General features: G+C 34.7%; 1 protein-coding gene across 2 annotated transcripts; it reads right to left on the reverse strand.

Moving 5' to 3' along the window:
* Window positions 1-32,506: 32,506 nt before the first annotated feature.
* NRIP1 (nuclear receptor interacting protein 1) lies at window positions 32,507-188,582 on the reverse strand. 2 transcript variants are annotated; one of them, XM_074213824.1, is made up of 3 exons: window positions 187,991-188,582; window positions 138,468-138,582; window positions 32,507-44,440 (listed from the first exon to the last, which is right to left on the reverse strand). In XM_074213824.1, the coding sequence occupies exon 3, from the start codon at window positions 44,111-44,113 to the stop codon at window positions 40,625-40,627; it is 3,489 nt and encodes a 1,162-aa protein (XP_074069925.1). In that variant the 5' UTR covers window positions 44,114-44,440; window positions 138,468-138,582; window positions 187,991-188,582; the 3' UTR covers window positions 32,507-40,624. The 2 variants fall into 2 exon arrangements, with proteins under 2 accessions (XP_074069925.1, XP_074069924.1); XM_074213823.1 differs by lacking the exon at window positions 187,991-188,582 and adding an exon at window positions 186,998-187,070.
* Between the last annotated feature and the right edge of the window lie 99,776 nt (window positions 188,583-288,358).

The following is a 288,358-nucleotide window of genomic DNA, read 5'->3' on the forward strand; positions in this document are numbered from 1 at the left end:
ATGGCTATTGATAGTTTGGATTTCCCCTTTGATAACTTACTATTTATATTTTTCAACCATTTATCTGTTTGGAGTGCTTATTCATATGTCAGTTTTTTTGTATATCTTGGATATCAAATCTTTTAACTGTGAAACTTGCTACAAAGATTTTATTCTTTGTCAACTTTTCTATCTTGTTTTACTTACATTGACAAAGTAGTAGTTAGATATACAGCCAAGTTCCTCCATCAAACCTCTTCCACAAAGATCTAGACAATGAACAATGTTGAATTTTGAACAGGAAATCCAAGAAAAAAAAATCACAATGAGTCATTTTTTTTCCAGTTCAGGACACCTAAGGGAGATATACAGAGAGTTTTGTTTATTGGGAATAGGGTGTGGCCAGGAGTAAGCCACACAGAGTATTCCAAGGCTCAAATGACTGAAAGAAGACTGAAAGACTAGGCACCAAGGAAGGAAGCATTGAAACTGGAAGAAATCCAAAAAGTCATAAAATAGTATGGGGTATAGGAACAAATGTCATTTTAGATCTTTTATCCAATATGCAGTTCTAGGTAATAAATCCAAAATGGACTGGGAAGGGAGTGTTGTTCCTAAGGGTGGCAAGGAGAAGTGAGAGCAGAATATTGAGCTGCGGCTGTGTGCTTAGGGAGGAACAAATTTAGAAGCAAATAGTGAATATGACTCTGATTCTGGAAGCAGAACAGGGTTGCAATTCTAGCTTCCAGTTCAAGTTGAAGCTTACAGTAGAATAACTGGGCTAGGAGTTCCAGATCAAAGAGGAATCATCAGTTCAGATACTCTGAAATGACTAGAAGGACTAATTCTCACAACTTAACTTTCAACCAAATGCAGAGTCAGAAAGTGAAAACTTGCAGATTCCCCAGCCTAAGCTGTGAGAGCACATGCAACTGCAAATTTCCTGTACACAAAACCTTTTTTGATGAGAGCAAGTCATGCTGGGCAGTCCTGTGCAAGTGTCTCCCTCACACATATTATTCCATGGTTCTTCAGAGAGACCTTAAGAGTGTCTTTGTACCAAGGGCTATTACCTTTAATTTAGAAAAAGAACTGATTTTATTGTCTGATCTTGCTATCACTTTTACTCTATGTTTCTTCTTTAAGGATATGATTTCTCTCTCATCACATTCAATTTGGATCAATGTATACCATGGAAACAATGTAAAGACAGGCAAATTGCCTTCTGGGGTGGGGTGAGGGGAGGGAAGTAAGATTAGGGGAAAATTTTTAAAACTCAAAATAAATAAAATCTTTTTAAAAAGTGTCTTTGTATAATCTTCTGATTACCATGTGAGTGCTGGCCTTTTATGAGTTCGCCATAATAGGCAAATATATGTTCAACATTTGACCAATGTGACCACTCCTTAGGAGTTGAGATCTCTGTAGTACAATTTGAGTTTAATTTGAGAAAGATTCTCAGTTTCTGGTACTTTATCCTGCCAGAAAATCTTCAGAATCTTCTTAATTCAAATGGAAGTGATTCAATTTCCTGGTATGGTGCCAGGCACCCAGCAATGAGGTCAACACAACAGCTCTATAGACCTTCAGTTTCATAATTAGTCTAATACTGTTTTTCTCCTTTGGATCTTCTCAAACACTGAGCTAGCTCTGGCAATGTGCTTATCAACCTCATTATCAATGTGTACATACATCCCTGGAAAGTTTTCTGCCAAGTTAAAGAATTCAAAATTTCTCCATTTGCTATACCTGATGGTTCCACATAAGGGATGCTGTGGTGCTTGATGGTGGATAATCTTTGGTTTTGTTTTTTGGTTGGTTTTTTTTTTTTTGGTGTTAACCTTTGGACAAAATTAGCACATACAGCAGAGAATTAATTCATACTTTGTTGCATCTCAGAGACTGAATTGAGTACAGTTTCACCTGCATTCAAAAACTCACTTTCCAACTTTCCTTCCACTTTATTCTTGGCTTGTACCTTTTTCAAGTCAAATAATTTAATCAGCGAGGTAGCTGACATTGATGCCATTCTCAACCTTGTTGGAGGCATTGGACAACATCACTGAAAATATGATCATGATAAAAAGCATGGAAGCAAGCACACAATCTTGCTTCACTCCACTGGTGACTAAGAAAGTGCAAGAGTACTGACCATTATTCAGAACCCAAGCAAGAATGGCATCATGAAACTAACAAAAAATACTGATGGACATCTCTAGGCAATCAAATTTTGTCGTGATTTTCCACAATCCCTCATGACTGACAGTATCGAAGGTTTTGGTCAGATCGCCAAATATTGTATACAGACTGCTGTTCTGCTCATGGCATCTCTCCTAGAATTGTTGGGCAACAAACACCTCATTACCATACCTCAACTCTTTCTAAAGCCACTGACTATTGGCTAGATGACTATCTTCCAGGTGAAGGATCAGTCTAGAAAGGAGGATTCTGGCAAGAATCTTGCCAGTAAGGGAGAGACTACTACCTATGATCATATTGGACAACTATTTATCTTTTGTAGAGGCAGACAATGGAGGCAGCCTTGAATTCTTGCCATATAACCCAGAAGATTTTAGTCAGTTTTAATATGAGCAGAGCCTTGTAAATCTCTAAAATAGAATCAGCACCTGGCACTCTTCCACACAAGGAAAGTCTTCAGTTGGAAGTTTGGCTAGAGAAAGATTGATTTTAACTTGAGGCATGCATATGATCAATGGCTTCAGTATTGATTAATGATACTCCATTGAGAGCATTATGAAAGTGTTCAGTCCATCTCTTCAGGATCACATCTTTATCATCAATCAACAAAGACTTCATCAGCAATGAATAGTTGAAATCACATAGGTCTTTGACCCATAAATAGCCTTCTGGGCATCATAAAAGTGCTTTGGAGTTTTACTATCAGAGTAAAATTGAATTTCATTTACCTTCTTACTGAGCCAAGAATTCTGTGTGTCTCTCTAAGCCTCACCTGCACTTTACTTTTGATGCAGTTAAATGCTACCTCCTATGAGACAGATGAAATATCCTGCAGTGGATATTTGTTTTTCACTTGGCAGCTTCTGAATTTTTCCATCATTCTCTTCTAATCTGTCTTGATGTTTGCAAGTGCTCTAATCCAAATACAAAAATTCAGTGCTGTATACTAAATCTCTGAAAGTTGCTCTTTTTTTCTGCTCCACTATTATCAAACTTGTGTTAGCTCAGCTTTTCCTCCATGTTAACAATGAAAAGTTCACACTTGGAGAAACACTCAAACTTGTTGACATTATTTTCTGGTAGTCTTCTTGCCTTGGGGCTGCTGCTTTTGTTGAATGTGAATGTTTAATCTGGAGAGGATGTCTATGATCAGTCCACTACTTGAGCCACATCTTTGTCATTTTCAAAAACTTATTCTTCTTACAATGATATAGTCTATGAAATGCCAGCATTTGCTGTGAGCATGTATCCATGACATTTTATTGTGTTTAGGTAAATAGAAGACAGTGTTGTTGATGAAAAGGTCATGAGACACAAGTCTTCAATAGTAAGTGACCATTACTATTGCTGTTCCTGACTCCATTCCTCCCAAGGACTCTTTGCTATGTCTTATAATCTATGCCTACTCTGGCATTACATTCACCCAGAATTTCAAGCTTGTTCTCTTTCAGCACCTTGATGATGATTCAGGTCTTCATAAAATTTTTATTTGACTCCATCCATCAGGGGGTCATCATGGTAGGAGCATAGGCACTGATGATGGTGGCATGGTACTCTCCTCTAAGTGGCAAATTCACTATCATGAGTCCACTTTTCGTTCTTTTGTGAAGGCATACAAAGCAGTTTTGACTCTGAAACCTATGCAAGCTTCACAACATTCCTCCTCATCATAGCCAAGGAAGAAAATGTTTATACAACTGATTTTGGTAGGCTGGTCTTCCTTTGCCAGTCTTGTTTCACTCAGGGATATTATCTGCATATGATACTCACTGCATTCTCTCAAAACAAGAGCTGTTTGTCTCTCATGTCATCCATAAGTGCACACACATTCAATGTACAAGTGATGAATGGAATCATCTTGGCAAAAGTTTTTGTATAATTTTTTGTTTTTTGACAGCAGGGTGGGATTTCCACCTGCCATGGTAAGTAGACCAGTGTTGGGTGAAACAGATAATTTTTAGTGCACCTTTTCTATCCACTTTTTTCATGCCAAGAAGTGAGCAGTGTGGTCCTTTAAAATGACTGCTCAAACACCAGAGGGGCTGCTGAATCCACTGCTACTTCAGTCTAGTGAAAAGAAGACCCTATGATCTGGGCTGCCTGCAGGCACACTTGTAACCATGGCTCCCAGTAAATCCATGCTTGCTACTTCATAACTTGCCTATTACCACAGGATTTTGAGGCAAGTAAAATGAAATGGGTGATGTCTTTTTTTTTGACTCACATAAATAGGATTTAAGTGAGGCAGAATTATACAAAGTTGTAGACTTCTCTTGGGATGCAATATATGACCTTGTCTAAACAAGCTTTAACTGTTTCAGTTGCCTTCATGGCCATTGGAACAAATTATTCTCATCCTCCCACTCTGCTGGGGAAAGTCTTCATATGACTTGGGGTTCCAGGTCCCTCATTACTTTCAATCTGGTTTACTAGCTACCAAAATGCATGCTGCACCTTCTTGGAGCTACAGGTAAGAACTAAGTGAATCAAGACCCCAAAAGTGGAAAGCAACCTTGAAAAGGGTCAGCAGTCTGCAAAACAAAAGTAGTAGTCTTTCCCAAACACTCCCATACCCTGGTGCTATATGTATCAGGTATAAAATAGACTTCATATATTTACACATAAAATGTGTAAGTTAGTATGACAAAAGAGTACATGAACAGATACAGAAGATATAAAATATTGCAAATAGTCCATTATGCTCATTTATATTGCCCCAAGAAAATAAATTCAAATTTTGGGACAACTATACAATCATTTTGCATCCATTTCAGACCTAGGCTCTCAGAAGAATTCATAGGCCTAGATTTCCTGATCAGTTAGGCTGTTTTTTAAGTGTCTTAAAATCCTAGCTTCCCCCAAATCTCAGTTTAAGAACTACATGAAACTTTTCTGCAGTCTCTACAGTTGCTAGTGCCTGTTCTTTCCAAATTATTTTATAGTTATTTTGTAGATCTTAGTGATTAATTGAATTAATAGTCCAAAAAGTGGGCTTTTAAACAAATCCTCTTCCTTTGGGTTGACAGAAATTGACTCCCAATTTCAGGTCCACTTGATTCAAAACTATTAGGGATTAAAATATTCATTTTTCAGAATCACTAATCACTAACCGATGTTAAGAAAATAAAATGAAAAGCAGAATGCAGCCATGGACTTGAAGGTCAGTCTTAGACTCCCATGTTCTTCTACTATAAGTTTACATTGACACAATGGGTAGGGAAGATGGATGAATTCTCCTCTATTTCCTTACTAAAAGTCCAAGGGAGAGAAATCAATGGCAGGCAGGCAGGCAATATGCATTTATTAACTACCTACAATATGCTAAGGCTTCAGATATGAGCAAAAAGCAATAATACTTGGACTCAGGGAACTTACATTCTAATGGAGGAAAATAGAAGAAGGACAGAGATTATTGTTTTTGATTGCTAATTTTTACATCTTTGGTATTAAATAAATACCAGTGAGACAAATAGTGCTTGACTCCAACCTCTTTTTCTGATTTTATTATTAAGAAAAATGAAGGGGCAGCTAGGTGGCGCAGTGGATAGAGCACTGGCCCTGGAATCAGGAGTACCTGAGTTCAAATCCAGTCTCAGACACTTAATAATTACCTAGCTTGTGTGGTCTTGGGCAAGCCACTTAACCTCATTTGCTTTGCAAAAAAAAAAAAAAAACTTAAAAAAAAAGAAAAATGAAAATGATACATTATGGAAGGCAAGCCTTTCTTGCTGCAACCAAAACTTATATTTAAATAATTAAGTTGTAATTGATTGCTTTGATTATAATTCTAAATCAGAAGATCATTTTTAAGGTTTTCTTTAACCAATATGGCTGTTTTAGTTATTTCTATTTCAGATTGCCCACCTTGGTAAATTATTGTCATTGAATATTTGTGAAAGGCATCAATGTGCTCTAAAATAGTTCTAGTCATGTTGCTTATCTTATTAATGTCTAAACTATTTGAGAATTCAGAGAATACTGAAGAGAATATTTTCTAATAATTCTTTTATGTGTACTCCTACCAATTTTTAATTTTTTCAATGTACCAAGTGAATAAAATAGTCATAGAGCTTTGGACCATTAAAATAATTTACTTTTTAATTTAAAATAATTCTTATTGATTACTTTTATTTTTACATCATACACATTTCCTCTGTATCCTTTCCTCCATTTCCTCCCAGACTGCTGTCACTTAAAATAAAGAGACTAAAATGAGGAAGAAAAAAAATCCTGAAAAACTAACCAACCAATATATGTAAGTATGCATATATCATGTATGATATATGCATGCATGTATTATATAAATACAATATATTAATATGTATATAAATGATATAGATAAAAACACTATATAATTCGTGAATTATAATGTATATTACATAAAAGATAAATCTATAATGTGTATATGTAAATACATATGTACATACATACACATATTTATACACAGACATAAATATCTTTATAATCTGTTATTATATGTAGTGATCAATATACATGATTCTAAAGAAAAAGGGCAAAGGAAGTATAATCTAACATCTTTTATATAGTGCCAAGACTGGTCATTATAATTGTGTAATAATCAGTTTTGTTTTGCTGTTATTGTTGTTTCCATTTACACTACTGTACTTATTATCTGTTGTTTTTCTAATTCTACTTACTCTACTTTGCATCAATTCATAAATCTTTCCATACTTCATTCTGTTCATCACATGTATTGTGTCACATAGCATAATATATTCCATTATACTCAGGTACCACAACTTATTTAGTCAGTCCACAAATATCTATTTTGTAATTGGTTCTTTACCATCTTAAAAATGATGTCATAGGGGCAGCTAGATGGTGCAGTGGATAGACCACTGGCCCTGGAGGCAGGAGGACCTGAGTTCAAACCCAACCTCAGACACTTAATAATTACCTAGCTGTGTGACCTTGGGCAAGTCACTTAACCCCACTGCCTTGCCAAAAAAAAAAAGGTGTTATAAATATTTTGCTCTATATGTTGCTGCTTTTCAGTCATGCCCAACTCTTTTTCTCATTTGGGGTTTTTTTGGTAAAGATTACTGGAGTGATTTGCCATTTCCTTCTCCACCATAGTTTACGGATGAGGAAACTGAAGCAAACAGGCTTAATTGACTTGCCCAGGGTTACATGGCTAGTAAGTGTCTAAGGTCAAATTTGAGGCTGACTCCAGGTTCAGCACTCTATCCACTGCTACTGTATTATCCTTTTAATCCTTGGGGTATGCAGAAATTATACAAAAGATATGAGCATTTTAAGTCACTCTTTTTACATAATTTCAAATTGTTTTCCAGAATGGTTGCATTGGTTCATAGCTTTATCAGGGATGTATTAGTATGCCCTTCTTTCCATAGCATCCTTAATATTGATTTTTATCATCTTTACCAATTTTCTGACAGTAAGATAAAGCCATGGGTTTTCCTGATATGCATTTCTTTTATCATCAGTGATTTGAAGGATTATTTCATATGCTTAATAATTTGAAATTCTTTTGAAAACACCTTATTGATTTCTGGGACAGAGCCAAAATGGTGGTCTGAAGCTAGGAAGTTCTTAGATCTATTCCAGAAACAATTTTGAATGAAATTTCTAAACATATCCTTAAGCAACAGAATTCACAAAAAAACCAGCGAAACATCTTTTCAGCCAGATATCTTGGAGGAACTTCAGGAAGAGGTCTGTTGCATGGGTAAAAGAGAAGTATAATGACCCAATGAAAGCAGGAGATCTAGGAAGTCAGATACTTTTGGCTACAGCTACAGCTCTACCAGCTGTGAGAGCCCCAACTTTAGCTCAGTGAGCAAAGTTTGGAGCCCTGGAAAGTAGTGTGGTGTTGCGTTACCCAAGTGCAGGAAGCAAACCAGGAACACTGAAAACAACAGAGTGGAAAACCAAAGACTAGAACCCTAGCCTTTAGCACAGAAAAACTTGGGACTATACACCCTATACCACAGGGACAAAGCTCATCTGACAAAATGACCAAAAACAAAAGACCCACAACAACCAAAAGAAAACCAAAAAGCACTAGCCATTGACAGATACTATTCTGATAGAGCAATAAAAATGCTATCTCAGAAGAGGAAAGCAATAACAAAATACTTCCATGTGAAGCCTCTAAGGAATTAATGAATTGGTCTCAATTCCAAAAAGACATCTTGGAAAAACTCAAAAAGGATTTTTAAAATCAAAGAACAGAAGAAAAAGGAAAATGGAGGAAAGAAATAAGAGTCATGCAGGAGAATTCTGAAAAATTAACAGAAGAAAACAAGAGTTTTAAAAGTGAAATTGACCAGTTGGAAAATAAAATTAACTAACTGGAAAAGGAAACAAAAAAGTTAACTGAAGAAAACAAAACATTAAACTAGAATTGGACAAATGGAAAAAAATGATTCTGTGAGATATCAAGGTTTCATCAAACAAAACCAAAAGACTAAAAAAATAGAAGAATATGTAAAGTACCTTTTAGGAAAAACAACTGACCTAAAAAATAGAACTAGAAGAGATAATTTACATGATCAGAAAAAGATCCTGGACAATATCATGCAGGATATTATCATGAAAAACTGCTTTAATATCCTAGAACAAGAAGATAAAATTATATTTGAATGAATCCATCAATCAGCCCTAGAAAGAGATTCCCAAAATAGAAACACGAAGGAATATTGTAGCCAAATTTCAGAACTCTCAGCTAAAGAAGAAAATATTGCAAGCAATCAAAAAGATGTAATTTAAGTGCAAGGAAGCCAGTCAGGTTTTTGCAGGACTTAAAAACTTCAACATTAATGGATCCAAGGCCTGGAATATGGTATTCCAAAGGGCAAAGGAGCTTGCATCATAACCAAGAATCAACTGCTCTGCAAAAGTCAAGAAAAATGATATGATGGAGTTTATTAATCAATCAACAAGTCCATCAGCACATGAGAATTATACTACTAACAGGACAGATAAAAGTAGTATACTTTGATAGAGGGTATGGGTACAAGACAGGGATCTAAAATAATTAAGACATGAAAAAAAGATTATACCAGGAGAAGAAGGCATTAGGGGATAAATAACACCACATGATGAGGCACAAAGGACCTATTACAGTAAAGGGAAAGAAGGGAGGGTGTGAGCCCTCAGAAAATCTTACTCTAAACAGATTTGACTCAGAGTGAATAACATACACTTCGAAATGGATTTAGAAATATACCTTATCCTATAGGGAAGTAGGGGGGGAAGGGGAAACAAAAGAGAAGATGAAGCTGGTAAAAGAGAAGAGGAAAGTAAAAGTAAAGTTAAAACTTTTTTAAAAAGTAAAGGAAAAGGAGAAAGGAGAAAGAAAGGGGAAGAGGGCTGGTAAAAGGGATGCAGATTGAGGTATGCAACAGTTAGAAGCAAAGCATTGATGAGGAGGGATAAGAGGAAAGGAGAGAGAAAAGTACTAAGAGGAGAAAGATAGGATAGAGGGAAATACCAGTATAAATGTAAATGTGAATGAGATGAACTCTCCAATAAAACAGAAGTGGATAGCAAAATGAATTAAAAATCAGAATACTATAATATGTTGTTTACAAGAAACACTTTTGAAACAGAGAGATATGCACAGGGTAAAGATAAAAGGCTGGAGCAGTATATATTACACTAGCTGAAGTTAAGAAAAAGGAAAAATAACAATATTGATTTCAGACAAAACAAAAGCAAAAATAGATCTAATTAAAAGAATAAGTTAGGAGAAAGATATTGTAAAACTAAGGTTAACCAATAGATGTATTTGTGAAATTTTGTGAAATTCTCCTTATAATGCCCAACAATTAGGGAATGCCTGAACATGTTATGGTATATGAATATTATGGAGTACTATTGATCTGTAAGAAATCGTGATGGGCCTGACTTCTGAAAAGCCTGGAAAGATTTGCATGAACTGATACTGAGAGACGTGAGCAGAACCAAGCAAACATTGTATCCATTAACAACAACATTGTGAGAAAATGGAAACAACTTTCAGCTTTTGAGATCAAGGACAATCCTGAGAGACTTTTAAGGAAAATTCACATATTCGCACATGAATATTCACATTCAGAGAATAAGCTATAAATTATGAATTCAAAGAAAAGCATATTATGTTCACTTTTAAAGTTTCCTTTGTTTTAGCTTTCTTTCTCATGTTTTCCCCCCTTAGTTTTAATTCTTTCACAATATGACTTATATGAAAATATATTTAAAATGACTGTACATGTACAACTTAGATCAAGTTGTTTGCTGCTATGGAGAGTGGGGGGAGGAAGGGAAACTGGTAGAAAAATATGGAACTCAAAAACACAGAAGGATGAATGTTGAAAGCTATCTTTGCATGTAATTGGAAAATAAGTAAATAAAAATAATGGAAATGCTTTATTAATATATTCCACAATTTGTTTTTTAGCCTTATAATATTTAATTATTTGTATATTTGCATATTAGACCAATATCAGAGATATGCCAATAAAGATTTTTCCCTCCTTGATCACTTTCTTATACTAGTTGCATAAAGTTTGGACAAGGAATTTGAAGAAATCAAAACTATTTATTTTATCTTTTATTATTGTCTCTATCCAGCTTAGGTCAAGAATTTAACCCCTATCAATATTTTTGGAAAATATCTGATTTCTCTTCTGTTTTTTGTGTGGATCAGGAATCCATTTTGAAAAGTCAGAATATGATGTAATATGTTACTCTAAAACTAATTTCTATAGATTTCTTTCTAATTTTCTTGGTAGCTTTTTACTAATAGAGATTGCTTTCACAGGCAATTTAAGAGTTTTAGTTTATTGGACTAAAATAAACATCTTAGTTAATGAATTCAAATATGTGAGATTATTCATGAATCTGTTCTAGTGATATACTTTCCTATTTTAAAATTAGTATTACATAATTTTTAACATTTTAACATTTTGTTTTCCAATTATATACAATAGTAATCATAATATCCATCATTTTTTTCAAAGCTCTGAATTCTTCAATTTTCCCTCCCCCCACCCTTCCCTCCCCCCACAGAAGGCTGTCTGATAGTCTCTACATTGTTTCCATGCAATACATTGAAATTGAATGTGTTATAAGAGTAAACATAAACCCCACACCCAAAAAGATGAGAAACCTCAAGAATAGAGAGAGAGAGGAAAAAACTGTACTTTAGTCTGTGTTCAGATTTCAATGGCTCTGTCACTGGGGTAAGTTGCTTTGTTTATCATAAGTCCACCAGAGAAGTTGTTTCAATATTTTCCCCACAGTTGCTATTACTAGCTGTACCTCCACTCTATTTCTCCTCACTCTTATTTATTCTATTCTGTCTTTCCTTTCATCCTGGCCCTGTCCAAAAGTGTGTTGAATCAGAGTACCCTCTCCCTTAATCTTCCCTCTCTTCAAACACCTCTTCCCCCCCTTCTACTGTCCCTTTCTTCTCATTTTTCTCTAGGGTAAGCTAGATTTCCTCACCCTATTAAGTGTGTATATTATTTCCTCTCTGAGCCATTTTTTTAGGTTTTTATAAGGCAAATGGGGTTAAGTGGCTTGCCCGAAGCTACACAGCTAGGTAATTATTAAGTGTCTATGACCAGATTTGAACTCAGGTACTCCTGACTCCAGGGCCGGTGCTTTATCCACTGTGCCACCTAACTGCCCCACTGAGCCATTTCTGATAAGAATGAAGGCTCACTCATTCCCCCTTGCCTTTCCCCCTTTCCACTCCATTGAAAAAGCTTTTTCTTGACTCTTGTGAAATTTCTTAGCTTCTTCTTCATCTCCTTTTCCTTCCTCCAAGTACTTTCCTTTATCACCCATTGACTCCATCCTTTTACTATATTATACCATTATATTCCACTCCTTCCTATATCCTGTCTATAAATGGTCCTTCTAACAGCACTTATAAATGAGAAAGTTCATATGAGTTATCAATATCTTCTTCCCATGCAGGAATACAAAAAGTTCAACATCAAGTTCCTCATAGTCCTTCTCTTCTACTCCCTCTATGGTTCACCACAGTCCTGTATTTGGAGATCAAACTTTCTGTTCAGTTCTGGTTGTCTCAATAGGAAAGTTTGAAAGTTCCCTGTTTCATTGAAAGTCCATCTTTTCTCCTGAAAGAGAATGTTCTATTTTGCTGGGTAGTTGATTCTTGGTTACAAATCAAGATCTTTTGCCTTTCGGAATATCATATTCCAATCCCTATGAACCCTTACTGTAGATGCTGCCAGATCCTGTGTAATCCTGACTATGGAGTCTCAGTAGTTGAGTAGTTTATTTCTGGCAGCTTTTAGAATTTTCTCTTTGACTTGGGAGTTTTGGAATTTGGCTATAATATTCCTGGAAATTTTTCTTTTGGGATCTCTTTCAGGAGGTGACCAGTGAATTCCCTCGATTTCTATTTTACCCCTGCCTCTAGGATCTCAGGGCAACTTTGCTGTATTATTTCTTGAAAAATGAAGTCTAGGCTCTTCTCCTGGTTGTGGCCTTCAGATAGTGCAATAAGTTTTAAATTATTTCTTCTGGATCTGTTTTTGAGGTCAGTTGCTTTTCCAATGAGATATTTCACATTTTCTTCTAATTTTTGGCTTTTTTGTAAGAGTTTTATTTCTTCCTGATTTCTTGCAAAGTCATCAGCTTCCTTTAGTTCCATTTTGCATTTGAAGGAGTTATTTTTTTCAGAGAGCTTTTTGTTTATCTCCTTTTCCAGCTAGCCAATTCTGCTTTTTAAGGTATTCTTCTCCTCATTTGCCTTCTGTTTTGCTTTTTCCATTAGGCCTAAACTGGTTTTTAACATTTTATTTTCTTCAGTATTTTTTTTTGTATATCTTTCAAGAAGCTTTTGATTTGGTTTTCATGATTTTTCTGCATTGTCCTCATTTCTCCTCCCAATTTTTCCTGAATCTTCCTTAATTGCTTTTCAAAGTCTTTTTTGAGCTCATCCATAAGTATGAGCCCATTTTCTATTTCTCTTGGAATTTTTGGATATGGAAGCTTTGATTTTGTCATCATCTGAGTATGTGTTTTGATCTTCCATGGGACTAAAGTAATTCTCTATGGTCAGATTCTTCTTTTTCTGTTGTTTATTCATTTCCTCAGCCCAAGACAGCAATTCCATTGTTTTGGGGGGTTTTTTGGGGGGACACCCCAATGGGACCTTTATTCCTCCAAGGTCTTATGGTCTCTTGCCTGTGTTTTGATATCTAGATGACCACAGCACTCCCCTCTGCCCTGGGCCTGTAAGGAGGGATTCAGCTATCTTAGTATGGAAGCCCAAACAGCAATATGTGAGCATAGGCAAACACAAGAGTCCTACCCCAGGGAGAGCAGAAAAATCTCTGCAGACTTCCCTTACTGTCTCTGGGGGTTGCTTTCTCCAGATTCTTGCTACAAATTCTACAGCTGATGGTCCTCATTCCACACTCATTCTGTTGTAGCAGAGTTCTCTCACCACCCCTTCAAGCTGTTGCTGGTAATCTCTGGGTTTCTCTGGGCTGAGCTGTTCTGAGCTGTGCTGTGGCTTTTTTTCCAACCCCCAGTCCTGGTAAAACACCCCTTTCCCGTGGAACTTCTAAGTTCTCTTGGACTGGGCAAATGCATCACTCAGTCTTTCTATGGGTTCTGCCCCTCTAAATTTTTGCTAGAGTCATTATGTGTTTGTTTTTTTTCGAGTTTGGGGGTTAGGAGTTACTAGGAAATACTGCCTTCTTGCCACCATCTTGGCTCCACCCCCCAAAAAATAATTTTTTTAAAAATGAATATTGCTCTATAATAGAGTTGGAGGTATGAAGTGTTTTTATTCCTACCATTTTTCATTATTTCCAATGATATTCTTAATCTTTTGTTTCATCAAATGAATTTTATTTTACTTTTTTCCTTAGCAGAGACTATCCTGTTGGTTGGTATAGCCCCAAATACTGCTTCTGCTGCTGCTGCTGCTACCACAGAATGTTCCACCTATTAACATAGAATCTTTCTCCAGCTGTTTAAGTTTCTTCTTTTTTTTTTTTTAGACAGATTTTGTAATTATAGCTATGTAGGTATTAAATGTGCTTTGGTAGATTAACTCTCAGATATTTTATACATTTTGTATCTATTTTGAGTGGGACTGCTCCTTCTAGATTTTATTGTTAACTATTGAGAAATGCTGCTGGTTTTTGCAGTTTTATTTTGTGTTTAGGCAGGGTGACTAAATGTTTTTGCTAATTGTTTTGAAAGCAACTTTATTTTTTCATATCAGTTCTTTTTTACTTTTAATTTATCCATTTCTTTTGAATTTTAAAATTTTCTCTTTTGTGATATTTTGGGTGTGCTTGCTTGCTGGTACTCTCATTTTGATTGCATATTCAATTCTTTGATCATCTCTTTTTCAACTTTGTTTTCATTATGTTGTTAGGGATTTTCCTTGAAGACTGATTCCTATGAAAAACAGAAATTCTGATGTATTATTTCAACATTAACATTGTGTTTGACATGATTATTGTTTTTCTAATTTGTTCTTTGACTAGATAATGGTCTTTGACATTGCTTAGGATTTGATTAATAAGTACCTACTTATCTCTGTGCCATCCAGTTATATATTCTTCTCCTGGGCATGATACAGTCTGTGGAGACAAAAGTCTTTCACAGAGTTTGTTTCCTTGTTTGCCTATTATTTCTCTTCACCCCAGTTAAACTCATCACCATTATCAGGGTCACCAATCAACAAACAAGCTCTATGTTTTTTGCTAAGCAATGAAGAAATAAACAAGGACAAAATCATGATCCCTACCATCAAGGGCTAATATTCTAAAGGAGAAGACAACATGCAAGTAACTATATGCAGATTACTGATTCTATATCCATATATAACAATAGTATAAAAGCAACTTTGAAATCTATAAGAACTATGATCAACACAATCATGATTCCAAAGAGCTGATGATGAAAGTATGACATATTTAGGGTGAATGAGGCATATATATATATATATATATATATATATATATATATATATATATATATTATGAAAGTTTTTTCAACATTCATTCATATATATATATATATATATATATATATATATATATATATATATATATATATATATATGGTGGGGGGCAACAGAGAGATTTGTTTCTTATCAACTATGTATATTTTGTTACAAGACACTTTCTTTTTTCCCAATGAGGTAGATGATGGGAAGGACAGAAAATAGAAATTTGGTTTTTTCAAATCAAGAAGTAAGGAGAGAGGGAGGATGATAGATGTCAAAAACTGCATACACTTTCAGAAGAATAACTATTAAAATTATTTTAAATTGTTTTACTTTGTTACAAGAGATCTTTCCAGTAAATGTAATGGTTTATATTTATAAATATATATGTCAATCAAACTAAAATAGAACTTATTATGTATTATAAAAATTAATAATTTTCAAGTTCAGAATTATAAAGATCATAAGGGTCTGGGAGAGTAAGATTAGATTCTACATTTTTTATGAAGTTCTTTTGGTCTAGAAATGAATTACATGACATTAAATACTCTATAATGTATCAAATTATCTCATTGCAGAAATACCAAAACAGTAAGAATTTTTATAACCCTTCTGGTTCCTGTAAGAAAAACTTAGAATCAAATTAGCTATTGTAAATCAATGAATGAGTCAAATAAAATAATGTCATAAATGTTTCTCTGAACTCATAATATTGTCACATTTCTATTGAAAGTGGCAGTGATTATTATTGTAGTCAATTTTAGCCTTCCCCTAAATTCACTTCTTTTGGGGGGGTGGGTTTGCAAGGCAATGTAAGTGACTTGCCCAAGGTCACATCACACAGGTAATTATGAAGTGTCTGAGGTCAGATTTGAACTCAGGTCCTCTTGACTCCAGGCCTGGTGCTCTAGCCACTGTGCTACCTAGTTGCCCACTGAATTCACTTTTAAAAGGCAATATACCTTAATATGTATTTATTGATTTTTATAGACTGTACAAATGAAATAATTAATGAGAGCAATTTTGAACCTAGCCACTCTTCCTCTCAGTTTTTCCTTCTCTGCTTCAATTTTTATCACCAAATACTAATGATTTAATGCTGCTTTTAAACAAACTAACTTTTCTTTTGGCCTTTCTTCCCACCAGAGAGGTTTATCTCTTCATGGGGCCAGTCCTCAACTTCATCAAGGTCAGCGCATAATCCTTTTTTTAATTGATATTTTATTTTTCAAAATATATATTATGAAAGTTTTTTCAACATTCATTCATATGCATGTGTATTTTTAAGTTACAAAATTTCCTTCCACCCTCCCTTCTCCTCCCCCTCCTTCAGTGGCAAACAGTCATGTTAACATTGTACATACATATTGTTGATAAACATGTCTACAGATTAGTCATTTTCCATATGAGGAATGAGGATGAAGGGAAAGAGATACATAAGAGATAATTTTTATAAAGTGTTCATAAGATTCTGAAGGGTTTTTTTTTTTTGTTTTGTTTTTCTTCCTCTGGATGGGGATAGCATTGTCCATAGCCAGTCTAATTCGGTTGTCCAAGCTCTCTGATCTGCTGACAGGAGCTGCTTCCATCAAGGTTGATATCCCACAATGTTGATATTAATGTGTTCTCTTGGTTCTGCTCTTTCACTCAGCATCAGATCCTGTAATTCATTCCATACTTCTCTAGAGTTCAACAATAGAACAATAATATTCCATAGTAATCATGTTACCATAACTTGTTTAGCCATTTCCCAATTGATGGGAAACTCCTCAATTTCCAATACTTTGCCACCATGAAAAGAGCTGCTATGAATATTTTGTAACATGTAAGATTTTTCCATTTTTTAGGTTTTCTTCTAGATATAGACCAAGAATTGGAATTACTGGTTATGATTAGTTTTATTGCTCTTTGGGCATAGTACCATATTGCTCTCCAGAATGGTAGGATCTGTTCACAACACCACCAGTAATATATCAATGTCCCAATCCTCCCATAACCTCTCCAACATTTATCACTTTCCCTTTTTCTCATCTTAGCCAATCTGATAGGTGTGAGGTGATACCTCATAGTTGTTTTAATTTGCATTTCTCTAATCAGTAATGATTTGGAACATTTTTGTGATATGTATATATATATATATATATATATATATATATATATATATATATAGAGAGAGAGAGAGAGAGAGAGAGAGAGAGAGAGAGAGAGAGAGAGCGTTTTAATTTCTTCATTTGAAAACTGTATTTATCAATTGGGAATGACTTTTAACCCTAATAAATTTGATTCAATTCTCTATATATTTTAGAAATGAGATTTTATCAGAATTCCAATTGTGAAGATTATTTCCCAACTTTCTGCTTTCCTTCTAATTTTGGCAGTATTGATTTCATTAATGGAAATACTTTTTAAATTTAGTACAGTCAAAATAATTTGTTTTGCAGTTTATAATGTACTCTAATTCTTCTTTGGTCATAAATTTGTTCCCTTTCCATAGATCTGAAAGACAATTTCTTGGTCTATCAATTTATCCAAGGTTTCATCCTTTATGTCTAAATCCTGTAACTATTTTGACCTTATTTTGGTATAGGTGTGAGATGTAAGTCAATACCGGGTTTTTGTCATACTATTTCCAGTTTTCCCAACAATTTTTGTCAAATAATGAGTTCTTATCCCAGAGGCTGATGTCCTTGGGTCTGTCAAACAGTAGATTGCTATGGTCATTTACTGTGGTTTCTTTTAAACTTAAACTAATACATTAATCCATTATTCTATTTCTTAACCAGTACCAAGCAATTTTGATGACTGATGCTTTATAGCATAGTTTTTACATCTGGTAGAGCTGGGCCACCTTCCTTTGCAAATTTTTTTCATCAGTTCCCTTGCTATTCTTGACCTTTTGTTGTTTTCCAGATGCATTTTGTTATATATTTTCTAGCTCAGTAAAATAGTTATTTGGTCGTTTGATTGGTATAGCACTGAATAAGTAATTTAATTTGGGTAGAATTACCAGTTTTATCATATTAGCTCGACCTAACCATGAGCAATTGACATTTTCCCAATTATTTAGCTCTGACTTTATTTGGGTGATAAGTGTTTCATAATTGTATTCATAGAGTTTCTGGGTTTGTTTTGGGAGGTAGATTCCCATTTATATAATGTTGTCTATAGTTACTTTAAATGGAATTTCTCTTTCTATCTCTTACTCTTGGGTTTTGTTGTTCATATGCTCATGATTTATATGGGTTCATTTTATATCCTGCTTCTTTGCTGAATTTGTTAATTGTTTCAAGGAGTTTTTTTAAATGATGTTCTTAGATTCTTTAAGTATACCATCATATTTTCTGCAAAGAGTAAAAACTTTGCTTCCTCATTGCCAATTCTGATTCCTTCAATTTCTTTTTCTTCTCTTATTGCTAAATCTAGCATTTCTAATACTATGTTGAATAGTAATGGTGATAATGGGCATTCCTGTTTCACCCCTGATTTTATTGGAAATGCTCCAAGTTTATTCCCATTTCATATAATATTTGTTGATAGGTTTAGATAGATATTATTTATTATTTTAAGGAAAACTTCATTTATTCCTAAATTTTCTAGTGTTTTTAATAGGAATGGATGTTGTATTTTATCAAAGGCTTTTTTAGCATTTTTTGAGATAATCATAGGCTTTCTGTTGGTTTTGCTATTATGTTATGTTTTTCTAATATTGAATCATCCTCGCCGACCTGGTATAAATCCTACCTGATCATGGTGTATTATCTTAGTAATAATATGCTGTAGTCTCATTGTTAAATTTTATTTAAGATTTTTTGCATCAATATTCATGTTGGAGAATGTTCTATAATTTTCTTTGTCTGTTTTTGTTCTTCCCTGATTAAGGTATCAGCACTAAGTTGGTGTCATAAAAGGAATTTGGCAGAACTGCTATTTTTAAAAATAATTTATGAAGAATAGCAATTCTTAGTGGGTTTATGGATGGTTTCTTCAATTTCTTTTTCTGAAGTTTATATTTATTTAAATATTTTATTTTCTCTTCTGTTATTCTGGGCAGTTTGCATTTTTGTAAATATTCATCCATTTCTCTCAGGTTATTCAATTTATTGGTATAGAATTTGGGAAAGTAGTTCTGAATTATCTCTCTAATTTCCTCCTCATTGGTTGTTAGATCACCCTTTTTTGTTTTTGATATTGACAATTTGGTTATCTTCTTTCTTTTTTTAAAATCAGATTAATCAAAGGTTTATCTATTTTATTGGCTTTTCACAAAACCAACTCTTAGTTTTATTTATGTGATCAAGGGCTTTCTTGATTTCAATTTTATTAATCTATCCCTTGATTTTAAGAATTTCTAATTTGGTATTTAATTGGGTATCTTAATTGTTTTTCTAGCTTTTTTTTTTGTGGTTCATTCCCAATTCATCGATCTCTTTTTCTACTTTATTCATAAAGGCATTTAGAAACCTGCCTTGGCTGCATCCCATAAATTTTGGTATGATGTCTCATTAGTATCATTTTCTTAGACATAATTATTGATTATTTCCTATTATTTCCTCTTTGATATACCCATTATTTAAAGGAACTTTTTTTTAGGTTTTTGCAAGGCAAATGGGGTTAAGTGGCTTGCCCAAGGCCATACAGCTAGGTAATTATTAAGTGTCTGAGACCAGATTTGAACCCAGCTACTCCTGACTCCAAGGCTGGTGCTTTATCCACTGTGCCACCTAGCTTCCCCTTACACCCATTATTTAAGATTGTTACTTAGTTTCCAATTAGTTTTTGGTTTATCTTTCCATGATCCCTTATCATATATAATTTTTATTGCATCATGGTCTGAGAAGGTTATATTTATTATTTCTGCCTCTCTGCATTTGATTATAAGGTTTTTGTGCCCTAGTGTAAGGTCAGTTTTGAAATACATGTCATGTACTGCCAAGAAAAGGGTATATTCTTTTCTATCCCCATTAAGTTTTCAGTCATAGATCTAAGTTTTCTAAAATTTCAGTCATCTTCTTAACATCCTTCTTGTTTATTTTGTGGTTAGCTTCTTCTAGTTCTGAGAGAGGAAAGTTGAGGTCCCCATTAGTGAAGTTTTGCTGTCTATGTCTCCTAGTTCACTCAGCTTTTCCTCTAGGAATTTGGATGCTATACCACTAGGTGCATACATGTTTAGTAATGATATAGCTTCATTACCATTGATGCCTTCTAAGAAGGTATAGTTTCCTTCCCCATCACTTTTAATGAGATTGATTTTTTCTTTTACTTTATCTGAGATCAGGATAGATACTCTTGATTTTTTTACTTCAGCTGAGGCATAATATATCCTACTCCATCTTTTTATCTTTGCCCTGTGTGTATCTTGCTGCTTCAAATGTGTTTCTTGTAAACAACATATTGTATTCTGGTTTTTAATCCATTCTGCTTTACACTTCTGTTTTTTTTTTATATATTTATTTGTTCTCTTTTTGTACAAATAATGTTTTTTATACATTAATAAAATATTTTTGTTTAAGAGTAAACAGAATACCCCCTCCCCCCACAAAATATAGACTCGCTTGAGCGATAAAGTAAAGGGGAGAGAAAAAAATAAAAAATAAAAAAAAATAGTAATAATTATAGGTATGGCCAGGTGGTGCAATGGACGGAGCCCCAGCCCTAGAGCCAGGAGCACCCGAGCCCATATCCAGCCCCATACACTCAACAATCACCCAGCTGTGTGACATATAAGCCACCCCAACCCCAATGCCCTGCAAAAACCAAAAAAAAAAAAAAGAAAAAAAAAGACCCAATATAAAATAAAGTAGTAATGATAGTAGGGGTGGCTGGATGGCCAACAGAGCATTGGCCCTTGAACCAGGAGCACCTGGGTCCAAATCCGGCCTCAGACACCCAAAGATCACCCTGCTATGCGGCTCCAGGCAGGCCACCCAGCCCCATTTGCCCTGCACCCACCCCAAATAATAATAATAAAAAATGTGCTTCAGTCTCTGTTCCAACACCAACAACTCTGTCGTGGGTGGATCACATTCTTTATGGTAAGTCCATCACAAAAGTTACTTCCATATTTTTCCACCATTGCCATTGCTGATCGCAACTCCCTCCTTTTGTATTTCTCCACTACCATGTACTATATTTTCTCTCTCCTTTCACTCTGACTCTGCTGTAGGATAGCTGAGTGGCGCAGCAGACAGATCCCTGGCCTCCTGGAGTCAAGAGGCCTCGAGCCTCCCTACCACTCCTTGGGCCCAGCATCCACCTGGCCCTATGGTCCCGGACAGGCCATCCAATACCAGCCCCTTGCTAGAAGTAAAAAGGAAAATGTGTTATATCTGACCACTCTCCCTGCCATGGTCCATCCTCTCCTCCATCATTCACATCCCCCCTTCCCCCTGTCCCCCCCTTTTTTTCTTACTCCAGATGTCTATACCCCATTGAGTATTACATATGCTGTTTCCTCTCTTAGCCACCTCTGATGAGAGAGAAGATTCCCTCATTCCCCCTTGCCTTCCCCTCTTCCATATCATTGCAATAGTTCATTGTAATAAAGAAAAAACTTGCTATATGAGATATCTTGGCCTATTCCCCCTCTCCTTTTTCTTTCTCCCATCACATTTCCCTTTTTTTCTATTGACTCCATTTTTACACCATATTTAATCTTCAAATTCAGCTTTCTCCTGTGCTTCAACTATAAAAGCTCCCTCTACCTGCTCTATTAACTGAGAAGGTTCATATGAGTATTATCAGTGTCATTTTTCTATGCAGGAGTACATGCAGTTCATCATCAAGTCCCTCATATTTTTCCCCCTCTCCTCCAATCTCTTTGCTTCACCTGAGTCCTGTATCTGAAGATCAAACCTTCTGTTCAGCTCTGGCCATTCCAACAGGAACATTTGAAATTACCCTGGTTCATTGAAAGTCCATCTTTTTTCCTGGAAGAGGACATTCAGCTTTGCTGGGTAGTTGATTCTCAGTTGCATTCTAAGCTCTTTTGCCTTCTGGTATATTATATTCCAAGCCCTACGAGCTTAAAGTGTAGTTGCTGCTAAGTCCTGTGTGATCCTGACTGCAGCTCCACGGTATTTGAACTGTGTCCTTCTGGCTGCTTGTAATATTTTCTCTTTGACTTGGGAGTTCTGGAACTTGGCTATAATATTCCTAGGGGTTGGTTTTTTGGGATCTCTTCCTTGGGGGGATGGGTGGATTCTCTCCATTTCTATTTTGCCCTCTGCTTCTAGAATATCAGGGCAATTTTCCTGTATTGATTCTTTGAAAATGATGTCAAGGCTCTTTTCCTGATCATGACTTTCAGGTATTCCAATAACTTTTAAATTATCTTTCCTAAGTCTGTTTTCCATATCAGTTGTTTTTTCAATGAGATATTTCACATTTTCTTCTAATTTTTCATTTTTTTGGTTTTGAAGTATTGATTCCTGATTTCTGGTAAATTCATCAATCTCCCTGAATTCTATTTTTTGTCTGAAGGATTTGTTCTCCTCAGAGAGTTTTCTTATCTCTTTTTCCATTTGGCCAATTTTGCTTTTTAACTTTATCCTCTCTTTCCAAGTACCCTCCAAAGAAACACAATCCTCCTCATGAGCCAAAGTATCATCTAAAGCTGAATCAATTCTTGAACTATTTGTACCCCTCCCCCCAGGTTGATTTTCTCTTACACTTTACCCCTCCCTCCCACCCAGGGTACTTAAGTGAAGCAAAGATTAAGTCAAACCCTGATTTAATTAACCATAAAAATCTAAGTACTGGGAAGCTCTGAAGATCTCAGTGAAGAACTTTAAAATGATTGTAAGTTGTGAAAGACACTGACTCAGGATTGCCCAGTTTATGATGTCCTCATCAAGCAAAGTGCTAAGTTTTGTCAGCACAGCAGATTTAATGTGGGTCAAAGAATAATGAGACACTTAAGTTTAGAGTTAAGACCCCAGCTTTTCATCAGGGCTTTTTGTCTTAAACATAGTGAGGTCATCTTGGACCTCTTCAATGGAGAGACAAGATGCAACTGTACCCAAATCCTTTAAGTACAATCTCTTCAATTATTTTTGATCCTTAAATTATTCTAAGAGAAGTTCTCAGGAATTAGAAGTGTTATATCTTTTCCTTTTGGGTTGTATACAATTTGATGGTCTTGACCAACATTTGATTTGTTTATCCTTTCCTTCCCCTTTTCATTTACCTTTTTATGCAATTCAAGTCATGTATTTGGCAATTGAATTCTCTGTTCAGTTCTGGTCTTTGTGTCAGGAAATTCTGGAAGCCCTCTATTTCATTGAGCATCCATCTTTTTTCTTGGTAGTATATGCTGAATTTTGCAGGGTAATAAATTCTGTGTTGTTATCCCAGGTCCTTTGCTCCCCAATAGATGGTATTCCAGATCTTCTGGTCCTTCAGTGTTAAGGCTGATAGGTCCTGTTTGAGTCTGATTGTGTTTCCTTTGTTTTTGAATTGTTTTCTTTTTGCTGCTTACAGTATTCTTTCCTTTATTTGAAAGTTCTGGAATTTGGCTATTACAGTCCTTGGAGTTTTTATCCTAGGGTCTCTTTCTGTAGGGTTCTGTGTATTTCTTCTTTTCTTCCTCCCTCCCTCCCTCCCTCCCTCCCTCCCTTCCTTCCTTCCTTCCTTCCTTCCTTGATTCCTTTCTTTTTTTTTAGGTTGTTGCAAGGCAGTGGGGTTAAGTGCATTGCCCAAGGCCATACAGCTAGGTTATTAAGTGTCTGAGGTCAGATTTGAACTCAGGTACTCCTGACTCCAGGACCAGTGCTGTATACATTGTGCCACCTAGCTGCCCTTTGTGTATTATTTCAATAGTTATAACATTTTCTTGTTCTAGGAGATTTGGACAGTTTTCCCTGATAATTTCCTGCATGATGTTTTCTAGGTTCTTTTTTTGATCAAGACTGTCTAGTAATTCAATAATTCATAGATATTCTCTTCTGGATCTATTTTCTAGGTCATTTGTTTTCCCTAAAAGATACTTCATATTTTCTTCAAATTTTTTTCAGCCTTTTTATTTTGTTTGATGGAATCTTGTAATTTCATAGATTCACTGGTTTCTAATTGTTCAATTCTAATAGGGTTTTTTCCTTCAATTATCATTTGTGTTCCTTTTTAAAATTTTTTAATGTATTTAAGGCAATAGAGTTAAGTGACTTGCGAAAAGTAACACAGTAGGCAATTATGATGTGTCTGAGCCTGGATTGTGTTCCTTTCTAAAGTTGTTGAATTCTTTGGTCAATTTTTCATAATTTCCCTACATGACTTTCATTTCTTTTTTCCATTTTTTCTTCTTCCTCTCTTTTTTGTCTTTTTTGCTCATTTTTGTTGCTTTAGCTCTGCTTCTGGAGTATAGGGTGTATAGATCCAAGCCTTTTTTTTTTTACTGGGGCTTGGGTCTAATCTCTGGCTTGTCAAGCACATGGCCTTAAAAAAGATAAAAAGGGAAAGGGAAAGCATAATCTTTAGATACTAATAATTGTATTTCATAGTTCTTCCTTGAACTGGCTCTAGGATATTTATTTTTAAGGAAAGCTTTAGTTTAGGTGAAAATATCAATATTCTAATTTATGCGTCCCATATCTCCATTCTCAAGCTGTTATTCTAATTTTTTAAAGATTTTTAGGATTATGACCAAACCCAATTCATCCAACAGATACTAGTTAACAAAAAAATATATTCAGGACACTGTGAAGGATATAATATTGAGAAAGATCTATCCCTGCCCTCCAGGAAGGGTGGGAAAGATGGGAATGCAGAAGGGACAGAATTAAGTCAAATGCTTGAGTAATTTCAATACAAGGTGTTGGAACAAGTACTTCTCATTAAAGAAGGCAAGATTTGAAACTAGCCTAGGAAATCAGGAAAGGCTTTGAAGAAGAAATGCCTTTGGAATTTTACCTTGAAAATTATTTAGTATTTTAACAGGCAGAGATGTGTATGGAGGACATCCCAAAGAAGACTGTCATGACCAAAGGCAGCATGGTGAAAAACTGGCTTTAGATCTATACTATTCTAAATTCTAGGGTTTCAGGAATGATGCCTAAGCTGTGTCAATGCAGCAAAATATTGCAAATTAGCAGTGCTGTAGAACCAGGAGGGTTGCCCAATGAGTATATATATGGCAATGGGGACTAGAAATTATCAGAGGTGTGGTTTTCTTATCATTGGTTATTGTCTAAAGGTAGTCACCATTCCTCTTTCTCAGACCCCTCTCTTAGTTACTTTATAGCATGGATTCAAGTCTTGGCCTACTTCAAGCAACATCCATATGTTGAAATCTTATGTTTCTAATTGTTTTTATCTATTTCTCTTGAAGGACTTATACCATTAGACCTAAACTGGATCTTTTGGTCTTCTAGAAACATAATTTTCTAGTGTATCATACAGAAAAATTTTAATCATTCATCTATCCTGGCTATAAAGGATATTTCCCTAAATTTATGTCTAAGACCTTAGCTACTGGACATCTACTTAATCTAAAAGTCAAGGCAGATAGGACATAGAATTTAAGAAGTAAATGGCTCTTAGATATAATAGGGAATCTACTAGTTTTGTGGTCAGTTTGGGTGAGATGGTAGAAGGACACTGATCTCCTTGCTATTATGTGAATAAGATCTTCACCTCCCAACTCTCGGCATTTTTATTGGTTTTTCTCCTATCTATAACATGTTCTTCACCATCTTCAACTACTGACTTCCCTGGCAAGTCATAACTGAAATCTCTATCTTCTATAGGAATTTTTCTCTTGATGCATGTACTTTCCCTTTGTTGATTAGTTCCTTTTTATTTTGTACATAGCTTGTTTGTGCATAGTTATTTGTATGTTGTGTCCCCTCATTAAATTATGATCTCAAAGACCAGGACTATTCTTTTGCATTTCTTTGTAACAATAGATTAACACAGTACCTGGTACATGGTTAACTGACTGAATAAAATTTACTTATCTGATCATAATCCTTCATTTCACATCTTCTCTTCCATCTTGCAACCCCTACTCCTGTTCATCTCTGTGACTTCTAATTCCTCCATCTCTCAGTTCTTTCCCAGGCGTCACCCATGCACTGGCTATTTCCTGATTCCCATTTTAACCTCTGTACTGATGAGTCCCTCATATCTTGAGTCCTTTATCCCTTATTCTAGCCTCAATCTGCTATTAGACACAACTTCTACTACCCTAAGATGGTTGGTGCATCTCTGAGCCAGCCTCAGGTGAGAAGAGTAAATTTCCATTTGACACCTTGCCTTCCTTTTATTGTTGCAGTGTACTGTAAGGGAAATACCATGGGTTTAAGTTAGACTTTCATCTATGCCCGTACAAGGAAATTCTCATCTCCGGATTCATCTGCTAACCTGATCTCCCTTTTCCTGTAATGAGGAAACTCTGCATGTAAAGAGGAGTGACCTTCGCTATGATCCAAGACTTCCACGGCCTATTGTGCTATACTCTGTGTAGCCTCCAAACTTCAGATAGAAAAAAAAGTGAAACAGGATTTCCCATCTGATTGATTCTTTCGTCTCAAGCTGTGAATGTCTTCTAATTGTTCAGTTACCTCTTGATCACTCCCCTTTCATGCTCAATGAGTTCAGTAGTTGGCTCACATTTTTTTTTCTGTCTTCTTCAACTACTGTTCTTATAATAGGGGAGTTCAACAAACATAATGTCTCCCTGCTCGGACTTTCTAAACTTTTAGCAACTCAAACCTACTTCACTTCCCATGATCTACTACTCCATCCCACCTCAGTTCCATACAATGATAGTCATAATCTTGATCTTGACATTACCAACAAATGGATTATCTCTATATTAAAAAATTTGAAATCCCCTTATCTGACTCAATCTATTGGTTTTGCACTTCTTGTCTTCCTTTATAAAAATCTAGTCTCTCTATTTTGTGAATTCTAATCTCTCAGTTGTCTCTCAGGCCATCTCCCTTATACCATCCACTTTCCTTTTCCTCATTTTGCTCTTTTGGTGAATTAGCTCAACTCTAAACCAATGCTTTTCTCTTGAGTCCTTGGGTCCCTTATACTGCCAAATACACCAAACTTTGGTCTTGATAATTCCCATCACCCACTACCTTTGCTTCACAGATGCTATTGAATGAAGCTGGAAAAAAAACACATTTTCAGATATCTTTATCTTATATTTTACTAAAAGATTTGAATCTATTCACGATGAGTTCCCTCTTCTCTACTTTCCCTAATCTTGCATCATCTCCACCACTTCTAATTTATAAAGAGATGAGCCTAGAACATACTAAGGCAAAACCCTTTACCTATTTAGGAAATCCCATTCTATCCCCTCTCTTTGAAGATTTTCCCCCTTTATCACCATCTTTTTCATTTATCTTTAGATTTTCCTTACTAATTGCTTCCCTGCTGCCTATAAATACATTCATGTCTCCCCAACCCTTAAAAAATACTTGATCCTCTTCCCTTCCCCCTCCCCCCCCACTAATTGTTGTCCTTTATCTATACTGTTCTTCTTGCTAAACACTTTGAAAAGGCCATTTTCAATAGGTGCTTTCATTTTCTCTCTCTCCTTATACTAATCCCCGCTACAATCAGGGAATTAGGCTTCCAACCTAATTCCATAGAAACTTCTCTCTTCAATATTACCAGTGACCTCCTAATTGCCAAATCCAATGGCTTTCCTCAATCCTTTTTCTTATTGAGCTCTGCAGGCTTTGGCATCGTTGATTGTTCTCTACTTAATACTTTCTTCTCTTTAATATTCAGGAGATTACTCTTTCCTGATTATATCCTACCTATCAGACTATTCCTCATCTTCTTTTGCTTCCAAACATCTTCTTTTTGCTTCCATACATCCTCTTTTGCTACTTCTCCATCTATACAATTTCACTTGCTGTATATAAAATATATATTTGTTTATGAAATTATCTCTATGTTAATGATTCTCAAATCTACCTCTCTTGCTCTAATTTCTCCTGGTTTCCAGTCTTTCATCTCCTCTTACCTTCAGAAATCTTAAACTGAAAGTTCTGTAGACATCTCAAAGTCAACATGTCCTAAACTGAACTCATTTATCTTTCTCCCTAAACCCTCTCTACTTTCAAACTTTGTTATTATTGTTGAGGGCAACTGAGGGCACCTTCCTCAGTTTCCCAGGCTTAAAACTTAGTGTTTTCCTTGACACCTACAGTCTTTAGTTATGTCTGCCTACTACATGTCTCTCCACACTCAAAACATCCTCTCCTTAGCCTCTACAGTGATTTTCCCTAAAGTACATGGCTAACCATGTCATCTACTCTTCTCAATAAATTCTAGTTGCTCTCTATGCCCTTCAGAATTCATTACAAAATTCTCTTTGGTATTTTAAACTCTTCATAACCTAGCTCAATCTTACATTTCTAGTTTTCTCAATTTTACTCCCTGCCAGATATTCCTCAAGACCAGTGACACTGGTCTCCTTGCTGTTCCAATAACAAGACATTCCATCTCTCAGCTCTGGGTATTGCTTTCCCCTTCCCTCTATTCCCCTCACCAATCCCTACCTCACCATCTGACCTGTATTGTTCTCCCTCTTCAATTCTACCTACTGGCTTCATTCAATTCCCAATTAAAACTTTCAGGGGCAGAGCCAAGATGGCAACAGGAGAGGAACTTCTCTTAGGTGCTCTTTCTCTGATATTTCCAAACTTATAAAATAAGGACTCTAACTGAATTTTCGAGAGACAGAATCCACAGAGGGATCCAGTGAGGCAATTCTCCAGCCCAAGGTAACCTGGAAAATAGCAGAAAGGCTCTGCTCCACAGGGTTAGAGGGGTGGTCCACCAGAGTGAAGGAACTTCAACCTCCCAGAGGCAGCCCCAGGGTGCTGGGAGGCGTGGCTCATGGCAGGGGCGGGGGAAGTATCCTGACACACCCTGGGGAGCACAAGGCACAACTTGGGGGATCAGTGGGGGACCTCTGCCAGAAAGAGCTTGTGAAGAACAGCCCTCAGGGCACTCTGTGAGCAGTGTGGCCACAGCAGCCCAAATCCAGGAACCAGGAAGCAGGCGGAGCCGATAAGCAGGTGCCCCCAGGCAATGGAGCCTTGAGTGATCAGCCTAGGTAAGAGAATGGAGAGAGACTTCCAAGGTCTATACTGTGTCCCTGGAACAGGACTCTGGGGCTCTGACCACAGTCAGATCCTGATTGCAGTCTAGGCCCCTCATAGAACAGCAGACCCTCCCCCTACCTCAGCCCTGTGGCAGAGGGGTGCACTTATGGTCATTCACAGACCAGGAAGGAGGATAGAACTTCACAAACGGAGATCCATGTGGGGGGGTGTACCAATAATACTCAAAAGCTCAGGAAGCACCCCAAGACCAGGCACAGGCTGCAGAAATGAGTTAACAGAGAAAAAAAGAGGAACACCACTGAGAAATACTTTGTCTATGATCCCAAGAAGGATCAAAATACTCAGTCAGAAGATGAGGAAGTCCAAGCTCCTGCATCTAAAGACTCCAAGAGGGAGATGAGCAGAACCAGAAAAACACTGTACACCCTAACAGCAACATGGGAGTGATGTTCAACCTTGAAGGACTTGCTCATTCCATCAGTGCAACAATTGGGAACAATTTTGGGCTGTCTGCAAAGGAGAGTACCATCTGTATCCAGATAAGGAGCTGTGGAGTTTGAACAAAGTGCAAGGACTATTCCTTTTAATTTAGAAAAAACAGGTATCTTATTGTCTGAACTTGTTACCTCTTAGACTTCTCTTCTCTTTAAGAATATGATTTCTCTCTCATCGCACCCAATTTGGATCAAGGTACAACATAGAAACAAGGAAAAGACTGACAGAGTGCTTTCTGTGGAGGGGGGAGGGAAGCAAGATTGGGGGAAAATTGTAAAACTCAAATAATATCTTTAATAAAAATAAATTTAAAAAAAATAAAGACTCCAAGAAAAACAGAAATTGGGTTCAGGCTATGACAGAGATCAAAAAAAGATTTTGAAAATCATGTGAGGGAGATAGAAGAAAAACTGGGGAAAGAAATGAGAGAGATGAAGGAAAAACATGAAAAAGAAGTCAGTAGCTTAGTCAAGGAGATCCAAAAAAATGCTGAAGAAAATAACATGTTAAAAACCAGCATAGGTCAAATGGATAAAACAGTTCAAAAATTTGTTGAGGAGAATGCTTTAAAAAGCAGAATTGGCCAGATGGAAAAAGAGATAAGAAAGCTCTCTGAGGAAAATAAATCCTTTGGATGTAGAATGGAGCTGAAGGAAGCTGCTGACTTTATGAGAAATCAAGACACAATAATTCAACACCAAAAGAATGAAAAATTAGATGAAAATGAGAAATGTCTCTGAAAAAAAAAACAACTGATCTGGAAAACAGATCCAGGAAAGATAATTTAAACATTATTGGGTTACCTGAAAATTATGGTCAGGAAAAGAGCCTTGACTTCATTTTTAAAGAATTTCTACAGGAAAATTGCCTGGATATCCTAGAAGCAGAGGGGAAAAATAGAAATTGAGAAAAATCCACCGATCTCCCCCAGAAAGAGATCCAAAAATAAAACAACCCCCAGGAATATTATAGACAAGTTCCAGAACTCTCAAGTCAAAGAGAAAATATTAAAAGCATCCAGAAGGACACAATTCAAATATCATGGAGCAGCAGTCAGGATCACACAGGACTTAGCAGCAACTACATTAAAAGCTCGCAAGGCTTGGAATATAATATTTTGGAAGGCAAAAGAGCTCAGAATGCAACCGAGAATCAACTACCCAGCAAAACTGAAGTCCTCTTCCAGGGAAAAAGATGGACTTTCAATGAACCAGGGGAATTTCAAATGTTCCTGTTAAAATGGCCAGAGCTGAACAGAAAGTTTGATCTTCAAATACAGGACTCAGGTGAAGCATAGAGAGTGGAGAAGGGGAAAATATGAGAAACTTAATGATGATGATGAACTACATGTGTTCCTGCATAGAAAAATGATGCTGATAATACTCATATGAACCTTCTCATTTAATAGAGCAAGTAGAAAGAGCTTTTATAGATGAAGCACAGGAGAGAGTTGAATTTGAAAATATAATATAGTGTAAAAATGGAGTCAATGGCAAAAAAGGGAAATGTAATGGGAGAAAGAAAAAGGAGAGGTGGAATAGGCTAAGATACTTCACATAAAAATATTTTTATTACAATGAGCTATTGCAATGATATGGAAGTGGGGAAGGCAAGGGGGAATTGGGTAACCTTCATTCTCATCAGGGGTGGCTAGGAGAGGAAACAGCATATATATACTCAATGGGGTATAGACATTTAGAATAGGAAGGAGAGAAGGCAGACAGGGGAAGGGGGGATGTGAGTGATTGAGGAGAGGGTGGACTGTGGGGGAAGAGTGGTCAGAACATATTTTTTTTACTTCTTGCAAGGGGCTGGGATTGGATGGCCTGTCTGGGACCATAGGGCCAGTTGGATGCTGGGTCTAAGGGGTGGTATGTGGGCTTAGGACCTCTTGGACCCAGGGCTGGGGATCTGTCTGCTGCACCACTCAGCTACCCTACAGCACATTTAAGAAGAGGGACAGAGTGAAAGGAGAGAGAAAATATAGTATATGGTAGTTGGAATGTATGAATGGAGGGAGTTGCAATCAGCAATGGCAGTGGTGGAAAAATATGGAAGTAGCTTTTGTGATGGACTTATCATAAAGAATGTGATCCACCTGTGACAGAGCTGGAGGTGTTGGAACAGCCTGAAGCACATTTTTTATTATTTTTGGGGGGGTTTCAGGGTAAATGGGGCTGGGTGGCTTGCCTGGGGCTGCACAGCTGGGTGATTGTTGGGTGTCTAAGGCCAGGATTTGGACCTTGGTGCTCCTAGCTCCAGGGCTGGTATTCTGTCCGCTGCACCACCTGGCCACCCCTACTACTACTACTACTACTATTACTACTACTACTACTACTAGTACTAGCATTATTATTACTTTATTTTGGTTCTTTTTTTTGGTTTTTGCAGGGGAATGGGGTTGGGGTGGCTGCCCGGGGTCACACAGCTGGGTGATTGTTGGATGTCTGGGGCAGGATTTGGGCTCAGGTGCTCCTGGATCCAGGGCCAGTGCTCAGTCCACTGTGCTACCTGGCTGCACCTATTATAATTATTAATTTTAATTTTTTTTCTCTTTATTGCTCATGCAGGTGTATATTTTGGGGGGAGGAGGGGATATTATGTTAACTCTTAAACAAGAATATTTTAGTAATGTATAAATATTTGTACAAAAATAAGAATTAAAAAAACTATTTCAACAGGAAATATTTCCCAACCCCTCTTAATTATAGTGCCTTCCCTTTACCAACCACTATTTATCTTGTATATAATTTGTATATATTTGTTTGCTTTTTTATCTTCGTTAGATTGTGAGTTCCTTCCAGGGGATAATTTCCCCTTATCTCTTTTCCTCCACTGATCTTACCACAATGCCTAACATATAGTAGGTACCTAAAAAATACTTGACTTCAATTGTCTGCTAGTTGTCAGCTGAGAGCTTCCTCAACTTAGCACGGGATTTGTAGTTAACAACTTAATACTTGACTTCAGTTATGTACCTGGACTATATCAAAGTGTATAGAAGAAACCCATCTGTAGTTCAAATTTCCCTATACATACATTTGCATTTGTGTCCTAATTGATTTATATTATCGAACTGGGCCTTTATTACTATACAGAAATACTTTTCTTCTCTAATTGACTATCATCTCTGAAGTTCCTATGACAATAAGAATCCTGATATTCTTTCCTTAATTCCCTCTTCCAAAGACTCTGGATTAATACTTGACTGAGAAAATGGAGCTCTTGCATCATGAGCTCCTTCATCTCCTTATTCTACATCTCAAAATCATCACACATTTCTTCCTTTATTCCACTATCACAAGAATATAACTTTTCTTCTCAAGAAGTCACATCTCATATTGTCTTTAATCTTATCCCCCTTATCTTAATGAGCATTTGCTATTTTACAATTTATTTCTACTTACTAACTGTATCTGTACCCAGTGCTGACAAATTTGTTCAGACTTCTCCCAATTTTAATCTTCACTTGAGGCTATTAAACTTATCTTTGCTTTCATTGTCAAACACCTAGAATCATCTAAACTTCCTGCCTCTACTGTTTCAATCATCCCCTTTCGACAAACCACTTGACTGAAATTGCTTTTAGTGTTAACAACACTAAAGTGTTGTTGATGTCTATACCCACCCTTGCTACAAGTGGAAAGGAGATAGTCATCCAAACTGATGACAAGAATATGAGAAAGATCATCATTATGTATATCAAAGACTATGGGGATGATATTGAGTGAAGTGACAGTCACTGAACAAGTAGAAGGTCCTGAATGTTTTCAGGTGGTAAATGTAATAGGGTTATGCAGTCAGATGGTATAAGCATTAAACACGAGTGGCAGAAGTGATAATTGAAGAATACCTTTTTTCTCAAAACAGGACCAAAATGACATCACTAGTCAAGTTACAGTGTGACTGCCAGTGGCTGATCAGAACAAGGCCAGCTCAGAATGCTTTAATGATAACCTGGGAATGAATAGTCCATGTGAACATTTGGGATTCTCTAAATTTGTGCTTCTTTTAAGCTACAATTCTGCTTTGCTCTTAGGGGTAAATAAGAGCAGCACTCCCAAATTAAGAGGCTTTTGAGAGATTTGTTATCTTCAAGAAACCTGCTTTGAATTTGTTAGGTAGAATCATTGAACTAAAGTGGAAGCTTATTTTCCCCCCCCTCTTCTTCCCTAATAGAATGGGGGTTCCTAATGTCACAGATAAAAAAGTTTATAGGTTTCAATGAAGTCAGGGGAAGTAGGGATGAAAGGCTAGGTCTAGCAAAACAAAGTTTATGGGTAATTATGTACAACAGGGAATCGCAAAGAGGGAAAGTACTAAGTAAGCACATTTTAGCTCTAAAAGAATTTGTAAAAATAATCAGCCCCAGGCTTCTAATTACAAAGCCACAACTTGTGAATGTGGTCTACATATCCTTTTGCAAGTTCCAGACTTGACCTTAGGGGAACATTTATTCAAGATATTTTTTGCCTTCTAGCACAAATGAACAAAATAAAAACAGATCAATAAGATAATAGTGTTTTTTATTTCAGAGGTGATCCACCCTGAAAAGTAAGGAACAGGGAAGAAAATTTAAGTTTGATTAGGATCCAACCTCAAACAGGAAGCAAAACCAAATTCGGGATAGTTCTCTTAAAGCTTTTGGGGAAAAATAGTATGTAAGCCCCAGAGGTGCCAAGAAGATCAAACTAGATAACAGCTATAAAGTGCTTACTTAACATAGTAGTTGGTAGACAGTGCTACAAAAACATTAATTGCTATTATTCAGGATGGAGTTTAGTATTTTAAAACTGGAGTTAAGCATTGAATTGCATGTAAAATATAAATTGGATTAACTTAGTTTAAAACATTTTCTCCACACTCCAACCTAACCTAAATGGGATTTGAATTACTTTTTTTGTGGTTTTTTTTGCAAGGCAAATGGGGTTAAGTGGCTTGCCCAAGGCCACACAGCTAGGTAATTATTAAGTGTCTGAGACTGGATTTGAACCCAGGTACTCCTGACTCCAAGGCCAGTGCTCTATCCACTATGCCACCTAGCCGCCCCTGAATCAGTCTTTTTTACTCCAAATCCAGTACCCCATTCTCTGAATAAGGACTTTTCAAAGTGTGATCCAGGAACTCCTTTGACCACAAGGTCAAAAACTATTTCCACAATAATACTGATTTTTGAATTTCTAACAAGGTCAATATCAACATAAAATTTGCATAAGTTTTTTTTTTGCAAGGCAAATGTGGTTAAGTGGGTTGCCCAAGGCCACACAGATAGGTAAGTGTCTGAGGCTGCATTTGAACTCAAGTACTCCTAACTCCAGGGCCAGTGTTCTATCCACTGCACCATCTAGCTGCCCCATCAATAACTTTTAAGAGTGTAAATGGGTAGAGACCAGTTTTGAGAAATGCTTCTCTATGGTAATAAAAAGAAATTACAATCTGACAGAATTGGATGGGACATCAGAGATCTTGTCCACTCCCGAAGCAGAAATAACCTCTGAAACATACTCAAAAGTTCCCAAGTCTGTTTCAAGACTTCCAGGGTGGTCTTGACCTCATTCCTAAAAGTGTTGCATACCTGGCAGCACTTTGCAAATCTTTTAAGTATCATATAAAAATAGGAGAGAGTGAATACTTCCTGATAGCCCTCTGTCACCTCATTTGGGGTTTCTTGGAAGATACTTACTGCAGTGATATTCCATGTCCTTCTCCAGATAACTTAATAAATGAGAAAACTGAAGAAACAGCATTCTAGGGTCATATAGCTAGTATCTAAAACCTTTGAACTCAGAAAGTCTTCCTGATCCCTGGCCAGCATCTGGCCCATTCAAATGGCTAGTATTTTGCCCATGGGTTAAGACATTATCTATTTTCTACTACTTTTTGGTCTTCTGTTGACAAGCAAAGAAAATTCAAACCTTTTCTTTCTTATTATAAACCTCCCCTATGTAATCTCTTTATCTAAATGAGAAATCTTGAATCATTTCAGTTTCTCAATATTCCTTTCCAAATGGGGCACAATACAGACCTCTTGATTAGGAAAGAGTTATAGTGGAACCTCTCAAATTAAAGGCTAGTTTAAAAAAAATTAAAGAACATGCAGGGTACTAGGGAAGAGAAAAATGATGTAAAATAAAAGATCTTCAAACTTAATGTTTTCATATTGAACAGAAAAATAAAACAAGAAAACCTAATTTGGTTGATGAGTTCCCTATTCATATACATTTTGTTATTTAATAATTTCTTCCTTTTTTTGTAAAGGTTTAGGTCATAGAATTTCATTTTGGGAAATTACTAATTATTCCTCAAGTGATTCCCCTCTATAAGGAATTCCCTTTATAAAATTTTTTTAAAGGATCTACTGTTCTTACCTTTCCTTTCTCTGAATTCCATGCAATCTGATCTCCAAGTTTAAGGTTAGCATTATACTACTTCTTTTCCACAAATTATAAAAGTCATTTTTGGAAGGTTTTAAAGTTGTAAAATACATTAGATAGACTAAGTGCTCACCTAAATATCCAATTGGATATTCACAAATTAAGCAAACTGGCATATCATAGCACAACATACAATAAACCACTAAATATTCTATCTTAGGCTCTGAAAGGTAATTAGTTGAAATATTGAAAAGGGGGGGAGGGATTCAATCCAAAATTCTAGACTGGAAGTCACATGAAAATTACATTTCACTTGAATTATAATTATTAACTGATCCAAACTGTTAGCAGAAGCCTTGTTGGAAAGTGAACAATACTAGCAGTTTGCATATGCTTAGGTTAAAATTTTTTGGATAAAAATTTCAGGCTAGCTAGTGACTAAGTGAATATTGGATATCTGTGAAGTAAAAACCCAAATATACTCCTTTGACCAAATATATTAAAAAAGTCATGGACTCTGAATTTCATTAATTACTAGTAATTTTAGCATTTTTTTTCTGAGAAGGGCACAAAAAAAATCCTTTAAGATCTGTTGTTTTCTATGTTCAAGGCCTTTCACTTACATACTCATCATTAGCAAAATACAAGAACTAGATAAAGACCAAAATAAAAGTCATTTCAAACAAGGCCATACACTTTTTTCATTTATTCAAATCCACTGCAGGAAGTAAACACCAAAAAATTTAAAAACAAAAACAAACAAATAAACTTCACACTGCAGTATGCACAGTTTCATGACACCACATGAAAAAATTAAATTTCTAAAAAAAAAATGACAAGTTATATTGAATACATAACAAAATTGGCTGTGTAAACTTCATAATTTATATCATGAATGGTAATACAATATTCCATTATTTTCTAATATTGGAATACTTCTGATACAATATTTTGCTTTTGCTTTTAATGGAATTAAAAGTTGATGACCTTAGTTGTGTGGGTTTTTTATGTCGAACAAGTTATTAACTTGATTCTCTTAGACACTTGGATTCAAAACATTTTCTTTCACAAAGCTAAAATACCACAGCAAAAAAAAAGTTGTCTTGAAATGGAATACTGTTGTTTTTAATGAACATCTGATTTGACTTAAGACATTTTTGCCATATGCACAGGGTCCCCCATGCATGTTTCATGCAGCAGGTAGTCACAACTTTAAATAAAAAGTTTATTTTATACATTCTTCCCAGACTTGCAACCGTATACATACATGCAAAAAAAATTTAAACCTATCTGATCATATTTACACTTATACATTAGCTATACAGAACTTAAAGAGATTAAAAGGCTTTTCCTCTGAATTAGAACAATACAAAATATGTATTTTTCATTAAGGAAATCACTATTTACATCACCTTTTAAAAACCAATTTTAACAACATGAGTAACAAGTCAATATATGTACACACTCTCTCTCTGTGTATATGTATATATACACAGACACACACATATATGTGTGCGTGTATATAGATCTATACACGCACACATATGAAAAACAGTTTACACTTCTGTAAGATGCAGCAGAAAATAAACTGGTAAAGTTACCTTACTGATGTCAATGAGAGCTGTAGTACCCTTCCACAAATGAATCTTAATTAGGGGAAATTGTATATCTAAAAATTGATTTCTAAAAAATGTCTATGTATAACCTTGCATAAAACAATGTGAATGTACCAATGAATTTTCTTTCTTTAAAATATCAAGTGGGAACTTCCTGTAGTGAATTAGTGATATATTTCTTGAAGTCATACTATACACTGCATATTAATATATCTTTATTACCAAAAATAATAAGTAATTCTGGTTTCCTATTGTTTTTTCAAGGACTAAATCACTCTTCCCATAAAGACTCATTATTTTGCTTAAGGGAAGGGAGATTTTTATTGAACTCATATTTTAACAGTTTCTAGCCCTTTTGAAATTGTCATCTCAAAACATACCTCCTCCTTAAGTATTCGCTGTTATCTAGCAATTGTATTCACTGTCATTACATCTCATCTAAGTTGGTACAATAGTAAACAATGCTTGTTTTTAGAAATGCAATGTATAGGAAGAAATTCTGGAAGCATATGCTTGATGAGAAAGAGGCTTGTTAGTGGACTGTGAGAGCTCTATTGCCCTTTCATTGACATCATTTAAAGGGACAGCTAAAGTGTTAACAATGAAAAAGTTAACATTTTAACTTTAAAAATCTTTAAAAATTATTTAAAAGTTTAAGTATATATTATAGATAATAGATCACCACAGAGTAAATAGGAGATAAGTACAACCTATTCTCCATGCATATATTCACTGACCATTAGAACAATTCTCATTTCACAATAAGAAAAGTGCATGCTTCCATGTCACCCTGACATAGCCCATTATTTACTCTGGGTTATCTATTATTCTATAGATTCCATAACTATTTACAAATCATTTTGAGAAAAATAATCACTTAAGACTTTAGACAGACTTTCAATAAGTACAGTAAATCCCCTTTTCTTATATGTTATACTGAATCTTTCATATAAAAATTATCAAACTACTTTAGTAACACCCTAAATTAGATTTCTTCTAGTTAATGATTAATTGCACCACAAGTTTCTGTCCTTACAGGGCCAGTTACTAAAATGGCTCATACTTAAAATCAAAACAAAAAACCTAAGATTTGAGTAGAATATGGTAACTGAAGCCTGGGTTGTAAAAAAGGGAGTTTATAATTGTTAGAGTGGTTTTAAAGATGCAAATTTCCTGAAATAGCTCAATAAAGTATTAAGCTTCATGTAAATAAAATTAAGATCTACTTTTCATCAATCAGAACTAACAGTTGCATTTCTCGATGTTAGTTATCCCAGTGTGCTTCCTATTCACTAAATCTGCTGTTTTTTTTTCTTGGGTTTCAACAAAATATTAGCACTTTTCTTGTGTGACTGCTTCTCATGGAAATTAAGGATATATTCAGTAAAAGTGGAGGCAGTGTGGTACAGTGGAAAGAGTGCTGGCTCTGGAATCAGAGGACCTGGTTTCAAATCCTGCCTCTGATGCTTTCTACCTGTGAGACCTCAGGCAAGTCATTTCACCTCCCTAGGCCTCAGTTTATTCATCTATAAAATGAAGGAGTTGGACTAGATGACCTTTGAGGTACCTTCCACCTTTAAATTCATCACTTCGTAATACCTAAATTGTGCAAGCCACATTTTAACCAAAGTACCTCAAGTTTGGGGGCAGGAGTGGAGCTAGCTATCCTTGCTCTATGGTCACTAAGCAGATATAGCTAATTGAGACAAACAGCAGGTTTTCCTGAGACAGTAACCAAATATTAAGGTTATAAGCCCTCCCACCTCAATTTATTATTATAAAAAAAGTTTTGAACCTAGATTTCCAAAGATGTGAGGATATTATATGAACCTTAAGGCATTCTTAAGGTATGGACATCCAGGTAAAATTTGTTTTAGGAAGTAATACTGGCTTCAACAATCCTGTTCTATATTCTTGGGAGAACCACAAGAATCAAAGGAAATATTATAGTTATGATTTGCAAAGAAGGCAAGTTGAAATGTGAAATGATGACAGAATTAGAGGTAAAGTATTTTGATTTTGTTACAAACATCATTTCTGAGAAATCCCAAACATCCAGCATATTATCAGCAACATTTTAGAGTTCCCAATTCTAAAACAATGAAAGAATGCAACTGGGTGTAAAGGGAATAACAAATTTAAAAAATGCTTTCTTAAAAAGGAGCTATTAATCCCTCTCCCCTTCAATTTATTCATATTCACAAACTAATACAAAGGATTTAAAAGAAAACATATAATGAAAGGAACTTGGTAATGCTCTAGAGGAGGAGACAATAGTGGGAAAGAATTCAACAAAAAACCTATTTAAAAAAAAATCTTTTCTTGGGAGTAACTGAAAACTTGCAAAAGATCTCTCAAGTTTTTTTTTGGATTGAATAATAAGAAATAAGCAGGCACTATGTTTTTCCATTGAACAATTACTCTTTTAAAAGTAAACCTTTAAAAAACACACATATATATTTTTTGTGTGTATGTGTATATTTGTATGAAATGCTAGCTCTGTCAATGCTTCCCCAAAGTGAGATTCAGTACCATAGTACACAAATTGGAAGAAAATGAATTACTGCTATGATAGATTCAAATTTACATTTTAATTTATGTGTATTTAAATTATTGGTAGTTAAAAAAATTCATTCACATACTACTCACAGGTACTGTCAGATGCATACAGAAATGTTATACAACCAACTGCTTGTTCAATAGTTTCCCTGTGATAGCTAACATAAAGCAAAAAAGGGAGCTATGCCTATTTTAAACATCACCAGTAACCAATAATTTTCCAAATGAAGAAAAATAAATTCAATTAGAACATGCTATTTTCAAATCATGCTCTTATTTATAAAGTATTCAAGTTCATATTAGTTTTACAAAGATTCAAATCTTGATGGCAGATAGATTTTAATCAGATTCTTTTTTTATAGTTAGTACTTTTTCCAGGAGTCCATAAACTTCTCCATTTGAATTATGTGGGTGGGAAGTTGCATTCCCCATATGGCTATTGTAAGGGCTTCTTAAATTAAAGAAAGAAACTTTAGTCTCTGCAGCAGGAAGCAACTCTTCCTTGACTGGAACCTGTGTAGCAGTTTTTGCAAATGACTCATTCCAAATGTCCTTGTCATGTGCTTCTTGACTGCTAACAGAAGTACCTCCTTTCTGTAGCATGTAATACAGAATTGGGTTGGTTTTAGTCAGTCTTGGTGAGTCTTTTTCACATTCACTCTTATCCACACCTGTAATAACCCATTTAATGGGACCCTTTTCACTTGGAATGGGACACACACTTAACTGCCCAGATTCTTGTCTGGACACTGTATTGCCTAAGTGCTCAGGAGAGCACTGGTATGGAGAACTGGCAGGGCTCCTTACTGCTACTGGGTATGGAAATGTCCCATTATCTATACAATTACCGAGCTGACTAGAATGATTCATAATTCCATTTAAAGAAGAAATGCTAAATTCAGATTTGCTATTGATTGCATTATTTTTGTTTCCTTTCTTTTTAACATCAGTTATAGTGTTATTCCTATGCTGCGACAAATCTCTCACACAATTTTCTGAGAGAAGTAGCTGTTTCAACACATTAAAGCCTTTACTATCTCTAGACCAACTCCTATTTTCATGTTCATTATTTGAACCATGACATGCTGGATATTTAAATTCAAGATCATTTCTGTTACATTTCACTTCTTGTTTGTTAAGTAAAGACCCATACAATTCTGTAGCAGGATTATGATTGTTTGCACCATCAGAAATATGACTTTTCATCTTTTTTTTAAATGGACTTTCTGAGGGTTCAATATTAAGTTTTCTTTTCTTTGGAACTGTGTAAAGACTCTTTGACTCTAAAAGAGTCAGTTCACTATTCCTGTGACTTCGGTCCAGATCATCTGCTGGGTAAACCTCCTGATTTTGTCTCAATAATCGACTTAACAGGCCATTCTTTGAAAAAGAAAAGTCCTGAGGAGAAAGAGGCTCTGATTTGAAGTCCTCAGATGCTGGTGAAGCAGCTGCACTTCTCTGCAAAGTAGGAACCACACCTATGAATCTGTTACTTATTGCATCTTGGCTCTGATGGACATTCACATTATGGAAGATATGTGAATCATCACAAGGTTCAGACTTTATTTTTACTGTTAATATTTGCTCACTTAAAGTTTTATCTGGATGGTCTTGGCAACTTTCATCTCTTAAAGAAATTCTTTCCTTCTTCTCATTTTTACTTTTGTTGGGGTTTCCTAGTAGTAACTGAAGAACTGTCCGTCTTTCAAGCAAATTTTCTATTTCAGAACCAGAAAGTCCTGGTTCAGGGACTGCTGACTGACTACTGAATGCTTTATTATTTTCTTCAAGTATATTTGGCTTATTTGTGAGTAGAGGGCTACTTAGTCTATCAATCAAACCTACAGGTTTATCTATATTTACATTTAACAGATGTTTGCTTGTTCTTTGATCTTCTATGGACACACAAGACTGCATTCCACACTGGGCCAAATTTTGTAACAGCTTGCTGGCACTGAAAGTTGTAGAATTTTGTGCACTGTCGTTTTGGTTTGGTTTATTAGTTCCTTGCAATTCTTTACTTTTGGTGAGGTCTATCAAGTGTTTAGAAGCTGGATTCATTAGTCTTTTGGGTTGAATATTACAAACATACTGGGGTGAACTGTGTTTGACTAGAGGCTGTTGAGAAAGGTTTATAGGTGAATCTGCTTTTGCAGATGCAAGCAATGGTGGAGTGCTCACTGGAGTAGCTCGATTTATGCTGGGGCTTTCTATTACAGGAGTCCTCTTAATATTTTGTGCACTGAATTTTGTCACATTACTATGTGATCCCTGAGAACCAGCTGTTTTTTCTAGATTTTCTTCATTCTTATGTCCAAGTAACAGCTGAAGAAGTGTTACCTTCTGGTGAGGATTCAATTTAGAATTTTTGGAGGTGTCTTTGTCTTCTTTGACACTGAGACCTGGTACTTTTGGATCCCAAGTATTTAGTAAGGATTGAGTAAGATTATCTAGAGAGGCAGGCTGGCTAGACTCTGGTTTTTCAATTCGATGTTTGAAAGATAAATCTATTGGAAAGTTGTTAGAGTGAGAACTTTCATCACCACTACTGTCATCTTCTGTAAAACTAGGATTATTATCTGAATATTCATCAATAGTTGTGGGTGTACTGCTCTCCTCAAAAATGCTAACTCTCTCCTTCTGATCAGGTCCACTAGTTGGTTTAGTTATATTCTGGCTTTTAAGAAGATGCAAAAGCAAACTATTATTGGCAGCTGGTTTTAAATTGTTTCTCTCCAGTGTGCTCTTATATTCTGCATTTCTGGGAGGAGAAGGAAGGATTCCCATTGGACTTTGGAAAGCTGTAATGTTTTTGTCGGCTACTGGCTTATTTGATGATGATCTTGTTTGACCATTAAGATGGTTTGACAATCCTTTTGATAATGGAAAATGGACAAGGTCTTTCTGGCCACTTTCTTGTAGTCTAGCCATAGCAGCAAGCCTTTCACTTGCTACCTGATTTGCATTCTGTGCTTTTAAAGCATGTTCCCGAGAATATTGCTGCAAATGAGCTTCACTGGAAAGAAGTAATGCTAACTGGCTACAAGCAACACTAGGCTTAGGTGAAGTAGCAGGACTAGACCTTTTTTCTACCATGCTTGCAACAGCCTGGAGTCGGGCAGCACATGACAAGGGTTCGTTAATCACCTTTGCTCCACTCTGTCCAGCGTGGGGTAATTCCATAAACCCATCTTTGATTAGATTTTTAGTTACATCAGATAGATTAGCATCAGGCTTTTGATCTTTACTTTTACTTTTCTTCAAAAGAGTTTTTAAGTGACTTGATGCAACACCATAGCACCTTAAATCTTTCTCCACTTTTAAAGAATCATGGCTAAGGGAGTATCCTTGCTCCTTGAGGCTCTGCCTAATCTGTTGTGACAGAGCAACACTTTGCAGCCTAGAGCTGAAGGACTGAAGCAAAGAGGCAAGTAATGTGCTATCCTGTTTGCCTTTAGGCACATTTTCAACCATGCCAGCTAGCAAAGCTTCCTGCTTTACATTTAAATCGACAATTGAATCAGACAAGCGTCTCCTCTTAGCTGCATTCCAGTCCTCAGAAGACTGTAATAATCTTGCTTTTTTGAGATGCAGCATGCCAGATCCCTGATAAGAATTTGTGTTGAGACTCGGACCATTATTTTGACAGGTGGGAAATATATTTCCAGAAATCTTGAAGTTTTGATCCTCTCCACTGTGCCCAGTAGACTTTTTGTCAACTACAGCAGCTGACCTTGCTGTGGCCTGATGCATTAGTAATCCCTCTAGGTAAGTTAAAACAATAGGATCCTGGTGCATATCAGAGCCAAGCTCTTCTCCATGAGTCATGTTCAATAAAAGTATTCAACAAGGACTTGGTTTCTATTTATGTTAAAGGCTGTTTCCAGAAGTGAGTAAGATATAACTTTAGAAAGGGAATAATAGTCTATTATCTTGTATAGCAATCAGACATTGATCTACTGTTACATTCTGACCAGAAATTCTTCTAAGAAAAAAGAATCAGGAAAACTTCAAAATAACCCAGTCTATGAAGGTGACAGAATTTTAACTAAGGAGATGCAGATGCATTCCTTAATAAATGGGTTCACAGTAGCAAGAAGTTTTAAGTCTTCATTCAGTAAATAGATACTGTTCCTTCATGACGTCCCAGGATTCCTACGGTAATAAAACAAAAGAAATTAGGTTAAAAATAAGTACATCTCTAGGATAATGTTATATTAAGTCAAAATATTGTCTTTTCCCCACCCTCACAAAAAAACCCCCAAAATCCCTTTAAATGCAAAACATATCCTGGATTTAATTCATTAAAAACCCGCATGAAAGTACATTTCTATTAAATTTAGGTATCTCTTAAGGATAATGCAAATGAAAAAAAAGGATAATACAAATGCTACTCTTTTCTGTAAAAATTACATATATCAATATAGAGCAGGATATTATAGCATTGATATACATACTAAAATACTAACTTGCTTTTGCAAATTGTAATTTGAAGATTTGAATTTAACACTAAGATTGCCAAATAACTTTTGTCTAGAGTCTGAAGAGGAATAGAAATCATTAAATAATAAATATATTACTCAACACAACAAAAAATATTCCTTTTCAAAATTTATATCTCAAATATTTTCAGGCTCCAAAAGTATCTTAAAATCCCACAATGTTAAAACGGTTTAATTTGTACATTTTAAAAAATAGATAATTAAAAAAAATAAAATTTCCAAAATTGCTTTTTGGGCTCCCATTAAAAAAAAAAAACAAGTATGTGGCTTTAATCATTTGATGCTGTTTTAAAAATTGCCAATGAACCATGTTCTTTAATTCATTTTTTTTTGCAAATTATGCATGCTATTTGTAACTTCTATTCCTTTGTAGGTGGACAAAGAAATGTTTACAAAAAAGTTAAGATAGCTATTTTGATGTTACCTGAAATAAAAAAGCTTCAATAATATTATGTTAAATTTCAATGAGTCAGGGAAGCTAGGTGGCACAAGGGATAGAGCACCAGTCCTGGAGTCAGGAGGACCTGAGTTCAAATGCAGCCTCAGAAGCTTAATAATTACCTAGCTGTGTGACTTTGGCGATTTAAGTTACTTGACCCCATTGCCCTGCCAAAAAACCCCCAAATTCAGTGACTCATGTTATCCCTGACCCTTTCTAAGCACCAGTTAAATTATGAATTATAAAGGTGTTTATTCCCTCATGAATAAATTTCCTTTAATACTTCAAGAACAAATAATTTTGAGGAAAAAGGAAGGGGATATAGAAACATTTCAATCAACCTGATTTAGTAAACTGTTTTACAGAATTAATATAACCAGGGCTTCCTGGGTAGAGTCAAGATAGTAGTGAAGCTAGAAAGTTCACAGAACTTTCCTCAATTCAACTTTAAATGAAATCTCTAAACAGAACCTAAAGTGACAGAAACCACCAAAAAAATAGAGAATCAAGTTCTCAACTCTAGATATTGTGGAGAAACTTCAGAAAAGGTTTGTCACATATGGGTAAAAGGGGAGTATATCCTATCATTGCACGAGAGCTGAAAAGCCAACAGGAGGATCTGAACTGCAGCTCAGGTCCTGGCTCAGCAGGTCAATGGCCCCTACCCCATGGCAACCCTAGCTGTGAGGGTCCCAACCCCAGTTCAGAAGGCAAAGTTTAACCACTGGAATGCTGGTATAGTGTTAGGCTACACTAATGCAATAAACAAACCCCAAACCATTTGAGAAGTCACAACTAAGCCAAGGACCAATCCCCTGGTCCCCAGCACAGGAGCAGAGTTCAACAATAAAAATGAGTAAAACAAAACAAAACAAAAAAAGCACTAACTATAGAAACTTACTAATCATAAAGGGACAATAAAAATACCATTTCAGAAGAGGAAAACAGTGACAAAATGTCTACGTGCAAAGCCTCAAAGGGATTTATGGTCTCAAATCCAAGAAGACCTTTTAGAAGAGCTCCAGGGTTTTAAAAAGCCAAAGGAGAGAAAAAGAAAAACTGAGAAAAGAAATGAGTCATACAGGAGAATTATGAAAAATTGACCGAAGAAAACAACACTTTAAAAATAAATTGACCAAATGGAAAAAGAAAACAAGCTCATAAAAAAGTAAAAATAACAAACCTGAGGATAACATCAAACCAAAAGGTTGAAGAAATAGAAGAAAATGTAAAGTACTGCTTAGGAAAAACTGACCTGGAAAATAATCCAGGAAATAATTCATGAATTAGTGGTCTACCTGAAAGGCATGATAATAAAGAGCCTGGATAATGACTTTTATGAAATTATCATGAAAAACTGTCCTAATAATCCAAGAAGAAGATAAAATAATGTGTTGTGTAAAAGAATCCACTGATCACCCCAGAAAGAAATCTCAAAATAAAAGTTCTAAAGAATATTTTTGGCAAAATACTGCAAACAGTAAAGAAAAAAGAAGCAATTTTAGTACCAGAGATCTACAAGCAGGATTGCAGAGCACTTCTCAGCACCAACATTAAAGGACAGAAGTCCTGGAATATGATATTCCAGGGAGGAAAGGAGCTTAGATTACAACCAAGATTCAATTATGCTGCAAAATTCAGTATATTCTTTTAGGGAAAAAGATGGACTTTCCACAAAATAGAGGACTTTCAAACTTTTCAGTGAGAAAATACAACCAAATTCATTCAAGTATTTTCAAGATTACATCTCTAGTATTAAGTGCCTTCTATAGAAGATTTATTTATAATGATTTGTAGATTTAATGCTAGACTAATATATCAAAAAGATACCTTATTGGACTAAAATAACATCAAAAACAGTTTGAAAAAATAAAGGATCTAAAATGTAAGGGTAAATAATTAAAAAAATTAGGTTTGAAGAGGGAAATAGCATGTGCAGATCTCAAACTACATTACAAAATAATAATCATTAAGGTTTTCCTACTGGTTAAAAATACAAAATCACAACAATGAAACAGACTGAATAAGCAAGAGTCAGGAAAAAAATCAAACACAATAACCTAATGTTAACAATATATCTGCAAACATAAAGTCCTTGGAAAAGAACTTTATGTGGCAGACTGCTGAGAAAGCTAGAAAACAATTTAGAATTATATGTCACACCAGATATCACAATAAGCTCAAAATGGGAGTCATGACTAGAATATCAAATGTCACACTGTAATACAAATTAGAAAATGGTATCAAGTACTTTTCATAGTTACAGCTATGGAACAGAATAAGAGCTATAGATAATGATAAAACAATAAAGCAGAAAACAGTGGAGACAATTAAAAAAGGCAGGCAACTAAATAAACTGATCATATCATTCTTAAAAACAACTTGAAATTATGCTCTTTAACTCTAAACTTACTTTAAACTAGATTAAACTGCCAGGTATAAAATCCAAGGAAGGCAAAAAGATTTGAGTATGTACATATATACAGGTATTCATATATGTATAAGCAACTTTTTTTAAAAATAAGAACTGGAAATAAATTGTATACTCAAAGAATGGGGAATGGCTAAACAAATTATGGTGCATGAAAGTAATTTTCTCATCAGAAATAATAAATATGAAGAATTTCAAGAACTCTGAGAAGATTTAAAGGAATTGATATAGAATGACAGGAAGAGGGGAAGGAGAAGGTACAAAAATGAAGTATATTTAAAAAAAAGATGGAGGAACATAAGGTGGAGGGCATAAATTACAAAAAGATTGGAAAGGCATGAAGGGGGCCAAGTTATGAAGGGATTTAAATACTAGAATATCTTGTATTTTATCTTATAGAGGTAATAGGGATCCATTAGAGTTTACTTGAGGGGAAGGAAGATGACACGGTAAGCCTGCCAACTGCCTTTTAGGCGTATCAATCAACAATTATTAAGTGCCTACTATGTGCTGGGCATTATGCTAATAAGCAGTATTGGGGAGATTTAAGAAAAAGAGACTTAAAGGAGCTTCTAATCAAATCAAATTGGGGGAGAAAACAGGCAAACAAATAAATATAAGCAAGGACGAATATAATAAATAATTAGCAAAGAAAAGGCACTGCAGGCACTGCATTTATTAAGGGGGGGGTGATAAGGAAGCCTTCTGTAGGATTTTATTTGAGACTTAAAAGAAACCAGGGAAGTCAAGTCAGGGCAGTGGAGGGAGGCCTTTCCAAAGCATGGCAGACAGCCAGTCAAAAACCAAGAGAAGGAATGTCTTTTTCTTTTTTTAATTTTATGATTAAGTGACTTGCCCAAGATCACACAGCCAGGCAATTATTAAGTGTCTGAGGCTGAATTTGAACTCAGGTCCTCATGACTCCAGGGCCTATGCTCTATCCACTGTGCCACCTAGCTGTCCTGAGATGGAGTGTTTTAATTATGGAATAGTAAGGAAGTTGATGTCACTAAATAGAACAAGGCCTAAGAAGCCTGGAAAGGTAGCTAAGTAATAAAGGGAGTTCAATAGAGAAGAGAATGATTGTTGTTTGAAAAGCTATGAAGAGGAGCGGCTAGGTGGTGTAGTGGATAAAGCACCAGCCTTGGAGTCAGGAGTACCTGGGTTCAAATCCAGTCTCAGACACTTAATAATTACCTAGCTGTGTGGCCTTGGGCAAGCCACTTAACCCCATTTGCCTTGCAAAAACCTAAAAAAAAAAAGCTATGAAGAGAACAAGAAGGATGACAACTAAGACTAGGTCATTACATTTGACAACTGAAGACTTTGTAATGTTAACACCATTCTACTAAATGATGAGTCTAGAAGTCAGAATATAGAGTTAAGAAGAAAAACTGGAACATTTATTTTTGGTGGAATTGTGAACTGATCCAATCATTTTGGAGAGCAATCTGGAATTGTGCCCAAAGAATTATTAAACTGACTATATCTTTTGACTCAGCAATACCATTACTAGGTATATTTCCAAAAATGATTGGAAAAAAGGAAAAGAACCTTTATGTTCTACAATATTTATAACAGTTCTCTTTGTAGTGGGAAATAACTGAAAATTACAGGGATGCCTTTCATTTGGGGAATGGCTGAACAAGTTGAAGGTTTATGATTGTGACAGAATACTAATGTGCCATAAGAAATGAGTTTGATGATCTTAGAAAAACATGAACGTAGACAAAATAATGAAGAGCAAAATAAGAACCAAGAAACTGGTGTGCATAGTAACAACAACATTGTTTTAAGAACTTTGAGTGATTAAGTCATTTTGACTGTTATAAATACCTCAAATAACTATAAAGAACATATGAAGGAAGATGCTATCTTCATCAAAGAACAGATAAAATAAAAGCATTTTATATACATATTTGTGTCTAATGGTAACCATCTCTAGGATGGGCGGCGTGAGAAGGGAAAAAATCTACACAATAACAATGGTTATTCTTTGTTCTCAAAGAGAAACATTTAAAAGCAACAGCAAGTTATACATAATAGATTTGTAATTGCATGTGTAATCATCTTTTTATTAAATTATTTATGGAAATACTTTATTCCAAAATATAAAATAAAATAATCTAGAGGAAAGTAAAGGCACGGGGGGGGGGGGGGTCAGACATGTATATTACATATCCAATTATTACTCGTGAAAATTTTTTTGCTAATAATTTCTAAATAATAGTTTATATCATGTTTAAGAAAATATTATTAAATATTAAGTTAACAGATAGCCAGGTGGCCTGGAATCTGAAAGACTTGGGTTCAATACTGACTTCAGACACTCAGTACCTGTATGGCCCTAGGCAAATCACTTAACCCTGTTTGCTTCAGTTCCTCAAATGGCCACTCACTCCAGTATCATTGCCAAGGAAACCCCAAATGGGGTCAACAAAGAGTCAAACAAAATTGAAACAATTAAAAAAAAACGAGTGAATAGCCTTACTCCCCCCCCCCCCAAATTGTTGTCTTTTCCTCTAACAAGGTGAATTCTATACAATTCATGAAAAGGTTTTTGTATCATTTGGGGGGGGGGGGGATCATTTAAAAGAAATTTTTTTTTTAGGTTTTTGCAAGGCAAATGGAGTTAAGAGGCTTGCCCAAGGCCACACAGCTAGGTAATTATTAAGTGTGTGAGACCGGATTTGAACCCAGGTACTCCTGACTCCAGGGCCGGTGCTTTATCCACTATGCCACCTAGCCGCCCCTAAAAGAAATTTTAAAGGCAACATTATATTAAAATTATGATGAAAAAATAGTCTCTAATGTGAATATATCTTTGTACCAATATGAGATTATAAAGGTGTTTTAATTTTGGATTCTCTTGTTAAAATAATACTGAACAAAATTCTAAATGTGACTAATTCACAAATATGGGAGATCCAATCATCTTTTCTCAGCTATTCATAACTTCAACCTACTCCCATATATACTGTAGGAATAAGAAATAATCTTTTAAGTATCATAATATACCATAATACTATAGTAATCATAGAAATATACTAAAGCAAATAATCATAATACTGATATAATTGGCAGTAGAGAAGAATAGAGAGATAAATAGTAGAGACCTAAGAGAGAAAATAAAACTATATGAAATGAGTGAGATCACCACAACAAATGCCCCAGTAACAATTCCCCTGATAATTTTTCTAGCAAAAATTATGAAACCTGATTAGCTTAGCTGCTTAAAATGCCACCATGAAATCATGTCATCTCATTATGTGATAGTACTAAAGAAGTCTATTGTGCACAGCGATGATGCCAGTGCCAGGTTCCTTGTTTTTCTATTCTCTAGTTAATCTGATGGTATACACGAGGATAAGAATAAGAGTAAGAGAATAAAACAAATTATAGAGAGAAGGAATGAACACACAGTAAAGTGAGAGAAACTAAAGGTTAAGACTGTTGCCATCTCTCTTCCCTTTCCATCCAACTTCAACAAATTCAATTCTGCATGCACTGTGCTAAGTTCTAGATGAAATACAAAGTTTTTGTAAGACACAGAAAGACCCATGTTTTCATGAAGCTTATAGTACCCATGGGGTGGTGCTTTTGGGGGGTGGGAGGTGATTCCTACCTGGATAACTGTAACATAAGATATTAGCAAGCATACTAGAAAATGTGAAAAATATATAAACCTTCCAGTTGCTATATATATGTCTACCAGTAGAAATTCTGAAACAAAGTTCAGATAAAATAATAATAAATTAATAATAAATATATTAATAAATAAAAATTAAATAATTAAAGACAATTTATTAGTAAGGGTAGCATTTACTAATAAATTATATCAATGGCCTCTCTTACTGACCAAAGGCGCAAAGTAGGAATGAAAGGATCTTTTCTGGTAATGTGCTCAGTTCACAGGCAATGGGAGTTTTATATTGCTGAGACTGTCTTTTAGTGCAACAGTTTAGTTTGATGAGATTTACTTCTAGAAATTGGGTGATGGGGAAATTACAAGAGTAAAAGGTACAAGATTCAATATAAGAGTAGAGTTACAAGTGGCTTGGGTAATCTAAGTGCATTTGCAAGAGCAAGGAATTATAAGTAAATACAGCAAAGGAGAATACCAAATCTATGCTACTTTGATTAAGTCATAACAAAATAGAATTTAAAAAATCAATTTTCATTTCTACAATTCCTCCCTTTGATTCTTGAGAGGATATGCCTCCCTTGTATTACTTCACTTGATTAAAGTTAGAAATCAAAAGTACAGCCAGTTTTCCTGGACCTCCCCTTTTCCCCTCTGGGCTCTGTGTGGCCCCACTCCTTCCATAACTTTGCAGAGCAGCTTCAGGGATTGGAGTAGGGAACCCCTGTACACCAATAATATCACCACATAATCATATCTAAAATAAAGTATAGCAGTATCTAGTATGGAGTAATTACAGTTACCATTATATGGTGCTTACCACTTGCTACCAGTATTATACACTTCTCAATTGACAAGAGCCCTGGAAGGTGAGTGTTGTTTATTATTATTATTATTATTATTATTATTCACTTTACAAATTACAACACTTAAAAGTGAAGCAACATAGTAAATTTCTGAGACTCAGATTTTAACTCCAATTCTCTGATCCACATACTTTCCAAATCCCACCTACTAAGGAATAGAAAAGATGATTTGCATTAAGTTCTGATTTACTACCATTACTCTAATAGGAAAACGTATCATGGAGGTCACATGATCTAGTTTCACAACAAATTTTGACCAAATCAAGAGTTGAATTTATAACCACTAATGGTAATATTTAAAAATCTCAATTTTCCCAATGGCCCAATTGACTCAGGTTCAAAAGTTTTGTGGTGAGGTGACACTTTTCTTTTTTCGTTAAAATCAAAGAGGTACTTTTGCTTCCTCCACTTAACCTAACCCCAACTTTAACCTACTTTACGAGAATAGATACCCCGAAGTTTTTCAGTTATAACCTTATAAAAGTTTAAGAGGAAAGATAGGTTAGGAAAATCTATTTGCCCAAGTTTAGAAAACAGAACAACAAAAAAGACCTTTAGCATTACTAGTTATATCAGATCAAAGAAAAAATAGCTTCTTTATCAGTTAGTAAAGCTCTTATTAAGTCTTACCAGATAGAATAAAAAGGTGGGGGTACAGGTGAGAAAAGAGAGTTAGTATAACAATTCACAAGTCCCAAGAATTTTCTCTGTAATCAAACAGATTGGGGAAGGAAAATATTGAAGAAAACACTGACTATTTGAAAAAGAATTATCTCTAAAAATTTAATCAACCCTTCCCAAACTTCTCTCCCAACTTCAAATCCTTCCCTTCATATTAATCTCAATATGCAGGACTCAAGTATGTATCTATTCTCATCCCTACTTGTTTAAACTTCTTTCTCTTCTATATCTGGGTGAGTTTGTGTGTGTTCGTGTGCACACATGTGTGTGCGTATGTGTAGAGAGATACACACAGATGTAAGATAGAGACAAACTTTTGAAATTATCTCTTCTTGAATGATACATCACTCATGCTCCAGTGCGGAAAGATTTTTTTGTTTATTCTTAATCTTGTAGTAAACTACACTATTCTTACTTATAATGACCTTTCAACTTAGGTGGCCTTTATAATTTAGAGATGTATGGTCATGTAGGTATATGCAAGAAATTATGGCCTTAATTCCAGTTTGATGTCAAAAATATTTTTAAAAGCTGGGTGAAGATATGTATTTTTCTTACTGATTTATACATTTGTCCCCTTTTCTATGTTTAAGAGAAGTATTCTATAAAGGTCCAACAATTTAAAATTCAGTTTTATAGAATAGAACGTTACTTGAGAATATTCTTTTTCCTGGGCTGAGAAAGCTTCAGAAGAGTTAAATTGTTTTACATAAAACAAAGGCAGATATGAATTTGCTAGCAGCTTCAGTTCATATTAAAATATAGACAATGCAAATAAGTCTAAGAGAGATGTTGTCCATGCCTCCCCCTCTCTGCTCCCCCCCCCCCACTCCTCAATCCTCATTAAAACTCAAAGTTTCTATCTCCCATGTGGAGAGAAAAGTTGGATCAAAAGGTTATTAATATCTGATTGGCTTTCTTGTAACTGGCAGGGTTTTTTTTTTTTGCAAGGCAATAGGCTTAAGTGGCTTCCCCCAAGGCCACACAGCTAGATAATTATTAAGTGTCTGAGGTCTGATTTGAACTCAGGTACCCCTGACTCCAAGGGCTGGTGCTCTATCCACTGCATCACCTAACCACCCCTACCTGGACGGTTTTTGGAAAGGAGGGATGCCAGCAGTGAGTCCCTCATGTTCAAATTTTCTGATATTAGAAGAAGAAGGAAGGGTAAGAAATAGAGAAGGTAAGACATCAGAAAAAGGTACGCAGGCATTAACAGCACATAATTTAAAAATGTGTTCTCCTGTCAGCACATAATTTAATAGTGTATTTTCTTGTCATTCCAGTTAAAACAGGAGTTTCCCCTGGTTCTAAAATGAATTTATTCTAGTGGGATTCTTATGGATATAGTGCCATAGAATCCCATTTTTTCATTCAAAGGAATTTCCCCAAACTCTAGGATATGTTAATATTTGCAAAGTGTATCACATTCTAAATTAAGTATCCACAAATTTTGTCTCTGGTGTTAAGCTACAAAAAGATTATAGTCAATTGGAGAACAAAGATTCCCTTTTTAAAATCTGTCTCTTGTCTACTTTTAACTTGATGGGGGGTACTGGGGGGGGTGTGGGGAAATGAGAGGGAGAGGCAGAGATACTGAGACCAATGGAGGGAGATAAAACAGACACAGACAGACTGTATTCCTTCTAATCTGTGCCCATCTCAGCAATCAGGTAAGGTTTAGGATAGAGAGCAACAAATTTGTCTTTCTCATGTGCAGGAGAGTTTTTAATTCTACATTTTACTTTGGCTGAAAAGGTTACAGGAAAAGTTAGCAAAAAAAAAAAACCCAATATGATAAGGTAGTTATATACTTGCTGGTAAGGTATTATTCTTTCTTATAAGTGCTCATAATTTTCTAAAAGCCTGCAGGGAAGAGAGAAATATTCTCTGAAAAAGTTCTTCATTGATATTTAGGCCACAGAAAAAGCAAGTTCATTTAATTTACTCAGACACAAAAACACAGAAGATGCTTGCCTGCAGATTTGCTGGATGATTTTAAATTAGAAAGACAAGACAGGCAAACAGCACATGCTTCCACTCTCCTAATCAAAGGGGCTCTAGCCTGTAGTAATCTGCTGGATTGTTAGGATTCCAGAGTGGGTCTTGCAGAGGACCAATTAGGAAGACCCTCTGGGCCAGCATGATTAGAACTTATCTATCTGCTGTTTCTATAATAGCACCTTTCTCATGGAGAAAGCAGTCTCATTAAGTTAGTCACATCTCCCCAGATAGAATTATACCCTAAAGAGTGCCTGAAACTAAGTAATAATACTTCTAGGGTCCTCATCAAATCTAGGAGTGATTCCCCTTTAGAAGAAAAGTTTAGAGGGACTAAAAGGCCTAGTATAGACATGGTCACTCTTTCTTCCAGAAGGAATCATAGGCTGTCCCTCAGTTTCAGAGGAAACCAAGTATACAGGCTCTTTTAAGAGGAAAGTAAGCTCGAGAAGCAGAAAAAGGAGAAAGCAAAGTGAAACAAAAATGAAATAGCTGAGGAAGAGGAAGGTAAAATAGGAGAGGGAGAAGTGGGCCCTTTAAAGCTTTACAAGTCTTGATTCTTAGGACTGAGCTTCCAAGGAAAACCAATGCTTCATTTGGTAGGGGTGAGGATCTTCAATAACTGACCTTAATTTCTGCAAAATATCATCATCAAAAGTTCCAAATTGGCGTCAAAATATTTCACAGTTTGGATCCCTTACAGTTTTAGTCAGATTTTACATAATTTGATGGCATGTTTGTCATTCCTGATTTAACTAGAGTTTACTTTGGTTCTAGGATAACAGGAATGTTTTAAAGGGGTTCCCTTTTGGCACCCTAATTTTGGACTGCATAATTTTCTCACGACTGTCTCTTTGAGACTGGACAAATTCTGAAACAAAAAACTGCAACAATAGATTTGACTTCTTTTTACTTTGGCTGACCAGATCACAGAAAAAAGAAAAAAAATTCATCCACAGATTTGCTAGAACAAAATATGAGACTTTAGAAATCTAGCATTTTATACCTAAATGCGCAACTTTTTTATTTTTTGGTTTTTGTGAGGCTTGCCCAAGATCACACAACTAGGTAATTATTAGGAGTCTGAGGTGGAATTTGAACTCAGGTCTTCCTGACTCCACCGCATTACCAAGTTGCCCAAGGGAACTTTCTTCTTGCAGAGACTCTTTTACTTGTATGAGCTGCTGTTCTAGCTGGAGAATGGTTTTCCCTGATTGTAGGTATTACTTGTGTGTCTATTTGTAGAAGATGTTGCTCTACCTGCAATAAGAATTCTCGAATTGCAAGGGGACTTGTTCTAACTACGATAAGGATTTGTCTAGATTCATATATTCTATTACAAGATGGGGTGATATGCAATGGGGTCCATGACTGGGGAGACATGAACAGTATCAGTCAGGATTTGCACTATGAGGTAGTAGTACATGCCCCACTTCATTGAGGCAGACTGCCTCTTCTGACCACATGTCCCAGAGTACTACTAACCAAACCCTTTTAATGTCAAAATGCTTATACAAATCTCACAAAACTCATACATGAAAATCAAGACAGACACACAAATACTGCCTATTGACAGAGCCCTCCTCCCTGCCTCCCACTTATTTGAGAACTAAGTACAAGTTAAGTGAGGGTGTGTTTTTAAGCATTTCCTCTTCTAGACTCCCTAGCTTAAGACAACTTTCTAAAATATAGAGCATATAATAACTGGGGTCTCTTTCCAAGTTCTAACCAGGGGACATGAATTGCCAATCAGAAAAGATAAATTTGGTATACATAAACATATCTATCTATCTATCTATCTATCTATCTATCTATCTATCTATCTATCTATCTATCTATATCTCCCCCATTCTGGGCAGACATTTCCACTGATATCAAGCTGGCTATTCTACCAGGCTTTTTTTTTTATTTAATTAATATCTTTATTTATTTGTTTTTCTAACAAATTTACATTTACAGTTTCATCAGCTTTCTCACAAACTTAAAGAGATTCGCCAGTTTTCTTGTAGAGAGAGCCTTGTAGAGAGAGTTCACAGACCCAACTAAGATGGGGCTTATGATGATTCACAAGAATTGGATCGCAACTGAACTATCCAGCTCCAGGGGTGGCTCCTTGGAAAACAGTTTCTTGGTAAATCAACCAGTTCTGGGTGCAAGTCACAGCAGAAATTCGGAGTGCATAACCAATTTATTAGTGAGGATAGCATTTATCAATAAATGCAGTTAATGGTCTCAGTGATCAAGGACCTCAAGTTAGGAAGAATAGGGGTTTTTATTTCTGCTTGTCCTTTGTTTTGAAGGAGATCAATGACATTATAGGGTGATGTCCTGACTTATCAATGAACTGGATTTAAGTGGGGCAGAGTTGAACAAAGTCATCAGCCTCATTCTCTCTACCAGAATCATCATGGCAAGACAAGTCAAGACAACAGAGACAGGCTGATCTTGGAGTCTTTGATGGCTGACCAAGCTGATCAAAGCATTGTTCACTGCACCTGCTTCAGTTGTCTTCATGATTGTTTGAAACAAACTATTCTCCTCCATCCATTCCACCAGGGGAAGTCTTCATATGCTTGAGGTAGACACTCCACTCTAATTCATTGATGGTTAGAAAAACAAAGATGGTCTTTATAAATTGCTTTGCCCTGTCTACCAAGACAAGAGTTTACAAAAATCTGGCTATCATGCATGCATGCTACAGCTTCTTGGAGTCCCAGGTGAGAGCTAAAAGTCCAATAGACACCAAAGATAGATGAGCAGCCCAGAAAAGGGCTCAGTTATACCCTCATGATAAAGGTACTAGTGCTTTCTAAAAATCTCATGCACTCCAGAATCGTTTATATTGTTTAAGAAAATGACAGCAAAATCTTGAGCAATATATGTATGTTTTCTGACTGGCTAGCATTTTCAGTGAGAATGTAGGGTTAATGGCATCTTACCTCCTCCCCAATAAATCAAAGGGAGATGAATCAGTTCATGGGTGATCAGAATAGCCCTCAGGAGATGGAATTAATCCACAGGCATGGTAGTTGCCATGAAAGTTTTAAATGGATAGGACTGAACTTTAGTGCAATAGTTTAATTTGATGAGATTGAGCTTTAGGTTAATTGAGTTTCTCTGAAATGTGAATGACAGAAGTTAAAAGAGTGAGAATACAAGCCACAATTTAAGAATGTAATTACAAGTCTTAAGAGAAGAATCATGACTTAAGTGATCTGAGTTTACCTAAGAGAACTTGCAAGAACAAGGAAAGTACAGAGAATGGAGAATATTTAATCTATTCTAGCCTGATTAAGCATAAACATAAAAGGATAAAAAAATAAAATTTCAATTTCACCTATTTCAAACCATGATCACCTATCCCCCCCCCCCCCCATTTTCATCCCCAAATCACTCAAGTATTTAGCAATCCAGGTCACTAGTATCCTTGCCATTAATTCATCAAGATAAGACATCCCATAGCCCTTGCCTGGAATACATTCAACTCCTAATTTTTCCTCTTGGCTTTTTTCAGATCACAGTTAAAATCTTATCTTCTAAAAGAAACCTTTCCTGATCCACCTTAATTCTAGTGATTTCCCTTTTGACTATTTCCCTTTTTATCTTGTATAATATATTGTTTTGCTAGTTGGGGTTGCATGTTGTCTCCCCATTAGATTATGATTTCATTGAAAGCAGGCATTGGCTTTGGACTTTTTTTTGCATACCCAGCAACCATAGGCACATAATAAATGTTATTTGACTAACTGAAATTGTATTTGCAATTTGTAGGCACAACACATATATAAAGATTAAGCCATAAATTGGTCCTAACATTTAATTCTGATCTCCTGTGCTATTCAAAGTTGATCACTGGTTAAGTGTAACATGAAATCAAGAATCATTTTAAGGTCAGAATACACTTTTGCCTGTTTGTCTAGTTTTATATATTTCAATTAAGAATGTTTCCAGACTTTAACACTGAATACACACTCTAAGGGCATCAACCACAAAAAGGCTGAAAAACAAGAGAGTAAGATATTCAGAAGGACAGGAAAAAGAATCTTTCCTAAAAATCTAGAAGCCTGCTCCTAGTATCAAAGTGAAATGAAGAAACAGATGAGTAGGTAATCATCCCAAATAATAGATCTTTCATTTGTGATTGCGTGGTGATTATCAAGTTAAGTGTCTTAAAGAAAATAATGCCAAGAACCAAAACAAAGTTGAACTGGTTTTGTGTTGCTTCTTTAAAACACTTGTTATATCAGCTTGGTGGAGTGAGAAGGAGAAGTCTGCTACAAAATAATAATTTTTAAAAATCATATCTTGTTAATTAACATAAACATTGTTCCCAAAATTAATAAAATATTGGGCTGAGGAGGACAGTGAAGGCACAAATAGTAAATTTTCATAAAAAAAGAAACTTATGAGAAGCATTTCAATGCCATGAGTAATTATGATAATGAAGTTTATTTGTAAAAATTTTCTGACCTCTTTCTTAAAAAGAGGTACAAAAATAACTTTTAAATTACACTTTAATTTTTTTTATTTAAGGCAATGGGGTTAAGTGACTCGCCCAAGGTCAAACAGTCAGGCAATTACTGAGTGTCTGAGACCAGATTTGAACTCAGGTTCTCCTGACTCCAGAGCTGGTACTCTATCCATTGTGTCATCTAGCTGCCCCCTACAGTTCCATTTTAATGTGATTATAGTTCTCATTTTTTAAAAAGTCTTTTACTATGAAATCTTAATCAACACAACATGCATCACTAAGAACTATCACTTTTTGGTCCAAGGAGGACACAGGGAACTTTGGGCAAGATTTGATTATCAGAGAGTTATCCAATATCTTATTTGTAATCAAAAAACAACAGGATCTTTTCAATAAAATTTATTTTGCAATTACTTGAATTATATGGCTGATTAACAGCAGTATGTAACCATTCCCTAAATTTTTTCTCCATGAAATTTCCCAAGATTTTTTTCTAGATTATATTTTCCACATAAAACTATAAACGTCACACCACAAAGAACTAAAAGGGAATTGGGAATGTAGCTTTCCTTAGAATTTCTGCTCCAATGCCTAAACAATTAACAAGTTTGCCAAAGATAAGCATCAAAATAATTGCCATAAGATAACACTTTTGCAATTTTTTTTAAATGAATGCAAGAATGGTTTAATTAAATAAGATTAAACAACAATATCTGACCTGACTTGCTGGGCCAGATTTATTTATTTATTAAAAACAATTTCCAGCAAAACAAACTATTTCATATATTCCTTTAGGATTTATTTAAATGGAATCTGACTTGCACAGAACTCATATAAACTCAGATCTAGAAGAGGAAAGAAATTCACACCAAGAATATAAATCAATAAAGAGCTTAAAATAATGTATGGATTTAGCCAACAATGAAAATCTTGTACAAAAGTTTTAAGAGAAGAGAGGAAGATTTTCACTTGAAAAAAATTTCTTCAAAATCTCATTTGCAAAATGAATGTTACGGACTTCTCCAACTCTTTAAAAGACATTTTAGAATATATTCCCCAGAACTAGGTAATCATTTTTTGAATAAAGCACACACTAATATTTATTTCTATGACTAGTTCAGTTGAGATGATATCCAAGTATTTCTTCTAGTTTAACTATCTCAAATTCTACCACTGGTGATTCTAATACATGTTGCTACAATTTTCCTTCCTTCCTTCCTTCCTTCCTTCCTTCCTTCCTTCCTCCCTCCCTCCCTCCCTCCCTCCCTCTCTCTCTCTCTCCTTGCTTGCTTGCTTCCTTTTGCAAGGCAATGGGGTTAAGTGGCTTGCCAAGGCTACACAGGTAGGTAATTATTAAGTGTCTGAGACTAGATTTGAACCCAGGTACTCCTGACTCCAGGGCCGGTGCTTTACCCACTGCGCCACCTAGCTGCCCTACAATTTTCTTTTAATTTTTTCACCCAATTGTAAAGTCTTCAACATTCATTTTTCGTAAGATTTTGAATTTCACAGTTTTCTATTTCCCTTCCTTCCCTCCCCACCAACGACTGCAAGAAATCTGGTATAAGATTGTATATGTACAATCATGTTAAATATATTTCTATGTCTGTAATGCTGTGAAAGAAAAATCTTGCTGTAATTTTCTTTTAAAATGTTCATGTCACAGGGTAAAGGTAAGGGGCTAAAGTATTTATGTTTCAACTGCAGCAAAGAAAGCAAGGGTAGCAACCATGATCTCAGATGAAAAAAAAAGCTAAACAAGTTCTATTTAAGAGGTAGAGAAGGAAACTATATCTTGCTGAAAGGTACCATAAGTACCTTTACTTAAGTAATATCAATACTAAACATATATACACCAAATGGTATAGCCTAAACTTTTGAAGAAGTTGAGTGAGGTACAGGGAAAAAATACAAAGTAAACCTAGACTAGTTAGGGATCTTAACTTTTTTCCTCTTGGAATTTGAGAAATCTAACCAAAAAAAGAAGCATTAAAGAAGGTAAATAAAATTTGGGAAATGAGATGATAGATCTCTGAAAAAAATGGGAATACAAAGGAATATATATTTTTCTCAGCAGTACAAGAAATCTACACAAAACCTGACCATGTATTAGGACAGGAAAAAAAAAAATCTCACCAACAAATGGGAAAAAAAGCAGAAATATTATTTGAAAAAGATTTGTTTACTAATGAATTAAAAATTACATTCAATAATGGACAATGAAAGAAAATTAAAAATTATTTGGAAAAAAGTAATCCTAAAAAGTGGATCAAAGAATAAATAGAATGACAACAATGAGACAACATACCAAAATTTATGGAATGCTGCCAAAGTGATACTTAGGGGGAATTTTATATCTCTAATTGCTTTTATCAATAAAGAAGAGATAAAAGAATTGTGTGTGCAACTAAAAAAATTAGATAAAAGAAATTGAACACCAAATTGGAAATTCTAAAAACGAAAAGAGATTAATGAAACTCAAAGTAAGAAAGCATTGAGTAGCCAATTTTATGAATATAAGATAAAAATAGATAAATCTTTGGTTAATTTGATTTAAAAAGAAAGAAGAAAATCAAATGACTAATATCCAACATGAAAAGGATGAATTCACCACCAATGAAGAGGAAATTAAGACAATTTTAGGAATGGTTTTGTCCAATTTTATCCAATGTATTTGAAAATCTAAGTGAAAAAGATGAACATCTATCTACCAAAAAAAAAAAAAAAATCCAGATCAACAGAAGAAATAAAATACTCAACCCAATCTTAGGAAAAGAAATTGAAAAAAGCCATCAATGAACAAGGAAAATTATCATGACCAGATGGATTCACAAGTGAATTTTTAAAATGTAAATGTCCTTCTCAATTGATAAATGGTTAAAGGGTATGGAAAGGCAATTCTCAGATGAAGAAATCAAAGCTATCTATAGTCATATGGAAAATTGCTCACAATCATTGATCAGAAACACAAATTAAAACAGCTCTGAGGAATCACCTCATACCTTTCAGATTGGTCAGTATGATTAAAAAGAAAAATGACCAGTGTTGGAGGGGATGTGGAAAAAACTGAACACTGATGCATTGTTGATGGAGTTATTAACTGATCCAAGCTTTCTGGTGAGCAATTTGGAATTATGACCAAAGAGCAATAAAACTGTGCAAACTCTTTAATCCAGAAATACCACTACTAGATCAATATCTTTAAGAGATCATGAAAAAAGGTAACAATCGGGGTGACTAGGTGATAGATAGTGGATAGAGCACTGGCCTTAGAGTAAGTACCTGAGTTCAAATCCGGCCTCAGACACTTAATAATTACCTAGCTGTGTAGCCTTGGGCAAGCCACTTAACCCCATTTGACTTGCAAAAAAAAAGGGGGGGGGGGAAGTTGTCTTATAAATTATCATTTTTTTATCTCTAAAGTTTTTTTTCCCTTCCATTTGGATTTGATTCTTCTTTCACGAGATGATCAATATGGATCTATATTTAGCATGGTTATACATGTAAAACCTACATTAGATTGCTTTCTGTTGGGGGTAAAGAGGAAAGGAGGAAGAAAAATGTAAAATTCAAAATAATACAGAAAAATGACTGGTAAAAACTATTACAAGTAGTTGGAAAAATTAAATAAGATATTTAAATTTTTAAAAAGTAAATGTCCTTTTATGACACAAAAATGTTGCTGATACCTTTGGAAGAGTCAAAACAGAGAAAGAAAATTATAGATCAATTTTCCTAAGGAATACCGACACAATAATTTTAGATAAAATTCTAGCTGAGATTACAGTAATTTATCACAATAATTGTGTACTCTGGTCAGGTGGGATTTAAACTAGGAATGGTTCAATATTAGGCAACCTAATTGGCCATATCAGTAACAAAACCAACAGCCAACAGAAATCATATGATTATCTCAACAGATGCAGAAAAGTCTTTGATAAAATACAGCATCCATTCATTCCTACTAAAAACACCAGAGATCATCTCAATGAAGCCTAGCTAAAAATGACAATAGATATCTAAAACCATTAAAAAAGCATCATCTGAAATAGGGATAAGCTAGAAGCTTTCCCAGTACAATCAGGGTTTGTGAAGCAAGGAGATGTCTATTATTCAATAATGCAGTTAGCTACAGCAATAAGAAATGAAAGGAATTAGAATAGGAAACAACTATCACTCATTGCAGATGATATGTTATACTTAAAGAGAAGCAACTAAAAGTTGCAGCATACAATATAAACTCACACAAATCATAAGCATTTCTATATATTACCAACAAAAATTCAACAGCAAAAGATGTTAAGAGAAATTCCAATTAAAATAACTGTAGCCAATATAAAATACTTGAGTCTACCTTCCAAAATAAATCCAGAAACTTCATGAACACAACTACGAAACATTTTTATACACAAATAAAGTCAGATCTAAACAATTGGAAAGAATATTAATTGCTCATGGATAAATCAAGCCAATATAATAAAATTATTTTAGAAAAGGTAGGAAAAAATCATAACAAAATTCAGTTAGAAGAGCAAAAGATTGAAGATATCAAAGAAATCAATGAAAAAAATGTTAAAGAAGGTGATCTCGTCATACCAGATCTCAAACTGGTATAAGGCAGTAATTTAAAAAAACAATTTAGTACTGGCTAAGAAACAGAGTGGTGTATTGTTGGAAGAGATAAGGTAAATATTACATCATCGCAAATGACCATAGTAATTTACTATATGATAAGCCCAACGATCCAAACTTTTGGAACAATATTCATTATCTGACAAAAACTACTGGGAAAAATGGAAGAGTAGAGTAGAAAATAAAGACCAACATAGGTCAAAATGGATATATGATAAATCATAAGATATATATCTTGTATCTATTTTTTATTTTTATTTTTTTAGGATTTTTGCAAGGCAAATGAGGTTAAGTGGCTTGCCCAAGGCCACACAGCTAGGTAATTATTAAATGTCTGACGCCGGATTTGAACCCAGGTACTCCTGACTCCAAGGCCGGTGCTTTATCCACTACGCCACCTAGCTGCCCCTATTTTTGATATTTTAAATAAATTAGGGCATGGAATAATTTACTTATTAGATCTGTGAAGGGAAGAATTTAGGATCAAAGAAAATATAAAAGCATGACAAAATATAAAATAGATAATTCTAATTATATTAAATAAAAAAGTTTCTGCAAAACAAAATCAATGCAAACAAAGTTAAAGGAAAGCAGAAAACTGGGGTAAAACTTTGCAAGTGTCTCTGCTAAGGTCTAATCTAAAATAGATAGAAAACTGAGTCAAATTTATAAAAATACAAATCATTCCCCATTTAACAAATGATCAATGATTATGAATAATGAACAAAAAAAAATCAAAGCTATTTATAGTTATATGAAAAGCTTTAAATCACTAAGTGATTAGAGAAACACACACCTATGAGACTGGCTAAGATGACAAAAATGGAAAATGATGTATGCTGGAGGGATTTGGGAAAATTGGAACTCTAATGCATTGTTGGTAGAGCTGTGAACTGATCCAACCATTCTGGAGAGCAATTTGGAACTATGTCCTAAGGGTATAAAACTGTGCAGACTTGGTCATGCAGGGGCAGCTAAGTGGTGCAGTGGATAGAGAACCAGCCCTGGAGTCAGGATGATCTGAGTTCAAATCCAACCTCAAACACTTAATAGTCACCTAGCTGTGTGACCTTGGGAAGTCACTTAACCTCATTGCCTTAAATAAAAAAACAAAACTAAAACTGTGCATACTTTCCAGTAATACCACTACTAGGTCTATATGCTAAAGATATCTAAAAAAGGGTAAAAGGATCCATTTGTACAAAAATATCTATAACAGTTCTTTTTGTGGTAGCTAAGAATGGGATGCCCACAAACTGTGATATATGATTGTAAAGGAACATTATTGTGCTCAAAGAACTGACAAAGCAGGATGGCTTCAGAAAAACTTGGATTTATGTGAACTGATGCAAAATGATGAGAGTAGAACCAAAAGAACTGTGAATAACTAATGATTTCAAGAAAATTCAAGACAAAAGGACCAGTGATGAACCACACTACCCACCTCCAAAGAACTAGTATTGTTTGAAATCAGACTGAAGAATGCTATTTTTCACTCTCTTACATTTTTTTCTCTTGAGAGTTCATGTTTCTAATGTTTGCATATGTGTAACCTATATCTATCTGATTACTTTTTTTTTCCAGGGAGGGAGTAGGTAAAGAAGGGAGGGACAGTATTTGGAACTCAAAACAAAAAATAAAAATCGCTTCAAATTGTAATTCAGGGAAAAAAATAAAATATATTAAAATGTTTAAAAAGAAAAAAAAAGAAATGTATATACCCTTAAGAATACAATTAATGACTACCTCAGTAACTAAGTAAATTATATGATGATCTACTGCTGTTGCTGCTGCTGCTACTATTACTACTCTGAGGACCACACCAACCAACCAAATGATGGTGAGTTGCACAACTGTGTTTATTATACTGAGGGGTATTGGGGCGGCTAGGTGGCGCAGTAGATAAAGCACCGGCCCTGGAGTCAGGAGTACCTGGGTTCAAATCCGGTCTCACACACTTAATAATTACCTAGCTGTGTGGCCTTGGGCAAGCCACTTAACCCCATTTGCCTGGCAAAAAAAAAAAAAAAACTAAACTAAAAAAACTATACTGAGGGGTATGCTGTATAAGGCATTCTTCTCGCTTGCCTTTATCAGAATCCCCTCATCCCTGATTTTTAGGAAACAGGACTACTGAAATGGTCTGGCTGCTGTAGGAATCTTTTGGTCTTAAATGGCTTTGTTTCCTCTTGTATCAGCAAGGCACTGTCACATATCATCAGGGAAGCATCGGCATGACATCATGTACTTCCTAATTTTTCTATCAATGGGCTAATCATCAGTATGGTCTTTCCTCTTAAACTTTTCATCTTTGAATTGTGAGTATAATTCAATTGGTAATAGCTTTAAGAGTAGGCTGTATGTGAGGCTATACTGCTTCTGTTCATATACTCCCCTAGAGCTCTATCTCACCAGTGGGCCCCACCCCAGAACCATATTTTCCAGGGCTGGTACCTCTCTCTCTTTCTCCAGTATCAGTAGCCATACTGCACTGAACTCTTTCCCTGTCTCCACCACTCTGGATTTGAGGATCTGAACCTAATTCTCTTCAACCAGATGAGGACAATGAAAGCCATCTCCTGTCCCTTTGGAGTGGCAATCATCTATCTCTCATGCTCAATTCCTTTTCACATGGAGCCCTTCTGTGCTCTGGCCTTCAAAGTTCTAGTTTGAATTTGCTAGTACCACTAAAATCTGAACCTGCAGCAGCTATATCTAGGCCCATGCCCTAGGCTTTCAGATCCACCATGGTGGCCCTCCTACTCAGCATAGCACCTACATCTTTTCCTATATGGCTTGCCCCTTGCCAGTGATGGCTCATCACTCTAGCGCCATTCATTTTCAGGTCTAGTTGATTAGGAAAATGGGTCATTACACACTCCTTAGTGGATTCTGACTTCCATGGTCAGAATCCTGTGTCTATATCAACCAGCATCTTTTTTGGGGGGATCTGATGAGCATCAACAATGGGTGCCTTAAGCCCTCCTTCTGCTTACCAGAAGTGGTCCACTATTATCTAGTCCAATCCCTGCATTTCATCTATTAAAAACCAGAGGCCTAGAGATGTCAAATGTCATCAAAAGTCACACAAGGAATAGCTTTTTCCAAAATGGGTGATGGATCCATATAGAAGTACCTGGTATTTTTGGTTTTCTTTGGGGTGGGAGGGTTGATATAATGAAAAAAACAATGTTTATTTGCTTCATAAACTTTATCAATATGAATTAAAATGAGTTGATTTAACATAGGAAATATTACCATGTACCTTAATCCAAACATTGAACATAAGGACATATGTTCCTAAGCAATTTCTCAAATTGCAGTTGATATAAATGACATGCATTTTAACCACAAGATGATGTGCTGTCACAGTCACTGAAATGGCAATAACCAATGCTTTATAGCTATTGCTAATGGATTCTGAAGTATGAAAATAAAAAAAGCTAAATGCACAAACTAGAACATTCAATACTTGCTATGCTATTTAAGTGAAGTCAAAAAGTTCTTAAATAAGCATTTATTTAAAACTAAATAGAAACTTATTTAGAGATACAGTTTACCATATTAAGTATATATATATATATGTATATATATATATATGTATATATACATATATATATATATATATATATATATATATATATATATATATATATAGAGAGAGAGAGAGAGAGAGAGAGAGAGAGAGATGCGGAAATTTAAAGGCCATTTGATAAATCAAATGAAAAGATACTTAAAAAATTATATGGACAATAGAAATAAATAAACAGAGGTAAAATAGTTACTTATTTGATATGTATGAATTATCCAGCTGGCCTGAGTAACTTAACCAAATTTACCAGTTATTTGCATGCTATTTTTACTTTATCTTTAAAAAAAATTAAATTAAAGCTAAAACTATATGAATATGAAATTATATGAGATCATGAAAGCCAGTCAAAACAATAAATGGATTCAACAGCTCTATCTCAAAGATTGCTAGCCTTATACTAGTTTTTTCCTGAAAATACTTCACTACATTGTTTTAAAGAATATGCCAGAGAAGACTGTCAAATATCTATGAAAAGACAATAAGCAATCAGAGGTAGTAGGTATAAAAAATATTTAAAACTGTTTAAATAGCATCTATTCAACTTTGTTTTGCTATTTTTAAGGGAAGAACATTTCAACAGAAACAAAAAGCACTGACTAATTTTTCTATTTCACAACGAATGTAATAAAAAAAATTGGTTCTTCAAACTTCCTAAAATATCAATAAAAAGTACCTAATGATTTCCATCAGTTTTCAAAAGTACAATCATTCCTAAAAAGCATGAAATTATGGGAAATGTAACAATCTTCCTCTCCTGCAATTGTTTTAGTCTTCATATTAAAAAAGTGAAATATTCTGTGAAAATAAAAACATAAATCTTAATAAACGCAACCATTCCTAAAATAGATTTGACATACAGACAGAAGTACAAGGTCAAGGTCACAGATCAGCAAGAAAGATTACAAATAAAACTGATGTAACAGCTGGCACTTGATCAAAGCTCCTAGGGTTTTTAAGTACCCTTATCAGACACACTCTGAATTTCCTCACACAGTACACTGTGTTTTAAAATGTTCTCAATCTTCTAAAACAATAGCTTCATGCAAGCTTTGTATTAAAATGAATGTTGTGTTGCAGCAGAACACAACACAGATACACATATACATGCCAGAGAACTTTCAATTTTTACACTATAATTTGGATGTCAAATGCTTGTTACAGTATCAGAACTTTGCCATGTTATCTAGTTGACTATCTATACCCATTATGCCTTATGTAATTTATCAAAGTACTTTGTAAATGAAAAATATTGGGGCAAAATATTTGTTTACCCCAATTTTTTTGATGCATAAAATTATTTAAGAAATATAATTATCTAACAAAAATGAGCATTTAGATAGTTATCAACAATATACTGAATTTTGATACTAAACTTCTTAATGAAAAGAGAAGAAATATGAATATACTTACTGGACCAATAGAATATGAATTTTTTTAAGGATGCCTTATGATTCCTTGGTTGAGGACATAACAAAAAAAAATTGTTAAATTAGTCACCACTTACTATAGTTTTATACTACTGTTTGTAGGTCAAGTATGTCCTGTAGAAAATTTTCAATAAGGTCTCTTCTATATTTTTGGGAATTATATTATAAAGCATAATTGAAACTACCATAATTTTATGATAGTAGAATAATACATTAAAAACTACCAGTCATATAAAAAAGTTGAATGAAAAATAATAGTGTTAAATAAAATGGACTCATTTACAAAATAAATTCTTATTTTACCATTTGATATTTTACAAATTATAGGAATGTTTAGCAATAGTTGATAAGTGTTTTTTAATTATTATAGTCCCATAGAAATGTAAACCAGTAAGATATACTATGAAGTCACTATAGATAGTGTTTAGTTCTGTTTTTGTTTATTTTTTTCTCCATTTCTTTTATGGTTATCTAATTTGTTACTGATATTTCTCTCTAGGCTGCCAGAAGGCATAATGGATAAAGTGCTGGGTCTAGAATCTGGAATATTCATTTTCCTGAGTTCAAATCTGGGCTCAGATACCTACTAAAGCTGGCTGACCCCACCCCCACCCCGAGGGGGGGAAGTCATTTAACCATGCTTGCCTCAGTTTTCTCATCTGCAAAATGAATTAGAGAAGGCAATGACAAACCACTTCAGTATTTTTGCCAAGAAAACCACAAATGGGGTCATGAAGAATTGTATACTACTGAAATTAATGAATGGCAAAACTATATCTACCACACACAAGTATATATGTATGTACAAGACTGGAATGATTGAACAGCAATAAATAATCCTCTCCCCCATCATGATAGCTAACTAGACTTAAGAGTAATGTCTGTCTGTAAAAACATTGTTAAAAGAAGAAAGTTTTATACTGGAAATAGCACTGGATTTAAGATCTATGCTACAATCCTCAGTTTTTTCAGATAGAGAAAAAGTAAACTAAAATAGACCAGGGGTTCTTCATCATTTTGTTGCACATCATGGATACTTTTCGTAGACTGGTAAAGTCTATGTTCTCTTTACATATTTGAAGGAAATACTTAATTTCAGTTAAAGTTTAGCAAAAATAAATATATAATTTTTTTTTTTGCCCAAGAGACCCCCTGAAATCTATCTAGTACTTCTGTGAGAGTACAGGGAACTCCCAGTAACGCAGATAAGGAATTAATTGATACCATTCACTATTAAAAAATAAAAACAAAACCCAACCCTTCCCTGTGTTGAGGAACTAAAAATACAACTCAAAAATAACTGCAGCAATAACACTTTATTATCTATATTCAAAGTAAAAGATATTGATGCCTGTCAAATATTAAGAAAATTATACTGATTCACTATGAGCATTTGTTCTATTAATGATTATCATCTTCAGTAACGTCTTTCAGGTGCCCCTCTCTTTTATTCTGTAAGTATACATTTATGAAATGCAACCCGTGACCTTTTAATAATGTTTTCTATATGTGAATACAACTAAGCTGTACAAGAATCAAACCGATGATCTTGGTCTTTATTTATTAGCACAATAAAAGCTGTAGATCAATCCAATCTAGACAAATTAAATTCTTCACTTATATTACATTCAACATGTTCCATCAAAACCAATCTCTCAAAATAATGTGATTTTGTGTAATCAACCAAAATATTTTAAAGTGGAGGTACAATACTAGTGGCTCAATTTCATAAAACTTTGAATTAACAGCTTGAAGTTGATGCTAGAGATGAAGTACCAAAAAGAGAATGACAGGCAAAAAGCTGGCAAAGAAATGTTTGATAATGTTATTTTATTTCAAGCAAGGTACTTATTAAAATTTAAAGTTATGACAGCTTTGAAATATATAAAATTTACTTAAAAAACAGCAAATTAGAAGACGTAAGTTCCATGATGTTAGATTTGAGATTTTTTTTGAAAAATGTCAAATGAACCATAAGCAACTATTTACTTTAATGTTTATTTAGTTGAAACTGAATGAAGCTTGATCATTTTCTTTGTAATCACTTTATACCAATTCATGACTTGTAGTTTCTAATATAGCCTTGACCATATAAAATAAACAAACATAATATACTTCAAAACATGTCTTCTCATATTCTTCCCATTACACCTCTCTACTCTCAAATCACTTATTCTAGAAAAATTTAAATACCTTACACTTAAACATTAAAATATCATATTGCATGATTTAAAAGTAAACTTCCTAAGAAATATGAATTAAATACCAAGTCCTCAGAAAATGGTATACATTTAAAAAGTAGATTAAACATTCATCTTTTAAAAATCTTGGCTACCAATAAGGCTATTTACCTAGATGCAACAGAGAATAGGTAAAGCTATAAAGATTCAGATCCATAACTTTATAAAATCTGAAGATAATTACAATAATTATAAAATAGTATGCCAAATTTAAATATACAAAAAGATTGAATCCTCAAATCAAGTCCCAATTTGCTTACAGGGAAATATGGCACATAATAGATGCTTAATAAATTCTTGTTAATTGGCTGAGGAGCATCCAAAGTTGTATTTTAATATATTAAGAACAATTTGATTGTTTATGTATATGTTTTGACATAACCCCTCCCACCCCATCTCACCCCCAGACACTTATTGGTATGCTATGGTTCATAGGGCTGCAAAGAAGGACCCAACTGAAGTATTGAAAAACAACAGTGAGGGGCGGCTAGATGGCGCAGTGGATAAAGCACCAGCCCTGGAGTCAGGAGTAGCTGGGTTCAAATCTGGTCTCAGACACTTAATAATTACCTAGCTGTGTGGCCTTAGGCAAGCCACTTAACCCCATTTGCCTTGCAAAAACCTAAAAAAAACCCCCAAAACAAAAAAACCAGTGTGTAAGTTAACAGTTAACACATTAAGCATCCAGGCATAAAGGAGTCTGTCATCTAAAGGGAGAGCTAGAATAACCAAGGTGAGGAGGGAATGGAGTGGAAACAAGGTAGGAATGATGGTAATTGGCTCAGGGGCATCTATGGAGTTAATTCAGAGACGGCAAAATGAAGAACTGAGAAATTAGTTTTGCTCTCCATAAAGGAGAATATTAGGAGGAGTTTGGTACACAACTCTCCAATCTTTCAAACATAGGGAGGCAAAGTCAATCAAGGCTTGAATTAGATTAGAGATGATGAGAAATAGGTAATGTATGGCTGATGAGAGTTTAGGGATATAGATTATAAATTGTTTTGCACATGTAGCATTTGAGACTCATGGAACTTTTTTGTTATTTTCACTTGTGTCTAAGTCTTTGTGACCCCAAGGATCCACAATACACCAATTAGAAATGTCCCATAGCCAAGTGGTAGTGGACAGTTTAAAAAAAAAAGTTGGAGAAAGACAGGGTGGTGAACAAAATTAGCTGATTCTTGTCCATTAATTTTTGGTTTTTTGTTTTGCTTTTTAGGTTTTTTCAAGACAATGGGGTTGTAACTTGCCCCAGGCTACACAGCTAGGTCTGCAGTCACATTTGGAATCAGGTCCTCCTAACTCCAAGGCAGGTGCTCTATTCACTATGCCACCTAGCTGCTCCCTTGTCCTTCTTTATTGAAGAAGACCAAAATAACATCACTATGTTTGAAAGAAATTACATCCAACTATGGCTAATCAGACCAATAAGAGCTTGGAATGCTCTACCACAGGCCAGGCATTAGATAGTCCACAGGAACACCAGGGATGGGTACCCTAAATTTACAAATTTCACATTTCCTTTGAGCTGCTTCAATTCTGACTTCCTCATAGAGTGCATCACCATCACTGATGAGGGCACACCCTGCTGGATGGTCCTGTACCTGTGTCTCTCATGCTGTATAATCCATTCTAAAGTTCTCCAATGAGATCCTCAGGGTGTCTCCATATTGCTTCTTCTTGTACTTGCCATGTGTGAATTCTCCATAAAATAGTTTTTTGGCAAGTGTATGTCTGGCATTCTAAGAATGTGTCTAGACCATCATGGTTGCATTCTTGGTAGTAATGTTGGAATGTTAGGCAGGATAATGGTGTGCTGGTTGGTGTAGGAGCACTGTGGCAATTTTTTCATAAGACTGCCTTATGTAAAGGTCTTTCTTCTAGTACAATACTTTTTCCCTGAATGCCGGACAATAAAGAGAGTCTCCGTTCTCCAGGGGCTATGGCTTTTGTATGATTGTATATTTGAAATTCTATGCTATCCCTTGTTTGATACATGCATTAAAGTGCTGGACATGAAGTCAGAGAGACTCTTACTAGCAATACCCTAGATAAGCCATTTAACCTGTCTGGCCTCAGTTTCTTCATCTGTAAAATGAGGAAAATAATTAGTATCTACCTCCAGTGTGAGGATCAAAGGAGATCTTTATAAAGTACTCTGCAATCCTTAAATCTATAAAGTACTCTGCTAGCTATAATTTTTAAGTTTATTTAAAACAAAAGAATCCAGTCAATTCAATTTAATCAATAAGTTAATCAATAATATAATTCCTATTTAATCAATAATATTCAATAAGCATTTATTAAGCATATGTACCAAGCACAAAGCTAAGCTTTAAGGATAAAAAGCAAAAGTAATCCAGGCTCATAATGAGATGCTCATAATCTAAAGACTTTAAGTTGTAAATTGTTCCCTTTCATTCATTTCTTCCTAAAGCTCCATCTCAAAAAAAGGGGCACATGTATCAAAACAGTTTTTTAAAATGAAAAAACAAAAGGAACAGAGAAGTATAAATTGCTCAAGGTCACATTCTGAACATCTCAAAGAAAAGCTAGTTACAGGTTCAGATTTCTTATTCCCAATATATTAATACCAACCAATAAAACAGCTGCCTCCCTTTATGGAGGTAAAGTGAGCCAATTATCCAAACTGTGTAGGAAATATTGACCAAAACAGGGGTTAATTATACATTGGTTGTTTTAATTCCATAATCAGCTTTTTCCCTGAGTTACCCTAGGAGGGAATAATATATCTTTCACAGTATTGGGAAAGAGGCCAGCATAGGCCATCTGGTTGATCACGTCCTTTCTTGAAGTTATGACTACAGCTGTATGAAGTTCTCGGATGGTGAACTCTTTTTAAGACCATGGCATCTCATTTTTCAGTCATTAAAACTTTAAAACAGATTATTTTTTTCCTCCTTCTGAGAAAAACTGCTAACGATTTATCATATAAGCAAATCAAAACAATGTTTTTGTCCTTTTTTTCCTACTTGGGGTACGGAGATGGGAACTAATTGAAGTCGCTCAATCAACAAACATTTATTAAGTTTAAAATGTGATAGGCATAGTGACACAAGTTAGAAAATACAAAGGCTATAAACAATCCTTGCTGTCAAAGAACTCATTTTAATGAGAGAAATAAAAAATGAAAATTATAATGTACATATAAGCTGTAAACAAATAGATATGAGATAATCTCAGAAGGAAAAGAGGTGGAACTGGAAAAAACACCAGGGAAGGCCTCTTGTAGAAAGTGATTAAGTTTAAGCCTCAAAAACAAAATGGTGGAGATGAGAAGAAAGATTTCAGGTATGTGTGGAGAGTGGAAGGAATGGTAAGATCAAATAACAAGAAAACCAGGTTAGTAGGACAGCAGAGTATATGTAGAGGGGTATAATGCATAATAAATTCGGATGGTAGGACAGGGTCAGTTGTAAAAAGCATAAACAGCAAAGAAGTTTTTATTTGATCATGGAGATAACAGGAGACCACTGGAGATTACTGAATAAGGGGAATGACATAGGCAGGTCTATACTTCAGGAAAATGATTGACAGCTAGATGGAAAATACATTAAGGGAAAGATAGTCCCTAAGACCAATTAGGAAGTTACTGCCTTACCTGAATAAGAAGTGACCTGAAAAACAGTACTTAATGTGTGAACAGTGATAAGGGGGGGGGGGGTATGGAGTTAAAAATGACAAAATTTGGCAATTGAGTAGGTTATGAATTAAGAGCGAAGAATTGAGGATAACAGGTTGGGTAACAGGGTCACTGGAAAGATGGTAATAACCTCAACTCAGAAATAAAAGTCTTGAAAATGGACATTATTTTGGCAAAAAGACAGCAATTTCTACTTTGGACATACTGACTTTAAGACACTTACTTAAGGACCTAGTTTGAAAGGCAGATTTGGGGCCTGATATATAGATTTGCGAGTCATATGCATAAGAGATGAGAATTAAGACTCTTATGCATTTATAAGGACATCAAGAAACTGTGCAGAGTAAGAAAAGAGCCCAAAACAGCAATCAAGTAACAATCATCATTAGAGGACATGACTGAGAAAGAATAGTTATGTCACAAAGTAAGGAGAGAACCAAGAAAGAACGTTATCAAAACAACCAGAGAGCACCAGGGGAGGAGAGACTTTTCAAGTGTCAAATGCTACCAAAAAAAATCAGAATTTATAAGGACCGAGAAAGGTCCTGAGATTTGGCAATTAAGAGATCATTATTGGCTTTTCTTTCTTCTTCATGCACTCATAAATAACAAATAACAGATCTAGAAGGTTTCTAGTCCCTACACATAGAAATTACTCTGCCAAAGTGTGAGCAAAGAGGTGGGGAGGGTTACACTTTGCCTACAAAAGAAATAAGTCATTTAGAGTTGAAAAGAGAGGGAATGCTGGATAGGTAGGCATTAATCTTTGAATCTGGGACAAACTCAGGCAGTTGTAGTCAAGGTATGGCCTGGTATTTAAGGATTTCATTTTATTCTGATGACTGGCCTACCCTGTTCTTTTCTTAGTCTGTGAAAAATAACTTACCTTTTAATATTAATTTCTAAGAAATAAATGTTTAAAGAGAAATAATATGAATCCCGAGGTATATGATTTTCCATCCAAAAATTAGTAATAGCGAAGGAGAGGAAAGCCAGGTATAGTCTGACACACACCTTAGCTTTTTTTTTTTTGCTAAGTGTTCAAAATGAGAGAAAAGACAAATGGGATCTCAAAGTTCTAAATTCTAGGAAAACAAAACAAAACTGGGTCAAGAAGATTGGTAACTTCTCAAAAATAAAAGTCTAAAGATACAAAGAGAAAATATTCTAATTAAATGAAAACAAAGGAAGTTGACTAAAGAAATTGATAAAGATACAAAAGGAACTATTTGCCAATTAATAGATGTTTTTGGTTTGTTTGACTTCTTTTGGAAACTTAGTTCCTTCTCATCTAGAGCTAAAAAAGGCATTGGTGAATGAAAGGCCTGATTTCCCTAGTCATTAGGATGGAAGCTTAAAGCTGTTCTGGTTCACCATTCCTATTTCTTAGGTGGACCTGCTCCTGGGAGGCTTACCATAGTGGTGCTGAACTTAATTGGGGAAAACCAATCAGTTATAACAACATAAAAAGCTCATTAAACTAGATTGTATGGGGGGAGAGAAAGAGAAAGACACACAGAGAGAGACAGAGACAGAGACTGACAGAAACTGCATTGCTAGAGCTGCACAAAAAAGACGAGTTTAATGAAAAGCTTTACTATTAAAGTCTAATTTGGCTCCCAAATTCTCTACCAATGAGAGCGACCTGTGGACGGACTCAAAGTATGGGACAAAAATGACTAAAAGTGAGTTGACAAAATAAATAAGGAGATGAGTAAGAATTTACATTATCCACAGATGGACTGAAGACATCAGGCACAGATGAAATACATCTAAGAGTAATGGAAAAAACAAACAAACAAAACCATGATATATGTGTTTACTGAGACAGTGATTTTGGAAAAAATGTGAGAAATAGAAAAAAGTGAAAAAGTACTAAAAAAAAGTAAATGTCTAGATTTTCAAAAGTGGGAAGAGTATGATACCTGTAAATTCTAAACCCCTTAATAAAATAAAATATTCCAGAAAACATTAAAAAGTTGGTTCATGAACACTTAGAAAGCGGAAGGAGTGATTTTAAAGAGCCAACAAAGTTTCATATAGAAAAAGAAATAGTCTTAATATAATCTCCCTTTATTATAGTTACTATACTAATAGAACAACAGGACACTACAGAAATTGTCAAACACTTTACAGAAACCTAGGTAAATTATGTCTCTTATTTTTGTAGTGACAAGGCATAGAGATGTGTGTTAGATGAAGCCATTGTTCAATGAAAAAGATGACGGATATGAAGATGGATGACTTAAGTTTGAAATCCCAGCCCTTTATGTCCCTAGTCCCTTCACTTCTCCAGGTCTCAATTTCCTGATCTGTAAAATGAGGAGAGACTGGATTATATGGCTGAGAAGGTCACTTTTAGTTCTGTAATCGCTCAGTATTTATAACCTCATTAAGGATCAGATTGAATGGGAAGAGAAATCTCAAGGATCTCCAAGGATCTGAGATCATTTCAGTATGATTCAACATTTTTTTTTAAATCAATGACATAAAGGTATAGGTAGAATGCTTAGGAATAGTCAAGCTCCAAAAGAATCTTGATAATATTTAACAAATATGTCATATCTTAAAAGTAAAAGTTAAGAGATAAATGTAAAGATCTATACTTGTGTTCAAAAATCAACTTCAACTCAAGATTGGGAGGAATGATTAGGCAATAAACAGTTCATGTGGTAAATACAAGGGAGTTTTAGTGCAATATAAGCTGAACATGAACTTACCATGAAATAATAACACCAAAAGCTGACTCTATAACCTGATCTTGGGTTGTAATGAGAACACAGTGTACACAGAAGTTCTATTTACAACTTCCTCATGAAGCTTCAAAATGAAGTAGGCTGTCTCAAAAGGGGGGGTTTTCCCTACTTATTAAGGTTCTTCGAGAAATAACTTTATGGTGACTTGCTGAGGATGATCTATGGTTTGGATGAGATGGCTCTTCCAGTGCTAAGATTTTGTGACGTTTAATTCCCTTCCTTCATAGACTTCAGTATCCCTGACACTGTCAATGATAGCCTAACCTTAATCTCAGTGCAGCTGTCTCTGTCTAATATTTGCCACTTGACTTCTGTGTTTCTCATTCTGGACTGTATCCCACAATGGACTTTAATAGGAAGGAATAGATCCTGACACTTATTCCCAGGCATCTTAAACATGGTCATAGTTGTGGTGCTACAGGGTACACAAGAGTCTTATATCCTAGATATTAAAAGAAATGAGATATAGGGTCAATCTTTTAAACTCAACCATTTAAATTTCTTTTATGTTGCTCCTTTTAATAACCCTTCCTATAAAAGCTGGAAAAATATATTTCCCATTTCCTAGAGTTGGAATACTCCTTTGAAAACAAAAGTATTCTTCTACCTCCACCCTGTAAGTACTACATATTTTTTAAACAACCTAAATTAAGTTTAAAGTAAATAAGAAAATTTTTAAAAGAATTTCAGAATATCTCTTATAAATAATTGATTATATTGCTATTAAATTATATGCTATTAAATCAGAATAGCAATATATCCTACAATAACTGATTAAACTGCTTAAACCAGAATGAAAGGATAGCTTTAGATAGACAGATACATACATACATACATACATACATACACACATACTATTTGAGAATTCATTAACCAGGTTAATCAAGTAAATTGGTTTGTGGTGTTATCAAATAGTATATTTATTTCTTTATTTGCTTAGATTTTTGCAAGGCAATGAATGTGCTTAAAAGACTTCCCCAAGGTCACACAACTAGTAAGTATCAAGTGTCTGAGAGCCATCTTTGAATTCAGGTCCTCCTGTTTCCAGGGCTAATGCTCTATTCACTGTTACACCAAGTTGCCCCTCAATAGTCTTTTTTTTTAAGGTTTTTGCAAGGCAAATGGGGCTAAGTGGCTTGCCCAAGGCCACACAGCTAGGTAATTACTAAGTCTCCGAAACTGGATTTGAACCCAGGTACTCCTGACTCCAAGGCTGGTGCTTTATCCACTACGCTACCTAGCCGCCCTCAATAGTCTTTTAAATGAACATTTCTACCCTTTTCACTACAATTATTTTTGGTGACATTCTACTTCAATAATACATCTTTATTGTCAATAAAAAGTCCATCCAATCTCCTAAAACACTACCCTCCCCCCCCAAAAAGCATTTTGCACTCTCACTAGCACAATTGAATGGAAAGGGAAGATAAACAAGCATATTTAAGGGTGTTTTAGTTTTGTTTTATGAAATAATAAATGAGTCTAGAAAAAAAAGAAAAAAGGAAATAAAAAGGAAGAAAAAAGGAGAACTAGAGCTGGTGAAAATTTTTGACTGGTAATGGCATGTTTTCACATTAGGAGAGAAAATAGAAATGTCAAGTTATTAGGAAGTGGAATGTGATCAATATCGAGATTAGAATTATAAAACTAGAACAGTCAACCAGGTACAAAGATATGCCTGAAGAATCAACCAATCTCATTATAAAAATGAGGAAACTATAAAAGACATTAAAAGCTAAGGTCACATAATTGAAAAATTTATTTTATTTATAATTTATAGATTAAAACTAGCATTTCCATAACATAGTACAATAAAAAGAGGATTACATATAAAGCTTCAACTTGCTATTCCTTTCAAATATACAACAAAATTATCATGTAACTTTCTTCTCCTTCTCTTTCCCCCATCTCTCCTCTCACAATAGATGGCCACCTTTAGAAATAAAACCATGTGTGTGCATGCGCGTATGTGTGTGTGTGTATAAACATAAGCACACATGTATATAAATGAAAAAGTATTACATATACACTTCTCTGGTTAAAGAGAATGTCTTTCTTCATATGTCCTTTATAGTTAATTTTTGGGTATTTAGAACAAACAAAATAATCTTTCTGCTCCAAGTCATTCTTATAATAATGTTAACAGATAATCATTTTTATTTCTATATTTATTCATGCTTAAATTTTCTTCATTATGTTCCTGTTGAAATAAAATAGAAAAATTGAGCTTTTGGACATATCTTTATTATTATGGTTTGGATAAGAAAGAGTCAAATAGGTTGTTTGGTAAGGTATGTTTTGTTTTGAGATTTTGTATCTAAGCACAGCAACTCTTCAAAAATTTGTTACTCTACTAGGAGTCCCACAGACATCTTAATTTTGTCAACAAGGTGAAACTCTATCTCTTTACCATTCCATCCTCCTCCACTCTTCCCAATATTTCAGGCCATTCAAGTACTGGAGAATATTTAGCCAAGCCCGTAAGATAGAATAGTTAGGGAAATGGGAAAGTCTCTATCTCCTCTCTTCTCTTTTCTCTCTACTATCTTCCTTGAGGGAAATCTTATGACTTTTGAAGAACTGAAAGATTTAGAATTACCATCTGGGATGAGAGCCACATCCAAAGAACCACAATAGTGGCTTGAGGATACACCGAACCCACCAAAGAAGGGTAGCTCCAAGGGACAACAAAATCCTTGGAGACTAGCAAAGAGGGCTTTATAGCTTTATGGAACCTCTAGGAATAGATAAAGGACAAATATTCAAACTGAAACAATGCTGCTCCTTGCTATGTATTCTTTTTAAACTTAAGCACCTTTACCATTAGACTCAATGAACTTGTTGGAGAGCTTCAAACTTTTAGAGACAACCCAGCTATACTGTTTAGGTATATCCTTCTCTCAAATGATCCCTTTGTAAAAACTAATTGATTTTAATTGAGTAAATCAATCAATCATTAAATGATAAATACAGTTCTACTAGAATGGAAATACAAAAAGAGGCAAAAGATAGCTCCTGACCTTCAGGAAGCTCACAATCTAATTAAGGGAGACAATATGCAAACAAATATATACAGCAAACTACAGGATAAATAGGAAATAATTAACAGGGAGAAGACACTAGAGTTTAGAGAAGTTGGGAAAAGCTTCTTGAAAATGATACTGAGTAGCTATCAACTTTAATTGATAGTGGGACATACTAGATGAGAGCTCATGAATGTCAATTCCAGAAATCACCACTCCATCCTCTCAGGATTAGTTAATCCTTGGAACCCTGAAAAGAGAGATAGCCAGTTGCTCTTTGAGAATAATCAGCAATTTCACCAAAACTTGTGGGATGCAACCTAAGCAGTTATAAAAGGCAATTTTATATCTCTATATCCTTACATAAAAAAAAAAAACCTGGAGGAGTCAATGAATTGGGCATCTAAAAAAGTCAGGAAAAAGAACAAATTTAAAATCCCCAATAAAATACCAAATTAGAAAAAGTAATAATCAAAGGAGAAATTTTTTAAAATTTAAAGAAAACTATTAAATTAATATTATCAGTATCAAAAATGGTGAACTCACTGCAAATGAAGAGGAAATTAAAGTAATAATTTAGAGCTATTTTGCTCAACTATATGCTGATAAATCTGACAAATTTAAGTGAAATGGATGAATATCTACAAAAATATAAACCAACCAGATTAACAGAAGAGGAAATAAAATACTCCTATATCAGATACTAAGCATAGCCTACTATATCACACCCTATTCCAAGATATGGTTGAAAGGTGTATAGGATTTAGACATCAAGGGTCAATTAGTCAATAAGTCAATTAGGAGAATAAGGAATAGTTTATCTGTTAGATCTATGGAAAGTAGAAGGGTTTATTATCAAACAAGAGATAGGGAACATTGCAAAATCAAAATGGGCAATTTTGAATACATTAAATAAAAGGTTTTTTTGTACAAGTAAAACCAATGCAAGGAAGATTAATGCAGAATGCTGGAAACAATTTTCAAAGCTCGTGTTTCAGATAAAGGAGTTACATCCATACATTATATACATTCATACATATAAATATATATACATATTATATATAAAGAACTGAGTCAAATTTATAAGAATACAAGACATTCTTTCTATGTTTTTCCCCCTTCTTTTTTATCCACCCCCCCCAGTTCTGACTCTTCTTTTACAATATGACTAATATGGAAATGTGTTAAATATGATTGTACATTATACAACCTATCTCTGATTGCTTGTCATCATAGTAAGGCAGGGTGGAAGAAAAAATGTAGCTCAAATTTTAAAAAGATGAATGCTGAAAACTATCTTTGCATGAAATAACATTTTAAAAAATTTATAAGTCAAGTAATTTAGAAATTAATTTCTTCTAGAGCAAAAATTATATTGATTAAATTAGGTATACAATCAATTAATGAATATTTTCTTAAGCACCTACATAGTACCAGACAATGGAAGAACTACAACTGCTATAAATTGTTCAGTATAGGAGATGAGTAAATAGATAAGAAATAAAAAGGGGGGGAACATATAAAATTGCAAGATGATTAAATAAAAGGTAGAGTACTATCAGTTGGAGGAATTTTTGAAGAAGATGAGGTGTGAACTGCATCTTGAAGAAAGAGGGGGATTCCATGAGGTAGAGGTAAGGAAATGATGGGAGCCAGGCAATGCAAAGGGAAGGGGATGGAAGGAGTGTCTTGGGAGGAAAAAAAAAAGGAAGACAGATTGATTGGAACACAGTAAGTGTTAAAGGGAGTCTTGTCACTTAACTTAAACTTAAAAAGCCAAGTGGAGGACAGGCTGCAAAGACTTCTAAAAGCCAAAAGGTTTTACATTTTAACCAAGAGGCAACCAAAAACATTGCAATTACTACTTCTAAAACAGAGTGGCATTTTTTTAGATTTTTTAAATAAAATACCATAGCATTATTTTTAAAAAATCAACTAAGATAATGCTATATAAATATAAATAAAATATGTTATATAAATAAACTAGAAGACATAATTATGAACTAACAAAAATACTGTCAAGAATTAATCTTTCAAGTGTATTATGCAAGTTGGCCACAACTTTTCTTTTTGTGGGTGAAGTAATTCATTAAAATAATCTAACTTTCTGGGATATATTTAACTTTAATTTCATTTAATTAGGAGAAACAGGTTATCTCATTTATCAAACAATAACAGTCATAATACAACTAGAAGCATGCTCATTTTATCTGAATTAAAATAAAGAAAATTCTCCATTTAAACCATTTGACTTTGTCATTTATATTTCAAAACTGAACAAAACTTGTTGAAAACTGTACAGGAAACATACAGGGATAAACCTTAGCACTAGAAAGAGACCCACAGATTGTCAACCTAGTCCAAGATCCTCATTTTACAAATGAAGTTAATGAAAAAACCAAAGTCGCACAGGTTATATGTCATAAAAATGAGATTCAATGCAGATCCTCTTATTCCAGATCCAACTAAATCACACTGCCCCTCATATTCACACATATATTTTACTTTGTCTGAGATCATGATTGCTAGCCCTGCTTTTTTTACTTCAGCTAAAGCTAACAGATTCTGCTCCAATCCCTTATCTTTACTATATGTATATGTCTCTGCTTTTGCTTTGTGTTTCTGTTTTATGGAAGAATTCATCCCATTCACGTATTACCAATTATAATTACTGTGTATTGCCCCTCATCCTATTTTTCCTCCTGTTTATTTCTCTTCTTTCACTGGTTTCCACTTTACCAGTGTTTTGCATCTGACCACAAGTCTCCTCCAATCTTCCCACCCTTCTGTTAATCTTCCCACCCTTCTGTTAATCTTCCCACCCTTCTGTTAATCTTCCCATCCATTCCCAACTGCCCCTTTATTTAACCCCCTCACCTCTTTCTTGCAGGGTAAGATGTATTTCTATGTGCTTATTATACCCCTCTTTGAGACAATTCTAATGAGAATAAAGCTCAAGTGATGCCCCCCCCATCCTTTCCCCCCTTCCACTGTTAAAGGTATAATATAGTATATTCCTTCTAACTACATTAAGATATAATTTTTTTTTAGGTTTTAGCAAGGCAAATGGGGTTAAGTGGCTTGCCCAAGGCCACACAGCTAGGTAATTATTAAGTGTCTGAGACCAAATTTGAACCCAGGTACTCATGACTCCAAGGCCAGTGCTTTATCCACTATGCCACCTAGCTGCCCCTAAGATATAATTCTTAATAATTAGATGTATTGAAGTCCCATGGAGACATGGAAACAGTTTAGCCTTACTGAAGCCCTTTTGTTTTTTTCTTTTTATGTTTTCATATTTCTCAAGTTGAAATCGAAAATCATTTTCTGACCTTTTCATCAGGAAAACTTGAAAGCCTTCTATTTCAATGAATAACAATTCCCTCCCATCCCTCAGGATAATCCTCAATTTCAGGATATAGATAATTCTTAGTTATAGTCCAAGCTCCTTTGCTTTATGGAATATCATATTCCATGCTCTCTGATCCTTTAATGTTGAAGCTGCTAAATTCTGTGTAATACTGATTACAGTTCCAAGATATTTGAAATCTTCCTTTCTGGCTACTTGCAGTATTTTCTCTTTGACATGAGAGTTCTGGAATTTTTTTATAAGGCTCCTGGCAGTTTTTATTTTGAGGTCTCTTTTAGGAAATGATAGATTCTTTCTGTGTTTTGCCCTCTGGTCTAGGAGTTTTCTTTGATAATTTCTTGAAGAATGATGTCCAGCATTTTTTTTTTTAAAAAGCATATCTTACAGGCAGTCCAGTAATTCTTAAATTCTTTCTCCTGGACCTATTTTTCTAGTTCAGGTTTTTTTCCCAATGAGGTATTTTACATTTTCTTCTGTTTTTCATTTATTTAATTTTGTTTGTTTCTTGATGTCACACAAATATTTTTAAGACAAAGAAAATATAACTTAATTTTCCTCCAAAAGAAGTGAATAATGTTTTTGACTTCAACAAGTGTTTAGGGAGAACTTGTGTGCTAGAGTTAGGTGAGTATAAGAGTTGAGCTTGACTGACTCTAGGGATGCTTTCATCACATAAAATTGTGTCCTCTCCAATCAAACTAATTACACCAATGGCTCAAATAATTTTTTTTAAAAAATCCTATAATATGATTCTTAGAATCATTGTTATCACAAGTTTTAGAAGATAAGATCACTTAAATAAAATTCAGATTGAGTACAAGAAATCTAAAGATTACTTTACAATGAAAATACTTAAATTTGTATAATTCAATTTTTGAAAAATTAATTTCTGAAGAATGAATTGATAAACTGATGAATACAACTCCAATTAGAGAAATACAGTGAAAGCTAAACTCCTGGGTAGAGATTATTTTTGGATAACTGCATTTGAAAACACTTTTTACTACTTTTAGCTGTTTTGAATTTAAAAGTTAATCTGGGGAAGCTAGGTGGTGCAGTGGATAGAGCACTAGCTCTAAAGTCAGGACAACCTGAGTTCAAACCTAGCCACAGGAACTTAAAAAATCACCTAGCTGTGTGACTATGGGCAAGTCACTTAACCCCGCTGTCTTACAAAAACAAACAAACAAAAAGTTAATTTGAATCTTTAACTAGTTGAAAATTACAAAACACTATTTGGAAGATTATATGCAGAATTATTGCAGTGTTTCAAGGTACAACTTTAAGAATACAAAGGAGTATTATAGAGGAGTTTTAAAAAATTCTTTGAAAAACTTCAGCTGGTTTCATATTAAAAAAGGGGAGTTTAAACCTGGGCTAGCTCCATTGTACAAGGTAAGTCATATGCTTTGTTCTGCTTTAATAGGTTAAAATTTTCTTAGTATTCAAATTTCTAAGTTCAAATGAATACCATTCACAAAAAAAGGTACAAAAAACTAAATTTGAAATCAAATCTATGGTCCATAGGACACATACTACTGCTGTAATTCTAAAATGATAGTGATATTCCATTTAAATAGTATTTACATTTTATTGGGGGAAAAAATGAGTTAAAAATATTTACTAAGACATACTATAGGCATATGGGACCACAAATATAGTGCTTTTATGGAAACAAAGTTTGAAATTCGTAACTCTAAGAAAAGATGATGAAGCACACTTTTATTGACAATATCTTTTTTTAAAATCATGATTAAGGCAAACATACATGATGAATGTATGCATTTATGTATGTATGTATAATTTATATATGTCCATCTATCCTTGTTCCTTTGGCAGAGATAAAATTACAGAATCCATCCTGATATCAACCTTAAAGCTTAAATATTTATCAGTTTTCCGAATAACCCTTTATGGTTATTTTTCAAAAATGTTCACACCCATTTCTATCTATCACTTACTTAGAGTAATGACTGTACACTTCATACTGCTTGTATAAAATCAATTTACCTGGTACAAATTTATCTCATGTAGGTGTCAAAAGGATGCTTCTTTAAGATTTTACAATTGCCACATTACACTGCCACATTACCATGCCACTCACAATTATACAAATTTGATTATGTCTCCTCATTCTTACTATGACTGGCTCAGCCTCTTTTCCAAAAATGCAGTTTAATATTGTTTCTCCTATACAATTCTTCATTGAAAAATCATTCAATATTCCACGATGTCTCTTCATTGCCTTTTTTATGACTTGAAACTTTAATTCTTCAAAAATTATAATAAGAGAAAGGAATAAACCAAGGCATAGACTATGTCAAGAGAGCCAGAGAATGGATTTAACATGTGGAGAATTAATAGGAAAACATGAATAAGAGTTGTATAGAAAAAAATGTCCCCTGAAAGTCTCATCAACAAATGATCCCTTGGGGCGGCCTTGGAGTCAGGAGTACCTAGGTTTAAATCTGGTCTCAGACACTTAATAATTACCTAGCTGTGTGGCCTTGGGCAAGCCACTTAACCCCATTTGCCTTGCAAAAACCTAAAAAACCCAAAAAAACCCCAAATCATCCCTTATATTAGCATCTGTAAGATCTAATTCAATAATAAGCATCTGTTACAGGTATACTGTCTGCCATGCACTGGGGATACAAAAGAACAGTTCTTGCTCATCTAAAACTTATAGTCTATTAAGAGTAAAGAAGATGTAGATAGAAAATTAAATATATCCTATACACAAAGCAATTTCTGTGGATAGGGATAAGCTTCTGGTAGGAGGCAGAACTTGGATTAAAGAAAAGAAGCAGAGAGAAAGAATGAGGTAGCTATTCCAGATATGAGTTAAGTCTGTACAAAGGCAAGCAAGTGGAAGATAGAATGCAGTGTAGGGGGAACAACAAGCAGGCCATTCTGGCTAGAACATGTAAAGCAATGTGAAGGTTAAGGGCTAGACTGTGAAGAACTTAGCACATATTTATTTTCTGATGGAAGTAACAACAGAGATAACTTTGTTTAAGAACCTAATTATGATTGGCAAATCAGATCTAATGCACAGAATGGTAAGATTGTCAGAATATTTGTTATTATCATGGAAGCTATCCTTTGCAGAAAAATTAAGTCAGTGAAAAAATGCCTAAAGATCAGAATATAATGTATAATATTGAGTTTGTATTCCAATTCATGTAGTAGAGATTGATTTATAGTTATATTTTCTGAGGTCATGCTCTGCAATTTTTTCAAATTTATACAGGGATCAAAAGATATTGTACAAAAATAGAGGTGGAATGGTCAAGTACTAAAAGTAACAGATATAGATATTGATATCAGAGGGGACTTGCTTTCAATTAGTCCATGTTTTCAAATCATTGTTCTCCCACTGAAGTGATGCTAATCATAAATATTTTCAAAATTGCTTCATGATCCAAAGGATGAAACATAATATATTTTCATGTTTATACTCAAAAGAGATAACGCATATTGTTCAAAATACATTACTGCAATTGAAGGTGGAATGGTCAAGTACTGAGAGCAAATAATAAAAGATGGGCAACTTAAGTACTTCACTGATATTTGAGGGGGAAAAAGATTTTAGGAAAGCATATACAAGACAGATTATGATTTGTTCCAATGCAAGAAATATCAACATCAATAAGGCCACAAGTTCTCCAAAGTAGATAGTACTGAAATACAAACATATTATATTGTATTTAATTCTTGCACATGGCAACCCTATTATTACTACTATTAGTAAATAATAAGAAAGATATTTTGGCTAGTTAGGCTATCCTAGTGAAACTGATAAAATTGGTAAATGTACACACATGTTCTTCAACTCTCACAATGAGAATATAGCAAATAATTTTTAAAAATCATTGTATAAAATCATTCTATAAAATGATTCTTAGAATCACTGATTCTAAGTTACAAGATCACTTAAATCAGATCCAGATTAAGTACAAGAAATCTAAAGATTATATAAATTTACATATATATATAAAATAAATATGTGTATGTGTGTGTGCATGCACGTGTGCATGCATAAAAAAATACAACTTAAAGTATTTGAGTTGTATTGGACCTTTGAGGTCATCTGGTTCAACTCATTTTATAGTTGAGGAAACTGAGGTCAATGAAATTAAGTAACTGTTCAGAGTCACACAAGTAAGTAAAACTACACGGACTATTATAAGTCATATATACAAAAGGGGGATGGTACCTATGTTGGGCTAAAGACAATGATATTCCCAAAACAAAAAAATATGTGTACACACACACACACACACACACACACACACACACACTCTGCCCAATACCTGAATCTTCATTCACACCAGGGTCAAACACAACTTATAATCAAGAATTCACAAACTTTGATGCAAAGAATTTTAAATTGTCCTCTGATAGGAATGGAAGGAGATTTACTGGGGAAATGGATGCTAATAGTCTTTCCCCCTTAAAAGGTGAAATAGGAAATTAGTTATGTAGTAACAACTAGAAGTGACATTCCCTGCCTCGCCAACAGGTACTTCCTTAATTGATACAAAATTTTCCTAACCTCCTTCTAAAATTGGGAATATTTCATATATCCAAAACTAAAATTACAGCTATTGTTAATATATTTCAAGCCCCAAAGAATTCTGTGGATAAATTACTTTGGAAATATTAAGTTAAAATAAATAAAAGAAATTGCAAAAGTACACATCTTATGCTTATTTTATAAATATAATTTCTCTAATGATAAATGCCAAATTTATAAAAATATACCTATGAGATATTAAAGAGTTTAAAACAGTTTAGTGTGCCAATTTGGGAATGATTCTGTCACTTATTTTCTGAAGATTTAAAACACTTAAGAAAAATTTGCATTCAAGTTTTGTTGTACATGCTGCTTTATGATCTCAAATACTTCATCTTTAAATAAATCTGTACGCAATAACTGAAATATCTGAGTTTTTATAATACTATACTCGTTATTAATAATCACTCTAAGACTATTTTCCCCTAACATTTTCTGCTAGGATGTCTGTTGACCATGTCTAGACTCATGAAAATATTCCCTGCCCACATGAACCTTCAACATAACAAGTTGAACAAGTTCCTTGGTGCAGACTGGAAGATAAAGGGGAGAATGGGGGTTGCTTCCAGGATATATCATTCATATTCATGAAACCATTCACAGTGGAGAGCATAATCTCAAAAATCTTCCATGAAAATGGACATAAACCAATTAAAAGAATTCCAACATAAATAGCAAAACATTATAAAGTACAGTCAAAATTTTGCACTGAAACATTTAACTATTTCCTCTCTTTAAATGATCTGCCACCTTAGAGTAAGAAAAGGAGCAAAAGATATCTAGAACTCTGCCTGTAGCAACACTGACAGAAAGAATCTGCTGTGAAGTTAGTATATGGATATATATACTCAAATTTTAAAGTGTAAGATATATTCCAAATGGTAAGAGTTAGAATAGTAATAATCTTAAAATAAAATCTTTCACTAAAGAAAATATTCAACAATACATATATATAACTAGTGCTCAAAAGAAAGCCATCACCATAATGCTGTAGATAAGTCCAACACTCTACTACATGCTAAGAGCAGAACCAGGAACTTCAGTATAAAATAAATGGCTGCATATTTTCTCTTCCTTGTCTTTCCACTCAAAAGACCAAGACAAATGATAATTTTTCTATATAAATGAAAATAATCAAAAGCTATATCACAAATTCTTAAGCTTCTTCAATATAGCTTCAGGTATCACAAATAGAGAAGCTTGCCTTCTCCCAAAATTCTTTAAAAAAAATTTTCTCATCACTGTAATACATTAAGCAAAATCTTTATGAAACCAACAGTCTAAAAATAGATTATAAATAAGTACCTTAACTTAATGAGTCTATGAGTTTACTGACAGTGTCCCCTCCCCCGCTTCCTTCAATCACATAGTTTAAAAAATTACAATGGTAGCTGGAATTTCATCTCTGCCCTGCAAGTTGCAACCACTGAAGCAGATTTGAACCACTAAGCATATGATAAGGTTTTGTTACCAATCAGATTAAGTTTCTAGGGAAGTGTACAGCAAATTTTTCTTAATAAAATGGACCCTCTTTGACTAGAGTAAACAATGCTGCAAACTACTGATATCTCACACTTTTCATTCATTAATTTTTTTTCCCATTACTTAGACATATAGCATGTGCCACAGTAAGAGTGAATGTTAAATATTCCTGTAGTGTCACAATATGTAATACAATAAAACAGATTACAACCCTACCTTTCTTTCACAGCAGTGGTGCCAAGCACAGGTACACTGTAGCAATCAATTTGTTCTGCAGACAGTAAGGCTTTCATAGAATACTAATGCAGAATCTCTTTTCTTTCTCCTTCGACTTGACTCCCCAATGCCCAGGTCCTGACCAATACAAGGAAGAGGGCGGAATGTCTTCTGCTGAGATAACCACAACTACTAATCAAGTATAAGGGCACAGGATTAAACCTCTACCAAGCTTGACTCCGGTTTGAGAGCAGTTAAACACACACAGCAAGGTCAAAATTAAGCACATACATACACGCACTACGAACACACGGATATGTCTACTTCAGTGAACTAATTCATCACACTTTACCACTGACAGCTTTTTACCTCAGGGGTGTAAAATTATTTCCTGTTGAACTGAAGATTTAGACACAAGAGAATCTAACAATAATTATGATACCATAGAAATGAGAATGTGTTTAATGTTCTCAAAATTTAAAAGGTTCATTGCTTTAAATGAAGTATTTTTCCTCTAAATTAAAATTTCTATTATAGCAAATTTTGCTATATAGAGTGTTGACTAAATTCAGGTGTAACATAGATATAGATATAGAGTTAAGATTCTGCCATTAAAGTGTTACTATTCATATCATGATAAAGTCCAAAATGATCAAGAAAAGTAAGGATTTTACTAACACTGCATATGTCAGATGAGGTTTTCATTTCCCTTGAAATTAGTGAAATGAAGTAAAACCCCTTAGATTTTGCTTGAAAAATATACTTTGAAAATTTCTAGTCCTTAACATTCATTTGCCAAAAAATAATAACAATAAACTTTGATTATATAAGCCTCAAACTATTTCCTTTCTAATGAGCATTTTTATTTTATTTTTCATCTTTGATTCAAAATATGAATAGAAATTTTATGCCAAAACCAACAATGGAGAAAGCTGTTTTTCCCCCTGGCCAAGTAACTTGTTTTTTTCCTTTGGTTTGATTTGGTGTCTTTTCTCAAAACTCTTTGGAAATACTGAGATTTATTGAAGCCAGAACAAGTATATATGAAATTCTACATTCTCTTTCTCATCAAAAAGAAATTAGCCACAAACTAAAGAAAAACCAGTGCCTTCAATAAAATGCACTAAAAACTATCTAATCAATACAGATGTGTTTGTCCTTGACATACTGACCAAGTCATCAGGCTAATGCCATGTGATATCATGCCATTTTCCCACCTGCCTCATGACCCTGTCCTTTAAATGACCTAAAGCTTCCCTCAAGTAGCAGGAGGCCCCTCCCAGCTATCTCAGCAAGGTCGAATGGGTCAGCATGTCCTCATCTATAATCCACCACCATTTGTCAGCAGGGAGGCTAGAGGAGGCAGGCTTGCTACAAGGGGAGAATGCCCAATTAGGCAGCTGTCACACAAAGCATAGGCTGCAAAATTATCCCCTGTCAAAAGAAAGAGCAGCTGTGAGTGCCAATTACAGCAACCTTTCAACCCTTTAGGTACTGGAAACGACATAGAAGTAAATGAAGAACAATTAGTGATAACAAATCGATGAATTAAGACTGTAAATTAGAAATTACTAGCAGGTGAGCTTAGGTCAAATTTAATATTAAGGTCATTCTACACCCTAGGCAAGGGCAATAATAAGAATGCAGTTTCACATTGCTTATCAGTTTTCTTATAACCATTTCCTTGCATACACACTTTTACTTTTTACCTTCAAACAAACCCAAAGAATAAACCATCTTCTCAAAATATTCAAAAGTAAAATTGTGTTTCCCAATGTATAATAATCTTGTTCTTGTTTGCTGAAAAAAAAATGTTTCTTCAAAAGGAGAGAATTCCCTTACAAAACAAAATTAATTATAAGTTTTTCTGCTTGTACTCTATAACTCAAATTTTGATTTTAATAAAACATCTAATTTTAAAAATAGGATAGCAATATACTTTATAAGTCAGTTATATTTACATGCTCTAATACCCACATCAAAATTGCACTTAAAGATAAAGAAGTTAATCGTATCTTCTGACATTCTTTTTAAGACATCAATTAGGTATAAAGTCTAAGAACAGTTTGATGTATCTCAATTAAAAAAAATTCTCTTTGCCAAGTGGAAATGACAATACCTGGTCTCATAACATATACCTACAACATGAAATAAAAAATTACTTTGCTCCACTAAACTAGCTCAGACCTACATAAAGGAAGTAAATTAAAACAGAATGCCAAACAATATGAAAAACAAACTAATTTAATTAGGTTTTTCAAAAACAGGACTGCCTTAAACATAGTATAAATGCCAACTATCTTATTCATGAAATAAGTCATAATTACATGAGAGTCATACATTTTCTCTTAAGGTTGCTAATAATAATAATAATAATAATAACATATAATAACAATAATCCTGAAAAAGTAGTCTCAAAATATTATCATCATTACTTTACAGATTAAAAAGACTGAGATTCACAGGCAGACTTGAGAATCTAAGAAAGGCAGAAACAGTACATGCCCTCAAGGAGCTCACAATTTAAGTAAAGTAGAAGCCAAAGCCCATTTCCCCAGTCCAACTCTGCCTGTTCAGATGCCTTTATAAAAGGATTGACTTGGACTGAAATTCCCCCCTTTATAAAAATATAGAGAACATTCCAGTTATTTAATTTTAACCACTTTCATATCTGTGCTATAACTTTTCTAAAGTCAAAAAGGCAACTCACTCCAAATAAAAAATGATTGGAGTTTTGAAAGAAAGCATGGTAGTCTTTTACTCTTCACCTCTATCTCCAAGTCTTTAGAAATGAATTAAATTAATTGGGGATCTAGTTTACATATAATTTTTAATTCATGTCATCTAATAAAACTTCAAGTAATAAAAGATATTTTCTGTAAAGTTATAATGCTGGCAACTTTCTATTAACAATACCTAAGATTCTAAAATTAATGAACAGTAAGGAAGGAGTTAATATCTTTAGAATTCAGTTTCCATCATACTTGGGTGACTTTCTCTTTAAATAATTTAAATCCTCTCTATCAACTACAAAGCTGTTTTGAAGCCATTTAGCTTTGTTCTTTACATGTGTTCTAATTAAGAAATGACCTTGTCATCACATACACCAGAAATCCTGATTATTTCCTATAACAAAATTTTGAGATTCTCCATCTTCCGTTCTCCCTTTTGGAAAAAAAAAAAAGTGTGTGTGTGTGTGTGTGTGTGTGTGTGTGTGTGTGTGTGTGTGTGTGTGTTACACAGAGAGGGAGGGAGGGAGGGAGGGGGAGGGAGGGAGAGGGAGAGGGGAGAGAGAGAGAGAGAGAGAGAGAGAGAGAGAGAGAGAGAGAGAGAGAGCGCGCGCACTGAGAAAAAGACTGACTTCTTCCTCAGTTCCTCACTAAAGAAGTTGTTTGGCTGAATGCTGAAGCAGTTTCACCGCATAATTTTTTTGTTGTTGAATGTCACAGGGCGGGTTAGAGTGACCTTGAGCTGCATCAGCAGCACAGCAAGGGTCGAGATGCCTGCAGGCGCCCTTGTACTGGATTTGCAAGACAAAAACCTTCAAACTGGCTGAAGGACATCTTAAATCTCTTCAAAGGTTTTTTCCAAACTAATCTGGGCTGCTCTTAGCAGGATCTGTTCCAGTGTGAGAAGCAAAATTAAAAACAAGGTCTCCAACAGGATGTGGCTTCCTCTTAACCCTTCTTATGCAGAATGCAACAAATCAACAGTATTTTGGAGAGACAATAAACAACTGAAATACACAGTTCAGCACATGAAATATAAAGCATCACAAATAATGAATGCAGAAATTATCTTGAAAAATTAAACCACTTCCTAGAACATGCATTAAGAAACAAGCTTAGGGGGAGGTGTTTCATTTTAAAGGATTATCTAAAATTTTAAGACTAATATTTCAAACAATCTAAAGATCCAAGGAAGGGGATTAGGTAAAAATTCAAGTAACTATAACATTAACTGATGCTGAATCATATTCCAAAGCTACTTTAAAAAACTACTTAAAAACGTCACTTTTAACTAGATAAATTACTCCAGAAAGGCAAAGTGGGGTAGTGGTTAAAGTGGGTCTCAGATTCTGAAATCTTGGATTCAAGTCCCATCAATTACAAATAACATCTCACAGAGACTATAGGAAGGCCTCTTTACTTACTCAAGGCAAGCAATACAATGAATAATTTGCAGAGCAGTCAACTATCTGCAAAAGTAAAGGGAGATCCATAAAGAAAGCACTAGTCTATTTTTTAAAGTTACTGTTTTCCTTTTAAATAATGTCAGATCTACAACTATACTGTCACTATAAAGAAAGAAGACCTTAGAGTACTGGAATAAAATTATTTTCTTTGAATAAAATAAAGAATAACACCATGTGTTTGCTACATTCTTTATACCATGATGAATATTCTAGTTTTTTTTTAAAAATTACTGTTCAAGGCACATAAGTAAAAAAAATAAAGTGACCTAATATCCTTTTAAGTCAGGTGGATTACTTCTTTAATGCTTTCCTAGCATTCCCCAAGCCCAAGCCACATAAATCATCAGAAGAGATCCTACCAAGAAAAAAAACTCAGTCCATAAATGCCAATAGAGGATATTTTAATTCTTCACTGCCTATGCAATTCATAGTTTAATTTAGGCACTACTCTATAATGACTGAAAATGCTACTCTGGAACCAAAAGGAACAGTTATATGTAAAGAAAGCTTACTTAATACTTGGCAAATTACACCTAACAAGAGGACAGTCACAAAGATAAAGCAAGCATCACATTGTGATTCTCTCAAAATAAAAAATGCACTAAAATGCAGTTTTAACTCTTATTCTAAGACAAATGAATAATAATAACTTCTTATTAAATTAAAAGGGTCCAAATGGACTCAAAATTATATTTTTATTCATTTTTGAATGCTATCATTCACTGAGAATTCTAACTGGTCATTTAGGAAATATTAGATGTAATTTAGATCATAGTTAAGAGTCAAATTTTATTATTCAAGTCATCCAACAACACAGTACTCAAAGTTTTTTACTCCTTTTTAATTATATCATATCTGGAAATATGATTCAATTAGTCTTAATGCAAATTCTCTACATAACCCCTTTATTTTCTTAATTGATAAAGATCTATAGTCTGGATTTGACTATCAAAGATGACTAATGCCAAAATACAAACATAAGAGGTTTTCATATTTTCTCAGATATAGCTAATGAGCCAGAGTTTGTTTTCTGATATCTAGGATGATAGCACTATAAAATAAAGCTACTCTATAATACAAAACAGATTGATAAACACTATTTCACAAATATTTCATGTAATTAAATCTGAAATTATGAATTTTATTATTGTAATTATTACATATAGAAGACCTAAACTATCATAATTTAAAGAAACATCTGTAAAAATTAACCTAGAATATTGGTTCTTCTATGGAAGCTGGGTTGTTTTTTTTTTGGCAAGGCAAATGGGGTTAAAAGGCTTGCCCAAGGCTACAAGATAGGTAACTATTAAATGTCTGAAGTCAAATTTGAACTCAGGTACTCCTGATTCTAGGGCCAGTGCTCTGAGATTCACTGCGCCACCTGGCCAACCCTATGGAAGGTGTTTTTAAAAGAAATGGAATATGCAAACATCCTATCATAAAATGTTGTCTCTTACTCAAAAATCAATCTTGACGGTTAACTAAGGTAATGGCTACAGTAAACATAATTAGCAAGAAAAATACTCCATTTTGGTATATAAAGTTTCTGGTTTAAATCATTTTAAAAAGTATGCTTATTTAGACAAGCATTTGATCAACATTAAATCAAACACAGCTATTTATTGAGCACTTATTCCTTATCTACCTGAAGGGTGTAGCATTATTTAAATAAGCACTTCCAAAATGTTATTAACTTAGTACTTTTTAAAGTTTTCAAAATGACAACCTTCCCTGAGATCTCCTAACACCATAAGAGTTTAAAATCTAATATATGTATTTGATAGTCATCAAGCCAATTCAGAGAAATGAAAATCTTTCACTATAGAGACAGACAGACAGACAGACAGACAGACAGACACACACACACACACACAACACACACACACACTGCATTCCCATAGCACAAAGAGAAGACCAGGGCACATGAAATTTGAGGAGTATAGTCAGATTCACTAGAGACTGATTGTCCTGCATAGACTTCTGAAAGAATTTAGCAGAATTATCAGCCTAAGTAAGAGGGTAGGGAATGAGAAAGAACAGAAATCACCAGGGTCAAGTAAATATCTGCCAGAGAGCAGACTGTACTTCCAAGCAGGGAACGCCAGTATTAGGATCAGACTAAGAGGAAACGAGATCAAACAAAGGGGAGGGTTGATAAGGGGAAAAGAAGATTCTCCCTCTTCAACCTACCCCCCCCCCAAAAGATGGACAAACTTTATACTGTACAAAATTTAGAAAAACAATCATACCATCCAACTCCATAGAGTAAGAAGGTATTTGTCATAAGAGTTAAGTATCTTAAAGGTTCATATGTCATTAAAAGGGCTAGCAGATTAAAGCCAGAATTACTGACAGGGCACAACCAAGAATGACCTTATTGAGTATCCACAAATAAAAACCAACCAGGCAGAACGACTTCTTCTCGAGTAAGCATCCCCATCCAAAAGCTGCCAAGGCAACATTAGTTACAAGTTTCAGCCTGTTCTATAATATCTAGACATAAAGAAATTATTAACATCTCTGCAAACAGTATTTTTTTTTAAATAAAATTTACAGGGCAGCTAGGTGGTGCAGTGAATAGAGCAGCGACCCTGGAGTCAGGAGTACCTGGGTTCAAATCCGACCTCAGACACTTCATAATTACCTAGCTGTGTGGCCTTGGGCAAGCCACTTAACCCCATTGCCTTGAGAAATCTAAAAAAATAAAAAATAAAAATAAAATAAAATTTACTCTTTTAAAAACACAAACCTTTAAAAGAAAATAAATATTCCACATAATATGGCAAACAGTTAAGTAGAAGAGAAACATTATTTGAGTAAAGTGTCATGAAGAGCACCCTCTCCTACAGTTCCCCAAAGTGTCATCTGGTGAGCAAAGACAAAGAATACTATGCTGTATAGCTATTGGTATGGCAGTATAAAACTCATGCATTTATACTTATGCAGGTTCCAAACAATTTCTTATGTTTATCATCCCCAGTTGAGGTAGCATTGAGAAAAGTATACCTTAGGGGAAAAAAAACTGAAGGATTTTATATATCAACTAGTTTTTGAGCTGTTAAAAGTTTATATACATAGTTTTAAATTCACAAAATTAATTGTTTTGTGGCAAATGACAATCAAAATCTAATGCAAACTAGGTGTCTGTTCATCACAAAAAATGTTAAAAGGCTAAATTTTTAAAGATCTTTCGATATCTGGCTTGGCAATCTAACTGTTCTCAAGGGAAATTTTTCAGAGGCACTACAAGTCCACCAGGGATCTAGGCAAAACTGCAAAGGTGAGGTCTGTTCTTGGAACATTTCCATCCAAGGTAAAATCAGTCTAGGTTAGGGTCTGCCCTCTGGCTATACAGATTACCCAATCTAGGCCTTCCTTCCTTCAAAGTGCTCAACTTCTTTTCTTTTCCTTATGGCAGCTAATATATATTATATGTTAATATATGTTAATATATAGCTAATTAAAGCTATTCAAAGTAAGATGAGAAAAATGAATCTACTATAAAATACATACATATATATATCATAGAGCATGTGGGGGAAAAGTGTTTGCAAAATTGCTAGCATTGTCTTTTTATTAATTATAGGCACAAAGACAACTAATTTTTTAAAGTCTGCCTATCTCTCACCTAGGTGATTTCAAACCATAAGTATAGGAAGTATAACCAAGGTGGCAGAATGATAAGGTGGCAAAACATTGAGCTTCTTTCCACAAACTTGCAACTAAAAATGCAAAAGTAAGGATCTAAAAAAGTTGTACGATTAAGAATCCTAATGGAGAAATTCAGAAAAAGTCACAGTGAGATCTTAGTCCAGCCTAGTGAGGCATAGGGAAACAGAGTTGGTCCAGGAGTACTCTGCTAGCAGACCACTCAGCACTCAGAGGGAGGCCATACAATAGATAGAAGGAGGCTTTAGAATGATCCTGGGATGCCCCTAGATCCACTGTGGGGCACTGCAACAAGGACAGGTGCAAACTAGTAGTTGGGTACTACTATTTAATCCAGAGTCTCAGATATAAAAAGAGAAGGGGATGTGCCAGGAAGGGAAACTGGTGATATATGGAAAAAGAAAGAAGTTCAGATGCAATAGCATCAGTAGCAGTGCTATGATTCAGAATTCAGGAACTCAAGTAAAGGTCTTAATTCTAAAACCTAGCCCAGTCTTTAGAAGAATAAACAAGGTGGTGGGAATCCGAGGTCAAAGAGGAAACTATTACTGCGCCAACACAATACTCTACTTGGCTAATATGGATAATAGGAATCCAGTAGTACTTGCTCAGAGTCAAACTAGGTCAAGAATTTGCAGAACTCAGAAAAGGGGGCAGAAATCAGACTTTTGCCCCAGGATCAGAACACTTTGGGAGCATTGAAAGCTTTCAGGTCCCCAGCTAATCCTGGAACTATACAACTATCAATATCCTAAAAAAGTAACAACAGGTCTAATCCAGACCTTCTCTCCAAAATTGCCTTGAAGCCCAGGTCTAATATTAAGTTCAAAGTCGGGAAAGTTAGAAGAACAAATAAAAAAAAGAACCCTACTATTACAGTCTCAGGGAAATCATGACAAATGAAGTCAAAGGCTTTAAAACAATGTCTCAGAAAAAATAGCCACAAGAATGCACTTGGACTATGTGGAACACAAAGTTCAACTAGAATTCCTAGAAGAGATGAAGCAAGACTTGGAATTTTTTTTTAATTAAATGAAAGCACTTGAGGGGAAAAAACTGAGGGAAAAATGAGTTACTCAAGAATTGGCAAGAAAGTAAACAGGTAAACAGAAGAAGGAAAAAAAAACCTTAACCAAGCAACAAACTACTTAAAAATTTGCAGGGACCAAGTAGAAGCCAATGATAATGTAATTAAACAGAAATAGTTACCCATTACATATTCCAGGAATAAATGCATGGCACCCTTAGTTTTTCCCCCTGCAATCTGGAAAATCCATGTAAATTTTTTGAAACTCCCTTCATGCTAAAGTAGAAGTTTTAATTTTTTCTGAGATGTTTGTAGCATTAAAATATAAATTATATTGATGTTATATAATACTATACACATATTTTATGCATTTCTGAGTACCTAAACTTTTCCTAAGAAATCTGATGGATTTCATGTGTTATCCACAGCTTCAACAAAACTTACCTCCCCCAAATACCCATTTAATTTCTTCTTTTTTTTCCCTCTTTTTGCAAGGCAATGGGTTTAAGTGACTTGCCCAATAGTCAAAGAGGATAAACAGAAGAAAATAGGATGGCATGAAATGCAATTAGTAATTGTAACTATGAATAGGAAAGTGATAAATTCACCCATAAAACAAAAGTGAATTAGAAATCAGAATCCAACAAAATGCTGTTTACAAAGAAACACACAGAGTTAAGATAAGAAATCTATATTTTAGCTGAAGAGGTAGGATAGGAATCATGATAGAGAAAGAAAAAGATAGTTCTAATTAAAAGGAATAACTAAGAAAACATCTTGCTAAAAGGAAGCATAGACAAGCAATATCAATACTCTACTTAGACATTAAATGGTAGAGGATTCCAATTCTTAAAGGAAATGTTAAATCAACCATTGGAAGAAACAGAGTAATAACTATATGAGTGGGGGAATTCAACTTTTCCTTCTCAGAACAAGATAAATCCAATAAGAAAGAAATTAAGGAGATAAATAGATTCTTAGAAAATTTACATAGGGCAGCCCTCCAGAGAAAACTGAAAGGGAATAAAAAGGAATATATCTTTTATTCAGCCATATATAACTCCTCAACAAAAACTGACCCTGCATTAAGTACCTAAAATAACAAGCAAATGTAAAAAAACAGAAATATTAAATGCATTCTTTCCCAGATATTGCAATAAAAGTTATATTCAATAAAGTTGTTGAAAACAGATTAAAAAGTAATTGAGGGGTGACTAGGTGGCGTAGTGGATAAAGCACTGGCCTTGGAGTCAGGAGTACCTGGGTTCAAATCCGGTCTCAGACAATTAATAATGACCTAGCTGTGTGGCCTTGGGCAAGCCACCTAACACCATTTGCCTTGCAAAAAAAAAAAAAAAAGTAATTGAAAACTAAATAATCTAATTCTAAAGAATGAGTATGCCAATTAGAGAAATAATAATTTCATTAAAGAGAATGACAACTATAGCATAATATACCAAAATTTATGGAAGGAACCAAAGCAGTATTTAGGGGAAATTTATATCTCTAAATGTGTATGTCAACTGCCATGCAACTAAAAAAAAAAATTAAAACAAAAATTTAACCCCCACCTTTAAAAATCAAAATGGAGATCCTTAAAGTTAAGAGCGTAACATAAAATTTAAAATTTTTAAAAAACCTGAATCAATTAAAACATAAGCTTGGATGGGAGCAGTTATAGAAAAATTTTATTCTAAAACAACAAATTGCTGTTACAAAAAATGAAAACAATGAACATCAATGTCAATTAATTAGGAGCTATTTTTGCCCATTTATATACCAGAAAAACTGATTATCTAAGTGTAATTATGGATATTTACCAAAATAGAAGCTGCCTGAATTAATAGAAGGAAAAATAGAATATTTAAATAAGCTATCCTAGAAAATGAAATTGAATAAGCTATAAATGAGCTCCCTAAGGGGAAAACCCCTCAGATTATATGATTCACAAATTAATTATATCAAACATTTAAGAAATAATCCCAAATACTCTATAAAAATTTTTTTTGACACAAAAATGGTTTTGATAAGTAAACCAGGGGGAGTAAAAACAGAGAAAGGAAACTAAAGCAAAAATCAGTACAAAAATTTTTAAATAAAATGCCAACAAGGAAATTACAGCAATATATCAAAAAGATCCCACACTATGGCCTAACGAAAATTATATGGGGGGGGTAAGTGGAGGGGTGAACTGCGAAAGTTATACTACAATGGGAATGCAGAGCTAGTTCAATACTAGAAAAACTATCAACATAATTGATTGATATCAATATCAGAAACAAAAATTTGATTATCTTGATAGAAAAAAAGACTGACAAAATACAATACCCATTCCTAATAAAAACACTAAGAGGTCTAGGAAATTAAAGGATCTTTTCTTAAAATAAGTAGAATCTATCAAAACCAAGAAAAATCATTAACTGCAATAGTGATAATAAATTTGAGGTGTTCCCAATATGATTAGAAAGTCTACTATCAACACTATTATTTAATATTGTACTAAGAAAAGCAAGCTATAGCAATAAAACAAAAAAAATTGAAAGATTAAAAATAGGCAATGAGGAAACAAACTTGCCACTTTTTTGCAGATGTGTGGTATACTTAAAGAACACTACATAATCAACTAAGAAACTAGCAGAAATAATTAACAATTTTTGAAAAGTTGTAGGATATAAAATAGTAGACCCACAGACATCATCAGCATTTCTGAATACTACAAACAAAATCCAGTAGAAAGAAACAGACAGAAATTCCATTTAAAAATAACTGCAGACTATTAAATACTTGGGGGAGTCTCCCTGCCAAGACAAACCCAGTAGCTTTCTGAACACTACAAAACAACTTTCATACAACTAAAGACAGATTGAAACAAGTAGGAAAATATTAATTGTACACAGGTAAACCAAGCCAATGTAATAAAAATGACAATTCTACTTAGGTTAATTTACATTTGCAGTGACATATCAATAAAACTACCAAATAATCAGTTTATAGAATTAGAAAAAGTAGCAACAAAATTCATCTGGAGAAACAAAAGGTCAAGCATATCAAGGGAATCAATAAAATAAAGTGTGAAGGAAGACTTGGTTTTACACTACCAGATTTCAAACTATTTTGCAAAGCAGTAATCATGAAAATAGTCTGGTACTGGATAAGAAACAGAGTGGTGAATCTGTAGAATAGATTAGGTAGCAAATGTAGTAATCAGTAGCAAATGACCATAGTAATCTAGTATCTGATAAACCCAAAGATCCATTTTTGGGGGGGGGGGATCACTAGTAGACAAAAATTTCTAAGAAAATTGGAAAGCAGTCTGATATAAGCTAGGTGTAGATTATTGCTTCATACCAAAACAAGGTCACAATGGATGATTCAGAAATATGGTAATATTTTAAGTAAATTAAGAGAGCAACCAAAAATGTACCTACCAGACCTAAGGATAAGGGAGGTGTTTGTGACCAAACAAGGGATAGAGAATATATTTTGATTACATGAAATTAAAATGCTTCTGCCCAAATAAAACTAATACAACTGCAATTAGAAGGAAAAGTAGGAAACGGGGGGGGGGGGGTAGGAGGGTGATTTTACAGGAAGAAACAAGAAATTCTGTGCAAGAATACTCAAAAAAAGGAAATGAAAAATAATATTCTTCAGTCTGTATTCATATGTCATCAGTTCTTTCTTTGGAGGCAGATAGTATTTTTCATCCTTAGTCCTTTGGATTGTCTTAGATCAATATATTCCTGAGAACAGCTAAGTCATTCACAATTCTTTATCATACAATATTACTGTTATTGTGTACAATGTTCTCCTGGTTCTGCTCATTTTTTGTTTTCATGTAAGTATTGAATAGATAAAATTTATGAATCACTGGATCATTTGAACACCAAAAAGAGCCTAGATATCCTATTTTAAGAAATATTAAAAGAACACTTCTGATCTCCTAGAACTATAGGACAAAAGGTAAATAGAATTCACCAGTGACCTCCTAAAAGAAATCGCAACAATGAATGCTGTTAGCAATATCAGAGCTTAGTGGCAGAGTAAGTAGACAGAATGCACCAAGCTTAAGTCAAAAAGATCTGAGTTCAAATTTAGTCTTAGACATTTGTTAATTGTGTATGACCTGGGCAAGTTACTTCATTTCTGTTTGCCTTGGTTTTTTCAACTCTAAAATGTGGATAACAGCACCTACCTCTGAAGGGCATTGTGAAGGATCTAAGGAGATAATTAATTGTAAAGTGTTCAGCACTTTGCCTGGCATGTTGTAGTTATTAAACAAATGCTTGTATTCATTCACCTCCTCCTAGCTAAAATCCAGAACTTTCAGGTCAAAGAAAAAAATACTGTAAGTATCCAGAAAGATAGAATTCAAGAATCTATGCACCACAAGTCAGGATCATACACCATTTAGTATCCACACCATAAAGGGTGAAGAGAACTTGGAATATGATATTCCAGCAGGCAAAGGATTTGGGCTTATAGCCAAGAATGATGCATCCAGGAAAACTGAGTATAATGTTACATTTAATGAAAAAGAGCAATCCTGATGAAAACACTAGATCTGTGGAGAAACTGTGAAGTATAAACACAGAAGTGAAAGGAAACATAAAAAGGTTAATATGAATCAATAATAATAAAGGACAAGGATAAACTGCTTTAATTTAAATAAAGTGGGATGACATATGTATTCCTTCTCAACTCAACCATTTCCTGAATTCACAGAGGGAGGCTAAGGACTTTCTGTTCAGTCCCACCTGTCTCCACATGATCCTACATGGGGTTTTCTTAGGAAAGTTAATGGATTGGTTTGCCATTCCCTTCTCTAGTGGATTAAGGCAAACAGAGGTTAAGTGACTGTCCCTGGGTCACACAGCTAGTAAGTTATCTTGAGGCAGGATTTAAATTCAGGTTATTCTAACTCCAGGACCAAAGCTTTCTATCTACTGAGTCATTTAGCTACCTTCACAGGGACTCATAAAGGGAGACAAAGCCTGGGAGTGGTACTGAAAATCTTAAAAAAGGAAGAGAAATACTGAGTCAAAAAGGAAAGGAACATTTGAGAAAATTATTTCACATTATGAATATTCACAGACAGACATCTTTGTAAACCAGAAAGGGTAGGGTGGGATGAGGGCTATGGCTAATACTTTAATCTCATTTTCATCTGAACACCAGTTGAAATTTTTTCTTATTTAAAAGAAAGAATAGTTACAAGCAAGAATATGTATGGCACATAGTGTCAGATAAAGAAATATATTACACTCACAGTGAAAAAAGAAAAGGGGAGAAAGGAGAATTAGAAGGTGAATTAAGGAATGGAATAATTCTTGAAGACAAATTCTAAGGATGTTAAAAAAAATAGGCCTTTTTGAGGGGAAGAAAGGATGGGAATGAGGGAACACCCATGAACAGGGTGAATTATGGTATATAAATACTAAATGAAATACTAAAGTGCTGAATTCTAATCAGGGTAATGACTAACCAAGATCATGGAGTAATAATGATACAACATGCTACCTATCTCCTGGGAGGTCAAGATCTTAGAAGGATGGAATGAGAAAAATATGTTAGAATGTAGGCAATTGGGAAATTTATTTTAACTAACTCTAAAGTGGGTAATGATTGGAGTTGAGGGGGGAATGTGATGGGAAGGTGAGAAGGTTTCTTGGTTGATTTTAAACATATATATATATATATATATATATATGAGAATAAAGGAAAACCTGGAAACTGATCAAAACAAGATCAATTGCAATCCCTAAAGATTCATGATGAAAACATGCTGATAACTCTTGACAGAAAAGTGATGGATTCAGAGCAAAGATATACATACATACACAAATACATACATACATATACACACACACACACATGCATGCAACAACCCAATGAATGAAAAATTTTGTTTTGCTTGTATGCTGGTAAAAGATTTTGCTTTTTCAATATTGGGAATGGGTTATGAGAAAAGTGAGGACAAAGACTGATCTCTGAAAATAAATAAAATACAATTTTTGAAAATAAAGTTTTATTTCCTGAAGTCTGTACCAATCTTAAAGATAGTAAATATTACTTATTCACAGTACCCTCAAATACCCGAAAAGAAAGAAAATTTATTTCAGTTTCTCAAAAAATATTCATTAACTTAATATGTCCTCTCCAAGTAAAAGTGTAAGTTCCTTAGGTCAAAGACTATGTCACCTTTCATCTTTGATCTCCATGGTGTCTGTATTATAGTGGATATGTGATTTTTGTTATATTGAATTCATTCAATAAGTATTTAAGTGCCTACTATGTATACAGTGTATACAAAAATATCCTAAACTGCATGTCATTCTTCTGTCAAAAAACTTCACTGCCTCCTTGCCTCTAGGTAATTAGTATAAGCATTTATTAATCCCTACTAGTCAGCACTATGCCAAGCAAGGGAATATCAAAAAAAAAAAAATCAATGCAAACTACATCCAAACAAAATACATATAGGATAAATTGGAGCTAAGTAAATGAGGGAAGGGGATAGAGTAAAGGGCTCTTGCATAAAGCAGGACTTTAAAGTTGCACCTTATGCAGAGAAGCCAGATGGCAGAGAAGAGCCTTCCAGGCTGGGGGAAGAGTCATTGAAAACTCAGGGTAGGGTGGCTAAGTGGCACAGTGGATAGAGCGCTGGCCCTGGAGTCAGGAGTACCTGAGTTCAAATCTGGCCTCAGACACTTAATAATTACCTAGGTATGTGGCCTTGGGCAAGCCACTTAACCCCACTGCCTTGCAAAAAATAAAAAATAAAAAAAGAAAGCTCAGGGTAGGAACATCAATAAGTATGGTGAGATTAAAGGTGTAAGAAGACTGGAAAGGCAGGAAGGGCCTAAAAGGTCCAGGTTAAGAAGGACTCTACCAGTCAGAAAGAATTTTAAATTTGATCTAGGAGGTAACACAAGAGCCCCTGGAGTCTACTGAATAAGAGTCAGACCTACCTTTAGGAAGATCAATTTGAGAAGTGAGAGGATATACTAAAGGCAAGGAGACTAAGCAGCAACATTTTACTGCAAAATTCTGGGTTTGAAGTAATGAGGTCCTGTGCCAGGGTGGTAAGCAGTTTGACAGGAGGAGATACAAAAAAAGTAATGGCTGAGGGGCAGCTAGGTGGTGCAGTGGATAAAGCACCGGCCTTAGAGTCAGGGTTCAAATCCAGTCTCAAACACTTAATAATTACCTAGTTGTGTGGCCTTGGGCAAGCCACTTAACCCCATTTGCCTTGCAAAAAAAAAAACCTAAAAAAAAAGTAATGGCTGGACTTGACAACTGATTGACTATGGAAGGTCAGAAAATCTGAGGAGTCACGTATAATGTCTATGCTGGGAACAAGAAATGTCTAAAGGCAATAGGAACTACAAGACTGGAGGCAAACTACTAAATGGGATAAAATGTAAAGACAGGAACCAATCTCTGATCCTCCAGAGTCAGGTCTTTTCCCACCATACAATGCTAATCTAGTTTCAGGATTCGGCTATGTTATTGTTCATACTACAGATCCTTGAGTTCTTTAACTTTTTTTACAACATTTTTATAACTATTATTTCAATATAACTGGTTTCCTATGTAATCCTATGCATTTAAAAACTAATTTGGTTAATCTCTAATTTATGTCAGACTGACAGAGATCTTCTAAAAGTTAATGTTCTATTTCTCCTCCCTAAATATATATTTTTTACATGTATATACTCATTCTTTATATCTTATATACCCCCAATGTAAAATGTTACCTGGCCTTTTTTTTGGGGGGGGGGGGGGATTTTACATTTGAGTTCTAGCCAAAATGGATTTAGAGAGCTGGCAAGATTTGGATTGGGTCTTGAAGAATAGGCAAGGGTTTGCAAAGAAGGTTAGAGTTAGGAAAGGGAATAATAGTACCATAACAGACAGCTGGAACAAGAAGAAAGTGTGAAGGAGGAAAAGGGTACAGGGAATGACAAATAAACAAATTTGGCTTCTGTAAGTGGTTCATCGCAGAATAAGGAACTTCAGAACTGGAAAAGATCTTGAAAAGCATCTAGTTCAATTTGAACAAGTAACCCATACAAGTATGCTAGGCAAGTGGTCACTTTTGTCACCTTTGCTTAAAAACTGTAGAACATTCCAATTCTGGATACCATTACATTTGGGAGAGACACTGGTTTAAAAGTGCTGTAATCTTTTCTTAAATCTTAGGTTGAAACTGTTGCACGCACCAAGTTACTGAAACAAGGAATAGTTTATCCCATGTTCCCTTAGAAGTTAAAAAAAATAGATGGCTACTTCAAATGACTACAGTAAAGCGAAGGTCTTTCATCCAGTAGGCTCCCCTTTCTATAAAAGGTAGATGAGGGTAGAAATGACTTTTAAAAACTATTCTAAAATGTTTAAAAATTCAAATAATTTCATTTTTAAAAAAAATGATGAACAAATAATTCACTTTAATAATGCATAATTTCCAAGTATTTATATAAAAATTTTAGCCTAATTTTGTTTACACAGTACTTTGTCTACTGAAGACAGAATAAAAATGAAATTTGTTCAAATAAAGATACTATGTTAATTCTCTCTCTCATATATATATATATATATATGTATGTATGTATTACAATTCAGTACATCATCTCCCTGTTATACTTCAATGCTTAGCATCAGATGGATTTCTATCCTTTAACTATACTTTTAAAATTTGCCTATTTTAAATAAAAACTGAACACCTGGAAGTTATCTATGACAACTGACAGAAAGTAATTTTTTTAAAGTTAACTTGACTTATCCTAGTGATTTATTGCTATGAATGTTGTGGCCAAGTTATTTTTCAGTCATGTTCTACTCTTCATGATCCCATTTTGGGTTGTCTTGGCAGAGATATTAATCTGCCAGGTTTTTTTTTTTTGAGGCAAACTGGATTAAGTGACTTGCTCAGGGTCACAAAGGTAGTTTTCTAAAGTCAGATTTAAACTCATGAAGAGTATTCCTGATTCCAGATCCAGCACTCTATAGCTACTGTGCCACCTAGTTGCCCATCTATGAAGAAGAAATCTTCATAAACCGATAATGCTCAAAAATGTTCTTTAATGAGAAAACCACTATTTTAGAATTAATATATCAAATCCAAGTTGTGTCCATTTCATTTTTCCCTGTTCACTGTATTCAGTGCTTTTGTCAAACTTCCCTTAATAAATCTAAACTTGGTGTGAATTAGAAAGGAGATGAAAAGAAAATATTGAGAATATATATTGTTGTTGTTGTTGTTGTTGTTTTTTTAGTTTTTGCAAGGCAAATGGGGTTAAGTGGCTTGCCCAAGGCCACACAGCTAGGTAATTATTAAGTGTCTGAGACCGGATTTGAACCCAGGTACTCCTGACTCCAAGGCCGGTGCTTTTATCCACTACGCCACCTAACCGCCCTGAGAATATATATTGTTGTGAGATACTGAAAAAGATTTTCCTTATTGTCACCCTGCATTTTTTTGCAAGATGAACTACAAGAGATGCAGATCTTGCCAAAGAAGAAAATAACAATCTTTATAGCATTTCACACATCATATGCTCTGCTACTTTTGCTTCATCTGCTTCTATCTTTTCCATTTCCCTTTACTATTCTAAATACTTCAGGGTTTAAGGAATAGTAGCAAGCACTAAAACATAGTGATATGAAAATTACAATAAGTGTCATTGACTTACATTATAATTATTCAGAGTATGTGGTAGTATGTTTAAGAAGTGAACTATAATTTATCTCTGACCCTTCTCTGAAGAGAAAGAGGAAAAACATTTCTGCAAGGTTTAAACAACTTAAAAGAAAACAAATCAAATATTTCAATATCATTAATTTACACACATAAAATTACAAATTTGCTTTATTTAAACAGGTCACTTACAAGACCTCTGCTAGTTGAAACATTATTGGTCCAGTTCTGATAATAATCCTAAAGGTAACATCTCTAAGATTATTATGAGGAAAAGTGCTTTGTAAACTCCAAAGCGCTATACAAGGGAGTTATATCATCAACATTATCCTATTTCTGTTACAATTTGTTGTTGTGTTCATCATTTCTTTCTTGCCATGTTTGACACTGTGACCTCATTTGGAATTTTCTTGGTAATGATTTGTCATTTTCTCCTTCAGATTATTTTATAAATCTGAGGAAACTGAGGCCAATAGGGTTAAGTGTTTTGCTGTGGGTCATCAGCCATAAGTGTCTGAGGTCAGGTTTGAATTCAGGAAAATGAATTTTTCTGACTCCAGGACTAGCTCACCACCTAAGCTACCTGTCACACAGTATCTGAATATAAAAAATTTTAGAATGAGAATTTCACTTACATAATTTTTTGAAATGAAAACAGGTATCACACCAAGGGAACAGTCAGTGAAAAGCTGGATAAACTTTTTTTTTTAATCAGACTAGGTTCAGGTTCTTTTTCTAACTTATTAATTGACCTTGAGTTTTTGGGGGCAAAGATACTAGAGTGGATTGCCATTACCTTATTTTAAAGATGAGGAAATTGGAAGCATACTGGGTTAAGTGACTTGCCCTGGGTCACACAGCCAGTCTGAGGCCAAATTTGAACCCCCCAAAATGTGTCTTCCAGATTCCAGGTCTGGAACTTTATACTATCTCACCTGGTTGCCCCAAGGATTAGATTAATTTTTCCCTAAACAGAAACAAAAAACATTCCCTGCACTTAACTAGTCAATGCTCAAACCAAGTCTCTTTTGGAACTGGAGGATGCTTTCTGGTCATCCAAATACCGAGTGCTGTATTACAAAACCAAAACAGTTCCTTTTCTCAACTTTACAGTGGAGGAGGGTAGTTTAAGGGAGGGAAAAAATACAACAGAGATGGGGAAGAAAGGAAATTCATAAAAGATCTCATTCATAAAGGAACTCTTAAAAACCTGAACTGAGTTCCTAAGAGAATTAAGGGTTCCAAAAAAGCACAAGGAAAGAAGGACATTCTAGGTGTAAGGGAGAGGTAACACAAAAGTAGAAAGGGAAGAGATGAATTAAATATATGTGCCATTTTGGCAGGAGCAAAAGGCATTTCCTGGTCATATAATTGGCCAGGAAAGTCTTCCTGTTAAATTTTTTAAAACTGTAATTCTGGAAAAAACATTCAATGTTTTAGGACATTAGTATGTGGACTAATCTAATGTTTTCTATAAACTCCATCAAAGGTTCAGAAACCAGACTGGCTCAAGGGAGTAGTTTTCAGGCAAATGATATGGGTTCCTGGATTGATTGGGTAGAAAAGTCAGAATCCTAATGTTAGGTTGATATAACCAACAACACTGGGAAGCTATGACCAATTGAATTGAGACTGTATCCTCAGTGAACCATCATTTCCTTGCTCTTAATGTCTTGTTTTGGCTAAGTAAACTTAATTTTCTTATGTTGAGGATCTTTGAGAGAAAATTTTCTTAAGGGTAGGGTCTTAAGAAATACAAGCTCTGGGGTGGCTAGGTGGCACAGTGGATAAAGCACTGGCCCTGGAGTCAGGAGTACCTGAGTTCAAATCCGATCTCAGACACTTAATAATTACCTAGCTGTGTGGCCTTGGGCAAGCCACTTAACCCCACTGCCTTGCAAAGACCTAAAAAAAAAAAAATGCTAGCTCATCTTATATGACAGAATATTCTGGCAGATAATATTCCCACATTCCATATGATAATGGGAAAACATTAAATTTCATTGTTTTACTTTTTTTTTTTAGGTTTAGTGTCTGAGACCAAATTTGAACCCAGGTACTTCTGACTCCAGGGCCAGTGCTTTATCCACTGCGCCACCTAGACGCCCCCATTCTTTTACTTCTTAAATGTCACAGCTAGTCTGTTGGAATGAATCAAAATAAACTTTATTATAACTAAATAAGATATTTCAGGAAACCCTTGCACCCCCCTTTTGAGTGTTACCACCAGAATTCTATCTATCCTGGGACCTTTTCTCTCAACACTCTCTGTAACTTAGGCAGTTTCCATAATTTTAAAAATCAACTTTATGAAAATGACTTCAAGATCTACATATCCAGTCTGAGTCTATCCTTGAAGTTCCTTTGCCACATCATCAACTGTACATTAGACATTTTAAAATGTATCTTAAATTCAACACGTTTAAAAAATAACTCCCCACACCACATACCTTCTCTAATGTCAGAGAATGTCCAAATCCAAAGGACTTTTGTTAATCCTTGATCTTGGACTTTCTGCTTAGACACTGCTAATCATTCCATCATTCTGAATAATTACTCTCTAGTCTCTGTTTTTATGATGCTATTCTTTCTTGGTTTTCCTATTACCTGTCCTACAACTCCTTCTGTCTCTTTTCCTTAACCACATCATCTCACTGTTTGTATCCCAAGGTTCTTTTCTGGATTCTCTTTTCTCTATATACAGTCACTCACTTTATTAGTTCCCAAAGGTTTAATTATAATGTCTATGCAGATCTATATAAACTGTCCTAGTTTTACTCCTCAGCTTCCATCTCATTTCACCAAAACTGAAATTAGATGTTCCATAGGCATTTAAATGAAATAGAAATAAATGTACTGAAAAAAATCCAAGTGTATAAATAGATTATAAACTTGAGATACCTGTAAAAACTAAAAAAAATTAATGCAAACTTGGGTCAGAATTTCCAGAAACAAGGTAAGTTCTATTCTATACTCTGTCCTCATCTAATCTCATCTGGGAAAAGATGTTCTATACTGGGTAGCACACTTTATGAAAGAAATTAGGAAACCAATGTTAAAGTGATGAGAATTTTTCAATCTACATTATATAAGGATAATTTAAAGGAACCTAAGTGTAGAGAAAAGTAAATTGAGGGGTACATAATACTTTTGTTCAAGTATCAGAAGGACTCTAAGTGGAAGAAGAATTAAACTTGTTCTCTTTAGGCTCAAAAGGTGGAATCAAGAGTAAGAGGCAGAAGTTCCAAAAATGGTGAAATTTAGGTTTGATGTCAGCAAAAAGGGAATGGAATACCTGAAGAGGTGGAAGGTTCCCTATTTTTTGGAGATTTTCAAACAGAGACTACACAATTAACCATTTGTCAGGTTATATATTACAGTAGGGATTCCTTTCCTGTAGAAGTTGAGCCTAAATAACTGATATAGTCCCTTCCAACTTTCAAATTCTCAACACGTCCAAAACAAAATTCGTTATCTTTTCTCCTCTTCCCCCCTTTCAAATTATCCTTTTTTTTTTCTGTTAAGAGCACTACCATCCTTTCCAGTCACCCAAGTTTGCAACTTCAGGCGTCCTTGTTCTTTCAAACAACTTCATCACAAATATTCAGCTACCAAGTCCTGTAGATTCTACCTCCACAAGTCTTCTATCAATTATCTCCTCTCCATTCACTTAGCCACCACCCTAGTTTCTTACATCACCACAGTTATCCCAAGTAACCCCCCCCCCCAACTTCCAAGGTTATCCCACATGACAAAGAGAATTTATTTTGGAGAAGAGAAAAAATCAGCACAACTGATCAATAAAATGAAAAAAGCTAAAGCTATGTACAATATATAAAATCTGTGGACCTCTCACTTCCATGAAGGGATAGGTTGCCAACCTTCTCAAATCTCTTAATTTGAATTCCGCTTGATCTTTCCAATCTTATTATATTTATTTAGAGTGCTCTTTCTCTCAACTAACTATTCTTTCAATGTGCTTTGTTTCAGTTATACTGTATATTGCTTCCTTGTCTCTATTGAGGCTAATACTTACTGTATTCTGCCTGACTTCATATAGATCTTTCCAGGCATTTTTTTGTATTCATCATTCCCCAACTGATGGGCATTGACTAGGTTTCCAATTTTTAGCTTTCACACTGTTATAAATAGTTTGGAATCTGATGGAAGTTTTCTTTTTTATTGATGGATTTCTATAAGCCCAGGATTTAAAGGTTAAGAATATCTTAGTCACATATTAATTCCAATATGCTTTCCAAAATGGATGTACTACTTCATAGCTCCACCAGTAAGGTATTGTTGTGCCTATCCTTCCATAACTCTTCTAACATTGGTGTCATTTATTTTGTCAATTTGCAGCATATAAAGTAAAACCTCAGATGTTTTGTTTGGCATCTCTCATTATTTGTGATTTGAAACATTCTTTAATGTTGTTTAGAATACCTTACAAGTTCTTCTTTTGAGAACTGACCGTTCTCTTGGAAAAGGAATGGCTATTGATCTTGACTATCTTGGACATTAAACTCTTATTAAAGAAATTTAATTCAAAGACCCCCCCAACCATTTTCCTTATTATCCTAGACAAATATTTGTACAGAAGCTTTACAGTTTCAAGTGACTAAATCTACAGTTTGTAATTTCTACTACCTCTTGTTTGGATAAGAATATATGTCCTACCAATAGCCATGAAAAGAATGTATCTCTATTAACATTTTTATACTATAATCTTTAATATTTAGAACATGTATCAATTCATGAAATTCCACATCATAGAATATGGTATAAGGTGTTGATCTAAGTTTGATTTCTGCCAGACTACTTTCCAATTTCCCCAGAAGTTTTAATCAAATAAGGATTTTTTTCCCCTAGGGAATTTATGCTTTCTTCTTTATCAAACACTACATTACTTAATTCTATCATTTCTGATTGACCTTTTTCTAGCCTACTCCCCATATATTCCAATATACCTATGAGGTGGTTTTAATGACTGCTTCTATAGAATATAATTTGAGATCTATAAGTACTATTTCTCCTTCATTCCTTGGTTCTCCATATATACATACATACATACATATATGTGTGTGTGTGTGTGTATTCTTTTACTGCCCCATTCAGAAGTTGTTTCAATAAGTTTTTAATACTAATTTCTCCAGTAATGTGTTCATTTCCATATTATCCCTTTTGCTTACTCAACTTTCAAAGAGATATTAAAGTTTCTTTTCACTGTTGTATGACTGTCTATATTTTCATATAAAACTCAGATGTTTCCAATAGAAATTTGGGCGCTAAGGCATTTAGAGCACATAAATTTATTACTGTGTGGGTTTGTTGTCTACGTTGTCAGCACAATGTAGGTTCCTGCTGCATCCATTTTTATTTTTAAGTTTTTTCTTGCTTTGTCAGATAACATGATTGTGAATGTTACTTTTTTTGGATTCATTTGATGCATGGTAAATTTTTTTCCCCATCCTTTCAGTTTGTTTTGTTTTGTTTTTTAGGTTTTTGCAAGGCAATGGGGTTAAGTGGCTTGCCCAAGGCCATGCAAATAGGTAATTATTAAGTGTCTGAGGCCGGATTTGAACTCTGGTACTCCATATTCCAGGGCTGGTGCTCCACCCACTGTGCCACCTAGCTGCCCCCCTTCAGTTTTATTTTATGTATGTCTGTTGTTTTATTTTTAAAGCAACAGATTATAGGGGCTTTTTGCCTTATCCAATATCAGTTTTGGGGGGGTTTGTTTTCCTGAATTGCTTGATCCATTAACATTTAAAATTATGAATTAGGCTTATATTTTTCCCCCTCTATAATTTTTTCAGTTCTGATCTTTCTTTTGTCATAAACATAATACTATGTTTTAATTATTTTACTTTAATCTTAAAGTGACTGTTCTCTCTAGTTCTCTTCCCTTTTATGCTGATGCACTGCTATTATCATTATCGTCACCATCATCATCATTAATATTAATCACCTCTTTCTCTTCAGAGTTTTATTAGTTCCCTTTTTGTCTTCTGCTTTATCTGGGTATAAAATTCTTTCCCTCTTTTTTCCCCTCTCAGTAGAAGAGATTCCATCCCCCCTCACCTCTTCCTCATCTCCCTTTCAGCAAGTCCAGTTAATTTTTTTCATGTAGTCCCCAACAAAAATTAATTCTCATACTATCTTTGTTGTTCATTTTCTTTTTATACTACATCCTTATTCTTTGAATTATTATCCTTATAAGTCTCTTTTTTCTGAATTCCTCATATAATTAAAGCTTGCAAGATATCCATTCTATAGCCCATCTAGGCACTTTCTACCACTTCCTTGTAGATCTTGTTCCCCTTTTCCTCTGTGCCTCACTACCAGAACAATTCCAACTACTTCAGGTATTAGAGAGGACACTGTCCTGTGGTAGGCCTCCTTCAGTACTATCCCTTGTTTATTCTTTCACCTCTGACATATATAATCTTTCAGGCTGATTTGCTTTTCTTTGCCTCAAAATTTCCTTCTTGTTATATGTTTTCCCACTCACTCAGATGCTCCAACTCCCCAACTCCCAAAGTAGGACATAAAGACTTTTCAAACACCAAGTGCATCAGGTCACATCCAAAGTAAAATCCCTATTTTCCTTTCCAGAGTATGATTTTTCCACCCCATTCTGAAGGGCATTTGTCAGTGTTAATACCTCTCACCACCAAATATATGGCCTTTACCTTCCCTCCCACTTTTTTAATTCTTCCCTGGCTTCTCACCTACTTCTTTGTAGAGTTTTCTCTTTCTGAGACCATAATGGTCTCCTCCTTTCAAGTCTAACCCAACACATCACACATTCCCTTTGATACCCCTGCTCCCTTCCCTCTTTTCATGTGCCTCCCAAGTTGTAATGTAATCCCACAAAATTACAATTCACCTGTAGGCAGGCTGTCACCAGTTCTGTCCATAATGCCCCCATTCACCTCTTCATTGTTCCTTTCCACAAGATTTCCATTTTTATCTATCTCCTTGTGTACAATTAGAAATAAATCTCTTTAGTGGTCACTGTTTCTCTGTTGCTGTTGCTGTCCTTGGCTACTACATTTATTCCTCCTGCATTTCTGTTGTTTAGATATTAAAGAAGTAAACAATTTCTTCAGTTCTGGTTTTCTTTCAAAAAATGTTTCAAACTCTTCTCTTATTATTGAATGTCCATCTTTTTTTCCACATACTGTTAAGTTCAGACTTGCAGTAAAAGTCACCCTGGGCTGCATTCTGAGCTCTTCAGAACACATTATTCCATTCCCTGTTACATTTTCTAGAAGAGTGCAGAATACTTTTACATTGATTTGAATTTCCTTTCCTTTGTATTTGAAAGACTTTCTCTAAATTGCTTGCAGAATCTTTTTTTTTCTTCTGAATTGAACTGTTAAATTTAACCCCAAAGTATCTTGGACTTTGCCTTGGGACTTAACTGGAAGACAATCTGTGGATTCTTTCACTTTAGTATTTTATTTTCTATTTTCAGACATTCTAAAAAGTTCTCTGTTATTTTCTTCCATTATGGTTTTAGAGCTCTTTATTCTCTCCTGTTCTTCTGGAAGATTCATATTCACAGATTGCTTCTGTACATCCTGTCTTCATGAGCAGCATGTTTTGCTTGCATAGAGGGAATATTTTTTTAATTTTATTTTTGTTGTTGTTTTTGTACTTCATCCAATCACTCTCTTAACCATAGTCCAGACCCATGGTACAAGCAACACCCATTAAAGAGACTCTACTCAGACCAATATGCAATAATTGGGCAATCTGTAGTTTTAGAGAGTTGTCTGAGATGGCTAAGTAATTTGCCTCAAAAACAAAGACAGACAGCTAGGTGGCACAGTGGATAGAGCACCAGCCCTGGAGTCAGGAGGACCTGAGTTAAAATCCTCAGACACTTAATAATTGCCTAGCTGTGTGACCCTGGGCAAGTCACTTAACCCCACTGCCTTGCCTAAACCAAACCAAAAAAGTCAGTATGTGCAGAGAGATGCCTAGAATCCAGGTAAACTTTCTCAGTATCCACCTATACCTTGCTGATTCAATTACATGAAGGAAAAAAAATTAAACACAGGGAACATTGGGTGTTCAGGGAGCATTGAAAACTCTGGTTTGAGGACCAGCTGAGTCCTTTTCATTTGCTCATCTAACTGGTGTCCACGTCTCAACTAATTCTTACATGTCGTTCCAAGAATCTGCAGCACATACAATGGCCACAACCTGGTAAATAAAACATTTTGGCAAATGGACTAAACTAGATTAAGGGAAACTGACTGGACTCAAATCTGTTAGTGAATTAAGGGGATGTCATCAACAAGCATGTGAAGACTTACCCCAGTGAATTGGCACATGAGAGTAATTTAATGAATAATGGAACTATTGGACCATTCACATTTGGTCAGAAATCAAAAACACCAAGGTCATTCACTGTAACCTGGGTGATCAGCTCATCTCTTGCCACTAAATTCTGATGATACCAGAAGAGAGAGTGAGGCTGACAACTTTGTGAAGCTGTCTCACTTACACAACCTTGAGTCAAGACAACATAATAACATCCACCCTCTTTTCAAAACAAAGGATGAACAACAACAGCAACTATTCAATATTATTTATGCATTATTCTATTTATCATTTTGCTTTGATAATGTTAAAAAAAATCTTCTACTCAGGGCAAGGTAAGACAAAAACATAGCTCTGATGAAAGAATTTAACTGTTTCTGAGATTATACTAAAACAAACACTAACTGGTAAGACAACCAAGTCAGTTTTATCTAATTTATGTTGCTATACTAAAACCCATAGAACTATAATGGTCTTTATACTGAAAGTAAGACAATATTTTTTGTTCTCTTCTGTTTATTTGAGTTTTTTTGGTCTTGACTTTTGGTCCCCCCCCCCCCCAAGTCTTATATGAGGACAAACAGATCCTCCAAATTCACACAAGGCCTCCAGAATTTACTCCTTGTGTAACCTTGGACAAATACAATATCCCTGGACCTCTATATTTTCCACCTATGATATAATATGTTTTAACCAGATGGCCACTACAGCCTTTCAATCTCTAAATCTATAATTCTATGTTCTCACAGGATACTACTTAGTACTAAAACCAAACATACAAATAAACAGAATGTTTTGGAAACAATTTGCTCAAACCCCATACTTATATAGACTTGCTTGAGCGATAAAGTTAAGAGAGGAAAAAAATTAAAAATTAAAAAAAAAATAATAGTAATAATTGTAGGTATGGCCAGGTGGCACAATGGACTGAGCACCAGCCCTGGAGCCATGAGCACCCAAGCCCACATCCGGCCCTGTACACCCAACAATCCCCCAGCCGTGTGACATGCAAGCCACCTGAATCCCACTGCCCTGCAAAAACCAAAGAAGAAAAAGAAAAAGAAAAAAAATAAAATAAAATAAAATAAAATAAAATAAAATAAAATAAAACAGTAATAATAGTAGGGGTGGCTGGGAGGCGGACAGGGCACTGGCCCTTGAGCCAGGAGCACCCGGGTCCAAATCCGGCCTCAGACACCCAAAGATCACCCTGCTATGCGGCCCCAGGCAGGCCACCCAGCCCCATTTGCCCTGCAACCCCTCCCACAACCCCTCCCAAAAATAATAATAATAAAAAATGTGCTTGAGCCTTTGTTCCAACACCAACAACTCTGTCTTGGGTGGATCACATTCTTTATGATAAGTCCATCACAAAAGTTACTTCCATATTTTTCCACCATTGCCATTGCTGATCACAACTCCCTCCTTTCATATTTCTCCACTACCATGTACTATATTCTCTCTCTCCTTTCACTCTGACTCTGCTGTAGGTAGCTGAGTGGTGCAGCAGACAGATCCCTGGTCCTGGGGCCAAGAGGCCTGGAGCCCCCATACCACCCCTTAGGCCCAGCATCCATCTGGCCCTATGGTCCCAGACAGGCCTTCCAATCCCAGCCCTTTGCAAGAAGTAAAAAAGAAAATGTGTTATATCTGATCACTCTCCCCCCATGGTCCATCCTCTCCTCCATCACTCACATCACCCCCCCTTCCCCCTGTCCCCCCTCTCTCCTTCTCACTCCAGATGCCTATTGAGTACTCATTGAGTACATATGCTGTTTCCTCTCCTCTGATGAGAGCGAAGATTCCCTCATTCCCCGCTTGCCTTCCCCCCTTCCATAGGTCTCCATTGTTTTTTAAAGCAACCAGTTTCCTATTCCCCCCCATGAATACATCATGCCCAAAATGAGATGAAGCTTGTGTCACTATCTATTTGAAAGTTGGAACTCAATACTAACTTTTGTAGAACAGTGCACATTTATAATGCATAGAATCTTGGAGGGGAGATAAAGAGACAAGGGGAAAGAGAGGAAAAATAGATCAAAAATGCACCCATTCACTCCACAGTATCTTTGCAGATTAGGTCAATACCATTTGTTATGTGTTTTTAAAAACAAAGACAATAATAATTATTTCCTTAGATACACACAAACTCATAAAGGCAGCAACATTTCTCATCTATACACTGAAATAATTGTTCATTTTAAAAACTGTTGAAATGGAAGAAGAGGGGGAATGGAGCCATTTACTATGGTTTGGACACACAACAAAATGTTTGGGAAAAGTGTGAAATAGGAAGGATAATTCCAATGAATACTTATTAGTCCTTTAAAAGCACAATTGGCTATCCATGGAAAGGGTTTCTAATTTGGGAGTTCCTAACCCTTTAAAAAAATGTTTTGATATGTATATGTCAATAGAATTCATTTTCACTATAATCCTATATATTTTTAATCATTCAAAAACAATTCTGAGGAAGGATTCATAGGCTTTTAACCAGATTGTTTGAGGAATACATGACACATACTAAAAAGATGAGAATTCCTGAATCAGAAAAAATCTGAGAATACCTGAGTCAATTTCACTGTTCAATACTGTAATTCTTTTTTTAAACTACTGAATAAGTCCTTATAAATGAGTATCTCAGTATTCAACATGCTATTTCCTATAGCAAAGGGAATTAAAAATGCTTCTCTTTCAATTGAGCCTTTCTGCTTCTTTAGATTCCTACCAACTGTGTCTATCATACAACTGAAGTGATTTAATATGAACAAAAATTATCATAAATCATAGATCCTAAAAAGCACTGATGTTTAAAGTCTATAGAAGACTATATGTATAATTATTTCCAAGGAGACACTGCTCAAAATACAAATGTTGTAATTTCTCTTCTTGAATTACTTTTGGGAAAAGTGGTGCATTAGGTAAAATGCCAGCTTGGAGTCCAGAAGACTCATCTTTCTGAGTTCAAATCTGGTGTCAGACACTTATCAGAGGTGTGGCCCTGAGCAAGTCATTTAACCCTGTTTGTCTGTTTTCTCATTTGTAAAATGAGCTGGAGAAAAAAAATGGCAAATCACTTCAGTATCTATGCCAAGAAAACCCCAAGTGGAGTCACAATGAGGTAGACACAACTGAAAGATGACTAACAACAAGGTTATAAGAGACCCCACCATAATTTTATGATCATCCTTTCTTTTGATAAAAAAATTTACTATCTACTTTGATCACTTGCTTAACTCATAAGATTCCCCTTAATTTGAGGGAAGTTAATTTTTTAAAGAAATTATTAGACATAAAAATAAGCATAGTTTCATAATATGGATACAGTTTCATAATTTCTTTGAAAGGGAAGCACATATTTGGATGCATTAACCTTGCTTTAGAATACTTTATCACATTACTTTGCCCAGAAGTCACAATTACATAGTGCTTTTCTAGAATTTTCTAATTTTATTTTCTCTTAATCTTATTTCCTATCAATTTCATTAAACATGTTTAAAACCTTTCTAAAAACAAAAGACTTATCAGACTTGTAGGAAATTTGGACATTTAAGAGTAACACTAATGAGATCTGATGCTCTTTTTAGTCATATATAAAATAAATTCATTTATGGGGAAAATTAAATAATTTGCTTACATCAATTTTCTGCCTAGAAAGACTTCATGTTATATATAAAGTTCTACTACCACAAGGCTGAATTTATAGATAAGTACAGAAGTGAAAAATGAGTTAATTAGTATAAAGAACCATATGCTAAAACCTATTATATCAAAATTCATGGTGAAACAATTTGCCAGATTTAGGTATGCTGCCTTTAAGAAATCTCAGACAGTCCCATTTTTCACTAGAAACTATTCAGCATTCCTCAGAATGTGATAAGGAAGAATATCTCCAAGTAGTCTATTCCTATCAGTTCAAGAATGGGGTGTTATATTACCTGACTGAAATCAATGCATCAAAGAAAACAATGCATATCACCAATAATTTGCAATAAACATACAGATTCAGGTGTCAATTTCTCTAGTAATCTTAAATAGTAAAATATGTATAATGTTCCTGAAATTTAGCACTGATCATTTATTCCAACTCTTGAATTTTACAGCTGAGTAAATGAAGACTCAGAAAGGTTAATTACTTACTTACAGAGAGCTAGAAAGGACAGGACTAGAAGCCAAATCTCTTTGCTTTTTGCTCTACATTCTTTTTATGACATAACAAGGTCTTCCTAATGCAAGTACTATTAAAAAGCAAACCAAAATGAACTACGTATATCAGTTATAAAGGTGTCTGCAGTAAAATATAAAGTATAGATCTACTTAACAGATCTGTGTTCTTAGCCATGTGAGTGATTCCTGAAAGATTATACCTTATTCAACATCACATTGAGGGGAGGGGATAAGGAACCAATATAGTACCAAGGTTGTCTGTTATCTCATACTCTAGAGACTACTGTCAGAAGAGACTTGGGTTCAAATTCCACTAGTGACTTATGAGGTGTGTGTGTGTGTGTGTGTGTGTGTGTGTACACATATGCATGCATTTGGACAAATCAATCTCAAAACCTATTTTTCCCCTTTAGAGAATGTAAGTAGAAATACTGGTATATTTACCATAATGTATCCAGCCTGACCACAAAGGAGTTAAAAGAATTACAAAATCTGATGAGACTGCAGTCATATTTCATGAATTAAGCAACAATCCAGGTACCTTTATCATAGCATCTGAGAATTCAGAAATGGAAAGCATATTAGAAACTATTTTGTCAGAGACATTAACTAATTTGCCTAATATCATACAGTTCAAAAATATTGATGAAATCCAGCATTTCATCTTGGACACTGACTTCAAAATAAATAATAATAATAAAAATATAATAATAATTATTATTATTATAGCTAAAGCTAAACATTTTTATGTGCCAGGCACTGTGCTAGGTCCTTTACAATCATTATATCATTTGATCATCACAACAACCCTAGGACAGAGGTGCTGTTATTTTTCTCATGAAGAAACTGAGACAAAGAGAGGTTATGGGACTTGCCAAGGTTCACAAAAATATTAAGTATCTCAGGCAGGATTTGAAATCTGGTGATGCTATAGCTATCCTTACATTAATGCAAGTTTGTAAACAAGTGTCAATTTAAGCCTTTCATGTCTTTCATGAAACACAATTTATAAGTAAATCTGTATTCAACATATCTAATTTAAAACAAATAATAAATTCATTTTATAACATCAAATTAATCCAAAATCACTGAAATATGCAACTCAATTGAGAGGTCAAAAGTATCAAAAAAAATTAGAATTCTAAAGAAACTTAACGGCTGGCTTGGGTTTACAACAGTAACATTCCAAGGTTCTATTAAGTATTCATTCTTACAAGGCTAGGCTCAGTAGCAACTCTTTTCAAAAGGAGAGATATTCAACAACTTCTCAATGACATTCTTTCATTCCTGTCAGGATAAAAGGTATTTTCCAATTCCCTTTTTATTGCTTTAGAAAAATAAAAATTTACATTTTGGCAAAGAAGCATCAGAATTAATATTAACATCAATAAACCTTAACATTTTGATGGAACTTCAGAAATATTTCGAAGTCCACCATATCATGACAAGTGATAGACATTCTTTTTATACTGTTCAGTTAACTTCTTTCATCTTAAAAAACAACACAATATGAAGGACAAATTTCACAGAAATCTTAGAGGATAAGCTAATATTGACCATGCTTCATACAAAAAAAATGTTTTTTACTTTTTTTAATGTTGATAATTCAACCAAAATAACCCCTCATACAGTTTCAAGTTAAAAATGCAGCTTCAGAAAGAATTTTATCTAAATGATTAACATACTTCAATACATTTTGTTATAGCAAAACAGTCCTCATTCCTATCAACAGGTAGCAATGTAGAGTGGAAAGGTCTGAGTTTGAATCATACCTTTGGCATTCAGAATTTCAGAGGTGCAGTTTCATAGTATTGTTTTGGGATTAAATGAAATATTTAAAGCAATATACTATTATAATCTAGACTGAGTGGTCACTGCAGATATCCAACTACATTCTCATCAATTAAAGATGAAGCACCAGCATAAGTCATACAAGCCCCTTATCATCAATTTCTAACTTCTTTTTTTGCAAGGCAATGGGGTTAAGTGGCTTGCCCAAGGCCACACAGCTAGGTAATTATTAAGTGTCTGAGGCCGAATTTGAACTCAGGTCCTTCTGACTACAGGGCCAATGCTCTATCCACTGTGCCACCTAGCTGCCACATCAATTTCTATTTCTAAGGATAGAAAGAAAATTTCTACTTAAAATAACTACGCAATGTATGAAACACATAATATTATACTACTAATACATCCAAAGAAGGACCATATAACTATAAACATTCATTCTACAAATACAATAAAGATTTAAATAATTGTTGTTTGTCCTTTGTTCTCAAAAGAATAGCCATCTGGGTCCAGCTGAATAAGGACAACTGGAGATGGTCTTGGATGTGAAGTAATGGGAGTTAAGTGACTTGCCCAGGGTCATACAGGTAATAAATGTCAGCTGTCTGATTTGATCTTAGGTCTTCCTGCTTCCAGGACCAGTGCTCTATCCACTAAGCCACCTACCTACCCCCTAAATAATTAAAGAAGCCTACTAAGTATGAAAAAATAAATCAAGTCAACATGATAAAAATTTCAGTACCAAAGAACTAGAAAATGTAATATTGAAATTTATCTGGAGGAACAAAAGTTCAAGAATTTCAAGGGATTTTTTTTTTTAAAAGCAGGAAGGAGGAGACACTACAAGTATCAGATCTCGAAACAATTTAGTACAGGTTAAAAAACAGACAGGCTCTCAGAAGAACTGATCAGGTTCAAAACATGTAAGCAAACAAATCTATTAGCCTTGTGATCAATAAACCCAGAGATACCAACTTCTGTGGTAGGGAATCTGTTAAAAAAAAAAAAATCTACTAGCAAAAATGAAAAGCAAGTGACAATTGATCACTTGAAACAGCTTCAGATGAATACATGGATCAAATATAAAATAAAATAAAGACCAAAGTAAAAATTATTCTTCTAATGTATAAATAGGGGAAGCATTTATGAGAAAAATAAAGAACAAAGAGGATAACAAAAGAGAAAATAGACAATTTTAATTACATAAAATTTAAAACTTTTTGTACAAAGTCAATATAATTAAAATTAGAGTAGAAATAGCTAAATGGGAAAAACTTATAAGCATGTTTCTGATAGATACTATGTAAATGTGCATGCATATTACATTCATCAGAAATATAGTATCATTAAATATAATACATATGCACACCCACACACACCCCTTTACATATCCAAGATATATAAGAAACTTTCCCCAATTAATAAATAGTTCTAAACTATCGACAACCACTTGGAAAAATCTGTTCAATGTTAGAGAAATGGATGTTAAAGCAGTATCTTATACTCAGATTGGCAAAGCCAATACAAAAAAAAGAACAAGTCAAATTTTAGAAGAGCTACACAATACAATGCTGCGGGAGCTATGAATTAGTTCAGTTATACAAATAAAAATGTTTAACAAAATGCACAGCTATACCCCAAACAGGTCAAAGAAATAGAAAAAAGGACGTGTGTGTGTGTATGTGTGTGTCTGGAGAGAGAGTGATACAAAACTATCTATAGCCATTTTTTTTATGGTGGCAAGGACATAGAAATTACGAATGGTGTCTATCAATTGAAGAATACCTAAACAAATTATAAAAAAATAACAGAAGACATGGTTTCAGAGAACCTGTGAAGAGTTCTGTAAAATGATGCAAAGCGAACTATAAAACTAAACAACTCTGAATAACTTAAGACCTCTGATCAATACAATGACCAAACACAATCTTAAGTGACATAGGACAATGTTACCTCAAAATGCCAAATGAATACATTCTTTGAAAAGATTTATTACTGAACTTGAATTGGTTTGGCCATTCTGAAAAGTAATTTGAAACTCTTTCCTAAAAATGTGTGTGTCCTCTGAACAGCACTACTAGACCTATCCCCAAAGAGATCAAAGAACAGAATAAAGGCTTATATACAAAAATATTTAAAGCAGTTTTTTTATTTCATTTTAGGATTTTGCAAGGCAAATGGGGTTAAGTGGTTTGCTGAAGGCCACACAGCTAGGTAATTATTAAGTGTCTGAACCTGGATTTGAACCCAGGTACTCAGCAGCATTTTTTCCCCTAAATTTAATGTTTATTTATTCTCATTTTGTACAAATAATGTTTTTTATACATTAATAAAATATTCTTGTTTAAGAGTAAACAAAATACCCCCTCCTCCCCCCCAAAATATAACTCACTTCAGTGATAAAGTAAAGGGCAGAGAAAAAAAATTAAAATTAAAAAAAATAGTAATAATTGTAGGTATGGCCAGGTGGCACAATGGACTGAGCACCTGGAGGCAGGAGCACTTGAGCCCATATATGGCCCTGTATACCCAATAGTCACTCAACTGTGTGACATACAAGCCACCCCAACCCCACTGCCCTGCAAAAACCAAAAAAAAAAAAAAAAAAAAAAGAAATAAAATGAAATAAAATAAAATAAAATAAAATAAAATAAAATAAAATAGTAATAACAGTAGGGGTGTCTGGGTGGCAGACAGAGCATCGGCCCTTGAGCCAGGAGCACCCAGGTCCCAATCTGGCCTCGGACACCCACCGATCACCCTGCTATGCGGCCCCAGGCAGGCCACCCAGTCCCATTTGCCCTGAACCCCCCCAAAAAAATAATAATAAAAAATGTGCTTGAGTCTTTGTTCCAACACCAAAAACTCTGTCACAGGTGGATCACATTCTTTATGATAAGTCCATCATAAAAGTTACTTCCATATTTTTCCACCATTGCCATTGTTGATCACAACTCCCTCCTTTTGTATTTCTCCACTACCATGTACCATATCTTCTCTCTCCTTTCACTCTGACTCTGCTGTAGGGTAGCTGAGTGGCACAGCAGACAGATCCCCAGTCCTGGGGCCAAGAGGCCCTGAGCCCCCATGCCACTCCTTAGGCCTAGCATCCAACTGGCCCTATGGTCCTGGACAGGTCATCCAATCCCAGCCCTTTGCAAGAAGTAAAAGAGAAAATGTGTTATATCTGACCACTCTCCCCCCATGGTCCATCCTCTCCTCCATCACTCACATGCCCCCCTTCCCCATGTCCCCCCCCTTATTACTCCAGATGCCTATACCCCATTGAGTACATATGCTGTTTCCTCTCCTCTGATGAGAGCGAAGATTCCCTCATTCCCCCTTGCCTTCTCCACTTCTATAACATTGCAATAGTTCATTGTGATAAAAGAAAAATCTTATATGAATTATCTTGGCCTATTCCCCCCCTCCTTTTTCTTTCTCCCATTACATTACCCTTTTTTCTATTGACTCCCATTTTTACACCATATTGTATCTTCAAGTTCAGCTTTCTCCTGTACTTCAACTATAAAAGCTCCCTCTACCTGCTCTATTAACTGAAAAGGTTCATATGAGTATTATCAGTGTCATTTTTCTATACAGGAATACATGTAGTTCATCATCATCATTAAGTCCCTCATATTTTCCCCTTCTCCTCCAATCTCTATGCTTCACCTAAGTCCTGTATTTGAAGATCAAACCTTCTGTTCGGCTCTGGCCATTCCAACAGGAACATTTGAAATTCCCCTGGTTCATTGAAAATCCATCTTTTTCCCTGGAAGAAGACATTCAGCCTTGCTGGGTAGTTGATTCTTGGTTGCATTCCAAGCTCTTTTGCCTTCTGGTATATTATATTCCAATCCCTATGAGCTTCCAATGTAGTTGCTGCTAAGTCCTGTGTGATCCTGACTGCAGCTCCACAATATCTGAATTGTGTCCTTCTGGCTGCTTGTAATATTTTCTCTTTGACTTGGGAGTTCTGGAACTTGGCCATAATATTCCTGGGGGTTGGTTTTTTGGGGATCTCTTTTCTCTGGGGGATCGGTGGATTCTCTCCATTTCTATTTTGCCCTCTGCTTCTAGGATATCAGGGCAATTTTCCTGTAGTAATTCTTTGAAAACGATGTCAAGGCTGTTTTCCTGAGCATGACTTTCAGGTATTCCAATAATGTTTAAAATTATCTTTCCTAAATGTGTTTGCCATATCAGTTTTTTTCAATGAGATGTTTCACATTTCCTTCTAATTTTTCTTTTTTTTTTTTTGGTTTTGAAGTATTGATTCCTGATTTCTCATAAATTCAGCAATCTCCCTGAGTTCTCTTCTTTTTCTGAAGGATTTGTTTTCCTCAGAGAGCTTTCTTATCTCTTTTTCCATCTGGCCAATTTTACTTTTTTAAAGCATTACTTTTTAAAGCATTCTTCTCCTCAATAACTTTTTGAACTGTTTCACCCATTTGACCCAAGCTGGTTTTCAGCATGCTATTTTCTTCAGCCTTTTTTTGGATTTCCTTGACTAAGCTGCTGACTTCATTTTCATGTTTTTCCTGCATCTCTCTCCTTTCTTTTCCCAGTTTTTCTTCCAACTCCCTCATTTGATTTTCAAAGTCTTTTTTGAGCTCTGTCATAGCCTGAGCCCAATTTCTGTTTTTCTTGGAGTCTTTAGATGCAGGAGCTTGTGCTTCCTCATCTTCAGACTGAGTATTTTGATCCTTCTTGGGCTCATTTGCAAAATATTTCTCAATGGTCTTCCTCTTGTTTCTTTGTTTGTTCATTTTCCCAGCCTAATCCTGTTTTTCGGGGATGCTTCCTGAGCTTTTGGGACACTCCCACAAGGGTCTCAGTGTGTGAGGTTCTGTCCTCCCTCCTGGTCTGTGAATGACCATAAGCGCCCCCCTCTGCCATGGGGCTGAGGTGGGGGGGCCCTGCTGTTCTATGGGGGGTGCCTAGACTGGGATCAGGATCTGAATGTGGTCAGAGCCCCAGAGTCTGGTTCCAGGGGTAGAGGACAGAGCTCAGCAGTCTCTCTCTCTCTTCATTCCCCTCCCTGAGTTCAATGGGCTCATGCCCGGGGGCTCCTGCTTACTGGCTCAGCCTGCTTCTGTTTCCTGGTCTGCTTTGGCCATGCTGCTGCTAGATGCTTGCTGTGTCCCTGAGGGCTGGGCTTCAGGTGCTCACTCTGGCAGAGGTCCCCCCACTGTTCCCCTAAATTTGTTCCTGTTGCTCCCTGGGGCATAGGTCAGGAAACTCCCCCGCTGCTGTGGCTGCCTCTGGGAGCCTGAAGTTAGGCCACCCCTCCAACTCTGGGGAACAAAGCCTTTCTGCTCTTTTCCTGGTCACCTTGAGTAGGAGAACTGCCTCCCTGGGACCCTCTGTGAGTTCTGTCTCTCAAAAATTTAAAGTCCTTAGTTTCCAAGTTTTATGAGAGAGTGCCTAAGAGACTTTCCTCTCTTGTTGCCACCTTGGCTCCACCCCTCAGCAGCTTTTTTTTAAAGAGGAAAACTGGAAACTAAGAAGGGAAATCAATAAGAAAAAGGTTGGATAAATAATATTATATGAATATAATAGAACATCATTATGTCATAAGAAATGACAAAAAGGGATGGTTCCAGCTTAACCTGGGAAAATTTATGATTTCATGAAAAGTGAAATGAACAGAACTAAGTCATCAATTTATATAACATTCTAAAAGCTAAAAAAATCTGAAAGACATAAGAATTTCAATTACTATGATCACCACTATTACAGAAAATCAGTGAAGAAGAATGCTACATACCTCCTGAGAAAGAGATGATGGATTCAAGATTCAGAAAGAAATACACATTTTTACATGGTCAATGTTTTGATCTGCCTATGTAATTTTTCTGAAAAGGGCTTTTTTCCTAATGGCGAGTTGAGAGTGAAATGAAAATAAATGTGTTAATAAATTATTATTTTAAAAGAAAAGGTTCATTTTTTTTTTACTGACTGATGAGAGTTCAAGTCAGAGTCATATCTCTGTCTTGTGCCTACTGTCCACTTCTACTACTGATGCTTTTTTGAGCTCCACCCTCTGATCTTGTCTTCAAGCCCTGGATATGGCACTGATTTCCTGATTGGTTCACCAAATCTCTTCATCTCCAGCCTCTGAGATTTCCATTAATGAGTAACATTATTTCACTGAGACCTTTAACTTCAAGGTAACTCTTAATAGTAAATTTCTCCCTCCACTGAAACTAAGTGGCCTCCATCAACTACTGATTCTGTCTCCTAGGGCTAAGAAGAAAAATTGCAAGCCCTCTGTTCACACAGGTTTTTCAAATATACTTGAAGTTAGATTCTAAATCCTTCCCTTCTCCAGGCAAAACATGAATGAATGAATTAATGAGAACATTTAGTAGGCACTAAGCTAAGCTGGAAATATAAATACAAAAAGGAAAAGAGCCTCTTGCCCATAATGAACTCATATTCTGAGGAATGTGACAATACAAAAGCCAGGGAAAGAAATGTTCTGATCCAAGATGTCAGAGGGATAGCATGGTTGATTTGATTAATATTTTAAGAGGGTGGGGTATATGGGGAAGACAAGCACTTGCACGGCAAATAGATGGCTAAATTCCCCTGTCTAACCACATCTCCTGTAGTATTTGTTCCTATTTTCTTACACCTCCTAGACCACTTCAATATCATTCTTTATATTACACACACACACACACACACACACACACACACATTTTATGACAATGGGGTTAAGAGTGATTTGCCCAAGGTCACACAGCTAGGCAATTAAATGTCTGAGGCTGCATTTGAACTCAGGTCCTCCTGCACCACCAAGCTGCCCCCAATGTTTTTCTTTATATTCCTATTTTTCCAGTGTATCAGTCATGTTCTAGCTTTACTTTTCTTCCCTACCCATAATGAACTCATTGTCTGCTATTTTAATAAAGCTTTTCTCCACCTTGATGCCTCTGACCTTTTACTATTCATTATCCTAACTCTGAACACTAGGTAACTTATACTATTTTGCCTTCTCTGTTCCCACTTCCTACATGCTAAACTTTGCAAGTATCCATTGTTTGCTACAAGTGTGTGGTATTTAACCTAAATTAGGCCCTTAGGCAACCCTTTCACTGCCCTTTTATTCTTCTGTGTTTTGCTATTTTACATTCCCTACAATATAGGTTTCTGACCTGTGTTCTCTTTTCCAGTCCTTAAAGCTGCCCCCTCCCCGACAAAACCCATCAAACCTCTTCCGTTTCTGGTTGAGGCTTACATTATCTATCCATTTCTCCCTACTTACATTACCATTCTATAGTTCAAAGTCTCATTTCTCTACAGAACTACTGACTTCTAATTTATTGGTCTCCCCACCTAAAGTTTCTCCCCTCTTTAGTCCATCTTAGACATAGCAAATAAAGTCCTATTACTAAAACATAGCAAGGTACAATAAAAAGAGTAATGCTTTAGAGCTAGTGAATTCATAACCCATCTCTGACATTTACTATCTGTGTGGCTTTTCACTTAGCCTCATCTGGTCTCAGTTTTCTCATCTATAAAATTAGAGGCTTAAACTAGATAGTAGACCTCCAAGGTCCCTTTCAGTTTTGGACTTATGATTATGTTGCCTCCTAAATAAACTACAATTGCTCCTTGTTTCCTTCTGGGATCAATTATATACTCTTCTGTTTGTCACTTAAAGTCCCCCACATCAGCCTTCAAGTCTTTGCACAGGTTGTCTCTCCTATCTGTTGGAATATTTGTTTCCTGTGTCCTTTCCCAATCCCCTCCCCTCCAGCACCTATGATTCCCCCCACCCCCGCAAAACTAATATATATATTATATATGTATGTATTTTATATATACTTAGAATGTAAGCCACAAGAGAACAGGGAACTATTTCCCTTCTGACCTTTGGACCTTCTGACCAAACACAGTGCTGACATAAACCAAAATCTTAAATGTCTGTTGACCTACTAAAAATATTCATTTCAAGTGAAATAAGCAGGTACAAATTTGCAGACGAAACAGAAATTAAAGGCAAGTATAATTTTTTTTAAGGTTTTTGCAAGGCAAATGGGGTTAAGTGGCTTGCCCAAGGTCACAAAGCTAGGTAATTATTAAGTGTCTGAGGGAGGATTTGAACTCAGGTACTTCTGACTCCAGGGCCAGTGCTCTATCCACTGAGTCACCTAGCTGCCCCAAAAGCAAGTATAATATTTAAGTATTTTTGTTACTCAGAATAAATTATTTTTAAAAACTAGGCATCAAAAAAAATCCAAACATAAGTTTACAAGTTATTTGTTTCTAGAATAGAATCAAATATATTTTACAAGGAAAATTTAAATTAAGTATTACTAGGGAAAATAGGCAAAGGAACTCATCTTTCCACTGCTTAAGTTTTACAGCAAAAATATGTAGAAAGTACATTTAAATATTTAAGGAATGGTATTTTAAAAATGTAATATTGAAGAATCATTATTATCCCTAATTTGAAACTCTTATTCGACGTTTGCAAGTGAACTTAATTTAATTCCTTCTTTAACTCAAATTCTCAAAGGCTTTTTATTATCTTAATTTAGATATTCTCTTTACAGATGCCAATCACAACCTATTCCACTGTCTGTATTGCACAACTCTCATCCATGTCTGTCTATAAGGTTGAGGGAAAGAATCAAGAATTTTTCTTTCACAAGGGTGAGAAAGGGTATTGCCAGAATCTCACAGATGTCTGTGAGGATAATACATTACAAAAAATAGGATGCCTGGTCTTTGTGGCAACTCAAAAGATGCCAACCTGTTTACAGGAAGAAAAAAGGTTAAAAATAGCTTTGCATAGGTTGAATGGGAGATTGTGTTACTGTCCCTTACACCTGGAGAAGGAAGTATCTGTTCTTGCTCATGGTGGGGGAAAAGTGGGGGGGGGGGAAGCCCTCAAATGTATCAATTAGACTTGTGACCCTATAACTGGTATGAAGGAGCAAGAACCAAGCCTTTGAAAGTGCATAATAACATCAAACATTTGAGGGTCTTGGGGACACTCTCCCACCTTGGGAGAGGTGTGCCACTTATTAAGATATCTTAATAAAAACCATTTTAATCACTCTGGACTAAGTATTCGTGAGCAATTTATAACAATTTGGGGGCTCCTGTGGATGTTATGATGTAAATCCCTTTTCTTGGTATTTTCTGGGAAGAACATAAAGAAAATGAAGAGTGCAAATGGCTTGATTTCAAGCCCACTTTTTTCTTGGTGTTCTTTGCTGAAGAAATGTCAGAGATTCCTGAAAAGATTGGCCTGGGTTCAGAGCAGAGAGCGATTAAAGTGTTTGGGGGGTATGAACAGCGGTAAAGGGGCGGTCTCTAGGGTGGCGCGGTAGTGGCCAAAGCTGCCCTGGACTGGCTGAGAAGTCCGCCAAAAGAGAGGCCAGAGGATAATAGGGTGCTCCGAAGGGAGGGAGGAGGATCTGGAGTCCCTCTTAGGAAGTTCCCCAAAGTCCAAAGTCCACCAAGGGGAAGGATGCAGGATAGACACAGGGGAGGCCAGGGAGCCTCGTGGCCTGCAACCAGGGGCCAGTAGCTGGTAGTTGGAAGGCAGAAGGAAGGAAACCGATTGGAATCCTTGTGAATATGGTCCCACAGGAGGGTATGTGTGTTTTTTTGTCTTGTGGTCTGGGTTAGTTATTTCTGGGTTAGGGGACTCAGCTTAAGTTTTAAACTATGGGGGAGCTGGGAGTTGAGCCCAGGAATTTCAGAAGGTAGGGGGGAGAAGAGCAAGATCTGCAGTTCACAATGCCTCCCCTGTGGAGATCTGCCCCTCCCTCACTAAGCAGGCATTAGCAGTACTTGTGGATGAAGAAAAGAGAGGAGGGGAAGGCTCTTAAAGAGAAAGCTGTGTGGAGGAAGAGTTTAAAAAAGGAGAGAGAATTTGAAGTGAGATGTTGATTAGGATTGAGAAATTATAGGAGGGATGATTTCTACTTTAACTCTAAACTTGAGTCTAGCTGGACAAGTGCCCCACCCGCCCATGGGGGGTGGCAGGGTGGAGATGACTACAATAGGAGTCTTAGCCTTAAAGGGAAACAGACCCCACCAAAGGTGTGATATGTGATTGGGAAAGGAAGAAAATATAAAAACCAGGAGTTTGGGGAAGCACACTGAGGATTTGAAAAGGGGAATTAGTGCTACTACATTCTGATAAATTTGTATGGAATGGGAGGAATTAAATGGCTTAGATTGTTAAATTGGTTTGGGATCTTAAACTCTATTGAAACACCTTTTACTTAAAAGAAAGTGATATTGTGTTACTAAGAGGAAAAATATATAATTATGTTATCAGGGATATTTACTGATTTCTTTTTGGGAAAAGGAAATACTGAACTAAATTCTGTGATCTGATTTGTTTTGACGTTAAATTGATAATGATAATACATTATCAATAATCTCATAAGGTCTTGTTGGTAAAGGAGGAAAGTTTATAATAATTTTGTCTTGTGGGACAGAATATAGATACATGTATGTGCGTGTGTATGTGTGTGTGTATAAAGTAAAATCTGCTCAACATCTGTTATTTGAAAATAAGAAAATATATTAACTGTGCCTAGCATAGCATAAATAAAAATTGCATTAGGGTTTTCAATGTATCATATGTATGAGACTGGATTTGAGAGAATCTGGGTAGAGGTCTGGAAGACAAAAGTGTAAAGATAGTAAGATGTTCATTTTGCTCTTGTTCTAAGGGGAATGAGATTTTAAATAAGAATCTTATGTTTAATGTAAATTAATGTATGTTTACATTTAAAGAAGTCAACAATGTGGACTCTCTCTAGATAACTGCAGAGAACTGATGTGAGGGGCTCTGACTGATGACTGAACAAACAGCAATTGTGTTGTCCAACTTTAGGTAACTTACTGATAAGTAAGATATATTTATCAGTTTTGTGATATTCTTTTGTAACTGCAAAGAGATTAGATTTATAATATTTGGTGATCTCTTCTGAATATGTTATTTAAATACTGTACTGTTAAAGCCTGGGATTAACATGTGATTGCTTTGAAGGAGTAATAAAGGGAAATAGAAAAAATTATGACTCCTTTTTGAAACAGGTCTGTGGGTTCATGCATAATGTAATAATGGAAAGATTGTTTTTGTACAATCTAGTAATTTGTGTTATTATTGCTGTTTTGTTATATTGGAATTAATAACATGTTGGAAATTTAAAGCCATCTAAGATGTTCTAAAGGTTCTAAAGATTTCTAAAAGTAATAATTTGTATGTTAGGGGGCAGCTAGGTGGCACAGTGGATAGAGCACCGGCCCTGGAGTCAGGAATACCTGAGTTCAAATGTGACCTCAGACACTTAATGATTCCCTAGCTGTGTGAACTTGGGCAGGTCACTTAACCCTAATTGCCTTACAAAAACAAAAATAATAATTTGTATGTTAAGGATGGCTAGTAGCTAAACAAGTTTATGTATAGAAGTTTCTACCTACATATGAGATTTGGGAATATTTTGGATATGTATATTATATATATTCCAAAATCTGTGGTTGTTTGCTTTGAATTAAAAGCATCTACATAACTCGAAAAAGATAAACATGAGAAAGTTAATTTGAGATTTTTCTGTGACATTATTTAGCTTAATTGTTATGTGAGAATTGAGGAGATGATAGGCAATCTCCTGCAAAGGAGGTCTTTATATGTTGTAAAATACAACAAGCTAGAAGAAGGGTTCTCTAGCCAAGGGAATCTGACACACCATCTTTATACAGAGATAGAGTAAATACGATTTCAAACAAAAGGATTTGAGTCTAAAGATCAGAAGTCTCTACTAAGAAGTAGGAGAAGAATGTAGGGCCAGCCATAGATTTCCTGATTTTAACAAGGACCCAGTAAGGACACTCAGAGCTTTAGGTAGGGGTTTCATTAATTTGGACCCCATTAAGACTATAATTGGAATTTAGTGAATTGGGCTCACTCAAAATTCTAATTAGGTAAAACAACTGTTTTAAATCATGGGACTTTTAATCAATTTTCTCTTTATATCAGATACCAGGATGGTTAGCAAAAAGGAAGTGTTACTGGGTCAATGACATGTTCTTGGAGTCAAGGAAGCCAATGGGCTGAAGATATCAAGGTGAGAGGGATGTACAGTCGAAGGGGCAGTTTTTCAGTATGACCTGAGGTTGGATCCTTTTGACTTGATTTCCCCAAAGTGACATATGGATAATTTCTCACCTGGAAAATAAATCTGACCTAAAACATTTGACACTACCCATATGACTTCTGCCTGGACACTGAGATTCAATAATTATGTCTATAAAGGAATTTTCCTCTGATATCTTGGATCTTTATAATTACCAAGCAAACCAGAAAAAGAAGTTTTGGTGAACTGGATTTAATAACCAGATAGCAAGTATCAGGGTCACATACTTAACCTATCAGCTACATATTAAGATAGGAAATAAGCTTCCTAAGAAGAAGAATGGGAGATTCTTAAGATAATTAGGTCTGGTTTAGGGAAAGGAATTTTAGTCAGATAAATAAATCTGGAAAAAAGGAAAATCTATGGTAAATTTGGGAATAAAGAAAATTCAATTTGGTTAAGGATGTTTGAGTCATTATTGTAATGAGAGTTAAAAAAGTTAAGAAATGTATATGCTATAAGCTTATAATAAAACATGTAATAAAACAAAAATGGAAGTTTATTGTGCTAAAGTGAAGTATGTGGCTAACTGCTGGACTTGTGGTCCACAGAAGTGTGAGAATTCTCAGTTTCTGGTCAAAGATGCACTGTCATACAGTATTCTAGTCCAGAGGAGAAAAACACCAATGGCATATGACCTGAGTCAGTTCAGGGTGACTGTTGTTTATACCAGTGTGGCCAGGATATTTTCCTGGGGAGTAGCAAATGTCTGTGGACATGTCCAGAAGTAGGGCACATATTCTGGACTGTACAACTTAAAAGAGATAGGTGGACTAAGACTTATGTGAGATGTAATGATGGTACCTGGATCCCTTCTCAGGATCCATTATGGTAAAGAAAATTGTGATTACTGCTGCATATACCCAACCTGCTAAGGTTAGGGAGTTGTTATATCTAGACTTATGGGCCTGCTACCTGGGCACAAAATGGGACTTGGGGCTATGGAAGCCCAATTTATATCCTGATTAGATTCTAAGCTGTAGTGGAAACAATGACCACTTCTACAGGTAGGGCCTTGGACTTGCTGGCTGGCTAAGCCATGCAAACAAAAGAGTTATTCAAAATAGAGCTGCATTAGACTATCTGTTGATTGAAAAAGGATGATTTTGATAGAAAAAGTCACTAGTCAAGTCAATAATAAGAATTATGATTTGAAGGAGGAATTATTAGGAAGGTGTAGAAAGCAAAATTGATAAAAAGAAAAAAAGGGGGGGAAATTGTGGGGAAGAATCAAATGCTTTGCTTTCACAAGGGTGAGAAAGGGATTAGCCAGAATCTCACAGATGTCTGTGTGGATAATACATTACAAATACCAGGATGCCTAGTCTTTGAAAGAGATGGCAGCCTGTTTCCAGGAAAGAGAGAGTTAAGACAAAAGAAAAGGTTAAATATCTTTGCACAACTTGAATGGGACTCTTGTGCTATTGTGCTATTGTCCCATAACACCTGAAGAAGGAAGTATTCACAAACCATTTTTAACAAGATTCATCCAACATTTTAGAGGCCTCCTTTACTTTTCCCTGTCATTCATGTAATTTATCTATCATTCTTTGCCATATGAACAGTCTATCTTCACCTTCCTATCATATATGACACCAAAATACTTAACTTTACTTGTTCATGGAAATTTCTTAATCATTTTAATTTATTTCTCTGATACTTCTTTGGAAAAAAAGGCACAGTCAAGGATTCTCAAATGGATATATAATTTGAAATAAAACAATAACAAAAAAGAACAGAACTGTTGCCACAACTGCTTTACATAATAGTTTATACCTTTCAAAATTTAATTTTAACAGATAAGTGATTTTATTATTTTCTCAAAAAGAAGAAAACAACTGGTTTCAGGAAAAGCTAATACTTTGCAATATACTTTATCTGATTGCAAATAACAATAAAATGAAATTAATATTTTGGGTTCTTCTATATTTATATTAAATGGCAGGAGGATACCTCATCTTTTCCAGAAAGATTAAAAAAAATTATTTTGTCAAAATAAAATAAATTTGAATTTATAAAAGTGTAAATTTTGTTCAAAACTTTCAGCGTGTCTTTTTTCCATTTAGTAGAAATCCTAGTGTTTTGCTAATAACTACAGATACAGGTTATAATTCCCATCTATCTTCCACAGATGCCCAAACTGAAATACCATCTAATCAGATCACACCCTTAGCAAGAAGCTTCAAAGATTCCCCATCTGACTTAGATTTCTACTACTCTGTTAGCAGTAATATGGCTTTAGCATTTCTTTACAAAATGCTTATATATATATATATATATATATATATATATATATATATATATATATATATATCCCCAAGCACAGTATACTCAAACCAAAATGACCTAATTGACATTCTCCATACAAAACATTTTATCTCCCATCTCAGAGGCCCAGGATGTTCTCTGTTCTTGTTTCCACACTTCTTTTATCTCCTAGTTCACTTCAAGGCTCAGTTCAATCAACATACAATTAAGTAATTAAGATGATTTAAAAACAAAAGCTATCAAGAAAATGTGGATTTAGAAGTAAAGTACATTTTATTCTTTAAGTAATTTTTTCTTTTTGTATTCAGAGCAAAGGAATGATAAATGTTTCTTTTTAAAAAACCTTATATTCTCTAGAATCACTAGTAGTAAATATTTAAAAGAAAATCATTTTTAAATCAAGTTTACTGCAAGAGTTCCCTCAAAATCCTATATAAAATGAAGTTTCACTAGTACAGTATGATAAACCAAGAATTTAGGCAAGGGAGAAAAAGACTCTAAACCTACCTGAATATATATTTATGTTTTACTGTCCATAAACGAAAAAACACTTTCAAAATGGTTTTATACTACAGACAAAATTCTATGAGCTTAAGTGCTAACATAGGCAAGGAATTTCAAGACTTGAAACAGCTTTTCTTACTCACTACATACTTTCTACTTACATAAAATTCAAAGAATCATCACTGAAAGTAGTCTTCAGAGTTCATCACATAATTAATAAACATTTCTTTCCTAGTGACATATAAGATTTAACAAAACCTAGAAGTCAATGGTCAAATAAATAATATAATAAAATTATAACTCTCCCACTACTAATTCAAAATTTCATACCTTCTGATTTTCTCCCAGTAGCTGAAATAATGAATGTTGAAAACCATGTATCAATTAGAGTTACAGGCAACGGATAAACACATCTCTGGGTCAATCTTTCCAATCCCAACAGCTCCTAAAAAAATTTGAGGAGGATTGAGGTTATTTTGCCATGTTTATTACTTTAAAGGATCAATAATTCATTCAGAATAAGTCTTATTTATGTAAGATTTTAAATTTTACAGAGCACTTTTTCACAGAAACTGTAATGAAATTAGTATAATCATTATTGCAGTTATACAGATAATTTCACTTTAATTCTCTACAGGGGAAATTGTGTCTAGGAATTAACTCTTATCCATGCCAATAATTCTCTCATAAAATAATCTCAGAGAGAGAGAGAGAGAGAGAGAGAGAGAGAGAGAGAGAGAAGAGCTCCCTACTAAGCAGGCAAGCAAGGATTACGGGTCTCTTCTTTCTTAGGGTCCTAAGTCAAGTTAAGCATTGTAGCTAGGCATCAGGAAAAATCATGCCAGGCACATACCCTATAGGCAGCTAAGAATGTAATCTGTGCAACTATCACCAAAGTCTTAATTAAAACCAGAATAGCCTTCATTAGATTTAGGAAATAAGAGGTTGGGGGAAGAATAGAGAAGGATCTTAGCCAGAGATAGCAAACTCCAAGTCATCAAGGACCATAAGTACCAAATGGAAATATAATTAGGAATTACTTAGCAAAATAAACATAACAAAATGTTAATTTAAATTATGATTCCTCAAGTCAATATCAGTTGGCACAGTTATGTTTCTATTTAAGTCTGATAATGTTGGTCTTAGTTACAAGAGAAACTTAGAAAATTTCTCCAGTGAACATAAACTAAAATAAAAAACAAAAATAATTTTAAAAATACACTTATTTACTCTCTGAATATTACTTTCTTAGGCAGCTACATAAAAGTATTACTAGATCACTTTAGGCAATAAATTTAACCTTATATTCACTTTCCATACACAGCAACAGCTTCTTTTTTACTCTGCTAGATGATAAACAGTACTTTAATTATATTACTTTGAAATTTTTCCAGAGTGACAATTTAGTATCTTGCAAATTCATGGAATAAAGGAAAATTAAATATAAAAATGAAAATTTTAGGATTAGAAATTACCATTATCCAAAGTGTAGTATATAAATTCTTAAAAATTTCTGATTCAGTTATGGAGACTAGCTAAATATTTAAACTACTCTGCTTAGAACTAGCTTCCTAAGTATAAATATCACTACAATGCAAAAGTTACAAGCTTTTGAAATGCTGAACAGATCTGTTGTGGTGACTGTTTAATCTTGTTCAACTCTGTGATTCCACTTGGGGTTTTCTTAGCAAAGATACTGGAGTGACATGCTTTTCCATCTCTTATTACACATGAGCAAATTAAGGTAAATAGGAGTAAATGACTTAGCCAGGGTCATAGAGCTAATAAATGACTAAGGAAAAATTTGAACTCACTTCATCCTGACTTCGGGGCTGGCACTATTCATCACAGGCATCCACCTGGTTGTCTTTGCAAGACAATTACCAAGAAATGGAAAATTTATGCTTATTCTCCTCAGAGCAGAGAGAGTGTAATTTTTTTATGTGATTATGTAATAGTCCAAAGAAATTGAGAAATTTCATTTAAAATAACTGTAGATTTTATAAAATATTTGTGAGTCTACCTGCCAGTACAAATCTAGAGACTACATGAACAAATTACAAAATATTTTTCATAAAAATATAATCAGATCTAAACAAATGGAAAAATATTAACTGCTCAAGGTTAGGCCAAGTTAATATAATAAAAATGACAATTCTACTTAAATTTAAAATACTTCCACAGTGCCATATCAAAACTAAAAATTATTTTATAGTTAGAAATAACAAAATTCATATGGAAGAATATCCAAGAGAATTAATTAAAATAAATAAGAACAAAGGTGACCTAGCCATACTAGATCTCAAACTGTATCATAAAACAATAATTATAAAAACAATCAAGTACACAGTTAAGAAACAGTGTGGGTGAATCAGTAGAATAAATTTGGAGCACAAACAGTAGTAAATGATCATAGTACTCTAGTGTTTGATAAACCCAAAGATCTAAACTTTGGGAGCAGCCACTCATTATTTGAGAAAAACTGCTGGAAAAACTGGAAAACAGTGTGGTAACTAGGTACAAACCAACATCTCATACTTTGTATATCAAGATAAGAACAAAATCAAAATCATTTACATATAAAGGGCCATACTTTAAGTAAATTAGGAGAACATGGACTAGGTTTACTTATGAGATTTATGGGTAAGGGAAGAATTTAGGACTAAATAAGCTACAAATTGTAAAATGATCATCTTGATTATACACACACACACACACACACACACACATATATAATATATATATATATATATATATATATATATAAAATTAGATAGTTTTTGCAAAAATAAACACAACCAAAATTACAAGGAAAGTAGAAAACTGGGGTGGGGGATTTTTAATATCTTTAAATAAAAGCCTAATTTATCAAATATATAAAGAATGGAGTCAATTGATAAATGGAGTTTGCAACTGATAAATTGTCAAAGAATATAAGCAGTTTTCAGGTGGAAATCAATGCTATCTATAGTCTTATGGAAAAATGCACAATATCACAATTGATTAGAGAAATGCAAATTAAAATAACTCCTAGGCACAACCTCATACCTATCAGATTAAGTAATATGACAGGAAAAAGAAAAACACAAATGTTGGGGGATATGTGGGAAAACTGAGTCACTAATAACTTCGACAGAGGTTGGTAGAATTGTGAATAGATTCAACCATTAGGAAGTGCAATCTAGAACTGGGTCCAAAGGGCTATAAAACTATGCATACCATCTGACCTAGAAATACTAAATTAGAATTGTATCCTAAAGTGATAAAAAACAAAAAGGATATATATATATATATATACATATACATACATATATATATATATATATATATATATATATATATATACACAAAAAAACATGTATAGCAGTTTTCTGAGGTAATGCTCATCATTTGGGGAAGGACTGTAATGGGACTGTGATAGAACATTATTATACAAAATAAAATGAGCAAAACCAGAACACTGTACACAGTAGCAGCAATATTATCTGATTAAAAAAAAAAAAAACCTGAATAACTTGACTATTCTCAGCAAGACAATGATCCAAGACAATCCAATTAGATTCATTATGAGATTAGATTCATTCTAGAGAAAGAACTAATGCTATCTGATTTTTCACTTTTGGGGGGGGGGTTGGGGGGGAGACATTGAAATCATCAAAGAAAACTGACCTGATGTGCTAGAATAATGAGGTAAAATGTACTTGAACGAATCTACTGATCAGTCCTTGAAAGAGATCCCAAAATGAAAACTTCAAGAAGAAAAATATTGGAAGCAGTCAGAAAGAAACAATTCAAATAACAAGAAGCCAGGCAGGATTATGCAGGACATGGAATATGATATTCTGAAGGAAAAAAGGAGCTTGGAGTACAACCAAGAATCAACTATTCAGCAAAACTGAGCATACTCTTTCAGAAGAAAGCTGAACATTCAATGAAATAGGTGAGTTTTGAGTTTTTCTGATGAAAAGGCCAAAGTTGAACAGAAAATTCAATCTTCAAACATGAGTCTCAAGGGAAATATAAAAAAAGGAAAAAATAAAAGAATGTTACTCAATAGGATTAAACTGCACATCCCTACATTGGGAGGATGATACTTCTAATTATTGAAAATTGCATCCATATTACAAAAAAGTATATTTTAGAGAATGTAGGTATGAGTAGATTGATGGGATAATATAAAATTAAGACATTAAAAAATTATTGTACTGGGAAAAGAGGAAAGGGGAAGGCAGAATAGGATAAATTACATCACATCAAAGAGGCACAAAGAATATTACAGGAGAGAGAACTAAAGGACGGGGGTCAGAATTACTTGAATCTTATTTTCATCAGATTAGGTTCAGAGGATTAACATTTGCACTCAGTATTTGAAATTTATCTCACCCTTCAGAGAATAGGGGGAAAGGGGGAGGGAAAGGGAAGGAGGTGGTCAAGGAATGAAGGGCAGGTTGAGGGAAGCAGCTATCAGGAGCAAAACACTGGTGAAGAGGTATATGGTAAAAGAAGAGGGAAAATATAAATGGGTGGGAGATGGAGAGTAATAGAGAGTTTATAATCATATCTATGAATGTGAAAAAATCTTTCATAAAACAGAAGGAGATAGCAGAGTACATTAAAAATCAGGATTCTACAATATACTATTTATAAGAAACACATCTGAAGCAGGGATACACCTTAAGTAAAGGTAAAAGGCTGAAACAGAAGGTATGCTTCAACTGAAGTAAAAACAAAACAAACAACAACAACAGGTAGCAATCCTGAACACGGACAAAGGAAAAGCAAAAATACATCTAATTAGAAGGGGTAAGGAATTAAACTACATATTTCTAAAAGGTACCACAGACAATGAAATAATATCAATACTAAACATATTTGCACAAACTGGTATAGACTCCAAATTCTTAAAAAAGCTAAATGAGTTGCATGAAGACATGGACAGTAAAACTATACTTGTGGGGGGCCTCAATCTCTCCCTCTCAGATAAATTTAATCACAAAATAAACAAGAAGGAAGTTAAGGAGGTAAATAGAATTTTGTAAAAGCTGACAGACCTATGGAAAAAAATTGAAAGGGAATGGAAAGGAAAGGAATATATCTTTTTCTAAGTGATGTATATATATATAGCACCAACACAAAAACTGACCTTGTATTAGGGCATAAAAACATCCTAATTAAATGCAAAAAGGCAAAAATATTAAATGCAACCTTTTCAGATCATGATACAATAAAAATTCAATGTAATAAAGGGCTATGAAAAGACAGACTAAATAGTTACTGTAAATAAAAGAATTTAATGAATGAGAGGATCCAGCAACAAATCATAAAAATAATAATTTCATCCAAGACAATGACAACAATAAGGCAACATACCAAAACATGTGGGATGCAGTCAAAGCAGTTAAATAGGGGAAATTTTGTATCTCTAATTGCTTATATGAACAAAATAGAGAAAGAGGAATTCAATAAATTGGGAGAGCAATTTATAAAGCTAGAAAAAGAACAAATTAAAAATCCCCAATAAAATAGTGAATTGGAAATTCTGAAAATCAAAGGAAAGGTAATAAAAATGAAATTAAGAAACGACTGAACTGTCTGATTATAGACATAGAATTTATAAAGTAAGAAAAAAAAGAAAAAATTAAGAGAAATCAATAAAATAGATAAAACTGGTTAATCTGATTAAAAAAGAAATAAACCAACAGTATCAAAAATGAAAAGGGTGAACTTACCACCAAGGAGGAGGAAATTAAAGTAATAATTCAGAATTATTTTGCTCACCTTTATGTCAATAAATCTGGCAATCTAAGAGAAAGGGATGAATATTTACAAAAATATAAATCGCTCACATTAAGAGAAGAGGAAGTAAAATACTGAACCTCATATCAGAAAAGGAAATTGAATAAGCCACCAATGAACTCCCTAAGGAAAAAAAAACTCCAGAGTCAAATGGATTTACAAAAGAATTCTACTGAATATATAAAGCAAATATTTCTAATTCTATATAAAATATTTGAAAAAATAGGTGGAGTTCTGCCAAATTCCTTTGATATCTTCCTGATACCTAAATCAGGAAGAGACAAAACAGAAAAAGAAAATCATAGTACAATTTGTCTAAAGAATATTGATACAAAAAAAATTTAAATAAAGTATCAGCAAAGAGATTTCCACAAGTTATCAGTAGGATAATATATACAATGGTTCAGTGGAATTTATACTACAAATGCAGAGTTAGCTCAATTAGGAGAGCAATCACTGCTTTCTGACAATATCAACAACAAAACTTTAAAAAGTCATATTATTATTATCTCAATGGATGCTGAAAAAGCTTTTGACAAACTACAGCACCCATGAACTTCTGGCCAAGATGGCAGAGAGATTACAGGCACTGTACTAAGGTCTCCTGATTTCCCCTCAGAAATAATATGAAAGAAAAATCTCTCAACAGAAAATTGATCAACAAAACCCAGAAAGAGAAGATAGAAGAACATCTACCAAAAGGTCTGCCTCTGAGGATCGTGAGTAAGCTGGGGGTAGAAAACAGAGAGCCAGCAGGGGCTGGGTGAGACTGGAACTAATATGAGATCAGCCACAGAGTCTTTGGGAGCAGAGGTCTGAGGAGCCCCAGTGGGGCTGGAGGGCAAGTTCCATGACAGAGAGTTGCAGAGTTTAGCTGGACATTGATCCACTAGGCTTGGGCCATGAGCTCCATACTTTCAGCAGAGCCCTGTTACCAGAACAAACACAGTCACAGTCACAGCCCCACCCCCCAGGCTCAGGTGTGGGACACAGAGCTACCTCAAATGAAGGGAGATAAAGATTCTTGCCCCAGGGCACAGTCCACATTGTTAGAGGATAATTAAGACCCTGCAGCACCCCTCACCCCCTCCAGGCCTAAGGAGAGGGTCTCAAATCAAGGTCACTGACACTCCAGAGAAAGCAACGAGCACCCCCTACTGGACAGCCCACTTGGAGTTACTAAATCAAGTGAGCAAAGCCTCTAGGGATCTCAACACCAAACATCTGTGAGCCCCAACTCAAGATCCTACAAAAATTAAAGGCCAGTGGAAAGTGAGGACCCTTTGAAAACTATTTTGAAACCAAAGATCCTAACCCAGAGAGATCTAGAACTTCTGAGGAGAATATGAATTGATCTCCAGGCTAGAAACTGCTTGGAATAAATCAGGAAGGAGTTTTAAAATCAATTGGAAAAAATTGGGAAAAGAAACTCAAGAGAAAATTAATACCACAGAAGAGAAAATTAACATCTTGCAACAAGAAAACAAATCCTTGGGAAATACCATTGGACAAATACAAAAAGAAAATAATTCTCTCAAATCCTCAATTGGGCAAATGCAAAAAAAAATAATTCTCTAAAAGCTACACTTGGGCAAATGGAAAATTCCTTCAAAAACAGAATTGACCAATTGGAAAAGGAGTTGCAAAAGCTAAATGAAGAAACTTTTTCTCTAAAAAAAAAAATGGAATCTGTGGAAAGTAATGACTTCATGAGACAAGAATTTTGTTAAACAAAACCAAAAAATCAAAAAAAAAAAAAAAAAAGAAGAAAATGTTAAATGACTCATCGGCAAAACTACTCACTTCAAGGATAGATCCAAAAGAGACAATCTAAGAATTACTGAGCTTTGTGAAAACACTGAAGAGAAAAAGGCTGGACTTAATATTACAGGATTTAGTGATGTAAAACTGCCTGGATATCATGGAACCAGAAGGCAAAATAGTTATTGAAAGAATACATCAATCCCCTCCAGGAAGGGATCTTAAAATAAAAACACCAAGGAATATTGTGGTCAAATTCCAGAACTATGAGATAAAAGAGAAAATCTTGCAAGCAGCCAGAAAGAAAAAATTTAGATAGCAAGGAGTCACAGTAAGGATTACATAGTACCTGACTGCATCAACATTATGGGACCAAAGGGCCTGGGATGAGATATTACTAAGAGAATGGGAGTTTGGAATGCAGCTAAGAATCCACTATCTGGCAAAACTGAGTCTTCTCTTCCAGGGAAAAAGATGAACATTTAACAAAATAGGAGACTTCCAACTGTTCCTGATTAAAAGACCAGAGCTAAATAGAAAATTTGGACATCAAACCAGAGACTCAAGAGACACAGGAAAAGGTAAAAAAAAAAAAAGGGGGGGTAAAGAAAAAATATCCAATAAGATGAAACTGGCTATATCCCTACCTGGAAGAAAGATTGCCATAATTCTCGAGAACTGTAACTCTTTTAGAGAGAATATGCTTAGCCAGAAGTGATGGACACTCATGACTTATCCGTGACTGATAGAAAGAATTAAAAACAGTATTTCCTTAAAAAAAGGGAACAGTAAAGAGATGGGAGAATGGAGGAGATTGAATGGGGTGAATCACATTACATAAAGAGGTACAAAGGACCTATTGCAATAGAGGGGGGAGGGAAAGGAGGTGAGAAATTCCTGAATCTTAATCTCATTAGATAAGACCTAAAGTTAACATACATATACTCAGTTAAGTTAAGGAATTTGTCTTACTTTTCAAATATTAAAAGGGGAAAGGGGAGGGGGAAGGAAAAGAGAAACTAACAGAAGGAAGAAGGGGCAAAGGGAAAGGGGAAAGAAAGGGGAGGGGGGTTTGGATACAAGGGGGGAAACGCACTGAAGGTTGGTTATATTTAGAAACAAAATACTGGGGAATATGGGTAAAATGAAAAAAGGGGGGGAAATATGAACAGAGGAAAGATAGCATGGAGGGCAATAAAGAGTTAGTTAGCAATTATAACTTTAAAGTGAATGGGATGGAGCGGCTAGGTGGCACAGATAAAGCACTGGCCCTGGAGTCAGGAGTACCCTGGGTTCAAATCTGGTCTCAGACACTTAATAATTACCTAGCTGTGTGGCCTTGGGCAAGCCACTTAACCCCATTTGCCTTTCAAACACCAAATAAATAAATAAATAAGTGAATGAATGAATGAATGAATGAAGTGAATGGGATGAACTCTCCCAAAAAACATAAGCAAATAGCAAGCAGACTGGATTAAAAACCAGAACCCTAAAATATGCTACTAATAAGAAACTCATTTAAAGCAGAGAGATACAGAGTAAAGGTTGAACCGAAATATATTTTGCTTCAGCTGAAGTGACAAAAGCAGGGGTAGTAATCCTTACTTCAGACAAAGGAGCTACAAAAATAGATCTCGTTAAAAGAGATAAGGAAGGAAACTATATTTTCCTAAAAGGTACCATAGACAATGAAGCAATTTCAATACTAAATATGTATGCACCAAGTGGTATAGCATGCACATTTTTAGGGGAGAACTTTGGAGTTAAAGGAAAATGTAGACAGCAAAACTCTATTGGTGGGAAAACTCAACCTCCCTCTCTAAGATTTAGATAAATCTAACTGTAAAATAAAGGAAAAGAAAGTTAAGGAGGTAAATAGAATGTTAGAAAACCTAGACATGATAGAACTTTGGAGAAAGTTGAATGGGTATAGAAGAGAATATACTTTTTTTTCCTGTAGTACATGGCATTTAACACAAAAATTGAGCATGTACTGGGACATAAAAATCTAATAATCACATGTAGAAAGGTAGAAATAGTGAATACATCCTTCTCAGATCATAATACAATGAAAATCACATGCAAAAATGGGTCGGAGAGGGGCAGCTAGGTAGCGTAGTAAATAGAGCATTGACCCTGGAGTAAGGAAGACCTGTGTTCAAATCTGTTCTCAGACATTTAATAATGGTCTAGATGTGTGACCTTAGGCAAGTCACTTAACCACCACTGCCTTGCAAAAACCAAAAAGGAAAAAAAATGGGCCAAGGAGAGACAGATCTAAAACTAATCAAAAATTAAATAACCTCATTTTAAAGAATCAGTAGATCAAACAATAAATTATAGAAAGAATTAATGATTTCCTCCTAGATAATGACAATAATGAGACAACATACAAAAACTTATGGGATACAGCCAAGGCAGTTGTCAGGGAATATATTATGTTTTTAAACGCTTACATGAATAAATTGGAGAAAGAAGAAATCAATGAACTAAACATGCAACTAAAAAAATTAGAGGAAGAACAAATTGAAAATCCCCAAATAAATACCAAATTAGAAATTCTAAAAATTAAAGGAGAAATCAATAAAACTGAAGGCAAAAAAACTATTGAATTAATAAATAAAACCAAGAGTTGGTTTTTTAAAAAAATAAAATTGATAAACCCCTGGTTAATTTGATTTAAAAAAAAATTGAGTAGAAAACCAAATTACCAGTACCATGAATAAAAGAGGTGAACTCACCATCAATGAGGAGGAAATTAACGTAACAATGCAGAATTATTTTGTCCAACTATATGCTGATAAATTTGAAAATTTAAGTGAAATAGATGATTTACAAAAATATAAGTTGCCCAGGTTAAATAAAGAGGAAATTAAATACTTAAATAACCCTACCTCAGAAAAAGAAATTCAACAACCCATTATTGAACTTCCTAAGAAAAAAAATCTCCAGGGCCAGAGTCACAAGTGAATTCTATGAAACAATTAAGGAGCAATTGGTGCCAATTCTATATAATCTCCTTGGCAAAATAGGTGAGGACAGAACTCTTGACTAAATCTTTCTATGACTCCAACATGGTGCTGATACCTAAACCAAGAAGAGCCAAAACAGAGAAAGAAAATTATAGACTTATCTCCCTAATGAATATAGATGCAAAAATCTTAGCAAAGCAATTACATTAAGTTATCACTAGGATAATACATTATGACTAAGCAGGATTTATCCAAGGAATGCAGGGTTGATTTGATATTATGAAAAATGTTAGTTTAACTGTAACAATAACAAATCTCTCAGAAATCAAGATTATATCAATAGATATTGAAAAAGTCTTTGACAAAATACAACACCCATTCCTACTAAAAACACTAGAGAGCATAGGAATAAGCGGATTGTTCCTTAGAATGATGTGCAGTATCTAACGGAAACCATCAACAAGCATTATACATAGTGGGGATAAGCTACTACTATTCAATATTGCATTAGAAAAGTTAGCTTCAGCAATAAGAGAAAAAAAAAAAAGAAATTGAAGGAATTAGAATTGGAAAGGAAGAAACAAAACTCTCACTCTCTGTAGATAACATGATGGTATACCTAGAGAATCCTAAAGTATCATCTAAAAAACTACTAGAAATAATTAGCAACTTAAGCAAACTTGGAGGATTATAAAATAAACCTCACATAATCCTCAGCATTTCTATGTATTACTAGCAAGATACAGCAGCAAGAGCTGGAAAGAGAAATCCCATTCAAAATAACTTCAGACAATAAAAAGAGTAGTGGATCAGTGGAATACACTTGTTGCAAGAGCCAGAAATGATTATAGTAATCTGCTGTTTGATAAACCCAAAGAATCCAGCTTTTGGGACAAAAAACTTTCACTTCGATAAAAACTGTTGGGAAAATTGGAAGTTAGTATGGCAGAACCTTGGATACACCCTATACCAAGATAAGATCAAAATGGACACAGGATTTAAACAAACAAAAAAAACCAATACTACAAGCAAACTAGGAGATCAAAGAATAGATTACCAATCAGGTCTATGGAAAGGGAAGCAGTTTATGGCCAAGGAAGAGATGGAGAATAACATTAAAAACGAACTAGAGACACCTGGGGGGGCGGAGCCAAGATGGCGACATGAAGGGATCAAGTCTTAGGAGCTCTCTGATAAAAACTCATAAACTAAGGACTCTAACTAAACTTTCGAGAGACAGAACCCACAAAGGGACCCTGTGAGGCAGTTCTCCTACTCAAGGTAACCTGGAAAAGAGAAGAAAGGCTCTGCTCCCCGGGGCCGGAGGCCTGCCAGAGCCAAAGAACGTAAGCCTCCCGGAGCAGCCCCAGGGCGCTGGGGGCCTCAGCTCACAGCAGCGGGGGAGTCTCCTGAGCTGCATCCCGGGGAGCACCAGCACAAAGTGGGGAAACAGCGGGGGACCTCTGCCAGAGCGAGCATGTGGAGCCCAGCCCTCAGGGCACACAGCAAGCAGCATGGTCTTTCCTCAGCCTAGACCCAGAAACAGAAGCAGGTGGAGCTCATAAGCAGAAGCCCCCAGGGCATGAGCCCATTGAGCTGAGGGAGGGGAGTGAGGAGAGAGAGTCTGCAGAGCTCTGTCCTCTGCCCCTGGAACAGGACGCCTGGGCTCTGACCACATTCAGATCCTGATCACAGTCTAGGCCCCCGCATAGAACAGCAGGGCCCCCCCCCCCCACCTCAGCCCTGTGGCAGAGGGGGGCGCTTATGGTCATTCACAGACCAGGAGGGAGGACAGAGCCTCACACACTGAGACCCTTGTGGGAGTGTCCCAAAAACTCAGGAAGCACCCCCAAAAAACAGGCTTAGGCTGGGAAAATGAACAAAGAAACAAGAGGAAGACCACTGAGAAATATTTTGCAAATGAGCCCAAGAAGGATCAAAATACTCAAAGATGAGGAAGCACAAGCTCCTGCATCTAAAGACTCCAAGAAAAACAGAAATTGGGCTCAGGCTATGATAGAGCTCAAAAAAGACTTTGAAAATCAAATGAGGGAGTTGGAAGAAAAACTGGGAAAAGAAAGGAGAGAGATGCAGGAAAAACATGAAAATGAAGTTAGCAGCTTAGTCAAGGAAATCCAAAAAAATGCTGAAGAAAATAACATGCTAAAAACCAGCTTAGGTCAAATGGATAAAACAGTTCAAAAAGTTATTGAGGAGAAGAATGCTTTAAAAAGCAAAATTGGCCAGATGGAAAAAAGAGATAAGAAAACTCTCTGAGGAGAATAAATCCTTCAGACAAAGAATAGAATTCATAGAGATTGATGAATTTACCAGAAATCAGGAATCAATACTTCAAAACCAAAAAAATGAAAAATTAGAAGAAAATGTGAAATATCTCATTGAAAAAACAACTGATATGGAAAACAGACTTAGGAAAGATAATTTGAAAATCATTGGAATACCTGAAAGTCATGATCAGAAAAAGAGCCTTGACATCATTTTCAAAAAATTACTACAGGAAAATTGCCTTGATATTCTAGAAGTAGAGGGCAAAATAGAAATGGAGAGAATCCACCCATCCCCCCCGAAAAAGAGATCCCAAAAACCAACCCCCAGGAATATTATAGCCAAGTTCCAGAACTCCCAAGTCAAAGAGAAAATATTACAAGCAGCCAAAAGGACCCAGTTCAAATATCGTGGAGTTGCCGTCAGGATCACATAGGACTTAGCAGCAACTACATTGGAACCTCGTAGGGCTTGGAATATACCAGAAGGCAAAAGAGCTTAGAATGCAGCCAAGAATGAACTACCCAGCAAGGCTGAATGTCCTCTTCCAGGAAAAAGATGGATTTTCAATGAACCAGGGGAATTTCAAAGGTTCCTTTTGGAATGGCCAGAGCTGAACAGAAGGTTTGATCTTCAGATACAGGACTCAGGTGAAGCATGGAGATTGTAGGAGAGTGACTTAATGAGGATGAACTGCATGTATAGAAAAATGATACTGATAATATTCATATGAACCATCTCAGTTAATAGAGCAGGCAGAGGGAGCTTTTACAGTTGAAGCACAGGAGAAAGCTGAATTCGAAGATAAAATATGGTGTAAAAATGGAGTCAATAAAAAAAAGGGAAATGGAATGGGAGAAAGAAAAAGGAGAGGATGAATAGTCCAAGCTATTTCACATAATAAGATTTTTTTTATTACAATGAGCTATTGCAATGATATGGAAGGGGGGAGGCAAGGGGGAATGAGGGAACCTTTGCTCTCATCAGAGATGGCTAGGAGAAGAAACAGCAAATATACTCAATGGGGTATAGGCATCTGAAGTAAGAAGGAGGGGGGAGCAGGGGGAAGGGGTGGGGATGTGAATAAAGGAGGAGAGGATCGACCATGGGGGGACAGTGGTCAGATATAACACATTTTCTTTTTTTACTTCTTGCAAGGGGCTGGGATTGGATGGCCTGCCCAGGACCATAGGGCCAGGTGGATTCTGGGCCTAAGGGGTGGTATGGGGGCTCAGGGCTTCTTGGCCCCAGGACCAGGGATCTGTCTGCTGCGCCACTTAGCGACCCTACAGCAGAGTCAGAGTGAAAGGAGAGAGAAAATATAGTACGTGGTAGTGGAGAAATAAGAAAGGAGGGAGTTGCGATCAGCAATGGCAACGTTGGAAAAATATGGAAGTAACTTTTGTGATAGACTTATCATAAAGAATGTGATCCACTCACGACAGAGTTGATGGTGTTGGAACAAAGACTGAAACACATTTTTTGTTATTATTACTTGGGGGAGGGTGCAGGGCAAGTGGGGCTGGGTGGCCTGGCTGGGGCTACATAGCAGGGTGATCATTGGGTGTCTGGGGCCAGATTCGGACCCAGGTGCTCCTGGCTCAAGGGCTAATGCTGTCTGCCACCCAGCCACCCCTACTATTATTACTATTTTATTTCATTTTGGGTCTTTTTTTTTCTTCTTTTTGGTTTTTGCAGGGCAGTGGGGATCGGGTGGCTTGCATGTCACATGGCTGGGTGATTATTGGGTTTACGAGGCTGGATATGGACTCGGGTGCTCGTGGCTCCAGGGCTGGTGCTTCGTCCATTGCACCACCTGGCCATACCTACAATTATTACTATTATTTTTTTTAATTTTAATTTTTTTTCTCCCCCTTTACTTTTTTGCCCAAGCAAGTCTATCTATATTCATGGGGGAAGGGGTATTTTGTTTACTTGTAAACAAGTATATTTTATTAATGTAAAGAAAAACATTTGTACAAAATGAGAATAAAAAATAAATTAAAAAAATAAAAAAATAAAAACAAAAAAATGAACTAGATAATTTTGATTACATTAAATTAAAAAAAGCTTTTGCATAGTCAAAACCACTGTAACCAAGATCAAAAGAAATGTAGTAAACTGGGAAACAATTTTTACAACTAGTATTTCTGGCAAAGGACTCATTTCTAGAATATATGAAGAACTGAGTCAAATTTATAGAAAAACAAGCCATTCCCCAATAGACAAATGGTCAAAGGATATGCAAAGGCAATTTACCATTGAGGAAATCAAAGCAATCCATAATCATATAAAAAAACTGCTCTAAATCACTAATTATTAAAGAAATGCAAATTAAAACATTTCTGAGGTACCACCTCACACCTCTCAGACTGGCCATGAAATGGCCATATGACTAGAAAGGGCAATGATCAATGTTGGAAGGGATATGGGAAAGCTGGGACACTAATACATTGTTGGTATAGCTGTGAACTCATCCAACCTTTCTGGAGAGCAATTTGGAATTACACCCAAAGGGCAATAAAAATGTGCATACCCTTTGATCCAGCAATACCACTGGGTCTATACCCAGAAAAGATGATGGAAAAGGGTAAAAACATCACTTGTATAAAAATATTCATAGTAGCCCTGTTTGTGTTGGCAAAGAATTGGATATTGAGTGAATTTCCATCAACTGGGGAATACCACAAATTGTGGTAAATATATGTTACGGAACTATTTTTCTGTTAGAAACCAGGAGGGATGGGAATTCAGGGAAGCCTAGAGGGATTGACATGTACTGATGCTGAGAGCAGAACAGAGGAACACTGTACACCCTAACAGCAACATGGGGCTGATGATAATCTAAAAGGACTTGCTCATTTCATAAATGCAACAATGAGGGACAATTCTGGTATCTATCTGCGAAAGAGAATACCATCTGTATCCAGAGAAAAAATTGAGGAGTTTGAACAAAGGCCAAAGACTATTACCTTTAATTTAAAAAAAAAAGTTATCTTATGCAGTTTTTCTATCTCTTATACTTTATTTTATTTTTCCTTAAGGATATGATTTCTCTCTCAATATATTCAATTTAGATCAATGTATAGCATGTAAACAATGTAAAGACTGCCTTCTGTTGGGGGTTGAGGAGGAGGGAAGCGAGATTAGGGGAAAATCTATAAACTTCAAAAATAAATTTAAAAATAGAGAACCCATTCATAATAAAATCACTAGAGAAGATAAGAATAAATGGAATTTTGTTTAAAATGATGAACAGTATCTAAAATCATCAGAAAGCATTATGGGTACTAGAGATAATAAGCTAGAGACATTCGAAATTAAGATCAGAAGCAAAACAAGCATCCATTTAAAACTAGTAGAAATGCTAACTTTAACAATAATAGAAGAAAAAGAAATTGAAGGAATTAGAATAGGTATTAAGGAAACAGAATTCTATGTTTACGATATGATGGTAAACTGAGAGAATCCTAGAAAATCAACTAAAAAACTACTTGAAACATTTAGCAACTTTAGCAAGGTTGCAGGATACAAAATAAACCCACTATCAGCATTTTTTCTATATATTACCATCAGTAGCATTTCTGAACAACAAAGCCCAGCAGCAAGAGATAGAAAAAAAAATCCATTTAAAGTAACATAGACAACAAAAATACTAGGGAATTTTTCTGCCTAGAAAATCCCAAAAATCATATGAACACAATTACAAAACAATTTCCAAAAAAGCCAGATCTAAACAATAGGAAAAATGTCAATTGTTCAATGGTTGGTCTGGCTAATATTATAAAAATGACAATTCTACCTAAATTAAATTACATTCAGTGTCGTTTCAAACTATCAAAAATTGTTTTATAGAGAAGATCAAGGGAATTGATAGGGGAAAAAATGAGAAGGAAGAAAGCCTGGCTGTACTAGATCTTAAACTATATAATAAAGCAGCAGTCAATGAAACTGTCTTGGAGGGGTGGATCAGTGGAATAGATTAGAAATGAAATAAACAGTAGTAAACAACTATAATAATTTACAGTTTGATAAACTCAAAGACTCTGAAGTTGAAATAGGCATAGGATTTAGACATAAAAGGGGCGATACCATGAGCCAAATTAGTAGAACAAGGAATAGTGTATCTTTTCAGATCTATGGAGAAGAGAGTTTATGACTCAAGAAGAGTTAGAGAACATTATAAAATGCAAAATGGACATCAATTAAAAAAGTTTTTTGCACAAATAAAACCAATGTGACCAAGAAGGAATGTAGAAGCAATATAGAAAGCTAGGAAAATTTTCAGTTAGTATTTCCGATAAAAGATTCAGTTCTAAAATATAGAGAAATTAGTCAAATTTATAAGACTACAAGGTATTCCCCAATTGATAAATGATCAAAGCATATGAAAAGTAGTTTTCAGATGAAGCTATCTAAAGTTATATAGGAAAAAAATGCTCTAAATCATTATTGATTAGAGAAATACAAATAAAAACAACTTTGAAGTACTACCTCACACCGATCAGATTGGCCATTATGACAAAAAAAGAAAATGATCAATGTTAGAGGGGACGTGGAAAAACTGAGATGGAGTTGTGAACTGATCTAACCATTTTAGAAAGCAATTTGAACTATGCACAAAGGACAATAAAACTGTTTATATCCTTTGATCCAGCTACTACTAGGTCTGTATCTCAAAGAAATCATAAAAATGGAAACTGGAGGGGGATGCCCAACATTTGGGGAATGGCTGAACAAACTGTGGTATAAGAATATGATGGAGTACTACTATTCTATAGGAAATCATGAGCACTAAAAAAAAGAAAAACTAAAAAAAAAAATCATGAGCAGCCAGACTTTAGAAAGTCTGGAAAGACTTGCATGAACTGATGCTGAGTGAACTGAGCAGAAACAAAGAGAGCATCATCATCGTAATTATTAACAGCAACACTGTGTAATTAACATCTGGTAGACTGCTCTTTTCAGTAGTACAATGCAAATACAATTCCAAAAGATTTCTGATGGAAAATACCATCCACATCCAGAGAAAGAACTATGGAGTCTGAATGAAGACCAAAGTATACTAGTTTCAATTTTTAAATTTTTTTTTTTACATTTTTCCCCCTCTTGTGGTCCTTTTTCCCTTTTGTTTTGATTTTTCATTCATAACAAGATGACTATGGATATATACTTAACATACTTGTACATGTATAACCTCTATCAGGTTGCTTCACTGTCAAGGGGAGAAAGGAAAAGGGAAAAATATGTTGAACCCAAAATGTCACAAAAAATGAAAGTGGAAACATCTTTACATGAAACTGGAAAAAAATTAAAACATATACTGCTTACTGTTTTAGGGAAGAGGTCTGGAACTCAAATCTTTTAAAAAGTTCAAATTGTTTTTACATAGGACTGGAGAGAAAATAAAATTTTATTTTTAAAAGTCATTCCCAGAGAAAATAAGGTTACAAGCATCCATTTTTTATCAAGTTTACTAAATAAGTTACCAGGTAATGATACTGTCTTATATTTCCTAAAGTACACATACAGTATCTTGAAGTATCCCTCTTAGAACTTGAAAAAATCTAAGACATAATTAAATTTCAAAGAAATTAAGCTATAAATATATTTAAACAAAACAGTACATTGAATAAGATTTACATTTACCAAAGCAACAACAAATCAAGATCATCTGAGGATTCCCTAATTTTTTTCAAAATAAATCTAATGTTTCTCATAAATAACAGGGAAAGGTAGAGCTTTTAGTTTCCATACACAATATCCTATGCACTTAAATAGGAGACAATCACTGAAAAAACTAGTCAGCATAAGCTATTGTGGAAAATATAGAGACAGATCAAAAAGAAGAAATAAGCACTATAGCAAATGCAACCAGCGTATCAAAGGTTAAAAGAATTGAATTTCCCTCAAGGATTACATGAATACATAAGAGAAATGAAACAAGATGAAAAATGAAATTAAGAGGCAAGAAGAATGAATGAGGAGAAAAGAAATAGCTTAGAACACAAAGAAGTAAACCTTACCTAACTAGAATAGACCAAACAAAATTCAGTGTTCCCATAAAACAGAAAGAAATATGAAAATAAAGTCAAAAGGCTGAAAAAATAGAATCAATAAAATAACTAATAGAAAAAACTGACCTGGAAGACTGTTCAAAGATAGAGAAGAAACACAGAACCTTAATGTCTTCAAAGAATAATGAGAGTATTGATTTTTTTTTTTGCAAGGCAATGGGGTTAAATGGCTTGTCCAAGATCACACAGCTAGGTAATTATTAAGTTTCTGAGGCCAGATTTGAACTCAGGTATTCCTGACTCCAGTGCTGGTGCTCTATCCACTGCCCCACCTAGCCATCCCAAGAGTATTGATATTAAAATATTTCTTAAACAAGAAAACTGAGGTCCTGGGGTGAATTGGTTCTGCTCTGTTTTCAAAAGAGTAAAAGTTGTGGGAGGGCAGGGGCAGACTACAGTAATGTAAAAAAGGAGGGAAAGGGGAGAGGAAAATTCTATTACTTTTCACTGATACAGGAGAAGAATTTATAAACAAGAAAGGTAGGTGAGTAATCATCAGAAGGATGTCATTCTTACCTGAAAGAGACAAAGGATGGCAATAAACACAGCTTTCCTACACAGCTTGATGTAGAAAAACATCAAACTCAACAGGGAAACAAGCATAGATAGGAACCTAGGAGAGAACTGAGAGGGGGGAAAAATAATATGGAAAGACTAACCTGAAGATAGGGCAACTATGTGGCATGAAAAATCACTGTGCTTGGAATTAAGAGGACCTGAGTTCAAATCCAACCCCCAAAATCAACCTGGATAACCCTGAATACATCACTTAACTTTGTTTGCCTCAGTTTCCTCATCTGTAAAATTAACTGAAGCAGGAAATGGCAAACCAATCTAGTATCTTTGACAAGAAAACTCCCAAACTGGGTCATGAAGAATCGGATGGCACAACATCCTTAAGTTTCAGGAGAATGAGAAATGGCAAAGAAAGAATGAAAGAAGGTTACTAACTTCCTCTATGGGAGTTGTGGCTTCATGGTCTACATTTTATCTTTGCAAAAGGAAAACTAGAGCTCCAGCAGATAATCAGCACATAGGGAGTTTACAATATGAACAACAATGAATATGTAGAACTGGTCTGCATAAATTGGGACACAGGGAAATCAATTATTGGGTTATTTATTAATTTGCTATCTATCTAAGCTCATTAATCAAAAGTTTTTAAGAATGAAGAAAAAATGACTGCAGAATTGGATAGAAGAGGGAACTCAATTGTATTGTAAAATTTTAATTCCATGAGTTAACACAAAGAGGATACTAAAGGAATTCATTTCATGAATCAATGAATGAATTTAGAAAAGGAAGAAAAATGAAAAGCAAATAGATCCTTAGGGAAAAAAAAACTTAAAAAAAACAGAAGAAATCAAAGAAGAGAGGAGGAAAGGAAAATAGATTTTAAAATGGGGGGGGGGGGAATATGTGAATTCCAAAAGTAAATAAGGCTGATAAGGGGGGGGGAATTGTCAAATGAAAAATAGCTTATGGGAAAGACTGTTTTAAAAGAATTTATAAGATAGAGGAATTTAAACACTAAAACACAAAAACAAAATCAAAGAGAATCCAAGTTAGTTTCAAGCATGCTATCAGAAAGAGCAAAAACAAAAATTCAAACTATAATTAGGAATTTAAAAAGCAATATTTAAGAAACCATGGAGAATAAACCAAGATTAAAATGATATGCTCCAAATGCAACAGCATCTAACTTCATAAAGGAAAAATTAACTGCAAGATTTTAATGCTCCTCATTTAGAGTGTTAAAATAAAGTGTTAAAATAATAAAAAGGTGCCCCAGAAACTGCTTAAATGTAAAAAGGAAGAAATACGGATGGCATCCTATAAAAAAGCATAAAGCAATAAAATGAGTAATCAGCTCATGAAACACAAAAGACATTGGAGACTTAAAAACAAATTCCTTAATAATGAGTGTGATGAAGAACAAGTTATAGAAAGCCAACTGAATGAAAGTCAATAATAATGCATGAAACAATATATCAAAATTTCTGGGATGCAGTAAACAATGCTCAAAGGAAAAATTTTATTTTTGGAGGGGGAGGAACCTATTAAAATGGAAAAAGAAGATTGTTGAATTGAATATGCAGCATTTTAAAAATTAGAAAGTCACAAATAAATTCTCCCCCCCCAAAAGACATGATATAGGGAATATTGAAAATTTGATGAAAAATAAAATGAAAACCATAAAACTGAAAACTAACTAAAAGTTGTTACTTGAAAAGATTTTCAAAATTGAAAACCTTTAGCCAAACTAATTAAAAAGAAAAATCAAATGAACAAAATTCACAATAAAGTGAAGACAAAAATGATTATCAGAACCTGATACAGTTATATGGCAGACAAAAGAATGCATAAACAGAAAAAAGGATTACCTGCTTGTTGTCCCACCACTAACAATTTCCAGTTTTTGGTCATTTTTGCCATTTTGCAGGTATTAGAAAAAACCTCATGCCTATTTTTATTTGTAATTTTTTCTGTTTTATAAGTTCATTATTAAATAATGATTATTTCATGTGGTTATTGTTCTTTAATTTTTTTGAAAACTGTTTACTCTTTTTTACTATTTATTTGGGAATGAGTAATAATCTTGATTATATTTACTAATTATTTACTTATATTGTATATCAAACCCAAAATATGAGAAATTTGATATATTTTTATTCAACTATTTTTCTTACCCAATTAATATTGTCCATAAAAAGCATTTCAAGTGATCCAAGTTATGTATTTCAAATGTTATCTCTTTTTAAAGAATATATCACCTACTCATATCTAAGAAGTATAACCTATTTCTCTTTAATTTTTTATAATATCTTTAATATTAAAGTTAAACTCCTTTTGAAATGTATCAAAAACTGGGTTACTGAGTTTCATTGTTTCTGTTTTCCTCTAGTCTAGTCAGTTCAAATCAACCTTTCCATTTTTTTTAACTACAATCAAGTGGTTTTGATGACTATTGCTTTCATGCGGTCTGAGGACTGAAAGTGATATTCCTTCTTTAGCCCTACTTTTTTTTTATCATTTCCCTTGATATTCTATCAAGATCTTTTATTCACCCAAATGAATTTTATTAACATTTTATCAAGGTCTGAAAAATAGCCTATTGGAAATTTGATTGGCATAGCATTAAAAGTGTTAAGTTTATATCAGTACAACATAAACATGAACACTGAATATTATTAACACTTTTTAAAGTTATTTCTTTGAGGAGTTCTTTGCAACTGAATCTGTACAAGTGCTTTGATAAGCTGATATCTAAATATGTTATGTTTTGTAGCTATTTGGAATGAAGGTTTCATTTTCTATTCTACATAAACATATATAGTCTTGATTTTTGAGGTTTATTTTGTAGTCTGCAGTTTAAAAAAACTATCAAATATCTCAATGAGTATCTTTGTTATTTCCTAAAGTCTTTCTATGTATACCTTATCAGCAAATAGAGATAGTAATCCCTTTAATTTTTCTCATGTTATTGCAGTCATCAGAATTTCTATAACTATTTCATGTAATTTTAATGATTCCTTTCTTTACTCCCAGATTAGTTATGAAAGGTTTAGGTTTATCACCATTGCATAGGAGAACTGCTTTTAGTTTTGGACAGATGCTTTTGAAGATATTAAAAACAAGTAGCTCCATCCATGCCTACACTTTATTCCAATTTTTAGTATTAAATGAGTTTTATACTTTGTCAAAGGTGAGATAATGGATGTGGTTTCAGAAGGGTTTTTGTTTTTAATGTGATTTTGTTGAGTGTTTTCCTAAAGTTGAATCATCCTTGATTTGTATGCCTTCAGTAACCCCATTTTGATTATGATGAATGATTTTGTGGGCAAACTGCTGTAGTCTGCTTGACATGATTTTGTTTAAAAGTTTTCAATTCATGAATAATAGAGGCCTATATTTTTCCTTCTGTTTTACCCATCCCTGGCTTAAGTATTAAAACTCATAAAATAATTCTGGCAATGTTTTCTTAATTTTTGAGAATAATTTGTGTATGTGTACTGAGTCATCTTCAAATGTTTAATAAAAGCTCATGTGAATACCTCAAGACAAATATCCTCCACCCTCTTATTTCTTTTACAAATTGTTTTATTTTTTCCTCTCAAATTGGGTCATTTAAGGTACTAATCTGGATTTGTTAGTGTTTTATTTTTGAAGATATTCCTCTATTTCCTTTGTGTTCTTAGTTTTTCTTAGCATAACTATGGAGTCTGATTTTTTTTTTAAATTTCTTCTGGCTATGCTGTGATTTCACCTTGCTTATTTAATATTTTATTAATTTCATTTTCTGATTTTTAAAAATCATATGAAATAAAGGTTTAGTGGTAGTGTTACCTTTTTCAAAGAATCAACTTTAGTTCTATTTATATTTTCCATTTTTAAGTTTTTTCTCTTCTAATCTTTAATATCTTCTTTTCTACTAATTTGAGGATTATTTATTGGCTAATTTTAAGATATATATTTGCTAATTAAGCTATTTGTCATGTTATGCCATTCATATCATATCACATCTTCTTGACAGGGAGCAAAGTGGATTCTAGACCCAGAGTCAGAAGACCTGAGTTCAAATCTAATCTCAGACACTTCCTATGTGACCTCAGGCAAAATCACCTGTTTGCCTTACTATCCTTAAATTAAATGGTGATATAAACAGCATCTACTTAACCAGGGCTGATATGAGGATCAAAGGAGATGGTGATTGCAAAATATTTAGTACATGCCCTCTACACAGAAAGTCTTACTATAAATATTAGTTATTATTATCAAATGCTATTATTAACTACCAGGAGGTATTCCCCCCCCCCTCCAGGCCTGCTTTAGTTATGTTCCAAAACTGTTGATATGATGTTTCATCATCACACAATTATTATTTCTATCATTTGTTCTTTGGACCATTTATTACTTAACCTTTTTTTAATTAACGCTTCACTTGGGTCACATGACCACCAGTACTTTGTTCAGAATAAGGAGCTTCTCCTTATTCTCTTCTTCTTAACTGAGAGGTGGACAACAATATCTTGTCAGTATTTTGTTACAACATACAGTCTTGTAACTCAGTTAATGTTTTCTTTATAAATGTGGATGCTAAGTAATTTAGAGCATTTAAGTTTAGTATTAATATTGGTTTGTTTATGGTTTCTCTTTCAGGATAATTTAGTTTCCCCTCTTAATGTTTTTTCTTGTGTATATCTTTGTTTTTTAAATTTATCTTTTTTTCTCATAAGCAACAAATTGTAGGTTTTTGTTTTCTCATCCATTCTGTCAGGGTCCCCCCCCCCATTTTATTACATAGTTTAATTCAATTACACTTAGAATTATTTTGTCTCCATTTATCTTTAATATTGGATTTTTTCAATTTATAATCTTTGCCCTGTTCTATTTTAACATGGTGCTATGTCTTATCACTTACTTAAACTTTTTTTTAGGTGGCCCTAGTCCCATCAGCTCTCTTTTCTCCTACTTACACCCCTTAAAATTCCCCTCTTCTGTATGTTGCAACTTACCTGGTTTTAGATTATGCTCAATGGTCCCTTTTTCTTCCTTGCTTTTATTTGTGAGTGAGAGAGAGAGAGAGAGAGAGAGAGAGAGAGAGAGTATTTCCTTCTCAGTTAAATTTCCCCCTCCCTTTCAATTCGTTAATTTTTTTAAAATTTCATTTCCCACATCTTTTATCTAGAAAGGATTCCTTTCTTTGACTCTCTTTGTTATTTACTTTCCCTTTATGCCTACTTCAGATTTTTATTCTTTGATTCCATGATCCTTATTTAACCCTTCTTTGTTCTCCATATGCCTCATGAAATTAAAACCTTTAAGGTACACATGTTAATTTTCTTCTTTTAAACAGTTTCCTTTATTGCCTTGTTTAACCCTGTCTCCTCCCTTTTTATTTGTCATGCCTCACTTCTAGAAAAAGACCATTTAATACAGATGACAGAGAGGACATTGCTTGAAAGAAATCCAAATTACCAATATCAAAAATGAAAAATGGTGAATGTACAACCAATGAAGACAAAATTAAAAAGAAATAAAATTCAAAATAAAAAAACTGAATTAATAAAACTAGGAGCTGGATTTATTGGGGGAGGAACACAAAATAGATAAATCACTGTCTAATTTGATTTTTAAAAAAAGAGTGCTCCCATGGTAAGATCCTATTTCTCTGATTGTGCTAAAATTTTAGTATTTACCCTTTCATTATTTTCTACCATTTACTATGAAATCTCTTGTCTAGATCCACATCTTTTAAAAATTCTGGGTTTCAGTTGTCACACTCTGATTCCTCTTTTCCAGACACAGGATGAGTGATCTCTTTAGCACTGAGTCCCTAAAAATTATATTCTCTGTAAAATCTCTCTCTTTATACAATATCTCTTCACCCAAAGGAGCATTTATTACTGATACTTCCTCCCACCATTGTAACAAGGTTCTCTCCATTTTTAATCCCTCCCTTTGTGTCTCCCTCATCTTTTTTTCTATAGTTCATTTTCCTCTTGAGAGACTATAGGAATTCTATTTCCTCCATTGTTAGCCTTTGACTTTAATAGTCTTCTTTTTTATTCTCCCTTGAACTTTGTATTTTAGTCACAAAAATATTGATTCACTTGTAAGGTATTGTGACCTTTCATTCATAATGTTTCAGAGGTCTGTTTTTCAACCTGTCTCCTTATGTGCATTTAGATCTTTAAAGATGTCTCTGAAAATCACCTCTTGTGGTCTGGTTCTTTCTAAAAATGCTTTGAACACCTCCTTATTATTGAACAATCATCCATCCTTTTTCATTTTTGGCTAAGTTCAAATTTTCAAGGTAGGTCACATTGGGCCTCATTTTTAAAATAACTGCTCTTCGGAAAATATATCCCATTCCCTCCTTCATTGTCTGGTAGGTAACCGATTGGTCTTGGATTATTCAAATTTCTTTTATCTGTACCTTAAAGGTCTTTCTCCTAATCACAAGGAATCAGAATCTTTTCCCTCTGTTCTGCTATGCTATCTGTGCTCTGCTAGAGCATAGAACATTGTCATACATCTGTCAATCCTGAACTTGGTAAATTTTTTGCCGTTTTGGAGTGCGGACCTTTAAGGTATGGAGAAAAAGATTACAGGGCACATAAACAGCATGTGCAACCCTAGTGTTAGGAAGGTAGTAGACAATAACTGAAGAGGTACGAAGAGAGTTGGGCGTTAGTTCATGTAGTTTTTACCTTGTTTGATTCCATGGTGGCCTAGACTAGAGATAGTTGAAACTGCTTTTATCTTTGCCACATAATTTCTTGTTGGAAGAGGTTTGAGAGGTTGTAAGGGTCAGAGAAAATCTTGAGTACACCATCTTGAAGGTCACATGATCTGAAAACATTTTACTCTTACTTAGCGGGACTTAAGTCTCTAGACTTCATCTCTTCGGAAGCCTAATTGCTTCCTCAGAATACGTTTTCTCTCCTTCATTCCCTACTTTTTTCAGTTCCTCTTTATGTTGTCGTCTTCCCTCATTAGAATTAAAGTTTCTAGAGAATAGGGACTGTTTGTAATTATATCTCCAGAATTTAGCATAGTGTCTCACATATGGTAATGAGTTAATAAACACTATCCATCCACTTATCTAGTGAAATCAAAATAATTCTGAGGTTTCAGCTCACTGCAGTGCTCACTATGTACCAGGAAGGGTACTCCCTGGGGAAGATGAGAAAAGATAGTCAATGTTGGAGAGGCTATGGAAAATACACACCGATAAATCATTGGTGAACCTGTACGTTTCTACAAGCACTTTAAAAAGCAGTTGAGAATTATGCAAATCAAATGGATAAAATGATCCAGATTGTTCACTCAGTCATATACCTCAAGGATCTTTTAACTAAAAGTCTTCATATATACCAAAATAGGTATAGCAGTATTGTGCGTAACAGCAAAGAACAATGATTTAAGAAATTAATGCAATGAAACAATACTAAATTATAATAAAAGGCATCTTATTGAAAAGATAAGTATGAAATCTTATGTGAATTTATGCAAGATAAGCTGAGTCAGAAAACTACATGCATGATGACTATAGTGATATAAAGAAAAGAAATACCAGCACAAATTGATGAACTTTTTTTTCTTTTTAAAAAAGTCTTCTTTATAAGGGATGGTTCTCTGGAAGAGTAGGTGGGAATCTAGGTAACATAAAAACAATCTGTATCATTACAAATTTCTTTTTAAAATAAAGGATAGTAACGGTGACAGAATAACAGGAAGCAGTACAGTGAGCTTCTCCCCAATTTTTCTCCAAACATATCTAGAAACATATCAGACTAAATCTTGATTTAGAAGAAATCCAAGAAAAAGTCAAAGAGCTATTTGTCCAGATCAGATCAGCTGTGGAAGACAAATAGAGGGAATAATAAAGGCAGAGAACAGATTCTGGTCAGGAGAAATCCTTACACAAGAACACTTCAGGAGAAAGAGGCTATAGACTGGAGCCATCTCTAGGCTCACATCTAGTTGTAGTATCATCTACTCCCTCATATAAGGCACAGATCAAGGGTGAATTGAGGAGGCAATCTGAGACCAGGAACGGCATTCAAGGGTAGGGAATAATCTCAGGTCCTAGAGAGTATCCTAAAGGAAGTTTTTTAAAAAAGCAGTGGCATTTAGGTTCAGATCCCAGAATAGTGGCACTGTGCATTGAGACATTCCAGGCTCAGTCAGAAAAACCTGAGTTCAAATCCAACCTGACACTTATTAGCTGTGTACACCTGGGCATGTCACTTTTGCAGCCTAAGTTTCCTCATTTATAAAATGGAGATCCTAATACATCCATCATCTCCCTGAGTTGTTATGAGGATCCAATGAGATAATAATTGTAAAGGAGGGAGTACCCTGCCTGGCACATGGTGAGCACTACAGATATATTAATTACCATTCTTCTTCGAGCTTCTAGCCCAGGGTAAATCCTGCAAAAATAAACAGACTAACAATCCCATACCAAAAGGAAGGCTATAATTCTATGACTCTGACCCAGCACAGCTCTCCAGATGGCTGATAAAATCTAGGGTCAGCAGCACTCTAATGTTGCTTGGAGTAACACCCAGGTCAGGACCTGGAAAGGATCAGTTGAGGGGAGCAGTCTTCAGACTTTGCCCTAGATGAAACAACATTCAAACTCCTGAAAAGCTGGCAGATCCCCAGACAGAGCTATCTCTGGAATCCTAGGACACAACAAAACTCAATAAATAACCCAAAAGAGCAGCCTAGACATCTTAAGAGAAAATTGTCCAAAATTCATAGAGGGCAAAGTAGAAAGAGAAAGAATCTACTGGTCACCTCCTGAATGAAATCCCCAAATGAAAACTTCCAAGAATATGACAGCCAAAATCCAGAGTCTCCAGGACCCAAGGAAAAAAAAATACTGCAAAAAAGACAGAAACAGAGAATTTAAGTACCAAGGAACCACTTTCAGAATCACACACACAATTTAGTAATTACCATTGTAAAGAAATAGAAAGCTTGGAATACAATAGTCCAGAAGAAAAAGGATAGAAGTTTTATATCTCAAGAATAACTAGACCTTTAATGAAAGAGAATACTTCCAAGTTCAAATGAAGAAATTAAAACAAATATAAAAACGACAAACATAAAAAATAACAAAGGATTAAGCATTTATAATTGTTTATATTTTAAAAGGAGATGCTGATATGTCCCCTCTGAACCCTATTATCATTTGAGGTCACAGAAAGACTAATTAGACAGATGTGTTGATTGTGGTTCTATTAACTCTTGATTATAAGAAAAAAAGGGGTGGGGGAAGGAAAAAAAATACATGGAGTGGAGGGGGAAGAGTTTACTGAAATTTATCTCATATGATAATGGGGGTGGACAAGCAGAAGTCTATACAAAGAGGGACCAAGAGATAAAAATCACCAGAATATAAAGTGATCCTAGATGAATTTCGAGAGAAAATTTTTAAGAAGTTGCGGAGTGTCATTCCCCAGTTGATAAATGGTCAAAGGATATGAACAGACAGTTTTCAAACAAATAAATTAAAGCTATATGAATCATATGAAAAATGTTCCAAATCATTACTAAATAGAGAAATGCAAATTTAAAAAACAATGAGATATCACCCCATACATATCAGATTGGCAAAAATGACAAAAAGGGAGAATGATCAATGTTGAAGAGGTTGTGGGAGGATTGGGACATTGATGCATTGTTGGTGGAGTTGTGAATGGATCCAACCACTATGGAGAGCAATATGGATCTATGCCCAAAGAGCAATAAAAATGTTCATTGCCTTTGACCAAGCAATTCCAAGTTTAGGCCCATATCCAGAAGAAATCATAAAAAATGGGAAAAGTCCATTGTTCCAAAACATTAATAGCGGCTCTTTTTGTAGTGGCAAAGAATTGGACATTAAGGGGTTGCCCATCAATTGGAGAATGGCTAAGTTATGGTACATGAATACAATGGAATATTATTGTTCTATAAGAAATCATATATGTTCAGACTCTAGAGAAGCATAGAATGAGTTACAGGATCTGATGCTGAGAGAAGAGAGCAGAACTGAGAGAACAACATATACACTAACAAGAACATGGTGAGATGACCAACCTTAATAGAAGCAATTCCTCTCAACAGTTCAGAGAACTAGGACAACCACATAAGACCAGCTGTGGACAATTTTATCCCCATCCAGAGAAAGAAAAACAAAACAAAACAAAAAATCCTTCAGAATCTGATGAACACTTTATAATATTTTATCTCTTATGTATCTTCTTTCCCTTAATCCTAATTCCTCTTACCAAAAACGACTGATCAGTACACATGTGTATGTACAATGCTAACCTGACTGTTCACTGCTAGGGAGAGGGGGGGTGTAAAGAGAAAGTGGAAGAAAATTTTGTAACAAAAATATTCATATGCACGTGGCTGAGAAAATAAAATAAAATTAGAAGGTTCAAAAAAATAAAAGAAGTTGCTGAGTGATTTTGTGCTTAATAAATACTTGTTAATTGACTGATGGAAATCAATGTATTCTTAGTTTTCTTCTATTTTATTTTTCTCTAATTGCATGGAAAAACATGTTTAGCAGTTGTTTTTTATGTTCCAAATTCTCTCCCTCCTTTACCAATTCTCTCCCTCCTTTACGTTCCCAAGACAGTAAGCAATCTGATACAGGTTACATTTGTATAATCATACTGAACAAATATCCACATTAGTCAAAGGAAGCATAAACAAAAAAAAAAAAGAAAGTAAAAAATAATTATATGCTTCAAATTTCATTCAGATTCCCCTAAGTTCTTGCTCTGGATGTGGACAACATTTTTCATCATGAATCCTTTGGAATTGTCTTGGATTGTATTGTTGAGTAATTGAATACCATATAATATTATTATTTCCATGGATAGAGTTCTCCTGGTTCTGCTCACTTCATAGTGTACTTGCACCTTTGAAAGTCTTTCCAATTTTTTTTTCTGAAATCATCATGTTCATAATTTTTTAACAGCACAAAAGTATTCTATCACAATCATGTACCACTACTTGTTCAGCCATTCCAAATGATGGACATTCCTCAATTTCCAATTCTTGGCCACCACTGAAAAAGCTGCTGTAAATATTTTTGTACAAATAGATCCTTCTTTAAAAAAAAAATCTCTTTGTAATACAGACCTAGAAGTGGTATTGCTGGGTCAAAGGATACATACAGTTTTACAACCCTTTGGGCCTAATTCCAAATTGTTCTCCAGAATTGTTGTATCAATTCACAACTCCATCAACAATATATCATCATTTCAATTTTACCACCTTCTCCCCAACATTTACCATTTTCCTTCTCTGTCATATAATCTAATCTGTCAGGTGTAAAGCGTTAGTTTGGAATTGTTTTAATATACATTTCTCTACTAGTTATTTCTTTTTTTAGCTATAGTTAGCTTTGATTTATCTAAAAATTGCTCATCAATTGAGGAATGTGATTTCTTATAAATGTGACTCAGTTTTCTATATATTTGAACTAAGTCAAATTATCAGAAACACATGCAAATTTTTTCCCTAGTTATCTGCTTTCTTTCTAATTTTGGCTGCATTTGTTTTGTTTTTGCAAAAAACTTTTTTAAATTTAATATAATCAAGACTATCCATTTTATCTGTTGCAATGATCTCTAGTGCTTGCTAGGTCATAATTCTTCCCTTCTCCATAGATCTGACAGAAAAGACTACTTTATGCCCCTCATTTGTTTACATTATCACCCTTATGTCTAAATCATGCATCCAATTTGACTTTATCTTGGTATGAGATGATGGGGTATACTTCATTTCTGCTTTTCAGTTTTCCTAGCAATTTTTGTCAAGCCAAGAAACTTAAGTCTTTAAGTTTAATAAACACTACATTACTATGGTTATTGACTACAGTGGAGTGGATATCTATCTTATCTATGCCATTGATCTATCATTCTATTTTTTTTAGTCAGTACCAGATGTTTTCATGATTTTTGGGGAAGTCATCCAACTTATTTTTGTACTTCCAGACTACCTTCTCTTACTTGTTATGAACAGGTGATCATCTTAGAACTACTTAGTCAATAGGGATGATTCTTCCCTTGCCTAGCCTTATTTTTGGCCTTTAAAAGCAAGGTCTACTAACCAAGGAGATTTTATATTTCATCAGGCCTTTTTTTGCAAATTTGGGTATCAAACCCTATTAAAAACAAGAGTCCTGGAGAACAGGAACTTCCCAGAGGTAGTTCTTGAGCTTCACTTCATTAGAAGAGATCATGGAATCTTTAATAAAATGCCACTGGCTCAGAGTTCTGCTTCATGGGTTTTTCTTGCAGACTGAACAATATTAAAACTCCACAGAAGGGACTTCTAAGGTCACTGTGTCCAACTCCCTCATTTCACTGATGAAAAAACTGAGCCATAGGGCTCACAGAGGTTAAGTAACTTACTTAAGAACAACATAACTAGTATTTCAGGTAAGATTAAAATCCAGGTCTTGTTGATTCCCAATCCAACATTTGATTTAACTACACTAGGTGGCTCACAATTTTGTATGAAGTCAAACAGTATAGGCAGAAGAGCCTCAGCAGCTTTATTCTGTTCTTAATGGGGGAGGGGGTGGCAGGGAGAGAGGAATTAATGAATTAATGTTGTATATTAGACTTCTGTCTAAATTTCAGTGTCTTCCTCTCTAATCCCAAATGACCCAATAAGTGTTTTAGATTCCCTAAAATGTCTTTGCACATAAAGTTGGTGATCTATGCCCTATGACTTTTTCAAATCATGCCTTTTTTCCTTTACTTAAAATAGCTTAAAATTTTGCTTGGCTTTTATATTTAGGTAGTTATTCCTATATTGGTTCATACCATACTCTGACTTCTTATGCAACCTTAAAAGCAATATAAATTTGAATACTTAGGAAAATAGAAATGAAGATAAACTATTATCCAGTATTTTTAACTGCCTAGAATTTATAGCATTATATTCACAGTGGTATTGTTTTCTTTAAAAACTGACCAAAAAGTAAGAAGTCATTCTTATAGTTTGGGATTCTTTTTCTCTCAGTTATGTCCAACTTTTTGTGACCCTATTTTGGTGTCTTTCTTGGCAAAGTTACTGGAGTGGTTTACCATCCTTTTCCTACTCATTTTACAACTGAGGAAATTGAGACAAATAGGGTTAAGTTACTTGCCCAGGGTCACACTGCCTAGTAATATCAGAAGGCAGTTCTGAACTCAGGAAGATGAGCATTCCTGACTCCAGGCCTGGTGTTACAATTTATCTCAGCAATATAATCTTAAGTAATTTTAATAAATATTATTCATAGGCAAAGAGCAAAAAAAAAAACCCTTCCAGATCCCGATCACTGAAGTGCCTAGGTGAAGTAGCCTAATGTGTAAAATTAAATCCTAAGTAAAACAGATAACTGGCACAAGAATACAAACATCATACCTAAGTTGTAATGAACATGCCAAACCAAACAAACAAAAAAATTATTATCTAATACCAAATGTATTCCATGGTAGGCTTTATCTTAGAAGTACATGCTATAGAATCTGTTACTTGACAATTATTTCTATGAGAGATTTTCCCTCTTTCCCTCACCCACTTCTCCCACTTTGTATTATAAGAAGCAAGCTATACACCCCCATTATAAAACAGTTGACAGTTAAAACAAGGAACCAACCAAGAAAGTACAATGTTCTGTAACTGACATTTTTACTGCAATGGCCTTGGACTTCTAATCTTTACCAGACCGGCACACAAATCAATCCATCAGCTCATAAAGGGTGTGCTTTTTTAACCTCTAAAACAGATGGGATTGGCTAGCAGTGTCTGGTATGTCAATCTGCTAATCACTGCTGCCCTTTGCACAAAATAACCCACTTAAGTTGAAGCATGGTTCCTCCGTAACCGACATTAGTCTGTGGGAAACTCATTTAACTGTCACATACTCCTGCCACTCCTGCTCTCCTTTAATTAAGCTTAATGCCTTATGTTTTGACCTTTTGTTCTAGCCTATTAACCTTATCTAGTACAAGTTCAAATATGTTAAGCTAAAAACTTTGCTGTAAAACATTAAATGTCTAGCTGGAAAAAATCCCAATGAATGTCCCTTCATAGTCTATGTGTATAGATCTTGAACTGGAAAGGACCTCAGGACCATCTAATTCAACCCCCTCATTCCTCAGCTGAAGAAGTGAAGACCAAGGAAGTTGAGTGATTTGCCAAAGGCCACAGGGGTAAAACACACAAGAGGTGAAGTTTAAACCTATAACTCCAGAACCAATGATGGTATGGTACACTTTAAGCTACAATTTCCAGCGCTCAGTGCTCCTGATTATCCAATTAATTTGACTAACAACTGAATTTTAAAGACAACATATTAATTAGAAAAATCATTTCAACAGGTCTAAATGTCACATTAAATTTTGCCCAGAAATATTATCTTTCAGGATCTTTGGAAATGCTTTCAACTAAACACTTTCAACCAAGATAGCTCCAGTATCACATACACACTTTCACAAAATCTTTAAGTTCCCATCACATCAAACTAATCAAGAAATCCAAAGAGAGAAACTGGTACATAACTTCTGCCATCAAAAAAACTGCACAAAATGGCAGCAATAAGTTAATAGGAAATAGAGTATCCAGAAAATCCACCACCAACCAGCACAATAAGCAGGCAGTCTCTCAAATCACCCAAAGATGGCCTAGGAGAACATGTAATTTGTATTATAATGTACCCAGAGTCAGTAAGAGGGGATGACTCCTGTAGAAAGTCAGAGAGATTAAAAAGGACTTAGGGCAGACCTTGGAAATCACCTCAAGTAGTTAGCAACTAAGCAGGCTCAGGAGCAAACAGAACAAGACCTCTCCCTGCCAGAACTCCCAAGTCCCTTAGTACACTGAATTTCAAAGATCTAGTGGAGGGCTAATTCTAGGAAGCAGAGGTCAGGTCAGGAAACAAAGGGTGAGAACACTACACCTCATCAAAAAACAAAACAAACAAAAAAAAACCAGGAAATGGAACCCAGCACCAAAACTGAGAGATAAGTAACTCCCCCCCAAAAAAAATTTAAAAACCAATCAATATAAAATATTATGCTAAATCTAAAGAAGTGATAATAACTGCTTTCAGAAGAAATTAAAAGGAAAAAAATGTATTTTCTTCAAGGATCACAAGAACATCAGAAGAAATAAAGTAAAAGATGAAAATAAAGAAATAAAAATCTGGCAGAAAAACTAGAAAAGAACAATTCAAATTCAGTGATTCCCCTCAGACACCAAGAAATATAAGAACAAAATCAAGACCGAAAAAAAACAAGTTCTAAGAATGTTACAGTTTAAATCCAAAGCTTTCATTTCAAAGGAGAGGAAAAAAAAATTTCAATTGATGCAGTTCAATTATCATCACCAAGACCTTATGCAATATAATTATCTAAAAGGCAAAAGACAGAGACTTAGCACAAATTTAATTTGCCCTGCAAAGATGATGGGGAAAAATATGGAAGAGAAAATTTCCAAACATTTCTGATGGGGGGGGGAAGAAAAACTACAAGAGCTGACAAATAAGATGAGTATTTTGTACAAGGAAGAATAAGGAGACCAGTGTCACTGATCACTGATTATGTTGAGAAAAATAAGGTGTAAGAAGATTGAAAAGGTAGGAGAGGAGGTAAATTATAAAGGTTTGTAGGTGTCAAAGAGATGATTTTATACTTTAGGCTAGAGGTGAAAAGAAGTCACTAAATTTATTGAATGGGGGTAGAGAGTGGCCTGGAGAGATCTGATCAGATGGACATTTGAGAAAGATCAATTTGGCAACTGGAATGGAAGATAGATTGGAGTGGGGTTGAAAACCCAACTAGCAGGCTATTCTGATAGGCCAAAGGCATGAGCAGAGTATCAAAGTGTAGGCAGTGTCTTGTACAAAAATATTCACAGCAACTCTGTTTGTGGTAGCAAAGAATTGGAAACTGAGTGAATGTCCATCAATTTGGGCATGGCTGAACAAATTATGGTATATGTACATTATGGAACACTATTGTTCTATTAGAAACCAGGAGGGATGGGAATTCAGAGAAGCCTGAAAAGATTTGCATGAACTGATGCTAAGCAAAATGAGCAGAACCAGAACACTATACACCATAACAGCAACATGGGGGTGATGATCAGTCTTAATGAACTTGCTCATTTCATCAGTGCAACAATCAGGGACAATTTTAGGGTATCTGCGATGGAAAATACCATCTATAACCAAAGAAAAAACTGTAGAGAAAGATCAAAGACTATTACTTTCAACTTAAAAAAAAAGTTGTCTTATGTACTACATAATTTTGCTGTTTTCTTATGTTTTATTTTTTCTTCAAGATATGATTTTTCTCTCAACACATTCAATTTTGATCTACAGAATGGAAACAATGTAAAGATTATCAGACTGTCTTCTGTAGGTGGGATTGTAAAATATTACAAAACATTACAAAAATAAGTATAAACTGTAATTATATATAATTGGAAAACAAAATATATTTTTAAAAAATAAAGAAATAAGAAAACAAATTAGTTCAAAAAGACAAAAAGTATAGGTGTCAAAGGAAAGAAGGATGGGAACATTTAAGAAGTGTTACTAAGACTGAATGGATAGGATATGGTAACAGATTAGATGAGGTGAGGGAAAGAGTGAGAGGGAGGAGTTGAGGACATCACCTAGATTTGAAGCTTAGTTCAATGGGAGGATGATGGTGCTCTTGAAATTAATAAGAAAGTTAGGGGGAAGAGCAATGGGTTTAGTTTTGAACATGTTAAGCTTAATATCTTTACAAGATATTCAAGATGTCCAACAGGCAGTTAAAGAAGCTAGACTGGATCTCAGGAGAGAGTTTAAGGCTAAACAAAGAGTTCTAAGAAAATAAATGAATCAATCTAGGGGGGGACTGAGGAAATCGTATAGGGAGTGAAGAGGACCTAAAATAATACATAAGTGGGGAGTAGGAGCATTTGTGATTACTGGACATAACCTGGATGAAGATCTAGGAAAGAAAGTGGTCAAAAAGCAAGGAAGGAAGGAAAAAAACAAGAGGAAGGGAATAATCATTTATACAGAGCTGCCTGTAAGTACAGAACAATTATCTTATTTGAGTCTCATAACTATTTTGCAGGGTAGGTGCTGTTAATATCTCTATTTAAGTTGAGGAAACAGAGGTGATGTGCCCAGGGTCACACAATTAAGTAAGGCCTACATCCAGATATTAGCAAAAGTTCCTGACTCCATGCCCAGTACTCTATTCACTGCACCACCTAGCTACTAGGAGAAGTGTCATGAAAAGTGAGAACATCAAGAAAAAAAGGGATTAAAAACTGTATCAAAGGCTGAAGAGAGGGGTCTAAAAAAAAGGCCCCAAAATGTATCTTTTTTTTTTTTTAGGTTTTTGCAAGGCAAATGTGGTTAAGTGGTTTGCCCAAGGCTACACAGCTAGATAATTATTAAGTGTCTGAGACTGGATTTGAACCCAGGTACTCCTGAGTCCAAGTCCAGTGCTTTATCTACTACACCACCTAGCCACCCCTCAAAAATGTAATCTTGCAAGAGATCACTGTTAACTTTGATAAGTGCAATTTCAGCTAATTGAAGAAGTCAGAAACCTGACTTCAGAGTTAAGAAGAGTAGAGAGTCTTCTCATGTTTAATTATGAAATGAAAAAAGATAAAAGCATATAGTTAACAGAAATAGTTGGATAAAGTGAAATCTTTTTTAAGGACTGGAGAAGATGGAGGTGAATTTCAGGAAGCAGCTAATAATAAGGAAAGACTGAAGATTTTTAAGAAAATAGAGATATTAGTGGCATGCTGCTGGAGAATACAATATAGAATTGCAATGTGTACATATAGAGAGACCAAGAAAAAGGGCCATCTCTCCTTGAGAAAGGAGAGGAGATGGGTGAGAAGGAATGGAAGGCGGATAGGAGATGACTCTTTTGAATAGTCTCAATTTTTTCATCTAATATGATGTAAGATTCTCTGGTGGTGCAGTGGATAGTGCACCCACCCTGGAGTCAGGAGGACCTGAGTTCAAATCCAATTCAGACATATAATAATTACCTAGTTGTGTGATCTTGGGCAAGTCACTTAACCCTACTGCCTTATTAAAAAAAATCAATAAATAAATTTGTAGTTAAGATTCACAATTTTATTCAGTTTCATTCAGCAGCATGTAAGTAGAAACAAAGAGAATGGATGGAGGGAGCAATAAAGTTTGGCAGGGCAAGATCAGCAATAGGGAAAACAAGGCAAGAAATTTGAGAAGAAAACTGCGTAGAGTTAAACTTGTTCAACAACAGGTTAAGATAGAGAAGGAAGATGGTAAATGGATTGGAGAGCACAGTGAGGAAAAAAAAGAAACAGGTCTACAAAGTTGCAATAAAAAGCTAAACTAACACTATATGAGTTTAACCTCTACAAATCTTAGCCCTTGGGATTATGTTGCAAATTGGGCCAACAGTTCCAAATCTTCAAACTTTAAAAACCAAATTTCACTATGAAGTGTTTTAAAGTTCAACTCTGAAGTAATGAACAGAGTCCATTTGTGAATAGAAAGACTGGATTCTAGTCAGAGAAAAATCATAAACACTCCATGACTCAGTCTTTTTTTTAATCTACTAAATAATTGGGTAGCTCTCAAAAAATATGCATATACATGAAAACACAAATTTTTCATAAAAGTTAGAACCATATAAACTAAAATTCCTTCAGATTTTGATTTGCTACTTTATAATTTTCAAAATTAGCATTACTGTCTCACAATCTATGTGAAATGTAAAATTACTTTGTAGTATTAGTCATAACAAAAAGAAATTTTATCATTCCCTGAAATTGTTAATTCCTTTTGGAATTCCATTCATGCTTACACTATACACAAATCATCACAAAAGCAATAGCAGTCCAAACATTTTTTCTGCTTTTAGTCAATGTGGATTTTTTTTATAAAAATAAATTAGGGGTTATTATGGTAGGCTCATCAAAGTTTTTAAAATAAGATTCAAGTGAAATATAAAGTATTTCCAGAGACAAACAAGATGAAAGACTATTCCCCCTCCTTTTGATCCCTAGTATTTCTCAAACCCCTCCAAAACAGAATTTAAGCAAAGATAACACAATGTCAGCTCTTTCCATGGATTCCCAGAATTCAAAAGAGACTCCATTAACAGGATTACACTCAACAGAAGTCATCTGTAAAAAGAAAATCTCCATCTAATCCGAAATATTGACAGCAATACTTTTTGTTATAGCTTAGCACTAAAAACAAGATAGATGCCCATCAATGTAATGGAATATTATTATCCTAAAATAAATGTGTTTGAGAAGTGCATACACACACACACACACAGAAACTGATGTACAATATAGATGCAAAAGTAAGCAGAGACAAGAAAATCTACATAGTAACTTCAATGTAATGGAAAAGGAAAAACATACATGCAAAAACAAATCAAAATGTAACAAAATTATAAAGTTATGAAAGACAAATGATTTGCATTTACACTGGACAATCTCATTATTTCAGAAACTATTAGAAATGTTGCAAATATCAAAATTGTAATATAAATAGCTTACCATTTTTATATGAAGGTAAGAAAGAAAACAGTAAGCACTCAGAAAAGAGAGTACTAGGAATTTCTCAATTTCCCAGATTCTAAATTCATCTCAAGGTATACTATCTCAGTCTTCAGTTGATAAAGCATCTCTGAAAGTTATTAACTCAATATTTTGAATGAAGAAGCCCAATTCCTTGAGGTCCACTTGTATATACCACAATCAGAAACTGAGCAAGAATAAATTAATGCTAATTCTGTCTTTGCCACTTACTTTATTAAATGTGATCTTGATAAATTCATAAAAAGGAACCTTTTAATGACCTGTTTCAAAGGCTCATCAATGTTCTTCTAATGAATGCATATAGTTGTCAAGTATAGAACACTATAGTCTCCAAAGAATTAAAGGTAAAGATTACCCAAAGGACTATGAAGAGATTCACACTGTGCATAAACCATCTGCTCTTTCCAAGAATTATGCCCCAGAAGTGGTATGTATGTATGTATATATGGGGTTTGTGATCTGGACATATGGAAAAATATCTGAAGATGTTGTTTTATAGCATAAGTTCTCAAATGTTTAAGTCTTCTCCATACACCTTTACTCCCTTGAAAGTCATTAAAAACTCCCCAAATAGTTTTGTTTATATTTATTTATATTGACTCATCCAAAATTAAAACATTTTATTATTGTTAAAACCTTGTATAATAACACCATTGCAAAGATTTAAAAAGGTCAAGAATGGGAAAAGTGAACTAAAGACTTCCTAGTGTGGAAGATTCAAGGGGTGGGGGGAGAGATAAGTATGTTATGAATAAGAATAAGAGATGGTTTGTATTTCAATGTGGATGAAATATAAACTGCATAAAGGATAATAGTAGGGTATAACATTGAAAAGGCATTCAGTCAGGTCATAATAGAGTTTGCATGGCAAGGAATTTAACTCTAGGGAGTCAATGGGGAGCCACTGGTGGATTTAGAATACTAGTGACAAGATCAAAAGGGTACTCCAGAAAGATTATATAGTTAATGGTATACCAAAAAAAAAAAATTGCAGAAGAGAATTATTAGAGGTAGAAACTATTTCAATAGTCCAACTAAGAAAGGATGAAGGTTTTAAAGTAGGATAGTTGCAGTGAGCATGGAAATGAAGTGACAGTTTGGATAGAAGTTCCAGAAGTACACTCCATATTATGTGGCAACTGAGCAGTGAGGCGGAAGGAAAAAAGAAAATCAAAGATGACTGAAGTTTCAAAAAGGTAGGTAAGCAGGTAAAAAGCTGATACTATTTAATACTGAAATACATAAATTGGATTAACTCTTGGGAAGGACAAGGCTGGGTTTTGCTTTCCTTCAGGTGGAGGGGCAACAAGATGTTACAAAAGAAAGAGAATTTTAGGTTTATTACTGTGTAAAGTGACAGTTCAATGACTTATAAAGAACACTTATACAAATTTTTCCAAAATTTATCTTGGTAGCTTAAAACTTAAAGTATCCTAAAATCTAAAGTACCCTAAATAAAATATTATGTTTCTAGAAGTACTAATTATAGTAAAAACAATTCTTACCTTCATTTTTAATGTTAATAAAGCTTTAACTTAACTATTCTATTGTCTGTAGGGAAAAATTCAATATAATTTTCTTGAAGAGGTATTAATGAGGTTAAAAAAATTCTATATCAAAATATGAGAATGTTTAAAAAAAGTCAAAGATATTTATAACTTAATTTCATACAGTCTTCAACAAGACATACCTTATATATAAATACAGATCGTGTGCTAGAATTGTCCCTGCCACATACAATTTAGTTTCCTACAATTGAGTTTTTTCCCCACATATTTAATTTCCTTCTACATCTTCTCTTAAGAGTCTGCTTTTTCACCCCAGTTAATGTGCAATGAAAACTATTGATCTTTTTTTTCTTTTGCTTTAAAGTTATTAAAGTATGAGTACTATATTTAAAAAAGAATTACCAGGGCGGCTAGGTGACACAGTGGATAGAGCACCAGCCCTGGAGTCAGAAGTACCTGAGTTCAAATCTGCCCTCAGACACTTAATAATTACCTAGCTGTGTGGCCTTGGGCAAGCCACTTAACCCTACTGCCTTGCATAAAAAAAAAAATTATAAAAAAAATAGAATTACCAAGGATAAAGTTTAAGCTAGTAGAAAGTTTGATCACTGTGATAGTAAGTAAATAAGGTAAGATATGAGTCCTCAAACTGGCATTTCTAAAATGCAGGGCTTGTTCCATTTGATAAAATGGAAATCAGAACTCATAAACAGCAACACTTCCAAATTGAGACCACAAAATGTCTATATAATGAATTACACCAAGGAAGCATGATTGTTATGTTTAGCTTTCTCAGGTCATATCAAATTTGCAAAGAACTGTGCAGGACCAAAGACATAAAATAGAATTTTCTATCTAGAGCTGACTACCTCACAAAAAAGAATTTCATTTCAATGAGAGAAATCCCCTTTATATGTATTTCAAAGATTGTGTTATATTCTATAGTTCCTTAAATTCATAAGTAAATAATACACTAGATACAGTTCTGGACTTAAGAGTCAGAAGACCAAAATTTAAATCATGTGTGATCCTGGAGAAGTCATTTAACCTCTCTCAGGGTGCTTCCTCATCTATAAAATAGGAGCTAGAATAACAGTGACCTCAAGGGCAATATTTGTGAAGAGCTTTGCAAACTTTAAAGCATAATATAAAAAATATCTGCTATGTATACTTATTTATAGACACACATATACATACACACAGTATCAGGAAATTCTATGGCTAACACTTGAACAAAAAAGTAACATCTCCCAGACAGTTTAAATCAATAGAAATGTGTTCAGTCTACCATAGAAAAATAGTATAAATGACTTTCCCCCTAAGGAACATAGTATGTGTAAGTTCAGAGTTGAGGATTTGAAAATGCTTTATGCCCTGACTACCAGAAAGCAGGATTTTAAAATTATTATCTAGGCCCTTTAAAACACATCCTGAGCCATTAGAATAAAGTGATTAAATGGACTAAATTTTCCTGTACTTTCTTCTTTCCAAGATGCCATTTAAAAGATGAGACTGATAAACCAAAATTATTAGGTTTCACCCAGCCTTCTCAGTTCCTCCCAAATGATATTTCCCCCCCCCTATTTTCAATCAGTGGGAAATAATTTGGGACAGATTAGCAAAAAGAACAAATATCTGGCTTTTTTTAATTTTCTTTTTAGTATCTATTTGAACATGGACATTACTGGATGATTCTATCTGCATATCATCTTTTGAGCAGATGAATCATTTTTTTAATTTTTTTTTACATTTTTTTACATTAGTTATCTTTAGTTGCCATTTGTAAGGGCTAACATAATTTCTAATATTTTTGTCCTATGTTGCATGCCAAGAAAATCCTTTAATTCACATTTTTCTTTTCACTTTGCATATCTAGTTCCCCAAGAAATAAACTTAAAAACAATTTAGAGATAATATCTTTAAAAACACTTATTTCCAAACTAAGTCTAATTTAGTTTAAAATATGAATTCTTTTTTTTCCATGTCAATTCTTTTTTTTCCCTTCAAATCAAAAAGCACTTTCTAGTCATGGACATTTAGAAATTACAAGTAAAACAATCTTTTTCAATCATTATGCTAAAAATATTATGTGACTTTTTAAAATGTTATGAAATACAACCTATTTACAGAACTGAAAATAATAAACTTGGTTACTCTATAGATTGCCTGCACCTATCTAATCAAACCTTGATAAATATCATCCACACACTTCAAGAGGCTGCCAATAATGATGAGGAATGGAGTAATATAAACAAGCAAACTAAGTACTAAGCACTAACAAGTCAGTAATCATCCTTACAGTAAAATTGAATTGTGACCCAATTCATCCCCAACATAAAATGATTTGATATTCAATGAGAATTGGTGGGAGAAGAGTAACTTGGAAATTGCAATCTTGACAAAAAGCCCAAGATTCAAAGACTCTTTACCACTAGTATTGTGAGTCAACTGACAATTTAGAATATTCCTGCTCCTGGTGGTATCTGGAACTGATGATTCAAATTCTCAGTAGATTGTAAGTTGAATATTTCCTCAGACTCTTGATTTAAAATAATCTTAAATTAAACTAAATAAATGGTATCTAAATTTCCTCCTTATAATGCCATTACCCCCCCAGAGAACTCAAAGTTAGTTTCAAGACCCAAACGTCCTAATATGTGCTCTCCAATAAGCTCACAAAGCTAAAAATGTACAAGTAAGCACTATCTTTGTAAAGAATGTCTAAGAAAAATTCTACTTTCAAATGACTTTAACAAGATGTGTGCTATTTTTTTCTAGTTACATGAGTTCAGATCAACCCCCCCACAAAATCCCTAACATCTTTTCACTGTGATTTTTTTATTTCAATCAAGAGAAAATTAAGTTCTCAAATTAAAATTTTAATGACATAAACCCATGAAATTTTGTACCTATCACATCACAATAACCAGTGACATTATCAATGCCTTTCAGTGGTACCTGATTTTGAACTTTAAATCTGTTTTTGATTATAACTCATATAGTCTTAAATTGTATTCTTGTCATGGGTCAAGTTTATCAGTTTAACAAGATATGAATAATATTTACTCTTGGGGGCGACTAAGTGGCTTAGTGGATAAAGCACGGGCCCTGGACAGGAGTACCTGGGTTCAAATCCGGTCTCAGACACTTAATAATTACCTAGCTGTGTGGCCTTGGGCAAGCCACTTAACCCCATTTGCCTTGCAAAAACTGAATAATAATAATATTTACTCTTTCATCTTTTTTCCCCCCCTCTATTTTTACTGACCTCAAGATATCACAACATTTTGGAAAGCACTGGGTCTGAAATATTTCAAGTTTTGGAGAATCTTTTTTTAAATGTTTAAAATAAAACTTGGAAAAATTTTATTTCAGGCATCTTCATAACAGATAATGCAGCCTCCTAGAGCACAAATTATTTTGTACGAAGTGGGCATTTAGTATTTGTTGGATGGAATTATAAATTCTTGACATAATATCCTGCCTGTCTTAGAATCTGTTTCCTGTTTTAAAAAATAAAGCAGACAAGTTTTATTTGTGGGGCAAAACAAAATGAAATTATCTTATTATGACTGGATTCCAGTTTTTAAAATCTTAATAACACTTTAATTCAATTTTAGTAATCTTGAAAAGCAAAAAAAAATTGAGAAAATTTCAAAGATAAATTTAAAAATTATTAAATCTCCTAAAAAATGCCAATTAAAAAAAAAATTCAACACTATATTTCAAGAAAGCATAAATGAAAACTGTCCAGAACTATCAGAGAGAAAAGTGAAGAAAAAAGTGATCACCTTCTGAAATGCAGATTCACCACAAATTTATCTTTAGTCACCTAGCTCAACTGCCTATTAAAGATCTCAAACTGGAAGTTCCTTAGACATCTTAAATTCAACAGGTTCAAAACTTAAGTCAGTATCTTCATCTCTCCTTTCTTCCTTATCTCCTTACTACTGTCAAAGATACCACCATTCTCCCAGTGTCACCAAGGCTTAAAATCCAGGTGTCATCCTCAAATCCCGAGGACACACACACTCTGTCAATCCTAATATCCAATTTATTACTAAAACCTGTTAATTTTATCTTCTTAACACCTGTTTTATATACCGCCCCCTCTCAAGTCTCTTCTCTAATACATCCTCCACTATCAAACTGACTTCCAAATGTAGATCTGACCATATCTTTCTCCAAATCCAAAAAATTCTAGTGCTCTCTATTGAATTCAAGACCAAATAAAAAATCAACTATGCAAACCCTCCTTAATCTGACACTCACCTGTCTTTCCAGTCTTTTTACACATTATCCTTCCTCATATCTATGATTCTGGTCTCCAGGTTGTTCTTCAAACAGTACACTTCTCTCCCAACTGGGCCTGTTTTCAATGACTCTCCCCCATGACTATAATGCTGTCCCTCCTCAACTTCAAATATCATTAATGATTCTCAATTTATATATCCAGCTACTGATATACTTAGATTCTGACAGGGAAGGAAGAACAAGTATCTCTTCTGAAATTTACAGATATTTCTTAATTGGAAAACAGTGGATCCAGGAACTGCCTGGTTCTTATCTGAGGGTTTTAATTGGGTAAAGAGAATGGCAGGGTAAAAAAGAAGAGAAAAAAAGAGTAGAATTTACTATTTCTTATAATTAGAGTAAATGAGATGAATAGCAATAATTAGGTCCCCAAAAGTAGGAGAAAGGGCTGAATTTTTAAAAAATAAAAACAAAATTAAAAAAAGATACAAGACAGACCATAGGATTTCAATTCAATGTTATTTTATTGTGATCAAATATGCTACTATAAACAACCCAACACAAGAGATTCTTTCTATTCCTTCTACTGTGTCAGATGGGGAAAAAAAAGCAACACCAACAAAAAAAAGAGGGAAATTTTCATTGAATTTTTTTCAGCTACAAAGTAATGCAAAAGGTTAATAAGAAATAGAAAAGAAATAATATGTTGCCAACTTAAACGTTATTCCTACATTATCCATATTTTAAAAACAACCTGGTTTATTTATTGAAAGGCATAACTGATCACTTTATGTTACAAGTGTAATTAATTGTTAAGTCCATTACAGTGGTGTCTATACAACACTTTTTGATCTCATTTGGGGTTTTCTTGACAAAGATAGTGAAGCAGTTTGCTAGTTCCTTCTCCAGTTCATTATACAGATAAAGAAACTGAGGCAAAGAGGAGGAAGTAGCTTGCCTGGGGTCACATAGGTACTCAGTTTCAGAAACCAGATCTGAAATCAGGAAGCTGAGTCTTCCTGATTCCAACCTCTGTACTTTATCCACTAAATCATAATGAGTAATATACCTTTTTAAAATTAAGTACATGAATTTATTTTGTTCTCCAATTGAAGTTGGTCAAATGATGTGACTAGGCAGTTTTCAGAGGAAGAAACTCAAGCTACCAAGTTTAAAAAAAATGCTCTATTATCACTAAAAATTAGAGAATTCTCTAAATTACTAATAATTAGACAATACAAATTTAAACAACTCTGGGGTACCACTCACACTTGTCAGGAAAGTTGACAAAAGAGGAAAATGACAAGTGCTGGAGAGTGTGGGAAAAGATACTTTAACGCACTGTTGGTGAAGCTTTAAACTGGTCCAACCATTCAGGAAAGCATATTTTGGAACTGTGTCCCCCCAAAACTATTAAATCGTGTACACTTTTTTCTTTTATTTAGGCAACAGGAGTTAAGTGACTTGCCCAGGGTCCAATAGTTCGCAAGTGTCTGAGGCCAAATTTGGACTCAAGGTCCTCCTGACTCCAGGGCCCCCCCCCATGTTCTTACCCCCCATTTTACCACCTCATTGTCCCTCATACTAGAGATATAACTACTAGATAAAAACAATTTGTACAAAAATATTTATAGCAGTTCTTTTGGTGATGGCAAAGAACTGAAAATGGGCAAAATGCCCATCATTCACTTTTTGGAGTTCTGATTTTATTTTGTATTTTGTGACCTAACGGATCCTTAAAAATCCTACATAAGATTTTAAATTATTTCTTTCAAGAATTCCACAGTAATCTTTGAAATAATGCTTTCTAGAATACTATAACATTGGAGTTGGAAATCACTGCTTAACAGATTTGGGGTCAATATTTGTTTTAAATAACATGTCCAACTTTGCATTTGATTAGGATTTGCCATGAAATAGGGTGATCAATGCAAACTGTTCATATTAATTTTTTTAAAATCAACCTGTACTCTTATTATATCTCATATGGACTGTTTTTCCAAACAAAATCTATACCACTTTTTAACTATATATGCCTCAAGAAATGTGCCTTATGAGAATGCAATAATTTAAACAAAATTTAGAGCTATAGATTAACCTTTTATTTGGTGATGAAGAATTTAGTCCCACTTACCCCCCATCCTCCCTCTTTGAATGTTCAGCTTTTTCCTGCAGGAACCCTCAGATTGTTTGGTCATACATGTACAGGCAGTACTATGGCAGTAATATAATAACTGGTATTATTAAAATATAATTTACTTTATCTTAAATCATTATTAAAATCGTTTTCCTTTGAGAATTTTGTATATAACACTCATAGTGTTTACTGGAAAGTTCCCTCAATGAACTGCCCAGTAGGCATTAAGCCTAGTTTTCAATTCACCTACTGACCCAAAGAGAAACATTGTGAATTCACTTAGGTGAACCAGTAACTTAAAAACTATTTGAGGGGTGAGGAAGGATAGGAGAAACGAGGGGCACTTTTAACTCCTTGATTTTTGGTCACTTTTCAAGTTAAAAAAAAACAGGAATTCTCTAACCTCACACATTTGCAATGAGTACATATTCTCTCAGTAACTTTGTAGTCAAAAATGTAAATAAACAGTCATAATCCATTCTGCATCTTTATCTCTACTTTGAGCAGATGTAGACTCCTACCCAAATAAGGATGGAAACACCATTCTATCACCAGGCTGAAATAGAGAAAACTAATCCAAGTTCTTCCATTAGTCAACCAGTCAAGTGGCATTTATCAGGTGCTAATTTACTAGGAGAGTTAGTCTGGGCTCTGAGAAAAAGGGAAAATAGACCATCCTTGCCCTCAAGGAGCTCAGATTCTACATTTTTTTTTTACATACATCCACATGGCTACCAACATTTAGCAAAACTATCCATTTGTTGTCACCATATAAAGATGCTTAACAAATTGGGAGGGGAATCACTTCAGAAAAAAAAATTGCAAAGGAGTCTGAAAATAATGCCTTCCCACTAGCCCTAATTAATCTAAAAGTAAGATCCACTCCAGAATTTTCCCAAGAAATAATTAAAAACACTCACATATGTAAACATATTTATCTTCTTCAATTCCCACTCGTGTATAACAAGTGCTATAACTCACATCTGATTATTAATTCTACCACAGTTTAAATTTAAACTCCGTCCACTTTTTCTGAATCGAGTTGAGGATGAGAGATGCAACACTTGGAAGCAAGACTATTAGGAACAATTCTCCCTCTCCTTTTGTGCCTCAGTAGCACGAAACGCCATGGAAAAGGGTCAACCTCTTTCTCTCCTACGAACCAATTCCAGAAGCCGAATAAATGACTTCTCAGGAGAAGCTCCTTCCAATTTTTCAACATCAACACGTGTTAAGTTTTGGTTCCAAGGGGACTGAGAGACGGACAGACGGGCGGACACAGCCTGCAATTTCCCTCAATGAGTTAAGAATATTAATTTGTGTTTCAGGATTTTGCACGCTGAAGCTACAGTCACCCGAGCCCGGGCGCCATCCTAGGAGGAAGAGCAGGCGAGGTCCGGGGTCAAAGGTGCTTCTCTCACATGGGCAGGTGGGAGGGAAACGACATGGCCCTGGGCCGGGCCGGGCCGGGCCGGGGGAGACCTTTTTGTTTTCCTCCTCCAAGGTGGGAAGTTGGTGTGTGCGCGCCCCGGCGCTGCGCCCCGGCGCTGCGCGGCAAGCACACGGGGGGCCGGGGCAAGGCGAAGCGCGCGCGGCCGGCCCGGCCCGGCCCGGCCCGGGGAGGGAGGGGGCCGCGGCCGGGGCACGGCCGGCCATGTTCCAGGGCCGCAGGGGGAACCGGGCGCAACTTTTATGTCTACGGAAGAGCTGAGGGGGCGGGGTGGGGGTTCGGCAGGAAGCCGGCCGAGTTTAGGACCCCGCCGCCCTCCGGGCCCGGCTCGCGCGGCCCCCGCCCGCGTGCCCTGTGGGCAGCTCCTCCTCCGGGCCGCAGCGCCCAGGCCCCCCCCCCCCCCGGCAGCGCCACGGGGGGGGCGCACGAGGACCCCCCCCCGCTCACCCCTCCCCCTCCGCCGCACTCCCGACTCACCGGGCCGGGCTCCGCTCCGAGTCCTCGCCGGGGCCAGGCCACACGGGCGCCGATCCGGCGGCACCCCCTCTCACGCCCCCCGCACCCCCTTTCCTTCCGCCGCCTCCAACAATCCCTCGGGGTCTTCCGCTCCGATTCAAACAGAATAATGCTAAAAAAAAAAATGCCCGCCGCGCTTTAAACTGTGAAGATGGAGGAGAAGCAAACAAAAACAAGCCGCGCCATCTGGGCGGGGACGGCTCCGCGGAAAGCTGCCCCGGCCCGAGAGAGGCGAGCGGGCAGCCCCGGGCAGCGGCGGCCCGCGCCCGGAGGCAAGGGGTGGCAGCAGCCGCGGCGGTGCCCGCTTCCGGCCGGCCTGGCACACAAAGCTGGGCGGGCGCGGGTCCGGCCTCCCGGTGCCCTCCGGGCCGGCCCCTCGCTAGTTCGGGGCTCTGCTGCAATGTCTGCGAGGCTGACTTTGAAAGCCTCGGCCGCGGCGGCGCTCCTCCTCCCCCGCCGCCGCCGCCGCCGCCGCCGCCGCGGCCCGGCCCTCCCCCCGCTCCCCCCGCTCCCCACGCCATTCATCTCTCCAGCCAAGTTTCTTAACCCCTTTCTTTCCTCTTTCTCTTTGTGGCGGGGCGCGGAGGGGGAGGGGACGGCCGCCCGGCGTGGGACGCGGCCGTGGGGGCGCCTCGGGGAGGGGCGGCGCACACTCCGGCCTCGCCGGGCTCCGCACGGGGGAAAAAAAACCCATTTGAGGACCTTTCCCTGCATCTCCCCCGCCCAGAAGGGAGAAAGCGCGCCCGCCCCGCTCCCCCGGCCCGCGTCCTCCCCAGGCCCTCCTGACCCGTCCTCGGCAACGTCCTGGCCGCCTCCTCCCCGCAGGCCGGGCCTCCGCGCCCACCCCGGCCCCGCTCGCCGTGCGCCTCGGGGGACCACAAGTGCCCGGCGCGGGCCCCCCTCCCCCGCCGCGGCCCCCCGCTCGCCCTCTCCGGCCCCGCCAACTTGACTCACCAGCAGCACCCGGAGCCCGTGGCCACGTTCCCCCCGTGCCCAAAGGCAAACTCTGCCAAGTAGAGAATTCCCCGTCCGGCCCTTAGAACGCCAACTTTGTGGGCAGGAGCAGCCGCCCCCAGCAAGGGCTCATCTCCCCGAGCTCTGCCAAGGGAAAAGTCCCCGAGGGGCACCGCCAACTGCTGCTTCGCTCTCCTTGACGCAGGGGACCAGGACCCAGTTCTATCATTTTCTTTCCCATCCTCTGAACTGGGACCATGTATTACAGCGAGACCATTCTGAGTACAGCGAAACATCACTATGGAATAACTGCAGTTACTCCCAATCTTTAAGTCTCAGGCATTTGTGGGCTTTTCACTTTAAATGTCTGAGAAAGGAGGTGGCAGTGAATGAAGAGAAGCATCCACATAGTTCTCTGTAAACTCTATGTTTTAACCTTCAACTCTCAGCTTGAATATTCTCTACTATGGGTCGGAAAGACCTGAGAATGGGGCCAGTCTTTGCCCATCCCTTACCATCAACCATCCCTTGACTCGGGTCCTGCCCAGACCCCGTTTGAGGAGCTAGGGTGAAAGAGAAGCACTGCCTTTGCTGGAAGCCACCGTCCCTAATCCTCCTTCTGAGATGGAGAACATCTCTCCTGCTACTTTGCCAAAACAGACATTTGATCTTTACTTTGTGCCTTGCTACAATACCCTCCCCCCTCCCCCAACACACACTTACCTGGCCTGTCACCCTAAGAACTTCTAGTCCTTTTCAACTTCCCCACAAGTGAATTTTTTTTTTTTATAAATGGTGCCTCTCCACTTGGAAGGGGAGCTTAGAGTTTTCTATTGCTTCTTCCCACTTCTTAGAACAGTACCCTGTGTAGAAGGAGCATTTCATTCATGCATTATCTCTAAAATTTTAAACTCAAACTATTTATGAATACCTCTTTAAAACACATCCCTACATATAAGTTTCCTTTTTTTTTTTTGACAGGGAAAAGAACTCCACTGCTTATTTTGCTTTAAACAAAACAAATTAATCATCCCCTTAAAATTGTCATGGATTTGTTAAAATGATTAAAACAAATTTTGCTTAAATGGCAAACTAGGGGCGGGCGGCTAGGTGGCGCAGTGGGTAAAGCACCGGCCTTGGAGTCAGGAGGACCTGGGTTCAAATGTGACCTCAGACACTTAATAATTACCTAGCTGTGTGGCCTTGGACAAACCACTTAACCCCACTTGCCTTGCAAAAATTAAAAAATAAAAATTAAAAAAATAAAATAAATGGCAAACTAGAAAACTTGTAGAGGAACTTAGTTCTTTCTCTTTCACACACACACACACACACACACACACACACACACACACACAAACACATAACAAGGACCCCAAAAGAGCAATGATAACACAAATCAACAAGGAACTGAAATAAATTTTTAAATCCAATCCAGAAATTTACAGAGATGGTCAAGAACCTATGAGACCTGGGAAGGAAAATCAGTTTGAGCTCCAGAAAGCAGGTTTGAATCCTGGTAGACCTGGGTGGAGGGAAGCCAACAAATAGGGCTAAAGATGTCAGACAATATAAATGAGATTGTTTTACAAAGATCACAAGCTAATGGAGATTCCATCAATTGAGACCTGAAGTCAGATTCCAGTCTTCACCTATTAGAACTGACTGGGAGGGACAGGGCTAATCAGGACAGATTAGCATGCATTTGACAGGATCAAGTCCTATTCACTCCTTGGGAACCAAAGTAGGAGACAGGGATATCTCAGTACCTAGATACTTCCAGTGAGGGCCTTTTGGGAAAGCTGAGGTCAATGTGATCTTCTATATCTGACTGAGGCTTGTCAGAGTCACAGTGAAGGACAGAACCAGTTCCCTAAGGAGAATGGAGAACAAGAGACAAAGAGAAGGAAACAGAGATGGGCAAAGGTCAGTACTTACAGTGAACCACTAGGACACTGAAACATTATGGTGGTGGGGTGGGGCCCAGCATCATAGTCCCCATAATGGCAGCTGCACCACCCAGACTACAGATGGGGCAGGATCAACAAGACTCATTTTATTCAAATAAGAGAGCCACACATAAAATCCTAATTCAAGAACTAAGGCTAGAAGTATGAATAAAGAAAAGAACATCAAATGCCTGAAAAACTGTAAACGTTTATGTGACTTCTTCTGTTAGTTTTATCCACTTTAAAACAATTAAAATAAATTAACTGACACACCATAATGCTCTACAACTCTGAATTCATCTTTTTTTGGTGTCCCTGATGTTATTTGTACACGCCTATTTGTCTAGGTTTTAAATAAATGATCTTTCATGAGGTAAAACCCAGAGGAAGAGGGTAACTGCACAACAGGTCAAAGTAGAACCCCAGGGGGGAAATGCATTGACCAAAAATACTTTAGGAGTGGCAGCAATAAATAGTTAGGAATTGAATTAATTCTCAAGGAAAATAATTTTTATGGAGAATAAAAAGCTTATGTATGGTATGCTATCCATTCCACATGGAACAGTTTAATGATGAAAAGATTATAAAAATATTTTTTGCAGAAAGGGAAAGATATCAATTGTAAACGATTCCCTCTTAAAGATGAACATTTTGATGGCAAAAAGTTTAAAGACAACTTTGTTTTCACATATTCTGCTAATATATGTGAATAAGGAAACAGCTTTTAGGTAGATTTGGACAGTTGGGAGAGACTCAGATATTTCAGTAAATAATATCTATATCATATTTGCAAATGATACTTCCCTTATATATGAACAATTTCATGCTGTAAAGAGGTAGAGAAAGATCATTTATTTAAAACCTAGACAAATAGGCGTGTACAAATAACATCAGGGACAGCAAAAAAAGATGAATTCAGAGTTGTAGAGCATAATGGTGTGTCAGTTAATGCATTTTAGTTGTTTTAAAGACGGTAAAACTAACACAGAAGAAGTCACATAAATGTTTAGAAGCTAAAGTATCTTTATTTCTCATGAAACATGACTAAGATGAGAAGTCTGAGGTACCTCAAACAAGATTAGCTTTTACAGACACCAACCTTGAGGCAACTGAAATGTTATCAAATACTGTGGATCAGGCTACAAGTATCTTGTCTTCTCAGTGTTCTGAAATCAGATGCATTTCCAGTGTAGGAACCAGAATGTTCTCAAGAGTATCTCCTGCCACAAGTATCTTGTCTTCTAAGCATTCTGAGACTAGATGTGTTTCCACTGAAAGCAAGCGCTAACTAACTAGAATATTCTCAGAGTATTTATCTCCAACACAAATATCTTGTCCTCTCAATCTTATATAGCCAAGTGGTTATTTTTTTTTCTCTTTCTCTTCCTAGAAAGAGAGGTTTCCCCAGATCCCCATTTTCCAAATGCATCCATTGGTTGTGCTAATCTTTATTCCCTCCCTCACATAACCCTACAAATGCACAGGCAGGATCATAAGGGACTGGCCACCTGAGGAGAGTGGGGAAAAAAGGAGAAGCAGAGGGTGGCGAGGGTCAAATGCCCCCCCCCCCAAACTTCATGACTCCCTCTACTAACTAACTCCAGGGAATAGTGAACTCTAAAGTATGATTTTTTTTTAAAATATCTGTTAAGGGAAATTTAGAGAACTATAATTTTTTTTTAAGCAAAAGGTGAATCAGTAACAGTTGGGTGGCTTTCATTTATGCCCTTGAAGATAAAGAAAATGAAAGAAATAGGGTAACAGAAGAACCTGACAGAAGCCTGAGGCAAAGAATTGAAGACACAGCATAGGGGCTGAAAAACTACTATTATCTGAAGCAGTTAGGAGCAGTCAGATGATAGAAATTTCATCTGAGAAATTCCTGATTAGTGGGAGAGAAAATTTGATTTCATTGGTCAAGAGCTCCAGTAACAACTATTGCCTTTCAGTAACACCTAAAAATGGAAAGGGGTGAAAATTCTCATAAGGGCTTGTTGGTTTCTTCTGCCACCTTTGGTTTGAGAAGGAAATGCAGAGGGAATTTTGTAGTTTCATTTGGTATCATGGTCAACTAGATTAAAGAGGCAACCTAAACTGTATTGTAGTGAGTACTTTTCTGATTGAACAATGCAGAATCCAAATAAGTGAATAATTGACTAAGCTAATCCTTGAAAAATGGCCAGTTTTTACAGTTCTCTAGCTTAAAGAGAACTGCTATTCACACCAAAAGCTAAAACTTCCTAACACCCTTTTAAAGATAATGGTTAATTAAAAGAGATATACATTCAGTGTTTAAGTAGAGAAGAGAAGAGGATTTGCCCAGGTGAAAAATAGTAGGGATCAACAATCAAGTAGTGAATAAAAATAACAACTTCTTATGGTACAGATATTTCTGAATGCACCAATAGGATCAAAGCCTGCCATTCATAATTGTGACTATCATTTTGACATTATCATTTTGTGCCAGAGAAAAGAGTCCTACTGTTTATTTTGTTTTAAAAAGATAAGTTAATCATCCCCTTAAATTTGAAAATGCCATGAATTTGTTAAAATGATTAAAACAATATGGCTGCCATCACCTCATTTATTTACCTGTTACGTTCCTATGTATGCCTATTCACTATTCATCGTGGATATTGAGTGCATCTATGGCAGAGTATGATATGTGTGTTATATGTGTGTTATGGCAAATATATATGTATATATCATATATACACATTTATTTATATATTTGCTTTAATATATTATCCTATCTATAACATTTATTTTGTCTTATTGCTAAATAAGTAGTTATGTTTAAGATCTAAAAGTGTCATCATTGTGAAAGACTGTGTAGATAGAAAAAAACATTGGATCTGGGCTTAAGAGCTAGAGAAGGGAGTAAGAAAAGTACATTTCCTTTCAATACAATTATCCCTAGAACACTAAGAAACTTTGATTTTAACTTTTCGTTGGTGGTCTATTTCTAGAAATCTACACTTGCCAGGGTGAGAGCAAGTTACATAGAGACAGTCAACCCAATGAAAGATTGGGCTATATATATACAAATAGGTGAAAGAGCTCATGTTTGATACCTTTCTAGCTGTCAACCCACTGTAATACTACATTTGTCTTAATAAACTTAGAACAGAAGGCAGAGTGGAGTCTTCTTAAAAAAACAGACTCACTAAAAAAAAGAGAATGTATCAATTACAATTCAGTGACCCCAAAGAAAACATCAAATATTAGAACAAAGCAAAATATTTAAGAAATAGAAGATACAAGGTAACTCCTACCTAAAACAACTAAACTAGGAACCAGTTTGAGGAAGGATAATTTAAGTCACTGGAATCTGAAACGTTTGATAAATCAAAATATATGGATAACACATTATGGGTGGATTTAACTCAGCCAGTGTCCTCTTAGTTTAGGTTTGGTGCTGGATGGTAATGAGGGACTCATCGTCTTTTCAACAGTTAGATATTTCAACAATCTAGCAAAAGGAGGTTTATGTAGATATTGCATAGAGGACATTCAACAAGAATATTATAGAGCACTTAAGTTGCATAGACCAGAAATCTCTCACCTCCATATCTAAAGGTCACCGGGGCAAGATGTGATAACATTATAAGTCTAAAGAAGTGGATTGATCTATATAGATTGACCTTTTGTAGATCCTTAGGTGACTAGCAAGCATTGGTATGGCCAGAAACCACCAAGAGTCAAACATGTACTATGTGGGAAAACCATAGTAGATAGTTCTCTCACCCATTTTTCAGGATATCTTAAAAGAAAACTTGACTGTATTAGAAAAACCAGAAGGCAAAGTGAACATTTAAAAATCACCTCCTGAAAGAATTCCCAAACTGAAAATACCTAGCAATATTTAGATTCAAAATCTAAAACTTCTAAAACAAAGATATTATGAGTAAATCACTCAACAAACATTTATTCAGGTCTTACTAGGTGACAAGAACTGTGCTAAGCACTGGGATTACAAATGTCCCCCACATGTACCATGGAGGTGTCACTGTGTGATTCAAAGGGAGGCAGTATAGATATCTTTAGTCTCTTCTCCCTTCACTCTTCTCCAAGGGAGGCTTTAATTCCTGCCAGGAGAGGAAGCAGGAGTTTGAAACCAAAAGCTTGAATACCATGCTTTCCACAGAAAGAGGGAGTGGCCAGGTAGAATTTACTATTTTCCAGGCTAGACTATACTCTCTAAATATTTTCAGCCTAAGAGATGTGATTTTCAGATTCAGGCTTAGTTTCTGATCTCTCTTTCTTAATGGCGGGAGAATGGTCCACAGTTTTATATTCAAGGCTGCATTGCCTACCAAATGCCACTTCAACAATGAACCCACATATCAGGTTGCAAAGAAACACATTTATCCAAGTTGAAAGCAAAACAGAAATCAGAAATTATCATAGATAAGAATATACAACGTAAAACAGAGTGAAGAAAAAAAGGTAGGCACTCAAATGAGAGAGAGAATTCAAAAATATCACTCAAGGTGAAATTCTCCAAAACCTCTATGAGTCAAATTGAATATTGCTAGCTCCTCTCAAGTTGACTTCTTCCTGGAATCTTAGTCTCCTTTTAGGAAATTGAAGTAAGGTTTGGCATTTTCCATCTTCTCTCTTGAAACTGGAAGCAGCCAAAGCAACTATAAGACTTGAAGAGACTAAAGACCCTCTGGCTCTCTCTTCTCTCTAAATGTTGGCAACTCTAGTCTTCTTTCTCACAGGAGCATGCCATTGAGCTCCATAAATAAGGAAAGAGAGTTTCATATTCATGGACTGTGGGATTTGGATTACACAGAAAAGACAAAACCACTGTTGCTTCTCCCAAGGTATTCAGTTTTTAATATATGAGATCACTTGTAAATAATTATGTACATACAAGATGTATACAATGTACATGGAAGGTGATCTGAGAGTGAAGAGTCTTGGTGGGGAAATAAAGAAGACTGTGAAAGGCTCCAGCAGAAAGTCAAATTTGAGCTAGGTCTAGAAGGAAGGAAGCAATGAGTCAGAGATGAGATAAGAACATATTCCAGACAGAGGGGACAATTATTGCACATTCATGGAGTCAAGAATATACTGGATCATGTGAGGCATAGTAAGCAGGACAAGCTAAGTTGGACTGCAAACTGTAGGAAAGAGAATAAAGTATAAGATAGGAAGAGGCCAAATTGTGAAGGGCTTTTGATGCCAAACAACCATTTTATAATCTTGGAACTCATAGGGGGCCACTAAAATTTATGGAGTAGAGAGGTAAAATGCTTTGTTCTGTGCTTTGGAAAAATCACTTTGGCAGCTGAATGAAGGCTACATTGGAGTGCAGAGAGATGGGTTAGAGAGACCAATTAGAAAGTTATTAGAAAATTTTAGGCAAGGTGATACCAAATGTGCATGTATTATAGAAATATTTTATTTGTTTTCCAATTATATACAATAGTAGTTTCTACCTATCATTTTTTGGTAAGGTTTTGAATTTTACACTCCCCCCCATCCTCCCTTCTCTCCCCCTCCCCCTCCCCCAGAACTCAATCTGATAATCTTTACATTGTTTCCATGCTATGCATTGATCAAAATTGAATGTGTTGAGAGAAAAAAACATATTCTTGAGGAAAAAATAAAATATTAGAGATAGCAAAATTATGTAGTATATAAGATAACTTTTAAAAAAAATTGAAGGTAGGGGCAGCTAGGTGGCGTAATAGATAAAGCACCAGCCCTGGAGTCAGGAGTACCTGGGTTCAAGTCCGGTCTCAGACACTTAATAATTACCTAGCTGTGTGACTTAACCCCATTTGCCTTGCAAAAACCTAAAAAAAAAAAAAAATTGAAGGTAATAGTCTTTGGTCTTTGTTTAAACTCCACAGTTCTTTCTCTGGATACAGATGGTATTCTCCATCACAGATACCCTAAAATTGTTCCTGATTATGGCACTGGTGGAATGAGCAAGTCTATTAAGTCTATCTATCATCACCCCTATGTTGCTGTTAGGGTGTACGATGTTTTCCTGGTTCTGCTCATCTCACTCAGCATGCAAGTCTTTCCCAACTTCTCTGAAATCCCATTTCTCCTGGTTTCTAATAGAACAATGATGAACCATAACATATATATACCACAATTTATTCATCCATTTCTCAACTGAGGGACATACCCTTGATTGCCAATTCTTTGCTACTACAAACAGAACCACTATGACTATTTTGGCATATTTGGTATATTTTTTAATGATCTCTTGAGGGTATAGACCATAGTAGTAGTATTGCTAGATAAAAGGGTATTCACATGTTTATTGCCCTTTGGGCATAATTCTAAATTGCTCTCCAGAAAGGTTGATTCAGTTCACAGCTCCACCAACAATGCATTAGTGTCCCGGATTTCTCATATCCTTTCCAACATTGATCATTGTCCTTTCTGGTCATATTGGCCAATCTGTGAGGTGTGAGGTGGTACTTCAGAGATGCTTTAATTTGCATTTCTCTAATCAGTAATGGGTTTTTTTTTAGTTTTTTTTTTGCAAGGCAGTGAGGTTAAGTGATTTGCCAAAGGTCACACAGCTAGGTAATTATTAAGTGACTGAGGCTGGATTTGAATTCAGGTCCTCCTGATTCCATGGCCAGTGCTCTTTCCACTGTGCCACCTGGCTGCCCTAATCAGTAATGTTTTAGAGCAATTTTTCTCATATGACTATGGGTAGCTTTGATTTCCCCATCTGCAAATTGGCTTTGCATATCCTTTGACCATTTGTCAATTGGGGAATAGCTCGTGTATCATGTGTATATAAAAAATGTTTTTAAGGCAGAAATAACATGAGGTGACAATAGATTGATTATGTGAGATGAGTATGGATTAAGAGTTGAGAATGACACTAAGAGTGCAAGTCTGGTGATTGAAAAGATTATGGTTTTCCCTAAAATAATAGGAGATTTGCTATCAGGGGAGAGTTTATGAATGGAATAAATATGACAAGTTCTGGTTTTAACATATTGAGATTAAGATGCCTATGGGACAAAAGTGTGAATGTACATAAGTCAGTTGTAGATGTCAGGCTGGAGTCAGGAGAGAGAGATTAGAGTTGGATCTATCTAATAATCATCTACATAGAGATCAAAACTGAATCACTGGGGGGCTGATGAGATCATTAAGGGAGATAAAATAAAGGTATGAAAGAAGAGTGCCAAGGACCAATCCTGAGGGAGCACTATAGTTAATAGGCTTGATGTGGATTGAAAATGCAGCAAAGAAGACTGATAAAAAGTTGTCAGACTAGGAGAATGAGAACCAGGAAAGGCAGTGTCACAAAAATCTAAAGAGGAACCAGCATTAGCAGAAAAGCAGTTTCAAAGGAAGCAAAGAGGTTAAGGAGGAGAAAGATTGAGAAGAGGCAATTAAGAGACCATCAATAACTGGGGGGGGGGGGAGCTATTTTTAGCTGAATAATGAAACTGGAAGTCATCTTTCAGAAGGTTTAGCAGCCTGTGAGAGGAAAAGTGGAAGCACCACTTTCCCAAGAAGCCTATGCTAGAAGAGGACGAAATATAGGATGATAATTAGGGATAGTCAGGTGGATGAAGGGCTTTCTTTTCATTTTTAGGATGAAGAAGACATAAATCTGTTTGTAAGCAGTATTGGAGAGATGGGAGAGGATAATAAAAGGGCCAATCTTTGGGATAAGATGGAAGAGAATAGGATTAAGGAGTCATGTATAGGAGTTTGCCTTAGCAAGGAGGAGAATTGTAAGGTAAGTTCCTCTTCTACAGGTGGAGAAAAGTTAAGTGATGTGAGATGGGGACTGAGGAACAAAGAAAAGATAGCTTTTGGAAATGACCTCAATGTATCCAATCTCTCCCTCTACTTCCACCCAGCTACAGATAGAGATGGTCAAATCTTTATCTTGTACCAAATAGAAATGTTCAACTTCCATGATCCTAAATTCTGAAATTTAAAAATATTTTATCCTTATTCTTTTTCTTCATTATGACTCATCACATTTCTCTACTCAGTTCTTTTGCAGGCCATTATCCTGCACTGGCTACACTTTTCTACCTTTCCCTATCTCAAATCTTTGGTGAAATCAGTGCTACTATCCTCTTGCTGAATAAAATTGGGAAAAATAATGAAACTATATTGATTGTACACATTATGAATTTATGCTATATAAACTCAACTGGACCTTCATTGCATTAAGACAATACTTTCATACCTCCCTAATCATTAACCTAATCCATTCTCTATAGCTGTTATTCCCAACATTCTCTCTTGTTTTCAAGTACTTCTCAAGCATCACAGCCTCTCTTCTTTTTAATTCTAAGTTGAGAACCAGACCTTTTTACAAAATATTTTATTTATTTTGAGTTTTACAATTTTTCCCCTAATCTTACTTCCCTCCCTCCCACCCACCCCCCAACAGAAGGCAATTTGCCAGTCTTTACATTGTTTCCATGGTATACATTGGTCCAAATTGAATGTGATGAGAGAGAAATCATATCTTTTAAGGAAGAAACATAAAGATAAGAGATAGAAAGATCAGAAAATAAGATATTAGGTTTTTTTCCTAAATTAAAGGTAATAGTCCTTGGTCTTTGTTCAAACTCCACAGTTCTTTCTCTGGATACAGATGGTATTCTCCATTGCAAACAGCCCCAAATTGTCCCTGATTGTTGCACTGATGGAATGAGCCAGTCCATCAAGGTTGATCATCGCCCCCATGTTGCTGTTAGGATGAACAATGTTTTTCTGAGAACCAGACCTTTTGAATACATTGAAGATGGGGGAAGTTGGGGTATTTGAAAATATTTGCAATGCAAGTAAACCTGAATTATTTATCCATATTATCATCCTTCAGAGTAAATTTTATACAGCTAAGTCTAATGGGGCAGTAGACATTTTTTCATAATCTGGACATACATTTCTTATGTTCTATGCTTTGCTCTGATGAGGGTACATAAGAAATATTGTTCTGATAGAATTAAGGACTCTTCATTTATATAGATGAATAACACTGGCCTCAACTTTCTTTCCTGGTCATATCACATTAATTTAAGTTTACTGGTAAAAGATATTTTAAAATTTTGTCTTGCTAAGTTGTTTTCACTTGTGTCACTCTTTATAGCCCCATTTGGGTTTTTCTTGGCAAATGTACTGAAGTGGTTTGCCATTTCCTTCCCCATTTTGCAAATGAGGGAACTGAGGCAAACAGAGTTTAGTATCTTGTCCAAAGTCATACAGTTTGTAAGTGTCTGGGCCAGATTTGAAGATGAGTATTTTCATGACTCCATGTCCACCTCTATATCCACTATACCATCTAGTTGCCCAGTAAAATCTTTCACTATAAGATAAAAATGAACAATGAATATTATTAGTATTATCCTATAGAAAAGCCAAGGGATCTAATTAGTACAATGGTGTAGATTAGTCTATTGGGTAAATATTAAATGTATAAGGAACTTTAGAATTTTATTTCTACTAATATTTAATGTTTATAATTTTAGAGAATTTTAGAAAACAAATTCGTTTTACCCCAGGTTGGTAATGTTGTATGCAGAGCTGATGTGGATGATAGGATGAAGGCAAAGTAAAGAAAAGAACAGAGGGGCATCTAAAATGAAGGAAAAAGAGCCATGACTGAATAAGATGCAGGAATATTTGCAGGTTTCATTTTTAGGAAAACTCCCTCATGAGAAAATTCCTTTACAAATGCAGGTTGGTATTTAGTCTGTAATTTATAATCTTACTTGCCTAGTACACTGAAAAGTTAACTGACTTAGAGACACACAATTAATTTATGTGACAGGTGTTGGACTTGAACCCAGGTCTTTATGATTCTAAAGGCAGCTCTCTATCCACTATATGATATTACCTCTATATACAAGAATTTAAAAGAAATTAAAAAGACTAAGTCTTTGAACTAAATGAGCACTGTTACTAAGTCTAATCTATTTGTACATTTCTTGATTAAGTGTTGTTACAGAAAGTTCATTTGAAATAGGACACCTTTGATTATAAGAAGCAATCTTTATTGGTTGCCTAAGAACCTAATCACTTTAAATCAATGCATTTATTGAATGCTTACTAGGGTACCATGCCAGAGACTGAGAGAAATATGAAGATGTATAAAACAGTCTTTTTGCCAAAAGGTGTCCAAACTAGTAGGGAAGACTAAAAATAAACTTAGTTTTAAAAGTCAGGCAACTTGAGTATGGAGAAGGTTAAAGCAAAGAGGAAAAAACCCTGGCTTTCACTCTCCCCATTATTTGGTCTGTGGCAGTAATTAAGACAGAAGCAAAAATATGGCTGACAAAATAAAAGTGGCCTGATTAGTAATGGACGTGAAGCTTCATGATAATAATTATAGAGGCAGTAGTGTTAGAGGCAACAATGGTAAAGATATAGTGGTGACAGGAGATAAGTCTGACGAGCAGCTGACAGAACCTGAAAGGGCAAGGGAAATATGGACTAGAATACTGTAAATCTAAGTACTCTTTTCCCTTGCCCAAATACACAGGTTAGAAATAAATAGTTCATTTATTCAACTCTTTGGGTGGTCAGTGGAAATCACAGTTTCTGCCATTTGTGGATTGTCTTAAAGTCATACCTTTCAGAGGATGGCCTCAGCTCAACTCATTAGAATTTTCTCAAAGTAGTGACTCTAGATATTGGTATTTACAGCATATGTCATTGTCATGTGGCCATAAACCAGCCACACACATAAAATTAAACTCACAGTTTTAATATGATATTCACACAGAGTGAGTATGGTAACCCACTCACTATTCAAGTTGGTTCACCCACCTGTCCTCACCCTGATATGCCTAGATTGTTAGAAATAAACCACCACTATATGGTTATACTCAGCATTTCTCATGTTCTGGAAGTAGCCCTATTGAAGGGAATTATATTTTCTCTATTCACTGTTCTAGCTCTTGAGTATTGATGTGATGCATTTTCTCTCTATCTAATCAATCATTGATATTGTAATATGTGATATTTATACAACCAGTCACTCATAGTAATGACACTTTAGATCTTAAATATAGCTATAAGAAAATTATTTTTTAAAATACTATTTTATATTCTAGCATATTAAAGTCAATGCATACATAATAAAATACATCTCAACACACATTTAAAACTGACTCTCACCAATTCCCTAAGTATGTATTGTGAAGAGTAGAAGATAGGTAGCACAGCAGATAGAGGGATAGAGCACCGGACCTGGATTCAGGAAAATAAGTTCTCCTCTAATGTCAGACAGTTACTAGCTGTGTAGCCCTGGGCAAGTCACTATCTGACTCAGTTTCCTTAACTGTAAAATGAGACTATTAATAGCATTGACCTTATAGAGTTGTGAGAATCAAATGAAATAATATTTGTTTAACACAGTCCCTAGAACATAGTAGCTACATCATTTGCTGTTGCTGTTGTTTTTGAGTCATATCCACGTCTTCATGCCACCCTGGACCATACTATCAATGCTGTTTTCTTGGAAAAGATATTGAAGTGCTTTTGCATTTACTTCTCCGGAGGATTGAGATAAACAGAGGTTAAGTCATTTGTCCTGGGTCACACAGCTAATAAGTGTCTGAGACCAGCTTTAGCTCAGGTCTTGACTCCAACCAAGCCTGGAACTCTATACCCTGAGTCACCTAACTGCCTCCAGGTGCTATATAAATGCTAGTTCTTACTGCTTCAACTTCTTATAGAAACTGATAGGCAAGCATATTAGGGAAGAAACTCACATTTCTATACTGGCTTTGAAGTCATGGATTCATTCAGAAACACCTATATCACGAGAAAATATTTCTCTGCCTACTACTTGACTGTTGATCTTCACTACTCTTCATTGAGTAGATCCTCTTTTCTAATATGGCATCTCCACTTCTTTCAATTAACCATTATTCTTAAAAAGAGTGCTTAGAAAATATTAGCTCTTAAGGTGGATAGCAGTTCTCTTTATGCTAGAGAACTACATATCTCATCAGATTGACTATCTCTGGACTATTCAGAACAGGGCAGCCAGATAGTCACTCATCTGAATGTGATACAGGCATACCTTGTTTTACTGCACTTCACTTTATTGAATTCTGCAGATATTACATTTTATACAAATAGAAACTTTGTGACAAGCCTGTACCAATTTAATCTAGCAGTACCATTTTTTTAGGGTTTTTTTTTGCAAGGCAATGGGGTTAAGTGGCTTGCCCAAGGCCACACAGCTAGGTAATTATTAAGTGTCTGAGACCAGATTTGAACCCAGGTACTCCTGACTCCAAGGCCAGTGCTTTATCCACTGCACCACCTAGCCGCCCCTAGTAGTACCATTTTTCAACAGCATGTACTCATTTTGAGTCTCTGTGTCACATTTTCTTGCAATATTTCTAACTTTTTAAATTAAGGTACATTTTTAAAGACAATACTATTGCACACTTAATAAACTATAGCATAGTGTAAACCTAACTTATAGGGGAAAAAAACCATATACCTCACTTTATTGTGATATTTGCTTTATTACAGTAGTCTGCAACCAAACCTGAAATATCTCTGAGTCTATGACATCTAGTTTAGAATGGAGGTCAAAGCAACACAGCTCAGGTTGACTCATTAAGCTAGGCAAACATACCTAGTTAGCTTACCAAAAGAACAAAGTGGCTGCAAAACTCTCTCTACTTTTCTTTTTAAGCAAGAGGTGGCAGGAGGAACAAGAAGTCCTTATAAGAAACTTTATCTCTCTCTGAATCAAGCTCTGAAAAGAAATGGTTTTCATTGTAGTTCTTGGCCATGGGAGTCAATCCTTTCTCTCTCTTACTGCTTGGGAATCTCTGCACTGAAGTCTTCTGTCATTTGATTGCTTTAACTACCACAATTCTAAGACAACAGCTCTGAAGTTCCTCTGCTTTATTTTTAGTTCTAACATATCTAAGTTAGGTTCTTCTATAACCTGATTTCTTTCTAGCTCCTATGGCTTTGTATAAAGACACCTGACTCTTAGAAACTGATTTTTTACTTAAAAAGTCATTACTTAAAAAAAAATCCCTTATAAAACTGACAATTATTTTAAAATAATTTCTGATAAAAGAACCAGAACTGAGAATAAACTCTGAAATACAAACTTAAGTCAAGAAAAACTTATATTTTGAGCTTCTGGAAGAGACTGATGAAATAAAGCGAGTATTCTAATAGGGATAAAAGAAATAAGTAAGCCTCCAGAACTTTAATGTCTTAAAAATATGCTAAATAAAGAAGGAACTTAAATAAGGCAAAGAGAGGATCTAGGAGTGGATTGGTCCTGTTCTGTATATTTGGATAGGGGAAAGAAAAGGGAGAGTAAAAGAAATACATTAGTATTAAAGGGAGGAAAGGGGAAGTAGAACTTACCATTTCTCATAATTGGGTCTGTAAAAGAAAGGATGGGAGTGCATGCATCAGATGAACCTCGATCTTCTTTGAAATAAACAAAGAAGGTTTAAACAAACGCAATTTGGTGTAAAAATACATCAAACTGGAACAAGGAAAGATGAGGTTGGGAAAATAAGCAGGAGGGGATACTAATTCCAAGCAAATTAAACTCCCTAGTCTAGAAATGGAAAAGTAAAAGGGAGAAATAAAAGAGCAAAGAATTTGAATCCAAGGGGTGCCTATCAGTTAAAGGATAGTTGAACATAATGTGGTATATAAATATAATTGAATATTATTGTGCCATAAGAAATAATCAGAAAATCTGCGAGTGTAAATTGATTCCAAGTAAAATGAGAGAGCCAGGAAAATAATTTATACAAGGACAATATTGTAGAGAAATTAACTCTGATTAATGAAATGACCAATCATGTCCACAAAAGAAATCTGATTAAATTATTTTCTGAGAGAAGTGTTGAACTCAAGATCGACACACAGACAGAAGCAATTCATTTACTATATATTTATATATATATATATATATATATATATATATGTATGTATGTATGTATGTATATATTCCATTTGAGAGGCAGCTTAGCACCTAAGTTCAAATCCTGTCTCTTGATATCTTGATTGTGTGAACATGGAGAAATCATTTCAACTCTCAGTGTCCTAAAGCAACTCTCAAACTATAAATTACAAATGTTCCAGTATTCCAGGTAACTTAGTGGCTTCCATTTTCATATCTTCTATTAACTTCTTCATTTGTACTCCATGACTTCCATTCTCAGTATGCCACTGAAACTATTTTCTTCAAGATAATGATCTCATTATTGATAAATACAATGTACTTTTCTGAATTTTCATCCCCTCTTGACCTTTTTTTTGCAGTTCCTTACATTGTTGGCCATCTCCTTCTAGAAACTATTTTCTTTCTACCTGTTTGACCAATATTTCTTTGTCTCTTTTGCAAGTTCCATATCCTTTTCCCATTTGTGGATATACCTCAAGTATCTGTCCTAGGCTCTCATCTCTTCTCTCTATATGCTAACTCTTTGGATTATCTCACTGGGCCCCATGCATTCATTTCACTCTATAAAAATGACATTTTTTGCAAATTGAAAGAATGGGTCAATGACAGGTAATTGTTAGCAAAGTATTCCAGGGACCTATGTGACTCTCTAATACTAAACATTTTTTTTTATCAAGTATTTGGATAAAGACATGGATATATCAAGCTCATCAAATTTTCAGGAGTCCCAAAGTTGGAGAGAATACTTAACATATTTTATAACAGAGTCAAGATCCAAAAGAGTGTTGAAGATTAGAGCCTTGATGTGATATTAAAATGGAGAGAAAGAGAAAGACCTTTTATTTATTAAAAATTAGAGAAATATGAATTTAAATAAATCGTTTCAATGGCAGCAGTGGAGAATGGTGAAGATTTCATAGCTGCAAAGGATGGTGAATTCTTCAGTAATTTGCTTATACTATTTTATGACTAAAAAGTATACAACTTAAAAATAAGAAGTCATATAAACTTTTGGAGACTGTGTTAAAGGTACATTTGTTTCTATAGGATTATACTCAGCTTTTCTAGGTAAATTTTCCACTTATAATAATATATTCCAAGAACTTCTCTCATTTATAATATAATGTAATGCACATCTTATTTATTCCTAACTATGGTTCTTTGAATCTTGAGAAGCTTTTTTTTCTGGATATTTGTAGCATTTTTTCTTTGAAATGGAAGTCTTTGATTTTAACTCTGACATATCTGAAACATTTCCTTTTTTTTTTTTGATGCTTCTTACAAGAAGTGATTTTTGAGTCTATCTTTGTTTTTGTTCCCTGGTTCTAATAGATAAATAAGCATTTATTAAATGCCTACCAAGACTCAGGAACTATTTATTTTGATACATGAGATACAAAAAGAGTCAAAAGACAATCTTTGTCATCAAGGAGTTCACCATCTAATAGGGAGACAACAGGAAAATATGTACAAACAAGCTATAAACAGAACAAAAAGGAAATAATTGAGAGAAAGACACAAAAAATTAAAAGGGTGCTTTGGAAGGAAGTGAACTAGTAGATAGAAAGATCAAGAAAATCTTCATGTAAAAGATAGTTCCTGAACTGCATCTTAAAGTGAAGAAAATAATTCTAGAAGACAAAGGAAAGGAAAGAGTTCTAGATATGGAAGTGGGAGATAGAGTGTCATTTGTAAGGAATAGAGAGAATGCCAATTTGTCATAATCATGCAGTGTGAACAGGGGAGTTTCCAGTAAGGTTGGAAAAATGGTTGAGACTATAAAGGGCAAAGGCATCAAACTTGTGGTCCATAGGCTGTGGTTCACAAAGTATGTATGTTGCCTGAACCTGATTAAAATGTAATTGGCAAATGGTTAACAAAATAAATAAAAATACAACAAAGGTAATGCTAACTTGTGGTTTTCTAAGTCAATATGTGGTCAATAGGAATGTGTTTCTATCTAAGACTGAAACCACTAATATAAGATCTTTTTTTAAAAATTTAATTTAATTTTTGTCCAATTACATACAAAGCTAATTTTCAATATTTGTTCTCTGAAACATTTTGAATTCAACATCTTTTTTCACCTCTCCCCATCCCAAGACAGCAAGCCATCTAATATAGGTTATACATAGTACAGGTCTTCCCAACTAAACAGAGAAGTTTATATTATATCATAGAGGCAACAGGAAGCCAATGGAATTGAGTAGGGAATTCACATGGTCAGATATAAATTTAAGGAAAACTACTTTGGTAACTAGATTAGATTTTCAGACTAGAAAAATGAGCTACTTGAAGCAAGGAGATGTAACAGTCTACAACAGGAAGTACATTTTGGGGGGAGGGAGGAATCCAAACATTAATAAAACATTCTACATGCAAAAAACCCCAAATAGTAAAAATGCAAGAGAGTTAAATAAATATGAGTCAAGAGGTGAAAGAGGTGAGGGCCTGACAAAAGTGGTAGCTACATAGATGGAGAAAAGGCATTGGATGGAAGTAAGAGATTTGCCAAATAATTGGATGCAACGTTTGAGGGAGAATGAGGAATTCAGGACAGTCTGAGACACAAATCTGAGATTGGAAGTATTGTTGCTTCTTTGACAGAATAAGGAAAAGTAAAAGATGATAACTTTGGAGATTGGGGTTGGGAAGAAAATTATGAGTTTAGTTTTAGACATTTGGAATTTAGGTTATATCTGAGACATCCAGTGTGAAATGTCCAATGGATAGTTAGTGATGAAGGCCTGAAATTCAAGGTATAGACTGGTGGTGTTAAGTATATAAATCTGGGAGTAATCTGCACAATGATAAACCCATGGGAGCTGATAAAGTTACTAAGTGTAAAGGGAGGTAGAGAAGGCCTAGGAAAGAACATTGGGGAACATTCAATTACATGTTATGATGTGACTGATGAGTAAGGAGAGGACACTGAGAAAGTAGGAGGTAAAACAGGAAAGCATAATTTTATGACATCCTAGAGATGACAGAAAATCTGGGAAAGGATGATTAATAGTGTTCAAATGAAGAAGGAAAGGGAAGAATTAGGATTGAGAAAATATCAGCATTTAAGAGATAATGTACAGCAGCAAATAAACATAGTAACCTTATATTTAACAAGTATAAAAAACTTAAGATTTTGGGATAAGAACTATTTGATAAGATATTGTTGGGAAGGGGCAGCTAGGTGGCGCAGTGTATAAAGCACCGGCCCTGAAGTCAGGAGTACTTGAGTTCAAATCCAGCCTCAGACACTTAATAATTACCTAGCTGTGTGGCCTTGGGTAAGCCACTTGACCCCATTGCCTTGCAAAACAAACAAACAAAAAAACCCAACAGCCTTAAGATATAGTTGGGAAAACTGGAAAGAAGAATGACAGCAACTGGGAAGAGATCGATAAACCATTTACTAAGATAAGGTCAAAATGTATATATGACCTAAATATAAAGAGATTTTCCAAGAAAATTTTTTCAAGAACATATTACTTATCAGACTTATTGGGGCAGCTAGGTGGTGCAGTGATCTGGAGTCAGGAGGACCTGAGTTCAAATTTGACCTCAGACACTTAATAATTGCCTAGCTGTGTGACTTTGAGCAAGTTACTTAGTCTCATTGCCTTGCAAAAAAGTCAAAAAAACCTTATTGATAGGCAAATAATTTATGAATAAATAAGAATTAGAAAGCAGAGTGAGGTGTAAAATAGATAATGTTGATCATATTAAATTAAAAAAGGTTTTGAACAAATAAAACCACTATAAGCCAAGATCAGAAGAAAAGAAGAAAATTGGGCAGAAATTTATAAACAGTTTATCAGATAAAGGTCTTACATCAAAAATATATAAAGAGCTATGTCAAATCTATAGGAAAACAAGTCATTCCCCAATTGATAAATGGTCAAAGGGTATGAGTAGGCAGTTTTCTAATGAAAAAATCCAAACAATTTATTGTCATGTGAAAAAATGATCTAACTCATTTTTGATTAAAAAATGCAAATTAAATCAATCTTGAGATATCATTTTATACTATCAGATTGCTTAAAATGATTGAAGGGGAAAGTAACAAATGTGGAAGAGATGTGGAAAAATTGGGACACTAGTTCATTATTGGTGGAATTGTGAACTGATTCAACCATTTTGGAGAGCAATCTGGAATCATGCCCAAAGATTTATTAAACTAATTATGTTCTTTGATCTAGAAGTACTCCTAAGTCTATTTCCAAAGATGATTAGGAAGAAAGGTAAAAATTCTATATGTTCTAAAATATTTATAGCATCTCGGGGCAGCTAGGTGGCACAGTGGATAGAGCACCAGCCCTGGAGTCAGGAGTACCTGAGTTCAAATCCGGTCTCAGATCGGCCTCAGACACTTAATAATTAATAATTACCAATTACCTAGCTGGGTGGCCTTGGGCAAGCCACTTAACCCCATTTCCTTGAAAAAAAACCCTAAAATATATTTATAGCATCTCTCTTTGTAATGGCAAAGAACTGGAGCTTGCAGGGATGTTCATCGCCTGGGGAATGGTTGAACAAGTTGTGATCTATAATTGTGATGGAATACTATTGTACTATAAGATATGATAAGCTTAATAATCTCAGAAAAATATGGAAAATATTCCAGGAAATAATGAAGAGCAAAATTAACAGAACCAAAAGAATATTGTGTATAGAATTAGCATTATTGTTTTAAGAACAACTTTGAGTCAATATGTTATTTTGACTATTATAGATACCTAATTTAAGTATAAAGGATAAATGAAGAAAGACACTATCTGCATCTAGAGGAAGAACTAGTAAACATATGTGTGTGTTTGTGTATGTATATATATGTATATATATATATATATAATATTTATATAACATGTACATTTATATCTTTGTCTAAAGAAAGCCAGGGTAGAGGAAAGGTAGAACAAAAGGGGGGGAAGAAATTTACATGATTTTGTTTTATATTTGAATGAAATACTTATTTGTGCTTAATACATTTATGTTTTCATGTACAATCATCTTTTTCATTGTGCTCTGTTTTAGCAATGCCTGTTTTATTCCAAAAGTATGTATTAATGTAAAAGAATAAAAAGGAAAAAAGAGATCATTGATTGCTTTGGAGGGAACAACTTCATTTGAATGATGAGGTTAGAATCTCAAATCTCAAAAAATCTTTGAAAAGAATAAAGAAATGAGCAAGAGGAGAGAAGGTAAAGAATTGTTTCTCTTCCCTTTCAGTATATTTTAAATTATGTTATCTAATTAATGGACTACAGCCTCTTATGTTCTTTTCCATTCTCTTTGTGTCCTTCATGGTTAAAGGTTCATAAGCTCATATCCAGGCTCTGCTTTCTAACAAATTTCTTTGTTATTTCCTTTGTGGATAATGCCCCATACTATTGTTTTTCTTCTGTTCCTTATTCTTAGAACTATCAATCTGTGAGCAAAGCAACGAAAGATGGAAGCATCATCACATTATAGAAATTAACCTATATTCCAAATTATGTGGCTTACAACCACCTCATGACCTTATCATTTCATTCTCCTTTCCAAAAGTTGTATCTCTCCAACTCTGACTCTATGTGATCTTCCACCTCCCTTACATCTATCTGCCTTATGAATTCACAAATCCCTTCTCCTGGTTCAGGATATTACCCACGGATGCACAATGCGCTCTTAGAAAGCAACCTCCTAATGCTCAAATTTCATCCTCTCCCCTTCCCCTGCTCCAGGTCAAACATATTAGCAGTGTCTTGCCTTCCTTTGAAGTCTTCTCTAACATGGATATACTCTTCAATTGAATATCCTCTTTCCTGCTGATATCAGCCCCCCCTTCCAGTTTCTTATATTCAGCCTTTCCCCTCTGTTACCACTTCCATTCTTTTGCTGTATCCCTTTGCTAAGAATCCATAGCATTTACTACCATTCCTTCATTGTTTGTCCATGGATTTGATAAGGGGAATCATCACTCATTCTTCTCCAAATTTAAGGACCCTTCTATTCTGCAAATGCATTATCCAAAAGACATTAATTCACTTCTAGGTAGGTCAAGGGGTTTAGTCCCTGGTACTTCAGCTCAACTCTTTCATCTTTGCCTTTTCTACTTCTTTAAATTTCACTTGAATCTTTATCCCTTTGTAGCCTTATTTATCTTTAAATGATGGTTCTTTTAAAAAATTTTAGGCCAATATTTCTGTTTTACTTTGGGGTACTATAGCTTCTAAACACAAAATTGATTCAATTACTTGATCTTTTTTTTACTGTTGTATTTTTGTTTAGGAGTTTTTGCAAATAAAATGTTTTACTCATATTTGGATTCCCCCAAATAACTTAAAATCTCTCCCATGTTGAAAATTTATCCTTTATATAATAAAAAATGGATAAAGGGGAATAACACTTTTATTCCTCAAACTATCTTATAAATTGGCAATCATCAAAACCACCTGATATGTTCACAAAACAGAAAGATAATTCAGTGCAAAAGACTAGAGAAGGAGAAAAAGAAACAATGGAATTCAATTCAGTATTTAATAAAGCAGAAAAAAACTATTCATTAAAGAAATTCCTATTTGATAAAAACTGCAGAGAAAACTGAAAGTAATCTGGAAGAAATTAGACTTAGATTAGAATTTTTATTTCACAATACATTCTAATTAAATACATGATCATAATTTTAAAGAGCATACCATAGGTCATGTGACCAACAAGAATGTGGACTAGACATTATCACTGATTGTCAAACCTCTCAAACCTTTCCAAAATAGAAATTATGTACAATAGATAAATCATTTCAGATATTTCCATAGTCTAGGACATCAAGAACTCAAGCAAGGTTGAAAATTCAATGAATTAATAGCAGAGACCAATATTTCCTAACCCCTAAGGAACATTCATGCAGTACTGCTTTCTCCATTGTCCACCACATTCTTGTAAGATTTTTTTTAAGCATAAATGAGTATTGAACTGTCAAAGGCTTTTTTATTTGCATTTATTGAGATAAATATGTGGTTTTGGATTTTGAAATGACTAATTATGTAGATTTTCTACTGTTTAACTATCCTTGTCTCTTTAGTATAACTTCAACTTGGTCATAATAAATGGTTTCTTGGGTAAATCACTATTCTTTCTTTGACAGGATTTGATTGAATATTTTTCAAAAGAATATTCATTAAAGATAGCAGCTTATAGCTTTCCTTTTGTGTTTTATCTTTCCTTGATTTAGATATGCTACTTTATTTGTCTCATAAAAAGAATTCTGGTAGAGTAAAATCACAACAAAACTGGAAGAAAAAAAGTAATGCATAATTTTATACTAACAAAATTGAGGACACAAATGAAATGATCTTAAAAAATGAAAATTGCCCAAATATCAGAAGACTATTTAGAGATCTTAAATAACTCAATATTCACAAAAGGAAATAGATCTTACTGTAAAGGAAAAGATAAAGGAAAAATGCTTGGTCCCCATGGATTCACATGAAAATTTTATCAAACTTTTAAATAACAAAATACCCATAGTAAGAAAATTTTTCTTCAAAATTGAGAAAGGAAGAACCATAGTAGAGATTTAAAAATGATTCAACATTAGGAAAACAATCATCATACTGTATCGTATTAAAAAATAAAACTTTCAAAATCATATGATTATTTCAGGAGGTGAAGAAAAAAGTCTTTAACAAATTATAACTCGTTTATGCCATAAAAAACCCCTACAAAGCATAAGCATAGAAAAAACTAAAAATAATAAAATCACCTATCTAAAACTAAAAGCAATTATCATATGAAATGCAGATAAACACACTTTTTCCTAGCAAATCTAGAAATTAAACAAAGATGCCCAATCTCTCCATATTACTTGAAACAGTTCTGGAAATGTTAGAGACAGCAATAAGATGAGAGAAAGAAATTAAGGGCATAAAGATACATCATTAGAGCTATTTTTGCTCATAGAGTACAGTGCCTTCTTTGATTGGCCATACCATGCTGGGTGGTCCTGTGCCAGTATCTCCTATGTCTCACAATCAATTCTGAAATTCCTCAGAGGGACTTTGATAAGAGTGTTCTTGTATCACTTCTTTTGAACTCCATGTGAGTACTTCCTTTGTCTAAGTTCTTGGTAAAATCATCTCTTGGGCAAACTTTTATCTGATCTGAGTTGCACTTTCTGCAGTAGAGTTTGAATCCTTGGCAGCTCAGTAGGAGAAAGGAACTCAATGTCTGGTACCTTATCTTGCCAGGTGATCTTCAGAATCTTCCTGAGACAACTTAAGTGGAAGTGATTCAGTTTCCTGGCATGGTTCTGGTATAATCTCCAGTTTTACAGGCTACAGCAATGAGTCAGCACAATGGTTCTTATAGACTTTCAGTTAGGTTGGCAGCCTAATACCTCTTTTCTCTCACACTTTCCTTAAAACCTCCCAAACACTGTGCTATCTCTGGCAGTATGTGTGTCAACTTCACCATCTATGTTTAAGAACCTGGAAAGTATACTACTAAGATAAGTGAGTAGCATTCAAAAGTGACAGAGCATTTTTCACATTCCAGAACCCATACAAGCATGCTGTCCTGAAACTATCATATAATTCTGATGAATTTCTCCAGAAAACCAGATTTTGCCATGAAACTCTGGAAGTCCTCATAATTGGCAGTATTAAAGGCCTTGATCAATCAGTCAATCAACATTGTATACAGACCTCTATTCTGCTCTTGGAATTTTTCCTGGAGTTCTCAGATAGCACATACCTTATCAACAATTTCTCAGATTTTTCTTGAGTCACACTGGTTCTCAGGTGATATGACCATTTTCCAAGTGAAGGATCAACTACTTAAGGAGGACTTTAGCAAGAATCTTTCTGGCAATGACTAAGAGAGAGAGAGCCTCCCTGAGATTGTCCCAGGATAACCTATTTCCTTTTTCTTTATAAAGATGGACAAGACAGGCATCTTTGAACTCATGGGGAATAACCTCTTGCCATATAACCCAGAAAATTTCCTTCAGTTTTTATGTGAGCAATGGGCTTCCTGCCTTATAAATATCAGGTGGAATAAAATCAGTAGTGGGTACTTTGCCACAGAAGAGGAACCTAATAACATTCAAAACCTCTTATTCAGTTGGAAGTTTGCTTATAAAGAGATCAAAATATATAGTCAATTGCTTCAACCTTGGTTGATGATGGTCTTTTGAAAACATTATGGAAGTGTTCAGTTCATTCTTCAAGATAATGTCTTTATTACTAATCATTGTAGCTCCATCAGCACTGAATAGATAGTATACACCACAGGTATTTGACCCCATAAATAGCCTTCAGGGCATCATAAAAGCAATTTGTATTGTTATTATCTGCATAAAACTGAATTTCATCTGCTTTCTTGATTAGCCCAAAATCCTGCATCTATCTAAGCTTTGCTTTTACTTTCTTTTAATGGAGTTAAACTCTTCCTTCTTAGAGATAGATGAACTATTCTGCTGGTAAATCCTGTGGAGTTCTTGTAGCAGCTTCTGAATTTCCCCAATATTTTCATCAATGATTTCTATGAGTATTCTGGCCCAAATAAGTAAATATGGCATTGTACTTCAAATTTCTGAAAATTGCCCACTGCTTTTTACATTTGCTCTTGCCATATGCTTTTAACTTTCCCTCCAAGTTAGCTTACATGCTATTCACACATGAAAAGTGCCCAAATTGATTGACATTGTCTTTGGGTAGTCTTGTCTTGGGGCTGATATTTTTTTGTCGAATATGAATGTTTAGCTTGAAGAGGATAAATACTTGATCTGTCTGACACCCTGTGCCACAAATTTTGTCACTCTCACATTCTATTTGTCTCTTCTAATAATAATATAGTTAGCTAAATGTTGATGTTTTTTACAAGTGTGCATCCATGAAATTTTATTGTGTTTAGGTAAGACAGTGTTGGTGATCAGAAAGTGATGAGACATATAAGACATTTAAGTAAGTTGTTACTCTTGATGTTACTTATAATTACTTTTACAGTTGTTTCATGACTCCATTCCTTCCAAGGACTCTTTGCCATGTCTGATAGTTTTTGCCTACTCTAGAGTTAAAGTCACCCAGAATTGCAAGCATGTCTTCATTTGGTACATTAGTGATGAGAGGCTCCAGGTCTTCATAAAATTTTTCTTTACTTCCTCACAGTTTGTCAAGGTGGGAGTATATGCAATGATGATGGTAGCATATTGCTTTCCTTCAAGTGGCAATTGACTTATCATGAGTCTTTTATTTTCATTCCATTTGGGAGTTTCTTGATTAGATTAGCTTTTATTGCAAAAGCTATGCCAACTTCATGGTGCTCCCCATCACTGTGCCTGCTCCAGAAATATGTGTAGAGAGCTGCAAACTTTGCCTGATTTTTTTCCACTCAGGGCTTCTATTTAGAGGTGATACCTGCTCTCTCCCAACAGGAGCTGTGCATCTTTGAGGTCAACTGTATTACATATTGTCCTTAAGTGTACACACATCTCTTGTACCAATGGTGGGTGGAATCATCTTTGCAAAAGTTTCTGTACATTTTTTTTATGTTTGACCACAAACAGGATCCCTGCTGGTCTCAGTAAGCAGGCCAAGGTTAGGTTAAGTGAAGCAGACAATTTTTAGGGCACCTGTTCTATATCCTGCTTCATGCCAGGAAGTGAGCAGAACAAATCCTTAAAAAAAATGTTGTTCAAATATCCTGAGGGCTGCTAAATTCTTTGACTACAATTCAATGAGGAAAAAACCCTATGGCTTTGGCCATCTGTGTTCAGGAGGTCAATATTTTCCACTGCATCCAGGACCATCTCCAATCATCCTGATGAACATCTGACCACTAGACCCAGATGGTTCTGGAGGAGAGAGTTAGCTGGTGACTTTGCAAAATAGCCCTCATTTAAATTCAATTCATTTGCATGTCATGGCATCACTTCTTTGTGATGCCATGTTCCTCTTCAAGAGCTCCCAGTGTATTCATACCTACTGTTTCATCACATGTGTATCACCACAGGACTCTGAGGTAGATAAAAATGGTAAAATAACATGGATATGACATTTGACTCACACATAAATTTGATTTAAGGGAGGTAGTTTCATGAAGTCCTCTGCCAACTCTCTTTTTCAGATTCATTGGAGTCTAGTGGCAATACAAAAGTTAGGATAACTGATAATGGCTTGTGATACAGTGACCAGCACCTGATTCAATTCCTTCATGGCCAGATTGTTTTTTATCCACTCTTTCATTCCATGGGGAAAATTTTCATATGCTTGAGGTAGACACCCTCCCTAATTCACCAATAGATTTGAGGCCCCTTAGTTTCTCTCACATGGTTTAACCCATCTTCTGAAACAGGATGTGGCCACTGTGCAAGTTTCTGGAGTCATAGATGAGAGCTGGGTGGCAAGTGGATAACAAAAAGTGAATAGCAATCCTGAGAGACTCAGCAACCCTCACACCACAGGTATTCGTCTTCCTTGAACACCCATAGATTCTAAAGTCCTGGATAATCACTGAAGGTACTCATTGAGCTAAGATCTTCAGCAAAGTTGCAGGTTACAAAAGGTACCCTAAAAAAAAATCAATTGTATTTCTGTATAGTAACTTTCAATGTATTAGGAGACACCCTTTTTCCAGAGCTAAGGTCTGGCTAGCAGGCTGTTCCTTGAGCTTGGCATAACAACAATCCTTTGCACTAACCTTCTGGATGACATCATCCTTTGGCAAAACCACATAGTTACTGTATTGCTTTGAATAGCACCAGGTGTTCTCTGAGCTTAGACAAGTTCTGGTCATGAAGTCCTGCTATGAATTAAATATGTCACTTTGTTGCTGTTACTCCTCATAGAACTACAGCTCACTGTGTAGCCATTGATATAAGTATTAACATCTCCCCATGCTGCCTCAGGGTACACTACTAGGTGTGGGGCCCCAGCACATGTGTCTAGATCCCCTTCTTGTTTCAAAACCATTTCCCTCACTTTGAAATTTAAACTTCACTTTGATTCCTGACTCTTCTGTTTCTAGTTTGCTCTGTTTGGCTCTGGTCATCCACAGATTAGAGGCTGGTTCTGTCCAGTTGACATAATAGGCAATAATAGAAAGGTACATTTCATTCCAAATAATTACTTAAAGTTTTTGGGGAACTAAATTATCAAAACATTGAAAGACTTTCATAGATTCAAACATAAAATTCACCTTGACAAATCATAACAATTTAAATAACTGGAGGAATATTTAGTGCTCATGACTGACCCATGACAATATAATAAAAATGACAATGCCACCAATGTTTTTCATCTAAAAATGTTATCAATTTACATTTTATTATACTAATTTTAAAGGGATATATTAAATTGATGGAATAAATATAAAATGTATTTGGAAAAATGAAAGTTCTGGAATGTCTATGATGACAAGAGACAGGATTGAAGGGGAGAATAATACTCCAAAACCCAAGACTATTATGAAGCAACAGTCATCATAAACCGCTGATGTTAGTTAAAAAATGGAGAGGTAAATCAATGGAACAGACTAGACAAGGGAGAATCAGAAATAAAAGATCTTAGTGACTCATTGCTCAACATATAATTTACTTTGGAAAGAATTCTCTATTTTATTAAAAATGCTGGGAAAATTGGAGTGAAGTCTGGTACAAATTAGGTTAAGGTTAACATTCAACACCAGTGGTTTCAAACTCAAATAGAAATGAGGGTGTGGTCATAAATCTATACATAAGAATCCCTGCAGGTCACATATTGGCTTAGTTTTATAATGTAATGTTACATATTAAAATTGTATTTTTATTTATGTTATAAATATTTCTCAAATACATCTTAAGCAGATTTATGTTGCTACTTCCACTGTTTGTAACCATATTCCATAATACATTTTGGAATATAATCATCATTATATTTATCCCAAATCCCAAAGTCCATATTATGGGACCCTTCTTTCATTAGTGGAAATCAATATGTTGAGCTTTTGTAAAGAGAGGAGTGTAGTTGAGAGAGCAGAAGAAGAGAGTTTTAGACTCTTCAAGCCTTTGAACCTGCCTATACCTCATCAAATCTCTATAGTTTCTTTAAGCTTTTCAGTTACTTTGGGTGAAGCAGTTACTTCATACATTTAGGGCTTCCAGTTTTGAGAGATAAAAGAGAAGATGCCAACACGAAAGATTACTGAAAGAAAAGACTGGGAAGACGCCAACATGAAAGGAGTCAGAACCCTCCATCAAGTACCTATCCTTATCTTGCTACTCTAGAAACTTTGAGAAACTTCCCTTTGAATGAGATCCAGGACTCTTTCTCTTGGTTAAAATGAGTTACCTTGCTCCCAGTGAGAGAGCTCTTTAAGATGAGTAGTGTCAAAGTATTGTCTGGTTTATAATCTCCTATGTATATTTATATTTTTCTGCATTATTGACTTAGATAATGGGTTTCTTTGCTACCCCATGTATGTCCATTGTGTTATTGGTATTTGGTGGGAAAGGAAGGATTAAAGCCTTGGATGTAAAACTTGGGTCCCACTTTTTTCATTAAATAGACAACATTCAGAAGTTAGTTTGAATCTGAAAATCACATCCCTTACATGAATAAATGTTAAGGTTATGTATGTGTGTGAGTATATGTACATATATAATATATACATGTGTGTATATACACATATATAGCATGTATATTCATGTGTATATGTCTTTATATCTTTATCTTTATCTATCTTGGTACCCCTCTCTCTCTGAGGAGAACAGAATGGCCAAGCTTCTGTACCAAACTGCTTCTTCTCCTTGCAAGACATAAAATCTCCCTTGGAAAATGTTAAGTGGGATGGGGAAAAGAGGTTAGAAATGTCTATTTTGTCTTCCTTTAAACACTCTTTCCTCTATGTCGTGAACAATCCTTATTTCATATAAATAACTCGAAAAAACAAAATTTCAGAGATACAAGTAGCAGATGCATTCATAGCCAAATAAATGATAGAAGTAATTGCAAAAGATAAGAGATAACTTTGATTGTGTAAAACTAAAAAACTTCTTTACAAATAAAATCTATACATGTTACATAGGAAGGGAAACAGATGAACAGGGGAAAAATATCTTTGCACCAAATTTTTCTAATGTTTGATATCCAACAAACAAATAACTAATATAAATAAGTCCACTTACCATTCCCCAAAGCTAAATGGTCAAAGAACATGAACAAATTTATCAAAAGAAAATTTGTAAAATATCAACAACCACATGAAAGAATATTCCAAATCACTAATAATAAGAGAATACAAATCAAAACAACCCTAAGGCTTTAGCTCAAAACTTAAAAATTTGCAAGAATGACCTAAAATGGCAATAGTTAATGTTGGGTGAGTTGTGGGATGATAAACACATTCATACATTATTGAGGGAAGCTTGATACAACCATTTTGCACACAATTTAAAGTTGTGGAAATAAGATACTTAAAATATCCATAGCTTTTGAAATAAAGATTCCATTACTGGGCTTATACTTTAAGGAAGTTATCATAAGAAGTCTTTATAGACAATAAAATATTTTTAGCAGTACTTTTTTACAATAGAAAAGATTCAAAAACCAATAGATGTCCTTCAATTGGGAATGGCAAATAAATTGTGGGACTTGACTCTGAATAAGTCAGCTTCTTTGAGTTTCAGTTTCCTTTTCTACTATTTATGATATTTAAAAAAAGTTTCCTCTATACTTATACTTTTTTAGGGTTGTTAACAATAATGTTATTCTAGCTTCAGATATCTTCCAAAGTTTACATCAATTCCTTTGTACTTGAAAATATTTCCTATTCACGCTTCTGTGCTATTATTTGTCCTAACCTAAAACTTTGTTGTTCTAAATGAGACACAAACTTACACAAAATTTTATTAATTTTTTCCTTTTCTTTCAGATAGTCAAGAAGTTGTGTTCCTCTATTGTTCCATCCTCCAATTAGGGCTGTATTTCTATGGGAATACATGGGAATACTTTTCTATGGGAATACTTATGTGGAAAGTCAATGATGAAAACTGTTTTCATAGGCAATCAACTAAGCAGTGAAATCTAGTGGAGCATCAAGGCAATGATGGAGGAGAGTTGTTTCTGTTGTTTTTGTTGGTCTGCAGTTTGATTATTCCATTAGTACAAAGAAGAATAATTGGGGTTTCCCTTTTCAGAAGAGAGTAATTTCAAGAAATGTAAGATTTATGAGTGGTCTAGGAAAGCATTATATGACTCATGGTACAGTCTTTAGTACTTGAGATTCAGGACTATATAAAGATATAGTTTTATTTAATTTATTTTGTGAAACTCCAAGCTTCTTAGAAACTAGTTCTGCTGACAGCACATATGCATAAGCTATTTACAAAGGAATACTAAGAATGAGAAAGCATATTATGCTTACAACTCTGACACATTAGGTTTCAGTCTTCCTGATAGGATTGATTGATTACTATGCCTGTGTTTTCAGTAAAGGAATGGATATGAAACCAGTCTCAAGTGAAACAGCCAGAGAGAGAGAGAGAGAGGCTTTTTTTTAATCTGTAAGGAAAAATTCATAAAAGGCCATGGGTTAGACTATGGTCACATATTGCTAGTAACAGAGATAGCCAGATCGGAAATCTGCCAGAACAGAGCTAAATATACATGCACTTTTCTTGCCCACATAGCCTTCAGACCTTCAACTACTTTACTAAGATACTTTATTAAGATATACTTTCAAGGGGGTATGAGGAGGTACTTAGCTTGTTTTGGTTCAGTTATGTCTGACTCTTCATGACCCCATTTGAGAAAGATAATTGAGAGGTTTGCCATTTCCTTTTCTAACTCATTTTATAGGTGACGAAACTGAGGCAAACAGGCTTAAGTGGCTTGCCCAGCTCGCATAGTAAGTGTCTGAGACCAGAGTTGAACTCAGGAAGATGAGTTTAACCCAACCATAATTCATCTACTCATGGACTACTAAAGAGTAAAAGGGAGAAAAACATCCCTGGAGACTAATATTCTAGATTGAAAGTTTATTAGAGGAAACTTCACAGCTTGATTTTTGATGAGAAAAATATTATCATCTACATTGTAATATAAATGGAAATCGCAACAAATAAATGATATACTACTATACATAAATTGCTTTTACCTTCTCAATCTATTTGTTGAGTATTTTTGATAACTGGGATACTATAATATGTTGCAAAAGTAAGATGACTAGGTTCTGTTATTACTAAAACAAGTAACAATATGAGGGTTCTAAGGACCCTAAGAAAGAATACAGGCAATAATAGATGCAGTGTTTGCCTGCTATTCCAGAGGTAAAGGGAGATGTGAATAAAAAAAATCATGAGGAAAGGAGAAAGAGATAAAACTAAATCTCCTAAGTCTTTTCTGGTGGTTTATAAACATCACTTAGAGATATTAAAATGTATATTGAAACACCAGTATTCTTTCTATGAATTATGTCTCACATAGACAACTACAAACTGTAAGGATTATCAACAAAGGAAAAATAAAATCTACTGAGGGAAACAGATTTAATCAAAGTATACATTCTTTTTATTTCCTGCATTTGGATTTATTTACATCTCAGCTTCTGCTAAAGAATTCAGTGTAGAACTAAAATATGATGACTTATTTGGCAATAGAAAAAAAAAGCACTTACTCAAATGCAATAAAGATAAACAATAAGTTTCAGTGATGCATGTAGTATATTCCCTGCTCTCTTATTTATTCTTTCTTTCCTCAGCAAAAGTTCAAGTAAAAAGGACTAAGCAGCAATTTACCAAATTAGCTAGTCACTTTGCTTGTGACCAAACACCATCCTATCTAGAGAAGCTAAATATCTTCTGAATCAACTTTAAACTAAAGTATTTCATTTGAGACTATTATAGTACTTCAAAGATGTGCTCAATTTTGAATACATCTGCTAATGAGGTATAGAGATTATAGGTGTACATAAAATTTACACAGACTGTAACATTTCGTTTTTCTCATATTTTAGCTATCTCATAAAACATTTTTTTCTTTTTGCCTGAATAAATATTCTATATAATTCTCTTCCCTATTTCTCCCTAAATTCTGGAGAGAGTTTTAATAATCAGATAAACTCTTAAAAGGAAAAATAAAAGAAAGATTAAAGTAATGATATGTGGTCCGTATTTAACCATAAATATGATTAATCCATACATAATCAAGAAGATATACACCACATTGAACATTTAACACAATAACATTGAGTGTACAAACATTTTCAATCTTTAAATCACTCTAGTATTTTATATTCAGAGGTAGCAGTGTAAGTCTTACTTTTTTTGTGCAAAAGCAAAGTAGGTACTATGCCCCACATCGTTGTTTTTCATAAATCCATTTTAATATATGTGACTAGTATGAACAAAATAGATATTTAGCAATTTTTAGATGCTCCACAGAAGAAGCAGGAATAAACACAAAAAATGTGTTGGTTGAAGGCAACCCCAGAATATTCATTTCTGGGGTTGCCTGCAGCCATCACATCTTTCAGGTACCCCCCCACCCTGAAAAAAAGTTTTACTATTTCTTGGTGAATTACTTATGATTGCATTAAATGCTATAAAGAAAAATTAATGTGGCTAAAACTAAAGTGTATTTTGGTAGAGCCCTTCCTAAGCATTATTAGAACAATTTCTTTCCAAGATTTATTGGAATTTCCAGGCAATTTCTGTTTTATCTCTACTTCACTGATTCTCCATCAGCACAGAATAAACACATTTACATAAGAATTAGAGTTCTTACTCATAGTATTCTGCTATGTTATTAACCATTGTGATTCAAAGCAAAATAAAGAATAACTACTTTATTATTAATATATGAATCATTTGCTTACAAAAATAAGTAAAATATTCTGCATTTCATCTGTAAAGCTGTGATTATAATTTCATTTGTTTTTCTAGAAATTTGGTTGTGCTAGACCATTATATACTTTTTCTCTTTTATTTTTTGGGAGATTCATTTCAGTTATAGCTTTTATCTTTAAAATTCATTTAAAAAATTTTGTTTCAAATTCTCTTTTTTCCTTCTGCCCCTCCCTTATCCATTGAAAAGGTAAGAAATATAACAATTATTCGAATAAAGTCATACAAAATATATTTCCATATTAGCCATGTTTGAAAAAGAACATCAACAAAGAAATATGAAAGTGGGTAGTATTTTTCATCATGGGTCCTTTGGAACTCTCTTGGGTCATTATCCTGACCAGAGTAGCCAATTCTTGCATAATTGATTATTGTTCTAATATTGCATTGCTGGGTACAATGTTCTCATGGTTTCATTCACTTATTCACTTTGCTTTGTATGAGTTAATAGTAACTAGGTTTTTCTGAACTGTCCTGTTCATCATTTCTGTTAGCACAATAGTGTTCTATCACAATCATATACCACACTATGTTTTACCATTCCCCAATTGATGAACATCCCCTCAATTTCTAATTCTTTGCTACCACAAGAGAGTTACCATAAATATTTTTAATACATATGGGAACTTTTCTCATTTCTTTGATCTCTTTAGGATACAGATTTAGTGTAAATGGGTGAAAAGTTATGCACAGGATAGTGGCCTTTTGGTTATGATACTAAATTATTCCCCAGAATGGTTGACCCAGTTCACAACTTGACCAGTAGCACATCAGAGTACATAGTTTTCCCTTCCTTTCCAACATTTATCTTTTTCCTTTTCTTTCAATGTTAGCAAATCTAAAAGGTATGAAGTAGTACCTCAGAATTATTTTAACATGCATTTCTGTAATCAAGAGTGATTTAAAACATTTTTAATGTAACTATTGATGACTTTGACTTCTTCTGAAAACTGCCTAGTCATTTCTTTGAATATTTTTTCAATTGAAGGATAGTTCATATTTTTTGTAAATTTGGCTGAGTTCTCTATATATTTGAGGAATGAAATTTTTATCAGAAAAAAATGACTGTAATAGCCATGACTCACCCCATTTTCCTACTTTCCTTCTAATTTTGGTTACATTGGTTCTATTTGTCCAAAAACAGCTTAATTTCATGTAATCAAAATTATTCATTCTATTTTCTGTAATGCATTCTATCTTTATTTAGTTTGACTAAAAACTCTTTCCTTATTAAAAGATTTGACAGGTAAACTATTCATATTCCCTAATTTATTTATGCTATCACTCTTGATGTCTAAATTATTTATTCATTTTGACCTTATTTTGATTACAGTGTGAGATGTTGGTCTATGTCTAGTTTTCATCAAAGTACTTTCCAGTTTCTAGAAATTTTTGTCAGAGGGTGAGCTCTACCCTCAAAACTTGAATCTTTGAGTTTATCAAAATACTTGATTATTATGGTTATTTACTACTATATAGTGTCCCTTATCTGTTCTTTTGATCTATTATTCTATTTCTTAGCCAGTACCAAATTATTTTCAAGGTTACTGCATTGTAATATAGTTTGAACTATAGCAATGCCAGGCCACCTTCCTCCATAGTTTTGAATAGATTCCTTTGATATTTTTGAACTTTTGTTTTTTCAGATGGATTTTGTTATTATTTGTTCTAAATTTATGAAATAATTCTTTGGCAATTTCAATGGTGTGCCACTAAATTAGTAAATTAATTTTGGAAAAATTGTCATTTTATTATATTGACCTGGCCTATTCATGAATAATTAATATTTTTCAAATTGTTTAGATTTGTCTTTTTGGGGAGTGAAAAGTGTTTGTAAATGTGTTTATCTATGCTACTTGATTTGTCTTGACAGGTAGACTCCTAAGAATTTTATCATTTTATATATGTTTATAATGTTGATATTGCTGTAGATTTATTTTATATTCTATAATTTTGCTAAAGTTGTTGTTTCAATGAGTTTTTTAATCAATTTTTTTGGATTCTTTAAGGATACCATCATATGAATTGCAAATAGTGATAGTTTTATTTCCTCATTGCCTATTTTTATTCATTCAATTTCTTTTTCTTCTCTTTACTATCATTTGCATTTCTAATACAACATTAAAAAATAATGGTGATAATAGACATTCTTCTTTCAATACTAATATTATGGACAAGACATATCTCATTCCCATTACAGATGATGTTTGCTCTTGTTTTTAGATATTTTCTGCTTATCACTTTAAGAAAAAAATCAATTCATTCCTTTACTTTCTAGTGGAATGAGTGTTGTATTTTTTCAAAAACTTTTTTTATATCTCTTGAGATATATATATATATATATGTATGTATGTATATATATATATATATATATATATATATATATATATATATATGATTTTTGGTTGTTTTTGTTATTTTTCTGATCACTTATCCTTACAGTTTTCTTAATATTGAACCAGCCCTGCATTCCTGGTATAAATACCACTTGGCCATAGTATTCGATCTTTGTGATATATAGGTTCAATCTCCTTCCTAATATTTTATGTAAAATATTTCCATTAATAGTCATTAGGGAGATTGGTTTATAGCTTTCTTTTTTTGGTTTTGCTCTTCCTGGTTTAGGAAACCTTATTTGTATCTTGAAAGGAATTTGGTAGGACTTCTTTTTTTACTTCTATTTTCAAATAATTTATATATAATTGGAACTAATTGTTCCTTAAATATTTGGTAGAATTTATTTATAAATCCATTTAGTCTTGAGGAATTTTTTCTTCGGCAGTTCATGAAAAACTTGTTCAATTTCTTTTTCCAAGATAGAATTATTTAAACATTCTATTTCTTCTTCTATTAACCTGGGAAATTTATATTTTTTGTAAATTCTGATTTATTTCATTTACATTGTTAGTTTTATTAGCATATAACTGAGCAAAATAACTTCTGATAATTGCTGTAATTTTATAATTTGCTCTTTTTATTTTGATACTGATTATTTGGTTTTATTCCTTTATAAAAATCAAATTAGCTAAAAGTTTATTAACTTTTTACATAAAATCAATTTTATAGATCTCTCCTTTGACTTTCAGAATTTCCATTTTGGAATTTAATTTGGAAATTTTAATTTGCTTTTTTAATAGTTTTCTTTTTGGTTGCATGCCCAATATATTAGTTTATTCTTTCTATTTTCTTTTGTTGTAAACATTTAGAAATAGAAACTTTCCCTTATGTACTGCTTCAGCTGCATCCCACAAATTTTATCATGTTATATCATTGTTTAATTTTTTTCAGTGAAACTATTGTTTCTATGATATGTTCTTTGATTTACTCATTTCTCAGGATCAGACTATTTAGTTTTCAATAGTTCATCATCTAACTTTCTTCATTCCTTTAGTGAAGATAATTTTATTTCATTAGGATCTGCTTTTCTTCAATTGTTTGTGAGTTTTTAATTTCTTAATAAAAGACCAAATTTTGTGAAGCTGTCATGTACAGCTGACTAACCATACTCATTGCTTGTCCCATTCATATTTTTCAGGGGAATATTATATCTAACTTTTTTAGACTTCTAGTCATCTTAACATCTTTCTCAACTATTTAATTAATTTATTTAGCTCAGAAAAGGAAAAACTAATATAGATTTTTTGTTTATTCTATTTCCTCCTGAAATTTATTGAATTCTTTCAAAAATATGTATACTATGCAATTTGGTATATATATAGTTTTTAACATTGGTATTTCTTCATTATCTATGGTGTCTTTTAAGAAAATATAGCTTTCTAGCTTATCGCTTTTGTTTGTCTATTTTTTCACTTTGCTTTGCTATCTCTAACTTTTTTTTTACCTCAACTGAAGTACAATAAATTCTACTCCAGACTCTTGTTTTAACTGTGTGTTTGTGTGTGTCTCTTTTTCTAGTGTGCTTCTTCTAAATAACATCATGTTGAATTTCAGTTTCTAGTCCATTTTGTCATCTGCTTCCATTTATGGAGGATTTAATCCCATTCAATTCACAATCACAGTTTATGATTGCTAACTGCATTTCCTTCCTATTTTCTTCTGTTAATCCTTCTTTCTGCCTTTATCCTGTCCCTCTTCAAAATTCTATTTTGATTTTGAAAAGTGCCTTTTTTAATCTGCCTTACTGTTTATAAATCTTCACCACTCCCCAGGCCCCTTCTCTTTTTTCCTTCTCCACCTACTTCTTTTTCAGATAAGATAAATTTGTATACCCAATTGAATGTTTGTGTTTGTGTGTGTGTGTGTGTGTGTGTGTGTGTGTGTGTGTGTGTGTGTGTGTGCTTACCTCTTTGAACTAATTTAGATGAAAATGAAGTTCGAGCATTGTTCATACCCCATCATTTTGTCTCTCTTATAAAAGTTCTTTCCTGTATGCCTCTTCCATCTGAGATATTTTTTCCTATTCTTTTTCTCCCTTCCACCTTCCAGGGCATTCTCTCTCATCCATCAATTATTTTTTAGATCATTCCAACATAATCAGCTTATACCCATGCCCTCTCTCCAGACAGACTCCTCCTATTTACCCTAATAATGAAAGTTCTTATGAATTATATGTATCATCTTTCTATACAGAATCATAATGAGTCTAAATTTATTGAGTCCCCTAAAACTTTTTTTCATTTTTTATCCATTTATACTTCTCTTGAATTTTATATTTGAAAGCGACATTTTCTCTTCTGCTCTTCTCTTTTCATCAGGTATGCCTCAAAATCCTCTATTTTATTAAATATCCATTTCTTCCTCAAAGATTATACTCAGTTTTGCAGGGTGGGCTAATCTTGGTTGTAATTCTAACCCTTTTGCCTTATAGAATATCATATTCCAAGTTCTCTACTTCTTTAATATGGTACCTGTGAAATCTTGAGTTATCCTAAAAATGGCTCCAAAATATTTGAATACTTTCTTTCTGGCTTCTTATAGTATTTTCTTGAGATGGGAGCCCCAGAACTTAGCTATAATATTCCTGGGAATTTTCACTTTGGGATCTCTTTCAGGAGGTGATTTGTATATTCTTTAAATTTCCATTTTTTCTCTTGTTCTTGGCTATTGGGCTATTTTTCCTTTATTATTTCTTTAAATATGATGTCCCGTCTCTTTCTTTAATCATGGCTTTCAGGGACTTCAATAATTCTTAAATGATCTCTCCTTGGTCTTTTTTTTCCAGTTAATTTTTATTTGTTTTTTCAATAATATATTTCATTTTTTATTCTATTTTTTCATTCTTTTTAGTTTGTTTAACTGTTCCAGATATAACCATTGATTTTCACTTGCCCAATTCTAATTTATAAGGAATAATTTTCTTCAGTGAAATTTTGAATCTTTTTTCCATTTGGTCAATTTTTGGCTTTTGGCTTTTTGGCTTTTTAAGGATCTACTTTCAAAAGGAATATTTTATACCTCTTTTTCCATTTACCCAATTCTATTTTTCAAGGTGCTATTTTCTTCAGAGTTTTTAATTTGGTATGTGCATCTTTTACCAAGCTGTTTATTTTCTTTCCATAATTTTCCTGAATTGCTTATTTCTTTTTCCCATTTTTTTCTCTACTACTCTTATTTAATTTTTAAAATCAGTTTTTAGTTCTTCCAAGAATTCTTGTTGGCTTGTATCCAGTGCACAGGTTTTTTTCTTTTTGAAGCTTTGCTTATAGCTCTTTTGACATCATTGTGGTTTTTTGAGTATGTATCCTTGTCAACATTGTGATTTTTTATTGGTCTTTTCCCTTCCTCAATACTTGCACATTTTTCTAGCCTATTTTTTTTAACTTTAAACTTTATATTAAAAATTGGTCTCTGTTCCCAGCATGAGATAAGAGGATAATTTTCAGGTTATTTTTTTTTTACACTGCTATTTTCAGATCTGGAAGTTTTTGATACTTCCAAAATGATGTGATCTGGGAAGAGATGTGGTCACTACAGTCCTGGTCAGTGCTCTATTCTTCATCCAGGAAGTGCTCCTTCTCCTTTTAAGGGGAAAATGATACTACTGCTCAGGGTCCTCACAGCTCCTGAATTCTTGTGATCCTTTGTCACTTTTCTCTTCCTTGGAACAGTGACTCACCAATGGGTGTGGGCAATGGAGGCTCCCATTTGTTCCAATGCTTGCAGAGGGGTAATTTCTTTTTGAGCAATTGTCCATTCCCCTTACCTTCTCTAATTTGAGAACTCCTGAAGTTGCTGATTCTAATTGTTGTTACCTTCAATGCCCATAGCTGGTTCTGTCACCATATAGGCTCCATATAAAACCCCACCTTATTGTCTCAGACTTTTCCTTATGCCCCCTGAGGTTGTCTTAGGCTGCAATAATGTCTCACTCCAACCTATTGTTGGCTCTGCAACTCCAGATTTCAATTTGAGATGTAAATTTAAATTTGTTTGAAGCAGAATTTTGGGAGATCTTGGCTGCCTCCTCTGCTCTACCATCTTGGCTCTGCCCCCACAAGTGCTTCCCCATTATGCATTCTAAATGACACCATCTTGGGGTGGCTAGGTGGCACAGTGGATAGAGCACTGGCCCTGGAGTCAGGAGTGTACCTGAGTTCAAATCTGGCCTCAGACACTTAATAATTACCTAGCTGTGTGGCCTTGGGCAAGCCATTTAATCCCATTGCCTTGCAAAAAAATCTAAAGAAAAAAGAGATCATCTTGTAATCATAATAATTCATTTGCAAGTATTATAACAGGAATTTTTAGTGTAATTTGCAGTCATGGGAATTTTTAATTTGTTCAAAATTAGCCATCCCATGCAGAGTTAAAAATTTTATGTAATTAATTCTTCATAACTTATCTCATCATTCATTTAAAATCTTGTGATAGCTAGCACTGAATTAAATGTATAATAATCTCTGGAATCTATCTTAAATAGAGAGAAAATGTTTTCTGTTGTTTAGTCATCTTTTAGTCATATCCAACTCTTCATGACCTTGCAATCAGCCTTCTAACATAACATAACATCCTTTATCCCATCATCTACTTACCCAACCAGTCAGTCATTCAGGCAATGAGTCAATTACTCAGTAGCTATTTCCTAAATACTCTGCCCTGGATTATATGCTGGAGGGACAAAGAAAGGCAGAAATAATGCCTAACTTCTAGGAGTCTGCATTCTATTGGGAGATAAAATGTGCAAATAACTAGGTATATACTAGACATATAGAAAGTATGTGGAAGTAAACCTGAGTGGAAAGTATTCACAGCTAAAACAATACAATCAGAAAAGTTTAGCAAATTTCCCTGAATATTTGTAAATTATTTCCTTATATTCAAAAACTTGTTTAAGAATTGAAATTCCCATGACAGAAGTAAAAAAAAATTGGCAAGTCAAATTAAATACATCATTATAGAATAAATCAAACCATTTTCCCTGCTTAGTATGAAAATTATGGATTCAGAGATAAGCCACTTATATTTTATTTAACAATATTGTCATCACTAGTATATTTGTTCTAATACAACATAATTGTGTCAAAGTTTCCAAAGAAGGGGTCTTATATATTTATATATTTATCATATTTATATATTTATATACTTATATGTTTATCAAAAGAAAATAGTATCTTTTTCACATTGACAGTGTGAAACAATAACAGGAATTTCCTGAGCAAAGACAACTCAAAAGTCTTTTCTATACAAAAGACATTATTTTTGCTAACTTCTTTATTCTAATAGCAAATGTTCTTATATTCATACATTATTGAAATGGATCCCAAGGTTAATATTCAGATTGATAGATTGGCATTGCTATTCATAGTGTTACAATAAAAGGTCAGTGACGTGCCATAACATTCAGGGCTTCAAAGCAATTCAAGACTTTGATGTTTTCTAACCTCAAAATTTTATAACCCTAACCAAAATTTTTCACTTGCTTTTAAAGTTTTACTTATTTTTCTAATTATTTCAAAGAAATATGCCATTTTTACCTTTGATTTAAAAAAATCCAGTGAATACTTCCATTAATAGTAGAAACTAAATCTCAGCTTATCTGGCATATTGAGGAGGGTGGCTGGACTTGGAATTAGCAAGAGCTGGGTTCAAATTCTGTCAATAATATTTGCTCTATGACTATAAGCATATAATAACTTAATTGAAACTTAAGTACAGTTCTAAAACTAGGATATGGATGAATTATGATCTATGTCCTTGGAAGTAGTTACTATGCCAATAAAAATACATTCCCTTGAGGTATAAGGAGTATATATAACCACATGGCAACACCATAAAAATCCATAGAAATAGAATAGGATACAAAAAATGCTGAATCAGGAAAAACTTGGTGAATCTAAACAGTTGATAAATACTATTTCCATCCTTATATTTAGAAGCAATAAGCAAATGACAAGGAAAACATACATACCAATCACTTCCCAAAAAAATTCTACAGAAGATATCATGGGGTAGTATGTATTCGATTCAATCCCTGATACCTTTTGACATTTACTATAATTTGCAATTAAAACTGATGCTCACAGAACTATTTTTCATTTCATAACTTGGGGGGTTTTGAATAACAGCTAGTTCAACCATTTTTTTGCAGATGAGAAAAAGAATCCTTAAGTTCTCTGAGACCCTCCACAACTAAAGGGTCAAGGAAGTTTACTATACCATTTTCTTTTATTGTAGAAATTGAATTAATATACTTTAGAGGAATACTGAACAAGGATTGAGCTGAAAAGAAATTTGTTTCTTGAACATTCTTGTTAATTGAAATTTTATCACATTAAAAATGTTAATTCTACTTAGATGTCTAGATTTTTCTGTGACTGCCCCAAATTGACCTTATCTACACAAAACCAAATGAACCAAATATGTGGCATTTGTATTTTTTTTTTTTTACACAATCAATCCTGATCCAGAGAGTTAGCTAAAAAGTGCTTATTAAGCACTGGGCACTATGCTGAGTGCTCAAACTGCAAAGAAAAGCAAAAACACACACTTATCCTTAGAGACCTCATATCCTAACAGGGAGACAGCACACAAACAATTTTTCAAGCAAGTTATATTGTATAAATGAAAGCAAATCTTAGAGTGAAAACACTGGGGACAGGGTAGAGTATGGGTCTTCAGAGAAGCTCAGGAAATCAGGAGGTACAGATAAGGAGGGAAAGCATTCCAGCCTTGGAGTGCAGTAAATGAAAAGGAATAGAATCAAAACACGGATTGTCTCATGTAAGAAGTTTCAAGAAGTCCTATGCTCCTGGATTTTAGAGTAATTAATCCCTCTGTATAATAGAGGAATTAGTTCAGGAGAAGGATGGGGGTGGGGATGATGAGAAGAAAGAATGAATGCCAGCATTTCCCATTTGCTGTTAACTGTTCTGTACAAATTGGATTGCCAACATAATAAAGCTAAGAGTAAACTGGGTTGGCACAGTTCTCAGCTAGAAATTGAACTCTTGGCTTTCAAGGACCGAGCAATTAGAGCTGTGGGGTACAACTAATAGAGCTTGTGGCTGTGAATGTGAAGGGTTCTCTCCTGATGCAGACAGAGAGTGACAGAGGCCAGACAAGAAATTGCCTTATTCTCTGACCAGTGATACTGAGATTTGTACCATGAGAAAGGAGGATTGCAAGTATGAGGCAGAAACTTGGGAAATCCCACAGGTAGGTAGAAATCACTACTTGCTGGTGGGGTGGGAAAAAATGACACCTGACCTGTTGGTAGGTAGATTTCCACCAAGGAGCTGGGGTGATAGCAAGAGAAGTTCAAAGAGAAACCTGAGGAGTTTGTAGAGCAATGGCTCCTGAGGCATAGTCTAATGGAGCCAGTACTGAGCTACTTTCACCATCTGACTTTCATAGGATGGGCTAACCCTGTGAAAATGTTCTTTTGCAGGGTCAACTAAACTTATTAGACTGTTCAGGCATGGAATTCTGTTTGACACTTTTAGGTGGGGAATTATTCACACCTTCCTTTTAAAGATGAATTGCTCTCCTTTGTGAGCTTCTACATGAGATCTGGAGAAAAGGTGGTAAAATTCCTAAAGGAAATGGGTTTGACTAATTAATCTGTCCACCAGTACACATACCTGCAACACAACCTATGTTCAACCTATTTCAGAGGCAATTAGATCTTCATACTTTACCCTATTACATAATCATATAGGAGGATGAGACAATTGAGACAAATTTATAGAAATAATAGTCATCCCTCAATTGATATAATGATCAAAGGATATGAAAAGCAGTTTTCATGCAAAGTAATCAGAACTTTCCATGGTCATATAAAAAAATTGTTCTAAATCACTACTGATGACTTAAATTAAAACCAGTTAAAACAGCTCTTAGCTACCATCTCACACCTTTAGATTGGTTAATATATGACAGAAAAGGAAAAATGGCGAATGTTGGAGGATATGTGGGAAATTGAAACATTGATGTATTATTGGGGAAGCTGTAAATTGATTCAATCATTCTGGAGAACGATGTGGAATTACACCCAAAGGATTATAAAAGCTTGCTTATGCTCTGATCAAGCAATACTACAAGCAATACTTTGAGTTTGTATCCCAAAAAGAAAAAAAAAAAAAGGAAAAATACCTATACGTACAAAAATGTGTATAGAGATTCCTTTAGTGGTAGCAAAGAATTAGAAATTAAGGTAATATCCATCAATTGGAGAACTGATGAACAATTTCTGTATATAATTGTAATGGAATACTATTGTGCTTTAAGAAATGATAAGCAGGGGCTTCTGGGGCAGTGGAGCCAAGATGGTGGTGTGAAGCTAGAAAACTCCTGTAACTTTTCCCAAAACGATTTTAAGTGAAGCTTCTAAACACACCCTAAAGTGACAGAACCAATAAAAATCCAGAGTGAAATAAATTCTCAATTCAAGATATCATGAAGGAACTTCAATAAAAAAATCTGTCTCATGTGAATAAGAGTATAACCCAGCATTAGGAGCTGGAAAGCCAGGGGGAGGCTCTTAGTCACAATGCAGTTAAGGCCAATAAATCAGTGCAACAGCTCTGCTGTGAGGGTCCCAAACCCAGTGTAGAAGACAAAATTTGAACCCCCAGGAATGCTGGGGCAGCAGGTGGAACTAGATTGGGCTACCCTAACATAAGAACCATCATAAACAATGCCAAAGGCAAGTAGTAAGCCAGGGACTAGACTCCCCAACCCAATACCAAAAACTTGTTACTACCCCTTTTACCCTAGGAGCAAATCAAAATGAGCAAAATAAACCAAAAAAGCACAAACCATAGAAGTTATTAATCTGAGAGGGACAATAAAAATGCTAATCTCAGTGAAGCCTCAAAAGGAGTTTTGAACTGATCTCAAATCCAAAGAGTTGGAAGAGTTCAAAAAGGATTTTTAAAAACCAAAGAAGAGAGGAATAAGAAAAATGGATGAAAAAATGAGTCATACAGGAGAATTATGAAAAATTGCCTGAAGAAATCAATATCTTAGTAAAACTGGGCAAATGAAGAAGGAAATCAGCTCCTTTAAAAGTAAAAATGGCCAACTGGAAAAGAAATGAATTCATTAAAAAGTAAAATTGACTAATGGTAAAGGAAACATAAAAGCTAACTAAAGAAAATAAAACTTTTACAATTAGAATTGGGCAAATGGAAACTAATGACCTTATGAGACTCCAAGATTCCATCAAACAAAACCAAAAGACTGAAAAAATAAAAGAAAACATAAAATATCTCTTAGGAAAAATAACCAACCTGGAAAAATAGATACAGTAGACAGCGTTTCTGAATTATTGGACTATGTGAAAGCCTTGATCAGAAAAAGAACTGGACAATGTCATTCAGGAAAACTATCCTAATATCCTCTTACAAGAAGATAAAATAGTCCTTGAAAAAAATCCATCAATCACCCCAAGAAAGAGATCCCTAAATAAAAACTCCAAAGAATATTGTAGCCAAATTTCAAAATTATCAGCTAAAGGAGGAAAATACTGCAAACTACCCAAAAGAAACAATTTAAATACCAGGGAGCTATAGTCAGGATTTCATAGGAATTATTAGCTTCAACATTAAAGGATCAGAAGGCCTGGAATATTCAGGAGGGCAAAGGAGTTTATATTACGACTAAGAATCAATTAGCCTGCAAAACTCAGCATATTCTTTCAAGGAGAAAAGATGGATTTTCAATGAAATAGAGGACTTTAAAAATTACCAGATAAAAGGACCAGAACTGAACAAAAATTTAATTTTCAAATACAAGACTTAAGAGATGCATAAAAAGATAAACTGAAAGAATAAAAAAATGTTAGTCCATAAGATTAAGGAAAAGGAATGTTAATCAATAATACTAAATGGAAAGACAATACCCATAGCTCTTTTTTTAAATTAAAATTTTATTTTATTTTTTCCTATTACATACAATGGTAGTTTTCCAACTTTCATGCATTCATAAATTTGTCTATGGGGATTTATGGATTTCACATAGACTAATAAAAAAGAAACCATGTCTCCTGGATCTATTTTTCAGATCGGTCATTTTTCCCAAGAGGTATTTTAGTCAATTACCACATTTTTCTACCACCCTCCTTTCCCTTTCTCCTCCCCATGGAGAAGTTTGGTGAAAGTTGTACATGTACCTTCCCATTTGACATATTTACATATTAGTTGAATTGTAAAAGAAAATTAGAACTAGGGGGAAAGAAAAAACCATGAGATGGAAAGGAAAAACATAAAAGAAGTTTTTAAAAAGTGAACATAGCATGCTTGTTCTGCATTCAGACTCTGTGGTTGTAGTTTTCCCCTCTCTGGATGTGGATGGCAAGTCTCTCAGGGTTATTCTTGATCTCTGAACTGCTGAGAGGAACTGCATCCATTATGGTTGATCAACTCACAATGTATTGTTAATGTGTACAATGTTCTTTTGGTTTTGCTCACTTTACTCAGTATCAGTTCATGCATGTCTTTCCATGCTTCTCTAAAGTCCAACTGCTCATGCTTATAGAACAATAAATAGTACACCATAACATTTATACATCTTTACTTGTTAATCATTTCCCCCATTGATGGGCATCTCTTCAATTTCTAATTCTTTGCCACTACAGAAAGAACTGATATTTTTGAACATGTGAGACTTTTCCTATTTTTCAAAAAAAAAATTTCTTTGGTATATTGAACTAGTATTGGTATTGCTGGATCAAAGGGTGTAATTAGTTTTATAGCTCTTTGGGCATAGCTCCAGATTGCTCTCCAGAATGACTGGATAAATTCACAATGCCACCAACAATGCATTAAGTCCCAATTTTCCCACATCCTCTCCATCATTTATCATTTTATTTTTTGTCATGTTAGCTAATATGATAGGTGAGGTGGTACATCATAATTGTTTTAATTTTCTTAACTCTAATCAATAATGACTTGAAACAATTTTTCATGATTATAAAAAAACTTTAATTTCTTCTGAAAACTATATTCTTTGACATGTAGCAATTTAGAAATGGCTTGTAATCTTTTAAATTTGATTCAATTTTCTCCATATTTTTTGGAAATGAGTCCTTTATCATAAATATTGGCTATGATAACTGTTTCCCAGGTTTTCTGCCTTCCTTCCAATCTTGGCTGCATTGGTTTTATTAGTGCAAAACTTTTAAATTTAATATAGTCAAAATTATCCATTTTTCAATTTATAATGTACTATATTTCTTATTTAGTCATACATTTATTCCCTCTCCATTGATCTGACAATCTTAATTGGTTCCCTTAATTGGTCTATGGTATCACTCTTTATGTGTAATGTATGCAGTTTGACATTATTAGTATAGGGTGTGAGATGCCAGTCTAAACCTAGTGTTTTCAAATTTCCCAGTAGGTTTTCTCAAGTAGTTCTTATGCCAAAAGCTAGTGTCTTTGGGTTTGTTATTCAGAGAAATTTCCTACTATTCTACGGTTCTACGATTCCTTTTGTACCTAACTGCATTTCTCTATTTCTTAACCAGTATCAGGTGGTTTATACGACTGACACTTTATAATATAGATTTAGATCTAATACAGGTTTAGGCCACCTTCCTTTACATTTTTTCCATCAATTCCCTTGATATTCTTGACATTGTCCTAGATGAATTTTGCTACTATTTTTTTCTAGCTCTGTAAAATAGTTTTTTGGTAGCTTATTTGGTATGGCACTGAATAATTATTTTAATTTGAGTTGAATTGTCATTTTTATTATAATTGCTTGACCTAATGATGAGCAATTGATGTTTTTTTCCAAGTAAGATAAGACTTTGTATGAAATATAGTTTTTCTTGGGAGGTAGATTCCCAAATTTTTTTATGTTATCTACAGTTGCTTTTAATGAAATTTCTCTTTCTCTTTCCCTTGGTATTTATTGTTCATATATATAAATGTCAGTGATTTATGTGGGTTTGTTTTATATCCTGTTCCTTTGCTGAAATTATTAATTGTTTCAAGTAGTTTTTTAGTTGATTTTTCTAGGGTTTTCTAAGTATATCATCATGTTGTATGTAAAAAGTGAACGTTTTGCTTCATTGCCAATTTCAATTCTTCAATTTTTTTCTTCTCTTATTGCTAAAGCTAACATTTCAAATGGCATATAGAATTAGAGTGATGACAATGGGTATCTTGTTTTACTCCTGATCTTACTGAAATGCTCCTAGTTTATCATCATTTAATATACTATTCATGGTTTTAGATAGATATGCTTATTATTTTAAGGTAAACTCATTTATTCTTATAATCTCTAGTGTTTTTCAGCATCTATTGAGATAATTATAGGATTTCTGTTAGTTATGTTATAAATATGGTCAATTATATTGATTGTTTTCCTAATATTGAACCATCACTGCCTATCTAATATAAATTCTACCTGATCATGTACATTATACTAGTAATAACCAGTAATCTCTTTGTTAAAGTTTTATTTAAAATATTCATTGGGGAGACTGATCTATTTTGGTTCTTTCTGATTAAGTATACCTATATCTCTTTTTTTTAAAAAATTATTTATTTTGAATTTTACAGTTTTACCCCTAATCTAGCTTCCCTCCCCACCCCCCTACAGAAGGCAGGCTGTTAGTCTTTACATTGTTTCCATGGTATACATTGATCTAAGTTGAATGTGATGAGAGAGAAATCATATCCTTAAGGGGAAAAAATAAAGTATAAGAGATAGAAAAATTACATAATAAGATAACGATTTAAAAAAAATTAAAGTAATAGTTTTTGGTCTTTGCTTAAACTCCACAATTCTTTCTCTGTATACACAGATTCTCCATCGCAGATACCCCCAAATTATGCCTGATTGTTGTACTGATGGAATGAGCAAGTCCCTTAAGGTTGATCATCACCCCCATGCTGCTGTTAGGGTAAGAATATCTATATCTCTTAAGAATTGTATTTCTCTTAGGATAGTTGAAAGGAGCATAATTAGATAAAGGGTATGGATATTTCTTTTGGGACAACTGGAATTTACTTGGACAGAGGATGAGGGCATAATTGATCAGAATATGATGGTAATTTAGCTCATGAGGGATGTATTTCTATTGGGACAGCTGGAGGAAGGGTATTCAGACAAAGAATATGGTTATAAATTGATTATTAAGTGATGATGATTATGACTCTTGAGAATTATATTTCCATCAGGACAGTTGAAAGGAGTATACTTTGACTTGAACTTGGGTACAAGACAGGTATAAAACAATTAAGACTTGAAAAAAAGATTACTGGGAAAAGAAGTGTAGGCATTAAAGGATAACTAACCCTACATGAAGAAGCACAAAGGACCTATTATAGTAGAGGGAAAGTAGGGAGAATTTAGATTTTGATAAAATCTTACTCTAAAAAGATATGGCTCAATGAATATACATTCCCAATTGGTTTAGACATTTCTCTTCCCCTACTGAGAAGTAGGAGGGAACAGAGGAAAGGACAGAATAAGGCAGGCAGCAATCAAAAGCAAGACATTTTTGTGAAAGAATATGGGGAAAGGAGAAAAAAAGTACAGGATGGAAGATAAACTCAGATAAAACCAATTCAACCAAGATTACAAAGAATACAGAAACTGGGAAACAATTTTCACAGCTAAAGTTTCTATAAGAAATAATGAGTGGGAAGCAGTTAGGTGACACAGTGGATAGAGCACTGGTTCTGGAGTCAGTAGGACATGAATTCAAATCCAATCTCAGATATATAATACTTACTTAGCTGTGTGACCTTGGGTAAGTAACTTAACCTTTTCAGAAACCAAAAAATTAAAAATTGAAAAATCAAAAAAAAGAAATAATAAATGTATGTACTTTGGAAAAATCTGGAAAGACAATATGAATTGGTACAAAGTGAAATGAATAGATCCAGGAGAGCATTGTACACAATAAGAGCAACATTGTATGATAATCTACTATTAATAACTTAGCTATTTTCAGCATGTACTATGATCCAAGACAATTCTGTAGGATTTATGTTGAGAGAAGCTGTCCATCTCTAGAACTGATAGAGACTATTAAAGAATGAAGATACTTTTCCTTTACTTTATTTATCTTGTTTTTTCTTTTCTTTCACAGAATGACTTACATAGAAATATGTTTGCCTTACTACACATATATAAACTCAAGAGAGGGAGAGAATTTGGAATTCAAAATTTGAAATAAACAAGAATGTTAAAATTGTTTTCAGATATAATTTGTAAAAATAAAATATTAAATAAGATAAAAAATTAATAAGGAGCTTCTAGGCTCACATCTGAAAAACAGTTACTCCTTATGCCAGTTGGAGCACCCACTTAATTCAAATGTTCTTTACCAATTTTCCAACTGACAAAATGATGGACTTCAATTTCAGGACAAGTGTTTTGATCCTGTGAATCAACAATTGTAGTTGACTGACAGGTCAATTATCTATCCTCCTAAAACTATATTTGTGACAAAGCAATGACACTCTGGGGGAAAAAATGACTCATTGGTCCAGTGATTTCTAAACTTATCTGAAAAGAATCAATTTTTTAAAAAAATATTTGGATTGCTTGAGGGTGCTTTAGATATTCTATGGGGTCCTAAACTTCATAGCAGTTTACTTGCCTTTCCCCATGCATCCTTCCCTCTGTCAGCATTCTAACTATATATTGCTACCTGGCATACTGGTACAACTTCACCACTGGGATAAAACTTTATGAATAACAGCCTATTTGAATTTATTCCTCAATGACCAACAAACTTCTATGTAACATTCCCTTTCCATTCATGTGATTCCAAACTCCCATTCACCATTTACAAATCCTATTTTTGGCTACCTACTGACATTATTTTTATAGCCAAACACACCAATGTCTAAAGCTCTTTACCTCTTTGATTCTGCTCTCTAGAATTGCTCTTTTGTAGATAATAACTAGTTTTCATATTAAAACATTTCCTTTTTTACTCCTTCCATCTTCTAGCACTCAGTATGAGACTTGGCTACTTTCTGATGACACAGCTTCCCCTGCTACCCTTTCCAAAACTAATAGTATTTTCACTGGTCCCCTTGGATTACCATCCCAATTGCTGTTAATGGTGAGGAGTAGGAATACTCCTTGCTCTTCCTTGCCATATTCAGACTCTTCCTTTATCACCAACACTTTCTTGAGATTGATTCAATAGATATTTATAACACAAACAGCATTCTAGTGGCTGTCATTTATCAACCTCTAATTCTCCTTTCCACAAAGATTTGAGTACCTGTTTCATAGTCTTCTTCTCTTCACAACTCTTCTCTTCATACTAGGGTACTTTAAATACATCCTTTTTTGGACTAAATTTCTTGAGAACGTTCTCAATAATAGATGCTTTCAATTTCTTTCTTTACACTTCCTTCTTAAGTCTCTGCAGTCTAACTTCTAATTTCATTATTCACTTGAAACTGCTCTGTCCAGGAAAAAAGCAGTGCCACCAAAAATTTGGAGAGAAAGGGGTATTCAACTTTATTAATATCTGCACAGAGTTAAAAAAAAAAGGATGAGGACTGATAAAAGATCATCAGATCTGACAATTAATTGATGATTTTTAACTTTGAAAAAGGTTAAAGTTTTTCATGATTGTTCTCATGACAGCCACAGGCATTGTGGTTAAAAGATGGGAGGAAGGAAGCTTCAAGGAGTAGAGGAGGATCAAGAATAAGTTTTTATGTTTGAATTAATTGTTAAACTTCTAAAGTCAGACTGTATCTTGTGTTTATGCCTTGTAAGGTAGCTAGAGAAAGTATTATCCCCATTTTGAAGGGGGAGGGCCATTGAAGTTAAACGCCATAGTGAAACAAAAATTTTGTAGTCAAACCAATACACAATCTTCTTACAAATATTTCAAGGCTTTCCCTATAGAATCTCACTAACATGGAGTCATAAGAGGAAAGATAAACCTCAGGATTAGTGAGGTTGTGTAGGGAAAGTTTGGAACTATTTGTAAGGAAAAAGTCAGAAAACACTCCTCCTCTAACTTCTGAATCATGAATCATGAATTTTCTGCTTCCAGGACTCAGAACTTATGCAAGAACTATTAGTGCTAATATTCAGTTATTTTTGGATTTGTAGGGAGTCATTTCTGCAGTTGGCAAAAGTGCTACACAAAGACAAATGATTTAGTTGATAACAGATATATGAAAAAAAACTAGTGATGCAGCACAAAAGATCTAAGACAGAAGCAGATGAACCTGTTGGTTTCACTGACTCCTTTTGTTTTTCTCCTAGTTTAACTTGTATGCTAATTCGATTGAAGGGAACTTTGCTTCCCCAGGTCAAGAAAATTTGCTTTGAAGTTTTGTTGAGTGTAGTCTCTAAAATAGTTTGAGAAGACAGACTCAAAGTCAGAGATTTTATAGAGGTCGAAAGCTATTTTCTAGTACTAATTGTGAAAGTTGACTAGGGTTAGATATTTATAGTTAAAGTGATAAGAAATGATCAAAAGAAATGATCCAAAGAATTGACTCAAACTTAGCCCAAGGGCTTATGATGGTTTTTGCTGACTTCTTGGAAGAATGTAGCTATCATGACTCTATTCTATTTGCACTAAACGTATATCAGCCTTCTTTTGCTAAGGGACTGTTCTCTGAATCTTTGCAGATCTTAACAGACAACAAAAGCATGACCCTCAAAGTCTGAAGAACAAACTTTCAGAGAACAGTTTAGAAAAACAAAACGAGATTAGCAAAGAATATGTAATATGTAATTTAGAACAACGTTGCAAAAAAATCCTAAAGAGAGAAGAACAATGACATTACTAAAGGTATAAATTGCCCTGGCAATGCATGTAATCCCCTTCACTCATATTATACCTGTTCTCATCATCCTTGTACTTTGCAACTGGTATTTTGGAGACTTATGGGAGAGCATGCTATTCTTTTTGATTAAATGTTTTTTACTTGTTTTGTTTTAAGTAATACATTCTTTTTTGATTGGATTAGTAAAACTAAATTTCAGTGAGGGCTATGAGCCATGATCCTGTGTGAGTTTTGAACTCACAGGTGCCTCAAACCTATAATTAAAAAGAATAGCCTTCTGAGAATAAATAGGTAGCAGGTACTAGATGCAGAAGATTTAACCAAGCAAATATTAACTCTATTCAGAATCTAATCAATCAAATCTATCAAACTGATTTAAGCATCCATCATGTGAAGGACACTGTAGTAGATGCAAGAGATGCAAAGACATAAGAAAAATTGTATTTGAACTCTAGGAACTGATAGTCTACTTATTATAATGGACCCTTTATAATATAATTTGCACACTAAAAACTTTCTTAATTCTAAACAAATGAACTTTTAAAACACCCATTCTTAATATTACTATTGCTGTTGTCATTATTTATTTCTTGTTTCTACAAGAGCTATGAGTGTAATGGAATAGATGATAGAGTTATAACCTTGCATTTTTGGCTCTTGCCTACCAATCATAATTTTTTAAAAGTGATTTCTAAATCTTCCTAAAGTCAAGTCTCTAGGCTTGGAGCTCTGAGGCTTAGATCATCAAAACTCTAAGATCTTAAATGAGAACAAAGGTCATATGCTCAAGTTGTGGTGACTCGGAGAGTATATGTGTGAATGGGGAATATCAAACAAGGGTTTTCTAGTCACCAGTTGACAAGTTACTAGGTGCTTCAATTTCAATAGAAATTTTGGAAGAACATAATTGCTCAGGTGAAGCTATGTGGAAGACCCTTTGTGTGGGTCACAGTTGTGATGAATATTCAAAGGCAATGAACTGTAGGAATGAATGTTATAAGCTCTTTGAAGTTGAAACCTATCTGGACACTTTTAGCAAAGACTATACTTGGCATTGTGAGTAGGACCAAATGGAAATTCTTGGAGTTACCCAAATTATTTACAGTAAACAATACAAACCAATATCAGGTTTTGGGAGACAGAAGTACAAGATATTTCCTCTCTAGTGATGGAGATGAAGAAGGTCAGAGTGTTATGACAATTCTGCAACACTCCTGTATTAGAGGTAGACAGATAGGAACTAGTATTTTACAGTGGAATACAAGGAACTGAACAAAAATCAAAGTCATCAGTCCATTGTTACAAGTATTCCTGAATTCATCAATGTGGTGAACCACATAGCTCAGGTTCAAGATAAATATCAGAGGGTTATGGACTTGCAGATGCAAAGGAATACATTATTGTACTGATGGCATGATATTGACCTGGTAAGATGAAGCCCTAGTGGCCAAGACCCTGGTGGTCCATATGAAGAGCAAGGAGTAGGAAATCGACCACAATAAAATGTAGAGTCTAACCTGCTCAGTTAGTTTGGGGAGAATGCAGTGGGTTGAGAACAACTCAGGTATTTTTGGAATAAGCGATTCTCATTGGCTTCCCTGTAATCTTTATTTATTTGTTTGTTCGTTTTTCCAACCACATTCAATGACAGTGTTCAACAATCATTTTTTGCAAGGTTTTGAATGTCACATTTTTTTCCTCCCTCCATTCCCTCCCCATTTTCCCTGACTGAAAACAAACTAATATAGTTGTTATAATCATGTTATACATCTATGTTAAACCATATTAAGCATAATCATTTTTAACCATGTTAAACATGAATTCATATTAATCATGTTATGAAAGAAGAATCAAATCAAAATGAGAAAAAATGACAACTTTTAAAAATTGATGATAATAAGCTTTGGTCTTGCATTTAAACTCCACAGTTCCTTCTCTGGACATGGAGATTATTTTCTATCACTAATTATTTTTTTTAATTGTGTTTGATTATTGTGCTACTGAAATGAATAAATCCATCATTGTCGATCTTTACCCAATGTTGCTATTAGTGTGTACATTGTTCGTTCTTATGGTTCTGCACACTTCACTCAGCATTAGTTCATGCAAGTCTTTGCAGGCTATGATGAAGTTCCATCACTCATGAGTTCTTATAGAACAATAGAGTTCCATCACATTTTTATATCACAATTTGTTCAACCATTTCCCAATTGATGGACATCCCCTCAATTTCCAATTCTTTGCCACTAAGCAAAGAGCTGCTATAAATATTTTTGTACATGTGACTTCCCCATAATCTTAAAGAGGAAGGATAGAGGATTTTTTATTGGACTATTGTATTCTTGAGAATCCACATTCATTGCTTGGGTATCCTTAATGACCTCAATTTATCAAATCATTGAATTTGCCTTTTTATGTAGGGTCCATAACAGGATGCAGATCTAGAAGACCTAAAATAGATTATCAAGTAGAATCTCCTTGTAAACCTTGTCAGGCTCACATTTTTGAAGGTCTCTGCCCACAAATATTAGTCTGAATCGTACCTTTGGTGGTACTTAGGGGGCAGTCAGATGAAATTTCATTATATAGAAAAGTTTTTTCTTGAATTTCTAGAAGCAGCTATTCACTCTACCACTTTTAAAGAAGAAGTTTTTTTCTTACTACTGGTCTGTAATTACTACTTTGCAAATTATATTATATTATATTATATTATATTATGTTATGTTATGTTATGTTATGTTATGTTATGTTATATTATATTATATTATGTTATGTTATGTTATGTTATATTATATTATATTATATTATACCATCACCCTTCATTGAGAGTTTCTTATTATGAATTTTGTGACTTAAAATGTCTCCTTACAAGATGAAAATGACACTAGAAGTCTCAGTTATTAAATGAAAATGTTACATTCAAGATTGAGCTTCTTTGGGTCTTTTGAGTGTTCATGTTTTTCAGGAGCAGTTTGCAACTTTATTAGGACTAAGGACTCTTGTCCAAACTCTGACATTCTTCCTCTTCCTCCAACTCAACAGGCTTCCACTTATAAGAATCTAATTCCTGAGGAACACCATTTTGCTTAGTTTAATGATGGTTCTCCCTTTTAAAAAGTTATATGAACCTGGATTTAAGCAGTCATTAGTCTGGTGATAGGTAATATTGTGAAGGATGGGGGCACTGACAAGTACTTCCACTATGTCAAGTTGCAAGATAAGTGGTTGACATGTGAGAGTACTTGAGAGATGGGGCAGAAATAATTTGTATTTATGCTGATTCTTAAGTTATGAGTTTCTGTTATAGCCCAGAATATAAATATATTTCCCTATAAAAATAATATTTCTCAGTTTCCATATGAAGCATCTCCAAATAGACTGCTTTTATTTTGATAGTGAAATTTCTTAAGTATTTTATTCATTTTAGGTGCTATTTTTCTAAATTCATATAAAAACTTTAAAGTGACTAGAACTGGGGATAAAAGTCTTCTGGCAGATACATTAACAATCTCAACAAAAAACTTTTCATTTAAGAACATTGCCTGTGGCCACAAGATGGGTTATGTTACTTCTTAAGTAGTATGCCCAATGGTTGTTGGGGCAACTATGTGACACAGTGGATAGAGTGCCAGGTCTAGAATCAGGAAGACCAATCTTCATGAGTTCAAATTTGGCCTCAGACATTTCTGTGTGACCCTGGATAAGTCACATAACCATGTTTGTCACAGTTTCCTCATCTGTAAAATGAACTCCAGTATCTCTGTCAAGAAAACCTTAAATAAGGTCATAAAGAATGTGACAACTGAAGCAACTGAACAAGTGAACAACAATGAACAATGGTTGGTGAAAATCCATCCGCTTTCAGAAACATAATATAGCAACTTTGCAACAAGAAATCAGGTAAGATTTCTTGTTAGACTCAGTATTGTTTCTTTTAGATTATATTTGCTAAGATTAACAGTAGTTTCTCTGGATCTTGAAATGTGTTATGAAAGTTCTCATCTTCATAACTAGGTTTTGATCATTTTTAATCCATACACTGATTGCTACAATACTGAAGCTTGTACTCCACTGAATGCAATACTACAATACTAATATGCTATAATACTGAAACTTATAGTTTCCTGAATACAGGCTTATTGAGTGTCTGTGATTTGCCCTGTATCCAAGTTCTTATTAGCCAACAAGTCATACCATCCAGGAATCTTCTATTTCCAAGTTTAATGCTTTGCCATTATACATTGGCAGATAATAGGTGTTTGTTTGTTTGTTTGTTTTTTTGCAAAGTGATGGGGTTAAGTGACTTGCCCCAGGTCACACAGCTAGGTGATTAAGTGTTAGAGGTCAGATTTGAACTCAGATCCTCCAGACTCCAGTGCCACTGTGCTACCTAGCTGCTCCCAGATAATATAGTTTTGAAGTCTGGTTCTGATACTGTTAACGGGAAAAAAAAGAGGAACTGATTGGGAATGCAAATAGAAAAAAAAACTATTCAGAATTTCTGAAAATGTAAAATAATGTCCTTTAAAAGAATTCACAGACTCTATGGGAGATTGGGTCAGGGGGAGAAATATGTTGGAAACTCTGACACATTTAATTATTCCAATGACAAACAATAAATTCTGCAAGTGATTAGGCAAAATACTTCAAAATATAAAGGAAAAGAAATCAGAATAACACATTATGACAAGATTCTGTACCCACCAGAAATTGTAGGAAAAAATGGATTAATGTGTTCTCAAGAGCAAAGTGGCTCAAAATAAAATACAGAGTAACATATTTTGATAATTTATACCTAATCATTAATACATAAAGATGAGTGTGCCATAAAAAAAGAATTAAAACATTCCAACAAAGAGTGACCCAAGTAGATTATTGCCTACACCTCCATTAAGAGAAATACAAAAAAAAAAGCAAACAGAGCAACCAAGAAAAAAAATTATATAAATTGCCCCAAGAGGAAAAAAGAAGAAAAAAATAGAAATGCAAAGCAACCTATAATATTAACAACAATAATGTAAAAACAAAGTAACATTAAGACTCTTTTTTAGTAAAAGTACATAAGGATACAATGACATAAGATTTTCTTCACTAGAAAGTGAAAATCATATGAAAATGAAAATAGAGAAACAGGGATGAAACTCCATGGGTGAAATTTCGCAGCAGTCTGTCTATAGGTAAATCAATTGTTTCATTTTAATTTTTGTTTGTTTTTTTTTTGGGGGGGGTTATTAAAATGCAGACTTAAAGCATTCATTAAAAGAGAGAATAGAAGTAATGATAAATACTAGAAGGAAAATGTCACCTGTAGTCTCTCAGGAAGAAGAGGATCTACAAAAGAGTAGATGAGAGGATAAAGGCAAGGATTGAAACAGAAGGAGAGAAATCTCTATTCAGTGATGGGAAGGGCTCCCACTGAGGAATATTCCTATTAGAGGAAAGACATATTTGATAATAGGAAATGGAGACCTTGTGATAGATATAATCTTTAGGGAACCTGATACTAAGAGACATCAATCCCTCCAAGAGAGAGTTGTGCCTGCATGGGCAGTACCTTATCTTAGGAGTAGGAGAATCAGATCTCCAAGGGTCAATGGTTACCACGAAGATAGGAGGATATGAACTCAGAGAAGTGATTTCACGGAAAACAGGTAAAATGATCGTGTGAAGGACAGGTGGGAATGAACTACACAATCAGGGACAGAGGAAGATTTCACCATGAAGAAATACTGCCATTCTTTCTGTCTTCTGCAGGAATTTATTTTTCTAATAGTGAGGCACAATTGGGGACAGGAAGGTTGTGCAGTGGATAGAGTACTAGGTCTGGAGTAAGGAAGATCTGAGTTCAAATTCAGTTTAAGATTCTATTGTCTGACCTTGAGTAAACACTGTTTATCTTAGTTTCCTCACCTGTAAAATGGGAATAATAAGAACATCTGCTTCTCTAGGTTTTTAAGTTGTTAATACAGTGTCTAGCAAAAAGTAAACAGTGTATAAATGTAAGCAATTGTTATTGATGATTGTGATAATAATAATTGGAAAAAAGAAGCAGAGGATAAAAAAATTAGGTAATAACATAGAAATTGTTTTTAAAGAGGGGATTCAAAATAGTGTCTTAAATTCTCTAATTCACAGAGGAATACAGAGAATGAAGAAGGAATAAACATAAATGCCATGAATTAGAATAAAAGTCTAGAGTAGAAAGGGGATGAGAGTGAGAGGAAAAAAATTAATTTTTAAAAAGATATTCACAAAATAAAATAAAAAACTAAACAACAAAATGAGTTGAAAGAACCAGAAAGGTATTTTACTTGAATACTTAACAGAGAGAAAAAGAGAATTGGATAACTAGACAAAAGGAAGATGGAAGAGGAAAAGAAATTGCATTCCAAAGCTATAGAGAGAATTGACAAATAGGAGGAATAAACTTGAAGGTGAAGAGGAGAGATCTATGTGAATAGGTTTGCCTTAAAATAGATTAAGCAAAAATAACCAAGGTGTGTCTTTAACACAGAAGGGGGAAAAATCAGAATTCAGAAATAATAACGAAAAATATAAAAATATATGAATCTAATTATTATAATTTTTCCCTTGATTAAAGATTTTATTTATTTTGAGTTTTACAATTTCCCCCCATCTTACTTTCCTCCCCCCCAGAAAGCAATTTGTCAGTCTTTACATTGTTTCCATGTTGTACATTGATTCAAATTGAGTGTGATGAGAGAAATCATATCCTTAAGGAAGAAACATAAAGTATAAGAGATAACAAGATCAGACAATAAGATATCAGTTTTTTCCCCCTAAATTAAAGGTAATAGTCCTTGAACTTTGTTCAAACTCCATGGTTCTTTCTCTGGATACAGATGGTATTCTCCATTGCCGACAGCCCAAAATTGTCCCTGATTGTTGCACTGATGGAATGAGCAAGTCCATCAAGATTGATCATCACCCCAATGTTGCTGTTAGGGTGCACAGTGTTTTTTCTGGTTCTGTTCATCTCACTCAGCATCAGTTCATGCAAATCCCTCCAGGTTTCCCTGAATTCCCTCCTGGTTTCTAATAGAACAATAATGTTCCATGACATACATATACCACAGTTAGCTAAGCCATTCCCCAATTGAAGGACATTTGCTTGATTTCCAATTCTTTGCCATCACAAACAGGGCTGCTATGAATATTTTTGTACAAGTGATGCTTTTACCCTTTTTCATCATCTCTTCAGGGTATAGACCCAATAGTGGTATTGCAAGGATATGTACATTTTTGTTGCCTGTGGGGCACAGTTCCAAACTGCTCTCCAGAAAGGTTGAATGAGTTCACAGCTCCAACAACAGTATAATAGTGTCCTAGATTTCCCACAACCCTTCCAACAATGATCATTATCCTTTCTGGTCATATTGGCCAGTCTGAGAGGTGTGAGGTGGTACCTCAGAGAAACTTTAATTTGCATTTCTCTAATAAGTAATGATTTAGAGTAATTTTTCATGTGACTATGGATTGCTTTGATCTCATCTGTAAATTGCCTTTGCATATCCTTTGACCATTTGTCAACTGGGGAATGGCTTTTTTTTTTTTTAATATGACTCAGTTCTCTGTACATTTTAGAAATGAGTCCTTTGTCAGAAAAATTAGTTGTAAAGATTGTTTCCCAGTTTACTACATTTCTTTTTATCTTGGTTATGGTGGTTTTGTCTGTGCAAAAGCTTTTTAATTTAATATGATCGAAATCATCTAGTTTGTTTTCAGTGATGTTCTCATCTCTTCCTTAGTCATAAACTGCTCCCCTTTCCATAGATCTGACAGGTAAACTAGTCCTTTATCTTCTAATTTGCTTATAGTATAATTATTATAATTTTTAAAAATGTAAAAAAATGTGAAAAGATTAAAAATCTAATAAAGTGAAAAAGTAATGGATAGGATAAGGAACCCCTCTCCCATAATCTATTACTTATTAGAAATGCTCCTTTAGAAAGACAAAAGAAAAAGAATAAAAATGAGGGTTAGAAACAAATTTTTCTATGCATTATGCAAAACCCAAATACCAGAAATTGCAATCATTCTATATGAGAAAGCAAAATCAACATCTAAAAAAAATTATAAAAAAGATAGACAAGGAAATAGCATTACACTAAAAGGAAACAGAAGTAAAAAACTAATATCAGCATTAAACTTATATGATCCAACTGACAGCATATGAATTTGTAAAGGAAAATAAACTGAATAACAAGACATAGGCAATAATATTCTTGTTGCAGGAGAGTTTAATGTTTCTTTTTCAGTTTTGGATAAGAGAAAGATAAGTAAAAAGGTAAATATGAAATTAAACAAATTGATGGAGCAACTATAGGTACTATAAAGCACCTTCTAAGTGGGACTGCCAAGAAATATATATGTGTATATATATATATATATATATATATATATATATGTATGTATTATCAAAACCACAGAGATCTTTTATAAGAATTATGGCATAGAGATATTGAAAATAAGTTGTTAAATGGAAGAAATAATAAACATCCTTCAAAGAACATAACACAATAAAAATAGTATTACGTTCAGGGAACACAAAGAAAAGATGCAGGCACAAATGGAGACTAAACAATGATATCCTATATAATATGAATAAGTGGACAAAAGAATGATTCTTAGAAACTTAATAATTAGGTGAAAGAAAATAATGATAAAAGATATACCAAAATATTTGAGACATAGCTAAATTAGTCTTCAGGAGAAAAAGTATATCTTCAATGGCAAAATAGCAAAAGAGAAGATAAATGAACTGAATATGTATTTTGCCAAAAAATAGGCCAACAAATAAAGAAACCTAAAGTAAGCACAAAAGAGGAGATATGAAAAATTACTGAGAAATATATAGATTGGGGAGAAATATATATATTTGGCATATATATATTAAGAAAACAAAGAAATATATAGATTGAAAAGTCTAGCAAAATTGATAAGCCTTTGCCTAATCTAAATAAAAAGAAAAGGGCAGAAAATGAGATCAAGAAAATAGTAAACAAACAAGGAGAAATCACAATAATAAGAGAAGACACAAAAAGAATAATCAGAACTATTATATAGTTATTTATGTACTAAAAAAATTGAGAACATGAAAGTAAGAGAATAGCTTCAAAAATATTAAATTCCCAAACTAAGAGATATAAAAGCAATATTAAATAATCCAATCCAAGAAAAATAAATAGAAAAAGAATAGAAAGATACTTCTGGTTCTGATGGATTGACAGGAGAATTCTATCAAACCTTTAAAAAGTAATTGTTACCAAATCTAAGGAAATTATCTTCAAATATTTTAGAAAAGAAGATATTCTAAAATGCTTTTAATGAGATGAATAGAACCAGAGATAAATGAAACACAGTGGTATCAATGAATATCATTAATCATTTTTGATTTAAAATTCAAAGAAAAATTCTATCAAACTGCTGTAATTTATCCAAGAAATCATTATTATCATCAAATTATATTTATATGAGGAATATAATAATGGTTCAGTGTTAACAAAATAATTTACAAAAATAATCATTAAAATAAAAATATCTAAAACCATGTGATTAATTTAAAAGGTATGGAAAAATACTTTGACAAAGCATAGCACTTATTTATGTTAAAATCATAAAAATTATATAGAGACATCTTTAGAATATAAAAATATTTATCTAAAATTACAGGCAAGCTTCATATTCAAAGGGAATAGAACTAAAATAATTTCCAGTATATAGGAGAGAACAAGCAAGGATCCTCACTTTCCCCATGATTATTTAAATGTAACTGCAAATTTTAGCATAGCTAAATAAGATAAGGAAAAGAAATTAGAAGCATAAAGATAGGGAAAAAAAAGAAAAAACCCATCATTATTTACTGTTGAAACAATGGTTCATTTAGAAAATTCTAGTGAATCTGAAGAGACTGTGAGAATTAATACCTTTAAGAAAGTTGGAGGTTACAAAATAACCTTTCAAAAATTAGCTGCATTTCTATATAGTAATAACATTGAAGAAATAATAATAGAAAGGGAAATTCTATTGCAAACAATTTTAAAAGGCACAAAGTTTTTTTCTTTTTTTTTTCATTTGAAAGAGTTTATTTATTTTGAGTTTTACAACTTTTCCCCAATCTTGCCTCCCTCCCTCTACCTCCCCACAATGCCCGTCTTTACATTGTTTCCATGGTATACATTGATCCAAACTGAATGTGATGAGAGAGAAAAATCATATCCTTAAGGAAGAAATATAAAATATAAGAGATAGCAAGATTACACAATAAGACATCAGGGTTTTTTTCCTAAATTAAAGGTAATAGTCCTTGGTCTTTGTTCAAACTCCACAATTCTTTCTCTGGATACAGATGGTATTCTCCATCACAGATAGCCCCAAATTGTCCCTGATTGTTGCACTGATGGAATGAGTGAGTCCATCAAGGTTGACCATCACCCCCATGTTGCTGTTAGGCTGTACAGTGTTTTTCTGGTTCTGCTCATCTCACTCAACATCAGTTCATGCAAATCCTTCCAGGCTTCCCTGAACTCCCATCCCTCCTGGTTTCTAATAGAGCAATAGTATTCCATGACATACATATACCACAGTTTGCTAAGCCATTCCACAATTGAAGGATATTTACTTGATTTCCAATTCTTTACCACCACAAACAGATATTTTTGTACAAGTGATGTTTTTACCCTTTTTCATCATCTCTTTAGGGTATAGACCCAGTAGTGGTATGGCTGATAACTGTTGGGTATTTAAAAGATAAAAAAAAAATCAATATATATATATATATATTTACATATATATTGTATAAATGTGTACATATTTTTGTTGCCCTTTGGGCATAATTCCAAATTGCTCTCCAGAAAGGTTGGATGAGTTTACAGCTCCACCAACAATGTATTAGTGTACCAGATTTCCCACATCCCTTCCAGCATTGATCATTGTTCTTTCTGGTAGGCACAAAGTTTTAAGGATTAATCTATCACTGTACATAAAATATTTTAATGGATTCAATTGCAAAGTACTCCTTACAGAAGTAAATACATAGATAGCTGGATTATTCAGTGATTATAGCTGGAATATGTTAATATAATAAAGTGGCAATAAAAGATAATCTATAGTTTTAATGATATACCAATCAAATCTCCATAAAAATAAAATTCATTTGGAAAACAAAATATTTCTAGATCAAAGGAAATAATGAAAGGAAGTAGAGATAAAGAAGAGCTATATTATGAAGCAATAGTCATCAAAATTATCTGGTATTGGTTAAAAAGAGGTAGACAAGGTTAGACAAGGGAGAATCAGAAACAATGGACCAAAAAACCCCAGTGTTTTATGAACTAGAAAATATAAATTACTTAAGATAGAATTTCTTATTTGATAATAATAGAAAAGAGTGGCAGAATTAATAGACCATATATGTTCTTTATTTTAATTCATATATTAATAACATGAAGATTTGGATCACTATAATTTTCATTTCTTTGCCACCACAAAGAGAGTTGCTATAAACATCTCGTTCACATTCAAAATTATAATTACTATTTGTGAATTTCCCCTCATCTTATTTTTTTCTCACTACTTTCTTTGTCTTTCTTTTTTTACTTTTTCCCTATTACCTAATCTTTTCCCCTCTGCTTTTCTCCACCCCAACTTCAAATAAATTAAAAAAACCCAGTATTCTATGGTGAACTATTACTTGTGTCTGTAAGTAGAAACATGAGCTCAATATTAAATTTTATATCATAAAAAGAAGAGAAGCAAATCATAATACTTTTTGGAGGTATGATAGGATATATCTTAACCAACACACTTAACCAATTAACCAAACAAGAAATAGGGGCAATTAAAAAAAGAGAAAATAGAAAATTTTGATTGAATGCAAAAAAATTAATGTACCAAACAAAAGACTAGGGAAGCAATTGAATGGGAAAATTTTTGTATCATTTCTGTGATAACTGTTGGTATTTAAAAGATAAAAAATAATCAACATATATATTATATATATAAATAGATTGTATAAATGTGTACACATATATGTCATCATGATTTTTTTTTGCTTTTTTCAGTTTTGGGTTTTCTTGGCAAAAAATACTGGAGCAGATTATTTCCTTCTTCAACACATTTTACAAATGTAAACACTGTTGAGTGACTTACCCAGGTTCAAATAGCTTAGTAAATATCTAAGCCAGATTTGAATTCAGGAAGATGAATTTTCTTGACTCCAGACCTCACACCCTATCCACTGTGCCATATAGTTGCCCACATGGAACATACATTCATATGCATTATGAATATGCATTATACACATGCATTTGCACACATACATGCATGCATACACACACTAACACATACAAATCTTTCTCTAATAGATGATAGGTCAAGGATTATGAGCAGTTTTCAAAATGAGAATGAAAAACCATTAGCAACCATATGAAAGAATGCACTAAATCATTCCCTAAAAAAGAGAAATGCATACCAAAATATTTCATATCCTGTAAAATGAAAAAAAAGAGCAAAAATTGAAACAATCTATGTAGAAGTGTTAACCTAAAAAATAAACACACTAATGTATTGTTCATTGAACTATGAATCAGTACAATCATTCTGGAAAGCAATTTGAAATCAACAAAAGTGACTAAATTGTTCATAATTGGATGCACAGATACTACTATTATTAGCTTTATATCTAAAAGATCATTGATAAGCAAGTCCTCATACACATCACACACACACACACACACACACACACACACTTTTTGTGATAGCAAATAACATCTGGAAAATGGCTAAATAAATTGTGATGTATGAATCTATTGGAATATTACTGTGTTTTAAAAAAACTATGAATATAAAGGATACAGAGAAGCATACAACAATTTACATAGACTGATGTGGAGTGAAATAAGCAGAATTAAGAAAACAAGAAGCCCAATAACTACAATGTCAATGGAAAGAATTAAAATCTAGTTAGAGGTGTTCACTTGTTATGTGACCTTGGGCAAGTCACTTGGGAGTAAGAATAATACCTACTTCTTAGGATTGTTGTAAGGATATGCTGAACTATTATTTGTGTCTGTGAGCTTTGAACATCTTAAAGCACTATATAAATGCTAACTTTTAAAAGAGAATGCTGCAAAATCACAAAGAATTAAAAATAGAGATGAGGATATTTTTCAATACCACTCTTTGCAGAAATGGGAGGTCCATAGTAGTGATACATTGAAGAGTTTTTATATTTTGATCAGTTTTCCTGATTTTATTCTCTTCCTTTATTTTCTTTAAAATATCATTTGGCATATTAAATGCTTCTCTATGAGGGATTAGGAGGAGGAGGGAAGCTGGACAAAATATTCGTTATGTAAAAAACTTACTAAAATTTATTTAACACTAACTTTTCTCAACCTCAGACACAGAAATTCCTAAGAGAATGAGTGAATCTGAAAGTATCATTAAGAATACAGGTATTGCTGATCTTGACATAGGTTCATCTTAGCCAAAACCTTCATTGTTTTCTGTGCTTAATATCCTTATATGCTTGGCACCATGACCCGGAACACAACATTTTAACAGGGACATGTACAACTCATAGGAAAACACATATGGTCACACAAGGAAAATCATCCCACAATAACAACTTCTGAGGGAGAGAGAGAGAGAGAGAGAGAGAGAGAGAGAGAGAGAGAGAGAGAGAGAGAGAGAGAGAGACAGAGAGAGAGAGAGAGAGACAGAGACAGAGACAGAGACAGAGAGACAGAGAGACAGAGAGAGAGTTTCAAAGATGAAATCAACAGGTCTTGACAATAGATGGGAAGTAGAGAGGCAAAACAAATACAGTAGTCAAGGATGAAACCTAGGTTGAAACCCTGAAGCACTTGGAAGATGGAGATACCCTTGAAAGTAATAGGGAAGTTGAGAAGGGAAATAATTGCAGAAGAGGAGGGAATAATGAGTTCAACCTTAGGCATGTTGAGTTTAAACTATTTAGAGGACATTCAGTTTGAGATGTTTAATAAGCAGTTGAAGTTTTATGACTGAATGTCAGCATCAAGGTTGGGCTAGTCAAGTATATTTGAGATTTATAAGAAGAGAGATGATAACAGAATCCATGGAAGTGGATGAGATCACCTAGTGCAATAGTATAGAGAAAGAAAAGGGTCCAGGACAGACACCTGTGGGTTGCACAAGGTTAGTAACTAAGAGGAGAGAGGGATCAACAAGGACAAAGACCCTAATCAAGAAGGGTGACAACTTAAAGATCATTAGATTTGTCAACTAAGGGATGATCAGTGACTTTGGAGAGAGCAAATTTGGTTGCATGATAAAGTTGGAAGCTGAATTGGGAGAGATTAAGAAGAGAACAAGAGGGGGCTGCTAGGTGGCGTAGTGAATAAAGTGCCAGCACTGGAGTCAGGAGTACCTGGGTTCAAATCCGGTCTCAGACATTTAATAATTACCTAGCTGTCTGGTCTTGGGCAAGCCACTTAACCCCGTTTGCCTTGCAAAAACCTAAAATAAAAAGAAGAGAACAAGAGGAGAAAAAGTGAAGATAAAGATTGTAGATGGCCTTCTCAAAGAGTTAGAGATATGGGACAATAGAAAAGATCAAGGGAAGACAAGATCCAATCACTTATTTGATAAGTTCTTTTATATTTTGCTTAGAATCAACATCATTTATTGACTTATAGTTTTCATATCCATCTTTTTGAAAATCAAGACCATTGTCAATATTTGATCTTCTGTTACCTTCACTCCATGATTTCTCAAAGATTAAAAACAATGATGCCATGCATGATGAGGACACTAACTTCACATTCACACTAGTGCTGTCTGAAACAAGAACCTAAAATTAATAGAAGCAGGGCTTCTTTGCTAGTGTTTAAAGATATCTCTCTTATACTATTGTTGAAGAGCTATCAGTCCTTAAAAAGAGGAAAAGAGAGAGTCAAATAAAATTTCTTAGTAGGAAAATAATTAAAACACACACACACACACACACACAAACACACACACACACACACATCTTCTTGACATGCCTTTTCCCAATGCAGTCTATAGCAGGACAGCAGTTCTCTGGCACAGCATCCCTTACTTTCTCTCCAAACTGTACACTCATATCCCCCCTCCTCCTTTGCCCTATAGTTTCTTTAATTATTTCCCTATTAAAGCTTCCTCTCTTCATGAAACATGATTGACTACAATTTTTCAGAGAGCTTCCTGGCCTAGAACCAATAAAAAGCCCAAGTCATGTGAGCTCTAAGTCTCTTAGACTATCTGAGACTATCCAAGTTACTATACCTTGACCAGATGCATTTCTAGATGGAGATAAATTCCAAGTGGAGATAAATTGGGGACTGACTAGAGACACTGTTCTTCCTGTGTATCATTGCTGCATATCTTTACTGTGCTAGGGAAAAAGTAAATTTTTTCTTTGTTAAATGTTCAGTGATTCACAAATACCTCATTTCATCCCAGCATCAAGCTTGAACTAAGAAAGTGCTTGCTTTAGAGATGCATGTAGAACATCTGTATTAATCTTGACAGATTAAGACAAGTTGGCCTCATGTTTCACATCAAAACTGAACTGGAGAAGATGTATGGAGGAACACTACTTGGTTCTCTGTGTCCAAAGACCTCCGGATCATGTATTGGGAGTCTTCTTTGGAGGACTTGCAGCAGACTTCTCAGGCAGAGAGATGAGCTCAGTGGATTATGGAAAAGGATGCCAGCAAAGGCAATGCAATTAGTTCTGCATTCCTGGATGTTGTTGAAGGTGCTGAATAAACTAGATAGCCAGTGAAGTCAGACTGAAAGTAAACTGGGAAGGCATATTCAGCAGCTATGGTTCTGGCTTTCAGGAACTGCACAATGACAACAGAAACTGGAGAAGGGAAGCAGCCTTGAGGCAGATTTTGGAGAATTCTCACTAGGAGTTAGAAAGCCCTTGGCTTATTTTATCTCAGCTGACTGAAGGAGGATAAGGACTCCCTTCCTGAGGGAACAAGTTTCCAGCAAATCCACTCCATCAAAGAGAAGTTCCAGCAGATATCTGAGGAGTCCCTGAAGCAATGGCTCTGGAGGGTGTAGTCTGATAGAACCAATGCTGAAAGATATCAGACAGACTTCTAAGACCTAGATGAACCCTAAGGACTAGCTTCTTCAAGGTCAACTTATATGTTAGATCTTGAAGGTGCATATTCTTTGTCCATTTTTGAATGACTGAGATGGGGAGTATTTTATACTTGGTCTAGTAAAAATGAATTCCCTTTATAGCTAGCTTACATTTCCTAAAAGACATGAGTATGGAGGGTGGGCTTATTTCCCCCTCCTCCAAGGCCTGCCAAACCCATGTCCAGTCTGTCCCTGGTGTACTTAGATCCCTCATATTAAGTGGGGCCGTACCAGAATGACTTCAGATGGGTCTGCCCACCATGTAACCATGCAGATGTTGGCTGACTAGTTTAAGGGGCTTATTGGGGCATTAGTGGCTTGGGCAAATACTACTTTTAGCAGAATCATTCTGGGAATAGGAGGAGGAGCACCCAAAGCCTTGCTAGTTGGGCAGAGATTGCAGACACTATTCCCAGAAAGAAGCACTATTGTGGCACCTGAAATATGGAGCTGACATGAAAGAAATTGTTGGCCAGTCCATAGGGGTACTTGTAAAACTGTTCCAAAAAAATCAAATGCCAATCCTAAAGCTCAGGGGAGGATTCAGAGGGTAGTCCATGGAGGAAAGGGGAGATATGGGCTTAGTATTTGTGCATACCATTTCAACAACCTCTAAACAAATTACTATGGTTAGGGTCAAATCAAAACCCTTAGATTACATGAACTTATCAATGTAGTTGATACTATACAATACTTATTTGCCCAAGAGAGGAAAGACTTTCTGCTCTAGTGATGGAGATTCAAGAAGTTAGAGAACTTCTCTATACCAGATCCCCCTACAACAATCCTGCATTACCTGTGAGGAAGGCATCCAGTACCTGGCAGCTTAACAGTGGAAGACAGGAAGCTTAACATAGTCATTCTGCCCATCTCTACAGCTATTGCTGATCCTGTCAGTGTTGAGGATTAGGAAGCCCAAGATCACAGTGAGTGATTTGGGGTTGTCAACCTTGATGATGTTTCTTCCTTTATTCAGGAACAATTTGCTTTCCCCTGGGAAGAAGTCCAGTTAACCTTCACTGTCCTTCCTCAGGGCTACCTGAACTTTTCTTCATACTGCCATATAATGGGAGGCAGAGACAAAAAAGGATTTCCTTTCTGAGGACAAGGGTGTACCCCATGTTAATATTACTATATTAACTGGTCCTGAAGAAGCCTTAGATTGGATGGTGATCCAAAGGAGACACAAGGATTAGGGAAAAAAATCCTAAGAAAATCCATAATTAACCCAGTCATTCAAGTTATGAGGAATACAATAGAAGGGCAAAGGGCACAATTGAATAAGCTACTGACTTGCCTCCCTGTGATTTAAGAAGTAAGCTCAGAGACATAAGACTCTTTACATTTTGGAAAATGAACATTCTCCCCCTGGATATCCTGTTGAACTCCATTTACTGAGTCACTCACAAGTCATTCTTTCAAGTGAAGTTCAGAACAGACTACAATCCTGAAAGATGTAAAACAGGTTATTCAGGGGTCTCTCCCCTTAGGCCTTTATGACCCCTCTAGAGGTCTTGTCTATCAAACCAAATTGACTTTGGGAGATACCAAGGGGTGGCTACACTAAACCACATAGAAACACAGTTCTGGAGTTCCAAGTTCCTCAGAGCAGCCATTCATTATACTACTTTTGAAAAGCAGTCACTTGCTTCTTATTGAGCTCTAATTGCTATTGAACAGATGACACGGAGTTATACAATCTTATTTTGTTCAATTGCCTATTAATGACAGAGTGTTGCAAGATAGTCTATCTTGTATAGACATAAGAAGCTTCTATTGCTAACTAGGGATTTTACATTAGAAATCATGCTTCTCCAGGTCACTCTGGTGTAATGTTCTTCACAAATGGGTGGTGACTATGCCAGACTGAAACCCTGTCTCTTCTGCTGTCTCTTTTGGCTCCAGTCTTTATGGACCTGCTGCCTGATTATCTGATAGTTCCATCTGCTATAAGAAAGACATATGGAAATGGACTTCAACAACCACTAATCTGACAACAGATAATACTTTAGTAAATAGGGGCATTCAACCTGTCAACTGGAAAAATTGAATTGTCCCATCTCACAGTGAAAGATATATATATATATATATATATATATATATATATATATATATATATATATATATATATATATATATGTAAAATTAGAGTTATACCTGCATCATTATACCCATATCAGGTGTTCAACCTCCCATAAACCATGTCCATGACAAAACAACTCTGCCTTGAAAAGAGGAAAATCTTCTTCTGGATTCTTGGATCCAGACTCTAGGCTTAATTGCTAAGAATAGACTGCTTTTGAATTTATGTCTGGCTGATCTTCATCAACTTTTTCTCAGCCTCAAGGTTTCTGCCCTCTTAGAGGGCCCCATACACATTAAAAAAGTTACTCAAGTCCTTCTCAATTGGTAGACTTCCTATTCTTTGAGATGAGGAACTCTTTCCTAGAAAAGACTTGGTAGACTGAGGGTTAAGAGGATTTTTGGTTTTTGTATTGTTGAGACAAATCTTGATTTCTCTATTGTTGGAAGGCATCTTTCTAATAACATGGGGAAAGTGAAATTATTGCTATATGATTATGGTGTGTTTATTTTTACCTGGCAGAAAACCAAATCTCTTAGTTGACTTGATGCTAATTCTGCACCACTAGGTGAGGATGATAGTCCTTGTTTAGCCACTGTGGAAGAAGGGGACTTCTATAAAGGCTTCTGGGAGTGTGTGGAGGGATAGGGGGGAGGTGGTACAGATAAGTATTCAAGAAGGAGGAAATTTTGTTAAGTAGACCAGAGATTACTTGATGATATAGCAAAATCCCAAGTGCCAACTAAGATGTCCAGATAGTTTGCATGCAAAAGGTATATGAATTCTTAGTCCCTTTTAAATAGGTGACCCTGATGCAAGATGAATTGCTGATTGAAGTATCTGTGCTGATATTACTGGAGTTGAGCTGTTCATCACACTTTACAGTACAGGGTGTACCTTTGCTCATTCTCCCTGGCTCACTTTGAGGCAGGGGAGTTAGAATATTCCTTGCTCCCCATTGCCACTTCCAGATTCTTTTCCTTCTTCAGCAACTTCTCTTCCTCTGAGGTTCATTACTATTCCTATCTAGCAATCAATCAAAATCCTGGTAGCTATTGTTTTTAGATACCCCCCAGAAATTCTCTCTCCTTGCTAAATGAATTTTATACAATTTTTCTTTCCTCCCCAACTCCTTTCGTCATACAAGGAGACTTCAACATATATATATATCTCAATTCTCCCTCAAATACCCTCATCACCCCAGTCTACTTATATCCTCTGAGCTACTCTTCCAGTTCACTTTAGCTACCCACAAAAATGGCCACATCTTTCATCTTGCCATCCCCTACTTTTATATTCAAGGACTCTGAAATCCCCTTATCTGACCATAATCTATTTGCATCTTTCTCTGTCTGTTCTTGCATAACCCTACTCTTTATCCATTTCCAATTCCTTGACCCTTCAATTCTCTCCTAGACCATCTCCCCTGGACTCTCTCCCTCTTCTCATCTCGACTGCTTGGTAAACCAATTTACTTATTTACCATCCTCCTTTTTTTTTAGTGCCTAGCCCCCTTATCAATTCACGGGCTACCCAGTCAAGCCTTAGCCTTAGGTCATTCCCACCATCTATCACCTCCATGTCCACATATGTGTTGCTGAACAAAGGTGGAGAAAAATCATGCAACTGTTCTGACTGCGTCCACTAAGAAATTTATGTAGCATAACCTCAGTTGGGCCCTTGCCACTACTGAGCAATCCCACTCTACTTCCCTTATCATTTCACTTTCCCACCCTCCAAAGAGTCTCTTCCTGACCTTTTCATCCCTCCTTAAACTTATTTTTTGCCTGAAAAAAATCTCTTTGTGTCCTTTTCTATATAGGGTACACCAAAATTACTCCAAGAAATCACTGTAATAGAAATTCTTGGAGATCTAGGCAACTTTCCTCTGGGGTTCTATATTAATGAATGTCTGAAATTTCCTTATGAATCTCTGCCACAAGGCAGAGACAGTCCTAATAAAATTCTAAATTCATCAAACAATAAGATCAACATGCTCAGGTCAAAAAGACAGGAAGGCAGAAGGAAAGAATGACTAAAAATAATTTATTGTGTGTTTACTTTGTGCAAGTTGTGGGACTACAAATAAAACATTATGACAGATAGTCTCTGCCCTCTAGGAACTCACATTGAAATAGGGAAGACACACACACAAATAAATAAATATATATATATATATATATATATATAATGTATATACATTATATATATAAAAAAAATCTATAATCTTTATTGTGCAGAGACAAAGAAGATGGTAATATATTTTCTTTAATGTTATTTCCACTGACAAATTCATACTGTTCTTGGTGTTAAAAAGAAGCAGAGAAATTTTTTAAAAAGGGTTAGATAAGCCCTGACCACATGTGGAGCTTCCAAAAGGAATTTAACATGCAGGGTTAACTGAAATCATCTCGTTCAAAGGAAGTTCCCCCTTATCTAGTACAATAAGGGAAAGGTGGCACTATGGATAGACCACTGGCCGTAGAGTCAGGGGGATGGGAGTTCAAATATGACCTCAGACATTTGTCACTTACTACCTGTGTAATCTTGGACAAGTCACTTAAGCCTGATTACCTCACATCCAGGACCATCTCAGAATGACTATCCTGATTCATATCTGGTCACTGGGCTCAGTTGGCTCTGGAGGAGAAAGTGAAGCTGGTGACTTAGCACAACCTCCCTCACTCAAATTCAGTCCATGTGCTTGTCATGGCATCCTCTCCCTGATGTCACAGTCTTTTTTGAGAATGAAAGACATGGGCAGCTAGGTGGCACAGTGGATAGAGCACCGGCCCTGAAGTCAGGAATACCTGAGTTCAAATCTGACCTCAGACACTTAATAATTACCTAGCTATGTGGCCCTGGGCAAGCCACTTAACCCCAGTTGCCTTGCAAAAACCTAAAAAAAAAATTTTTAAAAAGATAACTGGAGAATGAAAGACAAAAGACAAACCAAAAAAACAAAACAAAACAAAACAAAAAAAAATCGCCATCAAATATGAAGTGGTAAATTTCACTAGTTCCTGTCCTTCATCTTTCCTTGATAGGTGTACTCTAGGGTTGTCTGTCTCTTAAAGAAAAGAATTGGACTGTGTTATACTCCAATTCCACTCCACAACATTGGATTCTAGTAGTTTTTCTCTCTATCCTTTTTGGCCGATCTGCTTCTGTTGATGTTTCTGCCTCAACTACTCTGGTAGTCAATACCCTGATATTTGAATTCTCAAGAGAGGAATGATATTGCCAACTGCCTTTCAAATCTTACAAGGCCTTGTACCAAAAGTAAAAAAAAAGTGAAGTAAAAAGGCAATAAAGAAGACACAAACAGGAGATGACCCCATTCCAAACATGGAGTTGCCTAGGAGACGAGGACCTCATGGCTCAAGGCCCAGTGTGGGGAAATGCAATGCCCCACTAACCCTCTGGAGTTCAGAGAATAGCCCTTACACTCTGAGACTGACAGGAAGAAGAGGATGTTTATTTTAAATTCTATAAAAGAATAGACCCTTAACTACTTAAAAGAGTATCTGGTTTCCAGATAATAACCTGCAGTTAAATGGACACTTTTAGAACTTATCTGTTGCTGTCTTCTCCAATTAAATAAACAGTAGTGATTGGATTGTCTTTAGAAAATTACAAAGTTCCTTTGATGACTCCAAACTTCTCTCAAAAACAAAGGTGTATTTTCAAAATACTAATATGCTGCTGTTATTTGGTTGAATCATGATATATAATACTCTTTGAAGATATAGTGTTTTGATGTGTATGTATGTGTTATAATTAATATGTATTTCATTTTATTTTATTTTAGGTTTTTGCAAGGCAAATAGGGTTAAGTGGCTTGCCCAGGGCCACACAGCTAGGTAATTATTGTCTGAGGCCAGATTTGAACTCAGGTACTGCTGACTCCAGGCCAGTGCTCTATCCACTGTGCCATGTAGCCGCCCCGTGTATTTTATTTTTCTTAAGGTGATTTTAGTTCAAATAGATTACTAGTTTATTTTTTGAAAGAAATTTAATACTGTGATGTTTTGTTCCTTTGTTCTCGAAGCAGGCCATGACATCAGGAGAGATGATGCCATGACAAGTATATGAAATGGATTTGAGTGAGGGGGTGCTGTGCTATTGGCCTCATTTTTTCCTCCAGAGTCATCTGGGTCCAGTGACCACATATGAAATCAGGAAGACTGGAGATGGCCCCAGATGTGAGGCAATAAAGGTTAATAAACTTGTCCAAGGTCACACAGCTAATGTCATGTGTCTGAAGCTGGATTCCAACTCCCATTCTCCTGATTCCAGGGTCAATACTCTATCCACTGTATCACCTAGTTTCAATGTGTTCATAATTTTCCCCTTTTCTTCATTTATGGCACAAGAAAATAGCAGTCAATCTTTATAACAGATTATTTTAGGGTCAAGATTTATAATAATAATAATAATAATAATAATAATAATAATAATGAAGATTTTCTTCTTTAAAAAACTTTAGGGTTTAGATTTCCTCATTGTTTAAAAGCTTAGGATAAGTGATTGATCATAAAAATATAAAATTTAATTTTGAAATAGATCTTATGTGGACTTCTGGAATTTTTTTTTTTGGAAATCTGATGTTCAACATTTATCCTTATGTAAAAGTATTAACATTACTTTGCAATAATTTGATCATTCCTGTAAATATATTTTGTTTTGATTTAATGAGATTTATTAAGAAGAATACCAGCTAGCATTTATGTAAGACTTCAAGATTTGTAAAGCAATTTAAGTTTTATTTTACTTTATACTTAGAACAACCCTGGGAGTTAGCTGCTATTATTACACCAACTTTATAGATGAGGAAACTGAGACTGAGGAAGATAAAATGACTCGCCCCAGGTCACACAGCTAGTAAATATCTTATGCATGATTTAAATTCAGATCTTTCTGATTGAATCCAGTATTCTATACCTTGAAGTCCCTAAATGTCCCTTTTTCTTACTATATTTTAGATTTAATAATTTAATGCCATTTTCATTTAAGATAACTATTTTCAAACATAATTTTAAAGATTATTTCTTATAAAATATAGTAACATGTTTCCATATTAACAAATTGAAATATATTAACCCATACAAGTATGCATCTTGAGAATTGCAAAAGAAAACCCACTTATATGAATTTCTGTTTAATTTTATAACATAGTAAACCTTAAATAAAATTTTATAGACCATTATATGAATTTATATTCATAATATTAGATATAGTACTTTTCACATGCTTTTCCATTTTATTATAACTATGAAAAACAGTGGATTAATAATATAAATTTTAAAATGGACTGAAATGGCCATTTTTCAGAAAGTTCTGAAATGGCTATAACAGTGCGAAGAAAAATTTGAAATATACTTCATAAATTAATAGTTATAAGTTCCAATAAATAATCTGAATTGATGGAGTTTTCACAAATTTCTCAAAGATTAGAAGATTATTATTATTATTATTAATACAGGAAGTCAGAAAGAGTTAAACAGAATAGCAGCAGAGTTTCAAGATGGAATTAATGTCAGGGATAAGAATAGGGATTAAATCTATGACTTTATTTGTATAGGAGACTTCAAGGTAAGAAAATTCTGTCTACCAGTACAGATTGGTACCTTGCTTCATATAACAGTCTTAAAGACTATAACATTGAGACTAGCAAAATCTTTGAGACAATAAGTCATTTGCCATAAATGATGTAGCCCATAAATGTAAGAGACAGGACTTGAAATTAAGCCTTCCTTGCTTTGAGGCTGGTTCTATGCCACTAAGCCATATAGTCTCTCTCATTAGCATATAAGTCAAGGAATAACAGTTTTATTTGGTTATACTACATGCAATGTACTGGTAATCTACTACTTTGCTACATGCAATGTACCAAAAATCCACTACTTCTTGAGTCAACTCAGAATCCTTATTATTCAATCAAAAACTATAGGTTTAAGCTGCCTTGTCACCACTATCCCCTCATTTTTCAGATATATCCATAACAAACCTGACATTGTCTTCAACTTGTAAGACAAACCCTAGTTATTTTAGGTTCAAGCTAGTCTGTAGTTTTACATCCACTCAAAGTCATAGCAAATGAGTTCCTATGATGTAGTTATGTTTTTATTTTAAAATTATTATTTTTGGGGGGCAGCTAGGTGGTACAGTGGATAAAGCACTGGCCCTGGAGTCAGGAGTACCTGAGTTCAAATCTGGCCTCAGACACTTAATAATTACCTAGCTGTATGGCCTTGGGCAAGACACTTAACTCCATAACCTTGCAAAAAAAAATTATTTTTTTTAACATTCATCTAAAAAAATGTTGATTTCTAAATTCTTCCTCTGTGTCCCCAGAACTTATTCACCCATTGAGAAGGTAAAACTATGACATCTTTATACATGTGAAATCATGTAAAATATATTTCCATATTAGTCATATTTAAAAAAAAACTAAAAAAAACCAAGAAAAGTAAATTGAAAAAATATATACTTCAATTTATACTGAGGTTTCATTAATTCTTTCTCTGGAAATGAATAGTATCCTTCATCATTAGTCCTTTGGATTGTCTTAGAACATTGTATTGATTGGAGTAACTTAATCCTTTACAGTTGATCATTATTACCAAATTGCTATTATTGGGTACAGTGATATCTTGGTTTTGCTGATTTCACTTTGCATCAGTTCATAAAGGTCTTCTAATGGTTTTTTCTGAAATTGTCCCCTTCAGCATTTCTTAAACTATGATAGTACTCCATCATAATCATATATATATATATATATATATATATATATATATATATATATATATATATATGTATATCAACTCATTCAGTCATTCTCCAACTGATAGGCATCCCCTTAATTTCCAGTTCTCTCACCTGTGACTCCAAGAAGTTGTCACAAGTTCTGTGGCCACCCCCAGTAAAACCGTCTGACAGACAGACTAGACCAGGTTGAAGATAACTGACAAACTTCAAACCTGTCAGTGAATTAGGAGGAAATCTAGCTCCAAGCATGTGAAGATTTTATCTGGCAGAATGGCAGGATGAAAACAATTTGTTTCAATGATCATAGAGGAATCTGAAGTAGGATTTGTGGAGCACTTAGCGCTTGGTGAGACATCAAAGATTTCAAAATCATCTACTGCATCTCAGACTATCTCCTGTTATCTTACTACTGGGCTTTGTTTTTTTCCCTACTGGACTTTGGTGACTCTGGAAGAGAGAGTAAAGTTGACAACTCTGTGCAATTGTACCTCATTCATAATTAATTCGTGTACAAGACAAGACATGAATTCATTGATCTTCAAAAACTAAGAATGAACAAAGCCTATAAAGAGCTGCTATAAAATATTGTGTGTGTGTGTGTGTGTGTGTGTGTGTGTGCGTGTGTCTTTTTTCTTTGAGACCTAGGAGTGATATTGATGGATAAAAGTTTATGTACATTCACAGTCATATAGTCATTTGGGCATAGTTTCAAATTGTTGTCCAGAATGTTTAAATCAGTTCCCAGCTCCACCAACAATGCACTAATGTAACTAGTTTTCTACATCCCCTCCAGAATTTATAATTTCTAATAGGGTTGAGAAGGTATTTCAGAGTTGTTTTAATTTGAATTTCTCTAATCAGAAGCTATTCAGAGCATTAAAAAAATTTAGCTATAGATTTGTTCTAGAGATTTCATTTTCTTATCCTTTGACTATCAATTGAAGAATGGCTCTTACTTTTATAAATTTGACTCAGTATCCTATATATTTGAGAAATGAAACATTTCTCAAAGAAACAACTATAAAATTTTTTATATTAATTTATTGTCTATATACTTTTAGATAGTTTCCTCTAATTATCTCTTTTAATTAGACCTATTTTTACTTTTGCTTTGCATGAGATCATGATTACCACCAATGCCTTTTTTATTTCAACTGAAGTCTAATAGGTTCTTCTCTAGCTCCAGTTTTTAACTTTCTGTGTGTCTTTCTGTTTTAAGTGTGTTTATTATAAGGAACATATTGCGGAATTCTAGTCTCTGATCCATTCTGCTATCAATTTCTGTTTTATGTATGAACTAATGCCATTCATATTCACCGTTTTGATTACCTCACAGTTTTTTCCTTCTTCTCACTCTCTTTTTATTCTGTTTTTCCTTAAAAGTTTGTTTTGCTTCTGGCCACTGCTTCTCTGAAATCACCTTCCCTTTTATCACTCTGTCCCCTTTCTCCCATCCCCTTCTCTTCCTATCTCCCATCTGAGGCTACTCATATTTCCTACTTCTTTTAAAAACTCTTTCTTGAGTGCTTCCTTTTTGTGAGATAATTTCCCCCATTCTACTTTTTCTTTTCCCCTTCTCCCAATGCATCCCTTTATCTCATCCCTTCATTTTTTTGAGATCATTTCAACATAATTGACTCACATTCATGCTATCTTTTTATGGAGACTCCCATTCTTATCTTTCTTTAACTCTTCTAGGAATTCCTGTTTAAGTTGTGTCCAATCAACATTTTTTTCCCTAAGAGACTTTACTTGAGGAAAATTAAACATTGTCTTCTTCTAATTTATATCTTGGTTTTTCCTGGCACAGTAATATATTTTTATGGCCAAGTTCTTTCTTGTTGTTGTTTGCTCATTTTTTTTCAGCTTATTTCTTGATTTTGAACTCTCTTAAAGTTGAACTCTGTTCATCTGGGAATAGGGAGGCACTGTCCCAAACCTTGACTTTCTCTTGCTGTTATTTTCAGAACTGGTTCCAGGGGTCTGTGAGTTTTTGATGCTTCCAAGATGGTGTAATCTGAGTAGAGGTATGGCCACTGCTATTCTGGTCTATACTCTGAAAGTGCGCCTGCGTCTGTGACACAGCAGGTATGTTAGTACTCCTGTTCAACCCTGGGATTCTGACCAGATCTTATGTTCTTCTGAAACCACAAGCACTAGGATTTCTTTTGGTTCTGGAACTTTGGCCAGAGGAACTGTATAATGGCAATAGAGGTGCCAATCAGTGCCAGTTGTGTCCACTGCCAGCAAAGATCCCCTGTAATTTCTTTCTGACCAATTGTTCAACCCATTTACAGTCTCTGGACTGAAATCCTGAAGTTCCTGTTGCCTCTGTTCTGGCTGCTTCCAAAACCTGCTGCCATCACTGAGTGCACTTTAGGTCCTCCCTTGCTCTAGTGTCAAAACCTTTTTTTTAAAACCAATTTTCTAAATTGTATTAATCTGTAAAAATGTCTCACCCAGACCTTGTGTTGGCTCTGTGGCTCCAAAATTCAATTTGAAGCATCATTTTAAACTATTTTGGAGGGGAATATGCGGAGATTTTGGCCAAGTTGCTGCCCCTATACAACTATGTCAGCTCTATGCTAATATATTTACATTTAATGATCAACAAATAATTCAAAATATTTAATCTAATGAAATATTGTAAGAGAAAAGGAAATCATTCCCTTTACAAATCTTGAGTATATTTTTCTACAGGTATATACATCATTGAAAGAAGAATGAATAAATATAGGGAATGCACATGGAGAGACAAAGATAAACATAAGAAACAATCATGGTCATAAATAAATATGTGAGAAGGCACATGTGTCAAGTGTATAAAAGTAGAGAATAAAATTCATTTGCCACTTACTTGTTTCCTGCAGGCAGTCATTTCCCTATCTGGTCTCAGACATTTACTAGCCGTGTGACCCAAGGCAATTCATTTTACCCTGCTTACTTTAATTTCCTCATATGTAAAATGACCTGGAGGAGGAAATGGCAAACCACTCTAGGACTTTGCCAAGAAAACCCCAAATGGGGTCAACAAAGAGTTGGACATGATTGAAAAACAACTGAAGAACAACAACTGTATGATGTTGATCTGGATATTTAATCTTCTTAGTCCAATGAATGATCTTTACTGGATGTATAATTTCTACTAGTTCAGTCTCTTTCAAATGCAGCTTTACTTAGTGCTACTCCAATTAATCCTCTGCTGAATATTGCCAGGCATGGACCCACTAAACAAGTGTTTGTGAAGCCTCTCTCTGGTTCCAGTTTCTGGCTTCAGTTGAAGTCTTTAACTGCAAAGCTATTTCTACCATGCTCTTTTAGTTCAAAGTCTGAAGCTTTTTATAGCTCTTTTAGAAAAGCAATTGCCCTAGCTATGGAGCAGTAAAAAGTCTTCATATTGGAAAAAGATCTGTTCAGCATTTTTGTTTATGTGGATTGAACTACGTTACTCTCTTCTGAGCCTTGGATACACGGAGTTTCAGAGCTCCAGTTGCCAAGCTCTTTAGAATAATGAACAGCCACTGTTAGCCAAGTAGATTGTGCTTCAGGCTTAAAGCTTATTTGTACTAAACTTTCCAGTGGCTAGGCTTGAGGTCTCTGTGGACAACCTCATATTAGCTCATGGAGAACATACCTAACCATCTGATTTTTAATTTCTGAAGATTAGACTACAAATCATACAAGGACCAAATAAATAATACCTATTAAATAGCTGCTCTGGGGGTTTTGGAGTATCCAGGTTTCTATTGCCAAACCCTTTCCATTCTCCCATATAGATAAGTGGGGAGGAAAGGCACTGAGAAAGAGCTATGCCATAGGAGAAAGGTAATTCTTTTCTCTATGTTCATGGTAGTCTTTTGGATACAGATGTGGTTAGCCAGAGTGTAAAGACTTTGAGCTCAACTTTACCTTAGGATAACATGATAACAGATCTAGAGATGAAAGGAAACTCTGATGTGATCTAATTCAAATCTCTCATTTTGTAAATGAGGAAACTAAGTCCTGGGCAGACTAATCGACTTGCCTTTGGCATATAAACCTATATATGAGCAAATAAGATTCTATCTCATGTTCTCTGACTTCAGAGAAGGTGCCTTAAAGTACATAATTGTACTTTTTTAGTTATTGCATTGATCATGTCTTTCAAAATTGTTTGTCTTTATAAAATTTTTGATATTTTATAGAATGCTCTTTTGGTTTTCTTCACTTCCCTCTGTACCATTTCATAAAACAAGTATTCACAATATAACAGTAGGAACCTGTCCTTTTCACTACAGCTTGTGGTACAACAATATTCTATTATTAATTTTATATTCCATGATCTGTTTATCCATTCTATAGCTGTCAGGTAGTTTTCATTTCTTTGATACTACAAAAAGAGCTGCTAGAGGTTTTTTTACATGAGTTCTTCCCTTCTTTCTTTGATCTGTTTGGGGTATAAAATGCAGAAGTGAACAAGATAGAGGACTAGATATTTTCTCTGATTGTCATAACTTCTTAAATCTCTTCAAAACAGGAATTATTCACCAGAGATTTCAAATTGTCTCCATGGTCTAAGGAACTAAAAACTCAAACAAGGCAAACATTTGACAATACTCTTTCCATTAATTTTCAGTTTACTGTAGGCAGCAGAGATCTATCACAAGCTGATTCACATTCCTGCAACTGAAATCAACTGTAGCCTCTCCTCTCACTCTCATTTCTACAGAGATTTAAACCACAGAAATTTGCTCAGGTGGCAACAGTAGTGAGAAATATGACAGTAGTGAGAAAGGTAGTACTTTCTGCCATAGCAGAGGTCAGTCAGAAAATAAAGGAATAGAGGGAACTGGGGTAGGACATTGGGTACAAGAGATGTGTGATACAACACTAACCTTAAGGAAAGAATCCTACCTGTCCTGGAACCAGTTTTGTTCCCCCCCCCAAAAAAAGAGGGGGACCTATGCTAGTGAATTGTAAATTCTCATGCATTGGAGGGATTGAGAGAATTTTGAGATGCAGTCTCTAGAGAAACTGTCATCAAAAGAGAGGAAGTCAGAAAGTGAACAATAGGGGGAAGTAAAAGGAAAATATCAAAATTGCCAAAGATCTCAAGAGGAAGAAAACTTAAGGATGTTGAGCATAATTAAATAAATCAACAGGAAAAATATTAATGACAGAATGTAAAAAATTGACTCCACATTAGGAAAAAAGAATTCAAATATTTGTCAATAATCATTTGAAGAAAAAGAAAATTGAATAACCACCTACTGAAGCATAGGACCTATTAAGACTCAAAAGAACATGGAACTGTTCATGGATCTTGAGTGTTTTAAAAGAGAACTAAGAATCATGTAAGCAGAATTATGGCCTTCACAGAAGAAATAATTAGGAATAGAAAACTTGAAAAACTCAGTGACAAATATTATCAATAAAATAAAAAAAGAGTACAACTGATTAAGACTACAAATATATTAAATTGAAAGACAATTTGGAGCAAGAGAAGCAAAAAAACCTCACTATTAAAATAACACCTTATCTCCCTATAAATAAAACTTACTTGTCTTAAAGGCAGACTATAAAGAGACAATTTAATTATCATAGGTCTCCCAAAAGAACATGAAAAGGAAAAAAAATCATGAACGATAACTCAATAAAAAATAGAAGAAAACTTCCTAAAACTTTTGACAAAATTACAATTGAAAGAATCCATAAATTTCCTTTAGAAAAAACAAAACAAGCAACACTACATTGCATACTCTAAGACACATGGTAGTCCAACCGAGCAATTCCACTGACAAGCAACAAATTCTGTATTTGACCAGGAGAAAGACCTTCAAATATAAAGGAAAGGAGATTTGAATAATAATTTTGTACTTACCAGAAACTACAGAAGCAAATGTAATAATATGTTTTAAAAAGCAAAGGAACTCAAGGTGACCTACACTGCAAATCAAAGTTTAATCATATCTGAAAAAAAGACAGACATACAATAATAAAGAGGTATTCAAAACATTCTTAGAAAGAAAACCAGGCCTGAAGAGATCTTTTGCTTCTTAAACACCCCAAATAACAGAAGTATAAGAAGGGCAAACAATTATAGTAAATAAAGACTCCTATCTGGGGTGGCTAGATGGTGTAGTGGATAAAGCACTGGCCCTGGAGTCAGGAGTACCTGGGTTCAAATCCAATCTCAGACACTTGATAATTACCTAGCTGTGTGGCCTTGGGCAAGCCACTTAACCTCTTTTGCCTTGCAAAAACCTTAAAAAAATAAATAAATAAAGACTACTATCACACACAAAAAATAACAACAGAGAAATCTTTAAGGGATATCTTTCTAAATTTACATGAAGAGACAAAGGTAAAAACAAACATCAGATAGTAGTTATGATGGAGAAATAGGTCAGAAACATCTTAGAACAAATTTTTTACAGCACCCATTTACAGGCAAAGCAATGCTGTTGTTGTTGTTGTTGTTGTTTTTCTATGAATAAATTACCACATGAGAGAGTACATAAAAGAAAGAAGAGGAGGAATAAATTAGAGGAGAATGTATATGTTCTAATCTAGTCAAAGGCTAACAATGAAGGGAAAGTAACTCCTGTAGTCTCTCAGGAAGAAGACAGCCTATGGGATTATAGGTGAAGAGGAAAAGAGAGTGATGAAAAAGTTCTGTTAGTAGGAGGGGATAGCATTAATGAAAGCTACTATGGGAGGAGAAATATTCTAAAAAAGAGAAATGGGGACTTTATGATAGATATTATCTTCAGATATCTGATGCTTAGAGAGACCTGCCTCAGGAGAAGTGGAATCAGAGCAAATGAAACCCAGAAGTTTGAGAGGGTATGGACCCAGGAAAGAGATTTCAGTGTGAAAGAACAAAAAATAAGAGATCAAAGATCAATAATGAATTATATAATCAGAAACAGGAAAATGAAAGGAAAATGAATACAATAGGGCAATAGTCTCTCATCACCTGAAGAATTTTTTTTTCATAATGATGTAGAATTAAGGGAGAGGCAAGGAGTAAGAGTTACAAGGGAAAAATAAATTCTTTAGAAAAGAAAACCCAAAAGGTATCACAGGAGTTTGAATTCCATGAGGAATATAGAAAATTTTAAAAAGCACCAAATATATATATATAGTATGAATTAAATAATGAAAGCCTAGAATAGGCAGGAGAGTATAAATAATGAAGAGAAGGAGGGAAAGAAATCCTTTTAAAAATGATATAGAAACAATTTTTTAAAAAACCTAATGAACAAAATAAACTGAAGAAGAGGAGAGGAAAGGGAAACCTACCTGATTATTTGAGGGGGAAAAAAAGAAGGAAAGGATTCAATAACTAGATAAAAGTAAGCAAGGAAAAGGAACTATTAAGTAAAACTATAAGACAAGAGAAAAGCATAACAAATGGGATAGAATGTCAGGCCTGGAGTTAGTAACACTCATCTTCATGATTTTAAATCTGATCTCAGATATTTACTACCTATGTGACCCTGAGCAAGTCATTTAACCCTATTTACTTCAGTTTCCTCATCTATAAAATGAACTAGAGAAGGAAATCGCAAACCACCTCAATATCTTTGCCAAAAAATTAACATGAAGAGTTGGGCATGACTAAAATGACTAAACAGGTCCAGTAAAATAAAGTAAAATAAATGTGCTTACAAAGAAAATGGCAAAACCCTAATAATTAAAAATTAGAGAGAAGTGGAAGAAAATATAAACTTAATTTTCATAACTTTAAATGTTAATGTATTAAACTATTTAATAAAACAAAAAGGAACAACAAACTGATTAAAAACAAAAACCTCAAACTCTTATAAGAAACATATTTCAAAAGCAAAGACATATAATATACAATATAAAACTTGGGGATAGAAAAAATTACTATATATCAAGTGAATTAAAAATCATGAATTTTAATCATGCATCAGAAAAAAGAATAACAAATTTTAAAAAAAGAAATAAAGCAGCAACATTATGTTTAAAAGAATGTAATAGCAATAGGCTATTTCAATATCCCATTATCAGTTTTGGATGTCTAAAGGATAGATTTAAAAAAAAAAGAAATAAAGAACTGAAAAAATTGCTAGAGATAAAGCTAGAGTTAAAAGGATTTTGCTAAATGGGAATGCTAAATTGTATATGTATATGTATACGTATACGTATACATATATGCATATTGTATGTATATGTATACGTGCCTGTATATGTGTATGTGCATGTGTGCATATGCACATGCATGTGTATGTGTATACACATGTATATGCATACACACATATATGTATACGGATATGTACATGCATATGTATATGTACACATACACATACAGGTACAGGCATATTGACACATACACGTACGTATGCGCATATGCATACCTATATGCATATGCGCGCGTGTGCATTTACATGTTTATGTATACATATATGTATCGTGCATGCATATACACACATGTGTGCATGTGCGTGTCTGTGTCTGGATGTATGTGTGTTTGCATGTGGATATGTGTGTATGTACATGTGTATGTGCATGTGCATGTATATGTATAAGTATAGAGATAGATACGGATATGGATACAGATACGGATACAGATAGATATAGATTAGATATAGATATAGGTATAGGTATAGGTATAGGTATAGGTATAGGTATAGGTATAGATATAGATATAGATATAGATATAGATATAGATATAGATATAGATATAGATATAGATGATATAGATATAGACATAGATATCATGGCAGCACATGAAACTTTTACAAAAAATGGCAATATATTAGGGCATTGAAATATTGGCAAGAAATGTTAAAAAGGCAAAAACAACAAATACATCTTTTAGAAGAATAGAATAAATAGACATTGGTTCAGTTAAAACAAAAGAAGACAACCAAAATGGAAACATAGCAATAAAATCCTAAATAGTATGTTTGTCAAATAATAAATCATGGAAACAATAATTTTGTGAAAAAAGATAATAATGATACAACACCATGTCAAAAACTTTTGAGATTTAGCTAAAATAGTTTGGAGGGACAGAAATAATAATGTCCATATAAACATGCTTAAATAGAAAAAGAGAAGTTTAAGCTTTAAAAAAATTAGAAAGTCAGAAAATAAACAATCTAAAGTAAGTAGAAATTAAGAACTTCAAAAACTGGAGGAGAGGCAGGAGAACTAAAGGCAACAACCTAACTGAATTCTTCCAACATTCTCCTTCAAGGAACTTTAAAATCTTGCCTCAAATTAAATTCTGGAGTAGCAAAGCCAACCAAAGGTCATGGTGAGACATTTTTTTAATCCAAGAAAAATTAGTTGGTATGAAGAAGAAATCTATGACATTGGGGTAGGGAGCAACCTGGAGAACACACATTGGCAGCACCAGATGTGGACCTTGTAGGTGGGATGATAGCAGTAGCCAAATCTTTGTGAGCTTCCAACCCAGAGACGGTAAGAAGTTTGGACAACTGGTCATAGAGAGATTAATAGGGGAACAAGAGCTATTAGGCACAGGACCCTGTTACATTACCCATGTCCATGATGTTGGGTTCCAATTTCAGAGCAGAAAGAAGCACTAGTCCTTGTGGTTGCAAGGGAATGCAGGGTCTTCCTGTTTAAATATATTTGTACAAACCAGGAGAGTATTGCTCATAGCTCTCACTGGGTAATGCCATCTTAGAAGCATTGAAAACTTCCAGACCCCTAGAATTAGATCTTAAAAGAGTAGCAAGAAAAATCCTGAAGCTTCAGATTATCTCAGGATTAAAGATCAATTTTTTTTGGCAAGTTAAAAGTTGAGAGATAAGTTTGAAAAAATGACCCAACCATTAAAAATTCTGCAATGACAGGGAAAATCAAAACACAAACAGAAAAAAATAATGTGGAAATGACTATTGACCAACTGACTATAAGCAAATATCCACAGAAAAAATATACAAGTTGAACACAAGCCCAACAAGAATTCCTGGAAAAGCTAAAGAAAGAGATGATTGGTAGAAGAAAAATTAGGAAAAATAAGAATGATACAAGAAAAAATATGAAAAGAAAATCAACACCTTGGTTAAAGGGGCACAAAGTAATGAAGAAAATGACACTTTGAAAATAAAATTGTTCAACTGGTAAAAGAGGCACAACAATTCACTGAAGAAAGGAACTTAAAAAACAGAATTAGTCAAATGGAAAAAGTTCACTGAAGAAAATAATTACTTAAAAATTAGAATTAGGCAAGCAGAAGCTAACTCCATGTGCCTTCACATAATCATAGTGAACTCATACCAAAACCCTCTGTTTATGTATATTTCTAAGTGTCCAAATAATGATAAAGGTCTCAGGAGTTATGTGTCATTATCCTATATAGGAGTATAAATACTTTTACTTTAGTGATTCTCTTATAATTTCTCTTTTCCATTTACCTTTTTATGCTTCTCTTGAGTCTTTTATTTAAAAGTCAAAATCTTTATTGAACTCTGACTTTTCATCAGGAGTGTTTGAAATCCTCTATTACATTACATTTTCATTCTTTTCCTGAAGGATTTTATTCAGTGTTGCTGATCCTTGGTTGTAATTCTAGCTCCTTTGCTGTCTGGAATATCATATTCTAAGCTTCCCAGTTCTTTAATGTAAATGATGTTATAACTGTTTTAGTCTGACTGTGCTTCCAATGATATATGAATTATTTCTTTCTGATTGCTTACATGTTCTCCTTAATTTGAGAGCTCTGGAATCTGACTGTAATACACTAAAGAGTTTTTGTTTTGAGATCTCTTTTAGGAGATGATCAGTGAATTCTTTCAATTTCTTTTTTATACTCTGATTCTAAAATATCAGAGTAGTTTTCCTTGATAGCTTCACAAAAAAGATACTATCTGGGTTCCTTTTTTGATCATGGTTTTCAGGTAGTCCAATAATTCTTCAATGATATCTTCTTGATCCATTTTGATAAATTATCTCTCCTTGACCTATCCCTTTTGAGTTCATCCATTCTTTTTTCTTTTCTTTTTTCACCTGAGATCAATTCACATTTTTCTTTGAAGTTTTGCAAGTAACTGTTCTGAAATTTTTGTCTTTTCTGAGATTATTTTTGATCTTTACAGTCACCATAGCAACCTGCAGTGATCATGTTATTTGTTGTTATTTGTTCATTTTCCAATTTATTTCTTGACTTTTAGTTTAATGATAAAGTTGGGCTCTATTCCCAGGGTGAAGGTAATACTGTCTCAATATTCAGGTTTTTTTCAGAGTTAGTTTTAGGGGTCTGTAGGCTTTTAGTTCTCCCAAGATGGTATGATGTAAGGATCGGTGGGGTCAACTGCTCTCCTGGCCTGTATTCTGTTCTGGGATGAGCACAAGCCTCTCCCTATGAAATGTAATTCAGAATCTCTTAGGGGTAAGGCCATAAAGTCTTACTCCAAGTGACTATAAATTATCTCCCATAATCTCCTTCAGACCAGTTGTCTCCTTCCAGACACTGCCACCAATGCATATAGTCCTAAGGCCTACCTTCTGGCTTGCTGAGGCTCAACTTGTCCTGGACTGCTCTCTACTTTTCACCCCAGTAAGTTTGACCCTTCCTGCTGTTTCTAAAGTTTATTGTGCTGAAAAATTGTTTACCCCTCTCCTTTTGTTAGTTCTCTCTTTTTGGAATTTTTTTTGAGGCATTATTTTAAAGTCATTTGGAGGGGAATTTGGGAGAAGTTAGGTTAAGAAGTTATTAAACAATTTGTCTCTACAAAATGCTCCTTGGAGAAACACAAACTTAAGTAACTGAAGAACTTTTGATTGTCCATGGGTAGATCAAACCAATAGAAGAAAAATGACAATCTACCTAAATTTATTTATTTATTCAGTGACACATCAATCAGAGCACCACAGGATTTATATAAAGCTAGAAATGTTTAGGGTGGAATGAGATTATTTAAAGCTAGAAAGCAAAAGCTATAACAAATAATAACAAAATCTATCGTGAGGATATATATATATATATATATATATATACATATGGTATATTTGGGGGATAATCTCAGAAGGAAGGAGTTCTGAGAAATGATTCTTGCAGAAGATGAGATTTAGTTGAGACTTGAAGGAATCCAGGGAATTTTGGAGGTAGAGATGAGGCAGAAGGGAATCCTTGGCTAAGGGACAGTTAATGGAAATACTCAAAGTTGAGGGGGAGCCTCTAATGTGAGGAATAACATGGAGACCAGTGCTATTGGATTGCAGAGTGTGTGGAGGGAAGTAAGGTATAAAAAAACCTGGAAAGGTAAAAAAAGGGGCCATGTTATGAACATCTTTGAAAGCAAGAGGATTTTGGTTTTCATCTTGGTGGTAATAAATGGTCACTGGAGTTCATTCAATAAGGGGTGACATAGTCAAACCTGTATTTTAGGAAGATCAATTTGATTAATGAGTGGATGATGGACTGAAATGGGGAGAGACTTGAAGCAAGCAGAGTAGCTGAAAAAGCTATTATGTAATTCAGCTATGAAGTGAAGAGGGTCTGTGACAGCATGGTGATATGTCAGAGGAGAAAAGGGGGAATAATATGAAAAGGTGTTACAAAAATAGAATTGATAACACCTGACACCTGATGCTGTGTGAGAGATGAGATAAAGTGAGGAGTTGAGGATAATATTGAGTATGTGAACCTAAATGATGTGGAGAACAGTGGCATGCTAGACAGTAACAGGGAAGGTTTTTGGGAAAAAGATAATAAGTTAAGTCTGGGACATAAAGTCTGGGACATATCTATGGGACATAAAGTTATTATGTCTAAGAGGAAGTTTGAGATGTGAGACTGGAGGTTGGGAAAGAGTTTAGGGCTGCACAAGTGGTTTTCAGAGTCTTCTGTTAAAAGTAAGTGATTTGATGAGTTCAGAAAGTAAACTATTGTAGATGAAGTTGAGAAAAGGGACCAGGATTGAATTTTGAGGAACCCTCAGATGACTTAGATCCAGCAAAGGAGGCAGAGGAGTGACAAAACAGGTAGGAGAAGAACTAGGATAGAGCAATATTATAAAAACCTAGAGGGAAGAGTCTACAAAGGAGAAGGTGATCTAGTAGTTGAAGACTGAAAAGATCAAGAAAGATGAAGAAAGCAAAAAGGTCATTAAATTTCAATTCGAGTATTATTAAAACATCATTTAATTGTAATTAATATCACATTGATAACTTTAGAGAGAGAATTTTCTGTTAAATGATATCAGAAGACTATGAGGAAAAAGAAATACAGATATACCTATTGTAAGTGACCCTTTCAAGGTCAGTCACAGAAGGAAGAAGAGATATAGAAATATATAGTAGGCATGAATATATCAAGTGAGGTTTTGTGACATTAAAGGTACATTTTCCTCCTGACTAGGCTCTCATTTCTCTATCTGCTTTGAAGTAGGATTCCTTGGGTCTCATAGGCTACAATGTCATCAAGTGTCAGAAGGTTGAATCTCTAGGGAGGATTGACTTTGAGAAGCACAGGTTTCTCTCCATCAATTGATACTGTTCCTAGTATCAGTTAATACACTCTCTTTTGTTATACTCATCCATTTTAGTTATTCTGAGCTCCTGACTATTGTATAACCTTTTCTACATCTTTTACTCCTCTCTATATAACTCAGCATTATTTGTTGGCCCTCAATCTCCCAACAGATTTGATTGTTTCATCTATGTGCTCTTTTGAGATTCTGTTTCATAATGAACAAACTTTTCTTCATCTTAGTTCGTTTGTGTTTTTCTCACTCCTTCCATTGTTTGACTCTTATTGAGTCATAGCTTTCTCCTATTGTTAGCCACTTTTCTTGTTTCCCTTTCTAATCCTGGTAAAATTTTTTCTCATTCTCTTGTACTTCCTTGTTATAGTGGGAAAATCAGAATACTCTTTAATCTTTCTCATTTAAGGACCCTTCTTCATTTACTTTCATCAAGCAATCCTTCTTTCTTTACAATTCATGCTAGTCAATTTAATCCAGGTTCTGATAGCTGTTATGTATAGAACCCCAGGAAATTCTCTGTCCTTCCTCAATAAATTCAGTGGTTTTTCTCTCCTTCCTTCTGACCTTAAGATCTTCCAGCATGGGCTCTCTCCCTCATACACACACACCAGATAGCATCATGATCATCTTCTGACCTCTTACTTTGTGCTTCCTAGTTCTTTAACTTCTTCAATTTCCATGAGACCTATGCTCTGCCTCAGTTATACAGAGAGACTATCACATCTTTGTTTTTGAGATCACTATTAATTCCATCACTTTCCTTGTTCAAAAACTCTGACATTTCTTTATATGATTATAATCTAATGAGAAAGTATGCAGTGGTCAGCTATAATTTCTTAGAGTTGTTTTTTCATAAATAATAGGCATAGCAATGCCAAGATATATGAAATGATTTACTTCTTTAAAAAATGTGTTAGCAGCAAAATTTTTGCACAAGATGAAACTTTTTAATTTATTTTTCTGTCAGACCAAGAAGCCAAGCATTACAGTAATCTGATTTGGAGAAGATAAAGGCATGAATGAGAAATCAATGCAACAATGTCTGCATATTTATTTCAATTTATAATTGTTATAACAAGGGCCATTTCTCTGACATTCCCTGAGTTGCTTTTCCTGAAATACATTAGCCTCATAGAAGTTTTGGGGACTGTTTCTGGCCATCTGGTGACCTAGTTCTGAAAGAACTTTACATTTTGGTATGATGTAGTTTACTTTATGTGGTCTGTTGGTCCTCTCCAACTTTGTGCCAGTGGTGATGGAGATAATGGTAGTGAGGGTACAGGGCAAGACAGTGTGTGACATAAGTTAACAGAGACATTTTTCAACATAGACTTTCTCCCTCACATATCCCAGGTAACATTATTTAATCCCTATTCTTCCAAAGAGAGATAGTGACAGGTTGATGCTTTTCAATTCAGCATCATAATGCCCAAAGCTAGTGCAGGGATTCTTAATTGGGTTAACTTTTGCCTGAGCCCCTGGGTGTATTCTCTCTCTCTCTCTCTCTCTCTCTCTCTCTCTCTCTCTCTCTCTCTCTCTCTCTCTCTCTCTCTCTCTCTCTCTCCCACCCACTCCCCCTCATTACTTGAGGTAGATTAAAAAGTGTAGTCATGAAAAACATTACTACAACAGTCATGTAAAAGTAAATAAATCCATCCCACATATACACAAAGGAGAAATCTCATGAAAAATAAAGTGAAAAAAGTATGCTTCAAATTGTATTCAGATGCCATCAATTTTATCTTTAAGATGGATAGCATTCTTTATCATTACCTCCTTCAGAGCTCTCTTGAGTCACAGCATTGCTGAGAAAAGGTGGGTCTTTCACAGCTGTTTTTCTTGCAATATTGCTGTTACTTTGTATAAGGTACATTTCCCATTGTATCTGCTTATATAAGTTTGGGGGTTTTTTTTGTTTGTTTTTTACTGAGAGTATCCTGTTCATCATTCCTATAACAGTTCATCTCAATTTACATAACATAATTTATTCACTTATTCCCCAATTGCTGGGCACTGGATGCATTTTTTTTTCTTTTTTGTTTTTCTTTTTTGTTGTATGTTTGTTCTTTCTGGCTCTTAAGTGAACCAGTATCTATCCTGGGGATATGACCAGATTTTCTAGTATTCTCACTCAAGAGTCCTCATTTTCTGTGCTCCTCCAAATTAATCAGCCAGAAAGCATCAATTACCTTTTAGAAAAGGATAGCTACTGACATGGAATAGCATTATAATAGTTCATGATGTCTCCTACAATGCACTTAGATAGAGAAACTATCCACTGATAAGAGGGTTGATTCAAGTCTGGAAATTTTATAATAATAATTCAGAACTAAGGCAGAATTAAGAAATCCTAATTTGAAATTCTGCAAATTTCTTTATGTTTTCATGAGTTTTAAATATTTCCTAATTTGAGGGCATAAATTTAATCTAATTCATAACCCAATCCATTTATAACTTAGCTGAATTATTTTTTAAGTTGTTCTGTCAATGTACAATGTGGGTATTTTATGTTTATCATTACTTTTATATGAGGAAATAAATGACCAATCTCTTACCCAGTGAATGCCTTTTGCTTTTTCCTTATAGTTTTCTGGAAACCTTAGATATGAGTCATAATGTAAACAATAAAGGAAATTCAACTTCTATCTTTAGGGGTATTCTCTTTAGATTTGAACCGAATTTAAATATATGCTTCAGTATAGAACACAGAGTGGGGTACAGTGCCACAGTCCTTGGTGGCCAAGAAGTGGCTTCTTAATAGAAATAGAATGACTTAATCTTTTGATTAAATTATTGAAAAGAAAACATATAATCAAAAACCACAAAGGTTTTAACTGATATTTTTATGTTGAATAGTTAAAATTAAAAATTCAAACTGGAGCTGAAACATTGGTAGTACTAGGGAAAATGTATTATTTGGTCTGGACTAAAATAAATGAAAAATTCCTTTTTTTTCATACCTCCATGTCAATATGGGGTAAGAAGATCACTGGAAATAGATGGATTGTGTAGGAATGAAAACAATATTGAACCAATTAATATTCTTGACCCTAAAGCAACCTAACTGAACTAAAGTCATCACATTAGTTCACTGTAATTTTAGAACCTAAATTATCATCAACATCATATTTCAGGTCCTGTAGATATAAGGTGACTATAATTCAAACCAATTTAAGATTGGTCCAAATAGGAAAAGAAAATCTTTAAGTAATAAAAAAGAATACTCAAAGATAAATATAAAATGGAAATTTGTGATTATTAGGAAACAGTTTTTCATTTATATTTTAGTGAAAATTTCAAATAACAGGCAAAAAATAAGAAAACTGTGCAAAGGAAGCAGTTTAATATAGAGATGGTTTGCTACTAAAACAAGTCATACTAAGGTGCAAAATGGTTAAGGACATTTATCAGAAAAAACGTTTCTTTGAAACTTTACATAAAAGAAATATTTTGTCCAGTCACATGGTGATGGTGGTGGTAGTGTTGTCTTCAAAGGGAAAAATACTATTTCACATTGGCTTTATAATGTGTCAAATGGATTTATATTTCTCCAGGATTATAAGATTCTAATTCTAATTCAATTGCAATTATGGGGATGAAATAGCAATGGCAAGGAACTCATTATAACTAAGTATAAGATATTCTTTCAAGTATTTTCTTCATAATACAATCCATAACCTTCACGAAATCTGTCCTTTCACTAATGTATACATCTACATTTACATCATACATAATAAATATATTCCCCTCAAAAGGAAAAAAAAATTCTTAATCTAAAACATGTACTAGGTAAACCATTATAGTATCCCCTTTGCATTTACTCTCCTAACTCCATTGCTCCTTAAGGTTAGGTTTTCAGTGGGATAATACTACTACCTGGCTCAGTATACAGAGATAACCAGAGGGATGGTGGTTTCTAGTATTGTTATACATGAACCCCCATTTTATTTGTTCTCTAAATTAATCAACTGGAAGGCGTCTATCACCTTTTAGAAAAGGGTAATTACTGAGACAGTAAAGCTAAAACAATAGTTACAAATAACATCTTATCTGAGCATTCATCTTTCCTTTACACACACACACACACACACACACACACACACACACACACACACACACACACACACACACACACACACACACACACACACACACACACACACACACACACAAACAGACAAACACAGAGAGTTCCTGAGGAGAATAGATTCTGCTTTTCTTTTGATAGTTTGGGTAGTTTATATTTTTGTAGGAATTTTTCTATTTATTTTGCATTCTGTTGTGGTAACATAAACATAATATATATTGATTATTCTTTTTATTTCTTGTTTTTTGTTGACAATCCACCTGGGATATTCTGATTATTCTTTTTATTTCTTAGTTTTTTGTTGTTGTTGTTGTTGTCATTCCACCCAGCACATTTGCTATTTTATTGATTTGATATTCTGCCCACATCTTTTTAAAGAGATTAGTTAAAATTTATCAACTTCACTAGTCTTTTTCAAAAGAATCAACTTTTAGCTTTATTTATATTTTTGGTCCACAATTTATTGTTATATTGTTATATCCTATAATTGTTTATATGTTGACTTCCTACTTTTTAAAAATACATGTTAAATTTATTAATCATCTCTTTTTCAGTTTTGTTCATGTATCTTTTTCAGGGATGTGATTTTTTTCCTTGAGGGCTACTTTTTGTTTCATCATCATTTAAGATCACATGATTTAAAATTGTTTCTATAATTTTAAGTCTGTCTTTTTTTAGTTCCTGAACCAACTATTTTTATTGCATTATAGTCTATAAAGGATGTATTTATTTTTCCTGCCTTTTCCCCCTTGTTTGCAATATCTCTGTGCCATTAAATATGTGCTTAATTTTTGTAAAAGTGCCATATGGTGTTATAGTTCTATTTAGAAATACTATGCCTTTTAGCTTTAATTTTTCTAAGTTTTTTTCAGTAGCATATTTTCAAATTTGTTTATCGTTCTATTTTATCCAGTCCAAATTGAGTGAGGATTATTAGAGTTAAGATCTTTGAAGTTCTTTCCTCCTGATATCTTTGATAGTTTTATTCTTGTCTCCCCAACTCCACCCCTTATTTCCCATTATTACCTCCCTTCCAATACCTTCCTCTCTTCTGGTGTTTTCCCTGGGAAGTGGATATCAAAGTGTCTCAGCCTCCTCTTACAATGGGAAATTCATTGTTCTATAGTCTATGTCTTTACCCCAAATTACTTTTTTAAAGAAAGAATTGTCCACAGCTGGGTGCTGGATTTTTTCCTTCAGGATTAGTAGAGTGCCATGGGAAAAAAAAAGAAAGACATAAAATAAGTTTTTAAAAAGTGAACATAGTATGATTTGTTCTATATTCAGACTCTATAGTTTTTTCTCTGGATGTGGATAGCATTGTCCATAGCAGGTCTCTTAAGATTGTCCTTGATCTCTGAACTGCTGAGAAGAGCTGGATCCAGCATGGTTGATCATTGTAAGATTTTGTTTTAAGTTGTTATTAATAGTACGATGTCCTCCTAGTTCTGCTCATTTCACTCAACATCAGTTCATGCAAGTCTTTTCAGACTTTTCTGAGACCAGTTGCTCATGATTTCTTACAGAACATTAGTACTCCATCACATTCATACACCATATCTTTTTTGACCATTCCCCAATTGATGAGCATTCCTTTGATTTCCATTTTTTTACTGTTACAAAGAGCTATAAATATCTTTGAACATGTGATTTTTTTAATGATTTCTTTGGGATATAGACCTGGTATTGGTATTGGTATCAAAGGGTATGATCAGTTTTATTGCTCTTTGCATCTAGTTCCAGATTGCTCTCCAAAATGACTGGATCAAATCATAACTACACCAAAAGTGCATTAATGTCCTAATTTTCTCACATCTTCTCTAACATTGGTAATTTTCCTATTTTGTCATCTTAGCCAATCTGATAGATATGTGGTACTACCTCATATTGTTTGTGATTTGTGATTATTACTGTATTAAATTTTACATGACCACTTGAATGACTTTACTGTTTGATGGTCACTTAGGAGGTTCAGTGGATAGAGAGCACCGATACTGAAGACAAGAGGACCTCAGTTCAAATTTGACCTCAGACACTTGATACTTACTAGCTGTGTGATTTTGGGCAAGTCACTTAACACTGATTACCTTGCATCCAGGGCCATCTCCAGTCATCCTGATCCATATCTGGCCACTAGACCTAAATGACACCAGAGAAGAAAGTAAGGTTGATGACTTTGCACAGCACCCCCTCCCTCAAATTCAATTCGTGTGCTTGTTATGGCATTACCTCCCTGATGTCATGGTCTTCTTTGAGAATGAAAGAAAAACAGCAGCCTACTCAGATTTATTTCACTGTTGTAGCCTAACATATTAGAGATATAAATTAGACATCAGATTTAGTATAGGGCATGAAATTAGTTGCAGATTTAAACAAGAACTTTAAGTTTATAAATAAGCAAAAGTCAAAGATAATATGAATATTTATTTTTTCTTTCTCCTTGGGAGATGCATTATAAATTAATGCATTAAGATGAGAATGCTGAAAAAGGAAACTTGAAAGTAGATGAGAAACTCAGGTGAATTTTAATTGTTGATGAACCTTGTTTTGGAGTTGGAAACCTGCAGATGTAGGACAGAAGAATGGTGGAAGGATGCCAGACATGGGGGATACAGAAATTGATTTGAGTATTATTTATGTTAAAAATGATAGACAAAATATTGGAAATCAATGATTCAGGTGTAAAGGAGAAGAGTACATTATAAAGACTGGACTGAAGGTATTGTATTTGATAAGGAAAGGTCATTAAAACAAAATTTAAGAGAATACTTATTGGAAGCTGGTTTTTCAAATCAAATTCAATAGATAGGTCAAAGAGTGTCAAGATGGAGAAATATACTCTTTGTTTTGGCAGTGAAGGTGTTACTGAGACCTTGGCAAGTCTGGTTTCTGGGAAATGATGTGGCTGAAAGCTCAGTTGGCTCTGATTCATGAGAGAATTTTCAGGGAGGAATTAAATAGAGTTGGTGTACTCTAGGAGTTGGGTGGGGTTAGCGGAGAGTATCTGGAATGTGTGATTATTTCTGGAGAAGCACTGCTATCTAAGCTATAACTAGGTACTCCTAAGCAGAAATACTGTATTTAAAAAATATATGCTAGAAGGATTTAGTTTTCATCAATTAATTCATCCTATATAGGCTTTGTTGATCTTATTTTTACTGCCAAAAGCTTGACTTAAAATAATTTTAACACTGCTGACCCTACTTCTGAAGTCAGTAAACTTTATTCAGATATTCATTTTATTAAATAAAAGATTTAAAAATTTTGATATAAGATTCACTTTACTGTGATATACCACTTAACTAACATGAATTATTCTTGACTGCTAAAATTTACTCTGATGCAATGTAATCCTATAGAAGGAAATAAAGGGGTGACTGTGCATTAGGGAGTCAGTTACAAAAAGCTAAATGTGCATTCTGTATGAAAAGTTTATAACAGCTACAATATTAGCTCTAGATAATGTCATTTCCAAAGGAAATGTGCAAAGAAAAAGATATCATATGTCAGTTTTAATTAAGATACTGAATGGAAAGTTGCAAGCAATAGCATCTTCTCCTATCTCCTGCTAGATGGATATATTCAGTGAAGGGAGCAATATGCTTCCATTTAGAATAGTAACTAGTACATTGTTTTTGATTTTCCCTTCGATTTTTGTAGCATAAACATTTCCTCCTTAAACCAAGTCTTACCTTATTGGAGCATCCCTTGCCACAAAGAAAAGTATTGAAGGAAAACCTACTTATAGAGTAAACAATTTTTGCTAGTGTATACTTCAATTCACTTCCATAGTTCCCACTAAGGGTGAATAATTGTATACAATGGAAGCTTAATACCTTGGAGTGCAATTTTAATTTAAATTGTTGTAATTATTCTGTATATTCTATTAGTTTTTCTGATGCACACACAAGTCTTCGAATTCTTGATATTCATTTTTTCCTTATGGTACAATTCCTTGTCATCCATCACACTTATATATCTAAATTTGTTTAGCAATTTCTCTTTTGATGAATGCTCACTTTGGTTTAAGTTTTTTTGCTACCATTAAAAAGTGCTACTAAGTACAGTTAGTTTATATTGTCCTTTTTTCCCCTTTCTGTCTTTTATCCCCTGGGCATATGTGCCTAGTATTAGAATGGCTGGACTAAAAAGATGAATAGATTAATGACTTTTCACCCTTAATTTCAAATTCTTTTTTCAAAACAGTTTGATGAATTTACAATATATTAAACTAAAACTATATTTGTAAATTTGTCATCCAATGGTCTCTTCAACACTGACTATTTCTAACTTCAATTATTTTGTTACTTTGAGGGGGTAGGAGATAATATCTTAGAGCTGTTTCAATTTGTTATGCTCAGTTCTGAACCTCCTGAGAATCTATCTTTGATTATGTTATTACCTAATGCTGTTATGGTCTAGGAGTCAGGGCAGAGGAATGGGAATCAGGAAATCTATTTCTAGCTTTGTCAATCACTTGCTATAAGTTACTCACTCATAGTTCTGTAGTTATCTTTTTGCATAATTATAGGTAATTATAGCTATAGTTTAAAAAGTGATTTGCTATCTTGAGAGAAAGATGTCTTACTAAAAAAACAAAGCATAACTATTATTATCAGTCAATGGTTTATAGCATTCAGACTTCATTCAGAAAAATCCATCAGTAAAACTAGTACATATAACACAAAACTACTTGAAATAGAAAAAGATTAAAAAGATAAATCTAATGAAGCATAAAATAAACATAAAAATAAAATAAATGACATTATTTTTAAATTTTCTACACTATTGGTGAATGAATTCAGCATTGTACAAATTTAATAGTAACAAGCAATTTTAAAAATAATTTC

The sequence above is a fragment of the Macrotis lagotis genome, chromosome 1, assembly GCF_037893015.1.
Source record: "Macrotis lagotis isolate mMagLag1 chromosome 1, bilby.v1.9.chrom.fasta, whole genome shotgun sequence".
Classification (NCBI taxonomy): Eukaryota; Metazoa; Chordata; class Mammalia; order Peramelemorphia; family Peramelidae; genus Macrotis; species Macrotis lagotis.

Coding starts and splice junctions, on each gene's coding strand:
- NRIP1 (XM_074213824.1), bottom strand. CDS start 44,113: ATGACTCATGGAGAAGAGCTTGGCTCTGATATGCACCAGGATCCTATT.